General features: G+C 44.9%; 12 protein-coding genes across 16 annotated transcripts; 6 read left to right on the top strand and 6 right to left on the bottom strand.

Annotated features, from left to right (window-relative positions):
- Positions 1-9,589: 9,589 nt before the first annotated feature.
- On the top strand, positions 9,590-21,701 carry znf280d (zinc finger protein 280D). 2 transcript variants are annotated; one of them, XM_067248912.1, is made up of 18 exons: positions 9,590-9,719; positions 10,928-11,094; positions 11,984-12,198; positions 12,327-12,420; positions 12,771-12,986; positions 13,096-13,170; positions 14,597-14,697; positions 14,830-15,014; positions 16,176-16,333; positions 16,570-16,670; positions 16,774-16,920; positions 18,470-18,604; positions 18,706-18,914; positions 19,041-19,181; positions 19,286-19,354; positions 19,452-19,616; positions 20,272-20,328; positions 20,482-21,701. In XM_067248912.1, the coding sequence occupies exons 2-18, from the start codon at positions 10,935-10,937 to the stop codon at positions 20,990-20,992; spliced, it is 2,739 nt and encodes a 912-aa protein (XP_067105013.1). In that variant the 5' UTR covers positions 9,590-9,719; positions 10,928-10,934; the 3' UTR covers positions 20,993-21,701. The 2 variants fall into 2 exon arrangements, with proteins under 2 accessions (XP_067105013.1, XP_067105014.1); XM_067248913.1 differs by lacking the exon at positions 9,590-9,719 and adding an exon at positions 9,950-9,981.
- A 1,184-nt stretch (positions 21,702-22,885) lies between these two features.
- On the top strand, positions 22,886-28,618 carry ist1 (IST1 factor associated with ESCRT-III). The gene is made up of 10 exons (XM_067249232.1): positions 22,886-22,965; positions 23,683-23,783; positions 23,906-24,086; positions 24,352-24,439; positions 24,752-24,835; positions 24,923-25,033; positions 25,237-25,416; positions 25,517-25,627; positions 26,187-26,232; positions 26,429-28,618. Exons 2-10 carry the CDS (start codon positions 23,696-23,698, stop codon positions 26,602-26,604), a joined length of 1,065 nt encoding a protein of 354 aa, XP_067105333.1. The 5' UTR covers positions 22,886-22,965; positions 23,683-23,695; the 3' UTR covers positions 26,605-28,618.
- Positions 28,619-38,944: 10,326 nt separating this feature from the next.
- Positions 38,945-47,828, top strand: dhodh (dihydroorotate dehydrogenase). Its single transcript, XM_067248985.1, has 9 exons — positions 38,945-39,022; positions 39,609-39,821; positions 40,127-40,326; positions 42,585-42,667; positions 42,981-43,168; positions 43,931-44,044; positions 44,561-44,714; positions 44,888-45,047; positions 46,535-47,828. Exons 1-9 carry the CDS (start codon positions 39,005-39,007, stop codon positions 46,677-46,679), a joined length of 1,275 nt encoding a protein of 424 aa, XP_067105086.1. The 5' UTR covers positions 38,945-39,004; the 3' UTR covers positions 46,680-47,828.
- A 25,055-nt stretch (positions 47,829-72,883) lies between these two features.
- On the bottom strand, positions 72,884-74,832 carry LOC136955825 (adenosine receptor A3-like). The gene is made up of 2 exons (XM_067249568.1): positions 74,538-74,832; positions 72,884-73,779 (listed from the first exon to the last, which is right to left on the bottom strand). Exons 1-2 carry the CDS (start codon positions 74,830-74,832, stop codon positions 72,884-72,886), a joined length of 1,191 nt encoding a protein of 396 aa, XP_067105669.1.
- Positions 74,833-81,351: 6,519 nt separating this feature from the next.
- Positions 81,352-85,079, top strand: hp (haptoglobin). Its single transcript, XM_067249233.1, has 5 exons — positions 81,352-81,404; positions 82,220-82,308; positions 83,558-83,829; positions 83,997-84,322; positions 84,504-85,079. The coding sequence occupies exons 1-5, from the start codon at positions 81,367-81,369 to the stop codon at positions 84,745-84,747; spliced, it is 969 nt and encodes a 322-aa protein (XP_067105334.1). The 5' UTR covers positions 81,352-81,366; the 3' UTR covers positions 84,748-85,079.
- A 9,031-nt stretch (positions 85,080-94,110) lies between these two features.
- On the bottom strand, positions 94,111-97,593 carry sult5a1 (sulfotransferase family 5A, member 1). The gene is made up of 7 exons (XM_067249203.1): positions 97,479-97,593; positions 97,031-97,183; positions 96,692-96,900; positions 95,997-96,123; positions 95,297-95,394; positions 94,768-94,948; positions 94,111-94,576 (listed from the first exon to the last, which is right to left on the bottom strand). The coding sequence occupies exons 2-7, from the start codon at positions 97,167-97,169 to the stop codon at positions 94,425-94,427; spliced, it is 906 nt and encodes a 301-aa protein (XP_067105304.1). The 5' UTR covers positions 97,170-97,183; positions 97,479-97,593; the 3' UTR covers positions 94,111-94,424.
- An 8,080-nt stretch (positions 97,594-105,673) lies between these two features.
- dpep1 (dipeptidase 1) lies at positions 105,674-117,076 on the top strand. Its single transcript, XM_067249294.1, has 10 exons — positions 105,674-106,077; positions 106,733-106,859; positions 107,008-107,140; positions 108,539-108,689; positions 110,096-110,165; positions 111,459-111,635; positions 113,712-113,796; positions 114,592-114,667; positions 116,435-116,570; positions 116,703-117,076. Exons 1-10 carry the CDS (start codon positions 105,944-105,946, stop codon positions 116,877-116,879), a joined length of 1,266 nt encoding a protein of 421 aa, XP_067105395.1. The 5' UTR covers positions 105,674-105,943; the 3' UTR covers positions 116,880-117,076.
- A 338-nt stretch (positions 117,077-117,414) lies between these two features.
- On the bottom strand, positions 117,415-124,596 carry slc22a31 (solute carrier family 22 member 31). The gene is made up of 9 exons (XM_067249293.1): positions 124,204-124,596; positions 123,052-123,155; positions 122,764-122,918; positions 121,495-121,663; positions 121,261-121,406; positions 120,384-120,495; positions 120,033-120,247; positions 119,739-119,850; positions 117,415-119,608 (listed from the first exon to the last, which is right to left on the bottom strand). The coding sequence occupies exons 1-9, from the start codon at positions 124,594-124,596 to the stop codon at positions 119,164-119,166; spliced, it is 1,851 nt and encodes a 616-aa protein (XP_067105394.1). The 3' UTR covers positions 117,415-119,163.
- A 3,444-nt stretch (positions 124,597-128,040) lies between these two features.
- ankrd11 (ankyrin repeat domain 11) lies at positions 128,041-228,236 on the bottom strand. Of its 2 annotated transcripts, XM_067248511.1 has the most exons (15): positions 227,821-228,236; positions 200,204-200,296; positions 168,159-168,226; positions 155,407-155,552; positions 150,196-150,334; positions 145,116-145,289; positions 143,502-143,702; positions 143,243-143,385; positions 142,776-142,923; positions 138,139-142,627; positions 135,264-138,012; positions 135,032-135,130; positions 134,479-134,622; positions 134,111-134,203; positions 128,041-132,286 (listed from the first exon to the last, which is right to left on the bottom strand). In XM_067248511.1, exons 4-15 carry the CDS (start codon positions 155,491-155,493, stop codon positions 132,101-132,103), a joined length of 8,652 nt encoding a protein of 2,883 aa, XP_067104612.1. In that variant the 5' UTR covers positions 155,494-155,552; positions 168,159-168,226; positions 200,204-200,296; positions 227,821-228,236; the 3' UTR covers positions 128,041-132,100. The 2 variants fall into 2 exon arrangements, with proteins under 2 accessions (XP_067104612.1, XP_067104611.1); XM_067248510.1 differs by lacking the exon at positions 168,159-168,226.
- A 178-nt stretch (positions 228,237-228,414) lies between these two features.
- spg7 (SPG7 matrix AAA peptidase subunit, paraplegin) lies at positions 228,415-237,177 on the top strand. Of its 2 annotated transcripts, none has more exons than XM_067248670.1 (17): positions 228,415-228,510; positions 230,642-230,744; positions 230,833-230,922; positions 231,046-231,287; positions 231,451-231,590; positions 231,704-231,806; positions 231,956-232,081; positions 232,334-232,496; positions 232,657-232,830; positions 233,653-233,777; positions 233,935-234,037; positions 234,129-234,239; positions 234,348-234,463; positions 234,677-234,833; positions 234,931-235,094; positions 235,245-235,322; positions 236,096-237,177. In XM_067248670.1, exons 1-17 carry the CDS (start codon positions 228,457-228,459, stop codon positions 236,300-236,302), a joined length of 2,256 nt encoding a protein of 751 aa, XP_067104771.1. In that variant the 5' UTR covers positions 228,415-228,456; the 3' UTR covers positions 236,303-237,177. The 2 variants fall into 2 exon arrangements, with proteins under 2 accessions (XP_067104771.1, XP_067104770.1); XM_067248669.1 differs by lacking the exon at positions 228,415-228,510 and adding an exon at positions 229,899-230,283.
- Positions 237,178-237,988: 811 nt separating this feature from the next.
- Positions 237,989-248,907, bottom strand: cdh15 (cadherin 15, type 1, M-cadherin (myotubule)). Its single transcript, XM_067248671.1, has 14 exons — positions 248,762-248,907; positions 243,489-243,650; positions 242,032-242,187; positions 241,422-241,566; positions 241,123-241,304; positions 240,825-240,953; positions 240,548-240,733; positions 239,980-240,224; positions 239,727-239,869; positions 239,383-239,613; positions 238,988-239,230; positions 238,757-238,905; positions 238,389-238,577; positions 237,989-238,248 (listed from the first exon to the last, which is right to left on the bottom strand). Exons 1-14 carry the CDS (start codon positions 248,813-248,815, stop codon positions 238,048-238,050), a joined length of 2,415 nt encoding a protein of 804 aa, XP_067104772.1. The 5' UTR covers positions 248,816-248,907; the 3' UTR covers positions 237,989-238,047.
- A 14,235-nt stretch (positions 248,908-263,142) lies between these two features.
- acsf3 (acyl-CoA synthetase family member 3) lies at positions 263,143-282,119 on the bottom strand. 2 transcript variants are annotated; one of them, XM_067248998.1, is made up of 10 exons: positions 282,100-282,119; positions 280,534-281,363; positions 279,637-279,792; positions 275,871-276,025; positions 275,378-275,523; positions 273,262-273,359; positions 273,010-273,136; positions 266,038-266,172; positions 265,765-265,876; positions 263,143-264,416 (listed from the first exon to the last, which is right to left on the bottom strand). In XM_067248998.1, exons 2-10 carry the CDS (start codon positions 281,290-281,292, stop codon positions 264,299-264,301), a joined length of 1,806 nt encoding a protein of 601 aa, XP_067105099.1. In that variant the 5' UTR covers positions 281,293-281,363; positions 282,100-282,119; the 3' UTR covers positions 263,143-264,298. The 2 variants fall into 2 exon arrangements, with proteins under 2 accessions (XP_067105099.1, XP_067105100.1); XM_067248999.1 differs by lacking the exon at positions 279,637-279,792.
- Between the last annotated feature and the right edge of the window lie 6,239 nt (positions 282,120-288,358).

The raw sequence follows: 288,358 nt of genomic DNA, 5'->3' as shown, positions 1-288,358 counted from the left end.
CTTATTTCTCATGAGGAACAAAAAAGCCTCAATAACCTATAACGGCCGCCATATTGGATTTTTTTGTACAATAAAGATTTAGGAAACACGTTTTTTTGCTACTTCTCCTACAATTTTTGTCCAATCTTCCCCAGAATTGGCAGGTATCATCGTCAGAGCAACCCTCACTGAAATCTTCAACAGATTTTTGAATTTCATAACCGTTTGTCCGGTACAGCCAATCAAAATCGTCAACAAAGCAACCAAACAGGCAGTTGGATCAAATCTCAGCAAATCTTTGAAATATCACCACCAAACTTGGTGTGTCACGTGAAAGACACTACATCATGTTCCCATGTGAGAAGGCAAATTAATATCTTAAAAAATGATTGAAATAAAGGAAATCTAATTTATTTCTATCTAACGCTAAAATAATGCTTTACACTTCCGCCAGTCAAAAAACTCTAATTCAATCACAAGTTCATGAAGACTCTTGCGAATGTTTAGTACACAAATCTCAGAAAAAGTTGACTCTAAGATGAAAAGCTGATTTTTGGTGAATATTTGAAAAATGCATGCTTGGCTAATTATTAAGGAAATTTCCAACTAAATGTCTCCCCTGACCCTCAGCGCGCGCGCTCCACATTCTCACACACTCAGCCTTTCCCTTGACACACGCGCAAGCTTGGCGAGACGCATACACAACATTTCAGGCAATTGTGGGCTGACCAAGCCCCCACTCATTGCTTGGTCTTTAGCAAAGGCCCATGTGGATCTTGGTGGTATTGCATTTCCGATTTTGTATGCAATGGTAAAAAGTTCTCAAAATCCTGAAACATTGATAGTATAGGCCAAGAGTAACTACCACACCACAAATGGCCCAATATCACCCATAAGTGACGCTACAGGCCATGCCCTGATACACAAAGATACAAGGCTTTCTGGAATGGGTAGGCTCACCAAGCCCCCTCCCTTCACTCCTTGGCTTGAAATAAAAGCCCTTGTGGATCTTGATGGTATTGCATTTCAGATTTGGTATCCCATTGGTAAGTCTGCAGCATGGAATTTTACAGTGACAATTTGTAAAGAATATACATTTTTCAGTGGTTTGCAATGTTTGGAGGAATCCGCCATTGCTGCTTGCAGTTATATTTGTTATAGTTTCCGTTACTAGTTGGTGACAACGGGGGACGGGGCATTCTCACCCTTATTTATAAATATAACTTATTTTAGAGTTCTTTCCCCTGGAACAGATTTCATGTGTAACATCTGTAACCCCACTGCATATTTCTGATCACTACTTTATCCAATTCTCTATCTCTCTCCCTCCAACTCCTTCTACCTCCCCTCCCCTTGTAACTTTCCGGCGCAACCTCCGCTCCTTATCCCCCTCCCATTTCTCCTCTATTGTAACATCCTCCCTCCCCCCCATTGACAAGTTCTCGTCCCACCCCACTAACACTGCCACAGACACCTTGTTAACCACTTTAACTGCATCACTTGACTCTCTCTGTCCCCTGTCAACCAGGCCTGCACGATCTTCTCCCTCCTGCCCGTGGCTTATGGATGTTATTCGTGAAGAACGGTCCACCCTTCGGGCAGCTGAGAGGAGATGGCGCAAGTCCAAAGGCGGTCTGGACCTTGATAAATATCACTCCCTCCTCAAATCCTTCTCTTCTCAGATAACTGGTGCTAAAACCCTCTACTTTCTGAACAAAATTAACTCCGCTTCAAACCCCCGCAAACTTTTTTCTACCTTCTCCACCCTTCTTAACCCACCTCCCCCACCCCCTCCCTCCACCCTGACAGCAGACGACTTCTCCTCCTTCTTTGAGAAAAAAGTCGCCGACATTAGCAGTCGGTTCCCTAAACCCACCTTTCCTACCCTCTCACCCTCCATGACTGACCCAACTAAATGTCTAAACTCTTTTTCTCCCCTGTCTGAGGCAGAGATCTCTGACCTCATTCTCTCTCATCGCCCCACCTCCTGTCCCCTTGATCCTATCCCCTCCCCTCTCTTTCAAACCATCTCCCCCTCCATCATAACTTTTCTTCTCCATGTCCTAAACTCCTCTCTTACCTCTGGCACCTTCCCCTCTGCCTTCAAACAAGCTAGAGTTACCCCTCTACTCAAAAAACCCTCCCTTAACCCTGCCGTCCTCCAGAACTACAGACCGGTATCACTGTTACCCTTCCTTTCAAAAACAATTGAACGTGCTGTATCTAACCAACTGTCTAACTTTCTCTCTCAGAACAACCTGCTTGACCCCAACCAATCGAGCTTCAAGACTGGCCACTCCACTGCCCTCCTTTCAGTCACCACTGCCCTCCAGTCTGCCAGAGCGGCTTCCAGGTCATCCGTCATCATTCTGCTGGACCTTTCTGCAGCGTTTGATACGGTTAACCACCAGATCCTGCTCGCCAGACTTTCTGAGATGGGCATCACTGGCACTGCACTCCAGTGGATCTCATCCTACCTGTCGGGAAGATCCTACCAGGTTTCCTGGGGAGGCAAACTGTCAGGACCTCGCCAGCTCTCCACTGGTGTCCCACAGGGCTCCGTCCTTGGACCCCTCCTCTTCTCTCTGTACACCACCTCACTTGGACCAATCATCACCTCCCATGGCTTCTCCTACCACTGCTACGCTGACGACACGCAGCTGTACCTGTCGTTCCCCCCGACAGATCCGGGGATCTCAGCTAGGATTGAGGCCTGCCTCACAGACATCTCCGCCTGGATGACCGAGCACCACCTCCAGCTGAACCTCGCCAAAACAGAACTTCTCATCATACCGGCTAAACCCTCCATCTCCCACGATCTCTCAATCACCCTGGGATCTGCGACAGTGACCCCTTCATCTTCTGCCAGGAACCTTGGGGTTACCATGGACGACGAGCTCTCCCTCACGGCCCACATTGCTGCGGTCTCCCGGTCGTGTAGATTCACCCTCTACAACATCCGGAAGATCAGGAGATACTTGTCTGAGCACTCCACCCAGCTGCTAGTCCAAGCACTTGTCCTCTCCAAGTTGGACTATTGCAACTCGCTGCTCGCTGGTCTCCCAGCATGTGCAACCCGCCCTCTTCAGAGAATTCAGAACGCAGCGGCCCGCCTGGTCTACAATCTACCCAGACGCTCCCATGTTACCCCGCTCCTCATCTCTCTCCACTGGCTACCTATCATGGCCCGTATCAGATTCAAGACCCTGGTATTGACCTTCCGAGCAGTGAACGGGACTGCACCCGTCTACATCAAGTCTCTCCTGCAGCCTTACACCCCCACCCGTCACCTACGGTCTTCTTCAGACAACCGCCTGGTGGTCCCACCGCTCAAGACCGCCCGGTCCCAACACAAGCTCTTCTCCTGTCTGGCCCCCCAGTGGTGGAATCAACTCCCCACCTCCATCAGAGACACTGACTGTCTCTCCACCTTCAAGAAAAGGCTCAAGGCGCACTTGTTCCGGGAGTACAACGGTACTTAGGAACGGTTCGCTTGACCCGATGTTAGTTTCCTCAAGGATCACAATGACTCTTGCTTAGAGACTTGTTGCTCTTGTGGTTAGTGGTAACTGATTTAAATTTTTGTTCTCGCTGTGATATATTGTTTTATTACTGTTGCTTGCTTTTTTCCACAGGTACACTTGCACTTATAGCTGTTCATGTTGTTTAATTGTAACTTGTTTAACTACATGCTCTTATGGTTCTTCCCTTTGGCACTTACTTTGGTTGTTCACAATGTGTGCTTCATGTTTTGGCTACTCGCGATGTTTTTTGGCTATCTTGTTGTTATGATCAGTGACCTATGCACTTTGTAAAGCTCTCTCTTGGAAGTCGCTTTGGATAAAAGCGTCTGCTAAATGAATAAATGTAAATGTAAATTGTAACTTGTTTAACTACATGCTCTTATGGTTCTTCCCTTTGGCACTTACTTTGGTTGTTCACAATGTGTGCTTCATGTTTTGGCTACTTGCGATGTTTTTTGGCTATCTTGTTGTTATGATCAGTGACCTATGCACTTTGTAAAGCACTCTCTTGGAAGTCGCTTTGGATAAAAGCGTCTGCTAAATGAATAAATGTAAATGTTCCAACCGAGGGGGGCTGGCGCTGTCTTATTGTCTAGAGCTGCATCAAATACCCTTTTTTTGCTCTGCTAAATTGCTGCACTAGTCCACACTTGACCGGTGGGGATTTCATTCTAATATGACTGTAACTGTTAGCTGCTACTGTCATTCTCTAATCCCTGCTCTCTTTTCTCTGTCCCCCCTCCACACTTCCCCTGTGGTGTGGGGGGTTTGAGCTGTCAGCACTTGCCTGGTCGTGGGTTTGCCAACGCTGGACCTGGTCGGCAACCGGAAAACAGTCTCCATGACGGGCAACCGCGAGTTTCCCGGTCCCTTCCTACATCTACCAAGTTGAACAATGGATTTTGATGTTTCAAAACCCATTGAAACTTCCCTGCTCTATGACTATGTTAAGCCTGTGTTCTGCTCCTCTCTTTCACCAACTGTCTCATTGGAGGAGGGGATCCCTCACTGAATTGCTCCTCCCAAGGTTTCTTCAATTTTTTCTCCTGCAGTGAGTTTTTCTGGGAGTTTTTCCTTGTCTTCTTTCAAGCTTGGTTGAGGGGCAGTTCTATGGGCGTATGTGAAACCCTCTGTGACATGCTTGCGTGTAAAAAGGGCTATACAAATACTTTTGATTTGATTTTGACTTAATGCATGACTGCCATGCAACTGGCAAGCCACAGGGAAACGGGAGAGGGTCCGTGCAGATGGGGCCTATGTTAGGAAAGAAGATTATGTCACTGACGGTGGGGGAGCAAACGGTCCAGCATTTAGTGTGGGTGGCTGGTGTTCAGGATCCCTGTATATTGGGGTTAGATTTTCTTAGGGCCACCGGCTGCCATTTGGACTTAAGCACGGGCACCTTAGCTTTTAGGGGCGGGCTGGTGGTTAGGATGTCTACACCGGGTGGGCTGTTTAGCGAGGGGGGCTGTCATTCTGCACCTCCTGTGAGGGTGGGGGGAAGAGTGGGAAGTGATTTGGCCACTGCTCCTGTCCACCAGCTGTCTCCAGTGGCCCCCACCTTCATGTCGAGTGAGAACGCTGACACGCTGCCACCCACGTCACTTGCCCTGCCTTCACAGGCTACGGGGGGGTCCTGACTCCGCACTGGCAGCAGCGGAGGAGGTTGTCAGGAGAAACAGTGAGGGACTCGACGTGGAGCAACGAGAACAGCTGAGACATCTCCTGACAGAGTTTAAAGACTGTTTCGTGTGGGGGGAGCATGACGTCGGCCTAACTCACCTGGTGCAGCATGACATCGAGACGGGCAGTGCTCGACCAGTCAAGATCAGACCTCGACGCATTCCACTTGCAAGGCAAGAGGCTGCTGACAAGGCTGTGGAGGAGATGGTGACGGCAGGTTTCATTGAGCCGTCTAATAGCCCGTGGTCGGCTCCTGTAGTCATGGTTCCTATAAAGGGAGGCAAGCTGCGTTTCTGTGTGGACTATAGAGGGATGAATGCTGACACTGAGAAGGACTCTTATCCCCGTGTTGACGAGAGCCTTGACTCGGTGAGTGGATCCTTCTGGTTCTCTTCCCTGGATCTACGTAGCGGATATCGGCAGGTGCCCCTCGGCCTGGAGGCCCGGGCTAAGACAGCGTTCTCCACCCACTAGCAGTTTTGTGTTTTGGGCTGTGCAACGCTCCCGCCACGTTCGAGCGTCTGATGGACCGGGTGTTGTCGTATGTCCCCAACCAGCAGTGCCTGGTCTATTTGGACGACATCTTGGCTCACGGCACATCCTTCGCCGAGACTCTGAAGGCCTGAAGGTGCACCCTGAGAAGTGTCTCTTTATGCGACGGGAGGTGACGTTCCTCGGCCATCGTGTAGGGGGGAGGGGCATCAGCACCGATGCCGATAAGGTGGAGGCTGTAAATAGCTGGCCTACTCCAACGTCAAAACAGCAGGTAAAGAGCTTTCTGGGGCTGGCGTCCTACTACCGCAGGTTTGTGAGAGTGGTTTCCACCATTGCTGCTCCTCTCACAGGCCTGTTGGGAAAACAGGGGGCCTCATGGTACTAACGCTTTTGCGCCCACTTCAGGCGTATTTGTTTCGCAATTTGCGCGTAAAAGCATGGCGAGGTATGTACAAACATGCCGCACTGAGGTAAAAGCGCAGACTGCCTGTCGCGGGAACTGAAATTGGCAAATTGCGCTTTTCCGTGTCATGAATTTGCATTCACGGGAGGGTCAAGGGGAAAGTGGGAGTTTCCCATAAAGAGAGGGGAGGGGATGCGTAAAGTGCGCCTAATTATGTATTCCGCGGCATGTACAAAAACCGCCTGTGAAAACGCACCTCTATTTTGCGGTGAAAATTCTGCGCCTGATAAAAGCAGGCGTAAACCAGGATGCGCATATGCCTCGTGTTGAAATGGCAACCGTAACCCGAGCAAGACGAAGGAGACATAGGCCAAAGTATTAATGGATATAACGTGATCTAATAAGACTTGGAAATAATGTCATAAATAAAAGCTTGAGAAGTGTGTCTTAAATATACTTTATTTAACATTTGCCTTTGAAAGGGGCATATTAACAGAACTAGGCCTATATACAAGACGTTTCCATCAGATATAAGTGGGGGTGACTGAGGACCTTCATTGTCCCACAAAAGCAGTCTGGCTTGATGACACGATTAAAAAAAGAATAATGGGTGTGTTTAACAAAAGCTTCTGAAGGCAAGACTAATCATATTTATATCATTTCTTATTGTGGTTATCAGTTAAAGTATTAATCTTCGTCTTTGCTCCAGATAGACATGTCAACAATCTATGCTCACGCTTAACATAATATAATATTTGCCATCATGTCATGAACGTAAAAACGTTCTTGACAGAAAAATCCAATCTGTTTTAAAATAACGGGAATAAACTATATTAACAACATTTCATGTATGTGTAACAACCATTTGCTAAACTTGCTACAACAGGGCAGGCAACTCAAGCCATTTCTCCCTGTGCTCATTCAATAAGGCTCATTCAGCTCCAGGTAAATCGGCTATCGGCCAATGTGAACTTTTGTGCTCGTGCCCTGTTAGTATCCGCGAGCACATTTGCAGGCAACTTTTATTGACGTAAGCAAATAAATGGGGTGCTAGTTTACCCATTTCAGAATGGTTTCAAACTTAGCAAAAATCAGGAAAAATTATTCTATGAAAAAGCTAGTAGTATGAGCCAGGTTCGAGAATCGAACAAAAATTATTGGGGGATATAGTTTTGTCAATGTTGATTGGAGTTAATAGAATAAAAACGACCGGAAGAGCCGGAAGTCTAACAAGAAATGCAATACCACCTACACCCACCGGGGCCGTTGCTTCAAGCCGAGGGGCGAGGGCTTGAGAGAACTGCCACTCTCGGGAAACTTCCGGGTTCTGAACTGGTTTCAGTTCCACTCTAGTTCCATATGAGGGCGCTAACGGTCGAGTGCAGAATAAATGGAGGTCTGGAGCTATACCCCTCAAAATCCACTTTTCAGGATACAATTTTTTTTCTAGTAATTTGAATTTTGAATTCGAAAGTGGAGGCAAAACAAATACACACTGCTGGGTGTTCGATTTTTTAAAAGTCGCCTTTCTGTTCTAAAAAGCCTCTTAAAATGTCATTGACGTCATACACATCGTACGACCAGAGATATTGTTTTACGGCAAGCTCTGGTCACTTCCTTTTTTCTCTCGAGCTATTGACAACACAGCTGACAGGTTAGGCTCTCCTTGTCAATACACATGCTAGAAAGAGTTTTGCATTGCTAATGTTGTTGCTAATGCTCTGACATTCTGATTCTGCTTCGGATGCCATCAAGCGGGATCTCTGGTCGTAGTCAGTCCTTCACAAACCAATCAGCATTCATTAGCAGAATGCTAGCGTGTTATGAGCAACAACGACTCACCCTGTAAGAAATAGAAAGGACATAAGTGCTCGTTCATTCAATTTTCGACCTATAATCCATGTTGAACATACAAAACTACAATAAAATCAGAGATTTCTCAACGACAATCAGGTGAAAGAGACAAATTTAGCCGTTTAGCTCCATAGACTCCCATTCATTCTGCACTCTACCGCGATCACTCCCAGTGAAACTCGTGGAACTGCAACAAAATTCGGTACAATGGGGCTAAATGGGGAGTGGCCAGACTCCTTAAACAGGCTCTGTTATAAGTCTATGGTGTCTTCTTGTATATAAGGCCACGTTTACACATAGCCGGGTATTTACAGAAACTGCCCCTCCGTTTTCAAAAATAACGTCGTACACACAAGATCGTTTTCAAAAATGTTTGTTTACATTAACCCACATTAATACGCCCCGAGCGCTATCATAACTATGCCAAACCTGTAGGTGGCAGTGTAAGGAGAAGGATAAAGCCATGCAAACCAATCAGAATTCTCAAAATAAACAACAACTACGAATAACTCGATCGACTTCCTTTTCCTTTCAATAGTAATTATGGCGCGAGGTTCATTTGTTTGGATGATTCACAAATAAATGTAACGCTTTGCACAAATGTATTTCGTGATTCACAAATGTAAGGCGATTCACAAATAAATGACCCCATTACCAGAGAATGTCTGCCATTACATTACTACAAACAGGACGCTCACATGACGATGCATTTTTAGTCCCATACTATGAAGTTTGAGAACCTAAAACTCAGTTTAACCTAGTGCACACGCCAACACAAAAACATAAAATCAACAAAAACAATAATACAAGTGTTGATCTAAAACGTTTAACAAACCAAACGAGCCGCACTCTATCTGCGGTCTCTCGAATCCATGTTAGATCCGAGCTGCCACTTGCAGTTTCTAATACACAAACATGACAAGGGGGTAGACAGGACAAGTTACAGCATAACATGAGGAGAGAGGAGGAGAGAAAAAGCAAGATAGTCTCGCTTCAGCGCTCTCCAGGGGAGTTTTTTTCCAGCGACGGCATTGGCCAAGGCCTGTGCTGGTTACGGCACAACCCATCACTAGCTCCGTCAATTCAAGATGGCTGAGTCAAAAGCAAAGAGAGCAAGCCAAACTGGCAGCGTTTTTGGGCGGAAATGTCGAAAATGCTTATCCAAACAACGTCAATTGCAGCATTGCTGTCAGATGGATTATAAAAAGATTATCAAAAAGACACCTGCAAAATAAGAATTTTGCAAAGTGCCCGGTTCTCGAGATAATCGTGTGAAACTCTGCCCTAAAATCCCATTCACAGAGATTCCTATCATTATCAGAGAGATAACAAAACGAGTTCTCCAAAGATGATTAGCAGAAATCGTTTAGGTTTAGTGTTGAAAAGAAATGGTAGGTGCATGTAGCCCTACGTAGCAAGTAGGCCGATGGATTGATAATTTGGTCATGGGAAACAACATGTTCCCAAGAGCGTCTGCTGCTAAATGACTACATGTAAATGTTTGTTTCTGTAGGCTATTATTAGTTAGGGTTAAGCTCACGCACAAAACATACAAGCTAGACTCACATTAGGGCTGCAGACAGTTTACCTTGATAACTTTACAAACTTTATGATGCTGTACCCTGGCCTACACCAGCAATGCTGAGGAATATGGACATAATTTAGGGGGAGGGGTAAACCCCATTTCCCAGCAACCCTTACGATTTCAATAGATGGTCTTTCTCCGCTGTTGTGTTGTAGGCAGTAGCATGTGTTGTCGAGTAACATATATCAATTCAAAGGTAAGCTCTTTACGCAATCGCCCACATGTGTTGAGTCTACTTTCCATTGATTGGCGCCTCAGGCCAATTATGAAACCACATTAATAGAGAAAAATTAAGTAAAAACACCGGTTCTGGATGCTATGTGCCTACTAGCTTCCGACGCCATAACCAATCCAACGAGGAGAAGGGGCAGCTAGCCTAGCTTGCTAGCAACATTGTGTTAATATTGGGATGCAGCTACAGTATCTGGTTGAAACAGCATTGGTGACTGCTATTGATGGTATTATTCAGCTTTTTTTATAGTGCGTAATTGGTTGGTCATATGATAGTAGAGCTGAATATACAGTATATTGTGCCTGCATGGTCTCCCAAGTTCTCGCTTTACTAGCGTCGTTGTTGGCTATCTTATACCGCTAGGCTAGACCAGCTAGCTGGTCAGCTTTTTCACCAGTTTATGTTCGCTAGCTAGCTACCACTACAGTACTGGGTGGTGCCAGACCCAAACATCGACAACTTATATGTCATACGTTCATCGGGAAAGTATCCATATATTTGGTTGTCTTGGAATATGTTTTTGAATGTGCAGCCATGTATGTGCACATAAATGGCTAATGTAGCTTGCTAGTTAGTGAGCAGTGAGACTAGTACCTGGACTGGCCAATCAACGATGCAGGTAATGTATTGACTGCATAGCAGTGAGGCTTGTAGCCTACCCAAACAATGGTGTAACATTATCTAAATATATAATCTAGACTCATAAAACTGTAGGCATAAGTACAGAGCTAGCTGCATGCATCGGCGTTTTCATTAGCCTAGCGTAGCTAATTAAACTTTATGCCATAAAATGTATTATCCAGGTTGCAACATACTGTTATACACATTAGCATAGCCGACTCGCTGTACTGTATAGTTAGCTTGGTGTTGCTGCAGCAGTTACTGTTGCTGCTAACTGATTTAAAACGTTACATAAAAATGTACCTAGTGCTAGCTATGCTATAAAAATGTATTCATGGCCAGCGTATCAAGTTCGATTACCTAACAATTTATAGTAACATGATAGCCTATGTAGCTATAGTTCTAGTCTAGCGAGACTGCTACTATAGTAGCCTACCTCTTTAAGGAAAGCTATTGCTGAACTGCTAAAATGCAGATTGAGTGAAGCAAATATTCCGTATTGTCAAAGATTTCTTGCTTGCTTTAACATCTTTTCATTCCTGACATTTTAGATTGACAATGTCTGAACTGTTTATGGAATGTGAAGAGGAGGAGTTGGAGCCATGGCAAATACAGGTTCCAAAAATTAACTTGGTGGATGACAACAATGATGACGATGACGAACCAATTTTTATTGGGGAGTTAAGTTCATCAAAATCCACCAGCAACTTAAGACAAAGTATGTACTGAACAATTGTTTATTGTTATTTATACCATGGTCTGGGTGAATACTCGATTCTGATTGGCTGCAGGGGTGTCCATTATCGGGTGATAACGGACACCTATTACGTAATTGCAGCAAAACTGTCTTTTCACCGTTCTATATTATTCCGCTGCGGCCAACACGTACAACACTGTAGCCGCTACTGTAGGCTGCAGTACACATAATTATTAGCTACACACAAATAATATAGCTGTTTAGCTGGCTAGTCTAGGTGTTAAACATATTGTCAAATTATAATTACTGTTTGGAGAATGTCAACTTTGATGCGATCATCTCGCATCCATTTGCTATTCAACTCGCTACTGTACTGTACACAGGCTGCGGCTGTAACGAACACAGTATCGGCCATATAGCCTAGTAATATATGGCCGATAATTTGTTCGTGAAAATCTTGACATTGATTTGGGGACAATGACATAGCTGGCCAGCTAGATAATCTTCTTGTCAAACATACTGTAAATTTGTATTTACTGTTTGTTAACCGTACACAATGTTATTGCCTTTGAATCTTGCTAGCATAACTTTAGCTTTCGGGCTAATAGCTCAGCCAAAGCAAAGGAAAGCCAGTGTTGGTTCAATGAGCCGAGCAGACAAAAAATATCAGTTGGCCAATGTTGAAAAACGATTTCTATTGCAAAATGCATGAAAACATAAATTAATGTTTGTAAAAATGACCATGGTGTAAGTGGGATAATGCCCTTCGAGGTGTACATTATCACCTGATAATGGACTTCCGCAGAGTCCTAATATAATAATGTACACCTCGTCGGGCATTATCCCTTATGTACACATGCTAATTTAAGGTGTGTTAGACCCCTTGTTTATCTGTGCCTTCTTTTTAAAGCAAACCACCAAAAGAATATCAAGACAATACCAGTGCAAACTGGCACAGTTGGACGTCTTGAAGCAAATACAATAACTTTGACACAGACTTCAAATGTCCAATCTCTAACTCCTCAATACCAACTGGGGCCAGGACAGTCTACTCCACAGTCCATCATACTTCCTGGAAATGGGACTGTGTCATCAGTTGCACAGCCTATTTTCATCAACAACCAGGTCGCTATGCTCTATTGCCACTTATCTGTAGGCCTTTGTGTCTTCCGTGTCAAAATGTATGAAAGTTTATTTTATATAATGACAGTAACTTTGCGTTGTTGGATAATAAAACATAATTGTTTTTATAGGGTTACATTGTGAGCTCCCCACAGAACAACTCAACTTTTATCACGTCGCTTGGGAAACAGTATCCCCCTGGAACATCCTTCACAATAGTTTCAGGTAAAACTAAGAACCTGTATAATGTCAACACAGCCATGACAAGATTCAGACTGAAACACCAGTCACAAATGGAAGGGTGTGAATGAAGATCATTATCAGTGTTTCCCACAGACCAGAGAGCAATTTGTGTGTGGGTGGGTCTGACCGTGTGGGGGGGGGGTGGCGTGTTTTAAATAGCGTTAAAAAATTTTTTACGAAAAGCATATGTGGCGGCCAGTGTTGATTCTTTGGTACACCGCCCTGAATTAGTCTGTGTGGGAAACTCTGTCATTGATCATAAGTATGCTATTTGTCTCCTGTAGTATTCAGTGTTGAGTACAGATGTTGATTTTTGATTTTTCTGATTGCAGCAAATCAACAGCACTTTATGCATCAGCTGACTCCAAGCAATCCTACACCTGGGGTAATCCACAGGCCTCAAGTGCAGCAGATCAGCAATAATGTAGTGACCCTGTCCAATGTACAGAGTCCTGTTGCGTTCTCACAGACAGCTCAATCGTCCAGACAGCTGTCCCAACCTGTCCAGATAGTGTCGGGACTTATCAAAGCTCAAAGCAGCAACAAGGGTAAAGCCTTATATGATCTTGTGTGGTATATTGCTATGATACTGCGCTGAAAATCAGATCTTTTGCTAACTTACAGCACACTGACTTGTTTCTCCCTCTCTTTAAATAGACAATTTATTCAAAAGAATCTCAACTCCAGATCAAACTGAGAGCACAGTTAAAAGACCCAAGATTGACATCACTGGTAAGTTGCTGTTTTGATAGTCTTGTCACCAACTTCACCAAATGTATATGTTTCGACTCACTTTCCTTGGGGAGTGGATGTTTGTCCTTGCACAGGAATCTGAAGTAGGGTTGGCCCGATGGCTGACAGACATCACAATGTTGAACAGTCATCGTGATTCAACCCTCCCCCCTTCTCTCTCACACACACACAGACATCACCCTGACACACACACACACACTATACACATGTCAAAGAGGCGCAAAAATGTACTATTAGTTCCTTGCGCCTGACTTAAAGGTGTCATATTTGTGTAGTGGATAAATAACCAGGCAGGAGATGGGAACTATTTTGTGTCGTTTCGTCAAAACCTTACTGACCGCCCATGAGTCCCACTTGAGAGTTTTCTGTTAAATGTCGTAACATAACACTACCGTAATACATTACTGCTTAGCAACATCATAGTAACTGAGACAAAGAGATGTAGATCACAGATGCTACAAAAGGGAACTAGACAGGACCCTAGTACAGTGCACTGTACTAGGGTCCTGTCGTCTACCATCACTGCTTCAATTGGCGATTGACGATGTATTCAGCAGGTTGCTGGTTTTGGTATAACGGAACATAGTTGGTTGATCATTCTTAAACACTTTTTTAATCATTCTTAACGCTTTTTTAAACCAAAACAAGAACTTTAAAATTGTAAAATACCTTCAGGAAAAAATACACTGCAATGCAATCGGCCCTCCATCGATTGGCAATGTATTCATTAGGGGTGGGAATCTTTTGGTACCTCACGATTCGATTCTTGGGGTCACAATTTCGATTAAAAATCGATTCACGATTTTAGATTTTTACAAACAAACAAAATAAATTACGTAAAAAATAAAACCGATTCACATAAATTTGTGAATCAATCTGAATCGTTGACAGACTGAATCGCAATTCAAATGTGAATCGATTTTTTTCCCCCACCCCTAGTATTCATCATATTGCACGGATTACATAACAATAAGGCCTGCTTGCCACTTCAGAAGTGTGTCTTGGGTGTCCTCTTTTATTCGGCCAAACCCCAAAGTACTGCCAGATTGATTTTTTTGATAGATTGAACAATAGAACACCCAAATTTGCCAAAGCCATTTTTAGGCTACTTCACTATGATTAGTAAGCAAACTGTATGAAAGAAAAGACTGGTGAATAGGGTAGGATGGGCTGTGGATGGGCTAAAATGTGCAAAAAGAAAAAAATTGTAATTTATGAATAGTAATTTTTTTTTTTTAAGTACAAAAGATGACTGATAACCCCCTTCGCCCCAATGTCGTCATCCATTGCAATATTTCAATGTAGATATCATCACATGCAGAATTGTTAGATATCACCAAATATTAGTCTGAAGTACTGCTACCTCATACTTTGTGTTGTATTTATTGATGTTCGCATTTTGCAGGGTCTACCAATGCTGTTGAGCCAAATGTGGTCTTCAGGAAACCGTGTCCAAAATGCAGACATGTGTTCTTCAGCCAAGATATCTTGAATTCTCATATGAAGGTGATGATTCTTTTAGTTGTCATAAAACCTATATCTATCATTCTGCTCTATGTCCAGCTAAACGTTTTGGATCATGTAAGATTCAGATCATGCTTTGTATGCTTTTGAAACATTTGAAATGTCTCATTTCAGAGCTGCTGTCCTCACCTGGTGCATCTCTTTCAATTTCCATGCCAAGTTTCAAGCAAGCGCATCATGCTTGTTAAAGACTTTTACTATGGCATACATGAGGGAGACAAGAACAAACAACAGGGGATAAAGACTAACACTACCTTCAAATGCCAGAGCTGTTTAAAAGTACTTAAGAACAACGTCAGGTACAACAGATTGTTGAAAATGTCCAACTGTGTTACTGTTGATGCAAACTATTCATTTTAGTCAGTCCTGTATTGGTTTTAATATACCTTACACTTTTGTATGTGTAATATGGTTGTCATTGGTAGTAGCTGATTGTAGTTTAGACTTAACAAGGATTTGGTTCCCACTTACATATTCTCATATGTAATTGGGAACTCATGTTCACAATATTTACATTGACAGAAATTCCTATCTGTGTATTCACTGAGATTAGTAGTGATTAAATAATACAGCAAGAGAGATCTGAAGCACTTCAGGCCTCATCCAGATATTTCCCTCAGATTGATGACTGTATCAGCCCATATTCCCACTAGAGGCAGGAGATGACAAATGGTTGGTAGTTTGGACAGTGTAAGAATCACTCCTTTGATTAAATAACTTCTCTTCAGACTGTTGCAAGAAAAGCCTCTGTAAGCTCCTTTTAATGAGAGACGCGTTTGTGCTGCAACCAGAGTCTGGCAGCAGAGGTCACAGTTCGTCCGCATAACATTCCCTATTAAGGGAGCTGAGGTAGCAGAATGTGTCAGCTGAAAAATGGGCCCTGCCTTGTCAGGTCAGCAGTGGCAGGTAGAGGTAGGAAGGCTCGCAACAACCATGGAGCACTACATCATTAAGCAAAACAAAAGGCTTTGTGTAATTGCTGGTATTATAATGACCATTATGCATGCTTAGAAAGCGAGGTGTACAGAGAATGGGCTTTCATTTATCTTTTTTATAAACCTTTGGGATCCGAGGTGCCGCTTTGGTGAGAACACAGGTCATGCACAGTTAGAAAGTTATTTAAATTATGTTGGGCTGTGGTTCAACACAAAAATTTAAAATCTAGACATAATGGAGGTTACAGTTGAAGGTTTTCTGCCTATTTAATCAAGGACATATTTTAGCCATGTATTTGAGGCATTTCTAAGCTTCCCACCACCATTTAATGGTTTAATGAGTTGACCTGTTCCATTTGTGTAATTGCAAATGCAATTTTACCGTTTCCAAATTATTGCTATATTTATATATCCGTGAATTATGTTCCTTGACACCCTGACAGTGCTCCGTGTAAAAACCATCAAGCATATATGTATGTCCTAACCTTAACCTATACATCTGTTTCTGTGGCTCTCATCACACAGGTTCATGAACCACATGAAGCACCACCTGGAGCTGGAGAAGCAGAACAGCGAGAGCTGGGAAAGCCACACAACCTGCCAGCACTGCTACCGGCAGTACACTACCCCATTCCAACTGCAGTGCCACATTGAGAGCGCCCACAGCCCATTTGAATCTTCAAGTAGGACATTGGAAATATTTGATAAGGCTGTGTATCCATGGGAGTGTGTCTTTGTGGGAGTGAGCTTTCTGGGAACAACATTATAATAACACTAACTATCATAGCAACAAGGAGTTTAGCAAAGACACACAGTTTGGGGGCCATCCAAATAATAAAATGTCCCAGTGAGTACATTATGGATGTTTTGAGCAAGTTGGTCTTGAACTTTCTGTGTGTTTTTTTCCCCCCTCTTTCAGCCAATTGCAAGATATGTGAACTGGCTTTTGAGTCTGAGCAAGTTCTATTGGAGCACATGAAGGACAACCACAAGCCTGGGGAGATGCCCTATATGTGCCAGGTGAGTTCATTAACAAGGCTTGCTTGTGGTGTTTGTTCTGTGATTATGGAGAGATGTAGCACTATATTTAGCAGTCACACTTAAATGTTGTTTTTCCTCGCAGGTCTGCAACTACAGGTCCTCATTCTTCTGTGAGGTGGAGACACACTTCCGTAGTGTGCATGAAAACACTAAAGATCTCCTCTGCCCTTTCTGCCTTAAAGTTCTACGAAGTGGTCACATGTACATGCAGCATTATATGAAACATCAGGTAAGAGACCTTTAAATTTGGAAGTGTCAAATTACGTGTACACTTACAAAAGTATGTTATTGACACATCCTCGATGCCAGTCTGTTAATTGATGGTTCAACCTCCTTATACAAATGATTGCTTAAATTTCTCTCTGACGATGAGTCTTAAAACAGACTGATTTTAAGTCAGCTAAATTGGAAACCCTGTGACTTGCCCCATTGGCTTTAGACAGGCTGGATTGATCTGGTTGTGTGCTGAACACCTTGCTCTAATACATGCAGCCTGTAAACTTGTTAACAAGCTGACAGCAATGTTTGCTTCCTGTCACCTGCTTTAAAGCAGGGCTCTCCTGAATCAACTCCAGCCATAAACACAAGCCAGGGTCAAATGTGAGAGAAAATGTGTATGCTGTAGCAACCCAGGGGACTTGAAGGCCTGATTCACAATGAAATAGGACTCAGAGACATTTGGGGTTAACATAAATTGTCCTTTAATAACGGATCTCAGGGTAAGGGTAGTGGGACAAACTTTAAATCAGGATTCTTCCCGTCCGGGGTCTGTTGGCCTTCATGGGGTGTGGTCCTGTGGGGGTTAAAAGCAGAGCGAGAGGTCAGTCTTTTCCAGCCAGTCTCTGCTGAACAACGCTCAACCAGGGTTGTCTCTGGTCCTTTGTCTCCTCATGTGGCCTTGGGCTGGCTCCCTTTATGCCCTCCCCTGATCACCTAATGGGCTGCATGTGTGACCAGTGCCATGTGCCAAGTGGCAGCAGCATTTCAACAGGCAGATAGACTCCTTCATCACCTCCCCTAATTTACATTACATTTACATTTATTCATTTAGCAGACGCTTTTATCCAAAGCGACTTCCAAGAGAGAGCTTTACAAAGTGCATAGGTCACTGATCATAACAACAAGATAGCCAAAAAACATCGCGAGTAGCCAAAACATGAAGCACACATTGTGAACAACCAAAGTAAGTGCAAAAGAGAAGAACCATAAGAGCATGTAGTTAAACAAGTTACAATTAAACAACATGAACAGCTATAAGTGCAAGTGTACCTGTGGAAAAAAAAAGCAAGCAACAGTAATAAAACAATATATCACAGCGAGAACAAAAATTTAAATCAGTTACCACTAACCACAAGAGCAACAAGTCTCTAAGCAAGAGTAATTGTGATCCTTGAGGAAACTAACATCGGGTCAAGCGAACCGTTCCTAAGTACCGTTGTACTCCCGGAACAAGTGCGTCTTTAGCCTTTAATTTAAGCCTATGGACCTGCCTTCTGTGCTGGATTGGCTGGTCTGATTCCCCTGGTTTGCTACAATGCTTATACAGTTTAAGGATGGTGTGGGGTTGTTTTATATTTGTTTTTCTCCCAGTATGTTTACATGGGCCTTGGAAATCTTTGACGTTTAAGATTGAAATGAAATAAGGTCTTGGATATGCTTGAATTCACAGTTAAAGAAATCTAACTGTTATGGCATCATAGTTGTTTTTACAGTTCCAAATGAATATGACTGTTCACTCAAAATATTAAATAGTTATGTTTTTATTTTGTATTATTCAGAGAAAAGGAATCCACCGTTGTGGGAAATGCAGATTGAATTTCCTTACCTACAAGGAGAGGGTAGATCACAAGTTGCACTTTCATAAGACCTTCAAGAAACCGGCTGCCCTGGAGGGTCTTCCACCTGGAACCAAGGTTTGACCTGTTCACTACTTCAGATCGCTAGGAGTAAAAGCCCTTCCTCTATATGAAACCACATGTTCTTATTAAAGTGTTTACATTTTCCCTTTGCTCAGGTAACTGTTCGAGCCTCCCTTACTGGGCCAACTCCAACTTCGCCTGGCACTCCAAACAAGTCTATGATTAATGTAGTCCCAGACATACAAGCTACCAAACATGCCAAATCTCAGGCAACAAAGACCAAATCTGTTAAACAGAAAGAGAAGTCCACCAAAAAGCAGGAACGCCAGCCCAAGAAGCGTAACAAAGTTTTGAAGAACCTCAGGTTAGTGCAACACTGTCAGTAAAGTTGGCTGATCTTCTTTGACTCTTTTAAGCTGTGTATTCAACCACAAGCCACCTGGCAAAAACATGAAAGTCAATTGTCCCATTTATTTTCTCCAAATTTTAGAATTGGAAGCGAAAAACACACATGCATCGAATGTGAAACAGTGATCGACAACTTCTTTTCGCATTATCCTTCTATTGTAACTTGTGGTGCCTGCAAGTATCAGACAAGTTGCAAAATTTCTGTTGGAAATCATATGATACGGTAATGGTCGACGATCAAAGATTGTAACAAAAAAAATGCGATCAGATATCCTCATTCACTTATTTGGTTTTGCGTTTAATTTGTGTGTGCTCTTGTCTTTTTAGGTTTCATAGTAATGTCTCTGCTGAAAAAATTAAAAGGATGGATCGTCGGAAAATTCCGCCTGTCTTAAAGTATGTGCTTTTTTACCAGACGACTTTGTAAAACAGTCAAGATTGAAAGATTTGAAAGGATTCTGGGAACATTAACAATGCTCTTTCTGTGTTGAAGGAGTTTAACCCTCATCTGTTTGAACTGTGACCTCCTGGTGGATGCAGCTGAAAGTGACCGCATGAGTAAACATTTAGCCAACAGACCTCAGCATGTCTGCAAAGTCATTGAGGAGAAAAATGCACATGAGTCTTACTCGTTTTCTTATATAGACCACATGAAAGGGTAAGTGTCTTGACTCTTAAATTCATGTTCACAGCCATGTACGGGAATCTGAATTTGATGAAGCACCTGTGAGAATTCCAAGTCCCTGACCGATAGATTGTTTTCTGGTATGATTTATTTTGAGATGGATTTTAACATATATTTTTACACTGGGTTAATTGGGATGCATATTAAGCACATTTTAAAGACCCTTGTAAATGCAAATGTGGCCTTAATTGATACTGGGAAACATTGTTTAATTAACAAGCCAAAAGAAAGGTATTTTGAAGTCACTGAAGCTGTGAAAAAGGTTGTAGGATTACCAGAACAAGAATATTCTCATCTTGCTTAATTAAATAGACCTTCCTGCCAATACACATGAGATCATAAGTTCAGATGTAATCATCTGAACTTGATAAGTATGAAATATCAGTTTTTCTCTTTTCTGTGTTTTTAGTTTTAATCCTCCTGAGATTTTAATGAGTAATGACATAGCCATTGACATTATGCTAAAAGCTTCTTTTTTTTGGATAGTGTGTAGTTGTTTTTTTTAATGAGCTCTTTCTTGTTATGATAGTTGTAGTGGTGTTGTAATGTTTCCAAATGTTGATCCTGTCATCTTTGTCATCACCACATGTCATCTTTGACGTGATTTCATTTTTAAACTTTTGTTTAGAAAATATCCTTCACGTATTCAAAAGATGCAGCAGACCAATAGGATGGATGCCCTACGGTGAGTTCACAAAGGGAAGTTGCGGGGGTGGTAGAAGACCAGTTATCTCAATCTCACTCTGGGCACACATTTATCCTAAAATACACATTTTAACATCACATTCCCTCACTGAAAACCAGGCCTAATATTGGAGCACTTTGTTTTCACCAATAGACTTCCCCCATTGGTGGAGCCCTCGGTCCACTGTGTTCCATCTGATGCAGGGGGGGCAGTGGTGCAGGAGATGAGTCTCAGGTCTGAAGAGGACATCATTCTGATTGACGATGACACAGCAGCCCAGAACACTTCAGAGCTTGGGCTCCCGGCAGTCAGCCATACCCAGGATGTCCCAGAGGCGGCCCCTATGGAAGGTTCAGTGGGGGGAGAGCCAAGGGAGGAACCGTCATTGCAGCTTGAGCTCATATCCCCCTCTCCTCCCGTGACTTGTGAGTTGGATGAAGGTGCGGTGCCTCTGATCGAGTCGTCGGGTAATCAAAACTCGTTGAGCTTGGACGTTGATGAGCAGGTCCTATCTGAGCAGGTCCTATCCCCTCTACAGCCCGAGGGAGCCGTGCAGGCCGAGGTGAGCTCCCTGGTCACTGAAAGTCCTGCAGGAGACCTGCTTTTCATCCCTGACAGCAGAGACATTCCCTTGAGTCCACATGAACCAACTCAGCAGCTCTAATGTCAAGGACGAAGGATGGGAGGGCATCTTGATGTTCCTGTCTCTGTCATGTAAGGGCAGTGCCGCTCATGAAAAGACCTGAAAGAAAAGGAATTAAGAATGTACTGAAGTGTACCTACTTGTTTTCTTGAGGTTCCCTGGTCTTGGTCAGATGTACAAAAGTGCAGTGCTGTGTGATTCATAAAACTATGGTTTTGTCATATCTAGGCCTACCATTTTTCATCAGTGCAAGATACATTAAAGCTTCAAAGAAAAAATATATCTCACAGCTTTCAATGAAAGTGAAACTAGCACATAGTGTAAATTAAGTAATATGTCGGAATAGTGATTTGAGTTCCTATGTGTTGTACTGGATGCAGCAACAAATGTATGCTAAAGTGAAAACAATGCTTGTTTATTTTGGGGCGATTGTTATTCAAAATTAGGAAGTGTGGAAAACAGTATTGTGCTGTTAAAGAATCCAACCTTGGCGGAGTGCTTACTCTGTTCTATGTACTATGTATGAATTTGCGTGACAAACTAGACTATCCCAGTAGCTTTTATATATGTTTGAATTATTCCTATCTGATGACACCGTGTATGATTATGTACCATTCTCCCAATAAGGTGTCTTTTATAATACAGGCCATTAAACTGGTTCAACCATTGTATATCCTTACCTTCCGTAACATGTAAATAAACTTTAGTATTACTTATCTAATGTTTATAATATTTCTGATTCTTATGATTCATCCATGGTAGATATTTAGAACACATTTTCCCTTGAGTATAATGTGATCCCTTACCTAGTCGATAGTCTTGGTGGTTGATAATCATATATAATGCAAACAAATCAGTATCAAAACTATTAACATAGAAATTGTCATTGTGATATAGTTACCAAATTAACATAACTCTGTTTTCACTTTGGGCTGATTTGTTTGAATTGCAGTAGATGTCTCAGTGGGAAACACTGCTGTCAATGAATTTCTAGGCACCTTGAGGAGCACTGCCTCAGAGTAACTGTTTGGGTACTGTTCAAAATGTAAGCTAATGATGCTCAATGGGGACAAACTTCATAATACTGGCACAACAAGGCACCAAGCGTAGTGACAAGCAAACTGTCAAATGTGTTTTGTCCCATTTTATTAAAGTGGTCTCTTAAAATGAATGAAGTTGTTGGGTGTCTGATAACATGAATTGTCAGTAAATAGTTGTAAGATGGTGGTGTTTCAGTTGACATTATAGGGAATGGGTATTGGTGGTAGTAGAGCCCTTACTGCAAGTTGCTTAAGGTAAAAGTGTGCTAAATTCAAACGATCTATGGAAGGAGGACCATAAGGGAACTGTGACCTCTGCTTAATTGACCTATTGGAATGTTGCAGGGGTTGGAGAACAAATATAAGCCATGCTTGAGGAGCTAAGCTATGATGACCAGGACGAGTGTCCACTGGTCATCATGACTTACAGAACGACTCATCACGTTTTTGCAATGTCTTCTGTGCCTCTATGGACTACAAGATATCCATACACTTACCTTGCCCTGTTCCAAAGATTCCAATAGCGGAAACCATACTGCAGCCAATACTAAGAAACTGGAATGGTTATGTTAGAAGTCTTGTTTTCATGGATAACCTTGCAAATGAGTTTTAACCGTGGTGAACGCATTTTATTCGGATTGTTCTCTTTTTATTACTCTGGGTTAGGGTTAAATGGTAGATGGAAGGTGTCTGTTTAATACAGATTTCACATCAATCTTTTATTTTAGATTTTTATGCTCTGCAGAACACGTACAATACCTTAACCCAACATCGCTCCCTAGTGTTTGTTTTGAGAGTAGTGTCAAGCCCAACCTCCTTGTTCCACTCCAACCAGCCAGCTCTGAAAATTCCCTACGACGTCACACTTGGATGACAGATCGCGGAAGTGAAGCAGAGAGGAACGCACCAACCAAACAAGTTTCTTTTTTACTCGGTGAATAAGAGATTTAACAGGTAAAATGTGACTAGACAGTTGTTGAAATTTATGGAAAACATTGTCAACTACGGGTTTTGATTTGGGAATATGGTTTTGTTCCTCTTCGGGAGTATTTCATAGTTAATGCTCAATCGCTCTGATTCCAAACAGCTTTGTTTATGAGCTAACGTTAGCTTAGTTTGCTAGTAGCTACTAGCCTACGCCTAGCCTAGCCTAGATGGCTGCTTCAACTATGTAACGTTATGTCTTCATGGTTTGATACACCGATGTTTGCCTGCTCGATGTGTGGTTTTTACTGGCAAAAAAACATGCGCAGCTAGTCGCATCGATTGTAGCTTGCTACTATCTACTGACTTTCCGAGTTAGCTAGCATAGCTAGGTTGATAGTTACTGTAGTCACTGTAGCTATCTACGTACTGTAGGGCTCAATCTATCATACGATACTAACTTCTAAATTAAGATATAGCTATATATTTAGCAAAACAGTTGTCCCGGTGGTGGTTTGTTTTGATCTCGTCTCATTGACTTCTCACTGTAATTTGCTGTTATAGGGTAGTTGCATTTGGTAAATAAAATACCACACGGCTAACTGGGCATAGTTAGCCAATTGCTGTTGAGGTCATTCTCACATGATAGCGAACGCTGACTAATTGAAGTGGGGTGAGGTATATGCCTACAGCCTTCCATAGGCTGTAGGCTAAATTAGTAGATTTTTGTTGTGCCTGTCCACACAGAACGCTGTCCGTAATGTTAGGCGGAGGATTTAAAGCAGAAAGACTGCGTGTCAATCTACGGCTCGTTATCAATCGTCTTAAACTCCTGGAAAAAAAGAAAAGTAAGGCTATAACCTACACACACACAAACTGGTTCTCCGGACTATAGGCTATTTATACCCCTTTCATTACAAATATTTTATCATAACCTGTTTTGTTTCTACCTCTCCCTATCCCTCTGTAGCTGAGCTAGCTCAGAAAGCACGCAAGGAAATAGCAGACTACCTGTCATCGGGTAAGGATGAGCGGGCGAGGATCCGGGTGGAACACATTATCAGAGAAGACTACCTGGTGGAGGCCATGGAGATCCTGGAGCTCTACTGTGACCTGCTGCTAGCCCGCTTTGGCCTCATCCAGTCTATGAAGTGAGTTGGATGGCCTGTTCAGCCATAGTCAGTGACTTAGTTTGCTGGTCAGATTAGTAAGGTTTACCGTTTTGAATTCTGATTGTACAAAGTGTCAATAGTAAACGTGTCAACAGTAAACAGAACTTCTTTCTTCTGCCATCTTTTTCATCTCACCCTTCTCTCATGCTTTCTGGTTCTGTCCATGTCTTATGCACTTTCTCTCCCCTCTCTCCTATTGTGTCTTTACTCACACTCTTTCTTTGTTTATTTCTTTGATTCCCAGGGAGCTGGACCCAGGTCTACAGGAAGCGGTTTCCACCCTCATCTGGGCTGCTCCACGTCTGCAGTCTGAGGTCTCAGAGCTCAAAATAGTGAGTTGGAGTGACCACTGTCATTTTTTAACTCTATATACATCATACCGCCAACAGTTGTCCAGATGCAGGCCTAGTTTGCTGTGTAGGTAATGTGGTCGGCTGTAGGGTTATGGTACGATGCATCTGCATGTACTAATTGAGTCCATTAGTGCGTGTGCTGAAGTACTTCAGACATTAATACTTGACTCTCTGTTTAGCATTCATGAATATAGATTTTCTAGTACAGCCTTTTATTCAGGCATTGTGTAACGTTTAAAGTTACCTCCCGATGTGTCTTCAACAGATCTGTCTGTGCCTTTGCCCACACAGGTGTCTGACCAGCTGTGTGCCAAATACAGCAAGGAGTACGGCAAGCTGTGCAGGACAAACCAGATAGGAACAGTCAACGACAGGGTGGGGATTTCCCCCAGAAGTTCTCCTCAATTGGATACTTGTGGAGTTGTGGATGTCTAAAATTCGTTGCCCCTCTGTGTGTTTCAGCTGATGCACAAGCTGAGCGTGGAAGCCCCTCCTAAGATCCTGGTTGAGCGTTACCTCATAGAGATCGCCAAGAACTACAATGTGCCCTACGAGCCGGACGCCATGGTTAGAGTGAGTACCTGGGAGGGAACGCCTGATTGGTAACGATGAGAACCACCGTAGCTAATTATATAATAAACAAGGTGTATGCTGTCATCATTAGCTATGGTAAGAACAGAGATGAGGGGTGAAGAATGGATTGGAAGAGGGGCCCATGGAGGACATGAGTAGTATGTTGGGACACCCCTGAACACCATCCTCTTTCCCTCTTACAGCCAGAGGTGTGTCCAGGAGAGGAGGCAGACCTGATTGATGTGGACACGGACAACAAGAAGCCCAGGGGAGGAGGAGGAGGAGGTGGAGGAGGTGGAGGAGGATTCACCGCTGGTGCCATGCCTATGCCCATGCCCATGCCTATGCACTCCGCCTTCAACTATCCCACCCCGAAAGGAGCAGTAAGACTGATCTTACTATGAATTTCATACCTTTTGTCAACATCTTTAATTTAATTTGTTCTAGTTGAATTTATATATAAAGATAAATGTGTCTGTCCAGGAGCCCTTTAGCGGTCCTGTGGGCACCTATGAGGGATTCAACAGCTTCCAGCCCCCCATGAGAGGAGGGCCACCTCCCGAGCTGCCCAGTTGCCCCCCCACCTACGAGTCTGTAAGTGACCATGTCCACCACCCCCTCCCCACCCCCCTCGCCACCCCTGCAGGCAGATGGACAGCGGACATGTCACCCCTCAGGGAAGAGCTCTTCATACTAGTTTATGGATCTTGTGTGTTTCTCTTCTGCCGCTGGATGCTCTCCTAAAGCAACGTGCTAGCATAGATCTCAAATCAGAGAAAATAAGTTATAATTGCTCAGGCTTGGTTTCTAATGCATTTCTTTCAACTACTAACTGTCCTCATGGCTGAGCTGTACAGAACCAAAGTGTGTAGAAAGGATCTGCTTGATGCTACAGATGGATGTGCTTCTCAGTCTGTGGTAAAAGCAAGGTTTTCCTACTTTTGTAGACTGCTGACGCCTGCTTGTTCCTGCCTCAGGAATGGGTTTTCCTGACTAATTTCTCTTAACACAATCACAAGTTGTCCAACCACGCTATTCTTACTAATACCACTATCAATCATACATTTTAATGTTTAAATGTAAGCATTTTGCCGATACCAACAAGGAAAGTGATGCTAATGTGTGTTTGGGTGCGTTTGTGCGTGTGTTTCAGATCGATGACTTGTCTATCAAACCCTCTGATCCTTCCCAGGTCTTAGGTAGGTCTCCTCATGATCTCCACATCAGTTTTGTTGTAAATCCTAAATAACAGATTTTTTTAAATCAAGTATTTTATCAGTTTAACCTGTGGCAGTATAGCCTGTTGTACGTATAGTAGGTTACATCTGCTGACCTCCTTTTCTCTCCTCATTTTTCTTTTCCCAATATCCTCCTTCTGGTCCTTGTCCTCGCTAGGCCCAACCCGCCCTGGCCCTGCTCCTTATGTCTATGACAACAACGCCCTCCCTGAGCTTCCCTCTGTCCCCGACACACTCCCCACTTCGTCTTTCGGAGGGAACACCGCCACCTCGGACGACATCGACTTTGACGACCTGTCACGCCGCTTTGAGGAACTGAAGAAGAAGACCTAAGACCTAGACCAGCCTTCGCCCACTTCCCGACACCCTCTCACAATATCCTGTGATGTTACTCACCAAAAGGAAATAAGGAGGTTTAAAACAATATTGGCTTGTTCCTCAACAATGAAACTCTCCTTTTCTTTTCATTGCTAGATTTCTACAGACTTTACCTCACCTCATTCAAACACTGGTGGCATTCTCCCCCTAGTTTGATAACCCAACAGAATTCCTTGTCACTGTTGTCAGTCAATACATTTTGCAGTAAATAATAAGAACCTCAATACAACACAATCAAGATATGACTGGATAGGTGTCATTTTTTATATGCACTTGTACTTTATATGTACAGTGGCATCCTTAAGTCTAGTCAAAAATATTGAAAGATGCTATTTGGGGCACAGACCTCTGGCTTACCATGCAAATGTTATAATCTTGTCACTAACTTGTCTTTTTCTAGACTTTGGGCCAATGTCTGATTGGTACTAAAGGGCTAGCTTTCTAGACACTGATCGCACCTTTTCTAGAAAACGAAGAGGCTCTTAATTTAAACCCTCAACTGTTAATAGTTCATCTTTATAGTAGTACCTTCCTCAAGAGGGCAACTAGTAACTTTGGGTGTGACGCCATACTGTTCCGTCACTGAATAGTGTACTAGTCTAACAAGTCTGTCTGGCCCAACCAGAAATACAGAGAGCTGTTCACACACTGTCTTTGCTCTACACTCCACCACTGTGGCTGAGAAGCCGTAGGGTGTGTCTTGTGTTAGTGTGGTCACTATCACAGATAATTGTGGCATCATTTCAATTGTTCATGACCTGTCTTGAAGGTTGACCATTTCTGGTGTACCGATCTCCTAAAAGCTGATTGTACATCAACAATTTTTGAAGCTTTTAAACATTCAGTTTCTGCCTCTGACTGATTGTCCCATTGACAGAGCAGCCTCTTGTTGACAAGGTCTACTGTGACTCCTCAGACTTCATCTATCAATCTGTTACACTAGGTGGAGGGATGCTGTCACGCTCAAATAGAATGCCCACTGATAACTTGGAAAACATAAGCATGTCATATATAGTTACCTTTTTACATGAATGATTGTTTTTACATCTTGAATGATTCCACAGATTTATTTAGAGGTTGTTATACATTTTAAATGTTAAAATATAGCGAGAGAGAGCGAGAGGAGGGTTGAAGTCAGGAACCGGCAAAGAATCCTTTTGTTTGATATGTTTCTGTTAAATGTTTTGATTGTTGTAGTTTTACCCCATACATGCACTTTCTGTATTTACAGGATTTTGCCTATGCAGTGAATTGGCTACAGGAATGCATGTTCTGACTGTGTGGACTGAACTATTTCCTTCATGAAAACCACTTGATGATGAGCTTTAGATCTGATGTACAAGGTTCTGATGTACAAGGTTCTCTTTAGGCATTAGGTGTAGTCCTGGGACCTTTAGCACAGATTTAACCATTCTGCTCAGGCCAGATCAGTGATTTCCCAGATGAAAGAAGTCATTTTTATTGTGAGCCAGGAATCTGTGTTCATGTGTGTCAGATGTGCACCACACTGCGTTTGCCTTCGTTACCATAATCTCATATCAGAGGCCTTCTTAGTCTGCACCAGGAGCATACATACTGCTCATGTATCTCTCCCTTTCCACTGGGTATATAAACTAACTAATACCATTTTCACTGTAAGTCTTGTTTAATGTACACAAAACTCCATAAAATAATTTTGTTTTTTGTATTTATTGGATGATCAAATCTGGTGATGGATGTAATTGTTTTGATAGATGGAGAGTGGATAGGATAAAATAGTTTCTGTTGTATATTTTTTATTTTCACTTGATGGATGAAGGGGAGGTCAAAGAATAAGAGATGCACACTGTCACACTACTTAAGAGTGAAGAATGTTTGATACTGACTGTAAAAAGCAACTATATTGTCTCATTCAATGGCAAACTTTAACGTTTTTCTTTTGTCTGTCAACCCAAAAAAGATAGTTTAATAAACAACATTTGGAATTGAAGTTGTGTTCTGGTGTGGCTTTTTTAAAGATGCTGGAAAGCAAATTCCATGATTTGATTCTCAGTACATTATATGTGTGAAATGAGTTGCTGAAAGCATGTGCAAAGCGCGAAACCTTTATCGTACCGAAATGTGGAGTTACACGTTGAGCAGTTTTACACCTGTTTTCAGCTCAGGTTTTGTATAGGCGGGGCAAAACCCAACCTATCTACGTCACAGCCACCTATCTACGTCAGATCACAGACGGTTTATATAACCTGCATTCTGTTACTCAGCTGGTACATGCAAAGACAAAGTAATTAACACATAAAACACTCAGAGACTGCAGGTAGGTCTGTTCTGATATCTGCAATAGATTTAGCTAGTTGTTGCTGTTGTTGCTAAATTCAATAAATTCGAAGGGCGGAGATTCAGCCCTAGTATCAAGAAGAGAAGAATGCCTTTTTTTATTCTAATTTGGATGAGTAGTTAACAACACATTCTTCTGTGGTGTGATGAACTCATTTTCAGTTCTGCTTTACAGCATCCTTAACTCAGATATTGATTCATTTTTTGAGTAATCTTGTCATTAACTTACTATATATTCTTTCAAAGAAAATGGAGATTAGCATTGCATTGTTCAAGACAAGGTGTGGAACATACTCAACATACATGCAGTACAGAGTGATACCACCAGAGGGTAGCGCTGTAACATGTAACTGCCAAAGACAAAGGAGGACCCAAAGTTGATGTTCAATAAACGACACCCAGTCAGCGCTCTGGTCTCAAGGCTTCAGCTGAGGTAGGTGAAACGTTGTCACAGATTCTGACTCACCCTCCCAATTGAGATTTCTTAATAAAAGCTAACACCACCATGGAAACAAGAACCATCTCCAAGGTAACAGGCTTGTATTTAGGACCAATCAAAAGTGACAGGAAGAAAAAAAAATGAAGCCAGCTGACATGTTAAGGTTAAATGAAAGGCTTAAAGGAAATATTGATAGATCTATGTGCTTCCTAGTTATTCAGACAACACTGGCTGACAGAGGTGCAGACCAGCAACATGTGATTGGATGTCAACACTGTTGTATCACGCATCCATGCCAGTGAGTCTCTCATTTCAAAATCAATTACAGCACTCTGGTGATGTTTTAATGGAGGGACACCTGCTAACGCTGAATCTTGTCACTTGTTTTATGTCCTCTGACTCTTGTCACTGTCTTACTCAGAATGTATGCACCAAAGCATTCAACAATCTTCTAAGGATAAACAATAATTAAAAAAAAATCATTTTTAACATCCACAATGAACTGGAAAATTGAACTGGCGAAAGCATACATGTTAAAAATTTCAATAAACCCCATGACCAGATTTCCTCTCCACACATTTACAAAATGGACAAAAACAGAAAGAAACATTTTGTATTTCTATTACTGACATTACTGTTTCATCTCTGAATATCTACATATGGATACATAAAGTGCCCCTTCTTAACACCCAACATTCATGCATACCGTCAGAATCTAACTATGTCTAATAGATCATTAGCTATGTTCTGAATCAACATATTAGTAATGTGTGCAGCAGTTTGTGTATGATACGGTATCTGGAAAGTCCACCTGGATTCCTCTTCATGAGACAGTGTGTCTCCAGGCCCGACTTCAGGCTAAGTCCTACTGTAATTGTGTGCCAGAGTACTCTTGACACCTCTCCTTTTGTTCTGTAAGTTAAACGAGACATTAGACTTCAGAAGTTTTTCTGTACAGATAAAAGCATAAAGTAAGTCTTCATGAGCCTTGCTTCAAGCACTTCATTAACGGCTGGCATTCCAAGGGCTTCTTTTCAGTGTAGCAAAACAACAAATGACAGTAATTTCAAAGTGTTTTGGACACCAACCCATGGTTTTGTAGTTACACTACAGGTCTTACCAGCAAGCAGGAGCTCAACATCCTCATTCTCTTCCAACACCCGTGGCTTGAGAAGGAGGGCAAAGAAGACAGCCAAGCCAATCACCTGAGGGCACACACAAGGTTCTAACATCACTGAGCCAATCACTTCTCAACAGCATGCTGTATGGGCAATCAAGGGTATAGGGTACTGTACTCTTGATTTTCATTTCCGCTTGATGTCGAGCACTGCACTTCACTTGAAGAAATCCCATTACAAACAACATCCCTCCTGACAACAAACTTTCTTATTCTCCTTTCACCTTGAGGGGCTGCAGGATGAAGATGCTTTGGAAGAGTGACAGGCCCAGGGAGATGACCCACTGGATAGACTTGTCCTTGCCATATTCAAAGCCGTAGATAAGGGTGAAGTAGGTGGAGATACCACTGATGGACAGAAGCAGGAACCAAGCAATGAAGACGAACCACCAGGGCAGGGTGCAGCATGCAGCCTTTTTAGGCTTACAGACCGGAAGAGGACTGGAAGAGGAGAAAGTCATTTCAAAGTCAGACTCTTCATGGAAAACATTCTATACAAACCCAACCAAGGTGTTTTACCAGTAAGTCATGTGGCTGGTGCAGACCATCTCAGCCTTCTTCAGAAGCAGACTGGAAGTACTGAGGAGCTGCTGGTGCTCCTCTGGGCTGGAGAAGATTCCGGGGTTCAGTCTCTCCAGGGACATGGACAGTCGGTGCAGACAAGACAGGACAAACTGGCTACAGAACACCCAGTGGGGATGACTCTCACTCTCCCCTGAGACAAGAGAGAGAAAACCAAGTTCAGTTGATGTCAGACCTTAGGAATTAGGGGTAATACTGACAGTATTTTTCACTTCAGTTGGGAATACCGCCATAGAAGACAAGGAATTATTGTAAGTGTGATCGTTTCTTCAGAGATTGGATGGGTTATCTAGGGGGGCCTTGGTTTTGCACTGTCATTGAAGCACCTTGCATAAGATGGATCACACCATGAACACTTTCCAGGGCTGGGACAAGATCAGAGCTTGACAGTAGCCTCTCCTTTAGCTCCACAACCTGGTTTCTCTGGTTCCTACTGAGCATGTTCACCAGATCCTCTGTGTCCTGAAGAGGAAGAGGAAGGATACACAAGTCACAACCATTTAACAAGTCATTAACCTCAGAAAGTTCAAAGGGTATGCATTAGCTTAGGCCACACAGAGAAACAAATTTTCTTGGGACTGTATCTGGGGTTTCTACTTGCAGCTGTGCAAGTATCAGTTATAATAAAATGTCAATAACTAAGTCTTCAGTAAACTAACAATTCACAAACAGCATGACAACTGTGAGAAGTGGCCTTAGGACCATTTTAATGTCAGTCGCATCTCAAGAGAAGCACTGACAGCACGAGTTCTGAATGAGGCGATGGATGAAGTGTGGCCGACAAGTTTGCACTGACATCCAATGACAAAGCTTGAGAGAATGTATGGGGGGGGTTGACCTTGAGGATGGTTGGCATGGTAACGACGCGAGGTTTGAGGGTCTGCCTGCGTGTGTCCTTCCCCGAGGTCTTTGAATGACGTGGTCTGATGCTGCGGAAGATGGTGATGATGAGGATGTTGATGGGGAACATGAGAAGGCCACTCTCCACACCCACCATGATTTGTTCCCAGGTGATTTCCAGCGAACCTGTAATGACACACACACACCAATTGCATAGTGTTGTGTGTACTCTAGGGATGGATGGATATTGGATGTAGCATTATTTAGTATGCCTGTGAGAGGGCAGGCAGGGGTGAGGAAACTATACAGGGAACAGAATGGCTCTTGGTCTTGCCCAGACACACACAGCTGCATCCTCTTTTTATCCTTACTGTCTAATCATTTTGCTCTCTATCTACAATAAACAATCCCTCTCTGTTTCTAAATGATCCATTTGCGAGCATTACAAGTTAGTGAAGGACAAATCAAAACAAACTGAATTTAAGTGGGCACCTGAGCAGAAAAACAAAGGGATGTGATTTTCTTACCGATCTTGAGGATGATGGGGGAGTTTCCGTCTTTCGGAATGTTCCAGAAGGCAATGTTGATTGCCATGGTGCAGAGGAGGAGGGACATGCAGCAGGAGACTCTCTGAGCACGTGTGAAAGGGCTACGCCAGGGAGGGTCAACCACAGACACCCAGATGTGCTCGTCCCGGAACCCAAACGCTGTCCTACTCTGAAAGATGTTCCTAGGAGAGAGAGGTACAAGGAGGGCAGAAAATGGACTGTCAGGAGGAGAATGGGATACTAATTATCACTGAACTGAAGAGTTAGACGGATTTAACTATTGAATTTTCTTTTTTGTGTCTTCTCCGTGGTGTGTGTTTTCACCTAAAGCTGGTAATCTCATTACTCTTTGCTGGGGTGAATGTCTTCTTGGTCAGACCTTCTCCTTTCTCTGCACTCAACCAGGAAGAGCACAGGAAATGGCACACCTTGCGAGTCTGCAGATCTTGCACAGTCACCTTGTCCACATACCTGACAACATGACATCATCAGAAAACCTCAGATACCAGACCAGCGGTGTACGGCCACTGTCTGCCTGTGTCTGCTTTGATTGACTATTTTGATCAACTGACACATCTCCAACTCAGACCTTCCAGCTGTCAAGGGACCTGGGAATATGCTCTGCTAGTGTCGAAGCACAGCAACAAACTCTGGCTCATTTGCAGGGTGGTATTTTAAGATGGGCATTAACCAGCGGGCACCAAGTGATGGGAGGCAGGGTTGACATTTAGAGGCGTTCTCAGCTGGGAGGCAGTAGGGAGGCTGATAATGTCACCAATAAAGAGTTGGAGCACCCAGCTGCCAAATCTCTGTAATTCAAGACAGCTACAGAATATACAGATCTGATTTGAAATCGAGGGATTGACAACATTCCCAAGTCCTTCCTTACAAAGTGGTATCATTCTATCACCCGTCCAACCATTGGTGATTCTTTTCCATTGTTGGGAAACCAGGACACCACAGGATGCCTGTTCTAAGACTTGCCATCACACCCAGGAACCTTCTAGATTTATTGGTGTACAGCGTACCAGGAGGGGTTCTCGCCCTCGTTGTTGTGCCAGAGCTGGAGACTCTGTAACTCCCCCAGGGGATAGGGCGTGGCCAGGAGGAACACATCCACAGCTCCTCGCTCCAACACTGCGGGCTTGCTTGGGTCTGTCAGCTGGTGGGTGTCACTGTTCCCTTCCGCGCCAGTGAGCTTTGCTGTTACCTATTAGAATATGTTTTGTCATTCAACAATCTATCAACCAACTAACCATTCAATCATTCTGTCAAAAACAAAACAAAAGTAATGAACTGGAGCATACCATGGCAGAGGTACCCGCTCCTTTCCGATGGCCAGTCTGCACGCTCAGTAGGTAGTTATAGCAGGCACATGGGTGGCTGTCTGCCAGTAGGGTCATCTTTCTCTGGAAACAACATGGAACAACAATACAAGTCAGAGAAACAGAGTGTGTGTGTGTGTATGCTCGAGAGTGCATGAGTAAAAGAGTACGAGAGATAAGGAGGGAAAAGCTGTGCCGCAAGCCTCACCCTAGACATGGCCTTTCTGTCAGAGTAGCAGGCCCAGATCAAAGTGAGCAGATAGAGGCCAAAGAAGGCTGACAGAAGAACCAACACCACATAGTTGTCTTTAGCAGTGGAAAAGTACTCCGCAGTGCGAGTCAAGTCGATGTAGTTTGGTTTCACAAAAAAGGCGCTGCCAAAGAACGTCAGGTGGTTACACAGACAGTGGGTGTTCTCTGGACTGCTGCTTATACCCACCTAGGACAGATGCATTGGAGTTGGGAAAAGATATTAGAGTTATACAAATCAGAGCACCTTCATCAATACTTAAAGTGACATAAGATATATACGTATTCCAATTCCAGTGTCCTTACCCAGCAGCCATAGACGCTCCAGCTGTTAAGGTCTGGGTCCCAGTACACACACTTGCTGGAAAAGGTGGTGATCCGCAGCTGCAAACCTGGACTCCAGGTAGTGTTGTAAAGGCTAGTGTGGATGTACCAGATCCCAGCTCTGTCCTCCAGCATCTCAGGGGTGACTAGCCAGCGATACCCTCCTGCTCGGGGGGGAAAGCACACTGTTATCAATATGTCTCCCTCACTCTCGATGAGATAACAACATATTTGTTTACTGACACATCTCAGGATGATTACAGAAGTGCGTTTTGCAACACTGTGAATCAGTGTAATGGGATGACTTGAGTCTTGTGTGTGTGCTGCATGTGTGTGTGTATTTGTGTGTGTTTGCTATTGCACCTCTAGGCTTCAGGATGGTGCTGTGGTTGTAGCGGGTGTGGTTGGGTGGGGCGCCTGCGCCCAGTAGCAGCTGTAGTGACACGTTCCTGCTGGGCTCCATATTGATGACCACCGTCTGATTGGTGTCTGACACATTGAAGGAGGTCAGGACCGCTGTCCCATTCATGACGTCCATAGTGTTGGTGGTGACAGCAGCAGCATTTGAACGAGCAAAGTGGATCTATAGACACCGAAGAAAGACAACCCGGTTGGTTGGAGTTCCGTGCACTGCCTGGAGCTATGTAAGGTGAAATAAAACTGTTTTCCCAGGCATAGACTATGCCTAGTCCTAGATTAAAAAACATTTCAACAAAGGTTTAAAAAGTGTTAAATAATTTCATTTGCAATATATAGTGGTAGCTGTACCTCAAAAGCCTCTGATAAGTTAGTTATGTGGATCTCTGATGTGCCACTAAACAGCAAAAGATTGCAGACAGCTCCTGTGATGGTCTCATTGGATGCATGAGGGTTCTCGAAGTAGGTGGCCAGCTGGGAAATGGATATAAGCCCACAAACCAACGAACATCTGTCATTTCAGATGACAGTTACACACAAACTTGCCCACACATAACACACATGCACACACCAGTCACACATACTTGAGTTTTGACGACAGAGAGGTTTCCCACATGTGGCTTTAGTACTGAGTATGGGGGGAAGGTGATAGACACACCCGCATCATCTGACCCCAGAACCATGTTGTCCAGAGCTGCAGGGGTGGTGCTTCAGAGGCAGGAGATGAGTACAAAACATTTGAATAAGTGAACAAAACAATATAATTTGCAATAGCTATTGTATTACACACTGCAAATGTCAATGGACCACACCCAGAACAAATCTGATGGGAAGCTAACACTTGTTTGATTGCAGGTTTGTCACGTGTATGTAAGTCAAAATACACTAAACTGTGATGGCAGCACAAACCTGGTCATGTAGATAGTGCCTGTTTCATGCTGTATGACTATAGGCGTGGTGGAAGGTGTACCCATTACTGAGGCAAGGGTCAGGTAGATTTCAATGGACTGGTCATACAGTGCTTGGTCCTTGTTGACAGCAACAAAATACAACACAGCAATGTATCAGCAACTGTCAAACTGTATGCAGCCCTTTAATTGATTTAATATTTGATATCAAATTTGATATCAAATTTTGTTTGTTGTAGATTTTGAGTAGATTACTATATCACATTGTCAACTCTGCATCCAAAACTGAGTGTGTCTATCATACATGTTGTCCCCCTTGGCCACCACACTTCTTCATGGAGAGGAGCAGAATGGCTCCAGTAGAGTTGATGATGTGGCTGATAGTGCTGTTGTCAAAGATCACTCCCTGACGAGTCAGACTCTGGGCAATTTTCAGGAGAAAATTAATATATTCCATCTGTGTGTGTGTGTGTGTGAGAGAGAGAGAGAGAGAGAGAGAGAGAGAGAGAGAGAGAGAGAGAGAGAGAGAGAGAGAGAGAGAGAGAGAGAGAGAGAGAGAGAGAGAGAGAGAGAGAGAGAAAGAAATGTGGAGGATTAACAAAATAAACAATAATATTGGAAGCACAAACACTCCAAAACTCCCTGACCCTAACTGGACTAAATTAAATTTTCACAACTGATTTTCAACATCAGTGTGTGCTGAGGCTAGATGAGAGAAAGTCAGGAATCAAGAAACCATTGTAGATGAGCCTGGTCAGACAGCCTGAGTCTAAATAAGTGAACACTACCTTGGAATTGTCTGTGGGCTCTCCTACAGTCAGCTCCATCCTCTGCAGCTCATTATCAGCATCCTGACATGAGACAGGATGAATACAACCCCATTATCCACTGCAGCTAATATATTGACAAAATTGTTGCTCTATGCTGTACAAACATGTTAAAGCTGCTGGCATAAGATGCCGTAAGCATCACATTAAAATAACAATATTTGTTCAATCAGAATCAGAATCAGAAAGGGTTTTAATCGCCATGAAAGTTTGCACAAACAAGGAATTTACTTTGGCAGAAGTAATGTCACGTAAAGATATGAAACATCATAGCACATCTCTGACCTGAAGGTACTGGGAGGTGTAGTTTTGAAGAAGTGATATGACAGGCAGGGTCCTTGCAAAACCTGTTGAAATATACATGAGAGATGGAAAGACAGGAGAGAGGGTAGTAGGAGAGTGTGTGTGTGTGTGTGTGTGTGTGTGTGTGTGTGTGAGAGAGAGAGAGAGAGAGAGAGAGAGAGAGAGAGAGAGAGAGAGAGAGAGAGAGAGAGAGAGAGAGAGAGAGAGAGAGAGAGAGAGAGAGAATGGCAGAGAATGACTTGCTTGAGGGGGTCAAGCTTCTAAAACACATCTACCAACATTTTAACTTACGTTTCTTTTTCGCTTCTCCAAGGTTGTTGGTGTTTTGGCTCTACAGAAGTAAACATAACTATCTATGAAAACGCATTAAAAGATTATAGTTATGTCATTATTCACCACAGATGAGGACGGGTATGGTCACTTACATTTGATAGGTTAACAAGAAATCTAAAATCTGCAAAAAAGATTGGTTGTTACAATCAGTAAGTAAACAAAGTTGTTGTGTATTTTGTAAGAACTAAAAGAAAGAAGAAAATATGGGTTATTTCAGCACTGTACATAGGGTGCAGAGATAGCCCTGTTTGATGCTGCAGTTCCTAGTGGTGACCAGCTGTAAAGGATCCAACGTCAAGTAGGTACAGAGGAAGGGGGTGCTCCCATTATCTGTGGGGACTATACACACACTCAGACATACACACACACACATACACACACACATTGACACACATAACAAGTATTGACATACATACCAATTGAAACACGCACACATGAAGAGAATGAGAGTCTTATTAAAATGTTTCATTTAGTGCCCTTCAGAAGTAGACAATTTGTATTTTTTATCATTACTGACTTGCTTTCAATTCACGGTCCCTGTTCATTGCATGTAATTCACTAAAAAGCTAAGCTTTCCCTTTGACATCCAAAAAGACTGGAAGCAACGGATTAATTCAGATTACTCAGCTTTATCAGTTAATTGGAAAATCTATTGAATTTGCATGGCTCACTGTGAACAATCAGAGAATCTGGACAGAAGTAAGCCTTGCAGACTTACCAGTATTCACATGGGAGGACAACTCACACTACAAAGCTTATGAACAGACAACACAACTGTAGAGATGCTTGTGTTTGTAATTAGTCATATGAATCGGTTATAGTCCCTTATGGTTTACACATTCTAACTAGTCCTACCTTTTTTCTTTGTTGTACTTACCAACTAGGTTACCCTGGTATGTTCCTAGAATCCCTTCCCCCACCCACCAGTTGAGCTTGGTGGAATTCCTGTCCTGAGTAAAGTTCTGGATAAATGTCTTCACCTCACAGTCTATGACTTTCAGCAGCTGACCACCTCGCTGACTGCAAGCGAGTTCAGCCTGGCTCCAGTTCTTCGGTGTTTCAATGAATTCATAACACACATTCTGGAACACATGCTTGAACACTTTAAGAGTGTCCTGGTTTACATTCTCTTGTTTGCATTTTTCAGCCCAAGTAATTTGTCCAAACGCAATCCACAAAAACAAAGATACTCGTATAAGCAGATCCATGGATGTTCTGATATTGAGCTGAATCACAGACTGCTAGAGGTTAACAAGTGCCCAAGGGAAAGGTAAGGTGAAGAAAAGTGACGCTGTCCAACTCATGGAAAACATGGAGCTTTCTTCAGATAAAAAAACTTGAATATGCTGTAACTACATTAGGAAAATCTCTGCACACTCAAACAACATGCAAAGTGAAAAGTGCAGAGACTTCTGCCAAGGTCACAGAAATTGAGGAAGTTGAAGGTCTGACCACACGACTGTAGGCCCAACATAGAACAGGACTGTAAAGGGTTTTTGAAATTCAGGATTTAATAATTATAGCCTTATTCACAAGCTATGAAGCCCTCTACATCAGAGAACACAACACAGTGTGACTTAAAACAATGAGAAGGCTGCTTAATCACATTTTTCACATGAGCTCACACTTGCAGTCATTCTTTCAGAGACTGATCTCCAAAATATCGCGAGAATACATCCAGGAAGTAAAATCTAATGCTGTGCTCAACGTGAGTGGTTAGTGGAAAGTGCTTCCAGTGCCTGCTTGTGTTACAGTGACATAATATCAATGGCGGGACAACTGAAGGTAACAACTTAGAAAATACATTTAGTTTCACGTCAAGCGACAGGAATGTCTGACAACTAAAACAAAGAACAGAACTGGCGTGGCCACTTGGGTTTGGTTCTTTACCGAAATACGAGACAGCTAACGTTAGCCAAACAGACATACACATTGCTAGTTGTTGAATGTGGTTCATGTAACTTCACTAGTGTCTGTTTAGCTAGCTAGCAAGCTTGTTCATGTCACCTACCCTGCTTGAGCTGTTATGACAAATTTGGTTCAGCATTACTAGCTTACCACCATAAACGTGATCCATTGGTCATCCTTCTAATTTCTCATGGTCATGTCTCATCATGTGTTAAGTTGTAGCAAGTCCCCTTTCAAATCAGTCAACAGTCATGGACTTGGTCAAATGTTTCTATTGATTAAATTGCAATATCACAGTACTGATTGATATCTGCATGGAACAACTGATGACTATTTTGTCAATAATACAAAATATTTGAATTCATTGTAATGCATACTGGTAGAATAAGTAGTGCTACATAGAAAGCTTACTTGATTATCTGTATTGTTTTTCTATTCTATTTGATCCTGCCGTCTCCTGCAGAAAAGACTGAAGGATGCAGTGCAGATCATTGGTTCTGGAAGCGTGCTGTTTGTCTCCTATCTCACCGCTGTTGGAGATGAGCGTTTCTATGCCAACCAGCTCATGCCCCTGCTGCAGAGGATTGTTGGAGCAGAGACAGCCCATGTAATGGCAGTGAAAGTGATTGGTCTGGGTCTGGTTCCTCGGAATTGCTACCAAGATCCTGCTTCTCTGGTCAGTGTAGGTTGGAGTGTGGAACTCTGAGGCCTGGTGTCCTAGCCTGGTCAACCAGACTGACTGCTTTGTTTCTGAATAGTTTTCATTGGAATTAAAACAGAATGTAAGCATGCACGACCAGGTTGGTTCAAAAGGTTAGATGTCAACCAAACAAAGATAAAGACTAATCCAAGATCAAAGGTAGTTTTCACAAAGCATTGACGTCAAGTACTAATAGTGGACCATGATCTCCATTTGTACAGAGTAATAAAACATTGTGTCACTTCAAGTCATTTCTTTTATATTATTATTGTTATCTCCAGGAAGTAAACATCATGGGCTGCAAGTTCAGGAACCCCATCGGAATTGCAGCCGGCTTTGACAAACACGGGGAAGCTGTGGATGGGCTGTACCGACTGGGCTTTGGCTTTGTGGAGGTGGGAACCATCACTCCTAAACCCCAGGAGGGGAACCCCAAGCCTCGTGTCTTCAGACTCACCAAAGATGAGGCTGTAATCAACAGGTACGGGCTGATACTCATGGTCGGTCTGTTAGGGTGTCCACTGTATTACTGTTAGAGCTGTGCAAGTTTAGTGTCCTTGACTGTCTGGTCTATTTACTAAATGGGGATGTGATAGCTCAGTGGTTAGAGCATTTTACTGCAGATCAAAAGGTTCAGGTTGCAGGTTCAGCATTGGCATCTGCTGAGTTATTATATTATTATTATCATATGCACTTTTCTATTTCGATTTGAATGACGATGTCTTCTAAATAAATACACATAAATGACAGAGAATTAATTTTTTAAGTTGATCCATATTTACATGCATGAAAGTCTGACAATAGTAAATGTGAAAAGGTTCTGTCAGCATGGAAAGAAGTTGCAGATACTGGATATTGGACTCTGATATTGGCCACGCCTGATGGGTTGGTGGTTGTTATATAGTTTGGGATCTGTTATCTGTCTTCCATCAGTCATATAATCTATACTATAAAATAGATAGTTTTAGTTGTTAATGTGGGTATCAGAGACCACTTATTTCGGTTTACATTACAAACATGCTACCAACATATCCCCAGCTTTATTATGTCTACATCTATTAAGTTGCTATATTCTGTATATTAATATATTAACAATAATCTAAGCATCATGGCTGAAAATAAAGTTTCACTCAAGACAATTCCACTGTCTTTCTCAATGATTCATAGACAGGGACACTCCACCATGAAGGGATGAGTCATACATGAAAGTGGTTTCGACTTTGTTTTAAAGAAGTACAGTAGGATTGTATTAATCCGTGCGGGAAAATAGCTTCAGCCGTATCAAAAGGCAAAATACAATATAGTGTGTCTAAGGGAGAATTGTGGCAGAGAGTGGTTAAAACCCAAGTTAGGAACAAGCAGATGGATGACATGCATGCTGAAGCCAAGCTGCTGATTACAATTCACCTGGAATAGGCTACATCTAGACCTGTGTAGTCTGTATAGTAACACACATATTTAAGATGGACTTGTAAACATTTGAAAGGTAATTAAGCTTTCTCAAAAGCAGCTCTGATGCTTCTTTAAGTGCGTGACTTTTGTGCAGTTTTTTCAGATTTTCTAGTGTTTAGTTTTTGAATGGCAACTGATGTTGCACACAGGAACTTGAAGAATGGGTCTTCCAGATCGATATTTGAACTCTTTGTTCTTTTAGTCATAATGAAAGACCAGGATGGTATGTCAGTTGATTGAAATTTAATTCATGAGGCATCAAACTTTTGAATTCTTCACAGCAAATTAATTTAAGCCTTTTGTGTGTTGTTAATTAGAATGGAATTAATACAATGGGTTTAATTTAGCATCCCATACATGGGGTTCTGGGCATCCTGAGCCTCTATATGAGGAATGCTTTCCCCCTCAGCTCTGAGCAGCAAAACATGTCAGAAGTTCAAAGACACTCATGAGTAAAAGGAAATCAGCATGAAATGGAAAAAGTTCTCATGTGACGGTTATGTCCAGGGATGGGGTTGAAAATTAGCCAGGTGGCTAAAACCGGCACTTTTACTGAAACGCTGATTAATGTGCACTGTCCCTGTAAAAATAAAATAAACTCTAATGTAACATATCCCCTTTTAAAACCACCTCAGACCACTTTTCTTTCTTCATGGAATTGCTATATGATCATCAATTGCCTACGTATGGAAGCCCATTTCCACCAGTAAAAAAAATAGAAAAAAGAAAGGGTTAAGTCAAAATTATGAGATACTTAATCGAAATTATGAGATAGGCCTACAAAGTGAGCATGTGAGAGTTCAACTTTAATACAATACGGTCAAAGTAGCAACTTGTTGGCAAATTATAGAGGATAATCAATTTGAAATGGACATGGTTTGTGAGTAGCAACTCGGACATCGGTTAGGCCAGCAAGGTGATGAAGGGATCTTTCATTTTCAGCGCCATACTGGAGCACATGTGTACTTGGTATCTCATAATTTCGACTTAGTATCTCATAGTTATAACAATCTTTAATCTTTTTTAATGTTCTTTTACTGGCGGAAATGGGCTTCCATACCTACCTCTATGTATTAATGGGTGAAACTTTTAATAGCATGTGTCATAGCATGTGTGATGGACCAGTACAATTTGTTGTGTTGTGTCCTGAACTTCATAAATCGAACTGTCCAATGCTTTAGTTAGCAACATGATGTTAAGTGAGCCGTTGTTAACTGTGTCCGACCTATGTTGTTATTGTGAACCTTGTGTGACTCATTGGTGTTAAGCGTTGTTGTCTTGTTCCAGATATGGTTTTAACAGCTGTGGTCTGCTGGCTGCCCAGGAGAGGCTGAAGGCCAGATCAGGAACACAGGCAGAGCTCACTAAAGGTAAACACAACCTCGGGCTAAAATGCTACTGTCCTGTTTTAATGAGGATGACACTGACAAAGTTCAGAGTCTGTCAGAGTAACTGTGGTGTTTTTGAGCATCATTGCTGCAGTATAGTTACATTCTAATGTACAATGTTTATGCATGATCAATGTGTTTACCCAAGTCCAGTCAAATGGCATCTTCTGCTAATTTGCTTTTAGTAAAGTCCACCTACCTAAAGATAGCCTAGTAAAGTCTAACCTCACCTGCTTCCAGTCAGTGACCCATACTCCTCCCTGCTCCTGTCTCTGCTCATGCCATGTGTTTTTAGCTGGCCTGCCCCTAGGCATCAACTTGGGCAAGAACAAACTGTCCCAGAGTGCAACGGGAGACTATCTGGAGGGGGTGCGTGGGCTGGGGCCGCTGGCAGACTACCTGGTGGTCAACGTCAGCAGTCCCAACACCCCGGGCCTCCGAGACCTGCAGAGCAAGGATGAGCTCAGGCAGTTACTGCACAAGGTAGGAAAACAACCCTCAAAACAGCTCCCTCCCTCTTCACCTCTTCATCCTCCTACTCCCCTCCCTACCTCTTCCCATCTCTTCACCCCTTCACCCTCCTACTCCCCTCCTCTCAAACGGAATAACTGATAGTCAACTCACAGTACTGCCTGCAGGGTACACTATTATGGCGTTTGTTTTGAAATGGTATTGATAATCTGAGTATCCCTCTAAGCCTGAGCCTGACAGTTCAAAACACTGAGTGGAGAGTCTGTATTCCAACCACATAACCTGGACTTTGCCATGCATTATAAAAAAAAGGGATGGTTAAGGATTTGTGACTACAGGTAATTGCCTTTCCCTCTCTATGGCAGAGACGTGAATTTACACATGCAGTCGCAATGCCACTACTGCTGGGGAAACAGGTTAACCTGCTTGTAAAAGGACTAAAGGGAGTCAGATGGCTGAGCGGTGAGGGAGTCGGGCTAGTAATCTGAAGGTTGCCAGTTCGATTCCCAGCCGTGCCAAATGACGTTGTGTCCTTGGGCAAGGCAATTCACCCTACTTGCTTGGGGGGAATGTCCCTGTAGTTACTGTAAGTCGCTCTGGATAAGAGTGTCTGCTAAATGTAAATGTAATGTAAATGTAAAAGATCCCAAAACTGTCACTCAAATAATCCTGTCATCATGAATCATGTACAGCTCTCTGACTGTGAAAATGGTTTATCCATCATATCTGTCTTGTTGTTGTGCCTCCCGCCTCCTCTCCGCTGGTCTCCTGCAGGTGCTAAAGGAGCGTGATGCACTCCAGGGGGGGTCAAAGCCCCCGGTCTTGGTGAAGATCGCCCCAGACCTCACCCACCAGGACAAGCAGGACATCGCCGATGTCATCACTGAGGTCAGAGTTGAGCCTTGTGCAGTCAGGGTTGTGTTGTGTTTGAGTGTTTCAGTTTGACCACTGGCCTCTCAGCCCTGTTTATTTTCAGGGCCCTTCTTTCTACTCAGCTCACGTAACAGTGGACTGTGGGTGTAGTCCTCACCCAAGCAGGATTCTGCCCTAGGCTTTCACAGGCAGAGAAGTTTGTTAATACCTTCATTGAAATGCATTACATCTCCTCTTCCTCCCCCTCAATGGATTGCTCTTGGAAGAGAGAGGGACTTTGCTAATGTGAGGGGGAAAGAGGAAGAAAGCGTTGCGAATATTTGATCTGTATCTCATTTGGACCTCAACATCCGTGTATATACTAAGCTAGTCACTGAACACTACTCTGACAATAGCAAATGCATGTATGCAAGTTTAATGACAAAAAGCTCCTCAACGGACACTAATAATCTTCTTGACAGTGATCGACCGGGGTTTGACGTCCTTAACCATGTGTGATTTACTTGTGCCCCCCCCCCCTCTCACTTTAAGCTGGGTGTGGATGGTCTGATGATATCCAACACCACAGTGTCTAGGCCTGACAACCTCAAAGATCCCCAGAAATGTGAAGTAGGGGGGCTGAGCGGCAGACCGGTCATGGAACTGTCCACACACACGGTCAGGGAGATGTACAGCCTCACAAAAGGTACTGTACTGTTAACGGGCGGTACCTTAACCACAATGACAAAATCTTAAGAGTACGACGTGCTGGACCAAATTCATTTTTTCTTTTCAATTCAAAGTGTTTTTGTCACCCAGAAAACTGACACAACTGTAAAAAACAAATAATAACAAGGATGTTTCTCTTCTCATTTGAAGGCAAGGTGCCAATCATAGGAGTTGGGGGTGTTTCCTCTGGGCAGGATGCCATGGAAAAGATCCGTGCTGGCGCCTCATTGGTCCAGCTGTACACTGCCCTCATTTATCAAGGACCTCCAGTAGTCAACAAGATCAAACGAGAGCTTGAGCAACTTCTTACGTGAGGATGGAAAGATAGCATAAACATAGTGTTGTATCAGGAGTTTATATATTATATATAGGTGCATCTCAGTAAATTAGAATATCATGGAAAGGTTTGTTTATAAGTAAATTCAAAAGGTGAAACTCCTATATACAGAGGGATTACACACAGAGTGAAACATTTCAAGTGTTTATTTCTTTAAATTTTTATGATTATGGCTTACAGGTAATGAACCCCCCCCCCCCCCCCCCCCCCCCCAAAAAGAAAAAAAAGTATCTCAGAAAATGTGAATATTGTGAAAAAGTTCAATATTGTAGACCGATGATGTCCCACGCTAATCAGATAATTAACTCAGGGAAGGAAAAAGTGTGGTTGAAAAAGGTGCACAAGCAACAGGGATAACCGCAGCCTTGAGGGGATTGTGAAGCAACGGCCATTCAAGAATTTGGGGGAGATTCACAAGGAGTGGATTGCAGCTGGAGTCCGTGCTTCAAAAGCCACCACGCAAGATGTATCCAGGACATGGGCTACAACTGTCGCATTCCTCATGTCAAGCCACTCCTGAATCAGATACAACGTCAGAAGCGTTGAGCTATAACCCTCTTACCTGGGCCAATGAGAAAATGAACTGGACCGTTGATCAGTGGTCTAAAGTCCTCTTTTCAGATGAAAGTAAATGTTGCATTTCATTTGGAAATCATCAGAGGTCATCAAAGGTCCCAGAGTCTGGAGAAAAGGTGGAGAGGCACATAATCCAAGTTGCTTGAAGTCTAGTGTGAAGTTTCCACAGTCAGTGATGATTTGGGGAGCCATGTCGTCTGCTGGTGTAGGTCCACTGTTTTATCAAGTCCAAAGTCAATGCAGCCGTCTACCAGGACATTTTAGAGCACTTCATGCTTCCTTCCGCTGACAAGCTTTATGGAGATGCTGATTTCATTTTCCAGCAGGACTTGGCACCTGCCCACACTGCCAGACGTACCAGTACCTGGTTTAATGACCATGGTATCACTGTGCTTGATTGGCCAGCAAATTCACCTGACCTGAACCCCATAGAGAATCTATGGGTATTGTCAAGAGGAAGATGAGAGACACCAGACCCAACAATGCAGACAAGCTGAAGGCCGCTATCAAAGCATCCTGGGCTTTGTAATATTATGATTTTATGAGATACTGAATTTGGTGTTTTCATTAGATGTAAGCCATCATAAAAATGTTAAGAAATAAACACTTGAAATGTTTCACTCTGTGTGTAATGCCTCTGTATAATATATGATTTTTAACTTTTGAATTTACTTATCGAAATAAACAAACCTTTCCACAATATTCTATTTAACTTATTTTATTTTTCTCTAATCACATGCTAAATCTAGTCATTGGGTTCTCTTCTAAGGTTGTTTATCAGGCCTAGGTATGTCAGGGAAAATATTTGTGCTTACAAAGTATGTATTAACAATTAGGTAGTATGATTAAATGTGTTTTAAACCAATCACTATCATGCTTTCCAGGGAACAAGGCTTCAGCAGCGTATCAGAGGCAGTAGGAGCTGACCACAGAGACACAAACAGGACCACCCGGATACAGAGTCATCAGAGAGACAGCACTGCTACAGACTCTGAGAACTCCGCCCTGGCTAGCACTTCCACTTGCTAGTTAAATGACTAAATGTAAATGTAGTTATAGGCTGATTTCCGGATTGATCTCTGACTTAATTACTGGAGAAGGGAAAACCTGTTCCTCTGTACAGGTGTTGACCAATCCAGACATGCCGGATCAGTGATTGCTCCTTTCAAAGTCAGAAAGGAAGGTTTTATTTTGACTGAAGACAACTTCCTGCACTTACTTGAAGCCTGTATGTACAGTATGTGTACACAGTAATTAGTTTGTGCTACTGTGGTATCATACCAGTAATGCAAAGAAAATACTGTCAAATATGGGCCTCCACATGCAGCTTTAGAATCACTTTGAGCAAAATCTACACTTTTGTCATTTGTGCCATCTCCAGTGTTTGCACAGATCTCAACATACTTTGCATCTTGGTTGGTGGTCTAGTTAATGTAAGAGTAGGGAGATGTCTGTGGTGTAAAGGCAGTGTGTAATTTCCCCACAAACGGTATGGATTTTACTGGCTTGTTTGTTGCTTGTAAGTAGCCAGAATAGTTAGCATCAATATGCTTTTTACTGCAATCATGCTGATAGCGAAGATTTGAGCCAGGGAATTTTGACCTAACCTGTTAATAATAATATAATGTTCTTTATCCTGAGATACTGTACAGTGTGCGTGTTATTGGCATGTGTTGTGTATTATGACTGGTTGAGTTGTAACTCAAAATGTGATGGAAGCACATACGTATATCTTTTACTACACATATTTTTTGTTACTTTCAGGTAAGATCTCAATTAGAGGCAATTACAAGTTAAGTGACAAAACTACCAGACAAATTTCTTCCAGCGTTAACAACAAAGAAGCAGGTTATCCTGTAATTGCCTTTGCATATATAAAAGGGAAATCTAGTTCAATTACTGTGCCATTGTCAGCAGGTTTAGAACTCATGTAAGCTGATAAAAGATCTTCCACTTCTTGGCTGTCTGCAGAGGAGGTATTGTGCTGTGTATGTGAAAATTAAATAGTGGATTCTTCTGCTTAGATCTCAGAGATGTGAGGTTATAACCTAAACCAAGCTCAAAAGCTTCCTGTGCAGTGGGCCACTTCTCTGTTCTAAGTTATTCACAAAAGCTATTGTGTCAAATACATAATGTGATGTCAGTGCCTTCAGAAATGAAATAAATGATTATCATCCAGTGCTTTCAGTGGATGTGTTTACAAGTGAGTACAATCCTGAATATCACCGTTTCAGGGGCTCTATTGTGTATTTCTTCGTACTGCGTAAGAGCAGGTTATTAAGGCAAAAAATTTATGTATGCCCTTTGGGACTGCATTACCTGTACACTGCCATCATTCCTCTGTTCTAAGATGTCCTGTCTAGCCGTTGGTTTCTCCCAGTGAGTTAGACTTACAGACCCAGTGTTGGAGAGGTGGAGAGTGGGTTATTTTAAGTATTTCCTTGGGGTCATGTCAGCTCAAGCAGACACTAAGAAGAAAGAAAGCTTCAGGCACTTTGAGTAGCCATTTCTTACATGAGTTCTATATCAAATGAGCAGGAACTCAGATGAATAGAAACCAGATTACTGTGGGAAGAGGTGGGAACTATTATGGCATGTCCATGACAACTGAACATCCCAGAGTGATTCACCTAGTGTACTGATGATGACTAAGTACCATTGGCGGAAACTGCAGGGCTGGTCATCAAGTCAATAAACTTCTGATGGTCTACTAATGAGGCAGGGAAATTAATGCATATTTCTGATGCAGAGCTTCTTAGTGGAAACCTTTTAATGAAATAAAACCACAAGGGATCTTATTCCGGATTGTGGGTTTTGATAGTCTCCAAAGTAATGACTGATGACCCCTAATGACACACCCTGCATGACTTTGTCAGAGTATAGAGCTGTGTCTGAAACAACTGAATCATTCACTCAGTTCAGCACGTAGGCACAGATTAATTCAGTCCAAACAACCAAGGCTTTCCGATGTTGTCAGAAATAAACCCCAGGTCTCAGTTTTCCCTCAATCAAAATCCCTCTCATATCCTCCATTTCCGCTCATCCCATAACCCTTTACCCTTTGGCTATTGGCGTCATCACTGACAACAAGTCCTATAACTGCACACCACGCTGTGTCAACGCACACAACCCTCACTGCACTGTTTGCTTTGTTTGGTCATTGAATGTTCTTTTTGGCGTGGTCACACATTAACACATTTTCTGGAGGGCCTCCCTAACACCTGATTGGCTGAGACTGAGGGTGCTGTCTGACACATGGCTGTCACGGCTCTAAGAACAGAAGGAGATGCAGGCGATGGTGGTGGGGGAGTGGATTAGCAGGGTAGAAGGGCTCTATACCCTCCGGAGAGATCTAGTGTCCACAGATAGATAGCCCCGCCCTGCTTCACCTCCTGTTTTCCCCCGAAAGCAGGATTATTGGAGGATGTGGTGATTGATGGAAGGCCAGATACAAGCACACAGAGACACACAGATACTCTGACTCTTTACACACGCAGACATCCAGTATGTTTACTCCTACTCAGACCTGCATGCAAACCTTGTAAACAAAACATGTTGAAAACACACACACCTAACACACTTTTCCACTAGTCACTAAACTCCTACCTGCCTTGACTGAGTGTGGTGGTTGTGTGGGGAAGGAAACAAGATATACAAGGGTCCTGTTCAAATAAGCGCTAAACTGCATTTGGTCATAGCTGATGGAAAGGCTTTTAAAGGTTTATAGTCTTCCCTTCTCCCAGATGGTGTGACTCAGGCCATTGTGGGCAGCAGCTGTGGTGAGGAGTTGCTTCTTGGTGACAGGCCCCAGGCAACGGAATTGAAGCTGAACCCCCATGGCATTAAGCCCCACCCCGCCCCTCTGTCCTCACTCATACACAGAACACACAAACACTCTCACATGTGCACGCATTCACACTCTTGCTCTCTTCTACTCAGATCTGCATGCAAAGCTTGTAAACAAATCATGTTGACCATCCTCAACAGCTGCTCTCTGTTCCTAGACCATGCAAAATTATACAAGAAAAAAGGAAAACGGGCTAGTTAATATAAGCATTTGATTTTCCGCTCTCGTTCTTCAAGTTTTCGCCACAAGCCTCAAGTCCACGCCACAGTATTGACGTACGCTTTTGGCCCATATTAATTGTTAATGGGGGGGAGTCAGGTGGCTAAGCGGTTAGGGAATCGGGCTAGTAATCTGAAGGTTGCCAGTTCTATTCCCGGCCGTGCCAAAAAATGACGTTGTGTCCTTGGGCAAGGCACTTCACCCTACTTGCCTCGGGGGAATGTCCCTGTAGCCTACTTACTGTAAGTCACTCTGGATAAGAGCATCTGCTAAATGTAAATGTGATGGTACTAGGGGGCTTGTATATTCAAATAGGCTATCTAATTTGGAATGGTCTTCCCATTCTCTCCTTCTTTGATCTTCTCTTCCTCTGTCCAATCAAGCAGTGTAAGGAATGTTTATTTTGACATTTATGAGATATTCTTTAGACTCTGCTTCCCCTTTTTTACAGCATAAACTAGAATGTTATATTTGTGATCTTCTGGATGTGAACATTAACCATAGAAGATCCAAGCCAATGCAAAACAGTTTAACTTCGTAGTAACTAGTGACATAGTAACTTCCCTGAACTTTAAAAAGGGGGAGAGAGATCTTGTCAATCATTGGTCTTGTAGGCAATCATCCTTGAAGGATGAGAAGGATGATATTAGGAAGAATCAATCTCAAAGACGTGTAACATACTCATGCATGGAGGAACACACACGCCAGGGCATCCACTGGAGTAATTAGTCTCTGCACTTTGTCCCATCGTCCTTACATTTACATTACATTTAGTCATTTAGCAGACACTCTTATCCAGAGCGACTTACAGTAAATACAGGGACATTCCCCCGAGGCAAGCAGGGTGAAGTGCCTTGCCCAAGGACACAACGTAAGTTGGCATGACCGGGAATCGAACTGGCAACCTTCGGATTACTAGCCCGATTCCCTCACCGCTCAGCCACCTGACTCCTTCCTCCCAGGGCAGTCAGGAACAGTGAAAAACCACATCAACAGTGGTCAAGTCCAAGTCCTCACCCATGTCCTGGCTAGAGCAAGCTGCATGTTCTTTTTATTTTGGGGTTCTTTACTGAAGAAACTCATCTAAGCACATGCAAACTCCACACAGAAAGGCCCAGGAGTTAGCCCACCATAGCACCGAACAGTGCATTGCACCCAGGACCTTGTTGTGAAGTGGCAGTGCAAGGCACTATGCCACCGTCACACCAATACAGTCTTGCCCGAACATGGAGACGAGAACACTCTTGGGCATAAGCCTGTACAGCCATACTGGATCATTGAAGAAGAGACGGTATACACTCAGATGTTCTCTCTCCTCTTCTTTTTGTCTCTCCAAGATGCTTGTGAAGCCCTGCTCCAGCCTTTTAATACTGAGGAGGTATATTCCATTGATATGGTTATCACCATATCAATGGAAGCTTCTCACTGTTAGGTCTTTGATCTCCCGCGTGATGAAAATGCTGTTTCTTCATCTTCCTCCGTGTCATAAAGTAGGAGCCAAGAGTGCCTTTGAGAAGAGAGCTGTACAAGCCTTGTATTCTCTATCTACTGTATCTGTGTACCTGATAACTGAGTGTAGTCAGCATAGTGTTAGAGAACGAGGTGCAACTCCATCTTCTGCGATGCTTATGCGACTGCATATAGGCAAGTTACAAATTCCTATATCACATGGCAGAATTTTACATCTGGATTTGTTCTCTTTAGGAGGCGGGCACACAAAGAGAAAAAACAAGTCCCGAAATCAATGCCAATGCATAGAGAAATGTAGGCATGGATTGGCAGCATGCCTATAAGCACCTCATTCATATTCATCAGGATCAGCATTGGCATTCTTACTGCCAGACTGTTTGACAACGGTCCAGAAGTGTGTGTGTGCATGCTTTCATCAAGAGAGCATAATGGGCTTTGTCAAGGAGGTGTGTGAGGCATAGCCTCCCCCTTGTCACACCTGTGACTGCCAATAGCCAGAGGCTGGGTCTATGGTTTTATAACAGCCATCTGGGAGAAGACAAGACACTAGGATCTACAATTCCACTACACTCAAAACACACACAAACTATAAACCTCAGACATCTACTCGAGTGCATTCACCGTTTTTTTCTGAAGTAAGTGGGTGTTCGTGGTCTAATAATAGAGAGAAATTTGGGGTGCACTTGGCATTCTAGTGCATGCCCTGATTCTCATCGCTACTGCGTGATAACTGGGGACATACACTTAAGAGCACCAGGCATGAATCAACATGCTATGTCATGACTTGTTGTGGAATTAGCCCTAATACTAGGATTCCGTTTGGTCTTTATTTAGCTGTGTCCTGCAGATATTTTGGTGGTTACATAACAGCTGATAGACAAAGTCAACTTAAAACACACATAACCTCAGCACAGCGCCATACAACAAAGTCATATGGGCCATTAGCTCTGGAGAGCATGACTCATATGGAGATCAGTAGACAGGTGGAGCCCAAACAGGTTAGCTATAGTAGCAAGAAAAGAATAAGGCTACCCAAAGGTACAGGGAGTGTCCATATATTACAGGTTAAACTGTAGTAGATTGCTTTTTTCATTGAGTAGCTCCTTTGTCAATGCTGAGTGAATGGACACCATCTGAACCTTACCGTGAGAGACGCTTAGTGTGCTGCTTAGAACGAGGACATGAGGATGATGATAGGAAGGAGGGAAAAGGGTGGATAAGGAAAAACCCGGTTGTTGACGTATTTATCATATTGTCCACTTGTCCATGTGGCAGTAGGGACACGTTAGTGTATTCTTAGCTGTCAGCAGCGTGCTTACCTGGTGGGCCTGGACCACACGCGTGACGGAGTGACAGGTGTGAGGCTGGGCGTGGAGGGGGAGATGTTCCGCAGCGCTGCTCCCAGGCTAGCTGTGGTCACGGCCTGAGGGCTGGCTGAATAATCAAGTTGACGTGAATAAGGTGGAGGAGCAAGAAGGAGGTAGAGGTGGAGAGGAGTCTCGGGGGAAAGAAGTGGGTAAAGGGTGGTTGAGCCAATGACTGTGATGTATGTGACTGGGGGAGAAGGGACAGGATGGCAGGAATGGTGAGGCAAAACTCCAGGCCAAAAGGTCACTTTCTCTCAGTTTAATGTGGTCATGAGCCATAGCCTATAGATGCCCCACAGCCCAAGGTGCCCCTCTCATCCTCCCAGCCACCTGACAGCCTGGGCCTCTGCCAGAGCCAAAAACAGAGCAGAGCCACAGGTGTGCACTTTATTAGTTCTGACACACGTGTCCCCTCAAGAACATTTGCAAAACAATTACAAATTCATTAGGAGGGTCAGTAGAGAGATTAAAATAACCACAGACTCCATGTTAAAATACCAAGGCTCTCAAACTGTCCTACACTGTCTCCTTGCTGACGGCATTTTTTTCTCCAAATGCAGAACTAATTTCCATTTGGAATCCAACAGTGCATGTTTGTGTGAGTGTATGTGTGTGTATGTTTGTATTGTGTGGGTGTGTGTGTGGAGTTGTCTGAACGTGGATCTGATGACAGAGTCTGAGAAAAAGGAACAACAGTGCCATATCGTGACCTAAACAAACATCACACTAAAAATGACCCCTGCAACACACCCCAGCTTTGGGATTCCAGATCTGGGAAACATAGTGACCTGGCCAGAAACTTTGGAGTCAGGACCAAAAGAATAATAAAGAGACTGTTTGTGTGTGAGTGACAAAGAGAGAGACAGAGAGATGTTTACTTTTGCATCCATCCATCTGCCTTCACTTAGTACTGAAACCCATCTGAGTGTGTGATTATTCTGCTACTCGTTGCCGTCGTCAAATTGCTAATGCTCCGGGCATTATACATTTTTCATGCCACCTCAGATGCATTTTGTGGAGATTTTGCAAAGCGAGGACATTTGGGTGTCAAGAGGTTATATGTGTTGTGACGAGGAGTGGCAGATGAGAGCAGTGAAAGTATTCTGCGACTTTGTGCTACCTTTTCAGATTCTATCATAAACTTAACCTTGCTGTGTGCAAGGTTGCAGAGTACCTCTATTTGTCTGGACACCAAAAATGGCCTCTTACAGCAATGTATTGTAATTTAATAATTTAAATATTGAATTCCAAGCCATAATTTTAATAAAGACCATAAATCAATCAAATAAACAGATGTATTCATTGAGCACTATGCCATCTACCATATTTTCCAGATAATAAGCCGCACCCCACCAGTAAGGGAGCTTTGGTTTGTAAATCGGAGTACAAGCCGCACTACAAGCCGCACTGAGGGAACAATGATACCGTAGCGCTGACTAGCGTTGATTAGAACGAGGCTCACGACTTTCAATTATTCTCGACACTTGCCTGTCAGACAGCTTGGATAGCTATCTAACTGCACAACCTTCCCAATCAGGGTGAACACTCAAATTATCTAAACTACAGACCATAGCATTACACATATCAAAACAGAACGAATACAACAATAGAACTCCAAACAATGCCTAGCGTTAAGCTAATGCCCTTAACTTCGTAGCTTTTCAGATTGCCGCGGGGAATTCTGGGTACCAAAAGCATTGTCGCTACAATACCAAGCAGCACGAGTATAGGCGATCTTACATTAGGTGCGTTCGACATGGACTGCGGCTACATGAAACGACCGGCGAGAGTAGCCGCTTGCAGTCGGGGAGGAGTTGAAAACGGCTCTGTAAAGTCGGACATTCCAGCTTCTTGTGGTTTGCTGCGTTGACGTCAGTCATGGCCGATCAAGCACTGTTTTCTTACTTTACTTTATTTATAATTAAACTTAGTATTTCCGTTAGTGAAGAGGCGGACTAAAACCCTTTCTTCAACACATTTTTAATTCAATTAAACTCTTTGGTCCGGATTTGAGCGTTTGCAAAACTGAAGGTGTCAGAATAATTACAAAACACGCGTCAAAGTTGTTGTGTGTGAGTTTGGCCAATCATGAAATAGCTGTGTAGTCATTAGAACCCTTGCAGTTGCTCTTGAGAAAATGCGCTCGGCTACACCATAGATATATATAAAGGGTAGATGTCTTGTCCGCGTTGCCGGACAACGGAGTCGAACGTCCGCACATGGCGGCCATCTTTCTACAGTCAACCTCACCCATAACATTGTGTTGATGCTACATGTACTTTTTAAATGACCATAACTTGCTAAATTTTCAACCGATTTTGAAACGGTTTGGTTTATTATCAACGTCAGAGATGTCGGTATGCCACTGCATACTTCTATTCTATAAAATAAAATTTAGAGGTGGATAAACGCAATTTCTGCAATTTAGAGGTGGATAAACGCTATTTCCGAATTTCGAGAGGTGCGTAAACAACGTTTATGTGCGTTTAGCCCCCACTACATCCCTGGTTGCGAACCGCTCCAGTGAGAGCTGAAGGTCACGGCCCTATGAAGCCAACAGGACCACATCATCTGCAAAAAGCAGCGACCTGATCCTGAAGTCACCAAACCGGACCCCCTCAACGCCCTGGCTGCGCCTAGAAATTCTGTCCATATAAGTTATGAACAGAATCAGTGACAAAGGGCAGCCCTGACGGAGTCCAACCCTAATCGGGAACAAGTTCGACTTACTGCCGGCAATGCGGACCAAACTCTGGCACCGGTCGTACAGGGACCGAACAGCCCCGATCAGGGAATCCGGTACCCCGTACTCCCGGAGCACCCTCCACATGAGCCCCCGAGGGACATGGTCGAACGCCTTTTTCAAATCCGCAAAACATGTGTAGACTGGTTGGGCGAACTCCCATGCACCCTCCAGGACCCTGCCGAGGGTGTAGAGCTGGTCGACGAAAACCACATTTCTCCTCCTGAATCCGAGGTTCGACAATCCGAAAGACCCTCCTCTACAGAACCCCTGAATAGACTTTCCCAGGGAGGCTGAATAGTGTGATCCCCCTAAAGTTGGAGCACACCCTCCGGTCCCCCCCGGTCTGCCAGTCCAGAGGCACTGTCCCCGATGTCCACGCGATGTTGCAGAGTCATGTCAACCAAGACAGCCCTACAACATCCAGAGCCTTAAGGAACGCTTTTTAACCACCTCGGCGACCTCAGCCCCAGAGATAGAAGGGCCCCCCCTGATGTCCCCAGACTCTGCCTCCACGTCAGAAAGCGTGTTGGTGGAATTAAGGAGGTCTTAGTATTCCTTCCACCAATCAGTCATTGTGCAGTGCACAAATCCCACCATATACAGCGTTGACAGTGCACTGCTTCCCCTTCCTGAGTCGCCGGATGGTGGTCCAGAACCTTTTCCAAGCCGTTCGGAAGTCCCCCCACCCCTCCACCGTGGTAAGGTGGTGACTCAGGGAGGAGTCACCACCAAGGATTTCCATAAATGTTTCATTTTTTGGTTTGTGACGCGAGAGTCTACTCACTCATGTCTACTGTCCACTGTCTATGGTAGCTTAAAACCTACCTTTTTACCAAAGCATTTAAGTAAGCATTTAAGTAATTTTATCTCAGAAGGGTTTTACTACTTTTATTAGTTATATTATTGTTTTTATAGATTTGCTATTTTAATTATTACTTTTATCACTTGTATTATTGTTTTTATTGATTTTATGTAAAGCACCAAGCTACAATTCTTGTATGAAATGTGCTATATATATAAAGTCTTTCTTACTTACTTACTGTATGCTAATCTGACATTTTTCATATTGCAGAATTCAAAACTTTGTCTTCCAGAGTAAAGGTGTTGATGGGTGGCTGATATGAGACTTTGGCAAAGTTGGTGAAGTAAGATTGTCCTAATCTCTTTGTAATTTAAGACTTCTTTTCACACAAGTTACATCCATAGTTTAAATATTTGGACACCTGATTGGTTAAACTGACCTGTCAAATTATTCATTTGTCAAGGTGTAGAAGATCAGGTGGACCCAAATTCAGAGAAACGCAGGCAGCACGAAAGTAACAACATGTATTTCTTTAACCGAAAATATGGAAGATGAAGGACTACTCAGACTGGCCAAAGAAGCAGACACATGGTGGGCAGGGGGATCCCAATAGGCAATAGATGACTGATTGGAATGAGACACAGGTGTGTAAGGAACCAGGAAAAAGGGGAGAGAGACTAAATTACATTACATTTAGCAGACACTCTTATCCAGAGTGACTTACAGTAAGTACAGGGACATTCTCCCCAAGGCAAGTAGGGTGAAGTGCCTTGCCCAAGGACACAACGTCAATTGGCACAGCTGGGAATCGAACCAACAACCTTCTGATTAATAGCCCGACTCCCTAACCGCTCAGCCATCTGACTTTCCAAGACTAGACAAGGACTGGAATACAGGAGCCATGCCCAACACGTAGACATAGACACACCCAGGGAGACAGACAGAAAAGACTAGGGGGCAGGGTAAACAGGGATACCCTCGGGAAAAACACTACATTATTCAATTATACCACTGTGCTTGATGCCAGAGCATTCCCATTTTGTTCAAAACGTTTTTCACTTGATTGTAGTGTTTAGCGTACCCTGACTCTGTTAAGTGATAGGAGGACAATATCCTAACTATTCAATTAAATCCACTGAACAAATAGGTCAGGTCTCAAGGTCTAGAAGTGCATCAAAGCTTTGCCATCTCACAGCAGGTTTTAGAATCTACATGTCATTGCATGAATATGTTCTGATCAGCAGGTGTTTTTCTCCAACACATCAAAAAGATTTTCCTCCAACACGAGAGCTGGCTTCAGTAGGTGCGGTGAATCTGTTCTATATCTGCCACCTCTGTCTGCTTGATCCCACAAAGATGACAAATAAGACCTGGCAACTTCTCTTCTTGACAAGTGCAGTCACCATGAAAATTACATTTGTCTGCCTTCCTAGGAACGCTCCCACCTGTGAGTAATAGTTGACCTAACTCTTGTGTAAGCTCTCTTAAGAGCAGCACCACTAGAATGTCTACATGACATGAATTGCGTACCAGGGTGTGATTTTTTTTTATGAATTAAGAGGGGTGTTTAGGTGTGTATAACACAAATCTGAATGTTTTTTACAATTCTGAAAACCCTAACCTACATTTACATTTAGCAGACGCTCTTATCCAGAGCGACTTACAGTAAGTACAGGGACATTCCCCCGAGGCAAGTAGGGTGAAGTACCTTGCCCAAGGACACAACGTCAGTTTGTATGACCGGGAATCGAACTGGCAACCTTCGGATTACTAGCCCGATTCCCTCACCACTCAGCCACCTGACTCCCAACATCAATTTGCAGCGAAATATTGTATTTTTCTGCTAATATTCCAGAATGACCTATTTTTCATTTGTGTAACATTTAGCTATCAGAAATAGTACTATGGTAGTTTGAAAAGGTTTATTAAGTGAGAAATCTAATTTTATTTGATTTAGCCAGGGCCGGGGTGGGTAATCGGGAGAATCGGGAGAGTTCCCGGTGGGCCGCTTCACTTTTGGGCCGGTGGGCCGCTTCACTATTGGGCCGGTCGAGGATTTTTTTTTTTTTTTTACATTTGTCACGTTAGTCTATCTTCTCTTAAAGTAGGCTACACACGTTCCGCATTCTGACACCTCAGCCTCAGCATGGGTTGTACCATGTGAGGGAGTTCTCCCCTCCCAAATAGAGTTGGTTGGGTCCATAGCCCGTCTTTTCCAAAAAAGTGTTCCCAGATCGGCTACCGATAGCTAGGACGGGCGGCCCTACCGTAACGATACGCGTCAGGGAGAATGGATGGGAGCAGGGCCGGAGTGATGGCATCGCTAGACAAGGTTTTACCAATTGAAAAACGTCTGTTTATTTTACATAAAGCTCAAAAAACTATTTTGCGGTCAAATAATGGCCAAAAAATTTCGCACGCGCGCTTTGCGCGCTCGCATTAACTGTAGAAGTCCCTATCTTGCATCACATCAAACCCATACGTCCTAGGTTGGGGCAAAGCTCCTAATGTTTACAACGTCTGGCTCCGTGCCTGATTAACACTCGGATCGTTAAGCAGTCTCAAAAATGGTATCAATATAAAAAATAATACGATCCCTTTCTGTAATCATGATACCCCCCAGAAAAGTTCACTGCACCCCCAGTCAAAGCAGGCTGCATCCGACCCTGTTTGGTATACAAAAAAAAGGGCCGGTCTTGGGCCTGAAACTCCTGGGCTGAAAAGTGGCCCCACTCCGGCCCTGTCAGTCACACACACATTGTTGGTCAATTTGTCCAGACACAACAAGTGATCATCTTCAAAGAAATCTAAAGTTAAAACCCAATTCAGTCACAAAATAGCAACAGCAATAGCATCTTTTGTGGTGGAGATTTCAGTCTGTCGTTTTGTTCTGTTAGGGAAGGGAATGAGAATGTCATTGATCAAGACTACAGTGTTGAGTTAAAAACTAGTGGAAGAAATGGCTAAAGTCAGAACAAGGAAGACATCAAGTTCTCATTTGAGTACTCTTGTTGGCAAAGGATGGGAGCTGTTGGTGTCTGAACTGCCAACTGTAAGGGATATCCTAAAGCAGTGGTTCTCAAACTATGGTACTGGTGGTACGCGTGCCCCCTTCTAGTGGTACGCGGAGGAATGTCAGAAATATTTAAATACCTTAACCATGATATCATTGAAATGTGATTTTAAAAAGTTTTGCTTTCCCTATAATACTATGTTGCCTCTTCCGTTACTCTTTACAACGTTAGCAGGGCTGGCGTTGCCTTTTCAGCGTGAGAAAAGGCAACGCCAAGTGCAAGCATTGTTTACAAGCACTCACGCATGTGCGACCTACAAATTTGCAATGTATTGTGCACAACATCAGCACACGTTAGCAACGACGAGCCCCCAACCTTTGTAAGATCTCAAGTAACGGGACTCTTTTAGCCCCCACCTTTCCCCATCTCTCCTCTGGATTTCTGTAACTTCTTGGTCAAAGAAAAAAACCACACCACACTCCTCTCTATTTTTATTCAACTCAATCTGACTCCACACAAATATTACTTGTTTAGGGACTCTAACCCTTTTATACCGGAGAGGACAAAGAAAAAAACACAATTAAAATAAACTTTATAGAATTTTTAACCTTTTTTTTTTTTGTCTTTACTTTAGAGGACTCTAACCTCAGGGACTCTAACCCTATATTTTTTTTGAGGACTCGAACCTCAAGGACTTTAACCTTTTTTTTTGGTCTTTACTTTAGAGGACTCTAACCTCAGGGACTCTAACCCTACTTTTTTTTTAGAGGACTCGAACCTCAAGGACTTTAACCCTTTTTTTGTCTTTACTTTAGAGGACTCTAACCTCAGGGACTCCAACCCTATTTTTTTTTTAGAGGACTCGAACCTCAGGGACTCTACCCCTTTTTAGGACATTAGAGGACACTTAACCTCAGGGACTCTAACCCTTTCGGAGGGGACTCGAACCCCTCCTTGACAGGACTCAAACCTGTCACACACGGTTGATTTCCCACCACTGTTTCCACCACCTCGGTTTGACTAGGTACGATGAAACATAGTAATCGTCTAAATTTGGTTCTCAAATGTATAGCAGTACTTTGTATTAACAGGTGTCTGCTTACCTGTTCTTATGTTGGCGCCTGACGATTACATCTGCCTCCTCGTACCGGTGTATGGGTCTCTTTCCCGATCCGTCGGTCGGGCCGGAACCCTCTGGACTCCCTCTTTTCAGCGTCGGGGTCACCATTTGAAGGACTGAAATTCTTTGTGTCTATTCAAATATGTAATTATGGTATTCAATGACACAAGTCTGTGTTCTAGAAAGAGTGGTCTGGAGTCGCAGAGGTCCGATAATATCAGCTTTAATGCAGCAGTTGGAAATCAACACGTCCAGAGCTCTGGGGTTGTCTACGTTTCCCTACCCGCAACAGAGTTTGGGTTGGTTCACGAAGTCCAACTCGCTATCTGTCCCTCCCCAGCATATATTTATACAGTGCAATTAAAACAGAAAGATGAAAAGAGGGTTGAGCTTGTTCTCTCGTGCATCAGGGAGTTGTTCTTGCCTACGCGTCCCACCTGCCCGGGTGCCATCTCCATCCGGTTTCAAGGTTGTTTTCTGAAAATGAACAGATAGACACAAAGAACAGCCTGCTTCCCACACCCAGTGTGAGACCCAATGTTTAAGCCTGAGCACACTTCTAAGTTCATAAGACAGCACTTTAATAAGCACAATGCATAACTTTACTAAGCACAATATATTCTTTAATAGATAATCCTAGGACAGCGATATCAGCAAGCCCTCAGCATTAGTACCCTAGCTTAAAGTCTTGGAAAGTTTAGGCTATTTTTCGCTAATATAACATAGTGAGAACCGTGAAACTCGCTCCTCAGGTATGTAACAGGCCACCCGGGTCATAGAAGAGCTAGATTTTCTTTGGCGTAGTTGGTAGTGGTCGCGCTTGGCAAGTCGGAGGCTGAGTGTTCGAATCCCGTGAATGGCGAACTACCTTGTCAGACGGAGCGTGGCTACGGCTTTTACAGACCCATCACACTAGGTACCTATAAACCTAGTTAAAAGTCTATGAAAGTTTAGGCTGTTTTTTCACTGTTTTGTTGTCTTAATCTGCCAAACCAGTGGGTTTCTCTTCGTTCTGGTGAGCAGTTTCATGAGCCCTTCTCATGGAGCCAAACAGCTAGATACTTATTTAGCATAGCGTTGTTAGCTACTGTAGTGATGGGTCGTTCGTGAACGATCCGGCTCTAAGAGCCGGCTCTTGTAGGTGAACTTTGGGAGCTGGCTAGCATATCTGAGGAGCCGACTCTTCAAAAAAAAATATATAGCCTATAGATAGCAATTAAATGCTTATGTAATAATTAATTATTTTAATTGCATTTAAAATAATTGACTAATTCAAAGAACAAAAAAATAACTAGAGAGGATACAATTTCTGGGGAAATTGTAAGGTGTGCTTGCTTGCGTCGGTTGCACAGGGGTCTGTATATTTTATATAAAAATGCATCGGGCCTACTTATTATTTATAAAGATTACATAGATTTAAAAGCATCTTTTTTTTGCTGCTCATTTACAACTCAAAATACGAGTGAAGTGTAGAATGAAATATGATGTATTCTCATTTCCCCTGCAAGAGGCAGCTGACAGGCTGAATCAAAACGAATACATTTGGCAGACCGGTGTAAAAATGGACCTAATCTCTATGACTTAAACGTCCTTTTAAGTTGTCCCTTCTCGTGATATTTTCAGGCATTTAGCCTACTCATATTGCATTCATTCATTAATAAAGAACCCCCTTTGAAGATTATTCTACGACTTTACCGGCAGAAGATAGAATCGCGATTCAAACAGTTACATCTGCTAACTGAAAATATGCCCCCAAAAACGTAAATTTACATTTACATTTAGTCATTTAGCAGACGCTCTTATCCAGAGCGACTTACAGTAAGTACAGGGACATTCCCCCCGAGGCAGGTAGGGTGAAGTGCCTTGCCCAAGGACACAACGTCATTTGGTTGGAATAGCCGGGAATCGAACTAGCAACCTTCTGATTACTAGCCCGATTCCCTCACCACTCAGCCATCTGACTCCCAAATAAATAAATAAATAAGTAAGTATTTATTTAATAAGTAAATAAGTAAATAAGCTTGACATTTATTTAGTGGAAAATCGCTCATTCATAAAAAGCTCACTGGTAGCGATCATTGTCAGTAACAACGCAAAATGCGATATAGCCCTGTGTGGAGAAGCTGCCCCGGTAAATTCTACTACTACGGTACAGTACTAGACTACTGCTGTGTTCGTCTTGGTAGCGATTGCGTTGTTTGAATTCGATTTAATGTTCCGTTGTACGGTTTAGGTTGAAATTAATTATTTTCATGAACAGATTGACAAAGTTTAGGCTGTGGCAATGAAGTTCAGGTTAGTAGTCAGATTGTTTCAACTATTAAAAGACTTTTGAGTAAGGGGAGTGCCGAACATGTTCTGTCGCCGTTTGACTTGAACAGCTGAGGAGTTTTTGTTAGCTACTCACACTAGTGTCTCGGGTAGGCTACAGCGTTGCAGTGAGCTACACTGGTTTGAAACCACAGGTAATGGTAATTTCACCAACAAATCGTTTACTAATGTCAGAATAAATCCTACAACGAAAATGTATATGTGAGGAATGTTTATTTTAACGATTGAAAACAGATACATCATAGACCACTGTAGTATGTCTTGCCCGGGCAACACAGGCTAATGTCATGATGCTAATACTTCAGTGAAATAGTAGACTACTGTTTCCGAAAGTAGATGTACTTCCTTAATAATATCAGCTTATATTGTACATTACACATCACAATTGTGTGTCATATCACAAAGTAAAATGAGTAAATAGTTATCACCCTGGCCTCTTTGCTTGTGGCGTTTCTGCAGCTGCCTTGCAGTAAAGCTATAGTTAGCCTAGCTATCCCCAAAGTTAACAGATGCGAAACGAATGTTCTGCCAAAGGTAGTCACGCGTGTTTTCGTGACGTTAGTGACGCAGTGACGTTAGTAACGTCAGTCACTGTGGCTAGCAAATTAGCCACCGTTAGCTTCACTCTTCGCCACAAAAACTTAACTTAAGCCATGCAACGGAACGTAAATTCCAATAGAAGCAACTCAATCGCTACCAAGACGAAACTTTTGACACCTACGTCGTCTATGTAGGCCAAATATTGACTGAGTTTTAGGGGGGCAAAAAGAATAATAACTAGAGAGGGTACAATTTCTGGGGAAATTGTAGGGTGTGCTTGCTTGCGTCGGTTGCACATGGGTCCGTTTTTGAATGACATTTTTACAACTGATATTTCTGTATATGTCATATAAAAATGCATACTTATTATTTATAAAGATTACATAGATTTAAAAGCATATTTTTTTTGCTGCTCATTTACAACTGAAAATACGAGTGAAGTGTAGAATGAAATAGATGTCTTCTCATTTCCCCTGCAAGAGGCAGCCTCATCGTTGAATCAAAACGAATAAATTTGGCAGACCGGTGTAAAAATTGACCTAATCTCTATGACTTAAACGTCCTTTTAAGTTTTTCCCTTCTCGTGATATTTTCAGGCATTTAGCCTACTCATTGCATTCATTCATTAATAAAGAACCCCCTTTGAAGATTATTCTACGACGTTACCGGCAGTAGAAGATTGAATCGCGATTCAAACAGTACCATCTGCTAACTGAAAATATGCCCCCCAAAACGTAAATAAGCTTGACATTTATTTAGTGGAAAATCGCTCATTCATAAAAAGCTCACTGGTAGCGACCATTGTCTGTAACAACGCAAAATGCGATATAGCCCTGTGTGGAGAAGCTGCCCCGGTAAATTCTACCAGTACAGTACTAGACTACTGCTGTGTTCGTCTTGATAGCGATTGCGTTGGTTGAATTGGATTTAACGTTCCGTTGTACGGTTTAGGCTGAAATTAATTATTTTCATGAACAGATTGACAATGTTTAGGCTGTGGCAATGAAGTTCAGGTTAGTAGTTAGATAGACTTTTGATTTAAGTAAGGAGAGTGCCGAACATGTTCTGTCGCTGTTTGACTTCCTAAACAGCTGTGTAGTGTAGATGTTTTTGTAGTGTGTCTCACGTAAGCTACAGCGTTGCAGTGAGCTACACTGGTTTGAAACCACAGGTAATGGTAATTTCACCAACAAATCGTTTACTAATGTCAGAATAAACCCTACAACGAAAATGTATATGTGAGGAATGTTTATTTTAACGATTGAAAACAGATAACGCTACATCATAGACCACTGTAGTATGTGTTGCCCGGGCAACACAGGCTAATGTCATGATGCTAATACTTCAGTGAAATAGTAGACTACTGTTTCCGAAAGTAGATGTACTTCTTTAATAATATCAGCTTATACTGTACATTACACATCACAATTGTGTGTCATATCACAAAGTAAAATGAGTAAATAGTTATCACCCTGGCCTCTTTGCTTGTGGCATTCCTGCAGCTGCCTTGCAGTAAAGCTATAGTTAGCCTAGCTATCCCCCAAGTTAACAGATGCGAAACGAATGTTCTGCTACAGGTAGTCACGTGTGTTTTCGTGACGTTAGTGACGTAGTGACGTTAGTAGTTAGTAACGTCAGTGACTGTGGCTAGCAAATTAGCCACCGTTAGCTTCACTTTTCACCACAAAAACACAATTTCTACTTAAACCATGCAACCGAACGTAAATAAAAATACAACCAACGCAATCGCTACCAAGACGAACCTTTTGACACCGCCGTTGTGTATGTAGTCCAAATATTGACTGATCCTTAGGGGGGCGAAAATAAATAATAATAATAAATATATATGTGAGAGAACAAAGGTTGTGCTCTCGCTGAAGGCTTGAGCACACCCAATAATAATAATATATATGTGAGAGAACAAAGGTTGTGCCCTTGCCGAAGGCAAACCACACCCAATTAGGCCTAAAGGCGCACGCTTATTCGACTGTCTGATCAGCCTCACATTCGGTTCCTGTCAATCTACACGCAATTTCAACCAATTAAACATGAGGGAGAGCCGAGCCAAGTCAGCCAACTCACGTGTTGTCAAAATTTGGATTAGAGGAAAAACATCTCTGAAAACAAACGCAGAAAATGAGTCGGAAGCACAGCAGCATTTGGAATAATTTTAATGATTTAAACAATGTTAAAGCACAGTGTAGAATTTGCCAAACCAAAATATCATATAAAGCCAGTTCTACGAACAACCTACACCGGCATATGCGAATAGTGCACCCAACTGTGAAACTATCGGAGCTTCGAGAAACTAGTGGTCCCGCTAGTGATAGTGGTGGAGCGACTGGAGCTAGCACCTACACAAGTGGAGATGTATCCACTGATTCCACTTAGTCAAGGCCTACTCCGCGACCCACAGCAAGCAGACTTCTATAAGAGACCAGTTTTTGCAAAAGTCAATGTCTGTAGCAAAACAAGGCCACATTGATATTGCATTGGCTAAAATGTTTGCCACCGACTTCCAGCCATTTTCGATGGTGGAGGACAGAGGTTTTAGAAATTATAGCCATAGTCTCAATCCAATGTACGCAATTCCAAGCAGGAAGGTAATTTCAAATTCACTTATTCCAGAACTGTATGAGAGCACAAGGGCTTCAGTGCAGGAAAGAGTCAAAAAAGCTACTGCAGTTTGCCTTACCACTGACTGCTGGACATCTAGGATAACAACTAATTATATGGCGGTTACATGTCACTTCATTGAAGATTTTTCAATGTCTAGCTGTCTTCTAGACTGCTTTGAGTTCAGCGACAGACACACCTCAGAGAACTTGGCAGAGGAACTGTTGCGAGTGGCAAAATTATGGCAAGTAGATGGAAAAGTGGTCTGTTGTGTTAGTGACAATGCAGCTAACATAACCAAAGCCATGACAATTTTAAAGTGGACCCATCATCCATGTCTTGCCCACACAATCAACCTGATTGTAAGAGATGCTCTGAAGGTGCTGAAGCCAACTGTGGACAAGGTGAAAGCAGCTGTGGAATACTTCCACAGGAGCACAGTAGGTGCTGAAAAACTAAAGTCTACACAACGCCAGATGGGAATGCCTGAGCTAAGGCCTAAACAAGACTGTACAACAAGGTGGAATTCAACATTTCATATGTTGAAACGGTTTCTTGAATCGAAGAATGCCATCATCTCTACCCTGGCCATTGTCAATGCACCTGTTGACCCTCTGACCCAAGAGGAATGGGAGGTGGTGGAGGATGTGACCAGAGTCTTGGAGCCCTTTGAGCAGGTTACTGTGGAGATCAGTGGAGAGAGGTACAGTAAGCAGTTATTTCAACATTTTATCCTGTATTTTATATTATATTATATATATATAATCTGTTCTCTATTTTTAGCTATGTGACAGCCTCAGAAATTATACTCCTATGTAAGGGTCTGCAGCGAATCACAGCCAACCGCCAGAGAGAAGCAAATGTAACCACAAGACAAGTGACAGAGTTGATGGACACCCTATGTTCATCAATGGACAGAAGGTTCCATAGAATGGAATATAATCACATGCTATCAGAAACCGCTGCACTTGACCCCAGGTTTAAGAAGTTAGCCTTCAGTGATGCCAGAGCGATTGATGAGGCCCTTCAAAGAATCACCTCAGCAGCAGGGAGGAACAGCCCCAGCAGTCAGCTGGCTCAGACACCAGAGCAACAGGAAGCGGAGCGATCAGAAGGAGCAGAAGCACCACCAGTAGTGCCACAAACGTCTGCTGTTTGGATGCTGTTTGATGAGAGAGCAACTGGGGATGTAGCACGAAGGAATCCCTCAGCAGATGCCATAATGGAGGTCCGATCCTACTTGGAGGAGCCCCTCCTCCAAAGATCTGCAGATCCCCTGAGCTGGTGGAAGAACAAGGCCTCTATCTACCCACGGCTTACTGAAGTCATGACAGGGAGACTCTGCATAGTGGCCACATCCGTTCCCTCTGAGAGGATCTTCTCAAAAACAGGACAAATAATTACTGAGAGAAGAAACCGCATCAGCCCCTCGAAAGTGAGGCAGCTTGCATTTCTGAATGCAAATCTCTCCTAAAATAAAAAATATGGTCATCATTGTGTGTGTGCTGGTTATAACATGGCAATAAAGAAGAGAAAAAAATAGGGACCAGTTTAATGCTTTCAGTTATTTATAATATGGGTTCTATTATGTTGTTCAGTTTCAGATTGTATTTGTTTTGAATGTTGTTTCTATACATTAAAAAGTTATACTTTAAATGTTTAATAGTATTCTTTTTCATAACAAATCAATGCATTTTGAAAGACATTGTGGTTAAGGTAGAGTATGATTTCATTTAATAATTTAATTCAAATTGTTTTCACACCTATCATAATAAAATTCATAGTTAAAACATGTATTTTTTAAAGAGCCGTTAGGGAGCCAAAAGAGCCGGCTCTTTTTGGTGAGCTGAGCCATAAGAGCCGGCTCACGAAAAAGAGCCGAAATGCCCATCACTATACTGTATCCCTGCCTGTGTTTGCTGTGTTGCGCTGTTATACTCAGCAAGGATCGTGTCGTGGTGTAGGAGGACTGTTCGAAAAGCGCCGCATCATACATTTAAGTCATTTAGCTGAGACTTGCATGTATAGTACGTCATGTCACATTAAATTATGTATTTAAACTTAAGTTTGTGTGGTGCGTCGCTGTATATCAGTTGTAAAAATGTCAGTAAAAAATTGCCCCATCTGCAACCGATGCAAGCACACCCCACAATTTCCCAAGAAATTGTACCCTCTGTACATCAATAATTGCATTGCAGGTCGATATAAGATTTCCTGTTTGCGCTCCAAAAAAATTCAGTCAGGGGCTACTGTGCTCTTAGTAAAATAAGTTAGTCTGGAGCCCTGCAATAAGGTAGGCCACGCTACTGTATATTAACGTTGGTCATAATGGTGGTACTTGGAGAGTCAAATATTTTCTGAGGTGGTACGGGGTGTAAAAAGTTTGAGAACCACTGTCCTAAAGTATGGCATCTACTTGAGGGAGCAAAGTGAAGATGACAGGAGGAACTACCCAGTAGACCAGCTGGTGGCGGACATCTACCCTGGTCTGATTTTGCAGCGGAGCAAAGCTAATGCTCTTTTCAAACCACCTGTTATTAATGAAAAGGTGACCATCATGTCCAAGCTGAAGGAGCTCTGGAATCAGGCAGTGAAGTTCTCTCTTGGGAAGGGGAAACTTGATGCCAAAGAGAGGTTTGTGGTCAAGTTAGATAAATTATTTGATATTTTGACATGCAAGTGTCCGATTACCAGTTGTGAAGGGGGAGGCTGTGAATGCTGTAGAATCCAAGCCCACATTAACTGTGTCTGCAGCAGAGAAAAAAAGATTCCTGTGAAAGATCTTGCATACATAAAGGGACAGAAATAGAAGGTTGGAAGTAAAGGACCCCACCAAATAGGGGGCCCTGATCTTTCAGAGCATAAGAGACAGGTGAGGACATTGGAAAGGCAGCAGATGGAAAAAAGGCAGAGAAAAGGAGATGGAGCAAGGAGGAAATTGCTGCAGCAGCAGAGAAGGCAGCCAGGGAAGATGTTGAGAGATATGTGGCAAATGGTGATCACAATATGGGATTGAAGATGACTAATGCTGAAGATGAGTTTTTCCCTGACATTGAGCTCTTCCCTGAAACTGAATCTGAGCCTGTAGCAAAGGTACAAAAAACTATGATGAGATTCCAAACACTGCCCTTGCTAGTGTAAGGTATGGCATAGGGCTGAGGCCAACTGCAGCTACAGCAACCGCAGCCCTGATTGATGCGGGAATCATCACAGAAGACAACACAAGTAAAGTGATTGATAAGAACAAGGTCAAAAGAGCACAGGAGAAGTTGATGTGAGAGCTGGGTGAAGAGTTGAGGAGAAATGCAGGGAGGAGGGAGTGATCTCCTGCCTCCTCTTTGATGGGAGGATTGACCTAACTAATGTAATGATGGAAGCTGAGGGTTTTTTTTTAAACCCTCCTGAACAGAAACGGTATAAAGCTGAAAAAATGCATTAGTATTTTTTTTATAAAGTCGTCTTATATTGTCATTTGTCACTTACGCTACAAGCCCCATATTCGCAACATGTTGGGCCACGCCCCCATCAACAGCGCAAGACGCAAACCAACGTACCTGCATTCTGACAGCGCTTCAATGGAGACTAGCAGCTAACCAGCTGCTCTGAGTGATGCAGTGTGTGAGTTTTAAAGTAGTAGTTTTTGACAATCAAGTGCCACCCCAAATAAAAGACTGGCCAGAGCTGGCCCCCCCAGAAATAGTGTCCTGGATACGCCCCTGGGGTTTGACAAGACCTTGTTGGTCATTGGAGGAGACTCAACAAATGACAACACTGGTGTACATGCTGAAGTTATGAGGAAGCTGGAGCTGCACCTTGGAAGAAAACTGGTCTGGTTACTGTGCACTAGTGAACTACTCTTGCGCCACTTCATTATTGACCTTGAAGGCCCTACTATGTCAGACAACACTTTTTTTCAAGGAAAAAACATTTTCCTTGAAAAAAGCTCCTTGATTCTGCTACAGACTTGGAAATTAATCCAAACTTCAACCAGATCTCTGTTGGCCCTCCACTGATCAAGTTGCCAGACAAGGTCATTCAAGATCTCTCAACTGATCAACACTATGGCTATAAGATTGTCTGTGCAGTCAGGGATGGAAAGCTACCTGCCAAGTTGGCTCTGTTGGAGATTGGACCAGTGAACCACAGCCGCTGGCTCACCACAGCAAACAGACTTCTTAGGCTCTGGGTGTCAAAGCACAGACTGAAAGGAAATAACTTAAAGAATCTGCAATTAATTGTTGAATTCATCATTGGAGTGTACTATCCATGTTGGTTCAATGTAAAGGTAAAGAACTCCTCGGATTGTTCCTTGTAATGATATCCAGCAATATTCATGAAGTTCACTAGATATGTAATGTAATTTGATTTGGCTCTGTAAATCTGAATGATTTCCCTTATATCTTTCAATATCTTATAAAAGTGATTCAGAATGGTGATATTGGCAAAAAATAAAATAAAAAAATGATGTAGCTTAGACTCATCCTATCAAAAAAATAAGCTCATATTTGAATTCCCCATAGAAAGATACATCATTAAGACACCCCTCATATTAGAATTTCCTTAAGATTCATGTTAGCACCTGAGTATGGCCCGGTAGTTTATCACAAACTGTCTCCAACTCTCAGGAAATTAATGAATACGTCATTCTCATAGCTTACACTCAGTGGAGAGAAAGAGCAGAGAACCAGTTTACCCACCACAGTATGAGCAGGAGTAACACAGAGTAGCACTCTGTTATTGATGAAATGTGCCCTGCAGATCAACTCAACTCATACTGACAGAAGTCCTTCTGGTTACACAGTAAATCAATTTGTGAACCACCTAATTGTTTTCAGAGTGAGTCAGAGGAAGCAAGTTTGTAATGAAAATTTCAGATCAGAGTATGCCTCTGAGGCCATCACTCTGTACAAGTATATGAGCCTCTCTCTTTTACTATCTGCCATTACATGTCTTTCCTTTGTCATTCTACCTCTCCCATCACCAATCTCTGTCTTTCGCTTATTATATCGCTTCCTGTGTGTCTCTTTTCACTCTCTCTCTCTTTCTCTCTTTCAATTTTGCAGTTATCAGATGACACTGCAACAGAGCTTTGTGCTCTTGTTAATTATAATACAAGCTTTTAGTGTTGCTTTTGCAGTAAGTTTTGTCACTGCCTGTGCTCCCAGATCATCTTGTTTCTTCAGTTTCCAGGCAAGCTGACAAGACAATGCTCTCTCCAACCTCTTATTATAACATGCTGTGCCAAACTGATCACAGAAAACATTGTGTTCCCTCAGACTTTGAAATGGAAAAGTTTGATCCTGGTAGGGTCAAAAGTCAAACCTTTTGGAGGATGAAGAGATGAAAAACGGACAGGAAAAGAGGAGAAGGAACAGAGTAGTGCTGTAGCTTGTATAACTGCTGTTGAGGCCGTACATATTAGAGCAGACTTGTCTACACACATTACCCTCAGTGGCTAAACAGCATTAAACCCACAAATGAAGTGCTTCCAAATGCATTTAATACCAAATCATTCATTTTCATATAAATAATGCAGTACTGATCAAGACTCTGTACAGTGTTTCAATATCAAAGCAATAATGTGCACTTGGTACAATAATCCCTCCAAGTCGATGGAAGTCGTAAATTATATATTTTTATATTGTAAAACAAATGACAATACATCCTTTAAAATTATTGTCATGTAATTGCATCAATCATTAAATTATTCATAACAAGGATAGTTTCAATAATAAATACCAAACGGATAGATATATTCAAATTTGACTGCCACTTTTCATATTCAGTCATTTGTATTAGTTTGTGTTTCTAGAAATATTCTGAATAAGTGATCAATGTGTCATGTGTTCTTCCCTGATACTGTAGATAGTGGCAGTTTATAAACTCACATAGTAAAACAACAGTAGAACCTGGAATGTATTACTCTTTGTATCTACAAAGTGATTAAGTGTGCAAATCACTCACTGCACTGTAAAATTAACTGTAGTAACGGTTATTCTTTTATAAGAAGGTGATTTTAATGTAGCCCCTTTTTGACACAATATGAATATAACAGTAACTGAGATTGACTGGTATTAGATACAGATAGGTTTTGTCTTACTTAGTAACTGTCAGTCAGAACAAAACACATGGCTTCTACAATTTGGTGATTTCCTCTCTCTTTGTGTCTTTCTGTTTTTCCTTAATTTAGCATAAATGTCTGAATATATACACAATTTCTCCTCTAATTAAAGGTTGATTCAATAAAAATAGATTGAGATGCAAAAATAAAAAGCAGTCAATCCAAAAAGTGTGCAAAATTAAATTAATTAATTAATTAAAGGGAAAAAAATGCTTTTACATATAACTCACCCACCATGATAAAGTGCATGTTCTCACAAACACACCGGTCTCCAGTCAGTTGAGTTAGAGAATGAAGTACGATTTGTTCTCTAAACAACTAAATTACCCGAGCTACTGAATATAAAATGGAAGTCCATGCAAACTGCAATATTTGTTATGTGACAATTGAATGGTCTGCACACCACTGCATGTAGCATGTTTGCCTTACTCAAACAAGATTGCCATTTTGCACAGTTGTGTACATAAGACTTTTAATGGCTTCTAACCATCATGTCAAACACCCTTTGTGTCACAGACATCTATTTCTCCAAATATGAATGAGTCAGACACAATGTAAAGACTGAGTCTGAGTGTTCGGTTGTTGGTCCCTGAAGTGAAATGCCTGAAGAAGCCCTCTTCAAAGTAAAGCCCAAGAGCAGGGTCTAGTACCTTGCTCAGAATACACAGTCACTGGCTGTAAGATAATTACAGTATGCAATTTGCCTCACAGTTCAATGACTAGATTTTAAATGACTTGGAAGGGGCAAAGAGGATGGAGGGACATGGAAGGGGGGATGGGCAAATGGGTCAGGTCTGAGTCAAGGGAGTGAAGGAAGGGCTTGGCTGGTGTTACAGCAGCAGTGGCAGTAATGCTGGCTGGGGTGGAGGTGTGCGGATGCTAACTGTAGCTTGGTCCCTGATCATTCTCCCTCTCCGAAGAGGGAGGTGTGGGGATAGTCTCGCCATCTCACTCATCTCTAGGGAGCATAAGAGGTGCAAGGGTGGAGGGGTGTGATGGAGAAGTGTGGGAAAAGGCTGTGTAAATGCCCTGTTCTCCCCTCAGTTCTTCTCACCGTGCGGAGGCGAGTGGTCTCTCTGGAAGAGCAGTGTGACGCCCTTCCTAAAACGCTGGTCCCTGACGCTGTAGATGATGACATTGCAGCAGCTGTTCCCGGTCAGAATCCAGAAGGCAAAGAAAGAGAAGTTACACCAGATGTAGCCCACCACATTCCCCAGCACAAACACAGCGATTGGAGAAAACGACGCTGTGAAGGCAAAGGTCAGGATGCCGATGGTCTTGGCCGCCTTGATGTCCGAGAAAGAGGGTCTGTGGGGGCACCCTCCCCCGCTTCCTGCTCCCCCATCTCCCCCTAGACTTCCCTCTGACAGGAGTTTGCGTTTGCGGGTATACCGGCGAATGCTGGTGAAGGAGAGGATGTTGACGGCCAGTGTTACCCCCAGCAAGATGAAATCAAAGGCTGGAAACAGTAATAAGATGTTGGCATCCGGCGGTAGTTCCCCTCCCAACAACAGGGGGGCATAGTTACACATGCGGCTGCATTCGTTGTACTCCAGGGTGAAGTTGTTGCTGAGAATGAGGGGGGCCATGGCCAGCATGAAGGAGCCGGCCCAGGAGAGGAGGATGAGGAGCAGGGTGCGACGCCTGGTCACCAGGGCGTCCTTGTGGAGGGGGCGGAGGATTGCAATGCAGCGTTCTACTGTCATCAGGAAGATGGTGCTGATGGAGACAAACGTACAGCCAGCAAACACTGGGCCAATAAGCATACAGGGCTGCCAGGGTGCAGTCAGTCCACCCAGAGACAAGGGCGAGGAAGGGGTGGACCCCCCCTGGTACCAGATTGGTGGGCTGCTGGTCACCATCAGGGAGATCTCTGTGTAGACAGAGAAAGGAACCACCAGGACTCCCACCATCATGTCGGCTATGGCCAGAGATACTGTGGGAAGGACAAGGGTGACAAGAGAGTCACACACAGATAAACACACACAAACGCTGCCCTGGAATCCTTTCAGGGCTCTCATAAGAAATGTCATATACATTGAGACACACATACATTGAGGCACCATTTTTCAGATGCAACTGATCTAGGGTATACAGTGCAAACACAGTTTGGTTGTGAGTTTAGTGTTTTCTATGTAAATATTATGAACAAGAGAAGCTGGGGGTTTTGCAGGGTTATCTGTGTTTATGGAATGTGGACAAATGAGTCTTTGATTGAGCCAGAACACCATTTGTGACTCATTAACAGCCTATTGATTTAGCTATGCTTTTAACAACAAATACTCCTGCATATTATACTCAAAACATTTAATTAATTCAGTGAATGAAGAGTTTGCAAAATGTATTTCCCCTCCAGTTGTTCATCGTGGAGGAATGTTGCCAAACAAGGATTTAGATTGTGAAAGATCAAAGAAAACATCTGTATGTGCAAACATTGCAAAATAACGTGACTACAATGTTCCAAAGTTAAAAACAAATCCCAGTTCTATGATGGCCTGAAACCACCATGATGGAGAACATTTGATGCTGATCTACAAGCTAGACAAAGACACAAAAGAAGTAACACAATTTTTCATGAACAAAAGGAACCTTGAAGAACTGAGTCAGGTAAACTCTACAGATTGTCCCCTAACTTCTAATAACTGAGTTATGAGTGGGAATGAGTGCATCACCAAGTTTCACTACCAACTGTACCTTTTAGGTATCCTTGTGGTGTCCGGGACTGTCTTGTTTGCATGAAGACCGTGAGTGTGACCACATTCCCCACCACTATGGCAAAGGCCAGACTGACCATGAAGACAACTGCTAGGGTGCGATTCAGGAGACCACAGCAGCAGAAGGTACAGAGAGGGGCTAGTGAGCCCCCTAGCTCACCTCTCCCCACTGTTTGTGGTAACTCTACAGGCCCTGTTAGGTTGGGGGTGCTATCGGTCTCTGTCAGGCCCAACAGAGTCCCGGGGAGACTGAGGTTAGCCACCAGGGCGGTCATGGAGACAGGCCCCAGGACACAGCTCTCGACCTGGGAGAAGGTGGGTGGCAGAGCCACCTAAGACAGTCCTCTCTTGGGTTCCCTGGCCTGGGCTTGGAGATCCTTCTGCATGGGTAGAAAGAGAGGGAGATGGAGAATAACTACAAGGCAGTCCAACATGACTAAGTAAACATCTGTAATGATAATGATGATAAACAGCTCAGCTCAAACATGAATAGACTTTGAATAAGGGCAATCAGGTGTATTCAACAGAAGATACATCCATGCTTCTTACACCACAGTGCATCAAACCAGTTGTTGTGGACCAAAAGTCCACACTTTTTTTTGGTTTACATATCCTACTGTCTAATTCAAAACCAAATTTCTCTAATTAGGCATGGTGTATTCATTATTCTGTCAACCGCCTGTAATGTAAACAAATGGTCCACAATATCTTACCCAATCCATTTTTCTGTAAAGACTGAGAACCTAATGTAAAAAAATACAGTGAACAATACTCTGAATCCAGTTTTTGTGTGTGTTTTTGTGTGTGCCATGCTTGTGTTCTAAACCTGTCAGCAGTTAAAGTGATGTTGGTAGACAGCTCAAACAGTCTCTAGACTCAGAGCTCAGTTCCAAATATTTCTTTTATCTGACAATTAAACAAACCCAGGTTACTCAGACTCCCACCCTACTCACTCCACCAGACAACATGAAAAGATCTGGAGAGACAGAGCTTCAGAAAACAAAAGGCAATGGGACAGGACAGGCAGGCTGAGCTGATAGGGTTACCATGGTTTCTGACCACCACTATCACCACAGGGAGGCATGTGAAAGAAGGAACGTTTATAACATCACAAAGACAGAGGTAAGCTTCATCGTTTTTGGAGAAGAGACATTATTACTTTCACGAACTGACAATCACCCCATTAACACAAAGGTAAATTCAGGGAGGATTGAACACCTGTTGAGTTTCCCTAATGACAGGAATGGATTTATGGATGAATTATTTCAATGGTCAAAACAGTCAAAGTATATGTCTGTATTGGTGCATGTGTGTGTTTGTGTGTATAGCATCCTCCATGTCTTAACGTTTGGAAATGAACAACTATCCAGAATAATATATATATCACTTATGGGAGACATCACAGACTGTACAGTACATGGCTCTCTCCTTCACATGCTCTGGGTCTGAGACCAGAGGAGAGAAGACAGGAGCAAGTCTCCCCTGTAGGCCTCTGCCTCACCTCAGGCACAAAGCTTGGCTCTGACAGGAATAAACACATAGACATGCAGGCAAGCACACACACGGAGGCGAGCACACACACAACTAGATGAGCTCAAAACATAAATCTTTTTTCCAAGCATTATAATTGTTATGCAGCGCAAACACGAGGCTAATTGACATGTAGAATGGTCAGAATTTGTTAAGTTAATTAATTCCTCCCAATCCAGCTTCAGTGGTCTTACAGTAAGACGCAACAGCCTTTGTGTTTTGGGGATGGCTCAGTGGTAGAGCATTTGACTGCAGATCAAGAAGTTGCAAATGAATGTTGCTTTCGATAGAAGGGTTTGCTAAATGAATATTTTTTTTTAATTTTTTTTTTTAAATGCCAACATTTACAAACTCCTCTATTTCCCTCTTCTCCTTACACAGCAACACATCTCTAACCATCGCTCATCTTTTCACACTTCATTCTCTCACCTCTGTCTGTCCTTTCTTTTTACATTTTACATAATACTGTGAACCCAAATGTGAAGCCTGATGTGAACCCTTAAACCAAATTTAAATGTATTATCTTTATTTATATATGAATCCATTTTGCTGTCGGCTGCCTGTGTTTAACCATATGTGTGTATGTTTGTCTGTGTTTTAGTTAGAGTGGTGTGTGTGTAGTCCATCATTTACTCACAAAAGATAACCCTTTAATAAATCTGCAATCTAATTGCAGCTCAATAGTCAAGAGGAACAGAAACGCTGGAATCAACCTATCCTGTGTGCGTATGTGTGTGTGTGTGTGTGTGTGTGTGCACGCTCATGTGCTGTGTGTGTTTGTGTATGTTTTGAAAATCTGTTAAATATCCCAAAGCAAAAGTAAGCAGTAAGCTTCTTTGGGTCCATACTAATTATGCTCTTTGGTGATACCTGAAGTTGTCCTCTGATGCTGTAGACAGCAATACTTTATGATTCATTATTTTCAATTAAAACTATTTGATTAAAATCTCACCCATAATTTTTTGGGTCAAGGAAAAAAGCACACAATAGAAATAAACTGGAGTTTATATATTTTTTGTGCAAGACCATTTTTTACAAATATGTATTTCAAGAGAACCAGAACCAGTAGGTAAAACAAGTATTTACCATAAACACAAAGCTTTCTCACCTGCATATTTGCAACTCTGCTTAGTAAAATTCCTCTTCTGCCTCCAATAGAGACAAGTATACAGTCCAGTATTGGTCAATAAAGGCCATCCCAGTCAGTCTACAGTAGAATCCAATAGCCTGGAGATGAGATGGTTGGACAGCAGAAGATTCTTGTATTCCCAGATCTCCTGAGGATCAGCAGCAATACAGGGACATCGCACAGAAACAGCCTTGCTCTGACTCTACGCTTCAAATCTCCCCCCCCCCCTCTTACTCTCTCTCTTTCTCTCTCTCTATCTCTCTCTTTCTCCTTGTGGATCTCTCAGCAGCACTCAACACCCTCTCTCTTCATCAAACACTCCCCCTTCTTTTTCTATTTCTCATTTTTTCTTATACTCTCACTCTTGCTGTGTGTCTCTCACTGTACATATGCACTGCACTCTCTCTCTCTCTAGCTCTCTTTCATGCGCTCCACAGCTGCAAGCTCAAGTCTAACTCACCCAACCTTTTTCTCCTCTCCACTCAACCCTCCATCCTCACATATATCCACCTCTCTCTCAGACACACAAACAAACACTCCCCTTCTCAACGTTCCATTTTTGTTGCCACCCAGTCTCTCTCCCTGCTCCTCTCTCATTTGTACTGTTCCCCTCTCTCTCCTACCCCTGACAAGGCAATTTGACTTCCTTATGAGGGCATACAGAAAGATAGAAATATAGAGAAAGAAACAGAGAAGAGAGATGGAGTTGACTGTATTTTTTCGCCACCTCCAGCCCCGCTCTGCCGGGATTCTGCTGTCTGAGAGGAGGCCTCCTGACATGGATCACTTCGTCCTGCCTCCTGGACCCAGTTCAGCCTCACCCCTCTATATGCTCCCCTCTTCTTCAGCGATAGCCTCCACCCCTGCTTCACCATTTCCATAACATGTCTAACATCTCTATTGATTTCAGGAATCTGTGTGTGTGTGTGTGTGTGTGTGTACAAATTAGAATGGGTTTAGTTTCCCATGCTCAACTGAAGAAGTGGACACTATGCAAAGTTCAAATTCTGCAAACGTCTTCTTTATAACCCAACGGGGTGCAGTGCCGGGATTGACGTTGATTGGATAAGCATTTCGACGTCAGATAATGAAAAATAATGAAGAATTTGCGGCAGCTTGGCTTGCTCTCTTCGCGTCACAGCCCCTTCACTCTGATTGGCCCTCTGGTCTACAGCGAGATTCCTAGGAAAATGTTGAATCACTTGTGTGATTTCGTTTGAATCCACCTGCGTTGTCATGGTTGTTTGGCCCCACCAAATCACACTCCAAGGTTTTTGGAAAAGTTGGCAGCCTAAATGTTAATAACAGAATAGTTCAGAACCAATATAGTAAATTTTTATCAACATAACAGCAATTTATAACGTAGGAAACAGAAGACAAATGAAGGCTACATAATCATTTGCATTAATGTAGGCTACCACAGCATTGGCAATTTGACTAAAATAGATGTGGAGGTTGAAGTAGTTCAGAGATTACAGATAATTTCTATTGTGATTTGAGAAATATAGCTACCAAAACCACTGAGAATTTTTTTTTATCACCAGCTGCATCACGGGCACTGCAATCTATAATTCCAGAAATCTGTGTGTGTCACCGACATCATCGCGGGCACTGTGCCCTATCTATAATTCCAGGAATCTGTGTGCCACCAATTTTATCACAGGCACTATAAAATTGGCACTTATAAAATGTTTATAAGATGTTATTTCAACAGTTGCCTACTGTGAATCCACTGAGCCCTAAAACATTCTCTTAGAGTCTCTAAGAAGACATTTGACAGGTGTAAGTTCACCCTTACAGTAATGTTTCATGAATGGAAACCTCACAAAGACAGCCAATGCTTTGTTGCAAATCCCGTATTGTGAAGGGATGTTTTCTCAGTGCCGTCATGGATAACCTTGATTCTGGTGGGTTGCATCAGACATGGTTGCGAATAAATCCACACAGTGTGTGTTCATTTCAGAGAAGTAAAGCTTCTCAACCTGTAGCTTAACTTTTTGCCTCTGGCTTCCTTCTCAGGTCTGGGGGAAATGTGAGGACACAGCAACCAGAATTTCAGTTTCTGGCAAGTGCATAAACATCATAAATAATGTCTTCTGATCAATAAATTAGATCCTTGACAAGCTTTGGTCCCAATGGGACTATGTTGCTTTTAGATTAAGTACTCTAACACTTGCAATCAAGCTACAACTGATTTTAAACATATCTAAAAACAACAAAAATTAAGCAAAACAACTCTGGAGGCATGGGTTATGAAGAGCAATAATCGACAGGTGGAGATAACCCTGTCGTTACCCCTGTCTAACCCTAACCCTAACAGTCTCCCTTGCTTTCTCTTTCTACTTTGTTCAGAGTGAAGACATGGACTTGGCTGGTATGTTTGTAGGAATTGTGAGGGTTCTAAATTTCCGTAAGCACCCATGTACTTCCGTTTACCACTCCACTAATAATCTGCTTCAACATGGTCACTGTGATGTGTATAGTAAGGACGTGTGTAGTTTGTGTTCATGTATGTACACACGTCTGCACCCATGCGTGTGACACAGAATCTTAGTGACGTTGTCATCTCTTACATAACACTGGAACAGAAAGTACACACCTATCAGCTTTGAGACACCAGGACCACAAGATTTCCCTGCAGCCATAGCCCCTTGATCCAGACATCATTATCCCCACTCCACCCTGAGTGAGCGTGTGACTCACAGACATGAATGAGTCCATTTGACACAAAAACACACAGAGCAGTCAGAATAACAAAAAAGAACAGTTTATATAAAGCCCTTTTCCAGGTGAATGAAACAACTTAGCCATGTAGATGGCCCAGTTCTCCCTCACATCATCTCATTCTGTGGTGATGACTGCGGACTACAGCCAGAAGGGATAACTAACCTAACCTGGGCTTATTTTATTCCACCTACTGCTACAACTGATTCAGTCTGTGAGCTTCAGTTCAGCAAGCTAATTCATTAATAAAACAAAAAGGAATTCTGGGTCACAGTCAAAACCGACAGATTTCTGTATCAAACTGATTAGTTAATATAATTTTAAACGATACATAACTGATAAAATAAAAAGTTGAATACTGTGTACTCCAAATTAAAAGGTAATTAAAATAAAACCTTATTGGGGCAGATTTGATTTATACACATGTTAGCAAGGTGTTCATAGCAGAGAGTCATCATAAACACATCCTTGCATGGTACACAGCACCAATAGAACCACCTACAACAGAAAGTAGCAAGATAATCTATCTGCAGACTGGACAGGCCTGATTTCACAGTTCTATCCAACACTACAGGGGCTGTAAAACTGGACTTTCCCTGCTTTGTTGTTTTTTACAGAAATTCACAGGATAGCACTGCTGTTGACCTGACCTAGCGTTGCAGCCAACAGACCTTAGTTAAACATTACTGCATCATGGGAAATCAGTTGAAAGGTAAAAATGTACAAATTCTGGGTGAACCTCACCAGTTGAATACAAATATTGTGAATAACAGGACAGATGACAAATAGACCAAATAAAGATAATTCTGCTTTTGTACAAGAACACCGACTCATGGAGGTGTATCACATGGATTTCCACGTGAAATTCACAACATTGCACAAAGTAAAAAATGTATTTGTGAAATGTTGTGGCACAAACTATGTAGCACAACCTTGAATGTGGTTGCCTACATGTGTCCCTGTGTCATTGTTATGCTCCTTACTCTCAAGTGCCTTACCATTACAAAACATTTAATTAAAAGGAACATTTCCTGTCACATGAACATAAACTCCTACTCCTTGGTAAAACAATACGTCAAGACTGTAGAAGACTGCTGCACATCCCTGGAAAAAAGCCTGACCAGGCTGAAACACAAATTTTAGATATGTTCTGCGTCGCTCCAAATCCATAATTCAAATGATTCATGTTCATCTGTGACGACAACATGGTCTTGGTGTAGCTATGGACCTGTTGACAGGGCAAGGTGAATGGACAAAATGTTTAAAGAGCTTTCACAACAAGAGGGGATTGGGCAACAGACGCTTACTTTCCAGCAAAAACTCCCAGGACGTCAAGGTAGTGGGGGTTGGAGGCAGATTTCACCAGATATAAAGCCAAGATCTCAGGACTTCAACCTGCAAACATCATCAGAATACACCGTCTCAGATGACCACACTGACAAAAATGGATTCTATAAACATCTGGTATGTTATTTTACAATTCAAAAGCATAATTTAAGTAAATTTTCTTGTAACATCGAGTGGGGAGTCAGGTGGCTGAGCGGTTAGGGAATTGGGTTAGTAATATGAAGGTTGCTGGTTCGATTCTGTCTGGGACAAATGACGTTGTGTCCTTGGGCAAGGCACTTCACCCTACTTGCCTCGGGGAGAATGTCCCTGTACTTACTGTAAGTCGCTCTGGATAAGAGCGTCTGCTAAATGACTAAATGTAAACATCGACTCCCATTGAGGATGGTTCACTCTCCTGAGAGTGAACCATCCTCAATGGGAGTCGATGTTTACATTTAGTCATTTAGCAGACGCTCTTATCCAGATATATATAGATATATATATATATATACAGATATATATATCTATATCTCTATCTCTATCTCTATCTCTATCTCTATCTCTATCTCTATCTCTATCTCTATCTCTATCTCTATCTCTATCTCTATCTCTATCTCTATCTATATATATATATATATATATATATATATATATATATATATATATATATATATATATTCATGATACATTAACAGCATATCAAAATGTACATGAACAGTATATCTGTCTAGATAAGGAAGACAGAGAGAAACCTTGGTCATGTTGGCTATAATACCGTGATGTTAAATAATGTAGAGTGGATGAATATTGTACATGCATCAGGACACTTCTCTCTATATAAAGGAACAGCCTTGGTAGTGCAAGGGCTGGCCGTCTGTCAGTGTGTGTTGAGGTTGGGGGGTGTTGGTGAGGGTCTGTTAGATGTGTGTGTGTACGTGTGCTGTCCCTAGGTTGTCGTTGGCCGTGCTTCTGCTGGCGTCCTGTGTCTGTCTAGCAGATGAGGCTCTGGCTGAGAACAGGATCAAACATCACGCTTCAGGTAACAATCTAACACACACACACACACGCACACTACGCAGCCAACTCCAGAGCTCACTTTTTGCATTCAAGCTTTTGGTATCTAACACACAACTAAATCATGTTTCGACATGCTTCTCCCTGTGATGAATAGAGGTATGAAATGTTGGCAAAGAGAGATGCAAACCTGTAAATTACCATTTCTCTGAATTTGTATCTGAATACTAAAAGTAAAAGTCCTTATTTAATGATTGTAACTAGCTATTTATTTGCAATCAAGACTATCACAGCTGGGATTGGAGGCTGTTCTGTCTCCATCAGAGAGCTAGCAGGGTGTGGTACAGGAGCATAAACCATGCAAGGAGGAAGCATCCTGCTCCAAGCCCACAGTTGTTAAAAGATTAATAACAATATACAATTTATTATCCTGAATGGAGTGCAACTCCATCTGACCTTCACTTAAGTCAGAGAGCAAATTAAATTGTAGTTCTAGTCAAAACGTATCTTTCAGAAGATTGGCCTTTGGAGAAATCAGCATAAAAGTCACCTCATTGTTGATCTACAAAAACCAATGTGGTCCATACACATTTGTCAAAATATGTATATTATAGACTTTGAGAAGCATTATTGTCTAGCTGCCATCCAGCACCATGGCAACCACTCAACATTTCATTGAACCAGAGGAATGCTGCAATTTACCAAAATGATCATTTCAACACTGAAATTATAGCTGTACAACATCATGGAGCACACTGTCTTGGGAATTTCAAAAAGTCACACCAAACTTCAAGATATAAATGTAGTATGACGAAACAAGTCCAAAGCCCTGTCATCTGGAGATAAATATCAAGTGTCAAACAGTCAACATGAAACCTTTCTTGAATCAAAACAATATGCTGAGATCCAGTCATTAGTTGGTTGATTATCAAGTATAAAGTTAGCTCTACAACAATTGTCTTAATATTGTTATCACAGCAATTTTTATAGCCAATGACTAAAGGTAATCGGTAAGCCAAAAACAGCAATGGTTAAATAAGAGTATGGGATTACATTTAGCAGACGCTATTATCCAGAGCGACTTACAGTAAAGTACAGGGACATTCCCCCAAGGCAAGTAGGGTGAAGTGTCTTGCCCAAGGGCACAACGTCATTTGGCACAGCTGGCCCGGCAGTCGAACCGGCAACATTCTGATTAATAGCCCGGTTCCCTAACCACTCAGCCATCTGAGCCATCTGAAATTACATTTTAATAGTTGTCTTTTATTACTTAGGGTTGACATCCTTACGTTCCAGGCGCATGGTTGGGGGAACAATGGCTCCTCTGGTGCCCTGGCAAGCCATGGTGTCCCTGGAGGAGCTGAATGGAAGCTATGCAGGTGGAGCTCTCATTGCCCCAAATTGGGTTCTGACAGCAGGCAGGAACCTGTTTGTTAAGAAGAATCGCATGGACACGCAGGGCACAGAGGCAGCAATCCCTAAGGTGTACCTGGGGATCACAGGGCGGCCCCAGGCTGACACCTCGAAAGAGGTTGCTGTGGAGAAGGTGAGTAGTATCCTATCATGAGACCTAAAAAAATACATGTTTCTCCAGAGAATTACAATATCTAGTTATATGATACAAGAATGACGTATGAATGCAAGAATAAGCCGATAATACAAGTTGCCTTCAAAAATGAAACCCTGGAGACAAAATCAGTATACCCCTCCTAGGTGTTCCTACACCCAGGCTTCCAGAACCAGTCTGACTGGGACAACAACCTGGCTCTGATCCAACTGAAGACACCTGTGGTACTGGGGCCAAATGTGTACCCCATTCCCCTGCCAGAGTTGGGTCAGCACTTGGCAGACAGCCAGGGAGAAGTCGGGGTCATTGCTGGCTGGGGGTGGGGGGCTCTCTTCAGCCCCGCTCAGTCACTGAAACATCTAGTACTACCATTAGCCGATGACCTCTCCTGTAAAACAAATGAGAACAGTGGGAGGTTGCTGCACAGCAGGCCGACTGTGGATGAAACAATGTTCTGCACAGGGCCAAGCAGGTACATCAAAGTTACATTTTCAATGTATCCGTATATCCCAATGTATCTGTATATTGTGACTGGGCCGGATTCAAACCTGTGCTTCTGCAGTGAGACCTCAGCCCATGGGGTATGCATACTTAACCGGTGAGCTACCAGTGCACCCATAAAGTACACTGTTCTCGGTTTGCATTCTGCACAGATACCAGGAGAATTTGTGTTACGGAGATGCAGGGGGAGCACTGGTGGTCAGGGACCACAGAGACGTGTATGCAGCTGGGATACTGTCCTTTGACAAGGCCTGCTCCACTGAGAAGTATGCCATCTACATGAAACTGTCCGAATACCTTCCATGGATCCACAGCGTTCTGAGGGGAGACACCGAGGAGTCCGCCACTCGCCGCGCTGCAGTCGTATCCGAGATGCACTCCTGGCAACGGTCCTGATTCTCACGAGACAGAGCAGTGGATGGTTAAACTGATAGCTGAACACTCGCAACACACTTTGCTGGGTTATTCCAGCACTTAATTTGAATAATTTAGAGTGGTTTAGTGTCTGATTGTTGCCATTCACAGTTTTGTAAACAAATCTGTTTATAGAAACTCTATAAAAACGCTTTTTGGGATAGTGTCAAACATTATCCTTGAAACTATTGGTGTACCAAATAAGCTATAACTAATATAACATCATGCCAGTAAACATTTTGATATTCAAAAGTATAAAAATACCTCTTTGAAAAACTGTTGCTTCTTCCTGGATTAAAGCTCAAGTCAACATAAAAGTGTCAGTCGGCTGAAAGTGTTTCTCTCTTGAAGAGCAGGGTTCATTCATGCGTAATCTGAGTATGTATAACTATGCAATATAATGTATCCATCTCAGTGCACAAACTGCCAGCAACAATCCCTTCAGTTCCTTATCTTCATTGACAAATTGTTAAGTGTATGCAGGTGTGTAGGCCACACCCATTACTTGCCAAAACCTGTTTGTTGTTGATAATGAGTGGTTAATTACTGGGAGAAATAAGGACATGCAGAATGTTTTGTATAGACATCAGCTATTTTAGGCATGGTTGATCCTAAAAACATTGCTATTCCATCCAATTTGAAATGTAAACATGAACCGACAGTAGCTGTTTTTTTTTTTTTTTGCCTCTTAGATTGCATGAAGTGGTGACCAACTTTGTCACACCTGCCATGATAGCATTGGCGTAACATATCACCACAGCAAGTGGAACAGCACACACGGAGGAAGGGTTTCTAAGTTGGTCTGAATATTGAATGAGAGAAAGATAGAGAGAGTGCTACTGGAAAGAGGGAGGCATAAACATAAATGTTGTGAAGTAGAAACGGGTAAATAAAAGAGGAAAACCAAAAAAGGAATTGAAAAGCTTTGGAATCCATTTCAGCAGAAGCAGCTGTTTCTCCTGCTTGTGAGAGTTCTGAAGGTCAGTATCCAGGGGGGTGTTCCATCAACGTCGCTAACGCAAGTCGCGCTAACACGAATAAGTCTCACTTGGGTAAACGTCAACTTAGACTTAAGCCTCAAGCCGTTCCACTAACGTCCCGTTCCACTAACAGGCAACGCTAATTCAAGCTAGACCTCAATAAGCTTAGACTGTGCAGCCCAGATCAGGCGATCGTCGAAAAGAGGAGTTATGTCGCAAAAAGTATAGCGTAAAGCAGCAGAGGTGTGTTGTTTCAGCAGCTTAAATTTATTTTTTGAGTTTTTTGGTTCCCTAAAAGGGCAATGTTGCCGCAATTAACATGGCAAGGGAGACAACTTGTCAAACCATTACGACCGTTTAAATGCGTAAATTGTAGACCTACCAAATCTACATATATATATATATATATATTTGAGAATATCGACCATAGGCTAGCATGCCAGAACGGTTTCAGACAGCTCATCAAATTACGCTAATTATCAGTAGGCCTAAATGCATATATGGAAAAAGGTGCTGTTATGACGTGCTCTTTATGCTGCCCCTACATGACAGTGTCCCAAATGTTGCCCTTTCCAAAGAAGACAATTAGATTCTGTGCCCAACAGTCTCCCCTAATGTTCCCAGTAGGGCATGCTTTCCCAAAGTGAGGCTGTGACAACACTTGGCACAACCACAGTCTGTCACTGTCCAAGCCCCCTCTGGATCTGTGGAGGCAGACTATGTTAATTGGAAATACTCGTAATATAATAATGATAGTCATGCTGAGCAATTTTAAATGACTGTTCTGCCAAACAAAGTGTGCAGTTTGGGTCACCTTCTGATCTAAAAAGTCAGTGCTGGATCTGTGCAATACTAGTCATTTCAGTGAATCCCCATTTAAGTCATGGTTATCTTTCCCTTTTATCTTAAAGCTCACACAAAAAGTCTGAATTTACGTTTCCGAACACGGACTAAAGTGGTTTGCGCGCAGGAATTTACTCGACGGAACTGTCTTTTGAGATTCTGTTTCCGCCTGTTTGAAATTATTTGCAACACATTTTAGTTTAGCTTGACTTTTAGCCTGATACGGATCAGGCTAGTTCCGAAGTATAAGTTACCTTGGTTACGTCGCTAGAACTAAAATAAGCCACCTTAATGGAACGGAACTCTCGCTAAAGTAAGTGAGACTTGGCGAGATAAGTCTAGCTTTTCCTTAATCGACGTTGATGGAACACCCCCCTGGTCAGTTGAGACCCCTTCAACAAGGGAACCCAAGCTCCTGGTCAGATTTAGTTAAAATCTTTACAGGCTTGTCTCTCTAGTCTCCACACACACATGTTCACATACTCTACATACATGTCAGCATATCACATGGGTGAGAGAGGGTGTATTGTATAGCAGCAAAAGAGGTGTGGTAAGGAAGCGGGCGATTAGCCAGAGGAGTAATATCAGGTAATGAAGTTCCAGGAAGTAGAAGCTCTCAGCTGTCTTCTGTGGCCACATGTTCTTGTTTCAAAGCACAACATCCTGCTTTTGTTTATTGATGGGTGGTGCTTGTCTGTGTGTGTGTGTGTGTGTTTTTGTGTGTGTGTGTGCGTGCATGTGGGTGTTTGTTCGTGTGTATGTGCAGTCTGACAACGTTTACTTGCTGATGTAACAATGTAGGCCACTAACACTCATAAATCATTGTTGACTTATACCATGGCTAAATGGCCATAAACATTTTTTTTATCATGCTTGATATCCTGTGTGGTATCTGGTCCTGGGATTTGTGCTTGAAAGAAATGTACTTCTTATGACATGTACATTCAGACAACCGTATTCCTGCAACAGACGTTCCTATTACACCATTACAGTGACTCAACACTATTCTTAGTAGTTTCCAACTGAAACACGAATATCGTGTTGGATGGAAATGTCTTTTTTTAGTGGCTGATGGCAGGGGGGGTCTGGTGCACCTCTGGTGTGTCTGAAATATTAATACCCCTGTCAGGGGTGGTTACTCACTGGAAGCCTCTCTCAGAGAGCAGCACCCAGGCCAGTCCAATCCCCCGCCCCTCCCCCCACCCCCGTCCTGCAGCACTGGGGCAGTTATGTAAGGAGGCGGGGGCGGTAGGGGGCTGCAGCACCAGGCTTTTTTAATCCCGTCCGTCATTTAGACACTGAATTCGCTTTTGTTTTAAGTTCAGCAAAACATAATGCCTGATAAACACACAACATGTCACATGTCTCAGTGGTTTATTGCCGCTAGAGTTCAGAGTTAAACAGAGGTCTAACCCTGAGACCGGCTCTATCCCTGGCATAGCCCCTGATTCTCATGTGTCATTAAACGTGAGGTTGAGTTGATGTTGTGGTTGGCTGTATGTGATGTGGACTGATGCAAGAGGCCTGATTGAAAACCTTGCTTCATTTCCTGTCCAGTTTCTCTCATCATGATCCTCGTGTTTTCTTATGGTCGGATCTTTGACTCTTTCTCTCTCTCTCGTGCTTGCTTGTGCATGTATGTGTGTGTATTTGTGTGTTTTCTCCAAGGCTCTAATCTCTGGGAAACGAACTGCTTCTCTCTGTCGCTCTGTCGCTCTCTCTCTCTTCCCTTTCAAACAGCAACAATAGATAGAGCCACCACCACCTGTGTCACCGACCATGATAACCCACACAGCACACGTATAATGCAATTTCTTTTTTGTGACTCATTTCACTCATGACATACATGGACACAGGTGCGTGATGTCAGTCCTGTACGTTTTCCTGTAAGTAATGTTGTGAAGGCAATTTGGCTTTACTTTGCTCTGTTCCCAATATGATGTGAAATGGCAGAAAATTATTTTGAAAACAACTCCTTCTAATATAAAATCCTTGTTAACCCTTGTGTTATCTTCGGGTCATTCTGACCCATCAGTCATTGTGACCCACCGTCGTATTGCGACAGATTTACCGCATACAAAGACAAAGTGAAGCATTTTCTTTTAACAGCTAGGCTGTCTCAGACCCCCCACATTGCAAAGGTTAAAAGAAAATTATTTAAATTTGTTTTTGTATTGGGTAAAATTGGGTAAACACAACGATGGTTCGTTATGAACCTTTGGGTCATGTGACCCGAAGGCAGCACGAGGGTTAAGATGAGACACCCTGCTCCTCAGGCTGTTCCAGAGGAGATACCAGAGCAGAAGTGGCAGCAGGGTTGGGAGAGATCCTGGGAGAGCTGTTGGGTCTGTCAGTGGGCAGCAGTCTGCATGCATGGGATGGACTGAAGCACGTTTCTGAGTGATGTTTCAGATGGTGTGCATCATCATAGCTCCCTCATACTTTTAGCAGGTAGACCCAGGAAAAATCATCACAAAATCTGTGCATCGACTGTTTGAATTTCTAATCGAACCGTCCACATATATAGAAATGGGGCAGATTTTTTATTCACTTAAATAATGTTAACCCTTGTGTTATCTTCGGGTCATTCTGACCCATCAGTCATTGTGACCCACCGTCGTATTGCGGCAACTTTACCACGTACAAAAACAAAGTGAAGCATTTTCTTTTAACCGTTGGGCTGTCTCAGACCCCCCACATTGCAAAGGTTAAAAGAAAATTATTTGTATTTGTTTTTGTATTGGGTAAAATTGGGTAAACACAACGATGGTTCGTTATGAACCTTTTGGTCATGTGACCCGAAGGCAGCACAAGGGTTAAATAATGAAGTTTGTTCTTTGACATGATGTAACAGACAGTAAAGCAAAATGAAACAAAATAGTGGACAGACTTAACTTTCATTACTACTCCTAAAGGAATCCTATGTGGTTCTGGCCCTGTCCTTGCTGCAGCAGTTCTAAAAGGTTCCATTCCGATCAGAAATATCCTTTCCTACTGCCTGGATGTGGTCAACTTGCCTCAAATTCCAATACTTTCGACAGTGTTTGGCTTCAGTGTAGACACAAGGAAGTGCTGGAAAACTGACTGTCTGTTTCTTCAGGGAATCTTTGTCACTTTGCTGATAACTACAGCTGAGAAAGTGATTACAGTTCCACAATGATACTAATAGTTTCACATTTCAGAAATATTACATTTAGTCATTTAGCAGACGCACTTATCCAGAGCGACTTACAGTAAGTACAGGGACATTCCCCCGAGGCAAGTAGGGTGAAGTGCCTTGCCCAAGGACACAACGTCAGTTTGCATGACCGGGAATCGAACTGGCAACCTTCGGATTACTAGCCCGATTCCCTCACCGCTCAGCCACCTGACTCCCATATTGATCATTCAATGAAAACAATGACTTACTATGGAGATATTGGTTATCACCAATAATGCAGGAAGATGAAATATTATTATTCTCTTCCCATCTCTTACTTTACAAAGCTCTCCATACTTTTTTCTGACTCTCAACCTTTTGCACTGTCAATCATGCCCTGAGAACCACTGAACCCATCCCTTTTAGGAGGTAAGTAAAGTAGAGGCCTTGTCAAAGTGCTCCAAAATTATAGGCATACACAATGATTTGCTTTGCATGTTATCATGCCAGCAAAAATATCTTCATGTCATATGGAGCAAGATATAAATTGATTTTCCAGTTAAATTCAGCCTTGCAGGAGTGGGGGACGTGATGCAACCGTAGGATGAGTAGAACAGCTTTACAGTAAAGTATGGAATACTAAAGTGTGTACAATGGAGGCCTATGTGGTATGTCTCTCAGCACCAGTGAACATGATCTACCTGATAACACAGGAACTTTGTTCTCATTGGTAAATAATGCAAATGAGCCTAAAATAATCAGGCTATTAGCCTTTGTGCTGTTTCTTATCTCAGTGTAGAATTTCCAGTTCAGACTGGCCTACTGTTGTGTATTTCTTTTCATCATCCACCATATCTGTCTCTAATATTTACAGGTACCTTATCAAATCCCTGTGGGCTTAACAAACACCATTACCTTCAGTGGTACAGTCAGTATACAGACATTGACTGTGAATGAAAAGCTCTTTGCTCTGACGTAGTCTCTCACTCTGTACACCTGCAACCACATCCTTGATGCTTGATACTTTAGAGTAGACCATCCATTTTAATCCCAGTCAGACAAACACTATTCAATATTAACTCTAGTTTGTACTGCCTAGACTGTAACGTGAAACATTTTAGATGCTTTCTCTTCGAAGGTTTGAAAGAGAGAATGGATGGATGTATAAAATATATCTGGCATGTCTGGGGTAAAAAAAAACATAATGGACACACACACAACTAAAAAAAGAAGGAAAGTCATTTCCAGCAGATATCTCAGCTTTCACACCAACTATGCATGACCAAAATTCAGTGATTTTCAGGCAAATAAGATCAGAGTACCTTCAGAAATCTGTGGTTGAATTTCAAGTGACTGCTTCAACACATGAGCAGGAGCCCAAGTCTGCCAGTCTAAACATTCATCAGGGCTGTAAAGTGCCAAGGCCTCTGGCTTTGAAGTCACAGCATAATAACTAGCAGTTTAGCAGACAAGGTAGACTCTAACTACCTAGGCTACGCTGTACTGACTGACAGCTCTCTCTTGCTCTCTCTCTCCCCCCTCTCTCTGTCCATTTATCTCTCTGTCTCCCTGTGTCTCTCACACACACACACTCTGTCTATCTCTCTCTGTGCCCACACTGCTCCATCAGAACCTTAAAGCTGAACGATCCCCTAAATCAAACTCACACAGCTGTCTTCTAGCACCCAGAATCTGTGTGTGTGTGTGTGCAGGTGTGTGTATGTGTGAGTGTGTGTGTGTATTTATCTGTCACTGAAATATATATTTACTGATGTGTTGGGAAATAGACCTGTGAAATGGATTTCACTGCCACACAAACACACACACCCTTGTGACCTGCCATCCATCTCAGTTACTGAATGCCGAAGACCTGCACCTAATGAGAATAGTATGTACAGTATATAACAGTATATCTGTTAAATGATGCACACTTTCTGTGTGTGAATGTTTATGTGTGTGCCAGTGGGTAGTGATGCAGTCTATTCTCCAGGCATCTTCTTGAAGTGCTTTAACAGGCCCTGATACCACCAGGGATGGTCATTGTATAAAAGGAGTGGACAGGGATTAAATGCCATGCAAATGCCATGGCTGTCACACCTACCGGTTAAGGCCACCTGACCAATAGACCCTCATCTCCTTCTATCTTTCCCAGTCTCCTTCCCTTCTCTTATCCTCTCTTCTACTTTCTCCTCCTCTGTTCTCCTTTCAAGTCCTTGAAAGGAACTGTGTCTGGTTCATTTGGGCTCAGATGACTTTATAGATCAGTGTCAGCCTCTCTCTCGCTGACTAAACATATACTTCTTGATCCCTCCCTCCATCCCACCTTCTCAGATTCGGCTCTCCTCCTTTCCACACACTGCTTCTCCACTTATTCAGTGTCTTCCATGTTTCCTCATGGTCCCTCTCTTCTTCTCCATGTCTCCCTCTCTCTGCATCTACCCCCTTCCTCCCCCAAGAGCTTTTACATCACACTACTTTGACAATGACCCTTCAGTCTTTAAGTCAGGGCCATTGGACATCTCTTTCTCTCTCGCTTCAGTAACACAGCTCCATTTTCTTACTAGCTCTAGTAACATCTATCTGGCTTCTTCCTTTCTCTTACTTCCTCTTCCACTTAGTCTCTCACTCCATATCTATCGCCCCCTGATCTTAAACACTGTGTGCTGAAGCATGGAAATACACCCTGGGTCATTACCCATGATACAGTGAGGGCAGGGTGGATGAAAGAGTGATGTGTTGGCTAAACAACCCTAAGCCCCATGTCACTCAGTTTCCCTGACCCTTACACACACACACACACACACAGTTATCTGTGGGAGCAGCAGCCCTGTCCCCATGTCTCTGTGAGTTCATAGTTGTCTTTTTGCTGATGTGCACGTGAGACTAAACAAAAGGAAATACAAGTACATTTTATGAGAAAGGCTACCTAAGATACCTTCAAGCAACTCAAACAAAAAGCTTACAAACTGTGGAGTCTCCGGACTCTTCAAAATCACAGCAGATTGAAGAAGTGATGAGCAGAAATCTTCACTGTCTGTCTCTGTCATTAGGCTCTGTCTGCTATGGACATCCCAAATAATGTTGTCCTCTATGAGAGAGGTAGCACCTTTAACCAGAGTTGCAGGCTTCAGCTGTTCAATTCATGAAACAAGCTCTTGAAAGAGGGTGCAGAACAGTCTGATCATAAAGGTTGCCTAAGCTGAACTGAATTGATTCACTCTCTAAATGAATGGAGCTGTATCATAACACAAACACAAATCTTTTCACTAGATTCTTCTCGTTCTACTCCTGTCAGCCTGCATGCCTGCCTTCCTATTTGCCTGTTACCTGTGAACAGATCCCCTGTGGCTTCGCCCCTGGAAGCACAGGTGCTGCATGCAAGCCTTTACAATGGTAAACAGGAACTACTTGTTATCAGAGAAAGATTTCTTCCCTGCTACCTTTTTGTTGAAGCACCATTTTCTTTGTAACTGCTGCTGAAATAAACATGTGCAGAAACACAGACACACAGCAATATGTATTATAGGTGTATGTCAGGAGGTGGTCTTTAGAGTCTGTCTGGGGTTCACCTGACATGAGTACCCTGACCTTTAAGATGAGTTATTCATGGGGAAATGACAGGAGAGAAAGGTTAAAGCATTTTCGCATAACTTTGACAAACCATTGCCTTTTTATCACTTCAAATGGAGATGAAAGTGGTACACTTGCATGATAATTGTGCTTAAGAAGTGGAGGCTAGCTCGAGTTTGTTTCTCATGCACTTAATTATGTCCTCAAAAAGATAATCTAAAAACTGGAGTTGTCTCATTAAATAAAATAAGTAGGTAAATTGATTTGTAATTTAAAACACACCGCAAAACCATATTAGTAAATGGTTAACTAACATTATCCTTAGGTTCACTTTTCCCCTCATTAGTATTAGTTTCCACATGCCCCTTGGAGAAAATAGATGGGTTCATTAGGAGTGAGATGACCATGCCATCTCGGGTGACATAACATGGGGCTGTTTTAATGGATATGCTTTCCTTTTAAAAAACTCATTTATCAGCGCGCTGGGCTCTATGCTCACAGGAAGATCTGTGCGTCAGCAAGCTGATAATGTGGTGCTGGTGCTTAATTCATGTATACATTAGCATAGTTAAGGGTTACTGAAGGTGTGTTGTTATGGGGAGTGGGGTGTTGAATGAAAAGAGTGATCTACCATGATTTATTCATGACTGAAGGTACATTCTGGAAGAAAGATGGAGGAGAGGGAAAACTAAATTCATCCCACATATTTGGATGTAGGAATACAGACATGAAATAGATCTGCCACGAGAGAGACATACACAGCAAGTCATATGAGGAGTGTGCAAATATACTTTCAAGACACTCATTATGTTTACATTAATAAAAAAGTTTCTTTAATGGTTTGAAAGGTTGTGATTTTCAGAAATAAGAAAGTAGTTGCTTTGGGTCTGGGTATTACAAATAACAAATCATCCTTTTTAAAAACATATTAATTTGAAAAAACTAAGGGAAACTAAGGGAATCAGTGAAAGTTTCTCTGAGAAATGCAGCAGCTGTAGTAAAGAAGAGATGAAGGGCAGTAACCCCTCAGCTGTTTTACATCAGGCTCCCCTCGTAATGTCCATGAGACCAGGTAGTAGGCTGAGTGGAGGACAGCTGGCATTGCTGTCTCCAGGGGGTTTTCATCCTCAGAACATCTCCTCTCGTAAGGAAACACCTTCTTTCACAGGCCCCTCCCACACAAAGTTCAGATGACTGTCCTTCATCTTGGTGCTGAAAACCGCGTCAAAGTGACAGTTCTGTTCCTCTGAGAAGGTGTTTCTCCAGTCTCCAATTTGACCTGTTCACAAAATCACATGGCATACACAGCAGAATGAAGTAGGGTAGAGAAAAGAAGGGTAGGATATGGTAGTCTAGGGTTAGGGGAGGGAAGTGTAGAGTAGGGTAGGGTATGGTAGAGTTGGGGGTAGGGGAGGGGAGGGACAAAAACCAAATATTCAGGTAATGGGACCTTTTACAAGACAACTTTACCTTTCCTCATGAAGGTTCCCTTGCTGTGGTCCATGATGTCCTGAGGGATCAGGGTATAGTTCACCATACGGTTCTCCTTCATGCTGCTGAAGCTGCAGTGACAGAGGCAGCGTTTCAGCTCCTCGTCCTCTAGGGGCCGCTGCAGGAAAGTGCTCACCTTCTCTATGGACCCTCGCAGGTCCTAAGGGAATAAATAAAGGTGCAGTTTCTTTAAATTCACAAAAATATTACTTGAAAATTGTGTTATGGTATAAATAGTGACAACAAGAGACACTAGGGGCCCTATATGCTATGCTATGATATAATGAACACAGTGCACGTCAGAGATGTCTGATCAATGTAGTATCAATGTATAGGATGTCAACATATCTCTACTGTATTTTGCATTGTGTTCCATTGATACTCTATGGAAATTTAACACAATACAATACTACTTTATGCATTTTGTAAATTGGTGTCATGCTGTCTATTGCTATTGTGTGGTTAATGGCAACAGTAGAAGCAGTTTGATCTGGATGAGTCGTCCTACCAGCCACATCTCTTCATAGGAGATAAAAAGGAAATTGTCCACAAGGTCGACTTGACTGGTCCAGCCTTTCACATGATCAAACCAAGATCCGTAGTGAACTGTAAAAACATTTTGCGTGAGATAAGTCATTGTTGGGCATTGTTTACATGACATTTGATCTACTAGATCTGTATGTAATTTGTGATCGAAATCGTTACATTAATAAGACTGTCTAATTAGTTCATGAGAAAGCTGTAACCTTGTGTTCTGATAATATGAACAAGAGCCTGTTGTGTGCAGGTGGCTGCATGCTTTCTCCATGTATAACAGGAGCATTTGTGAGGAGCACTATCTAAAAACTAAACAAAAATTATCTAGCACCTTGAATGCGGAGCTTCTCCCTGTGCTTGCGTAGGCTATGTTGATTGTTACCCACCTGACGTTTTTAGTGAGAGTAAAAAAAAACATATTGTGATACTATTTAACTGCCCTTCATTCCTGTCTTCTTTGTCCAGTCCTCTGAGAGGCTCAGCTTGAGTGTATCAGACACCTGCATCTTATATAGATGTAATAAATACTTTGTATTTTGTCTTGAACTTGTATTTGGAAACTGACTTCATTGACTTGGTACTTTCACAGCATTAGGGTGCAGTAAGAGACTTCTTCAGTTTCTTGATTCTCAGATTTCCATCACAAATTGCAGACAGTCATTTCATCTTACCTGTGCCTTCCAGAAACCTGTCCAGGAAGTCTTTAAAGGAACCAGGCTGAGGGAGGAAGTTAGCCATCTTGTGGAAGTGGTAGAAAGAGACTGCTACATCTTTGGGGTTCCTGCTCACATAGATCACCTGAAAGAGGAATGAAGAAATGACAGCGACAATTTGCACAGTTACTCATTGCTGTCATGAGATACTAACTGACAGACTACCAATGGGTTCCGTCTCTTTTGTTTCTCAAAAACTCCCTTTCGCATAGTTTCATCCTAATTCTTCACATCAGTCATGTAGTGAACTGAAATATCATCATTTGAAAGAAACTCTAAGCGATAAACTTGATTGAAAAACGGTTCTGTAGGTCAGTAATTACCCAAGCCATCTGCATATTGTATTTCAGTTCCAGTACAACTGACAGCTAACGTTACAAATGCACTTTTGGTCTCCATAGCATCACCAGAGCAGAAACTGAAATGGGAGTCAGGTGGCTGAGTGGTGAGGGAATCGGGCTAGTAATCCGAAGGTTGCAAGTTCGATTCCCGGTCATGCCAACTGACGTTGTGTCCTTGGGCAAGGCACTTCACCCTACTTGCCTCGGGGGAATGTCCCTGTACTTACTGTAAGTCGCTCTGGATAAGAGCGTCTGCTAAATGACTAAATGTAAATGTGAAACATAAAGATGCATAGCTCACAGGAGACTGACCTTGGCTTTGGAGCCCTGCAACGCGTTTCCCAGAAAGCTGTATGGCAGGTGTGTGGTGAGAAGACGTGGGCCCTGGGAGGCCCCCAGCACCTGGCTGCTGTAGTACTGCTCCAGCCAGGGCGCCCGCTCCCAGTTAGGCACAGTCTGGGACATCTGGGGATCTCCTCGCCTACTTACTAGGGTAACCACTTCCTGCATCCACGTGGTGCCTGTCATAGATTCTCAGTGAGACAGATACACAGACACACACACACACACACACAGACCGACTAACCTAGCAGCACCACTGTGTTGTGGGTTGTTTTGTTTTGAAAGAGTGGTGAGCTTTACTCTTCTTACCTGACTTTGGGTAAGTGACGATGAGTGTGTCCGAATCCTGGAAGTGAAAGCTCCGGGCCTGCTGCAGGGAGTCCTGGGTGTGCAGGTGTCCAGGGAAGAAGACACCCTGGACAGTCTCAGTCACATCCAGACGGGCCATGTCTAGTAGGCTTCCTGTCAGAAAGAAGAGAGTTTGTACCACAGCAGCCTTAAATAAGCGAGGGGAAGTCTCTGAAAAGGAAGTGGTGGGCTGTGTGGAGGTCATGGAACAAATGAAGTCACAACGGTGATGTTCATGTGTGGTTGTAAGGATAATACAGAGGATGCAGTAGTGCGGGGGAACTCAATAGGCGGACTCCGGTGCGGATCCGGACCCGGACACAATACAATTTGGACCGAAGCCAAAATCAACATTCTTATTTAGTCATTGGTTGGTGATTTCGCTTTATAGCCTATATTTTGTTCCTACTAGATGTGGTTTCTATCTTCCGTGTCCAATCTAAAGGTCCAATGAGGAGCTGTAATAACTGTAATCACCATGACAACTCACTCAACGTTGGCCACAACTAGGGTTGCCAACTTCCTCAATCCCAAATGAGGAACATTTTCTATGCGCCTGCGCCAACAGCTGCCCAACAATAAAGGAAATTGCAAGGTTTCATTAGCCATACCATAAACCTACTCATTTCAGTGTAATTTTGGCAAACCACTACTTTACTTGGATGTATTGTTCATAGTAATAGTCAAGACAATTATTACAAGTTTCTCTAAAATGTCATGTTGTTTTCTTGAAATAGCATTAGACTCTAACCATATGCCACAGACACTGAAAAGCTTTAGGCCTAAACCAACCATTGTCACCAACAAGCAACAACCGTGTCCCATAGCAACGTTTTCGTGAGTTTTGGCATAGACATGTATATATGTCTATGAGTTTTGGCACATTAACAGTAGCCTATTATTGGCCGGCGAGGCTGTGATTGGAATACGGTACTGGAGCTGTCCCGACGGGACAAATCAAAATCACCCATAATTCGGGATGTCCCGGACAATTTGGGACGGTTGGCAACCCTAGCCACAACCTCTGTGGGTGTGTGTCATTCGCAACAACGCAGGCTAATCGATTTGCTAACGGTACCTGTTTTTTCCTTAGCGAAAATCATGGCGTGCTCTGGCCGACATGTGCAAACGCGCTGCAAATTAAGAAGACACATGCAAATAGACTAAACACAAGCAAATTAAGAAAACATCTTAATGAATTTGACAATACATGCGCAGCATTCAGCAAACAGGCTGCAAATACACACAACACCAACAACCAAATACATAAACGTGCTGCAAATACATAAATGCGTTGCAAAAACGAAAGCACGCAAACCAAAAACGCTGCAGTTGGCCTACATAATTGTGATGTGTCGTTCGTGAACGATTCGTTCATTTTGAACGAATCCTTACAAGGACTCTGGAGTAACGAGTCCTCTCAAACAGTGATTCGTTCATTTTCCCGTGGCCGCGCATCGGGACTGTTGCATAGGCTCGTCCAAGGAAACATAAATGATTTGTTCATTTCCCGACTCGGTCTTCGGGTACAAGTCTTTGGATCATTTTTCACGTGACCTGCATAGGCTCTGTACTGGTAGCTAGAGGAAACAAACGATTCGTTCATTTCCCGACTCGGTCTTTCTACGAGTCTTTGGATCATTTTTCACGTGACCTGCATAGACTCTGTACTGGTAGCTAGAGGAAACAAACGATTCGTTCATTTCCCGACTCGGTCTTTCTACGAGTCTTTGGATCATTTTTCACGTGACCTGCATAGACTCTGTACTGGTAGCTAGAGGAAACAAACGATTCGTTCATTTCCCGACTCGGTCTTTCTACGAGTCTTTGGATCATTTTTCACGTGACCTGCATAGACTCTGTACTGGTAGCTAGAGGAAACAAACGATTCGTTCATTTCCCGACTCGGTCTTTCTACGAGTCTTTGGATCATTTTTCACGTGACCTGCATAGACTCTGTACTGGTAGCTAGAGGAAACAAACGATTCGTTCATTTCCCGACTCGGTCTTTCTACGAGTCTTTGGATCATTTTTCACGTGACCTGCATAGACTCTGTACTGGTAGCTAGAGGAAACAAACGATTCGTTCATTTCCCGACTCGGTCTTTCTACGAGTCTTTGGATAATTTTTCATGTGACCTGCATAGGCTCTGTACTGGTAGCTAGAGGAAAACAAACGATTCGTTCATTTCCCGACTCGGTCTTTCTACGAGTCTTTGGATCCTTTTTTCACGTGACCCGCATTGTATTTTTTAGGAGAGGAAACAGTTTCCTCATTCCCTTTCGCCTGGCCGCTGTTTTAGAAAGACGTGAATGATATTTGCTCAAGTCATCATACTGACTGGTTTTGTTATTTTCACTTTATTTACACTTACAGTTTAGTGCAGTGTAATTGTTTGCTGTGATAATTAAATGCTTGTGTGATAATAAATGACCAAATCATACAAACTGTCATGATACATTATTTTAATGCAGGAATTTCTCTTAAAATAGTATCTGCTGGTGCACATGTCATGCACTAACCTACATGAGAATATGATACGTGTTTGCAGTGGACGGATAGCCGCCCCCCCCCCCCGCCCCCCCCCCCCCTTGAAATGAACGAATGACTCGAAAAAAGATTAGTTCATTTTACTGAACGAGATTCAAAGAACCGAATCAGTAAAATTATCCGAACTTCCCATCACTACTACGTAAACGCATTGCAAAAACGAAAGCATGCAAACCAAAAACTCTGCATCCAGTTTTCACAACGGAAGTTCTCCAGGCCTCTAGGGGGAGCGCTAAATGGAACCGCTTGATTTTTGGCCCCACGGAGCGAGAGAGAGAGAACATATGAGAAGTTTGTTTTGAAAATGGGACAAAAATCGAAGTTGCTCTTTTGAAAAACTGTAAAAGAGGAGGGCCACATGTAAAAATGAATACTAACCTTTTGTATGTCGCCTCTTTACTTCGATGTTGGTCCAAACTTCTCATATGCTCTCTCTTTCGCTCCGTGGGGCCGAAAATTAAGCTGTTCCACTGAAAACTCTATTTGTAGCACGTTGATGTGTTTGGTTGTGTTGTGTGTAGCAGCGCATTTGCTGAATGCTGCGCATGTGTTGTCAAATTAATGAAGATGTTTTCTTAATTTGCTCGTGTTTTGTCTATTTGCATGTGTGTTTTTAATTTGCAGCACGTTTGCACATGTCGGCCACCGTATAAACCCCACAAAAAGCGAAAAGTTGATTCCGAAAATCGCAAATTTCAGACAGAGTGGACTGGCAAGTATGCATTTGTAGCCTACTGAGGGTAATATAATAATAACTAGAGAGGGTACAATTTCTGGGGAAATTGTAGGGTGTGCTTGCTTGCGTCGGTTGCACAGGGGTCTGTATATTTTATATAAAAATGCATCGGGCCTACTTATTATTTATAAAGATTACATAGATTTAAAAGCATCTTTTTTTTGCTGCTCATTTACAACTCAAAATATGAGTGAAGTGTAGAATGAAATATGATGTCTTCTCATTTCCCCTGCAAGAGGCAGCTGACAGGCTGAATCAAAACGAATACATTTGGCAGACCGGTGTACAAATGGACCTAATCTCTATGACTTAAACGTCCTTTTAAGTTGTCCCTTCTCGTGATATTTTCAGGCATTTAGACTACTCATATTGCATTCATTCATTAATAAAGAACCCCCTTTTAAGATTATTCTACGACTTTACCGGCAGAAGATAGAATCGCGATTCAAACAGTACCATCTGCTAACTGAAAATATGCCCCCAAAAACGTAAATAAGCTTGACATTTATTTAGTGGAAAATAGCTCATTCATAAAAAGCTCACTGGTAGCGATCATTGTCAGTAACAACTCAAAATGCGATATAGCCCTGTGTGGAGAAGCTGCCCCGGTAAATTCTACTACTACAGTACAGTACTAGACTACTGCTGTGTTCGTCTTGATAGCGATTGCGTTGGTTGAATTCGATTAAACGTTCCGTTGTACGGTTTAGGCTGAAATTAATTATTTTCATGAACAGATTGACAAAGTTTAGGCTGTGGCAATGAAGTTCAGGTTAGTAGTCAGATAGTTTCCCTACTGAAAGACTTTTGAGTAAGGGGAGTGCCGAACATGTTCTGTTGCCGTTTGACTTAAACAGCTGAGGAGTTGTTGTTAGCTACTCACACTAGTGTCTCGGGTACAGTAGGCTACAGCGTTGCAGTGAGCTACACTGGTTTGAAACCACAGGTAATGGTAATTTCACCAACAAATCGTTTACTAATGTCAGAATAAATCCTACAACGAAAATGTATATGTGAGGAATGTTTATTTTAAGGATTGAAAACAGATACATCATAGACCACTGTAGTATGTGTTGCCCGGGCAACACAGGCTAATGTCATGATGCTAATATGTCAGTGAAATAGTAGACTACTGTTTCCGAAAGTAGATGTACTTCCTTAATAATATCAGCTTATATTGTACATTACACATCACAATTGTGTGTCATATCACAAAGTAAAATGAGTAAATATTTATCACCCTGGCCTCTTTGCTTGTGGCGTTTCTGCAGCTGCCTTGCAGTAAAGCTATAGTTAGCCTAGCTATCCCCCAAGTTAACAGATGCGAAACGAATGTTCTGCCAAAGGTAGTCACGCGTGTTTTCGTGACATTATTGCAGACCGGTGTAAAAATTGACCTAATCTCTATGATTTAAACGTCATTTTAAGTTTTTCTCTTCTCATGATATTTTCAGGCATTTAGCCTACTCATATTGCATTCATTCATGAATAAACAACCCCTTTGAAGATTATTCTACGACGTTACCCAGCAGTAGAAGATGGAATCGCAATTCAAACGGTACCATCTGCTAACTGAAAATATGCCCCCCAAAACGTAAATAAGCTTGACATTTATTTAGTGGAAAATTGCTCATTCATAAAAAGCTCACTGGTAGCGATCATTGTCAGTAACAACGCAAAATGCGATATAGCCCTGTGTTGAGAAGCTGCCCCGGTAAATTGTACTACTACGGTACAGTACTAGACTACTGCTGTGTTCGTCTTGGTAGCGATTGCGTTGGTTGAATTGGATTTAACGTTCCGTTGTACGGTTTAGGCTGAAATTAATTATTTTCATGAACAGATTGACAACGTTTAGGCTGTGGCAATGAAGTTCAGGTTAGTAGTTAGATAGACTTTTGATTTAAGTAAGGGGAGTGCCGAACATTTTCTGTCTCCGTTTGACTTCCTAAACAGCTGTGTACTGTAGCTAGATGTTTTTGTAGTGTGTCTCCCGTAAGCTACAGCGTTGCAGTGAGCTACACTGGTTTGAAACCACAGGTAATGGTAATTTCACCAACAAATCGTTTTCTAATGTCAGAATAAATCCTACAACGAAAATGTATATGTGAGGAATGTTTATTTTAACGATTGAAAACAGATAACGCTACATCATAGACCACTGTAGTATGTGTTGCCCGGGAAACACAGGCTAATGTCATGATGCTAATACTTCAGTGAAATAGTAGACTACTGTTTCCGAAAGTAGATGTACTTCCTTAATAATATCAGCTTATATTGTACATTACACATCACAATTGTGTGTCATATCACAAAGTAAAATGAGTAAATAGTTATCACCCTGGCCTCTTTTCTTGTGGCGTTTCTGCAGCTGCCTTGAAGTAAAGCTATAGTTAGCCTAGCTATCCCCCAAGTTAACAGATGTGAAATGAATGTTCTGGCAAAGGTAGTCACGCGTGTTTTCGTGACGTTAGTGACGCAGTGACGTTAGTAACGTCAGTGACTGTGGCTAGCAAATTAGCCACCGTTAGCTTCACTTTTCCGTAAATTTCACGTAAATTCCAATAGAAGCAACTCAATCGCTACCAAGACGAAACTTTTGACACCTACGTTGTCTATGTAGGCCAAGTATTTACTGAGTTTTAGGGGGGCAAAAAGAAAAAAAAAGAAAAAAAATAATATATATGTGAGAGAACAAAGGTTGTGCTCTCGCCGAAGGCTTGAGCACACCCAATAATATAACGTCCACAACTGGGGGGTATTCGTCGTAGCTCGCTAAGCGGTTTAGCGAGCTAATTTTCAGGCTAAGATAAAAAACGCCCCTCTTTTTGGTTCGTGGAAGCAACTTTCGATAAATCACCATAGTAACATATCAATTAGCACTAACCTGCTCCAGAGCAGGCTAACGTAAGTGTAGCTGGATAAGCTTGACACACCCCCGGAAAATAACATGGCAGCTCCCTTTTTGAGAGACCCAGTTGACCAAGGAGCTATAATTTAGTTCGATTAGCTTTCCATACCAATAGAGTTCTTCGCGATTGCCAAGATCCTTTATTTCACACGGATGAGTTCTTGTTTGAGCGATATCGATTCAGCGGACAAGGACTCATTTATTTGCAAGACCTTCTCGGGCCGTACATTGCAAATATCATACGCCGCAGCAAGCGTTATTATGAGCTTATGCTGCTGTATGTGAATATGTAACGCTATGTTTTAGGAAATGTCTTGTCTTATCTGTTGTGCCTGTGCTTTTTATGTTTCACTGTGGTAGAGTGGGAAACGTCATATCGATTCCTTTTTATGTCTTGGCATGTGAAGAAATTGACAATAAACTTTAACTTTGCTTCAGACTCTGCATAGCCTTGAGGTTTTTTGCGTCAGGTATAGGCTAAATTTGTATACAGTATAGGCGATGCAGAAAACATTGGCAAAGCCGCAGCATGCGTTGCTGTAAGAAAAGTGTACTTGGCGCTTAACCAGCTGATGAATCAACTCATCATATTCCCTGGCCATGTCCCAGTCAATGAAATCAAAGAGGGATTTACACATAGGCCTACATGCATATACACATATATAGTACATGATATAAGCTCAGTAGCCTACATATATCCTCATAAGTGTCTATGAATTCGTATCAATTAGATACTCTTTGGCCTTGTTTTTATCTAGCCTACTTATTCTGAAAATTTCCATTAAGCCTACTGCCGCAGTAGGCACATTTAAAGAAATGTGATCTGATTGGGGTAATGAGGCACTTAAGATGAGCCTATACATTTCCCCAAAACTTTCGCATTTATAGCTTATTGGAAAATTTTTGCCAAGCTGCTTGTCTTGCTCTGGCAGCGGTGGCGGTGTTTGACTTAGCCATGATAATATACGCTTATTGTCTTATAGAGACTCATTATAATAGTTTGCTCGGATGGCGAGAATAGCCTATCACCGCTCTCTCTTTCGTATTTTCCGCCATCATACAGTTAGAAAATCACGGTTTTGGTGATCGACCTTTCCTGCCTTTTGAAGTAGGACGTGCACGTGCAATTTCCCTGATAAGTTTAGCCTGATTGAAATTAACCACATGATTTGGATGCGGATCAGCCGTTGACGAACCGATATTTGCTATTCTCACTCATCTCGCTAATGTTAACGGGCTAAAGGGACAATTGATTAACTTAGCTTCAACCCTTACGACGAACGGGGCTCTGGACCGTGTCACATATGGTCCTTATCACTGATGGCCTGATGACACTTCTAAGACACACTTAGAAAATGCAACTTTTCTGTGAACACATGCTGGGTGAAACTGAACCATATGTGTTGCAGCTAATTATGACCTATGGTTCTATGGCCTGGAGAGGGAGAGGAACATAAAACCTGTTGACCTATAATTATCACTCCTACTCAATGTGTTAGCTGAAGCTTGGTGAACAGTGTGAAAACAGTGGCCTGAGAATGGATTGCCACAAAAGCAGCTGTTTTTATGGTTCCAGTTCAGAAAGTTGTTACCACTCAATGTTTTTTTGCCAGCCATGTATTTAGCTAGTTGATGACACCAATATCCTCTAAGACCTGTGCTTATCAGTAGATCTAGGTGATTAGAATCATATTGTTCAGTGGTTTGGAGAAAGACATAGTGGTACTTAAACCTTCTGAACTTGAACTTTGACAGCACTGCTCATAAAAGATCTTAAGAAGATAATATCTTCTTGTCAAACAAATAAAAATAAATGCATTTTCTTATGTTTGATAAGATTTTTCATCTTTATCATGACGGATGTCTATAGCGGCGGATGATAATGACTGGCCTGAGACCATGTCTTGCCAGATATCTGACTTCATAGAACTACACCCAAAGTCATAATTTCTCATGTATTTTATGACAGAGCTCACGCCCTCCCTATTTTGGAGCGATGCTAAAATATTAACACATATGGTACTCTGTCAGTACACTGGACAGTCACTTAGTGTAGAACATACAGTACCAGTCAAAAGTTTGGACACATTTTCCGATTGTTCATCTTGTTTAAGTAATGATCAGTTTGAATTCCTATAACTAGGCACTGTGCATGCGTATAGTCAGAAGGAATATGAATGACGAGCATGCCCCACGTTGCCTGTAATGTCTTCACAAGTTCCAGAGTAAAGAAAGTAAATATCCTGAATTGTGTCACTCATCTTTCAACATTACACATTAACTATACTCGGTCATGGGTTTATGACAAGACATGACGAGAAGTGACTTTGTAGGACAAGCACTTCTGTATTTGTTGGCTGAAACTAGGTAGAGATAGAGAGAGACAGATTGAGGGAGAGAGAGAGATAGAGAGAAAGAATAAAGATTTGGTGCGTATAAGGTTCAAGGACTTTAAGGAACACTGAGATCCTTGAGGAAGACCTAGCCAGGATAAAGGGATGTGCTTGGAGCCAGCTGCAGACATAAGATCTGGCAGAGCCTCCTAAGGCTGAGTGCAGGATCTCTTGGCCTGGCAAGCTCTGCTGTGTTTCAACACACAAGAGAAAACAAAGAGGGATCCAGAACAACATAAAGGAGGTGGACAGAGACTGAGGGGATAAAAGCAGAGAGATAGTCATGTTGCTGGGGGACAGCGCTGGTTGGAGGGTCGTTTTGTGTTTGATGTCCTATGTTCTTTCCGTGGCAGGGGATCAGGACACACACATGACCCATGCTCTGAGACTGATGTCAGAAACACCACTCATCGATGGGTAAGTTAGTGTCCGACCTGCAGCTTCAAAAGCCCAAACATTACCCTCAGACCACATTCAGTGGTCCGAGCAGTACTGTAGATGTTTTGTTACAGATAGTCTGTTGCTGTTTGTATCCTCTATGTTCTCTGATATTTTCTTGTCGCTTTGGCACAAAATGTAGATAGATAACTTTTAACTACCGTTTCTGTGGCATGTGTATCTGTGTGTGTGTGTTTGGCCTTGTTTAACTATCCTTGTGGGGCACAGTTCCTGCTCCAATAGTAAAACTGAGAACTAGTGGGGACATTTTATCGGTCCTCACAAGTTGAAGTGCTACTTTTAGTGGATTAATTTTTTTACAATTACATTGAGGGTTGGGGATAGTTTTAGGGTTGTCGTTAGGAGCTATGGTTAGGTTTAGAATTTGATTTAAGGTCCGGTTTTTGAGTTGAGGTTAGAATAGGGTTACCGTCAGGGATAAGGTTAGGGCTAGGGTTAAGTTAGGGAGTTAAGAAAACAGATTTAGAATGGAAACACATTTTAGTTCCCACAAGATTAGCCATGCAACTGTGTGTGTGTATTTGTGTGTGTGTTGGGGGAGGATATGTTTTTATTTGTTGGATTAGGGTAGGGAGAGGACAATACAGTCAGTAACCAGTTGTATGTACCACAGACACAATGACCTGCCTTGGCAGCTCAGGATGAAGTTCAATAATCAGCTCAGCAATGTGGACTTGTATACACTCAACAACACACACACCAACATCCCCAAGATCAGGGAAGGAAGACTGGGAGCACAGGTACAGACACACACACATACACACACTCAACAAGGATCATGTGAAAAGGGTCATGTGATTGTAACACGTGATGTATAATGTGATTGTAACACTGAATAAACAGCATTTTCCCACATTTTCCCACAAACTGCATGTTGTCCTGCTGTAGTTTTGGTCAGCATATGTTCCATGTGAGAGCCAGTACAAGGATGCTGTCAGGCAGACTCTGGAACAGATTGACGTGGTCCACAGGATGTGTCAGAAATATCCAGAGGTCTTCATGTTTGCTGCCAGCAGTCAAGGTAATACTGACAACCCCACAGCAGGATGGTTAACTAAACATTCCGTTACTGAATACATTGTCCTGTGACAGTATCTGTCTTAAAGGTGACATGACATGCTGTTTTTGGATGCTTTTATATAGGCCTTAGTGGTCCCCTAATACTGTATCAGAAGTCTCTTTCCCGAAATTCAGCCTTGGTGCAGAGTTACAGCCACAACTAGCAGTCCCACAAGGAGCTTTCCTCAGAACGCGCTGTTTTGGTGTCTGTAGCTTTAAATGCTAATGAGGAGCGGAGGGGCGGCACCATGCGCTAATGTTTACAATGGATGTATCGCAATGGCTGTAGCCCCATTGCTGTAAGATGCCTCGAATTTGGCCATTCTCATCTGATAACCCTGGTTTGCAGAGGTACACATTCAGTCATTTCAATGAGGGGAAAGGCGGATATCGCGCGCGCCATAACACCAACAGCAGAACGGTTATCCAAATAACAAAGAAGTGTACAACACTCACGTTACAGCATGTGTATTCACACACATACTTGATGCTATCTACCTTTCCATTAGCGACAGTAACTCAGCTGTTAGCTGCAGAGCTAATGTTACAGCCACATTCTAAGGGTAGCAAGCTAGGTAACCATATACAGTAAAGCTACAAAATTATATAGCGTTAGTTAACTTGTCCGAGGTTAGTAGATGGACGAAGGAGAGTTAGTACTGATCCAGAATTTAATTTCAGCAAGGCCAGTTTTGAATTAGCTCAAATTGAAGAAACAGTCGTGGCTGAAGTGTTTGGCGCAGACATACAAAACAAATGCGACTACAACAGAAGTTGTGTAGGCGCATTTCCAGAGAAAATAAAATTAAGACACTGGGTCTTCAGAGGCTCGGATGAAGGAGCTGTTAAAAGATTTTGGTTTTCCTTTGTACATCCAAACTGAGCAAATGTAATGCTTCGTTAGTTTGCAAGCCATGATGTCTCTCAAGGATAAAAACACTTGCACGGTTGTAGCTCAGTTTCTTATGGGCGGGCCAGATTCTCTGGGCGGGCAAAGCAGAGAGAGGGGAGGTAACCTTCCTCCTTGTGACGTCACAAAGAGGAGATTTTCAAACAGAGCAATTGAGCCTTCATTTTCTCAAAGGCGGAGAAGAACACCCAGGGCTTGGTTTACACCTATCGAAAATTCTAGCCACTGGGGGACCAAAGGCAGGCTAGAGGAACTCATATTAACGTTAAATAACCTCCTAAAGTGAAGTTTTCATGTCATGTCACCTTTAAATGGCATCCGAGACTTCTGACAGAAACTTGCTTCACAGTCTGACCCCTTAGTTTTAGTTCTACAGTGACTTCAATGCCTCTTTTTAAAACAACACAGATAATTAAATGAATGTCCATGATTCTCTTAAACGTCTTCCAGATATCGTGGAGGCGTTTGCTCAGAACAAAACGGCCAGTCTGATTGGGGTTGAGGGAGGGCACTCACTGGACAGCAGCCTGGGCACCCTGAGGACCATGTACCAGCTAGGGGCGCGCTACCTCACCCTAACACACAGCTGCAACACACCCTGGTGAGACAACTCCTGGCAGCACCCAGACTCTACAGCAGAGAAGTTCACATAATCATAAAGTCTTAAATCAGCCGTGGCTGATTCAGCAGGGGCCGTGTAGGCCATAATTCAAACTCGCCTCTCATACACACCATTGAAGACCTTTTGCCTTTCACACACACTACTGAAATACACACACATACAATTGAAAGTAACCTCTCACATTCTTTACTGAAAGTAACCTCTCACACGCACAACTGAAAATGTAACCTCTCACACACACAACTGAAAATGTAACTTCTCACACATACAACTGAAAGTGTAACCTCTCACACACACAACTGAAAATTTAACCTCTCACACGCACAACTGAAAATGTAACCTCTCACACACACAACTGAAAATGTAACCTCTCACACACACAACTGAAAATGTAACCTCTCACACACAACTAATTATGGGACAATTTACTAAGCAAGATAAGACAATTTTATGGATATGTTTCATACTTTGTGTGCACATAAGTTTACTGTACTGTTTACATTACAGTAGATGCGAACAACTGATCATTTTGTGATATAATCCCTTAAATTAAGTTATCAGTAATCTTGATGTGCATTTGAATGAAATATCAATGATTTTGTGTGGATACATAGCTATATATTAAAAATGTAATGTATTTCAAATATATTAGGCAATCAACTGTTATTATATAACTGAAATTATATTATAATATATATATATGTATACATATAATAGGCCTACATATATTATAATAAATTATTTTACAATATAATATAAAACACATTATACTATATAAAAACTTCTGTTAAGTTTGAAACAAAATACTGCACTCTCTACAATTCTGTACATATTTCATTTTCACTGGTCTGCGTGAGAGGTTTCACTCTCAGTGGGGTGTGTAAGAGGTAAGGTCTATTTTCACTAGTATACGTGAGAGGTGTTCAGTAGTGAATGTGAGTTTATTTCAGTAGTGTTTGTGAAAGGCAAAAGGTCTTCCATGGTGTGTATGAGAGGCGAGTTTGAATTATGGCCTTCATGCCCCTCATAAACACCCATATATACCCATAAACCAAACTGGTAACTGGACAAGTCATCACCAGGAGATTGTTCTGCTTTTGGAAATCTGGGGGATTCCAGCATCTCTGCAAGGTAATCTCCACCTGGTCCTGTCCGAGTATCACTTACTGTCAAGTATCGGGTATCAGGTGGAGCCTTGTGTATTCCCCTCAGTCCTTAAGCACACACTCCTGGAGAGGTACTGCACCAGCTATGGAGTAATAGTAAATGTCTTTTAACTGTCAAACTCTCTAGTCTGACAGGGCCCCAATCCTATCCTTCCCTCTCCTCTTGTCTCGTCTCTTCTCCCTCTCCCCTCTACTCTCTTGTGCTTTCCTAATCACCAGGGCAGATAACTGGCTGGTGGATACAGGATTCGAGCCATCACAACACAATGGTCTGTCTGAGTTTGGCAAGGTAGGCCTATGTTGTGTATGCAGCTGGCTGTTTACACACACCCACACACAGTGCAAATACAACTTCTGCTTTTAAGGAATTTTAACAGGAACTCAAATACGTGGGAAATCTTCACCACTAGCACCACTGCTGAAGTCTGATACCTATGGATGATATAGATAGAAGAATATAATATAATGTGCTATTCAGCTGTAGACAGGGCTACTCATCAAACGTGTTGTTCCAAAGAACCCATGCTCAAAGTAGCTACTAGTGCTGTAGGCTGGGAGACGCTCTGCCCCCACATCTAATGTGCGAAAGACTTGAGTTTCAACCTCCTGTTGCATTGACAGCCATGTATGCTGATGGGTTTTCACAACTGCTAAGACACATTTCATGAAATGTGCCTTAGCCCATTTTCTCACCCATTTTCTCAGAACTTTAAAAATAAAACCAAATCATCAAACTACATTCACAAAAGCCCTAACTCTTCTGGCAAAATCTAACAATTGCCTCGAAATGATTAAACCTGTGCTCTAAATAAAAAGCTAACAAAAAAATGTTGTGCAACTGCAAAATCTGTAAATTAGATTCTGCCTCAGCATCACCGCCTTTCCTGAAGTAGAGTGCCTGGATAGAGACGATGGAGGATCTTCATGAACTTTCTAGGGAGTTGGTGAGAGAAGTTTTAGACTTAGCTGAGGATGTGGAGGACCTGCTGACCCAGAGCATGTAGCGAGTAAAGCAGAGGAACTTATTGAAGTTCTTGGAGTTATTTCCGCACTTTCCAACCAAGATAGTGATCACAGAGTGACTGCTAATTTAGACTCTGGTACCAGGGTGCATCAGCATCTTCCTCAATCAAATTCGCTGCTTCTCTCAGCAACTCCGGGCAAGTTTTAAACATTTGGTTCTGCACCTCGCACGCTGTCTCAACATGGGGGCTAGCAGGACCGAGTCTTCCCCTTGATTATTAGCCGTAGCATTGCAGAAAGTGCCGAAATAACTCCAAGAACTCCTGCTTGGCCACCCCATTGCTGTATGCAGCTATATTTCATTTATGGTGTTATTAAATATAGTACTAATACTAGTGCATAGTTTGGGTTGTTTGGCCCATATGAAACCCCTACCCTTTTAATACTACAAAACTGGAACTTCAAAAGAAAAATACTGGTCACTTTCAGAATGTGGTTTGTCGTTTCTCTGTACACAAGGGGGCTCTCTTCTAAAGTTAATCTCATCCACAATATTTCTTTAATATAAACTATGAGTGGTGACCATGATGATAACCATAGAGATCTTTGACCCTGGCAGCAACTGATCGTGGAGATGAACCGTCTAGGGATGCTGATTGACCTGGCCCATGTGACAGAGAAGGTGATGGACCAGGTGCTGGACATGTCCCTGGCTCCTGTCATCTTCAGCCATTCGTCCGCCTACACTATCTGTCCACACAAGAGAAACGTTCCAGACCGCATCCTCAAAAGGGTGGTGAGTGGGACAAGTGTGGGCCAGAGTGTTTGTGCGTGTGTTTGGGGGGACAGGGATGTTTGTAGAGGTCAGTATATCCACAGTATATCCAATATATATACAGTTAGGTACATAAGTATTTGGACATTGACACAATCTTCATCATTTTGGCTCTGTATACCACCACAATGGATTTGAAATGAAACAATCAAGATGTGCTTAAGTGCAGACTTTCAGCTTTAATTTCAGGGTATTTACATCCAAATCAGGTGAACGGTGTAGGAATTACAACACATTTTATATGTGCCCCCACCTTTTTAAAGGGACCAAAAATAATTGGAAAAACTAACATAATCATAAATCTAATTATCACTTTTAATACTTGGTTGCAAATCCTTTGCAGTCAATGACAGCCTGAAGTCTGGAACCCATAGACATCACCAGACGCTGGGTTTCGTCCCTGGTGATGCTCTGCCAGGTCTCTACTGCAACTGTCTTCAGTTCCTGCTTGTTCTTGGGGCATTTTCCCTTCAGTTTTATCTTTAGCAAGTGAAATGCATGCTCAATTGGATTAAGGTCAGGTGATTGACTTGGCCATTGCAGAACATTCCACTTCTTTGCCTTAAAAAACTCTTTGGTTGCTTTCGCAGTATGCTTCGGGTCATTGTCCATCTGCACTGTGAAGCGCCGTCCTATGAGTTCTGAAGCATTTGGCTGAATCTGAGCAGATAATATTGCCCGAAACACTTCAGAATTCATCCTACTGCTTTTGTCAGCAGTCACATCATCGATAAATACAAGGGAACCAGTTCCATTGGCAGCCATACATGCCCACGCCATAACACTACCTCCACCATGCTTCACTGATGAGGTGGTATGCTTTGGATCATGAGCAGTTCCTTCCCTTCTCCATACTCTTCTCTTCCCATCATTCTGGTACAAGTTGATCTTGGTCTCATCTGTCCATAGGATGTTGTTCCAGAACTGTACAGGCTCTTTTAGATGTTTTTTGGCAAACTCTAATCTGGTCTTCCTGTTTTTGAGACTCACCAATGGTTTACATCTTGTGGTGAACCCTCTGTATTTACTCTGGTGAAGTCTTCTCTTAATTGTTGACTTTGACACAGATATGCCTACCTCCTGGAGAGTGTTCTTGATCTGGCCAACTGTTGTGAAGGGGTTTTTCTTCACCAGGGAAAGAATTCTTCTGTCATCCACCACAGTTGTTTTCCGTGGTCTTCCGGGTCTTTTGGTGTTGCTGAGCTCACCAGTGCGTTCTTTCTTTTTGAGAATGTACCAAACAGTTGATTTGGCCACACCTGTTTTTGCTATCTCTCTGATAGGTTTGTTTTCATTTTTCAGCCTAACGATGGCTTGCTTCACTGATGGTGACAGCTCATTGGACTTCATATTGAGAGTTGACAGCAACAGATTCCAAACACAAATATCATACTTGAAATTAACTCTAGACCTTTTATCTGCTCCTTGTCAATGAAATAACGAACTCCCTTTATGAGGGAATAACATACACCTGGCCATGGAACAGCTGAGCAGTCAATTGTCCAATTACTTTTGGTCCCTTAAAAAGGGGGGGGTCACATATAAAATGTATTGTAATTCCTACACCGTTCACCTGATTTGGATGTAAATACCCTGAAATTAAAGCTGAAAGTCTGCACTTAAAGCACATCTTGATTGTTTCATTTCAAATCCATTGTGGTGGTATACAGAGCCAAAATGATGAAAATAGTGTCAATGTCCAAATACTTATGGACCTAACTGTATATATATATATATATATATATATATACATACATATGTAGAAGTCAGTGAAACCAGTCCATGTTTGCAAATCAAATATAATTTTAACCCCAGAATGCTGAGGGATTCTTCTTATACACAAGGCTGGAAAAGACAAAGGAACAATGCATTTATTACCCTTTTGGGCCATCATGTAACAACCAGAAAACAATTGAACATAACATTTACAACTGACACACCCAAGTCTGTTCAAAGAATCCTTTCATCTTGGCAGATAGAGACTTTAATTTCTACTGGTTTAATGTTATGTATTTCTATTGTTCGTCACTCTGCCAGAGAGATAAACAGGGCATTGTGATGATTAACTTCTACAACGACTATGTGACCTGCAGCAAAACTGCTTATCTGTCCAACGTATCAGGTAGGTGAAGAAGGTGCTTTGCATGCACATGTACACACACATTTACTACCAATTGCCCACACCCCTCAAAGTCACTCATTACCGTACAAGATGTTACAAAATACTTCATGAAATAAAACCATGTTAGGCCTAAATTAAGTGTGTCTCATTTTGATCAGTCTTCAGTCTGCACACACATTCCACTTCAGGTTCTGCTCTTCCTCTCAGTTACCTGCAGCCAGGGACTGGGAACAGTTACAGAAAGCTCTTCAATCGTTCCCTTTTTCACATGACAGGATTGCCATAATCTCCATGATGTTGTCGTTGCTGACATCTTGTGTCATTGCCATGTTGTCCAGATGCCATGTTATATTGCTAGGGTTTGAATTTGTGTTCTTTCATGTTGTGATGTGTTGGTTCCACAGTTTGTTGGTTTGTGTTGTATCTTGACCCACACATGGTTAATAATAATTCACTGTACCACATACCAAGTATGTGTATGAGCTAACAGTACAAATACAGGATGAGCAACACAGCCAACAGCACATATAGTAGACACCTTGAACCTAGCCAATGCTGGGTGCTGACATCAACAGATCACTAAGAAAAGCTGTGGCCAATGCCAATATAAACAGCACACTCGAACAGTACAATACATATTTAATGATGGGCATCTATACAGTGTCCGCAGTACAACAGTATTGTATCTGTCTGCTGATGAAGTATAATTGCTTATTTGCGTGTTTGTTGTCTTAAGACAATCTTGTGTTGTATTGTTGAAAATATCCAATGAATGTCTCATCATTCTGTCCATAGATCATTTTGACCATATAAGGAGTGTGGCTGGAGCTGGCATCATTGGCTTTGGGGGGGACTATGATGGAGTAGGCAGGTGAGTTAAAAGGAGCCATCCAAAATACTCATACCACAACAACACATCCTGCTGGTTGTTAACATGGTCTTAAAGTAGAAAACCGCACTCTCAAGCTTGTCTCATTGCTTATTTTGACCAGTTTATTCACAGACGGGTTTTGGCCTAAGCCATCGTCAGTGTGTAGCGTGAACACCAGAATGGATGCTTTTTATCATAAGGGTCAAGGGTTACAAGTGAGTCACATGACATCAACAGGTGCACAGATTCACAACATGTTCGCACACAAGGCACAGTACTTCAGACTGTACTAAATAAGTTGACAAATCAAGTAGGCTAAACAAAAATTCAAAAATGTAAACAGAATGATTGTGGCGGTAATGCAACGACCACTTCAGCCACCTCTCCTATAGTATCCTAATACGTCAATAAGCAATATGCTCCACATTACTCATGTGCACAACCCAAATGTCTTGCTACAGATAATTTAATGTCGTGATTACGTATATTACTTTAGTGTTCATTTATTCTTACTCTCAATTCTCTTTTTGTTTTCCCAACATAACAAAATCCGCATGGGCATTTCAAGGAGAAAATCGAGGTACCGGCTCGATTTGCTCTGACTACAAAAGTCGTGCTGCAAGTTTGATTCTCCCCCTCACGTAGAATGACTTGCCGCGGGTGTAGGAAGGAATTACCCTTGATCATTGCATTACAATTAACGCAACCCCTGCAGGGGAAATTGCCAGGTTCAAGATTTGTAAGGCAATTGGTTGGCGGAGTATGCGAGTCTGCTCTCGCCAGCGTATCTCTCAAGTTTGGGAACCTTTTATAGGCAAAAAATTGAGTATTTTTGAACGATTGGCCGATCTTTGAGTCGCTAGATAGAATATGCCAATGTTTTTCACTATAGACTTGACCTCGGACGACAGGGGTGAAAAAGTCGTAGACAAGACAATACGGTTTTCTGAAGTGGTTTCTTTCTTTTCGAAAATCATACAAAATGTTGGCCTGACCTTCGAATTCTACTTCAATGCTACAAATTCAACTCATACGTAAAAATTGACTATATGGTGGTAGCTTTTTGAGTGTAAAAAGTTATTTCTGTCTGTGGGTTTCCGAAATACTGACGTCTGTAAAACCTGCCCCGTACATCTAGAGACCTGAACATCGAGAAATGATATAAAGGACATGTTATATTCCAATGTAAATCGTATGGAGTCAAGTCTAGAGTTCAGGAATTCATGAAGTTGTTCCACTGTACCACTAAAGATAAAGAAGACATCATCAATATATCGGAACCAACATTTCAGACAGTGGTTAAAGACATTTTCAGGTGGAATAAACAAAGTCCATCTCAAACTTGCCCATCAACAGGTTTGCATAGTTTGGGCCAAATGGAGAACCCATTGCTATGCCCAAGAGAGTAAACACAGATAGTGACAGATAGGCAGTAATTGTGTTACAACAGACACAAATAAAGAGACTCACAGCTCCCAGCCCATGACCACTCTGAGGGGCAGAAAGAGATCATAGGTGAAGCTCTCTCCAGTCATCACAAGGGACGTTTACCCAGTACTTTCTCCGCAAAGGGCATCTCTCTGAAAGTTACTTATTGTAATATACTGAGGTAATTTTAGAGTAGTGTCTCTAAACGCAAGAAACTCTTTCTGAGCGAAGGTCATTTACAAATATTGAACAGAAAAGGGCTCCTCGGAAATATTGAGTACAATTAGACTTTTACTTGTAAGAATTTAGACAAACACACAAACACACACTGTTTTCCAGAGTCCCAGTGGGTCTTGAGGATGTGTCAAAGGTGCCTGGGCTGGTAGCAGAACTGCTAAGGAGAGGTTGGAACGACACCGAGATCAAAGGTGCTCTTGGAGACAACCTCCTCAGGGTCTTCAGAGAGGTGGAGAAGGTGAGCACAAACATACACATACTTACACACACCCCATACCTTAAATATAACATTCTCTGATAGTCAAATGTCAGTTGCATCAAATACATATACTGATTTGGGTTTGTCTATGGTTCTCCTTCCGGGTTTCAGGTGCGAAATAATCTGAGAGATTCTCATCCAGATGACCTACCTATCCCCTACTCTGAGGTGAAGAACACCTGCAGAACCAGCTACGGCTACCCAGACCCAGACAGTGGTGGTCATGTCCTAACCCTCAGTCCCCTGGCCCTGCTACTGGCCCTGGTCCTGGGGGGACTGGCTGCTTGAGGAGGAAGGGCTGTGGGGAGTGGGCTGGAGGAGGGAAGGCTGTAGGAAAGGACGGGGGCATAGAGTGCTCAGATACAGGAAGGATGAGGGAGGGTCAAGTCTCGAAAGTCAGTCTAATGGTTAATGACATGTAATGTTAATGTGTAAGACATGGAACGCATTGATTAAAATTGAATAAAATGAATCAGGAAAACATATCCACTGTACTGTCTCTTGATGGAGAATCTCCACTGACATGGAAATGATTTGAGGAGCATGATTAATCTGGGACAGTGAACAGGGTCTAAGTTGGTTACACTCACTACTTTGCTAGGATGAAATACATCTGCTAACTGGTAACTGCTAACTCCACTCCTCTTCGTGTCAAAAGGGGTGGCTGTGTGTGATTCGTAGCCCGTGTTGGAGGGAAAACACACACTGTCTGAAGAGAAATGTCCTCTATGAATCCTACAATAACAGAAACACGTAAATGCAGTAACACAAGTGGAAACTGTTTGTTTAGTTTATCACAGTTCCCATGATACAGCTGGTCAAATCAGTTTGTTTCAGCCTTGGAGGGAATGTAACTAACAGAAATATTAAACACACCCACACTAAGAGAGGGAGAACCTGGAACAGAAACAATGAGGTGCAACGTTTGACAAACATTAGCGTGATGAACATGCCACAGGCTATTGAACTAAATCCGGACAGCTGGTCATCTTATCTGCACTCACACAACGTCTCCTCTCATTCTTCTATGAAATACAAAAGAGGTCTTCGTTTAGGCCCACATAACATGAAAAGGTTTAATCAGGCAGCATTATGGCAAGTATTTTGTTATGCCTGTGTGTACATCTATTATGTTCATCACCTAGTAGTAGGACAGGGTTGACAGTCAGCCATGAAAAGGTCCATGGCATATTCTATTTTTGTGGTGTTTCAAGAAATTTATTTTAAAAACAATAGCACCACCTATAGGCCACAACATATAGTGGTACAAAACAACAAATGAGCATAACTGTGAACAGAAGCATACCAAAGACACAATGGAATTAAACATGTTCACCTGAGGCCTGTTCCATAAAGTGAGTTTACCAAATAAAACAGGCTTATATCGGCCAGACTCAATTTCGGTGGATTTGGTTCTCTAAAGCAAGTTCAACATAGTTCAAACTTGTTTCGTATGGCAACTTATTCTGCTAAACTAACCTGGTCCGGAGCAGGCTAACTGTCAGGCTTAGCCTGTGTTGTTGTAATCAGATTTTCCTTTAACACTGGTGAGACATTGAACCTATCCAAAATATGTCAAATACTTAGAAACACTTCTTGGTTTCAGCAGGGGCATAACACAGTGATAGATGACACTTTCTGCATTGTGTCTTAGATTTTGGACAAGGAGTTATGTTTAAGTTAACAAATTATTGTTTTAATCATCATCTTCATCTCTCATAACATTAAGTCTGCCCATATCTCCTTCCTTGTTTCACCTTTCCAGACTAAATGTGAAGCACAGTGGTCCAGATCACCATCGGATTGTAGGTCTGCTCAGATAGTATTCCTGACAGTGCTAAGTGACTGATGAGTTTCATTTTAGGTTCTGATAGCATTTACAACATTTGTTGCAGATATTTAAGTACAGAATCATTCTTTCTCATTTCAACAGAACAGCAGCAACAATATAACCCCAAATAGCTTGTTTTTAACCCACACTACACCACAGTCTCCTCCTCCTTAGGAAGTTACTGATGAATACACCAGGTATGAGACTGCCAGTTAAGCAGGTAGCCAACCAGCCAGCCAGCATGTTCAAGCCACAGGTTTAATGAAAGGCAGCTGAGTGGCTGTCAGTCAGTGACTAAGTGAACAGACATGGCTACTCATCTGACCCAACTACATTCCACAGCTCTAACCTCTATCTTCACTCTCTCTGGTGTTACACAGCTTCACCACAGATTTATTGATCTGAACATTAAGATGTCTACATTATTATGTAGTTTATTATGTGACTTCTATGGGGTTCTTAACCACTCTGTCAGACTTGCACAGCCATGTACTATCCATGTCATGACGGTACCAAGACTCATTTCTTTATTAAAGTTTATGGGAACATAAATTACTCAGAAGAAAAAAAAGTAGCTCACAGTAACGGATATCTCCAGCAACTGAACAGTTTGAGCGCCGGTCAGCCTAGGATTGTAGTGAGGAAAGAGGTGTGTGTGTGTGTGTGTCTGTGTGTGTGCATGTGTGTGTATTTGGCAGAGAAAGGGTTTTTGTGATGCAGGATGACAGCTCAGATGTTGGGTTACCGCTCGGACAGCTCCTCTCTCAGAAGCCCGTTCTCCCCCCCCCCCTGGCCTGTCCCATGAGCCATCAGCAGAGGTGGGTGGGCCACCATGTTAAAGGGCACTGTGTCTTTGGTCAGCATCGTCCTGGTGGCTGACACCAGGCAGGAGTAGTTCTCAGAGTGGTACTCCGAAGGCCGCGTATACAACAGAGGCAGGCTGTCTCGCTCGCCGGGGGTCAGGAAGAGAGCGGGGCGCCGCTGGCTTTCCCCGTCCTTTAGGGAGTCTGGCAGCGGCTTGCGTTTGCTCTCGGGGAGAAGCATGATGCAGAGGACGGAGAGGACGGCGAAGGAGGCGAAGATCACGTGGTGCAGGAAATAACCACTGTTGTTCTGCAGCTCCATCAGAGAGGAGGCAGCCATGCCCATGCAGCCCGCAGCCAGGACAAGCCCCAGACAGCCTCCTCTGGACAGAGACGGGGAGGAGAACGATTACATCTGTATTTACATGTTCACGTTACCATCGCCGCGGGCCTCAGAGCAGGTACACACACGCACATCTCAGGGTGTCTGGGACAAGTGCAGGCCGTACTTACCGTACGACAGTAGGCATGACCTCGCTGGCGAAGAATGCACTGAGCATGGCAAGGGCCTGGGAGGAGAGGAGGCCTGTCACAGACAGCACCATCACCAGCCCCCCTTGCAGGTCTGCAACATCACACATGAGGGTTACCCACCTCACCCAACAACATTCAATTCTGTATTCACATCCTCGCTACAACAGGACAGACAGGCTGATAGAGTAGTGTGACCAGCAGGAGAAAGAGGAGAGGGGGACAGGAGAGGGTGGAGGAGAGTAGAGGAGGACCAGGAAGAGGGCTGTAACCTACACTGTGTGAGGGCCAGCAGCAGGAGGGATGACAGGCCTGTAACAATGGCAGAGAGTAGCAGGATGCCGCGGCGACCAAAGTGATTGACAGACATGCAGAGAAAGAGGCAGGCCAACGCTCCGGTCAGAACACGCAGGAAGTAGCTGAAGTAGAAGTTGGAGGAATAGCTGTGCAGGTTCCTGGTGAAGCAGTATTGGATCCCTGTGCCTATAAAACTGAAAAGAAGATAGCAGTACAGTTTATTTTACTTAACCAAGACTTAACCCCTCCATCCATAAGGCTAAACCAAACACACCAGTCATCTCAATCCTACACCACATCCAGTCATATAGTAAGAGATCCTAGTCTTACAGAGTGAAGCTGAGGATCAGACAGTTCCTCCAGATGATCCGGGTGTGTCTCAGCACTAAGACTGAGTGATACTCTTCATGGGTGTCCTCCTCCGGCCAGGCAGCATCAATCTCTAGAGAATACACGTCCAAGTCCTTTATTGACTGCAGAGGGGAGTTGTAGTTTCGCCAAATTCAATCGTTTTTGTTTTGTGTGTTCATGTGCTGTTCATTCCTGTTCCTGTCGTCTTTACAATTAGATGGAATTCCCTCATCTACTAAAAACAGAGTATCCATTTGATATTGTCTTGTTGCTAGTTAGCCAACCTAACCAAGCAACCTAACCAAGCAACCCAAATAACGTAAACATTTAGTCATTTAGCAGACGCTAAATGAGTGACTTACAGTAAGTACAGGGACATTCCCCCGAGGCAAGTAGGGAAGTGCCTTGACCCAAGGACACAACGTCATTTTGCACGGCCGGGAATCGAACCAGCAACATTCTGATTACTAATTAAACAAGCTAGAACTGTATGTTTGGAAAACTGGATAGAAGGTTTTTCACCACTGCCAGACCCTTTGTCAAGGGTGGTATCCACTAGCAAAATTTCCTATTCAGTTTCAGTGGGAATCCTGTAACTTCCTCCTCGTCGCAGTATGGAATACCTGGCAATGCGAAGCCGCCTAGAAATAGAAGCTAATAATTTTCGATGCAGTCTTCTTGATAGATTTTAGTCCCTCTCTCCCTAATCAGAACCAGAGCCAGCTACAACCATCTAGAGAACAAAACCTTTCAAAAGGCCTAATGCAGCCTAATTAGAACTAATGTAGTTTCACTACCAGGACGATAGTTGCTTTAGCGCTCACAAATGCACGCATGTGTGTAAATGTTGAGTTACCTGACAGCAGTGTCTCAGCAGGGTAAAGCTCTTCTCTCACACATGCTCCGTTCCTGGTGGAGAAGAGCTGCAGGCTCTGTTTGGCCTGGGGGATCTGGGAGGTGGCCAGCAGCCAGCGGGGAGACTCAGGGAACACCCACACAGAACTAGGGAACACACACGGGTAGATAGATCTGATGCACATGTACACATGAATGGTCTCTACAAGTTCCTGATGCAGACATACTGACTCACCACCAATAGGAAAGCAGCAGGAGCAGGGGTAAGGTGGCCACAGCTTGGAGCACTGGCCAATCATGGCACAGGACAGCCAGCCCAGGCAAAAGCAGCTCGGCACATACAGCAAAAAAACCACTGACCATGGAAACCATGAGGCGATGGGGTGGATCACACAACTCTAACCCTGAGAGAGACAGAGAGAGAGACAGAGAGAGACAGAGACAGAGAGAGAGAGAGAGAGAGAGAGAGAGACGAAAGGGAAAAGGAGTAGAAAACTTCAAGCAGTAGTCTTTTACATTCATTTGACAGTGTTAAGTGAGAGTCCTCCTGCCTCTTTTCCTCGCCTGACAGAGAGGGAAAAATAGAGTTTAGTGTCCTTCACTGCGTCCTGTTGTATTGTATCCCTCTTCCTCCTCATGGTTCTGGAAGGAGATCAAGTGGAAATATTCCTTATTCCTCCCTCCACGTCAGTCTGACTGACCTCAAACCCAGATCTGGATTACATTTCTCCTGGACCTCACAGGAATGCACGGGCGTGTGTCAGCCCCAGCGTGTGTGTTTAGATGGGGCCGACCTGGTGGTAAACTGAGCCTGGCACCACTTACTCCCATATACTTTGAGATCTCTCCTGTTACACAAACTGCAATTATCTCCCACAATCACACAAAGTCTTTGCAAGCAAGCATGCACAAACACACGCACAAAGACAATTACAGAAAGGAATTAAAACGTTCATAGCAGAGGGGAAACGGTCTAAGAATTGCCAGGATGGTAGGCACATCCCACTACTTTGAGGGGAACAGGTAGGGAACAAGTCACAGTTACATATTGGTTTCATGGAGGATAGGGGGGTTTCCAACTCATGTTACCCTGAAGACAGTACAGAACAAGTGCTGGGATTACCTCCAGCTGCCTCCTCTCACTCCCACTTGCCATTTATTTCCGAAAAGACTGGGGGGTACTAATTCATGTGTTCTCCATATTGTATTGTTAGGAAAAAGGAACTTTCAGGAGGAAGACATGTAAGATATTTTGGAGCTGATGTGTTACATTGGCTGGCTGCTTCTTCTCAGCTAAGGCTGAAGTAGTAGAGAGAACAATCAAATGGGAGTGTCTTTAATCGACTGGGCTGGGTGCTATGCAGCAATTCACATGACCTCTTGGAAATGAAATTACTTTTTATACAGGAAATGTGATTACACAGAAATAGAAAGGATTTCTGTCACTGTTGGATGAAAATACTTGACATACTTGAGCCAAGGGGGTTTGCTCAAGCGTACTTACTGGAGATGTATGATGAGAGGAAGACCCCAGCCAGCATGGAGCCCTGACAGAAGCGCAGCAGGAGGAAGACCACAGGGCTGTTGGAAAGACAAACGGACACACCCAACAGGCCGGAGAGAGACACGGACAGGAGGAAGGCTCGCCGCCGACCCAAGCTGGATACACACAACCCACGTGCACACACACACAAAAAAAGGTTGAGAAGTATGTGGTGATTTTTAATAATCAAAAAGGGCTCCACAATCGCAATCAAGTACTATACAGGTGCACACCCACGCACACACTTACCAGTCACACAGCGTTCCCATGAAGACATACCCCAGGATCCACCCACTCATGAAGCAGATGTGCTGCACTGGGATCTTCCAATAGTTTCCACACACCAAGTCCCACTAAAGAAGTAAAGGGTAGGGGTGGGGAGTATGGTTCCACATGCCAATTTCTCAGTACTTTGAGAATGCTAACAGCACACCAAAAAGCTATTCTTCCTTGACCATCATCTTACATAACATTCAGGAAATAGTAGGGAAATCAACAACGCACACATACACAAATGCACACACAGGCATGCACACACAAACACTAGGAGAGCGGGCCATGAATAGTCTGTGTGTGAGGGAGCATCTCCTTGCTAATTGAATTAGAGTGGAGGTTGATCACATTAAACCCAAAAGCACTGAACCTTCAGTATGTGAGTTCCCATCTCCCTCCTCCACGCTCTACATTCTTCCTGTCTTTATCCCACCATCAGCCCTGCCAGCAACAGCTACAAACCACTAACTTCAGTAGCACCCTTAGTGAACTTTATCTTAGTAGAACAAGGTACCATGATTGTTATTTGCTAGATAAGCTAAATTTGCCAAATAGACATTCTATTTAGTGACTTATACTCCCGTATGTAGCTGTTTGTCAGGATTGATAAGCACCTTCTGTTACCACACCAGGGAGACTAAATACTTGTCTATGATCCTTTTACAATATTTACAAAACGGGATAGGCTTCTCTGTGAGTTCAGTCTACTGGAAAGCTCCAGCTCAACATGAACAAGTAGGTATAAGACTTGTTAAGTAAACACACACGCTTTTCTGAGACTTTAAGGATGACCTGGGGACACATGATGATGACTGAGCTGATTGGAACAGTGGCTCTAAGTAGAACAGGCTGTCTCAGGAAGTCACTCCCTGTCCCTGTTGATGTGTTTCCTGTTTTGTTACCAACAACACAAAATAACTTCTATAACTGCCATGAAACAGTAAGAGTTGTGAGGGGGGGGGGGGGGGGGTACACTAGTATTTGACTGATATGCTCCATCTTGGCTGAAGTTAGTACTCAGAAGTATGATATACCAAAACACATATCAACATATGACATGACTGATCACCCGCCAAACCACAAACAAACCCAAACACACGAATACCTGTAAGTTTTGGAATAGTTTACCTCCGTCACGAAGTTGGTTTGTAGTCCAGCAGCTTGGGAAAACTCCCAACCTTTTGTGCATGGAACTGTGTCTTTGGGGACATTCACTGATACATTAGAAGAATAGTTTAATGGGTACTTAAAAAGTTCGCAGTGGCTCAGCCCAGAGCCGTTAACCCAAGGAATTGTGAAATTCAGATATCCCTGTCGGGAATAGTTGCTGAGTAAGAATGCCGAGGGTAAGAGAGTCGGGTCGGGCTTGCAGTGGTAGCTGTCTGGAGTCAGCGTGTAAAAAGCATCTGTAAAAAGATTAAGCATAACAGCAAAGTTCGGAAACCAACTGAACACCGCCACAATTCGATTGTATTGTCCATATCCACCTATTTTGGGATAAATCTTTGTATCATATTCCATTTTACAAGGGACTGTGCAGCCGGGACAACTGTAGGCTAGTCTCGGGCACTGAAGTCGGCGCAGCTATAGTCTACATATTACTCATGCAATTTAGGGACAGCTGGAGACTGAAGTAGGCGGAGTGTAGTCTGCTGAAAAAGCAGTTCAATTATGAGACCAATGAGGTTTAGGCCTATTATAATGCGTAAGACAGCTCCACCTGTTTGTTCATTTACTGCTTGTCGGGCGGCGGGCCACCACATTTTTAATGGGTGAACTTACATTTGTGCAGTTAGCAGACGCTTTTATCCTAAGCAACTTCCAAGAGAGAGCTTTACAAAAGAACAAAGGTCACTGATCATAACAACGAGATAGCCCAAAACATTGCGAGCAGCCAAAACATGAAGCATACATTGTGGAAAACCAAATAAGTGCCAAAGGGAAGAACCATAAGAGCATGCAGTTAAACAAGTTACAATTGAACAACATGAAACTCCCCACAAGAGTGCAAGAGTGTACCTGTAGAAAAAACAATCAACAGTAAAATATTTCACAGCGAGTACAAGAATTTGAAACCGTTACAACTAACCAACAAGAGCAACAGGTCTCTCAATACGAGTCATTGTGATCCTGGAGGGAACATCAGGTCCAGCCAAGCCAAGCATTCCTAAGTGCTGTTGTACTCCCGGAACAAGTGAGTCTTGAGCCTTTTCTTGAAGGTGGAGATACAGTCAGTGTCCCTGATGGAGGTGGGGAGTTGATTCCACCATTGGGGGCCCAGACAGGAGAAGAGCTTGTGTTGGGACCGGGCGCTCTTGAGCGGTGGGACCACCAGACGGTTGTCAGAAGAAGACCGTAGGTGGCGAGGGGGGTGTAAGGCTGGAGGAGAGACTTGATGTAGTCGGGTGCAGTCCCGTTCACCGCTCGGAAGGTCAGTACCAGAGTCTTGAATCTGATACGGGCCGTGATGGGAAGCCAGTGGAGGGAGATGAGGAGCGGGGTAACATGGGAGCGTCTGGGTAGATTGAAGACCAGACGGGCCACCGCGTTCTGAATCCTCTGGAGAGGGCGGGTTGCGCATGCTGGGGGACAAGTGCTTGGACTAGCAGCTGGGTGGAATGCTCAGATAGGTATGTCCTAATCTTCCGGATGTAGAGGGTGAATCTACACGACCGGGAGACCGCAGCAATGTGGGCTGTGAGGGAGAGCTTGTCATCCATGGTCACCCCGAGGTTCCTGGCAGAGGATGGAGAGGTCACCGTCGCCGATCCCAGGGTGACTGAGAGATCGTGGGAGATGGAGGGTTTGGCCGGGATGATGAGGAGTTCTGTTTTGGCGAGGTTCAGCTGGAGGTGGTGCTCGGTCATCCAGGCGGAGATGTCTGTGAGGCAGGCCTCGATCCTAGCTGAGATCCCCGGATCAGTCGGGGGGAACGACAGGTACAGCTGCGTGTCGTCAGCATGGCAGTGGTAAGAGAAGCCATGGGAGGTGATGATTGGTCCAAGCGAGGTGGTGTAGAGGGAGAAGAGGAGGGGTCCAAGGAAGGAACCCTGTGGGACACCAGTGGAGAGCTGGTGGGGGCCTGACACTTTGCCTCCCCAGGAGACCTGGTAGGATCTTCCCGACAGGTAGGATGACATCAACTGAAGTGCAGTGCCAGTGATGCCCATCTCAGAAAGTCTGGCCAGCAGGATTTGATGGTTAACCGTATCAAACGCTGCAGAAAGGTCCAGCAGAACGATGACGGATGACCTCGAAGCCGCTCTGGCAGACTGGAGGGCAGTGGTGACTGACAGGAGGGCAGTTTCTGTGGAGTGGCCAGTCTTGAAGCCCGATTGGTTGGGGTCAAGCAGGTTGTTCTGAGAGAGGAAGTTTGACAGTTGGTTAGATACAGCGCGTTCAATTGTTTTAGAAAAGAAGGGTAGTAGTTATATTTACATTTATTCATTTAGCAGACGCTTTTATCCAAAGCGACTTCCAAGAGAGAGCTTTACAAAGTGCATAGGTCACTGATCAACAAGACAACAACAAGATAGCCAAAAAACATCGCGAGTAGCCAAAACATGAAGCACACATTGTGAACAACCAAAGTAAGTGCCAAAGGGAAGAACCATAAGAGCATGTAGTTAAACAAGTTACAATTAAACAACATGAACCGCTATAAGTGCAAGTGTACCTGTGGAAAAAAGCAAGCAACAGTAATAAAAACAATATATCACAGCGAGAACAAAAATTTAAAACAGTTACCACTAACCACAAGAGCAACAAGTCTCTAAGCAAGAGTCATTGTGATCCTTGAGGAAACTGACATCGGGTCAAGCGAACCATTCCTAAGTACCGTTGTACTCCTGGAAAAAGTGCGTCTTGAGCCTTTTCTTGAAGGTGGAGAGACAGTCAGTGTCTCTGATGGAGGTGGGGAGTTGATTCCACCACTGGGGGGCCAGACAGGATATATAGTTATACCGGTCTGTAGTTCTGGAGGACAGCTGGGTTAAGGGAGGGTTTTTTGAGTAGAGGGCTAACTCTGGCCTGTTTGAAGGCAGAGGGGAAAGTGCCGGAAGTAAGAGAAGAGTTAAGGACATGGAGAAGAAAAGTTATGATGGAGGGAGAGATGGTTTGAAAGAGAGGGGAGGGGACTGGATCAAGGGGACAGGAGGTGGGGTGATGAGAGAGAATGAGGTCAGAGATCTCTGCCTCGGACAGGGGAGAGAAAGTGTTGCCTTGTGGGTCGCCGGTGTGTTCAGCAGCTTCAGGTCAAAGGAAGTCAGAAGAGACTTGAACTTAGGGGATAGTCTATATACCCTATCATCATACTAATATTTTTCAACCAACTATAGTGTCAAGTAAACGGTGACTACGGCTTTAGGTAGACCTCTAACTGTAAAATATTTTGGGGAGTAGACACGCGGTGGGCCCATTATTCCAAAACAAATTGGCTTGCGCAGTCGCACTCAAGCATTAACAAATTATGTCCCTGACAAGGCCAATATCAAACTTACTGTACGTATAATGGGTTAAGCAAGGGGTGTTTGTATAGTGCTTTGTGTTGCACACTTCTTTGTGTTGCAAGCTTGGTAGAAAAATAAAAGGGATATGAGTAGGGGCCTGTGCCCCAGTAGAGCTTTATGTCTAACAACGCCCCCCTGATCTTGTGGTGTGTGTGCCTGAGTATGTGAATGTGTCCAAGGAAACAGAATAGAAAGTGACCAGATAGAATTAATATTTCAAAATTTTATTAACGAACATAATCTCTGAGGAACAACAGCAGTTCTCGCGCTCTCTGTACATGCAACTGTAGAAAATAACAATTTTGAATTTTTATTCATAAGTTTAGTCTTTTATTTTCAGTTTCTCGCTTTTTGATTTTGCAGGAAATCAACACAGCTAAAGGTGTAAGTACTGGATCCCTTACAGCACTGACGATAGCATCATCAACCCCCCCCCCCCCCCCACCCCCAAGCCCCCTGATAGCTGCTCCAACAATATGTACACAATTCAACTACATTGTACAAATAAAAAAAGTTACATTGTTACATCACCAGCAGCGAGCGCACAGGCTCGTAGCCGTTGGAACCCCACATTCTACGCAAGTATAGACTAGTACAAAGAGGAGGGTGCAAAACGTCCTGGGACTATATACAGCTATGTACAATGTCTCTTTAAACGCTTTACAGGAGGAACATTTACACAGCGGAGACCCACCTCAACTCAAACATACCACAGGTGTCAGAAAGATAATAAATAGTTTTTTTTTCTCACCAGTTTAAAGAGTAGTTCTCCATGCTTCTTATTAGTCATTTGCCATTCTAAATAAACAGCTACTGTCTGGTTCAATAAAACAAGAAATAAACACAAAAAAAGGCTTGAAATCGTGATTCTAGGAGTTGTGTATGTGTACGAGGATGTCCAGTAAGAATGAGCTTGTCGGGTGAGCAGACTAAGGGCTGAAGAGGTAACGTGTTGCAGAATGACAAGAGGTTACAGAGGTTGCACGGTCATCTGGCCAAGTGCTTGACTGCTGGACTGGGATTAAGGAGGAGGATGGAGACAAAGTTCAACCAACATGTTCACATGTAGGAGAGTAACTGGACGTATATGAGAGGAACAGAGTGTGTGTCAGTTAGTCACAACCCTTATGTCAAACGTATGTTAAATACCAATATTGATGCTTGTAACTATTGCTTTGAGTGGTGTGCAGCAGGCTGGTATGCCTACGTTTCTGTTTACTGTTCAAACTAACCATCACCATTTCAAGCCTTTATGGTTCAAATAAATGATCAAATAAAGAAATCAAACAGTAAAGGCAGGGCTCCGACCACTGAAGGTGAGAGGTGCACATGAAACCCAAACAAACTTGATGCGTTATTGTAAACAATAAACCAAGAACTTGAGGCTGTGGCCAAAGTAACGGTTTACATTCTGTTCCTAAGCAACGTGATTGACATGCCACTGGTGCTTAGCCTCAAACAAGAAATAAACATAACAGACAAAAGAGAAACACTACATACACTGATCTTAACACACACAAGGATTCTTTTGACAAAATCGCCCACTTCCAAACTAATTGAAAAATCATTAATAAAAAAACGAACAAAAAAGACATTGAACTTGAATCTAAACCTCTGGTGTATACCTAACCATGACTGTGTGCTATAAATATTTGGTGTGTATCTTTTCATGATTTGTAGGAGTAAATGTAGAACTATTTATCTAGCCAATTATCTTGTGTAGTGGAACAGACACCTGTTAAACTGGACTAGTAATGCCATCCACAGCTATGTTCTCATTGAGTAAATAACCTTTGTGACTAAATTGTTTAACTGAATATTCCTATTAGGAGAAAACAACTCTATCACACACAGGCAGATGTGGGGGCCAGCTATGGTAGCTAGGTCAGAGAAGGTTCAAAATTAGGACCCACTGGGCCAAAGAAAATAAATCTATTAATCACAAATCAATCTACCAACAGGATAAAAAGACAACAAACACGTCTTCACCGTCACACTAAGATTTTAACTTCCTTTTTTGTGTGTGTGAGTTCAGCTAAATCAATTCTGTCTATGCTTTTTGGCGTGGAAAACAATATAGTTGAACTGCTGCCAGTCACTGCAATTGGTAAACACCATCACACTGCACAACATGGGACAAGTAGGTAAAACTGAGGAACAGAATTAAACCAGCCGGGAAGTCCTGACAAACCACTTGACTAACACCATTTGAATGAAGATGTGGAACACTGCCTTTGCCCTGTGTCATTACTGTAGTTAATAGGGATGGATCAATCATGATCGGTCGGGGGATACTTGAATACTACCAACTTGAAGAAAAAGAAATAAGAGAATTAAAATGCAAATTAAAACATTGTTTGTTGGAAGAGATTACTTTACTTCAGGACTTTAAAATGAGCCGCAACTGCCAAGTCCAATAATTGTTTTTTAAAAGGAGACCAGGTTGGTTATATGTCAAAATACTTGAATCAAATCAACACAGGAGGTTTTTAAACGTGGAATGCAGCCTGTGGCTGGAATAATGTATAAACATCACCTGGAAATTGAGGCTTTATGAATGTTTCTTTTCTAAGTGTCTGAGTGGATGTTTACACATTTCACATCAGATAAAGAACCTGCATATGCTAAGACACAAGTGACTTCGGCTTGCCTGTCAGGGGAAAAGACAAACTCTTTTGGAAGATGAGGAGACAAGGATCTGGCGTCATGGGCTTCAGATAGTGAGTACTACACATAACTGTACAGCTCATGTAGACGAAAAGAAACACGGACAGAGAAATAATAGCATCTGAAAATTGAGTTATATATATATATGTGATTGATTTGCTTGTTTGTGACATCTCTCTCTCTCCCTCTAATCATAGTTTGACTTGCCAAACATTGCGTAAACTAAAATATTTCCTGTGAAAAGGCATTTCTTGGTTTCGATTTTCAGATATAATTGTGTAGTAAAGCAATGATTAGTATACCTGTTTCTTCTCTTTAAATAAATCCATAACCTTTCTGCTACATGTGAGGACTGGCTGATGAGTCTAGGTTGGGTTCTGTTCAGTTAGAAGGGGTGATCTACCAGCTAGTTGTGTGTGTTGTGGTGATAGTAACCCAAACAAGGAGCCTACACTGACCCATCCCGGGACATTGTCTGCAGGTGGGAACATGAGGACTGTGCACTGGCATCTAAATACTGACAGCATACACATTTTGGCCCATGGGTATATGAGGGGGAAAGTGCTGCCTGAAAGTGAACTGTACATACAAAGATAATTTTTATTCATTTAATCTTTTTTTACACTTAACTGAGTGATGTTACAGTACATAAGTTATTTACAACTGTGCAGTAATGTGTGGCAAAATAAATTATCTAGAAGGCAGCGAGAATACATTGGTTAACGAATATAAAAACTGTACATAATTTACGGAATACAATTTTTTTAATGTGTTTTTTTCAGATTTTTTCCATTAAACTAATATTGGCTCTGTAGTGTTTCAAGTCACTTCCTCAGAAACAATGAAATGCCCAAGTAAAGAAAAAGACAGAAGAATATTTACTCCTCTAAACCACCATTTCTAACGTCTTGAAACGTTTGATTCGCAACATTCATGTTATTCTGTTTTGTCCTGTCCTGTGTTTGTGTTTCCTGTTGCAGTCGCTTCCTGGTCAGAGTGTGCATTGGAGCATCGGAGGGTGAAGTCAGTTGACATCAAGGACCCTCCAGTCTCTCCTCGGAGCTCAGTACCCTCCCCCCACCAGGGCAGAGAGGCTTAAAGTCCAGTCTCTTCCCCTCCGACAGAGAGCTGACACACACACACACACACACACACACACACTACTGACCCCCCTTGATACACTGCTGCATGTGTGCAGCGCCACCATGTGATGTGGAGTGGCACTGGAGGCGTAGACAGAAGGGGGACTGCTCTCTGGCTCTCAGTGTGGCCTTATCGTCCTGAGCAGAAAGACTGCGTTTATCCACGGACTCTTTCCAGCCCCCGTCAGGACACAGGTGGGAGATCCCACAATGCATCTCTAACGCAGACACACTCTCCAGACCACGCCTTTGTTTTGGTCACTGGGAGGCTCCTCCTCTGGGAAGTGATCCAAGTAAGTGGGAGGTCTCGGCTCAGTGGAGGATCATCAACTAACAGAAAATAGATCTCTATTCTCCACTGCTCCGCCAAGGACCAGAGACTGGGCGAAGGCAGAGGCCTGTCGACCAAGCCTCGAAGCAAAGATGTTTTTGCTTTTCATACGATCAAACAAAAGCATAGAAACTCGAAGGATGAAAGTGCAAGTTGTGTTTTTTTTTCTTTTTCTCCTCTTTCTCCGGTAAAAAGACTCCTCTCACGGAAGGGAATCATCAGCAAGTTTTTTTGTCTTTTACAGTTTTTTTCTATATAATATATAGGTTTTATAGTCCTTTTCAAACTGGCTAGCCCTTTCCGTTCGATCTGTAAAATGTCTCTTTGAGAAGAAGTGGTGGAGGATGACAAGCCGTGACTCGGCGTACGTGTGCGTGTCACGCGGGAAGCAGGACAAAGTCGTCGTTGACATCCACCATGGGGACGTAGAAGGAGGGCACCTCGTTGACACAGAGGGACTTGTGACCTGCAGGGTCCAGCTCCTGCACCTTCAACTGCCACTCCATCCTCTGGACTGCGTTGAGGGCGGCTGCCTCATGCTGCTGTCGCATCAACAGACATGTCTGGGGGAGAACAGGCGAGAGATCATTAGTACCCCAAAACAATCATAACTAGAGAGGATACAATTTCTGGGGAAATTGTAAGGTGTGCTTGCTTGCGTCGGTTGCACAGGGGTCTGTATATTTTATATAAAAATGCATCGGGCCTACTTATTATTTATAAAGATTACATAGATTTAAAAGCATCTTTTTTTTGCTGCTCATTTACAACTCAAAATACGAGTGAAGTGTAGAATGAAATATGATGTCTTCTCATTTCCCCTGCAAGAGGCAGCTGACAGGCTGAATCAAAACGAATACATTTGGCAGACCGGTGTAAAAATGGACCTAATCTCTATGACTTAAACGTCCTTTTAAGTTGTCCCTTTTCGTGATATTTTCAGGCATTTAGCCTACTCATATTGCATTCATTCATTAATAAAGAACCCCCTTTGAAGATTATTCTAAGACTTTACCGGCAAAAGATAGAATCGCGATTCAAACAGTACCATCTGCTAACTGAAAATATGCCCCCAAAAACGTAAATAAGCTTGACATTTATTTAGTGGAAAATCGCTCATTCATAAAAAGCTCACTGGTAGCGATCATTGTCAGTAACAACGCAAAATGCGATATAGCCCTGTGTGGAGAAGCTGCCCCGGTAAATTGTACTACTACGGTACAGTACTAGACTACTGCTGTGTTCGTCTTGGTAGCGATTGCGTTGGTTGAATTGGATTTAACGTTCCGTTGTACGGTTTGAGCTGAAATTAATTATTTTCATGAACAGATTGACAACGTTTAGGCTGTGGCAATGAAGTTCAGGTTAGTAGTTAGATAGACTTTTGATTTAAGTAAGGGGAGTGCCGAACATGTTCTGTCGCCGTTTGACTTCCTAAACAGCTGTGTAGTTTAGATGTTTTTGTAGTGTCTCGCGTAAGCTACAGCGTTGCAGTGAGCTACACTGGTTTGAAACCACAGGTAATGGTAATTTCACCAACAAATCGTTTTCTAATGTCAGAATAAATCCTACAACGAAAATGTATATGTGAGGAATGTTTATTTTAACGATTGAAAACAGATAACGCTACATCATAGACCACTGTAGTATGTGTTGCCAGGGCAACACAGGCTAATGTCATGATGCTAATACTTCAGTGAAATAGTAGACTACTGTTTCCGAAAGTAGATGTACTTCCTTAATAATATCAGCTTATACTGTACATTACACATGACAATTGTGTGTCATATCACAAAGTAAAATGAGTAAATAGTTATCTACCTTGACTCTTTGCTTGTGGTGTTTCTGCAGCTGCCTTGCAGTAAAGCTATAGTTAGCCTAGCTATCCCCCAGGTTAACAGATGCGAAACGAATGTTCTGCCAAAGGTAGTCACGCGTGTTTTCGTGACGTTAGTGACGTAGTGACGTTAGTAACGTCAGTGACTGTGGCTAGCAAATTAGCCACCGTTAGCTTCACTTTTCGCCACAAAAACTTAACTTAAGCCCAAACCATGCAACGGAACGTAAATTCCAATAGAAGCAACTCAATCGCTACCAAGACGAAACGTTTGACACCTACGTTGTCTATGTAGGCCAAATATTTACTGAGTTTTAGGGGGGCAAAAAGAATAAAAATAATAATAATAAAAATAATAATATATATGTGAGAGAACAAAGGTTGTGCCCTTGCCGAAGGCAAAGCACACCCAATTATCATACCAGCACAATTCGTTGGAATCTCTTTGTAATGTACTCGGATGTGATCCCTAAGGACAACCCTTCCTAATGGCGTCCAGTCTAACATAACCAGGGGTGCAGCGAGTGGAGGAGTGTGATAGTAGGCTTACCTTCATGCGGTCATACTTGTCATCTACATCCTGGATCCAAGAAATGAACTGGCGAGCGTTGAAGCGATCTCTCACAGACTTGTTCTCGTCCCCCTAACGTGGCATAGAAGAAGAAGACACAGGTCTTAAAACATGTAGGATAGAATTGTTGTAAGCCTCAAGAAGTTCACAGGAAGGTTATCACAACTATGTAATACAATGTAGGACAAACACTATCTCATAAAATGGTGATAGATAAATACATCAAGATGATTCTCAAATGGAGAGAGCAGAAGATGGCAGCCATGCCAACTACACTGATAGCTGATTGTTGCACAGTGTTTCTACAGCCTAGGTGATGTCACAGGGACGTTGCCGTAGTTACCCACCTGGCTCTCGGAGGGCATGTTGTACACCTCAGAGTCCAGCAGCATGGTGCAGGCGCTGAATGGCACGGCCTGATTGGCTATCGTCCTGGCTGCTCGACAGTGAACCCGAAGCACTTCCTGCTCACATGACACAATCAGCTTCTCCTGCAGACAGAGGGAATAGGTGGGACAACGAGAGCATAAATATAAAGATAACATTCTAAGAGGGAAGATTCAAGAAATGAGAGGGGTCAGGGAGACTTTGAAAATGAACGTTGTCCTCCAAGTTTCTCTGGTGGCAGGATAATAAGGTGGAGTTATGATCTCATTCCAGTTCCCAGGGTTAATCATACCCCAGTAATCATTGAGACAGAGCCGGCAGTACTGCGGTGGTGACCACTCCACAGCTATAAGAACGCTCACTGGCTCTCATGCTTTAATCTCACATCAAAGAAAGAAACTCCTCACACTCAACGTTACATCAGACATTAGACAATAAAGAAACACAAATGGTTGCCAATGATAGGTGGGAGCAAAGATCAGAGACAGGGGAGACAGATGAGGACAGTCTTACCCTTTCAATGCTGTGCTGCAGTCTCAGCTTGCCTCTCACAGCCTCCTGCTGTCTGAAGAGCTCCTTCAAGGGCTCCGTGAGGGATGGAGGAGGAGCGATCTGACAAACATGATACCAGAACACGTTAGCGATCGTCATCCCAACATCACGGCACAGATAAATACAATATGTCGGATAGGACAGTGGCATCGGTTTCAAGATGGAGCTAGCTGGCGTATATGTTTGCACTCACCACAGGGATGTGCAGCTTGCTGAGGGGCTTGCCATCCAGCAGGTAGGACCCTGTGTAGGTGACATACTCTGCGTAGCACTGGGGGGCCTGGGGCGTGATGTAGCACAGGATCTTCCTCTTCTCCTCGATCTTCTTGCGGATCTGCAGGTACTCGAAGTATGGGTTGGAGCGGTCGCTGTGGTAGGGCTCGATGTCGTCCAGCTTGATGGCGTTGACAATGACAGCCAGCGTCTGCTGGATCATCTCCCGGGTCTGCTGCATGGCGGTGTTGACCAGCTGCACCTGGACCTGCTGCTGGCCAGACCGGGGGAACTTCCTCTTGCGTGGGTGCTGCGTCTGCGACTCCTCCTCCTCCAGGACGCGACCTTTCACCTTGCTGAGCACAGCTGGGGCAGCGGGAGCGGAGACAGGGACGCTTACGCCGACCACCTCCTTCTTCTCCTCCTTCTCCAGAGGCACAACCACAGCAGAGACCAGGGTGGGGGTGGTGGTGGGGGTGTTGTTGGGGGTGGAGGCTGTAGTGCTAGGGGTGGTAACAGAGGTCACAGTTGCAGGGTTCGGCACCGTACTGACTGGAGTAGAGGCCGAAGATGTCATCACGCAAGCGAGGGTGGTGGTGGCGGCGGCAGTGGTGGTGGGCACGTTCTTGTTCTGATTGGCCAGCATCTGGGCACGGTTGCGGGTCATCCTCTGAGGCACCTCCTCCACCTTCTTGGGCGCTACGTCCGTTTGTAGCGTGGTCAAAGTAACAGTCAACTTGGAACAGGTCTCCAAAGCCTCCGACACCTGAACCGTGCTGGAAATCGTCACCGCGACTGGGACAGAGGGCAGCGGGCTGGAAGAGGACCCGAGAGAAGGCTCGGCTATCTGCCCACCCTGATCTGGCTTGTCGGTGAACAGGGGCTCCATCCCAGGGACCATGGGCAGTGACAGGGAGTCGGTCAGGTTCAGGTGACTGTGGGGCTGACAGCTGTCTGGCTCCACAGCAGGGAACATCAGGGTTCCATCAGTCTGAGAAGGTCCCTCGTGCTGCCCTCTGGCCTCCAGGACTCCCTGCTGCTTCAGGGAGGAGCTGACCGCCACGCTCTGAGGCTCTGCGTCCAGCTCTGCCTGGTAGGGAGGCTGAGGCGAGGGCATCACCAGGTCCTGCCCAGCCTCGCTGAGGGTTAGACCCACAGCAGGGCAGGGGGCCTTGGCCAAGCTGGGAAGGTCTACATCCATGAGCTCCGGTTCCTCTTGCCTCTCAGTCAGGCAGGGTCGGAGGTGGCCAGACAGGGCCTTGAGGTCGGCAGACTCTGGGTTTCGGGCGTCGGGCTCCTGCATTTCCTTGTCGGGCAAGGGCAGGTCTGGGAGGGAGAAGGGTCCCAGATCGTCCAACTCGTCCACGGTGGCGGCAAATGGATCAGCCCAGGGCACCACTGGCTCGTGGCCCCCTGTTGGGACCAGATGGCTCTCTGTGGTGAAGCCATGGGCACTCTGTCTGCTGTCTGGACTGATCTCTCTTATACAGGGAGCTTCTGGCGCTATCTGGTGGCTGTCCTCTAAAGGCTTACAGTCTGTGAAGAAGGCTTCTAACCTGGTAGAGGAGGAGGAGGTGTTCATGTAGTTAACCTGTGCATCCAGGGAAGCGGTCTCAGGTCTCTCTGGGGAAGGAATGTCTTCCACTGCATCTTTCTGCTCTTCAAAGTCAGACTCTGGGACATAGGTCCTTGAGTAGGAGGCGTAGGGAGGGGTGACGGAAGTGTGGCTTGGGATGTGGTGTATCTCACTGTCTGAGTTGGAAAAGGGGCTGGTGATTTTGGAGACGGCCACCTCGATTTCACCATAGTTCCTCTGGGGAGACTTGGGGAGCATGTCGGAGTTCCAGGCCAGGTTGTGGTCGCAGGAGTTTTCCCCAATGGTGGCTGGGTGCGGGTGCGAGGGGCTAAGTTGGTGCGCCTCTGTGGCCCGTCTATCTGGAGATTCGGCCCAGCTCTTCTGCAGAGGCTCCTCAGCCCTCGGAGAGAAGGAGGAGCACTCCTCCTCATGCCTCCGCTGCTCCGCCTCTTCCGCTGCACGCTCCGCTCTCTCCTCCACGTCAACCTCTTCCTCCTCCCCTTCCTCCTCTGACATCATGTCTTCCTCCTCATCCTCCTCTTCCTCCTCGTCTTCTTCCTCATCTTCCTCATCTCGCTCCTCAGTGACAGGAGGAAGGTAGTCAGAACCACTGACTGGGTCTGAGGGCACTAAGCTGGGTTCACTGTGGTGAGGCTCTGGGAGGTCATCTATGTCCAGAGGGGGCAGCGCTGCCGGGGCTGGGGTGGGTGGAGCTGCGATGTCCAGGCATGGCTCCTGGGGGTCAGGTCTGTGGGCAGGAGTGGAGGGATTGAGGAGGAAGTTGGTGTAGACATTCTCTGGATCGTTGCCCTCTGGGCACACCAAGCTGGAGCTGGTGCCGTCTGGTGCTGGTTGAGCAGGTTCCACCCGAGGGGACAGCATCCTCATGGGAGAGAAGTACGGAGAAGACAGGCAGTCCAGTCTCTCAATGGACACCGGCTTGTCCTCTGCAGGGTGGGAGACTGACAGGTCGAAGTCGGAGTTTGCTGGCATGCTCTGTTGTCGGAGGAACTTGTCAGCTTCAGCCTTAAACTCGTCCTCCAGGGGCCTGCGGACCTCAGAGGAGCCAGAGCGGCTCACCAGAGGAAGCTGGAGGTTCTTAGCGGGGGTCAGACACGTGCCCTCTTGAAAGCTGTGAGAGGAGTTGGAGTACCTGAAACAGGTAGAGGCAGGCAACATGAGAAATGCTTTATCATGCACAACTTAAACACTCAAACAATATAAATATTACAGCACTAAATGAAACATGAAAAAGATCTGAGAAAGAATCAATGCATACCGGTCAAAAAAGGATGGGGAGCAGGCATTCATCGACATGGTCATGGCAGAGGAGTTTTGACAGTCCAGGCCATCAAACATGATGTCAGGGTAGTCCTCCGCACTGCAGGAAGGGGTCCTTGGGGTCTGCATCACCTCCTCATAGCTGGGACAAGATATGACAGATGTGGGGGTGGGAACACCAGTGGGTCTGTTTTGGTCCGGTCTGGGAGAGGCAGGCAAGTTCTCTTTCATCTGATGGCCAGCTAGCCAGTCCTTGGAGTTGTGACCATCCAAGGCCTGGGACTTCCTCTCAGGGGACATTATCTGGGCTGGGAGACCCACGTCTTTTAGCTTCTTCTCCTTCAAGGCGGACTCTAAACTGTTTGATTTCTTAGTTGACAGCTCACTGCGGCTTTTCCTCAGCTCCTCTGTGGACTTGGTTTTGTCCTTGAGTTTGGGATCTCCTGATCGATGTCTCAGTTTCTCCATCTGCTTCATCCTCTCTTTATGTCTCTTATGGCGCTCCTCGATCTCCTGGTCTTTCAAACTCAACATCTGCCCAAAGCTTGTAAGTCTGAGGTCACCGTCAACCAGCAATTTCTCACGAGGACGGTTGTCTTTCCGAGTGGTGTCTTTGGACAGACCGAGTTTCTCGTTCTCCTCTTTAACCTTCGACTTGATGTGATCTGTCCTGCCGTCTTTGTCGAGGGTCTCTCTATTCCTTTCCTTCTTTGCTTCAAATTTAGGACTGTCTTCTTTGGACCTCTCTTTAAGATTGGTGATTTGAGGGCTCTCTTTCAGTCCAGACTTAATGTCCTCCTTGGAGTGCTTGAAGGACCCACAATTGTCTACGTACTTATGTTTGTCCTCCTTGATCTTCTCCTTGTGTTTTTCCTTCTTCTTTTTGTCCTTGATTTTGTCACTGATGACACTGCTAGCTTTGTCCTTGTCAGCCTTTTTAGACATCTCCTTTTCAAACTCCAACGTCTTGTCAAAATCGTCCTCTCCATCCCCCTTAGACCCGTAAGGAAACGTGTATGGGTCAGCCTCGAGAGGCATCGTTTCCTTTTCAAAGGGAAGACTCTCTCTACGGCCGTAGGACTCTCGGATCTCTTCCGTCTTGTCTCTCTTGTCGCCTTTCTTGACCTTTTCCTTCTCGTGGCTCTTTTTGGATGATGAGGAAGAGGAGTGCCGGTGTCTCTCCTTCTCCCTGAACTTGTCCTGGGGGGTTGATATGGACAGAGAGTCCCTCCTCTCCTCTGTGATGTCTGGCAAGCTGATGTTGGAGGAGTCATAGTAGCTGCTGAGGACCGGCTCGTGGCCCCGATCCGTGAAGCTGTCTGAGGACAGCTCGCTGTTCTTGTCGTTGGAGTCGTCTTTGTAGTCATTCATGGCCTCCTCTTCCAGTTTCTCCAGCAGGGACTTCTCGTTCTCCCCACTACCCTTGGAGGGCTTCCTGTCCTTGAGGTGGTCTTGCTTGTCTTTATATTTGCTCTTGATCTTCTCCTCGACGGCTTCCCTCTTGTCCAGAAGTTTCTGCTTGTTTTTCTTCTCCTGGTTTGAATCTACTGACATCCTGTCTTTACGTTCCTTGTGTTTTATGTCAACATCCTTTTCTTTCTTGTCTTTGTTGTGTTTCTCCAGGGAGCCCTTTCGATCTTTCCCCGAGTCGAATCCGGCCTTTTCTTTCTTTTTCTCTTTGTGGTCTTTTTCTTTCTGCTTCTCTGCCGTGTGTTTGACCTCCACTGAGTATTTTCTTGGTTTTTCTGTTGCAAAGTGATCCAAGTCATCTCTGTCAGGTGTGGAGTCTTTCCTGTGAGAGTCAGAGAGCCCTAGCGAGTCACTTAGCTTGGCTACACCCCCGTTGTAGTTATCTTCCTCATCCTCACTCTCGTCCGTAAAGATGTCAGCGATCTTATACCAAGTTTTTTCGCGAACCTTCTCTGGCTTTCTCTCCTCCTTTTTTACCTCAAAGAAGTCCTTCTCCCTTTCTGTGTGTTTATCTTGGGAGGGTTTCTCTTTCTTGTCCTTTGTCTGCTCTGAAGCCATCTTCCTGTCTTTCTCTTTGCTGTGAGAGTCTTTATGTTTGTCTTTAGCCCCGTCCTTCTTCTCCTTAGAGCCTCGGTCTGGGTCCTTCTCCTTCACAGCTTTGTCTGTCAAGCTCTTCTCCAGCTTCTTCTCCTCTTGGTCTACTCCTCTGTCTTTTGGCTTCTCCTTATGTTTTTCAGCTTTTGACTTCTCCCTTTTTTCCACGCCGTCTCCTTTCCTCTCCTTTTCTTTTCCAGAGTGGTTCCTTTCTCGGATTTCAGATGGTTTGCCAACAGCTTCACTGTCCTTGAAGAACGCATCATTCCCATACTCGTCTCGTATTGACTCCTGTTTGATTTTTGAGTCTTTTCGGTCTTTAGTGAACTCATAGGAGTCTTTGCGGTCTCTACAGCTGTCCATCGGGTCTTTCTCTTTTTTTTCTTTGACACTATCTGCAGACTCCTTCCGCTTTTTCTCTTTCTCCAAAGAGTGGCTGGAGTTAAGTTTTTGCTTTTCCGCCCAGTCCTTTTTCTTTTCACTAATCTTTTCTAATGAGTCTTTCTTCTTGGAGATTACCTCTTTCTCTGCCCGTTTGTCATTGTGTTCTGACTTCTTGTCTTTGACTTTGTTCTCCTTCCTCTTTTCCCTGCTTTCTTCTCTAACAGTCTCCACTATCAGCTTGACGGCGTTGTTTGCTTTATACTCCTTGTACTCCTTCACTGGAGCGTCCCAACTGTCATCTTCGTAGAGGGAGGAGTCAGAGGAGAGGTCTGAAGCCCATCGGTCGTGGTGGTCGTCGGAGGCACTTTGCTTGGTGTCTTCAAGGTTGAGGAAACGATTGTTGACATCATAGCCTTGGTAGTCAGGCTCCTCTTTTGGCGCTTTCTCCTTCTTGGATTTCTCCTTTTCTTCCCGGGTGGTGTTTTTCTCTTTATCCACTTTCAGGTGTTTTTCTTCTTTTTGCTCCCCCTTTCTGTCCACCTTTGAGGACTTCTCCTTGGATTTCTTCTTCTTCTCCTCTTTGTGGGCTTTCTGTTTCTCCTCTTTGGGTTTCTCCTTCTCCTTAAGACTCCGCTCTTTGTCAACTTTTATTGGCTTCTCCCTCTCTTCCTTGCTGGGCTTATCCTTGGTGGAATCCTTTGTTTTCTTTGCTTTCTCCTCCTTAGTAGGTCTTTGTGTCTCTTTTCCAGTTGACCAGTCCTTGTCTTCTGATTTGACTTTTGAAGGTCTGTCCTCCTTTTTCGAGTGATCTTTGTCATGTTTGGATAACTTGACCTTGCTCTCTGCAGGGGACTCGGTTTCCACAAGGAGGGACTTTTGTCTTGAATCGTCAAAGTCAAAAGAAAAGCTTTTAACAAACTTCTCATTCATGTCTTGATTGAGCACAAGACTAGGAGCCTTTTCCTTTTCCTTCTCTTTACTTTTGTGCTTGTGCTTCACTTTATGTTTCTTCAACACCTTGCCATCTTTATCTGTTTTGGAGACTGCGCCATCTGTGTTGGAGTTCTTGTACAAGTCAGAGTTCTTTTTGTCCAGTGCATTCGCATGCACATTGTTATTCTTCTTCCTGTTCTCCTGGGCTTTCTTCTTCACCTGTTTTACTGACTCTACACTCGAGTCAGCTGAAGAGTAGTCCGACTCACTGGACAGCCTGGTTCTGACCGAGTCCGAGAGGGAACTGACGTCTGACCACACAGGAGACGACACGGTCTTCCAGCCATCAGTCCTCCACTGCTTTGGGTGCTGCTCTGCCAGTGACGGTGCCTGTTTCTGAGAGTTCAAGCCCCCATGAGAAGAGGAGGAGGCATTGAAGACGGAGGATTCTTTAACGCTCCCAGAGGAGTCCTTTACACAGTTCAAGCTCTGCATCGAGCCCTTCTCATCCTCACTCTCCAGGTCCTCACACTCAGAGTCCGAGGTACAGAACTTGTCGTTGACTTTGTTAAAGCGCACCTCCTTACTGACGCTGTTTTTTGTCTCCTTCTTCCTTTTCTTTTTGACTTTATTCTTTTCTTTTTGCTGCTTGGAGCTCAGGGTGGCAGAGTCCCGAGCTTTGGAGTTAGTTGCCGATGGCGGTTGCCGAGGAGTCGGTGTAGTATAACTCAACGTCCTATCATCCTCATCTGAGCTGTTGCTGTCCGAGATAATACGCCGGACAGCCTTCTTTGGTGTGAGCGAGTTGCTTTTGGAATAGGTTTTAACCTCCATCTTGGGTATTGAGATGAAGCTGTTGGCCTTGCTAACGGGGTCCTTGCGGAATTCCTTTTTCAGGAGGTGTTTGTCATCCACCGGAGGGACACGCTCTTCCTCATCATCCTCGTCAAATTCGTACTCGTCCTTGACAGGGGTGACAGCACACTTGGGCGGGTCCAAGTTCTTCCCTTTTAACTTGAGGCCCTTCTCAAATTCAGAGTCTGTGTTGTTGCCATCAACTGAGCTGGAAGGAGCAAACGAAGGAGCATCTTCTTCCTCTGAGGATTCTGGGTAGAAAAGCAGAGGAAAAACAAAAAATGATTTAAACACGTTCACTGCCTAAACTGATATAGCTATTCCGTTCTGGGCATTAAACTAGACGAGCGAGCAGGTAAGAATGTCTGAAGTGTAAAAATGGGTTAACAATTCACATACCTGATGAACTCTCCTCACTCGAGGTGTAAGTTCCTTTTCCAAGCAGCAGATTCAGCATGGTCGGGGAGTTGGCAACCTTTAATGGAGTCTCGCCTCTCCGGTTACTCTGACGAGGGTCCCCTCCATACCTTAGAAGCAACTTTACCACCTGAGGGGAATGCACACATCAATGTTTAGCAATTCTTAAGGTGCTTGCTTGGGGTTTTATAGTGTTGGTAAGCGTTGAGTGTACAAGGGAAGTTAGGTGGCTGAGCGGATAGGGAATTGGACTAGTAATCAGAAGGTTTCTGGTTCAATTCCCGGCTCTGCCAAATGACGTTGTGTCCTTGGGCAAAGCACTTCACCCTACTTGCCTCGGGGGGAATGTCCCTGTACGTACTGTACGTCGCTCTGGATAAGAGCGTCTGCTAAATGACTAAATGTAATGTAAATGTACAAGGCCAGAACAAGGCGGCCAGTATATAGACCTTGAAGTGTCCGTTGTTGGATGCATCGTGTAGAGGGGTGTCGTCATCCAGACCCTTGGTGTTGACCTCCGCCCCGGCTGCCAGCAGCTGCTTGGCCACATCGTAGTAGCCCCTGTTGCACGCCTCATGCAATGCAGTCCAGCCTACAGGTAGCAAGAAAGGGAGTTTGTCATGATCATACGACCGCAGAAAAGAGGGATGGAGAGGTGGACGGATAGAGCAGAAGATAGGACCCATTGCGAATGACAGCTCCTCTCACCTGCAAAGTCTTTTACATTCACATCGGCTCCCTCGCTGATGAGCTCCTTGATGCGGCGTGCCTCCCCGCGGATGGCTGCCCGGTGCAGTCGCGTTTCGCCCCTCTCGTTGCGCTTGTTCACTTTGTCTTTGGTTTTAGATGCAGAGTTTGGCGTTCCCTTCTGACCCAGACTCGACTGTGACTGATGCTTTGGTGTTGTGTCTGAAAGGACAAGGAATGTCTTTATATTCAACAAATAGAAACCCAATAGTCATTCTGATCAATAAACATGGCACAAGCGGAACAAAAAGAACACTAATACATGACAGGTCTGCACCCACAAAATTGGTTGATGCTGCATTTTAAATTTGTTGATTTTGCTGCACTGTAGTATGCGCTATTGTAGTTGAGATGTTATTGTGGCACTGTAGTTGTGATAGTATTACTGTTCACCATGCCTAGTAGTTGAGATATGGTTACTGTGTGCTGTACCTAAATAAAAAATACAGACTAAATAAAGACTGATCCTTGAATATGACTGTTATACTGTTAAAATATGCACATCTGATCCTTCATCATCAGCTGTATTTTCTACATGCACTTTTTGCCTGACACTTGGATAGAAAATATATTTGAATATAAAATGTAAAGTAAGTGTTGTTTGATTCAAAATAACTTTGTTCAAGACTTGGCCTCTGGATGGCAGTCTTGCTATTAAGGTTGTCAGCAGAGCTGTGGATCCATTTAGTGTGAGCTCTCTTCATTGCAGTTAGTGGATTAAAGAAAAACCTTAATCATATTTACATTATTGAGTTTGTAGCACATTGTCCCAAATTCTATTGGAAACTCACTTAATTTATGTTCTGTCCTGTAGCCATAGGCTAAAGGGAGAATGGTGGGTGACTGGAAGCACAGGATCTCACTCTAACAAAAACTTGGATCCAAATGAAACCAAATGGATTACCCAAAACTGAGACTTGATGCAATGATCTACGTATTTATCAACTAAGGGGATTACCAGAGGTGAGACATGGCATTATACAACACTGGCATCAAGTGTTTTAAATCACCAGACATCCAAAATGCAGCACTCGGGAGGCAATGCTTGGTCAGTCTAATCTAATAGCAGAAAGCAGATGAGATATAAAATAAACAAGAGCCCTGTCTGCCTGGTCTCCGGATGCTCTGTGGTTTTGGCAGAGGGCTGAGATTGCTCTATTAGTCCTTCTCAGACTAGCTCAACCCCCCAGAGGGAAACCACTTTCATTTCCATAATGGCCCCATGCTACATTCCACAACCAAACCCCACAGCAGCTTCAGTACAGGAATGTTTCGTTTTTATCTCTGGGGCATTCAAAACATGGACCAACTCATTCAGCAGTGAGCTGACAACAATAATAGGAACTGTTGAGGGTTATTTTGGTTAATTGAATTCAAATTAAAAGAGTGCTCTTTGCTCTTTAATGAAACATGGGAACATTGTGTAGCTGGGACAGCTAACTAGCTTGCTAACGGCAACAAGGAGGAGAGGAACAGGGTATCAGCACAGATCCACTCGCCTGCCCCCCTCCATCCCCTTCCCCAGACCCCCTCTGTCACGCTCCCAGAGACGTGGTCTACATAACAAACACGCACCTGGACTGTTGACGGACTCCTCAGCCGTCATTTGCATGAGCAGAGCCACCTGCTGCCGCTCGGAGAGGGGGTACCCAGCCCGGATCCCTGGCATGCCCATCCCAAACGGCAGGCTGGCCTTCCTGGAGTTGGTGGGCTCCTTTTTAATGCGCTTCCTCTCCGGACCTTGCTTCTCTGTACGGAGAGAAAAGAGAAGAGATGAGAGAGAGGTGAGGGAATGGGACATGGGTGGAGAGCGACAGAGTAGCACACCGTGATGCTCATTGGGAAACAATAGTTTTGCCTTTGTTTTTACACAAAAACACCAGTTCGACCTACTACGCAAACACAAAAAAGGGCAAATCCACTTGAACTTGCTTCAATCAACTGGACTCATCTCTGACCACTACGACAGATAGGTTACTAGGCCAAGACAACATTCATCTACTCCTTGACAACAATTCCCATCCCAAAGCCATTCCATCTTCTGTTCCTCAGCTAGTCCCCCTCCTCTGTCCCAGCTGGGCCTATCTACCTTCTGGGGGGTGCTACGGCTGGCAGGGCTGGTGAATGTAATGAGAGATTACGGAGCTGCCCAAGAGGCAGGGAGGAGTCAGCTGTCTCTGGTCTGTTTATGTCTTTGGGAGGGCGTGACTTGGCAGACTGACATGGATAACAAAATGGCCACTGGTGTACATTTCAATCCAGCCTGGCCAAGGTCAATGGGCCGACTGGTTAACGGGCTGGTTAGTGGGATCACCACACAATGGCCAATGGCAGCTGCCGTTGAAAGACACACCTATAAATTATTTCCGCTAGTGTATGGAAGGGGACGCAATGTTTTCTCCACACAACACCAGCACATGCAAACACCCAATCAATCATTGGCAATCCAATAGCATAAATAAAAGAGACACAGCTGTCGCTCCTGTTGGCATGACTGGCTTACGTCTCCACATCTCCAGCAGCCTAGATTAGTGGGCTAACGTAACCAGAGGGGTACGCTAGGCGTGACCACCACAACAATACTGGCTGACCCCTGTCGTTCAGTAGCCATCAGAGATCAAGCGTAAGGCCCCTGCCGCAGCTCAGCTCAAGGCCACCAAACATCATCAGCGGAGGCAGGAAAGATGGCTTCCGGTGGCTCTGGGCCTTCTCTTTCCAGGCTTCGTTTTTCCATAGCGGGGAGAGAGAGAGAGCTGATGAACTTTCCCTACCATCTGCGAACACTTAGAGCAAATGTGCCCCCCACCCCTGATGCACTCTCCCCGTTCTCTCAGGCATTTGCCATTTAGACACATTCCTTCAGCTCAGACCTAAACAGCGTGAACCACAGAAACAGTCCAAACATGTTGTTTTTGAAGGGCTGTGGAGAAATGAAAGGGCCTGAAAACACTTTTCTGGCCTGTTCTGGGTTGCACGGAGCCCCAGTGCTATAATGAGCTCGGTTTACCATTAGGAGAGACACAGACGGAATGATGTGAGGATTTAATAGTCTTCAGTTCAGAAGAGAACGATGCCAGTCCCTGATTACATGTTGCGATCTTTGCTTCTAATAAGAACCAGGGAAGAATATTAAATATAGTAAAGACTACATCAACACCAGTGCATGGTAACCTTTCACCACACAAAAAATTATCTGAAAGGAGTTGGGAATGCGTAATAATGATTAATACATCAACACACACACACGCACACCACTTTATCTTAAAGGTAGAATAGGAGTTGGGCCTACAGTTGTTCAGACCTATCTAGTTAACTGTTAGCTTGTGGACCAGACTATGCTTGCTTCCCTCCTGGACCTTTTCCAAGCCATAACTAATCTAGAGAGAACAGACAACAACATTTAAGACCAAGCTGGCAGCCTCAGAACATTAGGCAAAGTCCCCTAAACCAAGGAACAGGACAAGACGGTAGCGATTTTATAATATGAGCCCATGACTTAACAGAGTCATTAGCCAGAAGATTGTGACCGAGCTGAACCTTTGAGCTAGCAAGACCAGACTAGCCAGGTGTTCTCATTCCAACAAATTCTAGAAGGCAGATACAAAGTTTATTACATTCTCTTCTTCTGGACCAATCAGATTCAGGGAATGCTTGACAGCCAATGAGGATGCAACCAGAGGTGGAGCGTCGTGTCTGAGCAGGCCATACCAGTCTGTTGAGATCTGACTGTTGTAACAGCTTCCTCTGCTAGACATAAATACACACACCCACACAAGAGAGAGAGAGATAGAGAACTAACAGGACGTGAATGCAGGGGAAGCAGGAAATGGCCGCAGGACATACTTTGGGCTTTACGAAAGTAATGACGGCAGGTGAGTGAGAGAGCAAAAAGAGAGACAGAGATAGAAGAGAGAGAGAGATGAATAGGGAGTGCAGTAATAGAGAGTGAAGGCGCAGGTAAGAATGTCCTGGTCTACTGCCAGGTACAGCAGTCTCACACAAAACCTGTCACTCCAAACATTTACATTTAGCAGAAGCTCTTATCCAGAGCGACTTACAGTAAGTACAGGGACATTCCCCCCCCCCGAGGCAAGTAGGGTGAAGTGCCTTGCCCAAGGACACAACGTCATTTGGCAGAGCCGGGGATCGAACCAGCAACCTTCTGATTACTAGCCCAATTCCTTAACCGCTCAGCCACCTGACTCCCTGACTCCCACCTGACTCCCAAACACTGTGGATCTTCAACACAGACGGCGTACAGAGCATGTGTAGACCTATGTGAATCCGTATACGTGCATACTACAGAGCAAGTTAGGAAGAGACCGAGTGTGTGTATGTGTGTGAGCCTGCCAGTGCAAGTGAAGCGTGGGCAGCAGCAGATCTGAGCAACACACTGTCTCTCCCTCCCACTCGCCCCAGCTCTACACACAGCTCTACACACAGCTCTTCACACAGCTCTACACACAGCTCTACACACAGCTCTACACACAGCTCTACACACAGCTCTACACACAGTTCTACACACAGCTAACCCAGAGCTCTCCAAAACAGGCCCCACTGCTGCAGCACCAAACAAGCCAGCCAGATCACACAGGAGCAGCCATCGGTCCGGGGCTAATGCTTATGCTAACGCAAGACTAAAACGATCCCTCCGCTGTAGATGTTGTGAGAGGCAGGGGAGGGATGAGCTGAGGGCCAGAGGGAGGGCCAGAGAGTGAAGGCTAGCCCACTGCAGGAGTCACTGAATAGACAACCACAGAGATTACAGAACAGGCCCAACCTGATAGGCTTTACAATTCATCATTTTTATAATTACTGTTACGGTGCCGTCTCTGGAAGCATTGACATCTGTGGTAAAGAATGTCCCATCTATCAGCAGACCTGAAGCACCGGAACTCTCACACACAAGCGCACAGGCACGCACAATTGCACAGACACACACACACAAATGGATTATAGACACACACACAATCGCACAGATACACACACGCAGACACACACACATTAGGGCTGGGTGGTATATCAAATATTACCGATGATATCGCAATTATTTTGACGACAATGTAAAATTTGAAAATATCGTGAATATCGAATATTTAAAAAAAAACACTGAGGTCCATTTGTCAAGTTGCAAGTACCATGTTATGGCAACTGCTTGAATTTGTTTTGGTTGTTTTCTAATGGAGGCAAAAGAAAATCATGTTTTTTTTATTATTTAAATGCAAACATATTGAGATATATCGAATATCGTACATTTTTGGACAACATCGAGATATTTTTTTTTTTTTTATATCGCCCAGCCATAACACACGCATGCACAGACACACAGGTGTGGGGAGATAGACATCAGACAGACAAGCAGGGCACGTTTGAGTGGGCAGGTGTGAAGTAGCCTGCTGGTTAGTGTATGGGAGAGACAATGACACAGCAGGAGGGGAACCAGCCAGGTAACAACAGACCTGGGAGTGCTGAGCCACAAACATCCAGGCAACTCCTAAAACCCAAAGACAGTGTTCAGTCTAAAACCCAAATTGGTCGTACATTGTGCTACGGCTCACAGAGAACAGAGATGATTCTACAAATAACCAACACAGTGAAAGCTGAGAGGATATTATTCTCAAAGATCGAGTAGAAGGAAGACAGAAAGATGACAAAAGGAGAGCTGAAAGAGGAAGACAGATAAATTACTGAGTCTGTTATGGAGGGGGAAAACAGCCTACTCACTGGCAGGGAACGAGAGGCGGTGATCACATTACCATGACAATAGGCCCTCAGACCATTGTTGGAGAGTAGCGAGGGGTCACGCCTCTTCACAGGGCTAGCTCACACACACACATGCTCATCCTTGATCACACACACCTTCAGGCTAGTTCACAGACACACATCCCACCAGGTCTCAAACATGAAAAGTGCGCTCCAAAATGACACAAAATATCCCACTAGAAACCGACAGAGGAAGTACTGTTTCAATGACGTAAACGCTATGCTAACTTGTAGTGACTATCATAATATTAAAGCAAATGTACTCAGCCAGCTGTTAACCCTTCCTTATGTTAGCTGCTTGGCCAGTCCTCTAGGAGTAGCAGCCAATGTCAACAACACAAACAACAGCTCTGAAGCCACACAGACCAGTCCTGACTTGGCCAAAAGCACCACCAACTCAGCTAGTGCAGCTAACCTGGCCTCTATCTCAGCCTCAACTGGCAAAACTGGTTGACAAAGCCAATCCAGGTCATGATACAGCTGAGAAGATGGGGCTGGATCTTGCGCAGATTTCTAGTATTAAAGCCCACGTTGATCCTGACCATCATCAACAAACGTTCTCCTGAGCCACGGTCAAATAAGCAGCAGGCTGCTCCCACTCCCCCATATTAAAGAAAACACATTGGTGTCCTGCCTCACCCTGGGCTTCTGTTCACCCTTGTGTTGGACAAATCCTGCAGTAATTGGTTCCTAATACGTGTGGTCTTCTCCTGTTCCATCCACCACTCCAGCAGTGGAGCCTGGATTAGGTACCCACACACACACACATACTCTGCCAACCCTGCAGTCAGCTGTGTGTGTACCCCTCCCCGACCCTTCCAACCCCTTCTCTCCCACCGCAAATGGCTACTTCCTGACTGGCGAGAGAGAAAGTGGTGTCTTCGCGTCTCACCTGAATCAGAGTCTTTCTGGTCTCCATTGGCTCCTACTGTGAAGGGCAGCTTCCTCTTGGGAGCCTTCTCCTTCATCTCCTTGACGCCATCGCTGCGGTCGGGTTTAGGAGTCTTGTTTGACAGTACTTTATCTTTATCCTGCGGGATAAACGACAGAACAGAAACAACTGTCACGCGACCAGCATAGATGTAGGTGAATGAGAGACAAAAACATGTGTCGAGGACCTTTGGTGACACCGAGACCTAAATCACTATACATAATGCAGTAGCAGTTTTTCAGGCCTAACTGAAGATAGAAGTGTAGGCACATAGAGATACAGAGAGAGAGAGACAACGAGTGGACAGGCAGCAGCTGTGTCCCCTCCCAAAGCAGTCTGTCTGCTCCAGCCTCCAGCCTCCAGCCTCCTCCAGCCTGGGGCTGTGCAGAACATGATTCTTCTATGGAACTGTGCTGCAGCCGGCCCGACGACAGGGCCTACTGGGTCCAAAGGGACAGCAGCTCTGAGGAGCACAGCAAGTGGAACTAATCCGAGGCCTGAGTGGGTGGGAGAGAAAGGACGCTCTGGAAGTGGTGGTCCAGTCAGCCGCCCAGCCTGGGTCGCTCCAGAAGACTGAAGTACAGCCATGAGGGCTGGCCAGCTATGACTGGGGCCCTTACAGCTGACAGGTCCACTCCACTACATGAGCGTGCTGATGATCTGTCTGTGATGTGGAACACAGCCTTTGCGGCCCTACAGCTGGTGCAAGAATGTGGAGCACCTAACCCCTGACTTAGCGCCACGGCGGACAAGGTCTGGTTAGGCAGCTACAAGGAACTGAACTGGTCCATCTGTAAAAGCTGAACCACACACTGATTTCAAACAACAAGCTGGCAGGAAGTGGTGTGTGAGTGAGAGATTAGTCTAAAGCTGAGTGTGGAACCGGGTGTGTGTCTTTAAGACCACGTGGAGACCACAGGGAGAGAGAAAGAGAGAGCTAGCTGCAGAACACACTATCCCTCCTCCTCTTCTCCTTACTCTAGCTCTGCCCTCTCTCAAGCTCTCCTTCTCTGTGAGTCTGTCTAGTCTCCGCTCTATTCTTCTTTCGGTCTCTTTCTCTCTGTGTTTGCAGCTCTAGCTAGGCCCCTCCCTTCCCTCCCTCAGCCCATGCTCTGCCACGCCTCCTGCCTGGCCCCAGTCATGAGACTATGATGTCATGTTACAGTAGAGACAAACAGCCTCTGCTAGCTCCTAGCTCCACAAAAACACACCCTGCCGCCACCCCCCCACACTCACAGCATTCAGAAACACACAAAAAGTAACACACGTTACTTTAGCAGGTGGTTATAACATGCGCACACACACACACACACACACACACAACAGAAACAAAGAATCTGTTCTCGATGGTGCTTTGTGGCACATGGAGGATAGGAGAGAGAGCTGAATTAGAAGACAGCTGTGAGAGCCAGGGCTTCAAAGCTGCCATCACAACACCCTGGTTATAGGTCTCCTAGCAATAGTCCTCGCTCTCTTTCTCCTGCTCCTTTTCTCCTCCCTTGCACGCACGCACGCACACTCTCTCCCCCACCCTCCCGCTCTCTTTGCTCTTCCTCCCTCGTTCTCTATGCCACCCCTTTTCTGTCCCGCCCCCTGCCTCGTTTCCTCCACCCTCCCCAACAGTCTGATGCAATCCAGTGCAGAGTGGTGTACATCCATGCCTGCCTGCCTGCCTGCCTGCACACCAGCAACACCTTAACACTGCTGACCCAGCCGTTAGCATGACCTCATCAGTCTGCGCCTAGGTCCTACTGACAGCTTTAACACACAAACAAACCACAATAACACAATGAATCAGATACAAACAGATATTAAGACAGGTGAAACACAAGACTACGCACACAAACCTCTATCTCTTAGATTAGGCTAACCCAATTAATTCTAAAATCCAAAATCCAATCACCAAAATGCATGGACCATAAGACAGCCTATTACAATTGAATACACCAACCCTCTATCAAATAGTCTTGTCTCTATGCCGGTCCAGTTTTTGGTCTGTAGGTAAGTACAGCCTATGTTTGACTGTATGTTTGACTGCCTGGAATCCTGCTATGTTTGATGTCTATATGTGTGTACAGGATCTAAATAAACCCCAGAGCGTTAATCTAGCCAGCTAGCTCTCCTCCACAAGCCCCAAATACATCCCATTAGATCACACGTCAGACAGCAGCTTAGATCTGTAGCATACAGGCCAGGCTAGCTGCCCAGAGCTCTGAGCCTCTCTATGGCTGGCCAAACACATAACCTGGCCTGTCCATCGGATGAGCCGCTGACATGAGGACGGAACAGCTCAGCTACGTAGCATGGCTTTGCTAACACAAACACAGTATGCAAACACACCTAGGCTAAGGAGTTAAACCATAGACAGTATGAATAGCTGTGTCTCTAGTACCAGACCCAGATGTCTAGGGAGGATTATTGCTCTGGTGTGTGTTCCCCCAGGGGCCCCGGTATATCCAGCCGATAAACAGCTCACCTGTGGACTTGCTGTGGTCTGAACCCAGGCACCAGACACACACACATACATGAAGAACTGTGACAGCAGCTCCAACTGTTGCTCCACGATTGTCCGTGAAGCTAGCTTAGAGAGGATGGGCAGGGGTATGACTCTAGAGCCAGGGACATATGCTAGCCGAGAACAACAAGCTCCCTCTCATCCTAACTACTCTTCCATGTAGAGCCGTGGGCCAGTCACACTGGGGCCCAGGGAAGCCATTACACTGGCTGGTCTGGCGACTGGGCTGAAGAGCATGTATACAGCCTGGAGTTGACCTCTGTCAGCAACTGGGGTAGCTCAGTGTATTTGTTTGTGGGTCAGGTTTAGCTGGGCCACTCATGAATCATAAGACGACAGGTAACTGTGTTCTATCAAGGGTTTCCCATTTGACACATCGTGCTGTGTAGCCATGAGACACCTCCAGAACTGGATGGTCCATACTAGACCAGACCTGCAGCAGCCATCATGACAATTGTCACAGGATTGTGGACAGTGGGACCATGATGAGCTGAGCCATGGTCACAGCAAACATGGCTTTGCATCCTGAGCTACCAGCACTGGGTAACAGAACAGCCAGAGTTTTCTCAAAAACAAGTCCTATCAAGCATGGGCAGAAGACAATCAAGTCGTCAATGTAGCTTTAAAACAAGTGTCCTTGGCATAAAGAAAATCTGACAAGGAGTCAGGTGGCTGAGCGGTTAAGCCCAATTTATACTTATGTCGCCGACACTTTTGAAATGGTCGCCGACGAAAAAAAAAAAGTGTCGCTCAGGCTGCTGCATTTATACTTCGGCAAACAATCGCCTGTGCTCAAGGTTCGCGTGACGTAAACAGAATCATTTTACCGTTACATTCATAGCTATGGTTACATTGTTTACGCTTTGTAGCCTAGGTGATCGATCGAGAAAATGGCTGTAGCTAATTTTGAGAGGCATTATAAAGGTGTGGATATGTTCTAACTTGCTCCGCCAATCTCTCCTTTATTCCTTCCATCTTAACCCTCGTGCTGCCTTCGGGTCACATGACCCAAAGGTTCATAACGAACCATCGATGTGTTTACCCAATTTTACCCAATACAAAAACAAATAAAAATAATTGTATTTTAACCATTCCAATGTGGGGGGTCAGAGACAGCCCGACAGTTAAAAGAAAATGCTTCACTTTGTTTTTGTAGGAGGTAAATTTGTCGCAATACGACGGTGGGTCACAATGACTGATGGGTCAGAATGACCCGAAGATAACACAAGGGTTAAACAGCTGTTGAGCGTTCACTGAAAATTCAAAACAATGAAATCAACGACGCGTGCCGTCTATCTAGCCAATCATACTTGCGCGACACTATGTGACGACATCAGCACCAGTAGAAACTTCTCCTGGTAGGCGACACTTCTAAGCGACGGTTAAAAGTGTCGACCGAGACGTCATTTCTGTCGGCGACCTTTTCAAAAGTGTCTGCGACCTAAGTAGAAATTGGGCTTTAGGAAATCAGGCTAGTAATCAGAAGGTTGCCGGTTCAATTCTCGGCCGTGGCAAATGATGTTGTGTCCTTGGGCAAGGCACTTCACCCTACTTGCCTCGGGGGAATGTCCCTGTACTTACTGTAAGTCGCTCTGGATAAGAGCGTCTGCTAAATGACTAAACGTAAAAACGTACTGTATTTTAGGGCTGGGCGATATGGGTAAAAAATGATCACGATAGATATTTATATTTCCATTCGATAACGATAATAAGACGATAAACCACAGATCCGTAGTGGTAGGCTAGCAAAATAAGTCTGTTCCTCTACTTTTTCCCTACACTCGGCATAAAGTTTAGGCAGCACGGTGTGAGAGAAATGTTTGCGACCAGGGAGCACGTACCTGAGGTCAAGTAACTTAAGCTTTTTAAAACCTTGGTTTTTATCAATACCTTCTGCATGTTCCAACAAGTGATTTTGCTTCAGGTGGTAAAAAAGGTTTGTCGTTACCAGACTTGGTAGCCACCTGTTTACGACACAATTTGCACCGAACATTATTTTGCTCTTTGTCGGATTTCAAAAAGCCAAACTACTTCCGAATAACTGAAGATGAACCCTTTTTGTAAATAATTTCTTGATTGGAAGTTGCTCCCTCGCCATGGCTATCGCTGCCACTGTTTCGGCAACAAGACTCATTTTCCGCGGTTAATATTAGCTACTCCACTCGAGGTGCTCAGTGTATTTGAGTGGGTGTATACCATTTCTACGCAACTTCCTGCTGCACCACAGAAATTAAGTGGACTGCTGTTCCTAATTATTCTCTATCGACATTATTGAAAATTAATTTGTGTTACGATATCTTTACTGGGTGAAGTCATTACTTCGATAATATTTTCTTATCGATTCATCACCCAGCCCTACTGTATTTTGTAACAATGCAAAATTATATCTTACACTATTAAAACTGGCATACAAAACTGCAAATGAGAAACGGCCACAAAGTCTACCCAACATAGGCCTAACATAGCAGGCATGAATATTTTGAATCTGCAAACTGGGTGAAACTGTGTGGGCGTGTGTTGCTTCATGTGTTTCAGGGTGTGTGTGTGCATGTGTGTGCATGTGTGTGCATGTGTGTGCATGTGTGTGCATGTGTGTGCATGTGTGTGCATGTGTGTGCATGTGTGTGCATGTGTGTATGTCCAGACGAGCTTCGTACCTTCTTCCCACCCTGCTTCTCCACCATGTCGGTGCTGAGGGGGAAGTCTTCCAGCTGGGGGAGTTTGGAACCCCCACCCTTGGGCATCGTTCAGCTCTCGCCACGCCAAACCTCATTCACGCTGCCATTGCATCGTCATCGAGCGTCTGCCACAGGAGAGAAGGGGGAGAGGGGGGAGGGAAGGTGAGAGAGAAAGACCACGTTAGCACCTGTTCATTCACAGACCCTCTTCTAACACATTTCCGCTCGGTCACTCCAAGTTAGCCGGTCCATCGGGCTTCATCCACACAATACCTCTTCCTGGCTGGCAGGAGGGCAGGGAGGACAGGAGCAGGGGAGCAGGGAAAGGAGAGCAGGGGAGGAAGCTGGAAAAGAAGCAGTTTGTCTAATTCAGGCTAGTTGGTGTGTGGCTTGTGGTGGTGAATTAGCTAAATGCACTCTAGGAATGAGGAACGGAGGGATTCAGAAAGAGTCATTTGCACTCCCTCTTGGCACACAGAACTAGCACTGTCAAAAGGGAGTGGACCAGTTGAAGGGTCAGCTTAAATAACATGTGGAGCGTGACAGGTATGGTGCAATAGCAGCAGCAGCTCCGAGCCTCTCAGTAACAGCTGAGGAATGTCTTCATGGCTCTGGCATGTTTGGACAACAGCTCCCACAGCCCTGGTACCCTGCCCTGTCTCCTACCCTGTGCTGTGTCCTCCCCTGTCTCCTCCCCTGTCTCCTCCCCTGTCTCCTGCCCTGTCTCCTGCCCTGTCTCCTGCCCTGTCTCCTGCCCTGTCTCCTGCTCTGTCTCCTGCTCTGTCTGCTGCCCTGTCTCCTGCCCTGTCTCCTGCCCTGTCTCCTGCTCTGTCTGCTGCCCTGTCTCCTGCCCTGTCTCCTGCTCTGTCTGCTGCCCTGTCTCCTGCGATGTCTCCTACCCTGCTCTGACTCTTACCCTGTTACTCTACCCTGGGTAGAGTAACTCTACCCTGTTACTCTACCCTTCTACTCTACCCTTCTACTCTACCCTTCTACTCTACCCTTCTACTCTACCCTTCTACTCTACCCTTCTACTCTACCCTTCTACTCTACCCTGTTACCCTACCATTTTACCCAGGTCTGAGTAGTTAAATATCCACACTCTGCTCCGGGATTCTCTTTAGGTTCCCCTTTTCTCATGGAGAGGATGCTACCATAAATAAATGATCCATAGAGTTTCACAATATTTTCCCTTTTCCCCTCGTAATGCATTTTATCTTGCCTGTGTGTGTGTGTGTGATAATGTGTGTGCAGCGATGGTTGGGCCGAACCTTCCCCTATTCCACACAGGGACGCTGGGCATTCTGCTCTGCCCTGGCGCCAAAGTCCTCCCCCACCGCCCCACATCTCTCTTTATCCCTCGGCAGCCTTCTATTCAAAGCCGGCTATTTATATCCCCCAGCCAGCCAGGCAAACAGCCAGTCAGGCAAACAGCCAGCCAGTCAGTCAGCCAGCCAGCCAGCCAGGAGCTACAGAGGCCTCCTGCTCTCTTCTCTTCCCGGCATAAGGTAAGTGAGACGGAGCAAACCACAGGCCTTGCGTGCTCTCTCTTTCCACCTCCCATCATCCCTTCATCGCTCCATCTCTCCCTCCCCCTTCTAGCCTTTAGTGCCTCCCACACACCCACTTTACCCCACACCATGCACACAGTGGCGTTGAGGTCACCTACTCTTGGAGATAAACAAACCACGCAGCATGACACACACACACACACACAGCTCAAATTAGGTCAACATGATCTTGGGAACAATAAGCACCCTCCTATTTAAGGATCTATATACTATAACAGAATGAGATGGAAAAACAACAAGCACGCGCGGCCATGGCTGCTTACATCACTATATATCTCATTTTCTCCAAATAATAAAGGTACAAATCTCCTCCTTGTCCGCTGTAACCAGATCAGACTGTGGATCAGAATGTGGTGTTTTGGCAGTATGGCCGGGGCTGAGCTGTGGGGTGTCTGCATATGTGTGCTCTCATCTGTTAACAGGAAGTGGAACACACACACACACACCACCAGGAACATGACACACAGGAAAGACAATAACATCCATTCCAAAACACAAGCCAAATTTCCTGTCGCCTGACTTTTCCATCCTAATTAAAGGCTACACGGCATCTGCTATCTATATGTGTGTGTGCGTGTTAGACTGAGCCTGCCAGCTGTAATTCATCCCATATGAGCTCAGGGCCTGCTTACTGGTAGGTACAGTAAAAGCCCTAATCCAACACTCGATCCTGCTGCTTCCACTTTCAACATGAGTACACCATCAGTCTATCTCCTCACTTCTGTTCAGCATCTCTTTTCTCTGTCTCTATCCATCTCCAGAAGATTTAAAAGTTTGTGAACATCTCAGATAGTTTGCTTGTGGACCAGAATGGCGCCTTGGCCTATGATTGGTGGAAAGACGGGGGAGGGTTCAAGCACAGGTGAGCTCTGACGGCCTTCTCCCTCCAGGGCGCCGTGCCATTGGCTGATTCAGGATGAGGAGGGCTGAATGAGCTCTTTGATAAGATGCCATTGGAGGTGTGTTTACTAAGACTGACCCCTGGTCAGTCCCTCCCCGCCCCCTGGCCTCCACTACTGTGATACCTGCTGTAATACAACCCATTAGGCAGGCTGCCTACCTCACTGCTCACTGCTTGTGTGGTTTGCATTCAAATCCAGGACAGAACTGCTCATAATCAACAGTTAATCATTTTAATAGTATACATTAAAAAACCTCCAATAAAATCTGCCTCTTACACATCACTTCCTTAGCCATGGCTCTGAGATCCAGAAAGAGATCCCAACTCCACTGTGACAAAACGCCAGACAAACAAACAAGGTTCTAAAGCAGCAGCTAGACTTAAAAGATGTTCATGGTCCTTTCGTCCAGAACTTTCCACAAACGTAAGTACTAATATAGTATTTACTAATATAGTAAGTACTCGAGTACAACACACTCAACGAACAAACAAAAAGAGAGAGCGACAAACAGCAACTCCAGCTTTATTGCTGATGTCAACCCCCCCCCCCCGAATCCCTCGCTTCCCCCCCTCCCAGGAGCCACTCCCACTGCGGTCAGACGGAGGCCAGCTCTTCAGCTCACTGCAGGACGCCGCTCTCTCCTCCTGCTCCCTTTCTCCGTCTCTAACTGACACACACAGAGGAATATCCACACAAAGGCGTGAGCGCACGTGCATGGGCACACACAAACACACCCATTGCTGATGAGGGGTGTTCTGAAGGCCCCTGCTGCTATGGCAGAGATAAAAGCCCCCCCCCCCCCCCCACCACCACCACGCCTACCCAACACACAGCACTCACATTCTCCTCTCCAGACAGCTGCTCCCATTCTAATAACCTACAGAAGACCACATAGCAGCTGCACTGCGGGGTGTGTGAGAGAGAAGGGTGGGGGTCATTTCATTCAAAGTGACTCCATAACCACAGGCCTGTCCCTATCGTTCAAACAGCAACTAACGTTGTGTTTTGGCCTGACCTCATCCCCAGCCTCATCCCCCATGAAGCTGTATTTACATTTCATAAGACAGTCAGTGAGGGAGTAGATGTGTGTGTGTGTAGAATGGTGAGGTGCTGAGTGTTAGATGTGCGGTCCTGTTTAGTGTGTAAATAGAGCCAGGCGGAGCCACTCTCCTGTATCCTGGCAACCAGCGCCCAGGGTGGGTCCTTGCAGCCCCTGACCTGCACAACACACACACATAGGTACAGGAGCTCCAGTGGAGGGTAGCTGAACAAAGATGTCCATCCCCAGCCTTGACTGCCAGCAGCAGTCCTGGTCTCTCCAGATTGTTCTGTCAGGAGGGGCTGGGAGGCTTGCAGCCACCTTAGTTCCTCTTGGAACATGACAGGAGCAGGGTGGAGGGAGTGGGCTGTGAGGGTACGAATCCAATTACTCCCATCTAATATTCAATTCTGAGCATGGCAAATCCCAGCTCGCTCTCTCCCCCCCCTCCCCCGGATACTCTCTCTTTCTGACCACTATCGGCCCAGAACGCCCGTCTCTCTCAACAGGGTCATCGGGCCCTTTTTTCTTCATTTTTGCTCCTCGCCTCGCTCCCCTGTACTCCCTCTGACCTGCATCCCTCTCATCATCATCCTCCTCCTCAGAATTCTTACATGGGATAGTCATCCTTTTATCTATACTACCCTACTGCTTCAGATCTGTATCCTGGACTAACAGAAATGATAGACGTTCTTTTGAGAGCGCCTGACTTTACCACAACAACACACACACACACACATCCTGTTGCTTAGCAACACAGGGACCAGGCCAACTTACTCGGAGCAGGCAATGAGACAGAGAAAGTCAGAGAAGGAAATCATATGAAAGCAAAATAACTATTGAAAAGAGATGAGGACAGGAGTGAAGGGAAGAGGGAGGGAAAGAGAGCAGGAGAAAAACTGAGATGGGAGCGAGAGAGAGATGGGGGAGAGAGAGACACAACTGAGGTAGTAATGACCAGGCTGTCTCTGTGTCTTGGAATAGTTGCCTTAGCTCTTTTCTTATCTTCTATGAAAGATGGGTCTATTTTACCATTTACACAGGAAACAGCATCCCCACATCCCCAGTCCCACCACACAGCCTCCACTAGACCCAGTCTCCACTAAACCCACCACACAGCCTCCACTAGACCCACCACACAGCCTCCACTAGACCCACCAGACAGCCTCCACTAGACCCACCAGACAGCCTCCACTAGACCCACCACACAGCCTCCACTAGACCCACCAGACAGCCTCCACTAGACCCACCACAGAGCCAGGGCTCACAACTAACTTTTTTCCACACTGTCCCATCCGTCCCGAAGTGCAAAATGAACAGTCCCAAACTGAACTTGACCTGTCCCAAAATGTAGATTCTTGTGTTTTTGCATTTTGACATTCTGACATGGGTCTAGGTTAGCCTGGCTCTGCCCTCCTACGTACTTCCACTCAATTTTAACTTTTTGCTTCGGTACTAAGTCTGGGCTTGAGGTACGTGAGTCAGATGTCTCCGGCTAATTTTCTACCTGTCCAATCAGCGAACAGAGGGAGTGGCTGAGAACGATGACATTGATGCTGTGCGCTAGTTTGTGTTGTAGTTCCGTAATGGCATCGGAGAAAGATGCGAGCGAAGCCATTCGGTCCGTTGTGGCAACGCTGCCGAATATCCAGAAGTTAAAGCCGTCGTTTGATTTTCCAGCGAGCTCCGTTAGTCGTGAAGGAGTTGGCTAAGGCGAACGCTAGTGACTGGTTATGACAGATCCAGAGTGGCTCTGGGCAGATCCAATAGTTTTAAACTTCAACAGAGTACCCGCCTTCAAGGAATTTAACGCTTGTCAATGGAGTGAGCCAAGACTCTCAGTACAAATAAAATGTACAAGTCTGGTTAGGACCAGGCTAGGTCTAGGTTATTTGCAACACTATTTAAGTAATCCATACAGTCGTGGAGCTCAAATCAATGTCAAATTTCATGGTGGGGCTAACACAATTCTTGATGTGGCTGTAGCCCAACCAGGCCATACCCTGCCACCGCCCATGTGTGTCGTAGCTCTATGTCTTGCGCATCGTCAAACTTAACATTACCGGTACTCTTTTTAAAGTGGTTGAACGGCCGATAAAGGGAGCTATTAATGCTGGTAGCTAGCTAGTTTACTCATGATGGACGGCCACTGTTAGACGAAGTACGAGCGCACACTGGACACACAACACATAGCTGCGCTTGTAATGTGAATAATTGTTCATAGTTTATGGAATTTTAAGATCTATCTAGCTCTATAGAGCTAAATGTGATGATTTATTTCACCCGCCTTGTGTTTAAACGTGATGAACCACTGGTGTATGCATTTTATATTGTTATGGTCTATCGTCCCGCAGTCTTTGCAAAGTCTGTGTTGAACTGTCCCAAACATAATTTTCATCATCCCCGGGATGACGGGATGACGTTCATTTCGAGCCCTTCACACAGCCTCTACTAGACGCACCACACAGCCTCTAGTAGACCCACCACACAGCCTCCACTAGACCCACCACAAAGCCTCCACACTGCCTCACTAGACCCATCCCCATCACCACTCAGTGCCAGCCCCAAGTTAGGTTCTCCAGTTACATCATAGGCAGACCAGAGCAGTACTGTCCTGCATCACACTACCCCCTCCTCATAACCAGATACGGGTTAGCGAAAGAGGGGAGAGACAGAGACTCAGTTATATATTCTTAGCAGGCCCTACTAGTATTCAAAAAAGTCCAAACAAACAAACACACACACACTCAGGGCCTGAGAGAGCCAGCAGTGAGCCTATGAGCAGTAGTGTGTGAGAGCTGATCTGCCACACAAGCTCACACAACACACTGACATGGAAATGGCCTGTTTTCCTGCCTGCTTTGCTGTCTGTCTAACAGCCTGTGTTACTGTCTCTGATGAACTGCTTGTTTTGCTAGCTGGCTGGCTGGTTCACTGGCTTGACAGGAGGAGCGCTCAAGGATTATCCCTCTGAGCAGCTTCTCACAAGCTCTCACGCACGCACACACACACAAACTATCCACACACAGATCCACAAACACACACTAAGATACCACTACAGCATTCAGCCCCCACAATACCAAACTAATGAGCCTCACAGCTCACAGAGGGGGATGGACAGATGACCCTGCTGTACCTCGAGGGGGAGATCACACACACACAGTATGTGACGCAGCTTTCCATAGAGACTGTCATGTTAGTACATAAGGCAGAAAAGCAGTATATAAATGCAGACCTGGATTATAGAGCACTAGGACAACAGGCAGATTATAATTCCATTCATCCCGACCTCTAAGGCTGACTGGCCTTCTCCACAAGCTCTCAACCACCACCTTGACCTATCTAAACCCAGTCAAGCCAACACACAGCGCTGTGTGTATGTCCTTTAAAACAACTGGTATAAAGAAGTATGTTTGTTTTCCAGTTTCCCTTCTGTTTTCAGAAGACTGTTCCTGTCAGAACGGATCAGTAGTACTGTGTGTGATGAGGAAGTAGGTAACACAGGGGGATGAGATGGGTTTTCATTTATGCGCACGCGTGTGCAAAGACGACCTGTATTTATGAGTGTACACGTACACGAGATAGAGAAACAGACAGAGAGATAGAGAGAGAGAGAGTGAGAGATGTGTGAAAGAGGCTGCATTAATTAAGGATTATGTGAGGAGGTAAAAATAAACGCGGTGCGGAGAGGAGCTGGGTAATGAACACAGCGTAGGGGAGGAGATGAGGGGATGTGACCTTTACAGAGAAGAGGAGGAAAAACAACATCCAATGACTACGCCATTGCGCTTGTATCTAGAAGCTCATGGCTTGCCGTGAATGGCTGATGGAAGATAAAGCATTCTCCTGAATCCCAGAATCAAAGTTGGATATGAGAGAGACACAGCCAGTGTAGGGGAGGTAGACTACCACTAGGGTTGGGTATCGTTTGGATTTATACGAATTCCGATGCTGAACCGGTACTTTTAAAACAATTCCGATTCCTGAACGATTCCTAAACCGATTCTTGAAAAAATGAAAAATGAAAGTAATCAAAGAAATGCTCTTTTATAGATTTTTTTTTAATTGAAAATTATTTCAATGCAACAATATATTAATGTTTTAAAATAGCCTACTTAAATATATAATAAGTAAACCTAAGTCACCTAACACAGAACTACAATAATTTAACAATAAATAACAGTTACACTATCAAGTAACAACAAAATAAATGTTGAGTTGGTATGCTAACTAAACCAACTTCAAACTTCAGCAGTTCTTTAGCAGAAAAATGACCATATTTGCCATCTCTGGCAAGATACGACACCTCTCCTGACTTATGGCATGTCCTCCACAGGAGAAAACTCTCAGATAGTGTTAAAGAGGCCTGTACACACAGGTATGAGTTTGAAAGGGCAGACAAATTGGGGAGGCTGTCCCGGGACCAGGGACTGATGTCCGCAAGCTGTCGAACACAGTGCATCCCTGTGCTTTAAGAAATATTCTGTGTGTCACCGCACGTTTAAAAAAAAAAATATTGACATGCTTCCCCCTTTCATTTAACGCTAATCGTTTTGAAACATTTGTTGCATTTTGCGATGTCGGAATCCTTGGCTGTGAAATACAGCAACACTTTCGACCACTTCGCTTTAGGCATTTTAAATGCACTAAAAGCTAGCTAGCTAACGATAGACTAGCAGAGCAAGTGTAATGTTTACTAGCGATCACGTGCAGTGAATGGTTAATATGCTTTTACGTCCGTTTTGGTGAGCCTAGAGGGAAAATATGACATTTTGATTTTTGAAAGTACCCTACATTTACGGTAGACTACAGAGAAAGTGTGATAGTTTACTTCCGTTTCGGAGCGACTGAGGGAAAATATTTCAGTCGAAACATTAAGTGGAACCGAAATGAGGAACCGAAATGTGCATTCTAATCCGGTCCGATTACTACCGGATGCGTAGGAAACCCGGTTCCATAGTGGAACCGGGTTTCGGTAACCAACACTAACTACCACTCAGACTAGATGGGTGGAGAGCATTTTCAGTCAAGTCTGTGTGTGCGCGCCCGTGTGTGTTGGGGAGGGAGGGCGGGATGGTCTGAGAAACCACAGGGGCCATTTGGCTAGACTGAGGCTGCTAGAGAAACAAGCAACCAGCCAATCAGGTGTGGAAGCCTAATCTTCGAGTCCAATGCTTGGTACGGCACAACTACAGCACTGGACAGCAGCCATTCTGGAAACCATTCCACACAGAGCCAAACTGGATATACACTTGAGTTCTGACTCTCTCTCTCACACACACACGGTACAGACAGAGGCTGGCAACAATGTTCCCCATCCCTACATGCTTGGTGCACACGCAAAACACACACAGAACCCACAGTGCTTTTTCACACACAGACTTGGCTACTAAAGGAGGTTGAGTGGGAGCGTTGCGGGGTACCAAACTGAATGTTAATTTGGTCTGGTGCAGCACGGAGTGTGTCTGTGTGTGTGTGTAGGCGCTCCCTCTGTCAGATCCCCGATGAATTATATATCAGTGGGCAGGATGAAAGGCTGCTACTGCAGAGCACAGCAAAGCAGGCCGAGACCTGGGGCTTGGGCTACCAGCTACAATCCAGAGTATATGTGCTTGTCTGTGAACTCTCACATCAGGTCTTTTTTACAGTGGAGGTTCTCTCTTGACATATATTCAAAATGTGTGTGTGTACATGTATAGTGTATTGAAGCCAGAATCGAGGGAGTATAAAGCTCTTTCAGCCTGGCTAAGGTGAACTTCACACTGACAAGCTCTCAGGTTCTTTCCTACAGACTACAACTCCCCCCCGAGGATGAGCAATTCTTCTTCACATTCTGTGCCACCTCACAGACACACGACTAAATATAGGCTATATTACAGCTGTAATATCTGACAGCCTCTTGTTATCTAAAGCCACGTACATCCATTTTAAACATAGACATTGCAGACAAAGAGAGATGGAAGGAGCAGTGAGTTAAAGAGAGAGCAAGAGAGAACAGTCAGAGAGGTACAGCATGTCCATGGATAGCCACACAAACAATGGAACAATCAATAAGCTGCTCCTCTCATCAGGCAGAGTGGACCAGCACCAATGAGTGGTTGGGCCGAGAGAAGCCCAAGAACTCCTTTAATAGCATCAGAACTGATGATTTATCCTCCTATGACCAGTGGGTGGGTGGATGGATCAATGTCTGTGCAACTAAGACTGGCAAAACAGTACAGACAATACGTCTTCAAAAGCAGGGCTGTATTACAAAGAAATTGCAGTTTGACAAGCCAGAATCAAATGAACTGACACTGTGTGTGTGTGTGTGCTGCCTGTGCGTTGCCCATGTTGGAGAGAGGGAGAGAGAGGGAAAGAGAGAGTAGGGACACACTCAAGAACCCTTGTAGTTTGATGAACACTAATGCATAGAAAAAAGTCTGAATAAAAGAGAGTCACACACACACGTGAGACATACACAGAGAGAGAGAGACATACAGAGAGAGACACAGAGACAAAGACACACGCACACACATAAACACGAACACAAAAACGCTAGCTAGATAAATTCCCATAGCCTTCCTATTACTTCTGGGGGAGAGGAAAGCTTGATGTAGAGAGAAACAGAAAGCAAGAGAGACAGTGGAACTTTGGTATTTCCCTCACATAACATTACACTCACGTTATATTTAGTAGTTGAAACCTCATAATAATGTCTTTGATATTGTATATTGATTTGTTTTGATACATGTTCACCTACTTCACTTTGTGTAGTATCGTAATCTTTGTTTTCTTCCTTGATTAATTATTTTATTTTACAAATATAAGTGTATTACATTTCATAGGCTATATTTTATTCACTCTTTATGGCTTTAGTAACAATGCTCCCTCATTCATGCCAATAAAGCATTATTGAATTGAATTGGAAAAAAAATTGAAATTGAGAGAATGCTAGCTAGATGAAATCCCCTGCCCTCCCCTTTTGCTCTTCGTGGAGAAGATGGTAAACATCTCTCTTCCTTTTCCTCCTCCCCCACCTCCCCTGACACCACAGCAGCGTAGCCAATAAGCATTCAGCCTCCTGCTGCACAGAATTCTGGGATGCCATTTCCATTAACGGCATAGAGCGGGGATACACAGACATCCACACGCACCCACACACACACACATTGTGTATCAGCAGATGGACAAGGGCTGGGTGGGGAGGGGGGTGCTGTCTCCTGCTTTTCCAGACAGTTGAGATAACCTCCGAACAGGATGGAGCAGAGCTACAGCTAGGCTTCCACTGACTACTGTACCTCTGCTAGGGAAACTAAACACACACGGCATTCACCCAGCTAGCTAAAGAACAGCAATGACAAACAGAGGAAGAGAAAGTGAGAAAGAGAGAGAAGGGAGGGAGTCAAAGCTCCATTACTGGAGAGGGTTGGTAAAAGTGTGAGAAAGAGTGGGTGAGTGATAAAGGAGGAAGAGCAGGAGAATATATGGAAAAGCGAGTGCAGAACAGCGTTCGGTCCTTCCCCTATTCGTCAACAACCTCTCCAGCCCTGCTCTGGCTGTCTGCACCACTACACATTAAAGTACGGCCAGCACACTGAGAACACCACCACAGTCATTCAGACACACATTATTGAACACTATCTGAACACTGGGCAGAGCAGTTAAGTACGTATGATGTAGCCATGCTTTTAACCCCTGACCCCCACACTGAAGCCAATCCTGCCCAGAATCTGTTCTTATCACACAGGCCATCAAGAGGAAAGAAACAGCCATTAAGACCAGAAACAGCCAGCCACAACACATCATTACCTAGCACGACTGCTTGTGTGAGTGCTTTAGTGAAAGTTTGTTTACCTTGGTGTGAGAGAGTGTGTGTATGTGAGTATGCTTTTACGTGTGTGTTTTCCGGTAAATGTTTGTGTGTGTACGCGCAAAACGTTTCCACCTCTGTTCTGAATGGAAACTCCAGTAATTGACAGAAGCTCTGGCCTGGGGGGGCTGTTCTGCTCTTCCGTTATTCACAAGGTATCACCACTCTGCATCAAAGTTACCACACACACACACCTCCAGACAAAAGCTACCACCAGATGTATGCAATTTAATCAATTAAGCTTTACCCATAGCCCTCTGCAGCTCTACCGCAGTGCAAGCAGGCGCCTCTCTGAGGCAGGGGGGAGAGAGAGATGCAGGGCAATCCAGAAAGGAGAGAAACACACGGAGAGCGAGGACTGCCACTGGCGTTTCTGCTGTGTAAGGCTTTCTGCCTTATAACCGTGGCACGAAGTAGAGAAAAGTTAGGAGAGAGAGAGAAAAGGGGAGAAGGAGAGGGAAAGAACGTGAGAGATGGAAATAGTCAGAAAGGGGAAAAGGGAGGGAGAGAGCAGGAGAGTCAGGGGTGCTGAGGCTCTCGTTCTCTCCCCCAACCCTACCACTCATCCCCCCTCTTGGTTTGGAATTTCCTGTTGATGGCCTACTGCTAACGCCCCACTCTCATGGAAAAACTGTGGGAAGGGGGGGAGGAAAGGGAGACAGAGAGAAAGTTGAGAGAGATTGCTGAGACATTAAACAGAGAGATGTTAGAGACATCATGTTGGAGTTCTCTGGTGTACCACGAGGTAACCATGCCGACCCATGGCCCTAATTACGACACAACCCGTTGCTGTAATTACACTCTCTTCCATGAAATATACACTACACACACACACAAACACCTCCCTGACATATACACACCTCCCACAAAAACACACAAGACACATAGCAACCTGAAACACACACTTTGCAACCTGCAGCATGTGACACATAGCAGCAGACATGTGGAGGATAGGGGAGATGGGCAGATAGGACAGGATAATGTCTATAACGAGGTAGACAGATCAGGTAGACTGGGGCTTGGCTGGGTGAGACCAGATCTGGGCAATGACTGGAGTGGATGGAAGAATGCAAGCCTGGATGTGGGGATCTTGCTGGGGGTCGGGGGTTCATAGTAGCCCGGTCCTAGAGGCCCTGTCTAAACCTGTCTAACCCTGGCTTTTCCTGTCTAACCCTGGCCTCTCCTGTCTAACCCTGGCCTCTCCTGTCTAACCCTGGTCTCTCCTGTCTAACCCTGGCCTCTCCTGTCTAACCCTGGCCTCTCCTGTCTAACCCTGGCCTCTCCTGTCTAACCCTGGCTTCTCCTGTCTAACCCTGGCCTCTCCTGTCTAACCCTGGCCTCTCTTGTCTCCTGTCTGGGGGTCTTACCAGTGAAGGAGCGGGGACAGCAGGTCCAGCTCAGCCGGGGCTCTCAGAGGACAAGGGGGGCATTGAGACTGGGGAGAAGGGAAAGACGATACAGGGATGAGAACCAGCATGCAGCCTGCTCTACCACACACTCTCAGCTTACCTACACAAAGACATTTAACCCTTCCCTCTCTACTATCCAGCCCCAGCGCCCCTTAACCTCCCCAGACCCCTGCCCTTCACAGGCTCCTGATGGTGTTCTGTAGCCCTCTGCATGTTCCCACTCTTACTGTTCTACTGTGTGACAGTAAACAGCACCGTAGGACAACCCAATTCCCAGACACCTTGAGGGTCAAATCTTAACTTTACCTGATGACTAAAATTTCAGCCCGCAACAGGACAGTCACGGATCCTAAAGATCTTGATTCATGGGAGCAAGGAGTAAAGATGCACCGGTACTGTTAGTTTCGATTGGGCTGATAGCGTACCGTATTGTAAAGCCTTGTACTTTGTATCGGCATCACAACTGAATGCTTATAATTACGAGTACGATAAGATAAACTTGCTGGGAAACTAACAGCGAGCTATTTATAGCAGACATTATGCCCGTGAGTACTGGAGAAGCAAAGCAGTCCGATTCCCTCCAATGGCCTCCACAATCTCTCAGCACCATGCACTGGTGTGGAGAAAGTACGACTATTTAGCACAGCTTCTCAAGTTCTTCATGAGAGAAGAAGCCAACTTACATGCGAGAGAGCGGAAATGCTTCTCTTTATTAAGAAAAACCTTCCCTTCGGTTTACCGAGCCAAGCCAGATAAGCTATGTTTGTTGTCAGTTAGCTAGATTGTGTGTGTGTGTGCGTGTGTAGCTGGCTACTGGCCTTCTGGAGGAGGCACTTTGAACATTTCTACATTTTGAATAATAAACATTTTCTGTGTGTAACTATATTGCCCCCTCCCCAAAAATAAGTACTTGTATCTGTACTCAGTATCGATATGATGCTCTAAAACGAAATACTTGGTACTCATATCTTAAAAGTTTTTTTTTTATTGGTGCACCTATAACTCAGGATAACACCAGATGACCAACTGTGGATCAATGATTCATTCATAAAACAATCACAAAAATATAAAGGGGTTTACCATGGTTCATTCAAGCACATTGGTAAGTCTCCATTCATATCCAGCAAACAAGATAAGCTAAAAGGATTATCGCTCTGGCCTATCCTAGCTGATGAAATGGCAGGCTAACAGGTTTTGAATAAACAAAGTCAAATTGAGCTAAACAAAAGATCACAGCTAATTTAAAGTGATTAGTTAGCTAGTGGGACACTACCAGACTAGTCCAGTACCGTCTCACTGGAAGGAGAGGTCTTTAGTCCCAGTAAGTAGGCGAATGGCAGGATGAATTCAGGTAGGAGGGGCTTGTGGGTATTATATATTTGCTCCACCCCCCACCCTGTCTTGTGCGGTTGAGTGACTCATCAAAACCGCCTGTATGCCCTTTACATCAAGAGAAGCACTCCTCCTCTCCCTCGTTCTCATAAAAGGGGCCTAAAACAGGACAGACAAAGGGACACATGTGGCACGCCAAGCAGGGTTGAAACTAGGTCAGAGCAGCTAGCCGTTCTTCAAACCCTCAGCCTCGTTCCTAAACGCCCGGAATCGGCCTTATAGCCCCTGGCCTCGGCCACCCTGCCTCCACCAAGACGCACGCACGCATGCACACACACACACACACAAACAAATAGGAGAATGATTGCATAAGAGCATGTGTGCAGCATGAGGCCCCAGTATTGAGCAGGGGGCTCCTCAGAGTCTGGAGCAGAAGGCTGCATTCATATGCAGATCCTGGCCTATGGAGGCAGGAATGGAGGGAGGGGGCTAGGGTGGGATGGAGGGAAGAAGAGGGCTGGGAGTGGAGGGAAAAAAGAATGGCCTTCCCACACTGGAACCAAACACTCCTTCACATGAACAACCACCAGACAATGAAAGGAGAAGGAGAGGTAGGGGATTACCTCGGTGGCCCCCATGTCGAGCCAAGAAGATGACAACTCCACAAACAACTCCATTTAAAGAGTCTACCGACAGACCGGCAGGACTGGAATACACCTCAAACCAAACCATGTGATGATTCTCCACCACAGACTGAGCAGTGAAACACCAGCATCCACAGTGTGTAAGAAGACTGCCATTACTGCCAATACTGTGTTTAGCTACGCTAACCATCTGACCCCAGCCCTCTGCTGTAATGGAACACAAACCAAACCACCTCTGCCATAAACCTTGTGGCCTTGAACTACTGGCTCTACCCAGGACTGGGTCTGCGCACACAGGTACTAGTAAACAACATAAACAGAAGACAGGGAATTGGGTACGAGCATTAAAACAGGGCAATGTGCACTCACTAGATCGCACTCCCTCTCTCTATCGAGCCCATCCCCCTCTCTCTCCAGCTCCCTGGCTCTGCACCCAAAAGAGCAGAGGAGTGGAGAGATGAGAGAAGCACAGTGGAGAGAGGGATGAGAGCAAAGAGCAGAGGAGCAGAGCCCTCTAAAGCAGTGAGTCATGGTGACCTACATAAGTAGCGAGTGGAAGAGAAAGAGAGGGGGGCAGAGAGGGATGGGAAAAGAGAAAAGGAGAGGGAGTGAGTGAGATGGGAAGAAAGAGTGAGACGGAGTGAGAGTCTTGTGCTACTGCTTTTCAGTGTTCACTCGACTCCAACCGCCATTCACCTACTCCCAGGGAGACTGGGTAAGAGAGAGAGGAGGGGGAGGGGCTAGATGACAAGAGAGCGGAGGGCAGTGCTACATGAGATGAGTGTGTTGTTTACGGCCTGCTCCTAGCCTTGTCCTCCTACCTCTCTCCAGAAAGCTATGTATTCTTCATGCTGCACTGTACACCACACACAAAGGCGGAGGGTGTTCCCCATTTAAGTATGAACAGTGAAGCAGACACTATTGTGCCACAGAGAAACGGACCCTTTAGCTAGGACCAGGCTCTTCTGCTGCCTGCCCCCCACCTGGGACCCTATAGAGTTGCCTCTAATTCACAGGACGGCCAAGCATTCCAGCTCCAATCAATAGGCTCTGCAGAGGGATCCAGTTCCTTGTGAAGCCCTGGATCTGGTTTCCTCATTACTCCCCCTGCTCCCAGCCTAGCCCCCCCCCCCACACATACACACACACTCCCCCAAGTCTTACCAATACAATAGAGCTGTTTTCACACACACACTGACACATATAACCACACAAAACAAGTCTAACCAAGTGCACTGGGTGGGTCTATTAAGAGTTGAAAGAGAAAGAGAGAGAGAGGGCGAGCGAGAGAGATGTGACACGTTAGCCAAACCAAGGATCACTTAAATTTCAGTCCATCCAATCGTGGGTAGCTTCATGGATCCAGTCACACAGTCATCCAATGACAACTGCTGGAGAACTGTAGCTGGCTGGCGTACCATTGGAGAAGGAGTGGCACATTCATACAACGGTAGTCACCAGGTCTGGTTGGTCAGTTTCCACACTCCTTCCTAGATTTTAGGCTGCATCAGTCTGTATCTCATAATGTGACGCAACCATAGGATTAGGTTATGGGTTCACAGTTAGAGGACATTGTCAAGGTATCGGATATTTCTGGCGAAGGTAGCTACAGTTAGCAGCGTAGCTACAGAGGGAGGTATGTGTGGAGATGGAGGATAACAGGCTTAAGGCCCCAGAATACTCCAAAACAGAAACCTCAGACTATACTGCTTTCTGGAGTCTGTGTCTCTACTTGAAATCCACTTCTAGCTAAATTACCTAGCCAAAAACAAACGTGTCTTCCTTACTTTCTGGACAACATTTCAAGAAATTTCCAAAAACTAGTTATGCTATGTTTTCTAAAAATACCTTTTGAGCTCATTTATGATATGTGAGCTATGCCTGACCCTTAGCAGATGTAAATGTTTGTATTGCTATTCCAGCGCAGATACTGCTAGATGAGCAGGATTGAGTGACAAGTTGGCACAGTAGTTTGAATCAGCCCTGGCTTTGAAACAGGCTTTCTTTATGGATGAAATGCTGGCAAGCTAAACTAACAAGCAGCAAGACAACATGAAGAGGATACTTTATTTCCAGTAGAGATCATGTTTACAAATGAACATAACCCATAACGTGTGGATGCCCAGTAATCTCTCTAACTGAAAAGGTTTTACCTTTGATATCTTGGTTGTCAACTAATCAAATTTCCAGCACATGCTAAGTTGGTTCCCTGGCCAGCAAGTACTCTACACAAACCCTACATGTCCAGACCCCCGATGATGAAATTGATGTCAGGCGGACTGTAGCTTACTGGCGGACGTGGAAAGTTTAACACTGGCCTCTCTCTCCAGCAGTCTTGCCGAGGGCCTTCATCTCTCACTGATATCTCTCCTTCCACTGATTGCTTTCATCTGGGAGTCTGTGGCTGTGTGTTTGTGTGTGTTGTGCTGAGTCATGACCATCACTAGTTGCTGGTCTGTCAGAGCGCTAGCTGCCAGAGACCTGGGGGGTCACAGCTTCAGACACCAGTATGGGTTGGAGCTGGATCAGGCAGTTTGTCTGTTCTAAGATATTAACATACACTGCAGACCAGACGTGTAAACACAATAACATACGACCAACCGCTAAGATGACCGCTGCAAAGGGAAGACGAGAAAAGGGAGGGGAAAAGGAAGAAGGGAGGAGAGAGGAGGTTGGGAAGAGCAGGGGGTGGGGCGAAAAGAGAGAGGAGGTGTGGAGACAGTAGGAAGGAGGGAAGAAAGGATAGACTGAGCAGGGAGGGGGGAGGGGAGACACACTAAAAGGAGTGGGTGAATTATTGATGAGAGAGCCAGGAGGCTGCAGAGTGCTAATGCACAGGGTCCTCTTCATGAAGCAGCCAGATAGAGTTTCACATTACATCACCACCCCCCCACCCCTCCCCCCATCACTTCACGACTCCCGACCCTCCCATCAACCCCCCCTGCTCGTACCCTTGCCCCCCCCCAAACAGAACACCTTCTCTGAGATCCATTATTAATCAAGCATGGAAACTGCTCAGGCTGGCCGCTGGACCAGCTGCACTGTACACATCTTTGGCTGTCGGTCTCAAACACACTCCGAGATCAAACAGACGCTTGTCCTGACCAACATGTGAGAAGAACAGAGATGGAAGATGGTGCCAGGGCCACAGTCACCTGTGTCATGGAGCAGGAGGTACAATTCCCAGGACCATGGCTTTGGCCTAAATCCATATACTGACCAAGTCTTACAAAGGCACAAAGGCAGGAATAAACCATAACCCTTGCCCTCCTTTAATTGGTGTGTGTGTGTATGTTGCCATCTGTGTGGAGTCTACAGGAAGTAGAAGGTGTGAGAGAGCAGGAGAGGAAATAAAATGGAGGGCTTTACGAGGAGGACAGCAGCAGGAATGGAAGTAGAGCAGGGAAAGAGGGTGGAGAGAATGGCTGATGACAGACGCACCACCGACACTGGATGCAGAAAGCAGCTCCGCAACCAAACAATCATTATCATGGTCATCACAAACAACAACAACGACAAAAAACAGACTAAGTTCTCACAAGTCTGCTGAAAAGATCTCAAAGAATAGCCCCAGCATGTAATCAAATCCCACAACACCCCCTCTCATGAATTTGTCTGTGTGAATGCATTTCCCGAGGAATAAAAAGTAACCGACAACAGTAAAAACGAGAAAGTGTGCATGCATTAGTGTAACTAAGCATGGCTGCTTTCCAATAGTGTAGCTAAAGTGGACAGAGAAGCAGAGACAAAGAGTCCATGAGAGAGAGAGAATGCCAAGCTTTGGAGATAATGAAGCTTGTTGCATACTCGGGGAAAGGGGCTGTTCAGTGTGCTTATATACTCAAGGCCATTCATTCAATTCCTTGTCCAAGTACAGCAAAGCAAGGTGTACTTCTGTGTGAGTGTACCTTTGTGCAGTCGTCAGTATACTGGTTTTGACTCCTTGGTAAGACTACTTTCTGTTTTGTACAAACCTTTCTGCTGGCATACTCCCTAAACAGACTTAAGAATGCAAAAATTAAAGGATAAGAGACAGTAAACAGTGAGAGCAAGCAGAGCAGAGCAGAAAAAGTAGCTGCGTAGTTACTGAGGTCAGGGCAGTATGAGCTAGCTAGCTGCGTAGCATAACAGTATAAGATAGCTAGGGTGCTAGCTACAGAGAGCTTAACAGAATAAGCTAGCTAGAGAGAGCACAACAGTATGAGCTAGCTAGAGAGAGCATATCAGTATGAGCTAGCTTGGTAGCTAGCTACGGAGAGAGTAAGAGCTAGCTAGGTATCTAACTAGAGAAAAAGAACATGAGTTATCTTGCTGCGTAGCTCCAGAGAGCAGAGCAGTGAGAGCTATCTAGCTCTAGAGCTAGCAAGACGAGCAGCTCCTGCCTCCACACTCAAATTGTTGCCTGTGGAGCCTGCACCGCCCAACCTAGACCTGCCCCTCCCCCACCATATTTTCCACCGTCCCCTGTCTTGCCTGCCGGCTCCCCCCTTACTGCGGCAGGCGGGCAGGGCAGATGGTAGTGGTGTGACCTCGGCGTTTCTGCCTCCTTGTTTTGATCCTGCAGTCCTGATTGTTCAGCCTAATCCCACACTACCCAGAGTCCTTGGCTCGCAGCCAGCACTCTTATTAAGCACACAAAGCCTTTTCATTCCAGCTACCATCGTCATCGCTCTCTTTCTCTTTCTCTCTTACCGTCTCTCTCATCTTTCTACCTGCAGCTCTCTCACTCTCTCTCTCACTGCTTCTCTCCCTTTCCCACTCTAGCCAGCTGAGCCAAGCTTGGCTGTCTCTCCTTTTACATTGCTCTCCCTCTCTTCTACTTCTCTCCCCCAGGCCAGTCTTATCAGACAGCTAGAAAACTCCCTCCCCTGCTCCCCCTCATTGTCCCTTTCCTCCAGTTCACTGCTGCTCTCAGCACAACAACACTAGCCACCACCTCTTCTAGATTCACATCCCTGACTCCTCATCCCCTCCCTCTTCATGTTGTTCTCTTCCTCTTTCTAATTACTCCAGGCTTGGTAAGAGGTCGTTTCTCTTGTGCCTACATGACAGAGGGAAATTAATTATGCCAAGTCAAAGGGCTCGAGCCTGCACTGAGACTCACTGCTCGCTCTCTCGCTCCCTCTCTCTCTCTCAAATGAAAGATCATGGCCCAGCCTAAGAATACTAGAGCATGTTGCCTAGCAACCTACTCAAGCAAGCCACACTGCAGGTCTATGGGATGCAGCGACACACACAGTTAAAAATAAATAAAAACATGACAAAAAATAAGCTTGATACAGCGTGTACTGCGGAAGCAACTATTAGAGCACAGAAGCAAGAATAGCTGAGAATAATTTATATACTCTTAGGAGATTCTTTGGTCATTTAGTAGTTATACAGTAGTCTAAGTGGATAGTAGACCATGTTCGTAAACAGTGTGTGTGTGTGTTTTATGTTCTATAAATGGCAAATGTGGTGGGCCACATTGCAAGAAAACATGATAAACATAACATTTATATATACAATAGTCTTGTCTTTGATGGTCCAGATTAAAAAATAATATATACTGTAGTCTTCCATAATTAACTAAATAAAAAACTGTTCTATGCATTAAATTATGCTTAAAAGAAATTCAAATGACCACCACAGCCCTAACTCTGCCGATGCACAAACAAAGTAATTTGTGATGCATCATGCCGTACAGTAGATCAACATCATTCCGGGAGTACAACGGTACTTAGGAATGGTTCGCTTGACCCGATGTTAGTTTCCTCAAGGATCACAATGACTCTTGCTTAGAGACTTGTTGCTCTTGTGGTTAGTGGTAACTGTTTTAAATTTTTGTTCTCGCTGTGATATATTGTTTTTATTACTGTTGCTTGCTTTTTATTACTGTTGCTTGCTTGTTTTATTTATTTTTTTATTTTTTCTTCACAGGTACACTTGCACTTATAGCGGTTCATGTTGTTTAATTGTAACTTGTTTAACTACATGCTCTTATGGTTCTTCCCTTTGGCACTTACTTTGGTTGTTCACAATGTGTGCTTCATGTTTTGGCTACTCGCGATGTTTTTTGGCTATCTTGTTGTTATGATCAGTGACCTATGCACTTTGTAAAGCTCTCTCTTGGAAGTCGCTTTGGATAAAAGCGTCTGCTAAATGAATAAATGTAAATGTAAACATATTAGCTACAGAGATGATAATAATTTGCACATCTGTGCTGTAGAGTTAGAGGTGTGGTGGATTTGAATTCCCTTTCTTTCAAGGCTTCTAACAAACCATAACAAACCCACATAAAAAAAATATGCTTTGTTCAAAAACAGAAAATCATGGTAGGCTTGTTATATAATTATTGCTAAAATATTACTAAAAACAATAGGCTAGAATCAGGACCTCCCTTCTTTGGGGAGGTCCTGATTCTGATTCCTGATTCTCCCATTGACATGTTTCATCAAACATGTCAATGGGAGAGGCAAGAAGTGTCAAATCAATTAATAGCATTAATGTGCATAAACAATGAAGCAAACTACTAGTTAATATAGCTAACTTAACTAGGCTAGCTCGATGAGCGGTAAACGCTATAGTAGCCGGCATGCTGCTGCCCTAGCTTCACTCTATTTCATCAATGGACTAACCAAAATAATGTTTTTCAGGAAAAAAAGGGTAACTTAGGTAAAGATAAATGAGACAACAGGCAGCAAATGTAATTCTTTAGTAGCCGTCTATGGTCGCATCTTAGTGAGTTGGTGAGGTATTGACAAATAGCACTGAGCCAAAAGTTGGCTTATCTTTAAAGCTAACATCTAGTTAGTGCGCCTGCTGCGGACGCAGCTTAGTTCACATTAAAACAGTCGTAGAATCCCAATAATCAAGATTCTCCTAGCACGGTTAACAAACGACTTACGGTTAACAAACTACCCAACAGTGGTGGGGTATTTACATTATAAATTGTGTGCCAAAGAGCTATGCGATCAGTTTTCAAACGGAACTATTAGCAATCGTTTTTGGGGATTTCAGAATCAGAATCCGGTTTATTCGCCATGTGTACAAACACGGAATTTACTGTGGCAGGGAGGTGCAAAACACTAAACATTAGAGATGCTCCGATCAGGTTTTTTGGTGCCGATCACCGATCACTGAAATCAGTATCTGCCGATCTGATAATACCGATCACCGATCACGGTGTCGATTTGAAGCATTCTATTTATTGTGTAGCATTATTTATGAAATTAATTATTCTTAACAACATTGGTATTGTATTTTAAGTATTTAAATTACGAGACAAGAGAGTATCATGAATTGACAACCATCTAATCTATTGCAGGGAACGTGCAACATTCCAGTGTAGAAGCTCTCTCGCTTACTATAAAATGTGTAAATAATAATAAATATTAAAATAATAATAAAAATATAAATCTTTAAATAAAAATGACAACAATAGAATCACATGTGCAACATTCCACTCTCTAGAGGCTCTCAAGAGAACTTGGAGCTTATACAGTAGCTTTCCTGTGGAAGAATAATACAAACTTAACTGCAACATAAACAGGCTATAGCCAAATATCCAATATGTTTCAAATCAGTCAGTTTCAAGTCAATTTGTCTGCATTTAGGAGGAGATAAGACAGAATAAAGATAAAAGGTGCACAGGAAGTCAGCAATTAAACAAAAAAACAAAACATGTATATATCTGTATAGTGTCTCACTCACTCACTCTCACATCCTTTACTCACTCTCTCACTTCACGCACGCACTCACTCACTCGGAGAGGGGGCATACTAGAGTATTCAAACCTTACTTCTGATTAAGCAGCATCACTGGAAGATTTGCCTTGATAAATATAAGCATATCAGCATTTTTAGGAGTCAACCTGTTCCTCTTCTCATCTAAAATATGTCCTGCTGTGCTGAAAAGTCGCTCGCTATCTACACTTGTACAAGGTGCGGAGAGGAAGACTCGTGCTGCTTGAGCAGGAAAGAGGTCTTTATTGGCCTTTGTGAAGCACGGAGACAGACTCCCAGAGAGAAGGTACGCCAAAGGGTTTTAATAGCACCTTTTGGTACAAAACAAAAAAACATTAACAAAACTGAGTTACGTCGGCGTGTTTCTTGTTCTTCCAGGGTCTCTTCCTTTAGCCCTCCTGGCTCATGTGGTTGGTGTTGTTTCTCTCCTACGGCGAGTCTGCGTAGCACAAAAACCATGTCAAGCAACATATTGCCCGTGTTTGTCCCCTTTTGTACTCACCAGGCATGAGGTAGATGAGGAACAGGTGTGCCTCGTTGAGGCTTTGCTCCTGTAACGAGGCCAACGGGCTGCCAGGCCCATGGCTGACAAGGCCCCCTTGTCACATACCCCCCCCCTAGGAGCAAAGCCGGGCCCAGCAGGAGAGAGGAACGAGGCCCAGAGAGAGTGGAGGCGGGAGACGCCATCGGCATTGCCGTGTTCGGCCCCGGACATCGTACGAGAAGTCCTGGAGGGAGAGAAACCACCTGGTGATGCGAGCGTTGGTGTCTTTGGCCCTTGCCATCCACTGCAATGGGGCATGATCCGTGATCAAAGTGAAGTGGCGACCCAGTAGATAGTAACGGAGTTCCTGGACCGCCCACTTGATGGCAAGGGCCTCTTGTTCTACCACTGCGTACTTCCTCTCTGCAGGAGTCAGCTTTTTACTGATGAACAGAACAGGGTGTTCCTCTCCCTCAAACTCCTGTGACAATACCGCACCAAGGCCAGTATCCGATGCGTCGGTCTGGACAACGAAAGGCTTTGAGAAGTCCGGGTTACGCAGTACTGGTTCAGTCGTCAAGGCCCTCTTTAACCTTTGGAACGCTTGCTCTGTGTCCGTCGTCCACTCGACCTGCTCTGGCATGGTCTTCTTGGTAAGGTCAGAGAGAGGGGCGGCTTCTGCGGAGAACCCGGGTACGAATCGACGATAGTACCCGGCTAAGCCCAGGAATGCTCGCAGCTGGGTCTTGGTTTTGGGCCTCGGCCACTCTGGGATGGCCTGTACCTTCTTCGTCTGGGGCTTAAGAAGACCCCGTCCAATGGTGAAGCCCAGGTAGCACCCCTCAGTCAGGCCCAAGCAGCACTTCTTAGGGTTGGCTGTCAGCTCCGCCTGTTGTAGGGCCCCTAAGACCTTCCGGAGGTGGACCAGGTGATCCTCCCATGATACGGAGTAGACAACGACATCATCCAGATAGGCTGCAGCATAGCCCCCATGGGGTCGCAGGACTTCATCCATGAGTCGTTGGAACGTGGCTGGTGCCCCATGGAGGCCGAAAGGCAGGACCCTGTACTGCCAGTGGCCGCTTTGGGTACTGAATGCCGTCTTCTCTCTGGCCTCCGCGGCCAGGGGAACCTGCCAGTAGCCCTTTGTCAGATCCAGGGTACTGAGGAAACGGGCTGAGCCCAGCTTGTCTATCAGTTCATTCCAACCGACTATTTTCCGATAGGCAAAAACTATGACAAACGCTATAGTATGGCTTCAACATGTACAATTAGAGGCTAAGTAACACTAGCAGGTAGTAGCATTGCTACGAGTATTATGCTAGGTTGCTAGGTAACGGAAGCTAACTAAAGCTAGCTAGCTTCCGTTTTGGAAAACAAACTCTGGTGGAAGCGTCGGAAATATTTAGAACTCACGCATCTAAAGGTTAAAGAATCATTTCTTACCATTGGCGGCCTGAAATGCCTATCTAACGTTTTATTGAAACGTCTCTGAGTAGTTCTCCAGATGTTATGTCATCGGATCGGCCATGTTTGATCGGCCGTTTTGAGAACGCAGATCAAAACCGATAATGGGAATATTGGCCGATATGGATCGGCGCCGATCAGATCGGAGCATCCCTACTAAACATATACGAATCTTAAATTGAGTAAAAGTACAAAAGTTTAACTATTTCTAAGAACTAAACAATCTAAGAATACAACAATTTAAATATAAAATATATATAAAAATAAGAATAAGAATGAGCAGCGTGAGTGGTCAATGTGCAATCGGATACTGAGGTAAGGTGGCTTGTGCATACTGTAATTGCCATTAGATGGACTTATAATAGTTAAATAAGAGAATGAATGTCAATGGGAGTCCTTGGCCTTGTTGAAGAGGCCAGTAGCAGATGGAAAGAAACTGTTCTTATGGTGTGAGGTTTTGTTCCTGATGGACCGCATCCTTCTGCCAGAGGGGAGTAGCTGGAACAGGGAGTGACCAGGGTGGGAGGGGTCGGCCACAATCGTCCTCGCACGCCTCAGGCCCAATGAGGGTGGTGTCGTCCGCAAACTTCAGAAGTTTAACAGACGGATGACTGGAGGTGCAGCTGTTGGTGTACAGGGAGAAGAGCAGAGGGGAAAGGACGCAGCCCTGAGGAAATCCGGTGCTGATGGACCAGGAGTCAGAGACTTATGTTCCCAGCTTAATGCACTGCTTCCTGTCAGACAGGAAGTCTGTGATCCACCTGCAGGTGGAGTCGGGCACGTTCAGCTGAGAGAGCTTGTCCTGAAGCAGGGTGGGGATGATGGTTTTGAAGGCAGAGCTGAAGTCCACAAACAGGATCCTGGCATAGGATGCTGGGGAATCCAGGTGCTGTAGGGTGAAGTGGAGGGCCAAGTTAACGGCATCATCCACAGATCTGTTGGCTCTGTAGGCAAACTGCAGTGGGTCCAGGAAAGGGTCTGTGATGGATTTGAGGTGTGCCAGCAAAAGGCGCTCAAAAAACTTAATTACCACAGAGGTCAGGGCGACGGGTCTGTAGTCCTCGAGTCCTGTTGGCCTTGTCTTTTTGGGCACAGGGATGATGGTGGAGGACTTGAGACAGGCTGGCACATAGCATGTCTCCAGGGAGGTGTTAAAGATGTAGGTGAACACCGGAGACAGCTGGTCAGCGCAGTGCTTGAGGGTGGCAGGAGAGACAGAGTCCGGCCCAGCTGCTTTGAGGGGGTTCTGCCTCTTGAAAAGTCTGTTAACTTCACCCTCCTGAATGGAGAGAGTCGTCACTGTAGAGGGGGTGAGGGAGGAGGCCTCATGGGTGGGAAGGGGTAGTTCAGGACTGTCCAATTGTCTTTCAAATCTACAGTAGAACTCATTCAGGTCGTTGGCCAGGCGGGAGTCGTTAGTGGAGTGGGGGGCTCTGGGCTTGTAGTTGGTAATCTGCCCCTCTCCAGACAGAAGTAGAGTCGTTAGCAGAGAACTGACGCTTCAGTCTCTGAGTACAGTCGTTTAGCCTCTCTCACCGCCTTGCTAAACCTGTTCTTCGACTCCTTGAATCTGTCTCTATCCCCACTCCTAAATGCTTCCTCCTTCTCTGACCTCAACCTTCTGTGCTCTGCTGAGAACCAGGGCTTGTCGTTGTTGAAGTTCACCCTGGTGCGTGTTGGAATACAGCAGTCCTCACAGAAGCTGATGTATGATGTCACAGCATCTGTGAGTTCATCCAGACTATTGGTAGCAGTCGTGAACATATACCTGTCAGTACAGTCCAAGCATGCCCACAGATCCTCCATAGCCTCACTGGTCCACTGTTTTGATGTCCTCACAACAGGTTTACAGAGCTTTAATTTCTGCCTGTATGCAGGAATCAGATGGACAATGGTATGGTCAGAGTGACCCAGTGCTGCACGAGGGACGGCGTGGTAGGCTCTACTGACTGTAGTGTAGCAGTGATCCAGTGTTCTGTTCTGTTGGGCATTTGATGAATTGTCTGTATTTAGGGAGTTCGTGGCTGAGATTACCTTTGTTAAAGTCGCAGAGTACAATAACAAGGGAATCCGAGTTTGCTCGCTCCACACTCAGAATCTGGTCGGCGAGCATGCGTTGGGCCTCTTTAACCTGTGGACCCGGTGCCATGTAAACTCCGACCAAAATGAGTGACGCAAATTCGTGGCGAGTAAAAAGGTTTACAGTTTATAAAAAATGATTCCAGATCCGGAGAACAATGTTGCAGAATCACTGTCACATCTACACACCAGCCACTGTTGATGTAGAAACAAATACCACCGCCTTTGGTTTTGCCGGAGAGTGCAGTGTCAGCTCTCACGAGTTGTAGCCTGCCAGATGTAATGCAGTGTCCGGGATCAAATCTCACAGCCATGTCTCCGTGAAGCACAAAACCGAAAATGAAAGAAAGTCTATGTTTTTCACCATCATTAGCTGAAGTTTGTCCATTATATTGCACAGTGCGTTGGAGAGGAAAAAACTTGGAAGCACTGTTCGGATTCCACGTCTGCGTAGCCGAACTAGCGCTCCCGCTCGCTTTTCCCTTCTTCGGCGTTTCACTGTATGGGCAAAGCCTAGCGCGGCACTGGCTAGAATTCCCACTAAATCTGCCGCTGGAAGCAGAAAAGTGGGAAATAAATCCACAGGAGATGTAGTCCTGATGTTCAGAAGTACTTCTCTTGTTAGAGAACCCCGGAAATCTTGGCAGAACACTGAATTAACAGACAAAACAAGACAAAACAGAGAGCACCTCGCAACCAAGGCAGCCATCATCGGCGCCATTTTTTGCCAAACTTTTTGACTGGAAGTCCCAACCAAACAAAACTACATGTTGATGCATGAGTCATGTCCATGAGATTGCATTATAATAAGGCCTCAAATAAGATTTAAAGAATAAATAAAAAGAAAGTGTTGATAACGGTCCATTTTTATCTCTCATACTGCACTCAGGCCAAGATGTTGGACTGGTTGCTAGGTGAGAGGGGAGGGAAAGAGGGAGTAAAAATAATTAAGTGCTGTGAACCAGAAACAGAGAGAGACAGAGACGACAGAGACAAAGACTGGTCATAAAGGACAGCTTTATACTTTTATAGACGCTATATTTACCAACACAACAGGAGTGGTTAAGAGTATCTTCTCCTTCATTTCCATTTGGCTCTCACTTGTGTAAACATCTAGCCATCTAAAACATCCAATCTGGATCTAAAATCCAGATTGGATTCTTCTACAAAAATAATCTAACAAGAGCTCCTTATTAAATTCATACTCTATCCTTGTAACATGACATGCACAAACAAACACAGTCTAGCCTACACCCTCTCTATTGGGAGAAGCAAGATTTGACATGGTATATGTTTACCACACATCAGACCCCTTTATACAGCACGAGATCCAGTACCTTCTGTACGTAAGACTCCATCCCCCCCAAAGTCCAATATGAAGAACTGGTCTCTAATGTGGCAACCGCATCCCTGTTAAAGGCTGGCCTCAAAGCAACCGGTCCTGACGGAAGCTTTGGTTGGAAACACATGAGCCTTTACTGAGAGGGATGCTTGCATAAAATATTCCCTGTCTTCATTGGGCTGTGTGTTCCAACAGGCCTGTGAGTGCAAAACTAGGGCAAGGCGTCAGGCTACAGCCCACTCTCCTATCACATGACTGTAATGCCGGGTTTTGTTTTGTTTCTTCCCCCCCCTCTCACTCTCTGCCACACAGCACTCTCTCCATAACACAGACACACACTCAAACACATGGCAATCAGTTACGCTGTGACTATGCACACGTGATCCCAGATCCCCAGGAGGGAAAGATGGGACTTTTGGCCGACAGGTGCCGGAGCTCTGGTAACTTTCTCCTCCTCCTCTACCATGTTTGCCCTTGAACAGGGAACAGCACCATGTCTGGTTTTGCATCACTCCAAAGTCAAGTCCCTGTACGCAAGCACAACATGACCGGGCCACAAAACTCACACATATGCGGACATACTTACTGACATAGACAAGCATACAAGGTCCAGGAAGGCACGCTCAGCTAGTAGTCAGAGCTGCGATGCTCAGAGAAGAAAGGGGTGTGCTAAGTTATTATGGGATGACTGAGGGGGTGTTGGTGAGGTACCGTTTCATTAGCAGTTCGACTGGAAGAATCCACAAAAACAAAATGCTTCTAAAAACCGTATCTTTCAATACAAGCTGTACGAGCTGACGACCAATAAACACCTTCAACGCGTCTTATGGCGTATCTGTCTCAGAGTAGCAGGCCAAGGCTTACTTCTTAATTGCCTGGCTGGCCAGGCTTCACAGCTCTGCAGTCCTCCTCTTTTATTCTCTTCTTGGACCTGTGACATCATCACTGCTCCAAAGCAGCTCTATATTTAAGCTCCCCCCCCCCCCCCCCCCCCCCGCTGAGTCTCACTACTCTGTCAATGCCCAGGCCTGGCTCCACCCCCCCTCCCCTTCAGATGGCTCATCTCTCATGGCTTGCCAGGGGGAGGTGGGTGCTGCTCGCAAGAAAGAAGGAGGGGAGAGAAATAGGGGCAGGCAGGGCTGAAAGGAGAGATAAGGAGGGGGGGGGGGTCATTGAGAAAGCAAGTGAAGAGGAGGATGGGGACTGCTGGGGATGGTGTGAATAGCCGAGCTGTAAATCAGACCTCTCCATAAACTCACACCTCTCTTTCTCTCCCCTCTGTTTATCCACCCCTCTCTTCCTCCCTTTCCCGTTCTCTCTCTCTCTCTCCCTCTCTTCCCCTTTGTGGAAGTAGCTCTCACGTGCTGGGTCATACGCCACGCCATCTCACAGACACGAAGAGACCAGGCTCAGTTAAGCCTAGCACGGCTTGGGCATAGCAACAACACATTACTCTGCGATGCCTGCTCAAGGAGAACAGAGGAGCAAAGCAAGGGAGACAAACACAGAAGAGAAAGTAGGAAGAAAGAGAGGGAAGGAGAGCACATACATTAGAAAAGATGATAGAGAGAAAGAGCGCATGTGCCTATGACTGGCATTTGAAACATTCTCCCTGTGCAGAATAACACCATGAGGCGAATGCGTGTGGTGCACCAATGTACCCGTAAGCCAGAGCAGGAAGTGGGAGATTCTGCATAACATCACTAGGCTCATAATCACACCAAACACTGTTAAATCACTCATTTTCTCCCTTTTCCTTTCTCTATGTCTGAGTCTTACGTGTTAGGTCTGTGCTGTGAGGAGGTAAACAGGCCAATGAGCAGACGCTACTTGTGTGGAAGGACCTGAGGTCAGGTTTTACCCCGCCCCTGTCCCGTCTCCCCCCGTCCCCGTCACCAGCCAGTCCAAAACACATAGAAACCCCCACCACTTGCCGACCCGACCTCATATCCCTATCCTCTAGTCCACATCCTGCCTGATCACCAGTACCAGTACCACCCTGGGCCTGAACATGTCACACATCCACCACACACCCTCAATCCAATGAGACAGGACCCACACATACCATATCCTGTCTCTGTAATACATTAGTAGTGATTGGGAGGGGGACTAGAATGCTGTAACAGGTGGGCCTGCATACTACTGGGAAGCTTTACTAGATTAAGGGAGTCAGTTGGCTGAGCGGTGAGGGAATCGGGCTAGTAATCCGAAGGTTGCCAGTTCGATTCCCGGTCATGCAAACTGACGTTGTGTCCTTGGGCAAGGCACTTCACCCTACTTGCCTCGGGGGAATGTCCCCGTACTTACTGTAAGTCGCTCTGGATAAGAGCGTCTGCTAAATGACTAAATGTAAATTATCTTGCCAAGGCTCAGGAGAGGCCTGTTCTGCCGCTGTGTGTGTGTGTGTCACTGCGGGTCAGGTGAACAGCAGATCCGCCGCATCTCATTCCTTGTCACGTACCACACCGAGCAGCGCAAGCTCTATTACTGGGGCCGGCCACCAGGCAGTTGCTATGGTAACGCCTACCGGGTTAACCCATTGGGGGAGCTTGAAGCGGGGGAGGAGCGAGAGAGAGAGCGAGCGAGCGGAAATAGGAGCATGGAAGATCTATCTTGAACCTGTTACTAAAGAGATGAAAACACAGTAGCACATGCAAACGACTGAACACACAAACTCCACGCATCTCCAAAGAGCCAGGGCGGGGGATATAAATACATGCTACACCAGAGCTTCAGTAAATAGGTTAGAGCCATATAGAAATACACAGGGAAACAGAGAGAAAGAAGGAGATAAGTGAACTGTATTAAGCTCTATAATAGCATCTCTCTCCTCCATTCTAAGGGGCGGGGCTTGGCAAGTGAGGCCACGGTGGCAGGTCAAACACCTCTGGAGGAGCCAACGCTGCACCAGTTTACAGCAGGACACAGTGCTGGAAACACCCAGAGAGACATGTGTTTTCTGGCCACAAGGACAACATGGATCAACACTCATGATTTGTGTTGTCACAAGAAATGGTACTCTGGTACCAAGTTGGTACTCAAACAAAAAAGACATTCTTTCTGAAGCCACGGTAGTACCAAGTACCAGTACCCATGCAGTCGGACGCTGACAAGCATAGTTGGCAAAAATAATCTCTCCAGAAGTAGCCAGGGCTCTCTGAAAAGTCGCTGGATTTTGTCACTAGGGAAAGTGGAAAAAGTTGCTAAATCTAAATAGTTAAATTGGCAACACTGGACATGCAGCTAATGCTGTAGGGTCTCCACTAAAAGTTGTCGACAAGATAAGCGGAAAACCCACGTATGGAAATACTTGGGTGTGAGGCAGATGACAATGAGAACATCGTCGATCATTAGAAACCAATTTGCAAACATCACCGTTCATGTCCTTTATGATTTGCAGCATACTGCAAATGCAATACCTAAACTGGGGCATACGAAAGGAGAGTGCACAACAGGGTTAACACATTTATGAAATGTGAAATTTGTGTTTTGAAGTTTGGGATGTATATTTACCATTGTTTCCCCTACCATTGTTTTGGAGGGGCGGCCCGCGACCTCCCGCCCCCCTAAAAGAATTACAAAATATATATAATTAGCCTATATCTAAAAATGTTTAAATAAAACGGACGTGCGATATAAAGCTGTTTTCACACAGGCAATTCGCTTCTTGCTTGTCGCCTCAAAACTGTTCAATTCATTTACGAACATTTGCACAACATTGCCCTTGTTATTTACAACTGATTGCCTGTTGATGAGTAGACGAAATCCACTGGCAGCGAGTACATTTGCGTGAATTCGCCTATTCGTCATCGCGAGTGGTGTGGTTCTGGGAATAGCATTTACCTCTGTGCATATACTGTGCTAGCCGTGTTATGCTAGCTACCGTATTTTACGGAAAATAAGCCGCGGCTTGTACTACGATTTTACAGTTTTCTTGTGCTTTGTGCGGCTTATATTTAGAAGCGGCTTATAGTCCGGTTTTAGAACAAAAAAGTGGCTTCTCTCAAGATCTCTATTGACCGTGCAGCTAATTTTATGCTCAACACTTGAACGCGGGCTTATTACTTGAAAGAGGAATTATTTACTGTTTTCCCAGTTACACTATCAGGGCTTGGAAATACAGTGACTTGCTAAAATAGGCAAATGGCTAGTAGAACATAACATTTCATAATAATTTCAGTTAAACAAACAGCTGCAAACCGAGTGAAATGTTATAGGCTAGCTAGCAAAATAACGCTAGCATCGCTAACAACATTACTAATTCAACTTTGGTAGTCTAACCGAGCTCTTTGTAAGTTCGTTTTAGATATAATTGTATATGATCGTATGGACAATAAGACACGGACGCGGTCTCTTTTCATAACTTGTATTTTACCACTGCTCTTCTTGACATTGCCATTCGAACAGCCCTCACTGATTTCACGTAATGTTTTTAGCATCAAGCCTACGGCAACTCGCGAGGGACAAAACACCCTTGTCCGTTGTCATATAGAAAGGTCTGCTACAGTAGGCTATCCTCAGGATTTGCAAGCTAGCTAACCTTATAATATATCTAAATAATTTTGTAGACATAACAATGGATTCTGCCACTAAATGAGTGACTTGGATTTATTTCTGGACATACTATCCACAACCGAAGTGTGTTACACAATGCTGTAAGATCGCCTATACTCGTGCATTGCTCTTGGTACCAAGAATGCCCTGCGGCAAGCTGAAAAGCTATTAAGTTAAGGGCATTAGCTTAGTTAAATAAGCATTGTTTGGAGTTCTATTGCTGTTTTCGTTCTGTTTTGATATGTGTAATGCCTATGGCATATGGTCTATAGTTTAAATAATTTGAGTGTTCACCCTGATTGGGAATGTTGTCTAGTTAGATCGCTATCCAAGCTGTCCGCAGCCATAGCATGAATGTGCAAGTGATCATTTGTCAGCATTGGGCCACGCAACAGTAACATTGTTTGCTTAAAAAGTGCGGCTTGTACTCCAGTGCGGCTTATACTCTGATTTACAAACACAAAGTGCTCATTCTGGGGGGGGTGCGGCTTATACACGATGCAGCTTATTTTCCGTAAAATACGGTAGTTTAGTTTTCACTGGCAACATACTGACGTTGCTCGTCCATAAGTGCCCTGATAAACACATATAATAGGGTTTGCTTCTCTTGCTAGGCTACCTGTTCGCGTTGATAGGTATCTCACACTGCTTTGCGAGGCCTTCCATTGAAAATGAATGGGAGGCAAAATTTAGGTCTACCACACCCCCCTGAGAAACTCCTGGGGGAAACAAGTGTAAGTTTTGTGCTTGTAGTGTGACCACAATGTAAAGACAGGCATGCAAACAAGTCAGGGGTGAAAAAGGTGAGAAGGATACGGCGAACCCCCGACCCTCTAGGGGCATGCTCCCCCGGAACAAAATGTATTACATTAACATTAGTTAAACGCATGAATCTGGTGCACTTTCAGAGCAAAATTAAGAGGCTAGATCTATGTAGAATCAGTGCTCTTGTAAACAATGTCATGTTCTTTTAACCATAAAGAAAAATTTTATATAGCATACATCATAAAAAACAATTAAACAAACGGGATTACCTGTGTTGAACTACTTTCAAAAACAAGTCAAAAGCATCACTTACAACAAGCTAACACACACATGCAATAAACATCATTTTTTATATTGTATTAAAATTGTTTCTACTAGATGATCCAAGATGGGTCTGTAAACCCTGTAGGTTACCCATTTTGGTTTCAAAAAGGTGAGTCTCACTTAAAAATGAGGAGTTTGCATGCCTGTAAAGGGCCCTATGAAGCGTGTTGAATCAACTCTTTCTATTTCTTATAAATTAAGTCAAGATTTATATTTTTTAGCTGTACAAATGATCTGTAAGTCATCTGCTGAGTTCGCTTAATGTCTACACTCCACAGTCTTCCCAAAAATTTTTTTAATGATCTGATGTTATAATAATGCTACAATCTTAGATATTGTAGGTGACTGTTACAAGAGTTATGACAGTTGTTCAGTAACCTATTTTTGTTTTTTGCTTTGGTATCGAAAATGGTATTGAGTACCGTGAAATTTCACTGCTATTGGTACTGACTACTGACATTTTGGTACCGTGACAAAACTATTCTTAATACACAAAACCATGGAGGAACTCAACAACCGGATGTAGATCAAGTAAACATATCCTGTACAACACCTCTGCTATGAACTTTGCTGCGAAGCTATACATGTGCAATGAACTCCATGGGGACATGCATCTTCAACATTCAGTCGAGTCCTATCCAGTCATACTAAGTCTTAATGTACTGGAGGGTCGACTACTTTCTCTGAATGCTGCAGTTTGGCGTAACAGTGTTATTTATGCATGCACAACCCTCTGGTGGAGCCCACAGGGGATAGAGAACCACAGCAGTGTTAGTGGATCTGTGTGTGTGTGTGCGTTTGTGCAAGCGCTCTGACTGGCCTCAGTCTGAACTCCCCTGAGCCTGTCTCCAGTCCCCTGAGAACAGAGCTGCAGATACTGGCCCTCAGACAGCTTTCTACTAGGGCCGAGAGAGAGGAGGAGGAAGGAGGGACACTGACGTCAACAAGCAACGCCAGGCCCAGTCACCTGATTTAAGCCGGAGCCGTGTAGGACAGTGAACTACAGTCCTTCTTATAATGCTCGCCACATATCACAATACGGGAGAGAGATGGGGGGAGAGAGAGATGGGGGTGGGGGAGGGTCTTGCTATAAATCTAGCTGATGCAATCTAATGGAACATTGTATTAGCTGGGGCTGAGACTAAAGGCTGAGGGCTGCTGGGTAGGTAATGGAGTTCTAGCAGTCAGAGATAATACCACAACCCAGGGGAGAGGGGGAGAAGGAGATGGGGGGAGGGAGGGACGAAGAGAGAGAGAGAAAGAAAGAACTGTAGGAATATGAACAACTTCAGAAGTCTTGAATGGAACTTTAAAACAGAGGATCGAGCAGGGTAGCAAAACTGGAGGTTGGCTTCAGAGGTTAGCTCGTCCACGGCACCTTCGCCACACACACACACCTTTAAATACAGAGCATCACAAGAAAGAGGAAAAGAGAGAGGGAGAGAGAAAGATAGAAATTGACAGAGAAGGGGGGGAGCAACACAAATGTGAAATGAAATATATGATAATTAGTGTGTTCTATTTTGGTCTTGAATCTATCCAGAGTGAGCCAGAGAGAGGGTGGTGAGTCACTCCTGAGTGGCTAGTGTTTTCCTGATAAACAGCAGAGGAGAGGAGGAGCTGGGTAAACTCTGCGCTCTGGGAGGTAACAGACATTTCAGAAGAAATAACACCAGCTGAGAGAGAAGTTGGGGACCAAATAGAGCCACAGATACGGAGCACTGCTGACGTGAGCCTCTAGTACTTCCAAGTTGGCCAGAATCACGAACATTTTGAGTTGTTAGACTCCATCATCATCATCATCATCATCATCATCATCATCATCATCATCATCATCATCCTTCCAACAAAACTGTATCTACATCTCAGACACACAACCACAAACATACAACCACACACAAATGCTATGCTATTCCGGCTGTTTGTAGTTCAAGAGATTGCTGTGAGGCCCAGTGGAGCAGGTCCAGCCCAGCAAACACACCCCTAGCCCTGGTCCTGTTCCTGGCATGCAGCCCTCAGAGACAGCCTTCTGGTGGGGGCTACCATCAACAAAGCCCCCTAACCAGGGATGGAAATTACATTTTTTGGCCGGTGGATTTCAAAATCTACCAGCCACTCAATGTTTTTACCAGCCACTTTCTTGTTTTTAACCGACAATGTGTAACTGCATGTGAAAATTAATACTACAACATCTACAATACTTAAGCAGTTTATTTAATCTCAGTCTCAATGAAACACTGACACTTTCTCTTTTATACATACACAAACCACGAACTGATATACATTTCATTAAATGAGTAGGGCAGATTAAACAACAAACTAACATTCCTCCACCCATCCTCCCCAATCCCAGTACAGTTTACTCCTGCTCATCAGAATCAGATTCTGAAGTTTCAGAGGTGCTTTCCTGAGCTTTCTTCTTCCACGACAGGGAGAACAGCACCCCAACGCGAAGCGGAGGGGTGTAGCTTCGCTCTGAAGGGGCTTATTTTCCCGATAATGACAACGGCGTTCTATACATTATCCCGCTTATTACACGGCTACTTGCCAAAAAAAAAAAAATTAACACAGTGTGTCTTATTACAATTTATATGTTACCATTCGTAGTGTTGATCAGCAGAGACATAGTTCGCCAAAGACGTTGAACTTCATAGACGTTAGCTGACGTCGCTAAGCTACGGAGTACGCTGGAGTTGAAAAGTTACCGGACTACTTGCGGAGTGCTACGAAAGACGTGAATCCGAGGCAAAAAGGCCACTTCTCTTGACAGCGGTCAGTTATACATAGCAACGGTCTGTTATCGAATAATAATTGACTGCAGAACGTTGGGAGGCCACATTCAAGTGAATGGGGCATTCTACAGCATTAAGAACAGCCGTGTAATAATTGTATTTACCCGCCACGGTGGCCGGTAGGTGAAACGAGTTTACCCGCCACAACACAAAATCACCCGCATTTGGCTGGTGGTGGGTGCTAATTTCCATCCCTGCCCCTAACCCACAGATAGTGGACTGGATAAAATGTTTATCATGGTATAATTCGTAAGCACTGACGGTAACGGTATATATCACGATATTTTAGTTATTCTTAAAATGTCAGGACAATGCAATCCGCACCGCAGCGGCTAATCTACCACACTCGGACGGATTTGGATTGGGTAACTAATTATCGTAACGCATGACGGAAGAGCGACTTTAGCGTTCAACAGTAGCCTACATTTATGGGATCGCAAGAAAACTCTTAAATATTTGTAGTGAGTTAGCTATAAACAATTATTACATGGCTGAATACTAGATTCTGTTGGCCTACAATAAACATTTCACAATTCTAACCAACCTGGCATTTGATTTTGCGTTCTGGTAGATTGTTCCTATTCGCACACATGCATGGCTTTCAGGTGGTGAAAAAGATTACTAGTGTTTCCATATTTGGCTAGCACAATTCAACGACACAACTTACAGAGTAGGCTACTGTTTGTTGGTTGATGTCGGATAACTTGAAACCAAACCATTTCCAAACAACAGAAAAGGCCCCCTTTTTTATATCAATTCATCTTCGTCCGGCAAATCAACCCCACTGGCGTTATTTTCAGACATCATTAACGGTAGCTTACACTTGCCAGCAAAAGCAGTTTACTCCAATGAATGTTTGCTTCCTCTGGAGTTGCACTAGCTTGTTTGTTGACTTTCATTGGCTGGCACAATGCGTGCAGCATCCATGCTTAAATGTTTTTTTAGTAAAAGACACAAATTTGAACTAGCCCACTAGGCTGTATCACTTGACTTATATTTTATACCAAACAGAAACACTTTACTTAATACATTTATTAATATATCGTGATATCCATGATATGGCAAAATCCATATCATGGCACCAAGCCATACCGGTATTCGCGTTCATACTGGTATACCGCCCACCCCTAACCCCCAGTCATTCCTCTCACTCATGCATTTGCTCATCTAAACGTCCTTGGTCAGAGAACTCTGGCTCACAGAAAGTGAGTTGAGGCCCGGCCTCTCAGGCAGGCAGAGCCGGAGGACGAGGAGAGGCTGGAGTGCGTACGGCTGTCACTGAAAGCTCCACCACAGGTCAGCAGAGCTGACCATAAGGGCATTGGGGAGAGCGGGAGAAGGAAAGTCATTTACCCAGCGAGTGACCAAAACAGAGTAGGGAAGAGTTGAGTGCAGCCTGACCCTGGCCTAACTGGCCTGGATCTCTTTTCAGATAAGCCAGGGGGTCAGGCCAGGGAATGCCTGGCGAACCCCACCCCCCGGACTATAGACCCCCAGCTTTGTGTCTGTCCCTGCTAACAATGAGGCCTGGCCCTGATGAACCACTCCCCTGACCATTCAGCCACCTCATAGGCCAGGGAGGGGGCAGGGCCACAGCAACCGTTTTTGTTACAAAGTCGGGACAGATGACATTATAGACTGTGGCTAACATTTCAAAAGGAGGGGAAGGGGGGAGGGAGCGAGAGGATAAGAAAGAGGAAGGGGATGAGATCATATCTGAATTAGCCAGCCTCAGAACCTGAATGAGGCAGGAGTGTTAAACCTGAAACCTTCCTAATGGAGAAATGTTTTTCTGCTTGTCTCAAGGTAGTAAATCAAGCTTGGTCATCAAGAGCTAAGATATGTATTCATCCCTAGCTGCTACTTACTGCATGAACGCGGTCACTAAAACAGTTAAATATAAACCCGGCTTCTTACACACACACAGGTCACTAGCAAGCCTGCTTCCTCATCAATTAGCCTTCCACAGAGTTACTATTGACTACAGAGAGACACACCCCCTCCTCTACTATACAACGCTGGGCTCGGAAGGGAACGTTTCAGAAAGTTTACTCAGCAGCCATTGATTAGCTATTAACATTGGAGCTGCACCCCGGGGGCCAGATCTGCATGAGGAGCTAAATATGCTGGTTACACTGGCCTGAACACCCTCCATGCTGACCTGGCCTGAACACAGTACACACTAGTGTTGTCACAAAACCCTGTACTCCGGTACCAAGTCGGTACTCAAACAAACAAAACTGTAGGATATCAGAATTTCGTAAATAACGCATAGTGTAAAATACATTTCACCAGAAGTCGCTAGTGGCTAATAGTCGCTAGATTTGTCATAAAATGGCAACACTGGACAAGTAGTTAATGCTGTAGGGTCTCCACAGGTCGAAGTCGTCAACAAGAAAAGTGGAAGAGCCACGTATGGAAATACTTTGGGTGTGAGGCAGATGACAATGAGAACATCTATCATTATAAAACAATTTGCAAACATTAACTTTCATGTCTTTTATGGTCTGCAGCATACTGCAAATGCAATACTGGGGCAAACGAAAGGCTTTTTATTTTTTTATAGCGATATCCGCCATTGTCCTCTCTTTTCTCCCTTCCATTCCAAACCGTGACCAATGCCAGTCACCCTTCTCTGCTGAACGCATTAGTCTATCGCACAAACTACTACCCCCCCACCCCCCACCCGGTGTGTCGGCACACCCTACCACCTTAACACATTTTCTACGGGAAACCCTGACTGGTATTGGTACAGACAACCGAAATGTTTGTACTGTAACAACACTACTCTTGATATACAAAACCATGAAGGAACTCAACAACCGGATTTAGTTTAGGTAAACATGTCCTGTGCAACACCTGTACTGAACTATATGCTATGAACTTTGCTGCAAAGCTATACATGTGCAATGAAGTCCTCGGCATCTTCAACATTCAGTCGAGTCCTATCCAGTCATACTGAGTCTTAATGTACTGGAGGGTCAACTACTTTCTCTAAATTCTTCTCTACTTTCTCTTCTCAACAAATCAGAGTTGTTCAGTAACCTATTTTAGCTTAGCTTTGGTATCGAAAATGGTATAGAGTGCCGTGAAATTTCAAAGGTATTGGTAACGACAACTGAAATGTTGGTACCGTGACAACACTAGTACACACTGACCTGAACATGGTCCAGTTCAACAACACTTCTCCTCCATACAATCCCTTTCACCTAGAATGATTTTGAGAGGCAGGCTGACTGTCAGGGCTTGGCCTAGAGTAGTCGCAAAGACAATGGCCTTCCTGTGTCTGGCCCCAGACAAACTGGGCAGGAGGGTTAAGTCCAGGCAGACCCATCTGCTACCTCGTCTGTTCTCCTGGTTGGATTCTGGCTCGGGCCTCGCTCTGTCAGAGAGCACAGGCGAACACACTCACCGTGGCGTCACAATTTGCACACTAAGGGTTCAACAATAAGGGTGACCCAATAAACAAGGGCAGGTTCAAACGTGGGCCAGAAAACAAAGGCGGCCAGGTTCACAGCACAATTGGCAGTGAATTTAATTTCATGAAAAATGCATGACAACCATATTTCTTTCTGACTTCTAAAGGTCGTTGATACAAGTCAACCTAGCCGCAGCAGGCTAACAACTATGGAGCTGTCTGCCTTGACGATCAGCTGTTCTAGCAGGCCGAGAATGGGATGAGAGGGAAAGGAGAGGAGAAAGAAATGGCAAGAAAGAGAGGAGAGAGAGAGATCGGAGACAACGTGAGGATACAGCGGCTATTTCAAAACCAAGTTGTGCTCGTTATACAAGCCTGGGCCTAGCCTCGGTTCCAGCCAGTTGGACAGCTGAAAGGAATCAGGCTGAAACAGAGGGGGCACACACACCCATACGTTAAGAGGCAGAGCAATCTGCCTTTTACATGAATACATGTGCACACACAGACACACAAACGCTCCGCTGTCTCTGTGTGCCCACTTATTGAGGAACACCTGGATGTGGAGAAGTCCAGACCTGCCAATCCCTGCCTGTGTGTGTGTGTGTGTGTGTGTGTTCGTGCCCACTCCGCCTCAAGCCATAAATACCATACGCTTTTCACCCAAGCAAATACAGGGAAAGGTGCACACACACAGGCACACACAGAAAAAGAAACAAACAGCAAGCTACCAATTAATTAATTATGCAAACATTGATGTCTGTCAATCTCAATATAGATCAGAGGCACTCCAAATCTGAGGGATTCCATGAGAGCTTTTGCTGGGCTGAGCTAACAAGTTGCTGGGTGGACCTGCAAGGCTGGACAGTGACAAGTCATTACCCTGTGTTCGAGCAGAGAGCTTGGGGAAGGATATTGCTACATTTGCACCTCCAGCAGAAGACCAGGCCCTATTGCCACTCACAGTAACAACAAACTGGTTAGCCTAACAGTGTGTGTGTGTTTCAGAGAGAAAGACAGTGGGGGTAGAGTGGCATGCAGACATACCAAGTGGTGAAGAACAAGGTCACACCATCCCAGGAGTGGTGTAGGCTTACTAGCAGAGAGGGCAGAGAGCAGAGCACAGAGACAGGAGGGAGAGAGAAGAGTGTGATCAGGGCTACTTAAAACCAAGGTCACATCTCTGTGGCTGGCTGGGGCTAGGAAAGGGGACAGCCAGAGGCGAGGCAGGGGAAAGATAGGGAATCATGGATAGCTACTACAAGACTGCAAAAAAGTGTATGTGTGTGTTTGCAGGGGGGGGGGGGGGGGGGGGGGGGGGGGGCATTAATCCATGTACGTGCACAAAGCCAGGCAGAATCGAGATTACGGTGAGGATGGAAGGAGAGAAATCAGAAAGACGGTCATTACTGCAGCCGTTGATTCCAGAATAGCCTAGCGGGGCATAAAAGCTGCTCTCAAGTCACTTTGAAGAACACCCCAGCTGTCTAGAACAGGCCCGTCTACAGATAACCACCCTGGGCATGATAACCCAGAAGCTCTTCTGACTGGCAGGGCAAAGGTTAGCCCTATCTGGGTCTCCCATAAAGCCAGTCTAGCAGCGAGCACCAGTCCATGTCCAACAGAGGGAGAGAGACTGAAGCTCTGCCCAAACATGGACCGAATGAGGCCTGCCGAGGTGTTCTATTGTGTGTGAGTTCAACCTAGTTTGTGGGTGAAAGAGTAACTGTCTGTCTTTCTGTCTTTGTGAGCAAGTGTGTGTCTACACACAACATTAGCCCTCTAATCTCCAGCGTCACACAAACAGCCCAGTCATCATGATCCTGAGAGACTAGCAGAGAGAGAGAGGGAAAGTGAGAGGGTGAAAAAGAGAAAGAAAGAGATCTGGCAGCAGCCAGGGGAAAACCACAGTGTCATCGAGGGAAGGAGGAAGGGGACAGCAAGGAGAATAGCTGTTGTTTTTCGAAGGCCTCTTCTCTCTTTCTACTCTACATATACACATCTTCTTTTGCTAGATGGTTCTCTCACTCTCGTTCAGCCTCTGGTGTTGTTCTGTGTGTTCCTCTGCTGCAGCTATAATGTTGGCCTCCACATCTGATCAGATGTGGAGGCCAGAGGGCTGGGAACCCGGCCCTTGGGTGGGAACTTGGCTTAGAAAATGGGACAGCTAAAACAAGTTTACAGCACACCCTATTCTAAAAGACATAAGCAAATATTACCACAGACACACAAACACACCCACCTGCCACCTTTTAAAGACTGTCTGTCCACTAGAACTGGGCTCTCTGATAAATTAATTTGAATATACCTTTTAGGACAATGTTTAAAAATGAAAATGTATTTTCACCTCAACTTGGGTGGAACCTCCACTGCTTCCCTGAGCTCCTGTAGTTCATGGGAAGCACGGACATTCACATATGCAGCGGGGCATGGATTCTATGCTCTACAACTCTGTACTGGTATCAGTTCAACACTCTAAATGGGTGTTGACAAAGTTGGAAGCTACGTGCAGCTAGCTTTTTTGTTCTTTAGCTTAGCATCCTTGTTTGCATTGTTTGTCTTACAATAAATGGACGAAGGCATGGTGATGGCTCTGATGGATCTAGCTGGCTACAGCATTTTAGTTCAAATCTCTTCATACAAAAGGCTTCAATCATACAGAGGCAGCAGTAGACTGACTAGTGTTCCTTGCAAAAAAATATAATAATTACAAGGACCTTATTTCTGATTTAGTTATTTAGCATTACAAAACCTTTTTTTCTTCAGAGGTCCAATCATTCTTTGCACAAGGCATCTTTTATCTGTATATACAAAATGTTAGGTGTAGTTAGGTTGCCACTTTATTAATCCACACAGGGAAATTCATCTGTAAATTGATATTGCTCGGGAAAAATCAGAGGTTTTATTTTTAGGCCGTTTCAGCCATCCCCACTGTCCACCATCATGGCCCAATCCACTCAGATGGCTGAGCGGTTAGGGAGTCGGGCTATTAATCAGAAGGTTGCCGGCTCGATTCCCGGCCGTGCAAAATGACGTTGTGTCCTTGGGCAAGGCACTTTACCCTACTTGCCTCGGGGAGAATGTCCCTGTACTTACTGTAAGTCGCTCTGGATAAGAGCGTCTGCTAAATGTAAATGTAGCGTGTGTGTGTGTGAGAGGGAGTAGACCCTGACCACCTCATCTTCCTCTGGTAGACAGCAGCAGCTTATTCTTCAGCAGGCAGCAGAGCATCGCTTCATTAAAAACCAGACACTTCTGTCCTCCACTCCAGCTCTCACTGTATTCAATGATCTCCCCCGTTTTTCCATTCTCTCTCTCCCTCCATCTCTTTCCTAGCAGTAAGCAGAGAGCCTTGGAGCCAGGCCTGGTTGTCTCTGCTCTTCAGAGTAGCAGCAGGGCTGCTCCTCCTGCCTGCTCTCACACCTACCTGCCAGTCTCCTAAGCCACAGGCACTGGCAGGATCCAGCACATTTCCGAACACTGCTTCAATGGCACAACAGGCCCACATACAACCTTGGCTCTCCCTGCTGCAATGGTCTGTGTGTGTGTGTGTTTATTCTGGGACGTCACTTCAAAATATCAAACCATCAAGTGAAACATGTCATTACATGAGTCGTGCAGTCTACCCAGTGTCTATCCATATAGTAACTAGATGGCACAATAACAGCTCTGCTCCCTAACTCTCTCTCTCTCTCCTCCTCCTTCCTTCCCATACTGCAGAGTTCACATTCCACAGCTGCTGTTAGACAGGACGGGAGTGCCCTGCCATTTTGCAGGGTAATGGTGGATTTTCTCTGCTCCCCTGTCCCACCACAGAGCCATGCCTGTTCACAGCACACAGAGTCTTTCAACCGAGCGTTAGCATGTGGCTTGCCAGAGGGGGGAGGGACAGGGAGGGGGGCGGGGGGGTTCAGGGGAACAAAGCTCCTATAGTTGTCTCCGGCTAGGCTAACTAGCATGGGGGAGTTATGTAACATGACTGGCAGGACCCACTTGCCTGTTCGGAGCACTGTAGACTAATACCACAGAGGAATACCCGGCTTCCAAAAGGGGGAGAGGAAAAGACAGGGGGAAGAGAGAAAGGGGGGGGGGGGGGAGAGAGAGAGAGAGAGAGAGAACCATGCTGGTAATGAGCAGAGAGAAGCAGGTCAGAGAGAGTCTTTCATCTGTGGCTCCGTCCAACACAACATCTCTGCCGGACACAGCCCCAGCCCTCGACAGCCAGCCAGCACAACAATACTGCATAAACCCAAGAAGATAAAGAACAAGGCTGGTAGGGAGAAATAGCTGGGAGAGAGAGGGAGAAAGAAAGAATGAAAGCAAAAAAGAGAAAAGTAAACCAGGCATATAGAAGATTTTCTGCTAACTCTGGATGAAATGGAGGATTTAGACGAGCGGTTAAAAATAAAATCTGATTCTGATTAGCTGAGCTTGGTGCCTGGAAACCATGTGACTGGCATCACGAGGGGGGAAAACACATATACACACACACGAAATACAGTCTTGTGAAAAGTTTCCTCGCTCTCCAAAATAAGCAGATATGGTTGGAATGCACAGGTGTACATCAGCAACTCCTGTTGCTAAGGAGAGGTGAGGAGGAGGAGGGGAGACAGAATGGGAAAAGAAGAGGGCTACACACTGTGACCCACTTTTCCATCCCAGGGACACATTCTCACCAAACATGCAAGTTTGACACTCTTTACACACACAGAAAGACCCATACCATGCAACAAACTACAGACACTACATAGCCTACCTATATCTACAAAAGGCCTCCATAGCCGAAACACAGAAAGCCTTAAACAAAGGCCGAGCCTGGGCATGCTTTAAGCCCTGCTCTGCACGCATTCCAGCCTTGCAAACAGGGCTTTACAGCTGCCTGTTGGTACTAGCTTAGCTCATGTCACCGTTTGCTCTGCTCTGCTCTGCCCTACCCTACCATGACACACACACACAGCCAACAATGCACAGATCCACTCGTTCTCTATGAGGTTGTTAACAGTAGGGGCTGAGTCTCTGTTCGGCTCAGCAGTATTGGCTCGCTCAAGAAAGGGGGCAGGGGTGCTGAGAGGAGAACCTACCGATTCCATGGCTGTGTAAGGAGGGACGGACAGGTTAGGTTAAAATCCAGCTGGAGAAGCAACCAGGGCTGCTGCAGCACTGTCCACCAGGTCCTGCAAAAACAAAAGAGACATGCAGGGGTTAGCGAACTTTACACTGGTGTTTCACACGACTGAAGCCTGGCTTAAAGGAGGGAGGCGGAGAGGGATGGGGGGGAGGATGGAATGGAGAGTGGAGGAAAGGAAGAATGTGTTCCTGTTTGAGGTTGTGTTTCTGTTTGAGGTTGTGTTTCTGTTTGAGGTTGTGTTTCTACTTCAGGTTCTGTTTCTGTTCTAGGCCAGGTCCATACAGAGAGCATGCAGCCATGTTCTCTCTGCTAGCAGGATGGCAGCCAGGGCTCCTCCCCTCCCTCACCCCCCACCACACAAACCCCGGCCCCTCCTCCATATACGTCCCCTTTTGCAGGCCTCCCTGTCCCTACCCCGTCCCCGAGTCTAAGGGGAAGGGCTTATCAGGATTTGTGGGGTAGTCAGAGGGGCTTTCCACTGGCCTATAGCTGTCCAACCCACGGTCACATTCCTGCATGTCTGTCATTTGTTCCATAACACTGGATCCCTAACACATGCACACACAAACTGACCACTGTGGCTATTGTGACACACACTGACCACTATGTTACAGACAGGGGCACTGGTGGCCTTCCCATCCAGCCTGCTGGGTGTCAGGACATGGGTACAAAAGAATGACAGGTAGGCAGGCAGAAGTCATGGGCCTGCACAAAACCACTGGTGTATTTCTACTGGAATCCAGGCTGGTGGGCAGACGCGGGGACTGCGTTGATGTTGTGGTGTGTGTGTGAGTGAGTGGGAGGGGGGGGGGTTTACAGGTTTAGGAGGCACAGGACAGAGTCCATGGACTGATCTTTAGAAGAAACAGTGTGGGACAGAGAGAGGGTGGGACGGAGACACAGACAAAATCCCCCAACCACACATTAAACTGTCCGTACACTAAGCAAGGATGGACCCTCGAAAACACGCACAGGGTCAGCTTCTGGTTGGTCAGAAGACCATGTACACCAGAACAGATCACTGTAGGGCTTCGTTCAAATAAGCTATGCACAGGAATTGCCTTCCACCTTTATATCCCACAGATAAGGCAGCACAAGGGTTAAAGGTTTTGTTGCGACAGGGTTAAACATTGTGTTGCGACAACTTTACCCAACACAAAAACAAATAAAAAGCATTTTCTTTTAACCTTCGCGATGTGAGGGGTCTGAGACAGCCCGACGGTTAAAAGAAAATGCTTCGCTTTGTTTTTGTATGCGGTAAAGTTGTCGCAATCCAACGGTAGGTCACAATGACTTATGGGTCAGAATGACCCGAAGATAACACAAGGGTTAAACTGTTCAAAATGATTCAACAACCTTAACAAGCTGACCAATGGAAGTTCACCATTCGCCTTCATTAATGAGTGGAGCTGAGTGTTGTGGGCTTCCTCCCTCCTGGGGTAAACATCCCACTGCTACACTGCTGACCTTAAAAGGACAACTGAGAACCAGAGAAGGCCAACTCAGGCTTCGTTCGCTCTCTCCACTCAAGCCCTCCTCTGGTGTCTGTGCCTGAAGGATGTATACTAGGGGTGTAACGATACACTCAGCTCACGATACGATACGTATCACAATACTGGGTGCACGATACAATATGCATCACGATATTTTGAACAACATTTTTTATGTAAAGTTCAATTAACAGATTTTTTCCAAAACATTAAACATTTGCAATAATTTTCTTTGTTGTACATACAATTTAGTTCACTCAGTTCAAGCGATTTCTGTGAATGCACGCATGACGCAGGTGCAGACAGAGTAGGTTGCGTGCTGGTAGCTCAACCAATAGGATCAAACGGATGTCATATTGTAAAAATATTGCCATAACTCTACGATACATATTGTAAAAAAATTGTATTGCAATATATTGTTCGAAGATTTATTGTTACACCCCTAATGTATACAGTTCTTCATAGAGGGGTCTACCAAAGCTAATTCCCGTTAGACCTCAGTAAATGAGCCAGGATAATTCGGAGGTATGCTAACAGCTGCTAGGCAGCTTTAGCTAAAAGGCACACTGGAGGACAATGATTGAGTACATCATCAAAACACAACACACCCTGGATGACCAGCACAGTCAACCAGACAGCCCTTTTCAACTGTCTGTTTGCAAACATTAGGACAGACCAACCAGGAAGTCTGATTCCCAGCCATGCCAAATGATGTTGTGTCCTTGGGCAAGGCACTTCACCCTACTTGCCTCGGGGGGAATGTCCCTGTACTTACTGTAAGTCGCTCTGGATAAGAGCGTCTGCTAAATGTAAATGGTCTCAGCAGAGCAGGATCAACACTACACAACACACAGAGTTTTGGCAGAGACTGCAGGGCAGGATGTGACATGACTAGCCCCTTCATCTACTGAGGAGCGCCCACAGGCCTGGTGGACCGAACATACCGGAGAGGAAGACTCCCAGCACACTGACACAGTGCTGGCTGGAGAGAGGACCACACAGCCAGCCCTGCCGGACAGGGCTCCCCCCGGCCCTGGAAACAGCCTCTAGCCTGGGGGAGAGGTCTCTGGGGGCAGCGGAGGGAGAGGCTGTAAACTTTGTTCTTTTAGTAGGTCAGATATCAGGGTGTCGTGCTGAGACAGCTCTGGATCCGGCCCACAGCGGCCCTGGAGGCTAGGTCCTTCAGTTCCTCCAAATATCCATTATCTCTTTCATACACACTCACTTTCACATGCCCTCCCTCCAGCACAAAGCACTAAATGTAAACAAATATACCCATTCATACTCTTTTAGCTGTGTCCATCATTGTTCTATGGGACAGGTTGGACAAGATTCATTGTCAGACAAACATAACAAAAGAATGATGCGAAGCAACACTAGTGTGTTTGTGTGTCTGCGTGTGTGTGTTTGGGTTGCATAAACCGACTTGTAACGGCAGCATTGTGGCTAATTAGGTTTTGACTCAGCATCACCAGAGATTGGGAAGGCAACACACTAGTACTGATGAATGCAACTAGGATCCAAAGCAGTCTGACTCTCAGGTGAGACAGAGAGGCTGGGCTTAGGGGGGCACACACACACAAACACGCACACACACAGAGCCATGTCATTTGAGTGACTGGTGTTACACATAACCCTGCAGAGTTCAGACAAGACAGAGTCGGCTATATGATCCGACCATGTTGATAAAGGGGCAGAAATTTGAGTCAGACCCGACACAAAGGAGCTTAGAGCAAACATGAAGAGGTCAGAGGGGAGAGGTCAACCCCTGCCCTGGCCTGTTCCTCCCCTCCCCCCCTGCTTGACAGGAACCAGATCCAGTCAGCCAGGACAGGACAAAGGAGCAGCATTGACTCGCTGGCCCAGAGCTGCAACATTCAAGCTTCGCCGCATCTTCATGAGTTGGAGCAGGCCTTTGTTCCAATGGAGAGGACTTCAACATCAACAGGCCTTGGGAAATAAGAGGAGAGAACACAACAAGCCTCCAAAGCCCTGCTAGAGCCTCAGTAGAGCCCACCAGCCCCCTCTCTGAGCAGCTGTGGAGCTAAGAGGCCAGCAAGGCAGCCAGAGAGCCAGGCTGGGGAGGTTCAGGCCAGGGAGAGCCAGGGCTTCTGAGTGGGAGCTGGGCTGCAGGTTTAGGATGTGTGCTTGTGTTGTTTCAGGCCAGCCTGGCCCATGGCTTAGTGTGAGCGGGCTGCCTTATGTGGGCCACCGGGTATGCAGGGATTAAGGGAGAGACGGGGGACTCTAATGCTGCCCTCAGGGCACATCCAGCTTTTCTTTCCCCCCCTTTACATTCTGCCCTCTTCTCTTTCCAACCCCTCCACCCCCTTCCTCTTTATCTATTTCATTTGATATTTCCCTCTCTTTCTCTAGATCTGTATCTCCGCACCATTTATGTTTGTTTTCTCCCCACACTCTCCCCATACTGGGTTCCAGCTTGTGCCCCTGCAGCCACCCCCTTCCCGCTCCCCAGGGGATCAGCTTACACCAACAACCTCCACGTTCCCAACTAGGCCTCTCTGCTTCTCAGAATGAAGGGGCAGAGATCCCATATACCCTGCACGGGTCAGCCTATCACAGGACAGATCAGAGCCGGCGGGCGGGACACGGGCAGCGACCTTTCTGTGTGAATGCTGGCCATGCAGACCACAGAGGAGAACAGGGACCAGGGCCAAGCAGATAGGCAGGGCAGGCTTGAACACACAGGACAGGCATTAGGTAACAACACCACTCGCCGACTGCAGCTAAGACAGACCGACCGGCCCAGTCCTGAAAGAACAAGTAAACAACGCTGACCTACTCTAGCCCACAGCAGAGCAGAGCAGAAGGACAGGACAGACAGACGGCTGTAGCGCGGTCTCCCTCTCCAGCAGCATCATTAAGCCCACCACAGGAGCGCCTGGTTGTCATATCCGACTGGGCCTAACGACAAGATGCAGCCATCCTGTGCTGTCTCTGAGCTGCCCCCCTCCAACCTACTCTTGGCTGGCTCTCTGGAGAGGAACTTGACACTGGCTTCTCTAAGGAGGGAGGGGGATGGCAGGGGGGGAGGGCATGTGTACGCGAGAGACACAGAGGGAGGATGGTGTATGTGAGCACACACAGACTCAACAACATCTACATTATTGATCTAGCTGCTGCCAACCTTCTGCAGGGTGGGACCACAGCAAGCCTCTACACCTGCACCACAAGCAACGGAGGACAGGTCACACACACATGGCAGTGTTTCCCCTAGGTTTACAGCTTTGTTTAATAAAAGAGCAAGCTATGGACCTGTTTTATAGGAATGGTAAACTTAAATTACTTATTTTGTGATCTGGCGCAATATAAAAAAATGCCCTCCTAACATAATGGTAGGGGAAACACTGCATGGGTGAGTGGATTATCGGTCCAACGGAACATGCGAGGACAGGCATTAAAAAAACATTGATAAAGGGAGAGGAGGGGTGGAATGGACAGCGGAGGACAGGGTGAAAGAGGGGAGGGGGAGGAGAGAGAGAGGGGGGGGGGGGGGACCCCTGTGAAAGTAAGCCGAGAGGCTGAGGCCGCCAGATGGTGAGGAGGGGAGGGTGCTGGTGGAAGGACAAACGTGTGAAATAAAAGGGGTGGCATTAAATGCGAGAGAAAGAGAGAGAGGGGACAGAGAACGAGAGTGAGAAGAGGGGAAAGATGGTGGAGAGAGGAGGCAGGCAGCAGTCGTGACACAGTTAGCAGCAGCTCTTGTTTGTACAGCTCAGCTCTCACACTCTCCAAACAGCCAGCCTTCTGCTGTTGTCAAGGAAACGGCTCTGCGGACTGCGAAAACCAAGACATTCAAACGCTGCTGCTGCAGCCGGGCCTAATCTAAATCGTGTGCTTCAGATGGGCGAGTGCGTGTGTGCTCCCTCCTGGACACACTGCATAATAACTGGCTACGGAGCAGGATACAAGGAGATATAGAGGCTTTGGGGACATATAGAGGCTACATGGACATATAGAGGCTTCATGTGATGAGTATGCTGTGAAGGAGCATGTCAGTGTTTCCTGCATGATGCTGCTCATCAAGATGCTACGAGGTGTCCTGAAACAGGTGGACATAGGACCATAGCAGGAGGAATTGCTCTCCTCACACACACAGTCTCTGCCTGCTGATACTGTTATTATGGGCTGGAAATAACAGTGAAAATGAGATTCCCATTTAATAATGGCTCCATTTAAACATTAAAGACCGTCTAAATGTCACGCTGGCTGCAGACATGCGTAAGGACTACACCAGCGCTCAGTGTGTGTGTGTGTGTGTCAGCCTTGTTTATGGCTGTTTATCAATACACATTTTTTTCCGTTCTTGCGAACTCGTTTGACGTCATCTTACATTGCCCAAGTACGGTTCCAATCCAAAGAACACAAGTCACCAAGAACACCAAAAATACCCGGAAATGTTCTTGGTCCGCCCCTTTTTTCGAGGAACGCATCTGATTTCCCAGAAGGCATTGCAAAAACACACGCATCTCAAATCGTTCTCTGTCCTCGCGGTCTTGCAAGACCGTTTCTTGCAAGACGCTTGGGCAAGAACATTCTTCTCAAGTAAGCAAGTATGTTCTTAGCGTTCTTCAGTTTGATAAAACAGCCTACGATTGACCGACTGACACACACATTTAGGTGGCTCCACCCCTAATGCTGTCTACCACACACACACGCTGGGAAAGCAGATAGTGGGTAGGGCTGTCACGATAAGTAATTTTTGTTGTGTGATATATCGCAGCAAAATGTATTGCGATAAACGATATTATTGTAATTTTCAGACCATTTTATGCCACTGATTACATAATGACAGGGCTGGGGTATGTATCTGGTCTCTAAACACTTTGACTGCAGAGTCCAGTCAGCAGTTATGAAGTGTATGGCCAAGCTCATATAAGGCGTCATATTTGTGCTTGACCACATATCTGTAGATGGCAGGAGATGTATTTTATCTCCTTCAGAATGTCGTCTTTTACTTTATTGTACAAGGATGGAATGGCAGTTTGGGAGATGTACGTTTTCTTTGGCAATTCGTACTGTTTGCCAAAAGTTTGCAGCATATTTTTAAATGCTGGTTTTTCGACACTCCACTACACTATATAGCGAGTTACGCTATCTGTGAGTGTGCGCCATTTCGCGCTATCACGTTTATATTTGCACTGTTGAGAAAAGGCATCTGAAACAGATAACTGTGTGGAAGACCCCATTTCCAGCTCCAGCTGCAGTTCTTGTTCTCAGGTTAAAAAACTGGATGGGATGGTTGAGTTTTAGTTGAGATTGAAGGTTAGTTGTGTTGCCTCTTTTCGTTGCCACTGTTTTTAAACAAAGTTGACATACCGACTCGTTCAAGTTAATTGGCTCTCCTCTCTCATTCGGCTTAAAGCCAAAATGTTCCCAGACCGGAGCTGAAGATTGCGGCTTTGAAACCAAGTCCATTTGGACTTATTCTTCCTAACTGGCTGTAGATGTCACGAAACAGTACACTTCATAACACAGTGGGTTCACGCCTTCTCTTCACCTGTCGGTTTCCACTCTGTGTGTGCGGAGACGCTGCCTGAGTCCCGCCTCCTCTTTCGACAAAGAAGGAGACAAGATGATAGAGGCAGCGCCATCGACTAAAATGTGGGTAACATTCATTGGGTGTGCTCAAGCCTTCGGCGAGAGCACAACCTTTGTTCTCTCACATATATATTATTATTATTTCTTTTTGCCCCCCTAAAACTCAGTCAATATTTGGCCTACATAGACAACGTAGGTGTCAAAAGTTTCGTCTTGGTAGCGATTGAGTTGCTTCTATTGGAATTTACATTCTGTTGCATGGTTTAGGCTTAAGTTAAGTTTTTGTGGCGAAAAGTGAAGCTAACGGTGGCTAATTTGCTAGCCACAGTCACTGACGTTACTAACGTCACTGCGTCACTAACGTCACGAAAACACGCGTGACTACCTTTGCCAGAACATTCGTTTCGCATCTGTTAACTTGGGGGATAGCTAGGCTAACTATAGCTTTACTGCAAGGCAGCTGAAGGAACGCCACAAGAAAAGAGGCCAGGGTGATAACTATTTACTCATTTTACTTTGTGATGTGTAATGTACAATATAAGCTGATATTATTAAGGAAGTACATCTACTTTCGGAGACAGTAGTCTACTATTTCACTGAAGTATTAGCATCATGACATTAGCCTGTGTTGCCCGGGCAACACATACTACAGTGGTCTATAATGTAGCGTTATCTGTTTTCAATCGTTAAAATAAACATTCCTCACATATACATTTTCATTGTAGGATTTATTCTGACATTAGTAAACGATTTGTTGGTGAAATTACCATTACCTGTGGTTTCAAACCAGTGTAGCTCACTGCAACGCTGTAGCTTACGCGAGACACACTACAAAAACATCTACACTACACAGCTGTTTAGGAAGTCAAACGGCGACAGAACATGTTCGGCACTTACTATCTACTAACCTGAACTTCATTGCCACAGCCTAAACGTTGTCAATCTGTTCATGAAAATAATTAATTTCAGCTTAAACCGTACAACGGAACGTTAAATCCAATTCAACCAACGCAATCGCTACCAAGACGAACACAGCAGTAGTCTAGTACTGTACCGTAGTAGTACAATTTACCGGGGCAACTTCTCCACACAGGGCTATATCGCATTTTGCGTTGTTACTGACAATGATCGCTACCAGTGAGCTTTTTATGAATGAACGATTTTCCACTAAATAAATGTCAAGCTTATTTACGTTTTTGGGGGCATATTTTCAGTTAGCAGATGGTACTGTTTGAATCGCGATTCCATCTTCTACTGCCGGGTAACGTCGTAGAATAATCTTCAAAGGGGGTTCTTTATTATGAATGAATGCAATGAGTAGGCTAAATGCCTGAAAATATCACGAGAATGGAAAATTTAAAAGGACGTTTAAATCATAGAGATTAGGTCAATTTTTACACCGGTCTGCCAAATGTATTTGTTTTGATTCAGCTATGAGGCTGCCTCTTGCAGGGGAAATGAGAAGACATCTATTTCATTCTACACTTCACTCGTATTTTGAGTTGTAAATGAGCAGCAAAAAAATATGCTTTTAAATCTATGTAATGTTTATAAATAATAAGTATGCATTTTTATATAAAATATACAGAAATATCAGTTGTAAACATTTCATAAAAAACGGACCCCCCCTGTGCAACCGACGCAAGCAAGCACACCCTACAATTTCCCCAGAAATTGTACCCTCTCTAGTTTTTATGTAAAATGAATGTCATATATTGCAGCACCAGATACACAGATAACCACTTCTAACAGAGTCTACTCTTACTCAATCGGCCAGCTATCCCACACAATGGCCAATTATCTATAGTATGAAGGTCGAACCTGCCTTTCTCCAGTGCAGCAGCTCTATCACCATGGAGATGTCAGTCTAGCTCTTCTCACCTATTCCTCCTGTGCAGATAGAATAGTGAATGACAGGCCGTTAGAATGCCATGATACCGACCTACACCCCTACCTCCCTGTCCACCTCCCAGCCTGCCTCTGTCTGTCTGTCTACCTACCTACCCTGCCTGTCTGTCTACTTATCTATAAACCTGCCTGTCTGTCTACCTCCACACAGCCGTGTCTGTGTATCTTCAGACCTGCCTGTCTGTCTACCTACAGAACTGCTTGTCTGTCTACCTAAATCCTTGCCTATTGGTCTACTTAAAAAAGACAAACGTAAACTGTGTGTTGCCACTCTTCAGGTTAGTAGCAGTACTAGCACTGTGCTGTAACACGTTAAGAACAAGCCCCCCAGCTACCCCCAGCTAAACGTTTTTTACACATGTCAACGTTAATGTGTATTAAACAGTTTTGTATTTTGTATACAAGTTGTATTTTGATCGAGTACGTAAACCCAAGTCTGCACACTTGGCCATGACAACTACAACAGTGACTTTAGAGAACTACATTCTACAATAATCTGTTTGAAACGCCCCCGAGCGTGGTGAACTGTGGGAAGGCGAGCGATGGCAAGCGATTCGCGTCGCTGCAGTGGACACGCACTGTAACCGAGGAGAGAAAGTGTTATTTGTGCCAGTCTGAGACCATCGCCCAGTTGGTGTGCAGAATGATTGAAAGAGCTAGTTTGGTATCTCTCTAGGACAAAGAGTTGACTAAAGGCATTGGAAAACACTTTGAGGATAAGGACGATGACCTCGTGGTCAATCTAGCCAGGGCAGCCAAGCCAGCAAGAAAAGTGTGGCAATAAACTTCAGCAAAGGCAACAGACAATAGAAAAAGGCATGTACAAAACATTACTATTTCACCAAGTCTAAAGACAGCCCTTAATAAAAAGCATTTTATTTTATTTACCATTATCTAGTTAACGGTTAATGGGTGTCAGCATATCAAAAGCAAAATGTACCAACACTGACATCCCTCCATCGCTGCTGGTCTGTCTATCTCTCTGCCTGTCTGTCTACCTCTTTGCCTGGCTTAATAACAGCCCCCCCATCAGCAGTCCTCTCTCATGTTCACATCTCTCTGTATCCACCTCTCTGTTCCTGTCCTTCGGTCCAAACATCTCTCTAAGTCAGCAAAGGTTTAGCCATGATATTCTAATCACTGTGCAGGCAGAAGTAAAACGGACCAGCACACAGAGCACTGATTTAAGGGACACCCTAAAGATGTTCTGACACACAGTAGCAGACAGATAGTCCACTTCTCCATAGCTCTAGCTGGGGCACGGCATCACTACGCAGTTAAGTATCAGTGTTTCACTCGGCACTTCTGAGCAGGAACACAACACACTATGGGTGGAACGGTACATGTATTCGTACCGAACCGTACGGTATGGGCGTCACGGTTTGGTGCATGAAATTAAACGGAGAATACACGGTATAAAAATAAATAAAACTTAATTCATGTAATGCGGAACTACTGTTAGATACTCGTGTTCTTTCGGGACATGTAATCTGTAGCTCTGATTGGCGCCGCCGTGAGTCAGAGATAGCTAGCTAGCAGCACTAAGGACCAGTATGGCGAGTGGTGGCAACCCACGAGAGATAGAGGACCCGCCGGCCTTTTTAAGATTGCAAGTTTGGGGAAACTTCGGTTTCCCATACAGTTACAGTAGTACAGGCGAGAGAGTGGTGGATAAGACGAGCACTGTGTGTCTGCGTTTTTCAGCAGTTCAGGGCAGTGACGTGGTCTGGGTGGGCAAGGTATAGGCACTGCCTACCCTGCCAAAATTCAAACGTAAACATTTTTATTAATCATTTTATTTTATAAAATTGTATTTGTATTTTTACTGTTTATTCTTGTAATTTATATATGCAATATGTGTGTTATTGCAATTGTTTAGACGTTACGATGACTAATGTAGCAGTTACGCATAATCAAATACAATTTTTTTTTTTTGAATAAGCAGTGCTTTTACTGTCCGTTCACTGCGGACGACAGGCGAAAAACTCACTTGCGCACTTCGATCCTGTATTCTTCAACATGTAGGCTACAGTACCAGTAAAAAGTTTGGACACATTTTCCCATTTAAGTGCCTAGCCTCTTACTGACATCACTGCACGTCACTGGTTGTGGGGTATGTGACTGGAAATACATCTAACATGCTAACGCATATAACGCATATGGCGTGTGCTAAATTACTAAAAATATCCCACGCCATCACCCAGGTGTGCCAATCACTGGAACGAGACAAACAGTTCTTCTCCCTACAGTGCTTAACCAGCCATTAGATACACATACAAATAGGGCCAAATAAATTACTGACGCAATCGGAATTTACATGTCATCTTCAATGCGCCGTATTCACTCGTAGAGGAACCTGGTTTGTTTTGCTTTTCCCTCCGTTGTACCAAACTCGTACCGAACCGTGATGTCTGAAATGCGGTATGAACCGAACCGTGACTTGAGTGTACCGTTTCACCCCTACAACACACACACAGCTTCACACACACAGCTCCATGCACACTTAAGATTCACACACCAGCAGGGCTGCAGGATTCTTCACTGGTGCATCGACACGGTCTGAGAATGCAGAGAGGAGAGAGGGAGGGGGGAAGAAAGAAGGGGGACTAGAGAGAGAGTGGGCGGTGGGGCAGTGGCAGAGAGACGATTGGGGAAGTAAGGGTAAAAGAGAGCAGAGGACTGAGAAAAAACCATGGAGAAAATAGGATAATAAGATAGATGCAAAGGCAGGAGGAGGAGAAGACGGAATATTTGGATAAAGGCTGCCACGCACGCACACACCTGGCGTTTTCTACAGCCATCTTGTTTGTCATTCGCCGTTTCCATGGCAGCAGAGGCTTTCAAAAATATAAGATTGAGCAGAAGGAAAGACACACACACACCAAATCAGAGCAAAATTTGCATTCCTAGTGCCTACAGAAAGCTAAAACAGGCAACAGAATCACATACACAAATACAATGACATGACAGAAATATTTATTCCTGCCCATATTTTAGATGTGCTTCATTCTGGTTCACCCAGGATAATGCTAGCACCTGGGTAAGCCTGTGTTTGGAGCAGAGGTGTGTTAGCTGTGTTAATGTGCTTGGACTGGGTTTCCATTTCCATCACACTGAGGGGCATGAGCTCCCTAGCCAGCCTCTCACAGAAACAGGAGCTGACCACCACAGATAACTGTCGCGTCTGTGTGTGTGTTGCAGTCCAAAAAGCCATTCCAGACCCTCTAGTCTTCTGCTGGGTCTGTATGTCACATTCTATTCACCCCCATCACGACAGAGGCTCATCCCCCCACCCCCTCCCGACCACCTCCTCCTCTTCCTGACCGTAAACGCCTCAGATTAGGCCATAAGCCTTTTTCAAACTGGCACTTGCTTTGTCAGGTAGTGAAATACACAACATAGAATCTGGATTTCATTATCATTTTCTGGACTAGATGTGTCGGCCTTGCAGCATGCAGATTGCTGCCCACAGAGATCACACAAGCTTGCAGGCCTGGCTCTGCCCTCCTACGTACTTCCGCTCAATTTTCATTTTGCTTCTGTACTGCGTCTGGGCTTGAGGTATATTGGTCAGACGTCTCTGGTAAACTTTTTACCGGTCCAATCAGCGAACAGAGGGAGTGGCTGAGAACGATGATGTTGATGTTGTGCACTAGTTTGAGTTGTAGTTCCGTAATGGCGGCAGAAAAAGATGCGAGCGTAGCCATTTCGTCCGTTGTGGCAACGCTGCCGAATATCCAGAAGTTAAAGCCGGAGCAAGAACAATCTTTGATCCACACAGGGTTCGTTTGATTTTCCAGCTAGCTCCGTTAGTTGTGAAGGAGTTGGCTAAGGCGAACGCTAGCGATTTGTTATGGCAGATCCAGAGTGGCTCTGGGCAGACCAAATAGTTTGAAACTTCAACAGAGTACCCGCAAGTTAACGCTCGTCAATGGAGCGAGCCCAGACTCTCTTTACAAATGAAATGTACAACAGTCCGGTTAGGACCAGGCTAGCAGGGTACTACACTGTGACCGAAATGGCTGCATTTGCAACCTTTTAAAATGCCATTGTGTACATTGCCAGATGTATCACTGATTATTTTTGTGCTTACCTTAGGTTTTAGGCAATATGCTATGATTTGTTATGAGCATTTATTAAAACAGTGTCGTTTATTTTAAGAATACGTTTTATAACGCGCTTTGAGCATTCAACACATCAAGTTGGCTTTAGCCGGTGTCCCAACCGCCCCCTACCGGAATGGTGTAGCCTAACGTTGATAATAATAAAACAATTATACTCTTGTCAAGACGCACAAAGCAATCGCATATATACTCAAATCTGTGAAACGTGTTAAAATGAAGCGGAAAATTGACTCCTTTTTTAAGAAGGGACGTTCAAGTGTAACCGAACCATCACTTGATGTCGATTCGCCATGTCAAACGGAGCCTGTGAGTGAGAATGACGAGCCTGAGACGGATTCGTCAGGGAAAACATGCAGAAAAAACGATACGGACATATGAATTTTGACCAGTGTCTCGAAGAATACCAGTGTAATAATTTAAAAGAAAAGGTGTTACTGTTTTCCCTTTCGTTAATCTGCGCTTTGTTTTGGTTTGGTATTTTGCACACAGCACGAGCACAATTGCCTGCCGAACTACAAACTCTGCCATAGCCTACTTTGTTGGTGTTATTAGTCAAAATGGCAAAGAAATATGTGGTATGGCAGCATTTCATTAAAGTACATTTACATTTACAAAGTACCGGGTGACTTGAAAAACGTTGAATGCAAACTGTACCAACAACGGTTTATTTTTCATAGTTCGACGTTGAATGATGTAGCCTACCACCTGAAAAACGTAAGTTGGCCTAGCCCTACTTCGCTCATGCTAACGCGCTCGGTTGAAAAATGAATATGCCTATTATAAGAATCACATCCAAATCGAATGACATTATCTTCTCCGGCCAAGACAACAAAATATTTCTCTGTTGCACCGTTCCCCACTCAGCTTCTACGTAAGTTCGCATGCTGCAAGTTTTCAGGCAGTGATAAGCGCGCTATGATGATTTGCATGTTAAACAAACAATATTTGTAATTTGTAGTACATTGAAAGAGATACTAAATACCATTGGCATTCGGTTACAACAGGACTGGTGATAGGAGTCTTATTAGTAAGTTTGCTATTAGCGGCTGAATCTGCAATTTCCAGCAGCCATTGAGTCAGATCGGGAAAATGTTTGTACGTTTTATTTGTGTGAAAAAAAGGATTAAGGATTAGTCGATTCAGACGTTTTAGTCGAGTCTTGGTCGACCAAAGAAAATCTTTGTCAGGGACAGCCCTACTAAAAATATCTATATATGTTTGTTATTTTTTTTGAATTATTATCAATTATTATCTTAAATACGTTTTTGTGCTCTAACGTGTTAAAACAATGTTTATTTATTGTTGACACATCATTATCGTTTCAGTTGATGCTGGAAGTTGAAGAGGTCTGTACTTAAACCATTGATCAGTTTACAACAATTAAAGATAGTGATCTACACTGTTTGAAATGTTTTGAATATAATAAACAATGTTTGATCTATAGCTCATGAGCACTTAACCCTTGGTTATGACCAAAAGAGAAAATGCCTATGTATTACTTATGTTTCTTGTATCATTGATAAACTGTCATTATACTGTTTTATTATGCCTGTATAGCCATAACTTGGGTCTTTGTAAGGTGTGACTAGGAAAGGCCTGTGTCACACAATATTGCCAAAGTGTATAATGCCATGCAACTTTGAATGAGGAAAATAGAAGGAGTGACAAGGCCATTTCTAGGAGCCCTATCTAAAGACCTAAACAAAAGCGATCTGGCATTCTGTGTCCTTTTTCAGTGCCTGCGAAGGCAATGTTAATCATAGTGTATCCTCCCATATTGTGTTATTTATTACACCTGCACCACAGTTTGTGTAATAAATACATTGATTTTGTCTTTAACTCTTAATTCCTTTCATTGACTTGGCACTTTCATAGCAATTGGGTATTATCTAATACGTCTTCATAGTTCATGAAAAAAGGGACTTTTAGTTTTTTCATTCATTCAATATTTTGCATAGTAATAAATGTATTAATTGTTATCCAGTGAAATTAGTGATTTATTAGCAAGGGGATTTAACACTTTTGCAAGGCACTGTATCCATGTCACATTCTCTCATTGGGGGCTGAGCCCCCCTAAAGGTCTGATCCTAGAATCGCCCCTGGTATTGCCAAACTTTTTCGCCAGCGCAAGGCGCAACGTTAGCAGCCTATTGAAAAGTCTAAAGTTTTCGTATCGCTTCAGATTCCTCACTACATAAAATGTGGTTGTCATTTAAGTAAACTGTAGTCTTCTAAATTAAATAAACCTCATAAGGTCTGCGAAAAAGTAGTATTGCCAGGCAATACTTGTTTCAAAAGTAGGCCTAGTATTGCCATGGCAATGCTGACGGCGGCGGCAATGCCAGTGGTTAAGGTACCAAGACGGAGCAATGCACTATACACTATACACTAGCAATGTGTACTGTAAATTATGTGGGCCTTCAATTGCAGGACTGTCTAAATTTGTAACTGCGTCAAAATAATTCGAACACGAAACATTGAAGCTTCACAATGACAGTATGAAGCATGCGAACTGTTGAGACAGGTAGGGCCTACATATCCCGTAACGCAGCAGCACTCCCAACTGCATTTTGGCGTTATTATTCCTTAAAGATGCTGTAAAGCAAATTCCATGATTTGCTTCTCAGTACATTATATACGTGTGAAATGAGTTCCTAAAAGCATGTGCAAAGCGCAAAAATTTTGTCGCACTGAAATGTGGAGTTAGACCGTTGAACAGTTTCTCTCCCATTTCCAGCTCAGGTTTTGTATAGGCGGGGCAAAAACCCAACCTATCTACGTCATAGCGACCTATCTACGTCAGATCACAGACGGTTGCATTCTGTTACTCAGCTGGTACAATACCAAGACAAAGTACAAACACATAAAACACTCAGAGACTGCAGGTAGGTCTGTTCTGATATCTGCAATTGATTTAGCTAGTGATGCTGTTGTTGTTAAATTCAATAAATTTGAGGGGGCGGAGCTTAAGCTCCTTCAGGCGACACATGCCCCCCCCAGTCTCAAGTAGAGAAGACTGCTGATTTTCTCACGATTTCAAAGCCTAATTCAACATACTTGTCATTGTTTTTTTTTCATTCGAATTTGGATGGGTAGTTAACAACACATTTTTCTGTGGTGTGATGAACTTAAAACTCATTTTATATTCCACTTTACAGCATCTTTAACAGTTCAGGAGTCTGCCCATCTGTGCCAACCATAGCATGTTGAAATCTAAAAAGAAATCATTTTGCACTTCATAAAGTAACTAGAGAGGGTACAATTTCTGGGGAATTTGTAGAGTGTGCTTGCTTGCGTCGGTTGCAGGTGGGTCCGTCCCCTTAAGTTTTTCCCTTCTAGTTACATTTTTCAAGCATTTCTACTCATATTGCATAATTCATTAAGAACCCCCTTTGAAACAAGCTACTGTAACAACGTTGTCACCAGCAGTATTTCAGATGGAATCGCGATTCAAACAGTACCATCTGCTATCTGAAAATATGCCCCCCAAAACGTAAATAAGCTTGACATTTATTTAGGGGGAAATGGCTAAAGCGCCGGAAATGAGAATGTTTCTTTTGACAAAGTTTAGGCTGTGGCATTGAAGACAGCGAAGCACCACACAAGCTTGAGTTTAAATACATTATTTAATGTGACATTACTTACTGTACATGCAAGTCTTGATTTGCTTAAATGTAACCTACATATGCTGCTAGTACACCACGGCATAATACGATACTCGCTGGGCAACAGCACATCTATGCATGTTGTATCCATGCGTCGTTGCTAACGTGTGCTGACGTTGTGACGTAGGCTAGCACTGAGTTCCCTTTGTTGACACAAGGCACCTTTTGCCACAAAAAAGTTGTAACCTAAACCGTGCAACGGAACGTTAATTAAAATACAAGCAACTCAATCGCTACCAAGACGAAACTTTTGACACCGACGTTGTCTATGTAGTACAAATATTGACAGATCCTTAGGGGTGGGAAAATAAATAAAAATAAGAAAAAGATATATGTGAGAGAACAAAGGTTGTGCTCTCGCCGAAGGCTTGAGCACACCCAATTATAATGCCCACTGTATTTTCTATTGCAGTAAATCTATCCCACGTTAAAGAAAACAAGAAGGCATGTGGTTTAAAAGATGGCAAGTAATGAATGTGCACATCTGTATGCAATACAGGTTCATTATTCTTCGTTATTATCCAGAGCAGCAAACAAATCATGTTTTGCACCAGTAACTGAAAAAGTTAGGAGCGCAAGTGCCACCAGTGGAAAAGGTTAGTGTAGAGCCCTGGCTTGGCTGGTGTCAGTGATTTTTGAGACGGTTACTTCATGAACAGGGAGTCAATGGGTTTAACGACAACAGAACAATAGTAGGTTATCCACAATGACATTGTGGAAAGCAGATATCTTGCAGATAGGCCTATAGCAAGAATGACCAACCCTGTTCTTGGAAAATCATCATTCAATCGGTGTTATCTCTCCGGAGACAAGGCTGGTGTTAGGATATGTTGTGCGAGAGTTTGCAAATATCCCTAGGCCATGCCCTTGTGGTTTCTAGAAGGACCTGAATACTACCGAAATTCACTTCCTGTTTGCAGTCACAAGTGTTATTAGACCCGCCTGCTGGCACATACATCACTTCCTGTTGTCGAAGGAAGCCGTGCCAGTTATGCAGCGAGGCTGCAGTGGAGCTTGACAGCATGTTATTATGGCCCCTAGCAAAACTCTCATTATCATTCCCTCCGAGTGCTCCACAGAACTTTCACTCCAAATCCACCCAGAATAATCTCCCTTGCAGTAGACATACACATACATACTTCCAAGAATCCATAAGCATGGTGGAAATGTGAAGGGATGCATGTTTGCTGCTGATGTGCATGTGCACCCCCTCCCTGGAGGTTTTGCTGAGAGAGATGGGGAGAGTGGCGTCTTTCTCCTTCTGGGAAGCTGTTCATGCATAGCTGGCCTCCTTCCATTGAAGGACAGGCTACACACAGTCTGAAAACACTTATCCAAGACATGGCCTGCAACACACTGGCTTTGCAGGTCTAGTGTGTATGTGTGTGTTTGAGTCAGTGATTTAGTGCAGGAAACCAAGCTAACAGTTAGCCTCACCGCCTTACACTTCCTGAGGAACCGTGGTTGAGCAAAGATGGAGAAAGCGTCAGAACATGTTGTGTGTGTCAACTGCGCTGCAGTGTCACTGTGCTTGGCCCAACTCAGGCCTCCCTCTTCATCTCTCACTGTGTGCTATTCACTACTCCAAAAATAACGTCCTTACGCACAATTAAATAATTTAGAAACTAAAACATTCATAATAGAACAGTAATAGCCTGAAATACATCTCCATATTGCCCAAGTGCCTGGCAGGTTAGAGAGACCACAGCACAGCCACACAGAGAGACCAGTTAGAAGAGACCTCATCTGCAGTACAGCCACACACACAGAGATACCAGCAAGGAGACCTCAGCCACATTATAGCCACACAGAGAGACCGGGTATGGAGAGACAGCACCAGGCTGAACAGGATTACGCAACACGATCTTAAAAATCTCATGAGGAATCTTGAGAGGTACTTTAACACACACTGATAATCATGAGATTAAAACACAATCATGGTGAGTTACTGCTACTGGTAGCGGCTGTTAGCCCTTTCTCCGCATGCTAAGACGCGGCACACAAACACACCGTGATGAACTGCAGGAGAAAACTGCTGTTGCGTGTGATTTGCAGTATCTGACATCCACTACCAACATAAAGCTTATGTTTCTGAGTGAGTGTGTGTGTGTTGCTCTAAAACCCTGGAAGGAGCTTCAGAAGAGTTTGACACTCGTAGGGGGAATAGCTGGAGTATATTTAGCCATGCTTAGGCTTAGAGTCAACAACATGCATGATCAACACCTGGCTCTCCTTCGCAGGTATGCAACACATAGCTGGGTCACAGCACACACTGGGACTGGTATTAGGCCTGGGTTAAGCACTGCTTGCTAGGGTTGGGTATCGAGAACCGGTTCCATTTTATAACCAGTTCAAAATGTACAAGAACAGTGGATTCGATAAGGCATTCGCATTTCGATTTCTCACTTCGGTTTCTAACTTTATGAATATTACGATCCCTTGGTGGTATTTTTCCGTAGAGAAAATAGCTAATTTGCAAGAGGTTTCTTCCGCACTGTCGCTTGTACTCACCTTCATCAGCCTTTCACATGGCTAAAGGCTGATTGGTTGACTTTACAGCTGACATATAAAGCCAAAGAATTTCTAGCCTAGGCTACTACCTCTACATTAAATGATCGCCCGACAAAATGAAACGAAAATGGCAGTGGCCACAAAAAAAGGCTAAATTGCTCAAACTAATTAGTTGGAGAGCTCCGAGATATTTTCTGGCGAAATATATCCAATGAAAATAAATGGATGGATGTTGAGGATAAGAGCGTAGCTGTCGTCACATATAGTGTTCTGGCAACTCTAGCTTTAATGTTAAGATTACATTTACATTTAGTCATTTAGCAGACGCTCTTATCCAGAGCGACTTACAGTAAGTACAGGGACATTCCCCCTGAGGCAAGTAGGGTGAAGTGCCTTGACACAACGTCATTTTGGCACAGCCAGGAATCGAACAGGCAACCTTCTGATTACTGGCCCGATTCCCTCACCGCTCAGCCAACTGACTCCTTAGATGTCAGAAAACAATTTAGTCTTGATGAACGTAGGAATTAGCTAGCTGTGTGTTCCGATAGTAGGTTAGCTTGCTAGTTACAGAGCTGTATCAGCAGTTTTCACGTCAATTTGCTAGTTGATAGCAGCACGGTCGGACATTATGCACAAAAGTGACGGCTCGCAAGTAAACAATTTTCCCAGAAATAGAAATGACAGGTTAAGCTCGTATTTATTTCCATCTCATAATTTGACATCAACTTTGGATGCTTTTTGTAGTTATATAGTGTAGGCTATAGGACTAGTACAGGATTCAGGGCTCCAGACTAACTTTTTTTTACTAGGAGCACCATAGCCCTGACTGAACATTTTAGGAGCGCAGGCAGAAAATTTAACTAGAGAGGGTACAATTTATGGGGAAATTGTGGGGTGTGCTTACGTCGGTTGCAGATGGGTCATTTTTACAACTGATATACAGCGACGCACCACACAAGCTTGAGTTTAAATACATTATCTAATGTGACATTACGTACTGTATGCAAGTCTTAGCTATGCCTTAAATGTATGATGCACTTATCAATCAGTCCTCCTAGAAGGGGCGATTTTAGACCCTTTTTAGGGGTGCTCAAGCACACAAATTTCATCTCAGCACCCCTAAAAATAAAACAAAAAATAAAAAAATAACAATTATTATTGTTTAATATCATTTGATACTGGTAGTCCTTAGTTTTTTCATTCATTCAATATTTTGCATAATAATACATTAATTAATTATTATCCAGTGAAATTAGGGATTTATTAGCAAGGGGGTTTAGCACTTTTGCAAGGCACTGTATTCATGTCATATTCTCATTGGGGGCTGAACACCCCTGAGGGTCTGATCCTAGAATCGCCCCTGTCCAACACCACACTTGCTGAGCAACAGCGCGAACACATGCAGAGATACAGTAGCTAACAACGCTAGTGCTAAATAAGCATTTAGCTGCTCGGCTCCATGATGCCGGGTAAGAAGAGCTCGTGAGACAGCTCACCAAAAGAACGAAGGGGAACCCACTTGTCTGGCAGATAAAGACATGTTCGTAGGAACCTAGCGAAAAATAGCCTAAACATTCCCAGACTTTTAGCTACGGTACTAATGCTGAGGGCTCGCTGATACTTACTAGAACGTGGTATCTATGCGTCGTTGCTAACGTTGTGCAAACCCAATAAATTCAAAATTTGTTGGTCGCACGTGTGCGAGAACTTGTAAAAAATGCTTGCACTGTCTCAAAAACTGGTCGCAAAATACGACCATTTGGGCGCAGTCTGGAGCCCTGGGATTGGATAATAAGCCTAGAAATGTTGTTGAATAAATACAGAAAGCGCGACATGTTTCGTTTTTCACAGAAATATCAATTATATTCTCCTGTGTCTATTTGCACATCTGAATCAGAGCTAGCCAACAGAACATTATATTATTATATTTTTTCTCTCCAGACAAACTTTTGGAATCGGAACCAAGATTCGATAAGGACCGGATTCAAAAACCAGAATCAGAACCGGAATCGATAAAATTGAAACAATACCCAACCATACTGCTTGCTGGCTAGAAACATACCGAGGCTGACATATCTCCACCCCGCCCCACTCCCTGTTCACTCTCTTTCTCTGCTCCTCCATTTTGAAAAAGCATGGTTTCCCCTCCAGCAGTATACAAATAAAGAGTGGGTTGCAGTTTGTCATGATGTTACGATACTATGCCATGGAGACAGTGACCTTGATAAGCGTGCTATCTATTCCAAAGTTTAGCTACGGAGAAAATAACCTATATAGCCGTTGCTAGTGTTGCTAAATCAACCAGGCATGTCACTTTAAGAGGCAGAGCCAGTCCTTCCACATATACATAAGGGAAAGTCCCGTGGCCTACTGAAGGTGTGTTTCTTCTCTCTCTCCCTCCCTCAGCAGCAGTCAGACTGCCCCAGTTACAGACATACCAGGCTAGAGCTCGGAGACACTGGAAAACAAACAGACAGTAGTCAGACCTGCAGGGCAGCCAGCTGCTGTTAGCCCATCTCTCAGCCTGTGAAACCAGATCTCATGGCAGTTAGAGCAGTACAGGTTAGAGCACATAGAACTAAACCACCAGGGCTGGGCTGGTGTGTAAGCCCTTGGGTTCTGAAATCCGTCACTGGAAACAGCAGGGAAGAAACCGGGTGCCGAGTCGTCAAGGTAACGAGCTGCAACAAACCCGCACTTTTCACGACCAGCCAACAGCATAACACTGCTTGGATGTGGCCTGGTCTAACAAAGACTACCTCAGCCGGCCACTAGCTTCTTTTAAGGCTACCACAACCACCTGGTCTGGTCTGGTCTGACCCAGGCTACCACAACCACCTGGTCCAGGCTGGTCTTTCCCATGCTACCACAACCACGTGGTCTGGTCCCAACCAAACACAGCCCGGGCGATAAAACAATAGGGATATGCACCGCCATAGACAGCAATAAGTAAAATGCTTTATAGTTTCACTTAAAAGCATTACATTCAAACCGCCAGGAAAACACATAACCCTCCAAACAAACCGTAAGCGTGCCTTTTTTTCTCTCTTAATAAACAGCCCACAATGTCCCTTGATAATAGAGCGCGATAAGAATGACATGCAAAAAAGCAAATCATTGTATCGTTTGGTTGCACCATCAACATGTGACACAGAAACAGCGTGGAGAAAATATGTGCTGACGGTTAGCAAGAAGTTATTCACAAAAAAAGGCCAGGTCAGCTCATCAGTATGGCAGTTTTTATCCATTTCATGCCTGACCTATAACAGAACACTGGTGTGTAAACTGAGCAGGAAAACCGTTAAAAAAGGGAATACAACACATAAACGTATTATATCACCGTAGCCGCTTCCACACTTTGGAGTGCAACCAGTGTTTTTAGCTGACTAGCAGCTATATAGCTAGCTCGGTCAGTCCGTTCACAAAGATTGCATGGTTGTGTCGTTAGAAGGGTAAATCGCCATTACGTGGTCATAGCTATTGTTAATTTTCTGTTGTTGTGCAAACATTCAAATGATTACCTGTGTGCCTTGATGAATATAGTAGTTACATAAGTACGGTGGTTACATAAAAAATAAAGTGGTTAAATTCAAAATGATTTCTTCTGGTCTTTATTAACATCCTAAAGGTAATTAAAAATTATCATTAATTATCAATAAATAAATAAAATCTATATTCGGCTATATTACCCAGCCTTGTCCCCTGGCCTGCACAGGTAATGAAGCCTTCTCATCACACTGTCTCAGTCCCAGCCTGGAGAAACACCTTGATGGTGCTACTGGAGAGACAGAGGAACCAAATAAATGACACACTGGCCTCGATACAAACTCTGGAGCAAACTCTGTCTCAGTGTCTGACCGGGCACAGAGCATACTAGGAAGACATTTCAAAATACAAAGCCTTAAAAATGCCATAACAATATAATTTCCTCAACGGTACATTTCATACAAGCAAGGAGCAAAAGGCATCGGCAAAAAAAGAGTCAAAGTTGTTGTAAAGATGACCAACCAGACCCAGCCTCACCGACCCCTGGCGGGTTATAAAGGGAGAAAAACAGCTGAGTGGTGTGATTGTGTGCTCGTCAAAGGAGGGTGCTTAGAGGCATTGTGCGATGTATATGGCACCCAGGCCGCCTGCTAAAAACAAAGTGTGGCTCCGCTTGGCCCCAGCATAGGCGTCCTCTCTATAGCTTTTGGTTAGGTATGCTTTTCAGTCACGCACATCCCCCACCCCCTCCCCCACCTCCTAAACCCCTCCCCCCTTCCTGTGGCTGCATTTCTATGTAAATGGCCAGCAGGGTGAATGGCTGCAGCTGGCCCATCAAAAGGCCAGCAGTGCTGAAGGCCCCGTTGATTGAGATTCAGCCAGGCCAATCATACCCTACGCAACCGCACCTAACACACTGCCAGGACACACTAAAACACACACAGCCCCCCCAGTACTAGGTCACCTCCCCCCACGGCCTGATAGCTGCGGTCTCACACAACACACTCCGCAGCACTATTCCAGGCCCCCCACCTTTCATCTCTCAATTGATCTTTATAAAGGTTTTTGTTGAGGAAATAGAGGATACTTGGCGATCTGCAGGTTCATTTAGTCTGCTCTGCTCAGTAAAGCCAATCCTAAAATGGCAGTCCTTTTCTGGAGCATGTTCTACCCATCAGTGATAGAAGCATTTAAAAAAGGCTGGATGAAACCCAGCTCAATGCTCTCTCTGATAGGCAGCAACTGAGATGAGAGAAAAGGAGAGAACCGGTGCAAATTCGCAATAGCTGTGACCGTGTACGTGCATGGGCCAAAGGGTGGGGACACTTTTGTGGACCGAGCGGAGCGAGCTATAGAGTTGCTGGTGGCAGTTAAACAGGCATAGTATGAAACATTTAGGAATGGGGAGAAGAGACCAGCGGTTCCATGAGAGATGGCTCTCTCCAGGGTCAGACAGACCGAGCAGGCAGGCCAGAGCAGCCAAAACCAGAGAGACACGTCAAGAGGAGTTCCAGCCAGTTTTACCAGAGCCTCTCTCGACTGGCTAGCTAGCTTATGACTTTACGTTACAGCAAACCTAACATCCTAAAGCATGTGAGATGTGAGATCTCACTTAGAATTTTACCTTCCGGCAACCAGAGTCCATTCTCTGTGCCACGTATGGGTAAAACATCAGCCCGTTAGCTCAGCTCTCAGCAGATCAAAACACCAACTGTTGTCTCCGGCTTTACTCCCCTCCCTCCACTGCTAGTCCCACACCCCACCCCCTCCCCGTGCTCTTTCTCCACTCACATCTGCCCACACTAACAGAGCTGCCACCTCCCCCACGCTTAACATCCACATACACACTCCCCTCCGCTCCCTCTGTTTCCCTCTAAAACACTTAAAAACAACACATACTAACATCTGATTAAGATAGATACTTGACTCAAAACATCAAGGATTTGAAGAAAAAATTCACAAAAGAATGACCACAACAACCATTGTTCACAGTAGCAAAGAACAGGCTAAATAATGACCTGGGTTTTTAAAATGTCTCCCACCTCTGAACGAAAGTGACTGACATGCTAACTCTGACTAAGAAGCTACCAGATAAAATGTTCAATCTTCAAACATGCCTCTAAAAAGATCAAAAGCGATGCTGTTAAAAGTACGGTTTTGAAAATGCAGCAGCGCAGAGATGGGGAGAAAACCTTTGCCTTTGATGTGTAAGAGTCAGGAGAAGAAGCAGAGGAGGAGGAAGAGGAGTGAGAGAAAAACATGATCAAAAGTGGTGCAGAGGAGCGGCAGGGACAGGCAGAGCATAGGAAAGGAGCAGGCATCCGACAACAGGACCCTCTACTGTTCCAAATGAGGCTCCACTGATCCCTGGGGGAGAAGGGGCGGCCACTGCCATTTTGTGTCTGCGTGTGGGAAGAGAGGGGCTGCAATGGATTTCAAAGAGCTCCGAATGGCATTTGATGACGCCGGCAGGTTGTGATATGAGGAGAAAGCTATCCAAAATGTACTCTGCTAGAGAAGGGAGGACAAATTGTAGTAGCCATGCTTGTTTACCAACAGGCCGAGCACACACTCAGCCCACTCACAGGGTGGGGGAGGGGAGAAAGGAGACAGAACGCGAGGGCAGGAATTCAAGCCACCAAAACAGGATGATCAGAAGAAGTAGGTTACCCCAACGACCAACACACACACTGTACCCTAGCTTATGTCAGGCACAAGCTCAGCCTGCTGAGCCCAGATAACATTGCATCAACAGAATGTAGCCAGGCAGCCTACGCTGGCCAATGTTCCCTCTTACCACTGACACAACACTGACCGCTGAGGATTCCAATCAACAGGCCTAGAGATGAACAGTAGAGAAAAGAAGCACTCAGTCGTTTACTCATTCTCATAGCTAAGCATTGAATAATTACCATGATAAAGACATCTATCCTATCTGTGTCTCATGCATGAATCTTGCATATCAGCAGGAAGGCATGCACATTCACTAGAGAAGGCAGCTCTGGTAAACAGGCGATAGTTCAAACCCGTTGAGAGGGGATGTGGTGGGATCTGAACCACAACCTCGCAGTGACAGTAGCCACGCTGCCAGCTAGCTCACGGCATGATAACACTGCTAAACAGCAATGTGCGTAGCTGTTCTTACACACCCTGCACTGCAGAATCTGCTGAAAGCATCCCCAAGACCAGAGCATCAAGAGCTGGGCGAGTGACGGTGGTGCAGGACCTGGTAACTGCAGCAGACACGGTCTGACAAGAGGGAGAAGCAGCTCAAGACAGGCTAGACACAAAGTGGCCTCCTGTCCTGAAACACAGGAAATGGCTGAGAGAAAGCACCGCTCCCAACACAGGACCCCACTGACTCATTTAGAACTCTACTTCCTGTCTCATATGCACACTCTCTGCAGCTCAAAGTGGACAAGCCTCTAACCTACTGTGGATGCTGGTTCAACATGCCTGAATCAGTTGCATGAGGTTCTATCAGTTGATGCAGGACCAAAACCAAAACACAGCAAACTATCAACACCCTACTACATTTGTCAGCCACAGTAAGAGTAGATTAAATCTGTCTGGGTCAGACATTTGGAACAAAATACCAGATCCAAGAAATGGCCAAACTAAATATTTATCATAGGCTACTGCGCTTGAAAAAGTTGAATTGGGCAACATCTCGGAAACTACGTCACAAAATATCCTCCTGCCATAGATAACCATGATGAATGCTGCCCCTGCTTACCCAAATACCTGACCAGAAACAAAAAATAACACAACCTAACCTTTGAGAAGATTCATACTAGTGAACACTAGGATACTAACAGATTGTGTATTCACAATTAGTCATATCTACAAGCTTGTCTGAATCACAAAGAAAATAAGAAGCTAACAAGCAAAAGTGAGCTTGAAGGGTTTGTCTCTGTGGACTTCCATAGATCACCTTAATAGTAAGCATAGGGGCTCCCGACAGGAGTTGAGGACGAAAACACCAGGGGCAGAAGCAGCCCCACTGCAGTGTTTCCCCCAGCACTGATACTGCACCAACCCACTGCTCATCAACCACATTTTTCGTTCTAGTCAAGCAAAAGAGTTCCACGGAGTGTCCTGTCAGGATACTGGTGAATACAATGATCTTCAGCACAGACACTGCTGATGACACTAATATCCTCAGTGCCATCCTGCTGGCGTGTCCTTGTTTAAGACATTTATCTTTCCTCTAAAGGAGTGCAATCATGCACCAATGAAGAATCTACATTAACTTCAGAATAAATGTTATCAACAATTAGCTATGTGACAAGAAAAACATTCGAACAACACCATTACTTCTACAACGGAAAAGGTGTTTCACACACACCAAGGATATTTTAGTACAGAATTGTCTTAGGACGTTTAATCACTGGGCAAAACAACACAACCATTTTGACGAACCTACTTTAAATGTTTTAATACAATTGCCTACCTACCATGTTTACAAATATAGCAATATACTATGAAATGTCACAGGGTTAAGTAACTGGATCAGTCTGGGGTGGATACCTACAGTAGCTACCTAGGTTTGGTTGTCAGCTACTAGTAGCTCTAGCAAGCTTGTTACATAAACGGTCATGACAAAATGTGAAAATACTAGCTAGCTACACTACTGAGGCCTACTACTACTACTGGGCTAAAAGCAAGCGGACGTTGAACAACACTTAAAGGGTAGCTAACGCTACAGAGCTACAGTAGCTAGCTAAAGTAGGTTAGTTTAGCTGGCTTTGCCAAGTGGCTATCTTGCTTGCTAGCTGAATGTTATTATCGACGACAATGTGTTACTACTAGTGTACTTACCTTCGATAGAATTTCAGCTAACGTCGGCTACTTCTTAAAAGTCTATAAGCTTATCCCCGATATTCCCACCCGATGCTTGATTTTCCCATTGGATACTCTCCAGTTGATCAAACTGCCGATTGGAGACATCCAACGAAACTTGCTGAAAACATCTTGGATCAAAATCAGTTCACTGGAGGCTTGCTAGCTAGCTAGCTTGCAAAGCTAGCGCTAGCACTAACGTTATCGAATTCTCAGACCAACAAGCGGATGAAAAAGCTTCTCAAAACGCGCGTGCAGAATTATTACGTGGTCTTCATAGCTAGAAATTACGATTAAATTGTCTATTAATCAAAACTGAAATCTTGATTGGTGAATTCAAAGTAGAGAAATGTGTATTTTTCCGTCAAATGTCTCTGCTGCAACCACTTCCAAACCGTTATCAGGCGGCCTTCTCAAGTCCAGACTTCGACGCGGAGAGCAGGAGACCGAAGCGGAATGAAACAAGGAATCTGATTGGGTGTTGTTTGTGGGCGGTCACAATTTTTGTGCCTGTGCAACTGACGCCATTAGGAGTCGAGTCAGGGATGTGGCCTGAATTGATAAGACTGTCAAGAGTGGCCAACATGGTTTGCAAAGAACTCCAGTTTCTATAAAATGAACCTATCTCCATTATACAGTAGGGAAACCAAGCAAAGGAAATGGAGTACGGTAAGTGGGACAACTTGATTTACGTTACTGTAGTCTTTGAGACATATCTATCTTACTTTTAAGCGAATACAGCACACAGCCAAATTCACAGTAAAATATTTGATAAAACTGTATTTATTTACGGTTTAGTGAGCCAGAAGAAAATGTTGTCATGCAAAGTGGGAAACTAGTCAAAACATAAAAACATAAAATGGAGACACTAGTTGGCTAAATCGACAGTTATTACAGTTAACACTTTTCTATTGTGTTTAAAAAGCTACACAAGTCAACCCATATTTAGTGAGCCGTCGGTATGCACTATCATCCATAACAAATGTACAGACAATTGAGTGAGTTTCGTCGAGCAATAAACATGGCGTGAATGTCAATGAAACAAATGATACTATTGGTTAAGAAATAAAAAAAATCTTGAACGTGTTTCTGATTGGGTTGTTGAAATGTTTGTCATGGTCAGAGTGCTTGCCTTATTTTTCCTGACAGAATATATCAGAGCACCATATTTGAATAAATAATTAAATAAGAACAATTCATGTATTTGTCAATTACATTCGGAAAAGGATATACATAGACAGTGCATGTTTTAGATTTATGAAATAAAATAAAAACAACAAAGTATAATTATATGAACAAATGTATAAATATTGCATAAGAGGGGTAGAGTATGTTTTCTATTTTAGTACTCAGCTGTGCCCTTGATGTTCTTTCCTCCTAATCATCAATCAGGACAATAGCGCTCTCTACCGCTACACAATTGAATTGCCTCATCGAGGTATCCGGTAGTTGGCGGCGGGGATATTTTACCATATGGTTTAAACCATTAAAAAAAGAATCGAAGTATTTTTTCTGTTATTATAAATAAGCTTATAGTATATGTTTTATATATATATATATATATATAAAACATATAGCTCTGAAAACAGGAATGTGTAGGTCATTTCAACATCTTGCATAAATAATGCGCAACTTGATAGTTGCAAGACGTAAACTCAACATAAGAATGGGCATTTGCTGTTTTATTTTTAAGTGAATGGTAACCTAAATAAAATGTTATTGTATTCTTAACTGTGAGCTGTGAATACTTGTATTTATATAAGATGGATGAAATAAATAATAATGTAAATATTGAAGGGTCAAAGTTTAAAGTTCGTTAAGTCCAAGATTTTGTCAGAACAGAACATTTGCTACCCTATTTCTTCGTAGGCTTACTCTTTAAAATTATATTTCAAGTAAGTCAGTATATCTATGTCTAACCGTTAAATTATTTTGTAAAAGGGAATGAAATACACACGTATTTACCCCGCAAAGAAGGTGGCGAGTGAGGTATCTTGTATTTCTCATCTTTGCCGAGCACGTTGAATAATACACGTATGCGCACACTGACGCAGACATTGGAGCCAAACGGATAGCTAGGAAGCTAGCTTTAGAGTTTCGTCCGACAAACGTCAACAACCAAAATGACATTTTTAAAAGATACGTTAATTTGCCTGTCTTCGTATATATTCTAAATAGTTTAGGCATCGTAGCTTGCCTAATATGGCAGCATTGCTTTTGCATCGTCGTGCTGGTTTTTGTCGGAATTACAAGACCGCAATTTTGACATTACCAGGACGATTTAACAGTCTATCGACAATATCTGTTAATAGCCTTGCAAATCGGAACGGTGCAAAGTTATTGGAGTCCGCATGTCTCAACTGTAAACAGTTATTACGTGACGGCCCATTGCGATCATTTGGAAGTCATTCACACAATGGTCTTAACTCTAAGCTCATTCTGGTAAGTCAACGACGTTTGCTAGCTACTAGCAACCTAACTTCATTTCTGATTTGGAGATGTTATTATCTTGACATCTATTTTTAATCCACGTCACTGATCCAACAGTAATGCCCTGGATCTGGCTTCGAGACTTTCAGGACTATTTCCATTAGCAACAGTGTGATAACTAAAGTATCAGTTTAGTTATTCATGGCACCTTCCTGGTGGAGGCTTAGAATTCTTGAAAAGACCTAGACCACAAGTGCCTATCTATATAATCATAAAATATGATTTATACGTTTGTCCTATATAATACACATAGCAAGAGGGATCCTGCCGCAAAGAACTGTTCCATCTGATTCATGCCCTCTCTTCACAGCCATTTATGCACAAACCCTTAAATCCCAGACTGGTTGGACTAAGTCAAGTGCTGATCAAGAATAACTTGATTAAAAATCATTTTGGACTGTGGAATCTGTTTGGTAAGCCAACACCAAGCCTAACGTTCTAAGCTCTGAGGCTCACCTGACTCACTGTGATTTACACTAATTTCTGAACTTATCATCGCAGGAGCCACACATTACTTTAGTACATCTCAGTCCAAACAGGAGAAAAAAAAGCCAGATGGATCAAAGGGAAAAACACCAGAAGAAGATGAAGGTAAAGGAGGACATCCTTGCGTTCAGCCAGTGTATTGCTGAATATGAGACTAATACATTTTCTGATTGTAATTGGTCTTTATGGTTGTCTTACTTGGTTGTCTTTCACATCATTTTGCTCCAGAGGAGAAGAAGCGTCGAGAGCAGGAGGACCAGATGTACCGGGAGCGCCTGCGTACCCTCTTTATCATCGCCCTCATCATGAGCCTGCTCAACTCCATCAACACCAGTGGCGGCAACATCTCCTGGAATGACTTTGTCAACGAGATGCTGGCCAAGGGAGAAGTGTCGCGCGTGCAGGTGGTCCCAGAGAGTGACATTGTGGAGATCTACCTTCACCCGGGGGCGGTCATCTTTGGACGGCCGGTAGGTTGAAATAAGATTCAGACTAGAGTTAGATGGGCTGGTGTTAATGCATTTTATTTTTATTTATTAATTTTATTGTCATATTGTGGCAAATTCAGTTGGAAATGTATCCTTTGAAAGGTGAACCAGAGTTTGTGCTCCCCCACCCCTTGTTCATGTGCAGAGGCTGGCTCTGATGTATCGCATGCAAGTGGCGAACATCGACAAGTTTGAGGAGAAGCTGAGAGCCGCAGAGGAAGAGCTTAACATCAACAGCAAAGATAGAATACCCGTCTCCTACAAACGCACCGGTTTCTTTGGAAAGTGAGTAGCTTGTTGTTTTGGCCCATACAAGGTTCCACTGGTATAATTGGTATAATGCTTCAAGAGTTGGTACTGTATCTGTATTCACCGTAGCGTGTGTTTCTGCATCCCAGCGCTCTCTATGCCCTAGGGATGGCTGCCATCGGAGTGGCAATCCTCTGGTACATCTTTCGTCTGGCTGGCATGGGGGGCAGAGAAGGGGGCTTCAGTGCTTTTGTGAGCCAATACATTTTACTGACCCTTTTTAATCTATTCAGCACTTCTTTCCTAAACTTTGAGTCTACTATTGTGCTCAATGTTATTCTCTGTATTGGATGTGGTGTTGGTTGATATGAATTGTATTGATGTCTTTTTCTGCACTACAGAACCAACTGAAGATGGCTAAGTTCACCATAGTGGACAGTAAGTCAGGGAAGGGTGTGAGCTTCAAAGATGTGGCAGGTATGCATGAAGCTAAAATGGAGGTCAAGGAGTTTGTGGACTACCTCAAGGTAAAATGGCTAAAAACCCTGTGTTTCTTCTGTGGTCCCCCTCCATCTACTTTATGATTGTCATTTGTTAGAATTTCGTAGATTCATTTTAATATATATGTGTTAAATTGAGTATACCAAATACAATTTATAGATAAATTAAGTAACTGCCAAAAAACTAGATGCATCCAATTCTAGCCATGTTTTCCCAGCCCAGTATTTCAAGCCCTCGGGACCCTCTTCAACTCTCTTATCCTGTGTCTGTGTTGGTAGAACCCAGACCGCTACCTCCTTTTGGGGGCCAAGGTTCCTAAAGGTTCCCTGCTGCTTGGGCCCCCCGGCTGTGGAAAGACCCTGCTGGCCAAGGCTGTGGCCACTGAGGCTCAGGTCCCCTTCCTGGCCATGGCTGGCTCTGAGTTTGTGGAGGTCATCGGAGGTAAGACATCTGACAAATGGGTAGCATTCCTGTGTTCAGATTTGTAGATACTGTGATACTCCCATCATACTACGTTTCTGTTTCAATAGAAACCATTTTAATTGCCTGCTGCTGTAGAACCCTTATTAGACCAATGTCTGTGTGTGTGCTGCATATGCAGGGCTAGGGGCTGCCAGGGTGAGGAGTCTGTTCAAGGAGGCACGTGCCAGGGCTCCCTGCATCGTCTACATAGACGAGATTGATGCCGTGGGGAAGAAACGCTCCAGTAACATGTCTGGTTTCTCCAACACTGAGGAGGAGCAGACCCTCAACCAGCTCCTGGTGGAGATGGACGGTGAGGAGGAGGAGATTACAGATTGATCGCCTGGACACAGATTACATTAAATGTAGCTACTAAGAGGACCTTTCCGTGGAGAGTCTCAAACCAAATGTATTTCATCTATAAATCTGGCTTTATAAACATGGATGGTGTTTATCCGTTAACTAAGAACACTGGGAAATCTTTTGGATTATACTCTTTAGCAGTGTTGCCACAGTTACTTGAAAGTTAAGTTAGATTACAAGTTACTTTATTAGTTACATTCAGCAGCTGCCGACAACACCCCCGCCGCCTCAACATAAAATGACAACCGGTTTTGCCAACACTAACTTTATTCATGTTTTCTTCAAATTTGACGTCGTATTTTTGTAGCTTGATAGCACTTTGTCGCCACCAGCACAGTGTACAACGAACTTTGATATTTCCATCTTTAGCTGACAAATACTCAATATGGTGATTGTATTTCCAACTCAAAAATGCGCATCTCTCTCCTCCTCCATTGGTGTTTGTGTCGCTGCGTGGTAGGTCTATGTATATACATGTGACGTGACCCTCATGCTGAAAACCAAACTTGATTGTCGCATAGGCTACATGACTACTCCCAGAGACGCAAGAAGAAATCAAATATATATTTTGCCATTAATGACAAAATAGTAACGCACAGTGACTTGGAAAAGTAACTTTAATCTGATTACTGGTTTGGAAATAGTAACGCGTTAGATTACTCGTTACTGAAAAAAGTGGTCAGATTACCGGCATCACTGCTCTTTACTGTATTAGGTGAAACGATCCAAGACAGGGAAAGTATGCTCAGCTATTCTTTCTTCCTGTCCCCAGGCATGGGCACCACTGACCATGTGATCGTACTGGCCTCCACCAACCGGGCGGACATCTTGGATAATGCCCTGATGAGGCCTGGCAGGCTGGATAGACACATCTTTATAGACCTTCCAACGCTGCAGGTACCCACACACCTTCAGGGTTGCACTAAGCTATCAATAGTTACACTTCTGGTTTGAATCGAATAAACCTTAAAGACTTTGCCCTTAGGGAGATGTTTAATAACAGTGTGATGGTTCTTTGGTGGTTTGGTAATGGTTCTTTTCATCTGTGTTCCAGGAGAGGAAGGAGATATATGAGCAGCACCTGAAGATCCTGAAGCTGACACAGCCTGCTAACTTCTACTCTCTACGCCTGGCCGAGCTCACACCAGGCTTCAGTGGTATGAGAGCACACACTGGCTCTTGCTGCACATTCTCTCTCCATTGAAAAAGGATTTAATCCTCTTCACTCACCCTCTAAACCCCTTCTAGGGGCGGACATAGCCAACATCTGTAATGAGGCTGCGCTACATGCAGCCAGGGAGGGCTACAAGTCTATTGACACCTTCAACTTTGAGTATGCTGTGGAGAGGGTCATAGCAGGTACAGCACCAAGACTGGCCTAATACAGATTCATACATGAATGAATCTGTTTTTTTAAATAATTTATAATGGATGCTGTTGATGCCCTAACTGTCTAACTGAAAACAGGGAGTGTGAAGAAGAGTAAGATCTTGTCCAAAGAGGAGCAGAGGGTGGTAGCGTTTCATGAGTCTGGCCACGCCCTGGTAGGATGGCTGTTGGAACACACAGAGGCCGTCTTGAAGGTAACACACACACACACTTTATCACCTGGCCACAACTCGCTTGTCTGTCCCATTATGTCCCCACTCAGTGCTCTATGTTCCATGATTACATATTTATTATATTCATTATGTATTTAAATAATATATACATATTTATTCACTGTTTACAACTGGACTGATGAGTTTTCTTGATGCAGTCATGTTCTGTTTTGACCTGGTTTGTCCATGGTCTAGGTGTCTATTGCCCCCCGCACCAACGCCGCACTCGGCTTTGCCCAGATCCTGCCCAGGGACCAGTACCTGTTCACCAAGGAACAGCTGTTTGAGAGGATGTGTATGGCTCTAGGAGGCAGGGTCTCCGAGGCCATCACCTTCAACAAGGTGACCACAGGTACTGCTGTCCGGGCTGGTGAACACACACACGCTAATCTACACATGAATTGGCTCAGAGAGGTTCTAAGTGGCGTCTGCTCCTGTGTGTGTCCCAGGGGCCCAGGATGACCTGCGTAAGGTGACCCGTGTGGCCTACTCGATGGTGAAGCAGTATGGCATGTCTCCTAATGTGGGCCAGGTGTCCTTCCCTGAAACGGAGGAACAAGGAGCCATCGGGCGAAGACCCTTCAGCCAGGGACTTCAGCAACAAATGGACCACGTCAGTCTCCATCCATCGGTCTATCATAAATATGTCAAACTGTAAATCTAATATTCATAGTGTATTAACATTGATTTAGAATTTGCATGGCCCTTTGACATGTACTGATAATAATCCAGGATAATCAAAGTGGCTGTGTGTTCTTTCCAGGAAGCCAAGATCCTGATTGCTCGGGCGTACAGAACCACAGAGAAGCTACTTATAGACAACAGAGACAAGCTGATCATGGTTAGACCTTCTTTACCCCTCACTTGGACACATCAGTGTTTCCCATACATGTAAAAAAAAAATATATATTTAAATTTATATTTAAATATTTATCAATTCGTTAAAACTTTCAAATAAAAGACAATCCAACAAGACGGTCACACATACAGGATCCCCACAAGGGGGTACAGGACAAAACTCCCCACAAGGGGGCGCACATTTCAATTGCCCCCTAGGGGGTTTACAAGCGGGAGTCCAAGTTTGGCGGGGGTTTGAGGCTTTTGCCCCGAAGTCCCCGTCGCGCTCTCCTCCCAGTCGTCCTCGCCAGTGGAGTTGAGCGACTGGCCCTCTGCCCTCAATCGCGACGGCCCCTGGGAAGGCACCATCCCTTCGCCACTTCTCCCAGGCTGCCCTTCGGCGAGGATTTCCTATCCTCTTGCGAGGATTCCAAATCCTGGTTGTCCGGCCCTCTGTCCGACCAACCGTCCAATCCCTCCGGCGGCCTGGCCCGCCTCTGGGTTACCAGCAAAGCCGAAGCGCCCAACGCTCTGAAAAGGGGACAAGTCCCCGTCTGGCATCGGGGCCGAAACCCCCAGGCAGATGACCGCTTCGACCCACACCCGTCACCGGATCCCTATCAGGCGATCCAGTATCGACGGGGGCGGGCCAATATCTGCTCGATGTGAACAGATACTCACTTGATCTTAGCCGATCAAGACTAAGGCTTGATCTAAAACCCTGCATCTCTCTTGCTGTCCTTTCCCCTAAACATTGTTTTCCTTGTGTGTTTCTAGTTGGCTAACGCACTACTGGAGCGAGAGGTGGTGAACTATGAGGACATTGAGGCCCTGTTGGGCCCGCCCCCACACGGGCCTAAGAAGATGATTCTACCTCAGAGCTGGTTGGAGGCGGAGCGGGACAAACAGGACACTGGAGAAGATGAACCACGCCCTCCTTCTCGGAAGGAACAGGATGAGGATATCAACATGCAGCCTGTGTGAAACAACTATGCCATGCAGCACTTTAGAGTACTGAACAATACTCTAGATTACAACTGTGACACATATATTTCCTATCCCTATCATATTGATGAGAAGGCATTTCAATAAAGGGTTGTCTAGGACCTGTTGGATAGCTTCTTATCTACTGCCTTAGACAGAATAGCATGTCTGGATAGTGTCTTACTCGCTTCATTAGAGCTTGGAAAAGACACTTCTATGAATGCATATGAGTGGTGTGGATCTTGGTATGGTCTGCTATGCCTAGTTTCTTTTCAAGTGTGTATTTGCTGTAGAATATTGCCTGTACAACGGGTAGTTCCGACCTTGAATTCTGATCGGTTGACAGCCGTGGTATGTTGACAATCATGGGCTGAACCATCAATGTAAAGTAAAAAGTATTTGTAATGTTAAGATCAGCAAAATTTGATGTAAGTTTTAGACTTCCATGTTATTGAGATCCATACAGAACAACAAAGTCAAAACAGTTGTAAAAGTTTATTTAATAGGTGAACATTGAATTTGACCTTTAATACTAAATAACTTATTAAATGCATCAAAACTATTTGAGCAGAGTTTTGTGCCTTTGATTGTCTTCATTAAATGTTTTGAGAACACACCAGGTCATTTATACACATGGAAAATGGTTTCAATATGACTAAGTTTCAAAAAGCAGACTGAATGTTTTGTTGGGTTTGCTGAAGTGAACAAAAAAATTGGTTAACATGTTTAAAAACAAAACCAATAATAGCAAAAGTATTTACAAAAACATTTTATAAAAAAGATAATCAAAATCTTAAAATATGTCTGGTCAGATCCAGTATGTGTTTAAAGCTGCACTAGGTAATCTTGTAAAATAAATCAAATATGAGAAATGACCCCAATTCTTGTATGAACTTGCATGCTTTCTTTCAGCTTAAATTTGATTTACAGCGGTTTCACAAAAAATGCCAAGGACGAAAGCCCACCTTGCCGAAGGCATTTGGCTAGAACTGGATTTCTGGAACGTGAATGGGTGGAAAGTAGTGGGGTGCAAATAAAAATTGAAGTGTATATTCCCCTGGCACTGAGCTGTCTGTGTTGCTGAACAACTCAGAGGGCCTCATTAGCTTACACATGTTTATTGGGGACAAAACATTAAATTTTTACTGAAACCTTTTTACCTACTGTACCTTTAAAATGCCTTAGAATGACACAACCTGGGCAAAGGCCTGTTGGCCAGCACATCCTGTAACAAGCACATCCTTTCTTTCCATCAATCCTTATGTACATATCTCCTTCCTCTATTCTCTTTACTCATAACTTCTTATAAACAAACCAATAGCAATTGATAACTGCAGACAAACTATCTGTCTCAGCTATGGCCACCACCAATATCAAAGACAAATAATACCAAACAACAGATCCAGAAAAAAAACAATTCTGTAAACTCATGACACAGCAGTGTTAGTAAACTACTGTGAACAACCACCCAAGCACTGTCCCAAGCTAGGCTGGTGGAGAAGAAAGAATACACGTGGATCTCTATTATTGATACAAAGCAGTGGTGACCGCCCCTTTCCTTTAAATCTGCATCTAGGGCCATTCACTGGGACACAGATGAAGCCTAATTTAGAAACATAAAGACCCCTTCCAACAGAGAATCTCCCCGGACGTATTTATTTGTCCTTAAACAAGCTTGTATCTGTGTCTGGGAATCCTGACGCCTGGCTCTGGCCCTGGGCTGCAAGCCTGGCCTGGCTCCCTCCCTAGCGCGGCTCGTACATGTTGGCCAGCTTCTTGAAGCGCGGGCCCCAGTCGTTGAGGTAGTCGTAGTCCTGGTCTCCGTCTGAGCTGGCTGAAGCGATGGAGCTGAGACTGCCCGCCACAGAGCCCTCGCCTTCGTAGTCGTAGATCAGAGCCGTATCATAGGGGGGGACGTTGGGGTCTTGGTCTGCTGCCTCCAGGCCCTGAAAAGAAACCCGAGCACAGTGGTCACAAACCCATGTTTCTATAACTACCGTACCTAGAATTGGACCAAATCTGCAGCATGGAATTGAATTTAAGGTGTTTTCTAGCTGTGTGTCTGAGAAGAGACAGCCTTCCTCACATTGTTGATGTAGTCCTCGATGTCGCCTGGGTCTGCAGGGGGTTTCCGTGGATACAGTGGGGAGGGCAGGTTGTGGGGGGCGTCTTTCCTGAGTGGCTGCTTCCCTCGAGACAGACCAGGGGGGCAGAAGGACCCTGGGGTTGAGGGCGTGTCGGTCGGGTTACGCAAGAGGTCAATGTTGAAAGCATTCTAAAGGGAAGAATACATTCCATTATTCTCAGTTGTGTGTATGCAGGCTTTTAGTTAGTTGAGGGTTTTTTTTGGTTGTCTGTCATGTTTTTCTATTTAAAATGTTCCTGTATTCTTTATTTGTAGTGTTATATTACATTTTGTTGTGAAGCACTTTGTGATTTTTATCTGCGACTGACCTCGTCCTCCTCTCCTCCTCCCTGCTCATCGTAATTCAGGACGTTGTCACGTATGTCATCTTCTGACTCCCCCACCAGCAGACCCCCACCTTGCTTCATGTGATGGTGCCTTCTACAGTTACCCACGGCAACCGCTAGGAGCAGCAGCACTGCACACAGACACACACCATGTCACTGCACTGCCACACCTGGGAGACAATGTATTTATGTGTGTGTATGTGTGTCACTCACAAAGCAAAAGAGCAATGCTAGCCATGATGACCACCAGGGCAATGAAGCTGATTCCCACTCGCGTTCCAAAGATGGCGGCTGACTCGGACCTGCAGTCATGGTTGTTGTCGCAGGGACAGACAGTGATGTTGACCTGGGCAAAGGAACTGAGCCTGGGATTACCAGAGTCAAAGACCTGCACTGTCACAGCATACTCTCCCTTCTCTAGCCTCTCTATCAGAGGCTGCAGGTATCCATGGCTATCTGTGGAAGGGTGAAGGGAGAGGAGAAGGTAGAAGAGAGGATGGTGAAGTGATATAAAGGTAGTTGAGGGGAGGGGCAACAGAGGGTTGAAGGATAGAGAAAAACACTTCACAATGTCACAAACACAATCCCTGCTATCCACTCATCCTAACCGTTGAACGTGACGATGGTCCAGTTGTTTGACATGTCGGAGGGCAAATCAAAGGTGTAGGGTTCTGCATGAGGGGGCAGGTCCTCATCCACAGCAGTCAAAAGCAGCCCCGTCCTGTAAATGTCCCTGTTGTTACAGACCACCCCACTGAGAGGGGTCAGCTGTGGGGGGAAGTCATTGGTTTCCTTCAAGATGATGGATAGAGTGGCTGTGGTGGAAATACCTCCAGCGTCTGGAGGAAAAACATCACCATGTTAATCATCATGTTCTGTACTTCAATCACGCTTCCAACATTTTCCTCATGGGGGGGGATCTCGATCAGGAGATGGCGGCTGTGCCTCAAACCTGTGTCGGTGACCTTGACGATGACATTGTAGACGTTGTTCTTGACGTGTGGTGAGCGCACATTGAAGCTCTTCCTAGATGTGATCTCTCCAGTCTCTGGGTTGATTAATAGCCATCTTTCTGGATCCCTGGTGATCTCGTATCTGCAGAGTAGAGGGTAGTCAGCCATTCTTTTTTCGTAGGTTCAACATGTTGTACATGTGCTAGACCAGAGCTTATCAATGACAGTCTGGCAGCTTTCCAAATGTCTGACCTGAGTTTGGCGTTGTCAGGGTCATAGGCAATATTCTTGATCAGGACAGACCCAGGTGGCACTGACTCAGGCACCATCAGCTCCATGGGGTCACTGACGAATTGCGGTGCCTCATTCTCGTTCACCACGGTAACCAGTACTGTTGCACTGCTGATCGGGTCGTTGGGGGCTTTAATATTCAGTGGGTTGACATTCTCCACAGTTAGGATGAGAGTGTACTCTGACCGGCCTTCAAAGTCCAGAGGCTGGATGGGGTGGTGGTGGTTGTGAGTGGGGGAGAGGGAGGGGTGGGCAGGGTAAAGGGAATAGAGAAGACATGATTATTGGAGTGGTCTGGTAGGATGCAGCTCACCTATTCACCAATAGATAGAGCTAGAATTACATGTGGGATCAAATGTTCAACCCAAAGTGGTGACCACATACTCAAACTAAAGTTAATTTACTGAAGTAAATGCTGTAAAATTGCATGGCAGCAGTATGTGTCACGCATTTACTCTGCATTCTCTTTTTCTTCCCTCCCACTATACATCCCAACCCTTAACCCCCTCCATGGTTTAGAGGTGCCTACTTTCACCACTGTCAGAATGCCCTCATTGGTCAGTGGATCCGTCTCAATGGCAAAGTTGCTGAAGCGGTCACTTTCTGCGATGGTGTACTTAGCTTCCCAGTTTCCTGTCCCGGGGTCGTCATTGTCAACAACGTTGACCCTGCCGATTTCATGGTCAATCCTGTTCTCCACGGCTGACAGGTTGTACTGCAGTCACAAACACATTGTACGATGAAGCACATTTTTCTGTGTGTGTAGGTGTGTGTGTGTGTATGTGTATGTGCGTGTGTGTGCTCACCAGATCGGGGGAAAAGCGTGGGCCGTGGTTGTTGATATCAGACACGTGGATAATGGCAATACCCTCATTGGTCAGTCCCATACCTGACATGTCTGCAACTTGCAGCTTCAACCTGAAACTCTTCACTACCTGGACACACACACACATACGTTCAGCTACACACACTTACACAGATGATTATTCTCTGCCGTAATAACAGGAGATAAGTAAATGTTTTATATGTTGACATTGGACTGTAGTCCCCTACATATCTCATGGAGCAGGAAATGTGTGAGTGGAAATAAGTAGGGCCTCCTACCACTCGGTCCAGGCCCACGTCCCGTGTGTAGATCGCTCCTGTCTCGTTGTTGATGCCAAACATGGTCTTGGTGATTACATTTGCTGGGATGCTCTCCTGGCCAATGATGGAGTACCTCAGAACAGCGTTGTCTGTGTCTGGGTCATCAGCATCGGTAGCTGACACAGACATCACTGACGTACCTGTCAGGCACAAGACCTGTCACTCATAATGCTTGCTAAAGCATTAACTTATCTGTCAGATGTTAATATTGATCTGTGATGTCGAACATTCTTGTATTTCTGTGTGTGTGTGTGTACCTGGTATGGAGAACTCAGCTATAGACCCCTCAAAGTCTTTCTGTGTGAAGATTGGCCGGTTGTCATTCTGATCCAGAACCACTATCTCAATGGTGGAGGGGTTTTCTAGTCTCTCTCCACTGGGAGACAAGGCAAAAGCTTTCAGCTGTGAAACACACACAAACTAACATTACTTTCAGACAAATATTGGCTCTATTATTACATTTTGACACCAGAAATATTCTCCCTATGTGCAGTAAAGAGAGGTTTCTGATGGAACAGCATGTGTATTTTGTCCAACAACATTCCCTAAATCCCCAGCGGTTGTGGATGTTTGGTGGTTACATCATTACCAGCCTGGAGCTTCCTAAATACCCTTAAACCTCTGAGGGAGGCTGACCTGTGACCTTGTGTGACCACTGTGTCAGAGACAACACCTCAGATCTCAGACAAGCTGTGAGTTGGCTCTGTTCTTTGCACTTGGCTTTAATTGTAAGCAGTATAATGAAACAACTTAAAGTCTGTGGGAAAATAAACATGTTCAGTGAGCTAAATGAAAACAAGAATTCCTTCACACATGATCTCATTTCAGACACAGGTGTTACTGCAAAGTAGCATCTCTTCTGTTTACCGTGAAGCGGCTGTATTTCTCCCGGTCCAGAGGCTGCTTGCTGCGGATCTCTCCCGTCTTGTCATCAATCTCAAACAAGTCCTTGGGGTCCTGATCCACCCCTTGTCCCTCCAGCTTGTAGATCACCTCCCCGGTGAACACCTTGTCTGATTTGATCTGGAGGGGCAGGAGGTGAGGACAACAGGGAAACAACTGAGGTCAGTCCATGGCCAGGGTATAGCTGGAAGGCTGAGAAGGTTAGGGGAGAGTACGACATTGAGCCAGATGTGAAAGTGGTCTTTAAGGACCATGGGGGAACAGAAAGGGGGCTTAGAATTTCCTCAAGCTGGGACACATGTGGTTGGTCCTGGAGAGGAGTGTATGTTGTTGATGTTAGTCTTCTTTATTGCTGTTTTTTACACAGCAGCATCTGGATCGCTGTATCATGTGTGAGCATAGGGGGCCTGAATGCACATGAATGGCCTTCCTGCTTTACAAGCACATCTCCTGCTGTGGTCAGGATATATCACACACACACGTGGAACATAAACTAGTCTCTAGATGTTTGAATCAGACATCCATATTCACTGGTTTCATGTCACAGATCATTTATCTCCATATGACAACACATGTTATCGGACCTGTATAACAAAAGGTTGAAGTCATCTCCTCAGACTAAAAGCGATGATGTTAACCAAACATTTCCTTTAATGGATTATCTGTAAACAGTTATCAGCACTCAAGAAAGTAGGACCCACTTTTTATTTTCCAACCTGTGGTTGGTAGAGAGGGGTTCAGTCCCATAAACAACCTGTCAGGTAAAGGGGAACGTAAGAACTTAGTTGCTATTGTGGACTTATATGGTTTATTAGAGCCACAACAGTAGAAAGTGACATTGGCTCTTGAAAGATCCTGGCACCTGGAAAATGTAAATTGCCGAAGAAGATTGATATAAAGGCATTGATTCTGACTAGACCCCAAGTTTGAAACCAAACTGTTTTTTCAAAGACATGAGCGAAGCAAGTTCAGGCATGACACTCGGGCAGCGCGCGTCATATCACCCATTGCCATGTTCTTAGCCCATAGGCTTAGCTCGATAAGCAACGTTATAAAGTTGCACACATGCACGCACACGCATCCTCGATTACCTTGTGTTCTGCCCTGCTGCCACCCACCACTATCCCCTTCTCCCCCATGTTGTCTGTCTGTACTCCGCGTGGGGGATTTAACTCGTTGCTCCCTGCCTCATGTCATGCATGCTGCAGTGAAGGCAGGGAGTGCTTCCCCATGTACATCCATTCCGCCAATGTTAAACCTATTTTTCATGTATATGAATAAATGGTGAAATCAATCACTTGAGTGTCTTGACTGAACTGAAAGCTAGTTATGGTTCTAGGTGGGAACACATCCCAGTGTAGGGCTGTGCCTGGTCTGGAGGGAACCAGCCTATGGTATAGGTTCTGGAGAATGTTTTTTACCTGGACCAGGTTCTCTGGGACCTGCTTGCTGTTTTCCGACACTCTGATTGGTGGAATTATCCAGTCCCTCTTCACCCTGCCCAGACCACTGTTTTGGTGTTGCCATGGATACAGGACCACCAGGCCTGCCTCCTCTGGGTGGGTCTCGGAAGAGCTCCAGACCTGAGGACAGAACATCAGCAGGAACATCAGGAAAAACCTTGCGGTCATGGAACTTCTGTGTTCAGCAAGGTGTTATTATTTGTCTCCTCCCAATAAATACCAAGCAACAGCTAAATGGGAAACAACATGTTTCAAGATACATTTGTATTAATCAGAATCAGAATCAGAAATAGCTTTATTCGCCAAATAAGTTTGCACAAACAAGGAATTTTCAATGGAAGGAAGGTTCAGACGGTAAACATGTAGTTTTAAGATGTAGAAAATGTAAAAAGTTGAAAATGAACGACAGTATCTAAATAATTCAAGCCAATACTATACAATGTAAAAAATGAAATATAAAAATATAAAATAAGATATAATATATTTAGTGACTGGTCCTATGGCTACTCAAAACGTGAAATACCGTAGATTGGCTTTCTGTGTGAAGAAGACTTATGTGTGAAAGTTTGTCATTTGACATTGTGTTCGACATTGTTTTGCTTGTTGTTTTCAAGTCTGTGTCTGTGCCAGGCAGCAGAAACCCTTCTCTGTTGTCTTGCCTCTGCCGCCCCTAATGAGGAATCCACAGTGGAGTCACAGGGGTGGCTCACGTTACACACTAACACTCACGTCTTTATTCTTTCCTTTGATCTCCACACACACTCATTTGAATCAGGAAATAGTAACACAAATGCTCATACTCACATGCCCAGTTCGTAGTTCAGTTCACACAGTGACACACAGCAGACACACACACACAGCCACACCTTCACCCACACACACACCAGCTGTCGACTATGGATTTAGATTCTCAGCTTTCCCACCCTCCTGACCACTAACACATACACACTCCCCTTTATTCCCAACCCTGCACCTGACAAATGGTTGGGGATCACCTCATGAATATTATCTGGAAACAGAATTCCTCGCAAACATACATTCCTCTAAACCTTGCAACACCAAACCACAGGCAAGGAGGAAGTGTTGGTTGGACCTAAGGAGTACACCAAATGGTAAACATACACATGAATAGAAACAAATGTATTTCATGAATCGGATGGTTGTATCTCTATTGCTAGATGGCCCTGCCCTGTCCCCTGGGTCTGCAGAAAGGGCACTCAAGGGTTCAGGCATGCTGCTGGACAGACAGGAGGGGAATGCCAGCCATGACTGGCATGTGTAGGCTGAGTTAGGGGCAGACTAATCTTAGAGCATTCTATAGAGTCCACCCCTCAACCCCTCTCTGTTGTAGCTGTAGCAATCCTACCTACTTAAAGAGATGTTTACACTTGCATGTCAGGCCTGACTGCCTAGCTCCTCCCCCGTCACACTTCTGATCCAATTATATGTCCGCTATGCCCTGTCACTCATTAGATGTGACCAATCACTTATAAAAATGACTCCATCCAAGTACAACTACCATTTCAGTCTTTTTCAAATGCATTGAATTTAGAAACCTCAGTAAAACAAATTATACTAAATATGAAACACGTTGGCCTCTGAATCCCCATTCAAAATAATTTCAGAACAATTAAGCAAATTGTTCTGAAGATGTGGGAGTTCAAATGACAGGGTGCTAAAGCTGGCTACTAAACTTCAGTCCAGAGTTTCTTTATTGGATAGTTTGCTTGACCTCACCAAACTCTGGGTGGCAAAACCAAGAAGACTACTTCTCTGCATTCCTAATGTATTTACCAGCCAGCATTGGAGCTATACCTGGGTGTCCTCTTACCAATTAGGGTGGAGATTTCTGACAAACAGGGTGAGGGCCAGTTCACAGACTGACTGTTTTAGGGCTTTTTACCAGATACTCTTTCGCCCTGACCTTTCACCTCTGGAAACTGGGTGGGGGGTGAGGGAGGACAAGGGCCCTGCTTGAACCTCATGAGGGGGCAGGAAGACACAGAGAGGGGTGATTTAATACAGAGAAAAACTATTTGTGGAAAAACAACATTTAAATCTGTTCTATTTCTCAATTCAAACCTATGGACAGTGGCCAAGGCACAGCTTTCCACTCAGGGGATTGGGGACCCCTACATTTAGAGGTGGTAATGTGTCGCTTATGAACAAACTGCCCAGTGTGACCCCATGCTAGTTGGATTTAATTGGAGTTGACACTGCCACACTGTCAAAGCGGCAAGGACATCTGAAAACATAAAGATGAGGATTCCCAGAGTGGACACATAATAGCCACTGAAATACATTTTTAACCTAATACTCAACAAACAAGAGACAACAAAATGTCACATAGTTTACCTCTTGTGAAGTATATCATATCATTTAGCATAGCACTGTGAGAGAATTACACACAGACATACATTTGTACCTCAACATGGAAATTGTAATCCTTGAGTCAGTGTCATGTTAGGAAGGCAAGGCTGGCTATCGATTCAGCCATGTGCTAGATGGCTGGGGGTATGCTATGCTATGTTCTCCTGTGGTGTGTCTGTTCATTTATGCGGGACAATCCTAGAGTACTCAAGTGGGCTTGGCAGCAGGGGAGGGGATGCCTGCAGCATGCCGGACAAACCCTCTGGTCAGGTGGGGTGGAGGTCGGACAGGTGTCCTTCTCCCCCTCCACACGACCAGCCAGCCTCTGCTGTCACCCGGCTAATGGCTAACTGCTAGACCTTCCGTCCTGGGCACCTATTCCTAGGCCCTCCTATTTTGGGGGGGCCAGTGTTTCCTCATGTCCAGGCTTTCAGGACTGCTGAGCAAATGGGGATGATGTGTGGTGGGATTCTTGGGATAGAAGAGAAAATAGCGCTTGTTTTAACTTAATGGTCTTGTTTTAACTTAGTGGGGAATAGTAGTCGGTGGGAGGTTGTATCAGGATCCAAGGCTGGATTTGTTGGTCAGTCTATGGAAGAAGTGCTCTGTTAAAGCCTAGTCACATGAAACAGAAAAAACTGCAATACAGTAAAGCAGTCTTGCCTGTCAGGCCCACGATTCATACAATGTCCGGTCAGCTGGGCAGCCCGAAACAAGCGAGCCATTCAGCCACACATACGATTCAGACACTGTCCATTTGAACTGACTGATTGTTTCCATCAAGCATTAACTCAGCACCAGCCATCCGGTCAGTTGGCAGGCTGTTTCAAGGTGCTTAATTTGTCCCTGATTTCATGGTCAGGGAGTGGTTTACTCCTCTTTCCGTTGGGGGATTACCAAGCGGGACAAATGGCATCAAGTACGCATCTGGGAACAGCTGCTCTTCTCTCTGCTCGACGGCCTGGACCAGGCACCCACGCTTCTCAGGCAGACAGACAGACAGGCAGACAGGCAGGTGTGCAGGCAGGCAGGTTGGCAAGCAGACAGGCAGACAGGCAGGCAGGCAGGCAGGCAGGCAGGCAGGCAGGCAGGCAGGCAGGCAGGCTATATACAACCTTCCTTCCCAGGAACAACTCCCTAAAGTGCTCAGATTAATTTATTGACACAGACATGTCGCTATCTTTCTGGATTTGGGTATAAAAACAGTCCCTGATCTCTACCGCCATGTCCATGCAACAGGCTGATATGGAGAAATGTTGACAGAAACATCAGCCTCACATGTGTTATGTGTAGCTGGATGGGATTTGTGAGATCGTGTCTCCTATCCACCCTGCACCATGAGTAACATCTCTGGTATTTGAACATGGAATCCAACCTCACAGACGTTCAACCACATGCAGCTAAATTAGGACCAAGGCCCAACGTATGCTTACTGTAAATATCTTGTTCCTTCTCACATCAGCCCCATTCATAAAACAAGTCAACCCTTGATACTTGAATCCATTTTGAATGGTGTTCATTGAACAGACCATTAAATGCAGTCATGATGGTAAAAAATAATGGACATGAAAACAGAGTTTCCCAATGGGCGTATACAAAAAGGCCATACTTTTGTCCTTCCTTTGCATGTTTTTATGTATCAATTAATATGTTCAAATGTGAATTTCCATTAAATGTCACATTTTGTAAACTGCCTGTTGCGTCACCAAATACCTGTCTATTTGCTTGTCTGTCAGACACATGGTCGGCTATCTGTGACTAACTGGTTTTCCCCAGGCCTCTGTAGATGATCTATTGCTCACTTCAAAAGCTGGTGTCAGGGACCAAAGTGATTCTCATCCCAATGGATTTGCCATGGAAAATTAACACCTACTGTTGATAAAAAAACCCATTGAAGACTCTTGTCTGCTTGAAAACATTTGAACCATGCATAAAGCATTCCATAACCAATATGTGTGAGGTCATTGTATCCAAAATGATTTGAACTTCGATACATCAGAGACAATAGAAATTAAAGACGCACACACATCTGAATATGATTTAGGACCATCAACAAAACAGGACCTCACTCTCTCAGATTTTTAAGAGGTCAGATCTGGCTTCCATTACTGCAGTAAACAGAGGGGTGACTGATGGAGGTTGAAGGTAGTGTTGGTAATATGTCTGTTTACGTTGTCATCCATTACAGGCCTGATAATGGTGCTGATGACAAGGCTGCCACATCTATCGAGTGCTGGGCGGTTCCAAATACTAAGTAACTGAGTTAGCCTTCTAACTTTGACAGTCATACAGATCATTCAGACATTCAGGTAATACGAAAGCTGGATTTCAATAGGTTGTGTTGTAGAAGTTACTTGAGCAAAATCTTTCCATTAACCTATAAAGTATCAAGGAACTTTTTAACCGTGTAATTGATTATGCTTTGTACAAAAGCCCACCCCCCCACCATGATAAAGAGCTTGAACCCAGAAAGCACATGTGCAGTCTGGGCCATTCAAAAGAACATCTATTATGTTCTATAAGACTGCTGAAATGTTTAGTTCCCCCTTATCCTCTTGTTCAGACTCAACATGACTGATGAAAATCAATTCACATTTGGTTGAACGTATCAATCCAACACAAATGTAAACCAATGGTTTGCCAAGAGAGCAACTCATAGTCATGTACCAAACAACCACACACTCTGAGGAAATGAAAACATTCTACAGAAATCACACCACTTATTACACACCCAAACACAGATATAAGGCTGAAGTAGACTTTTGTCATTTTGTCTATTATTTAAAATCTGCCAGATCTCAGAGGTTATATTTATGGTGTTTAAAGTGAGACAGATCTAATAGAGATACATGTTATTTTACCTGACAGAGGCCGATGCCCAGCATACACAGCAGTGCCAACACCCTCGCCGCCATCTCTGATGCCCGCCTCTGGCCCCAAACTCAGACCCGTCTCTGACTAATGTAATGGCACTGGAGGCTCCAGACTAGTCCTTCCAGGAGCTCTGTTGTGGCAGTACTGGGCAATGGAACCAACTGTTACAAACCTGAAAGACTTCTGCCTCCTCGTTGCCTTCTCTCTCTCTCTCTCTCTCTCTCTCTCTCTCTCTCTCTCTCTCTCTCTCTCTCTCTCTCTCTCTCTCTCTCTCTCTCTCTCTCTCTCTCTCTCTCTCTGTGCACTGAGTGCAGGGTAGAATGAGTGACAGCACATGTGTTGGGGTGCATGGGAGGGCTGAGAGCTGAAATTCTACCCCTGCCCCTAACTCTCTGAGACATACCCCAGCTATGGACAGGGAGGAGCAGAAAGAGAAAGAGAGAGAAGGAGAGAGAGGGAGAGAGAGAGAGAAGGGAGAGAAAGGAGGGTAGTCAGGAAAGAAAGAGTGAAGAAAGAAACAATGAAGGAGCAGAGCAGAGCAGGTGGGTCAGTACTGCCACATTACTGTTGAGTGTTGAGTCTGGCCCTGCTGTAGCCCACTAATCTGTTGGCTATGCACTTAGTTAGTCCCTACGGCCTACATACACGCACCCTGACCAGCCGTAGACTGCAGTGACCAATGGGTGAATAATGCTGAAGGTTGGTTCACAACCACAACATACCTCACAACACTACCTGTACGGTTCTGATCGCTGGTTGTGTGCTTCCTGCCAACTAACTGGACCCAATGGGACCAGACTGGAGCCCAGATGGACCAGCATCTCCTTAGCCTGCACATGGAACCTGCCAGCATGTGCAGCTTCGTGTTGTGCCCTCAGAACATTCTGAACATCTAGAACATTTTCCCAGCGGCTCTTTGATCTCTAGCTATTCTATGGCTCTCCAAGGTATGCACACCATGTAGTGGAGATTGTGAGTGGAAGTGATGCGTTCAATGTGCTGAAAATTCAACGTGTCAGGGGCTCCCTTGCGGTCAGGTTCTGAAGAGGAAGAAGAAGTTTGAAAGAGGAAGAAGAGGAAGGAGGGGAGCAGAAATGAGCAGGCGGAGGAGGTCAACCAGGGAAGAGATGTGTGTTTGGTGTGGAATCAAAAACAACACAGCAAAGTAGGGATATGTAAATAACGCTGTGTGTTGGCACAGTGAACAGTGGCGCTCCCAGACATTTGAGGGCAGAATACTGTTTTCTGAGAGTTATGTCGTTGTTATCATGACTGTAGGAGCAAAATCTGATTATATCATAAATCTTGCCAGATTTATGGCCCATCCATATTTATGCCAATCTCATCACAGTGGCCGTGCCCCCCCCCCCCCCCCCTGGACCCCTCCTGACGGCGCCACTGACAGTGAAGCTGTAGCTTCCTAGAAGCTGGTCAAGGCTAGGAGGCCTCTGCCCCAGTCTGCTGCTACTCTCCTCACAGACACCAGGCTGACTGTCCCTTTCTGTCATGACAAAGAGGACACAGTGGACGGACCATGGGGAAAGGAAACTGAGGAATGGTAAGGGTCAGAGGTTGAAGGGTATTGAAAGGGATGGAAGCAAAGAGAGGCAAGGTAGGAGTAGCTGAGAGCAAGAAAAGGACAGATGAGCAGAGAGAGAGAAGAGTCCAGACTCCAGACTTTTCTCCATACCCGGACCCATCTGCACTCTCTCTGTGAATCCCTCTGTGGGTGAAAGGTCAACTGGGGCACACAACACCAGTCCATTATGGTAACATGTTGGGGAGAAATACATCAGGAATAATCTAAAACACCCTATTTGTGTTTTTTTGTGGAAATATAGAATGGCAAAATGCTGTAAATGGGCATGAGCCAGAGGGGAAGATGATAAAGAACTGGTTTGATGCTAAAGTAAAAATATGTGTGGGTGTGTTGACTGCCTAACTTGTATGCCTTTCTGTGTGAATGTGTTTGCGTGTATGTTAGTGTGTGTAAGTGTGCATTCTCGGACTGATGGATGACTGTGTACCACCTGTCTCTGTCACGTTAGGCAGCAACAGCTGGCAGGAGCTGTTCAAGTCTCCACTGCTGTCTGCCCTTCACCCTCCCCACACACACATCTCTCTCTCCCTCACACACACATCTCTCTCTCCCTCACACACACATCTCTCTCTCTCCCTCACACACACATCTCTCACCCTCCCTCACACACACATCTCTCCCTCACACACACATCTCTCTCTCTCCCTCACACACACATCTCTCACCCTCCCTCACACACACATCTCTCCCTTACACACACACATCTCTCTCTCCCTCAAACACACACATCTCTCTCTCTCCCTCACACACACACATCTCTCTTTCTCCCTCACACACACACACACACATCTATCTCTCTCCCTCACACACACATCTCTCTCTCACACACACATCTCTCTCTCCCTCAAACACACACATCTCTCTCTCCCTCACACACACATCTCTCTCTCCCTCAAACACACACATCTCTCTCTCCCTCACACACACACACATCTCTCTCCCTCACACACACATCTCTCTCTCTCCCTCCCTTGCTCCTTCTGTATCTTGCTCTCTTTCACTCCCTTTCTACCTCTTTGTGTGTCTGCACACCCCAACCATCGTACCAGACAACTCAGACTTGAATCCTCCCTTATCTCCTTGTCTCTGCCATGTAGAAATGTAACTATTCTCTACTGCCCCCTTCTGGCCATGATCCACACCTTTACACATGTTTACATCTAATCTGTCTGTGTGTCTGTCTGTGTGTTTGTATGTGTGTTTGTATGTGTGCATCTCGATCATCTTGAGAACTGGGCACTGTATGAAGTTGCAAGTTGGCAGGTGTCTTGCTCTGGGCCTGTGGATGTGTAGTGGCCATGTGACGTTATTGTATTAGTGGTTACAGTTTTTCTCGATTGGTTACACACATTTTCTGAATGCATACCTCATACTCTCAGAACTCTACACACAAATCAAAAAAACACACACACAATGGGCAAAACCCCTCACTTCTCCTGCAAAATTAAACTTTACATTCAAAACAATGTTATTTAATCTCAAAATGGTATTTTGTTTTCAAATGACAAACACAAACCATCATATGAATAGACATTTATAAGAACCATTTGAACACTGATGTGCTCAATGTAAAACACTATGATGAATGGAAAACACTTCTTCTTCATTCATCATAGTGAGTTAGGCCTTTTTTTTTGTTCAGTGTTACACTTACTACAGATAGTACATACATAAGTGTGTTGTAAAATATTTGAGAATATTGTTTTTATACTCAGAACACAGAAATACACGGTAACAAATATATTTTACGTATTTTTCCCAGAAAAACAATGTACACAGTGTACATCCCAACCAACACAAAGTTGCACATACAGTGCTCTACATACAAAACAACAGAATCATTTACTGTATAGTGTACACAGTTACATTATTATTATTTTTCTTTGTATTTGCCGTAATGTTATGGCGTTATTTTCTAGGACCATGTTCATGATTTCAGTTTCCCGTTCAGGAGACAGAAGATGTTCCTGACCACCTTGTGTTGGTAATCTTTCAGTTCTGCCAAACAAATAGTAAAATACTGTAAATACTGTGTAGGAATACAAAGTAGGAATACATTTCCCAAATACTTGAAACATACTTTATTTTTACAGTCCTACAGAACAGTCCACAGGCAATACTGTACTACTGTACTCATTGAGTACTGTATTGATATGCAGTAGGCCTACTGCAATTTTGTAGTGAGAGTAGATTTCTTACCTATTCTCATTTCGGAAAGTCCGGATGATGGATGCTACAGTGTACCTGCTCAAATTTGGCTGTACTCTTTGCCCAGCCTCCTTCATTGTTAGACCATGGTTGACTACATGGTCAACCAAAGCGGCTCGGATCTCATCAGAGATTATGGTCCTTGGCCTTCCTCATCCTTGTCCTCCCTGTCCTCTTACTCTCACTCCTCTGCCTCTGTTTCCAATGTTGGCATCCATTGCTCAAAAACAGAAGATGTCACTTGTTGCCCTTTTATGCTAAAGCTCTGATTGCTAATTGTAAAACTGTGTGACAGGTGTTTGTCCATGCGATGAGTCAGAGTGCGTATTTGAATGGCAGTGTGTTCCTTGTGAAAACAAAAGATTTTCTTCATGAGAATTGTGCAAAATGCAGAGAATTGTGTGTAGTGTTTTGAAAAAAGTGTGTTTTAGAACTGCAATTTGAGTGTAAAGCAGGAATTGTGCTTGTAGTTTAGCACAATTGGTTCATGGGGTTGGTGCATGAGTTACATGTTGTGGTCATTGTGTCTCAAGTACCAGTATTTGTGTGTAAACAATTGAGAAAAACTGTAAGATGCAAAATGTAAACGTGTTCTCGCCATCTTGAATGTTGTTTTTCGTCTCAGCTGATATTCTTTGACCAGTAGGTGGTGCTCTTTGTCAACAAAGAACTTTTACTTTAGTAACCCCTACATCCCTAGCCTGGCTCTGCCCTCCTACGTACTTCCGCTCAATTTGGATTTTGCTTCTGTACTAGGTCTGCAATTTCAGTGCATCAGTCGGTTTTCAGAAACACATTTTTTGTAGATCCAATCAGCGAACAGAGGGAGTGGCTGAGAACGATGACGTTGATGTTGTGCGCTAGTTTGAGTTGTAGTTCAATCATGGCGGCGGAGAAAGATGCGACCGAAGCTATTCGGTCTGTTGTGGCAACGCTGCCGAATATCCATAAATTAAAGCCGGAGCAAGAACAATCCTTGCTGAATTTTGTTGGTGGCCATGATGTTGTTGCCTTCCTCCCAAAGTTTGATTTTGCAGCTATGGCAGCTAGCTCCGTTACAGTAGTGGTGAAGGAGTTGGCTAGGTGAACGCTAGCGATTGGTTATGGCAGATAAGAGTGGCTCTGGGCAGATCCAATACTTTTAAACTAGACCCTCTGTACAAATGAAATGTATGAGGGTCTGGTTAGGACCAGGCTACTACATCCCCACCCTGTCATTTTGTATTGTTGTCCTACTAGAATGGCAGGAATCTCTGTATTTGAGCAATATTATGAAATTATACAGCATATATAAAGACATTTATAAATGGGTTATATTTGTCTAGGGACAACCTAGCATTTGGTGACGTTGAAAACACAACAAGACTCAGAAACTAGATACTCCATACAGAATGGACTTGACAAGAAACAACCTAGCACAGACACTCCTCACATGATAATGACATGAAGACGGTTTGGGTCAAAGAGTCAAAGATATGTTTCTTGTCTTTATATCCACATAGCGTTAGCCACCTTGCTACAAAGTATGCCTTTCAGAAGCCATCGTTAACTAGCTACCCATATGACTATGGGTTGTATAGCCAGCAAACTGAAGGTGTAATTAAGCAATCTGCTATTTGATTATAAATAAGGGAAATGTAAAAGAGAAAGCACATTCTGTCTAACTAGAACAACTAACAACCAGTCATGGTATATAGACCACGTGCAAAGCACTACCAGTGATGAACGTGCATCTTTTGTGTGAATGCGCACAAACTCCAATTACTGAAATTCTGATCACCAGCTGTATCACGGGCACTGTATTGTACAGTAAAATAGAGACAATGACAGCTCACTAATGGTCTTGGTGGCTATTGATCCTCATTACAGTTTTTCTCAATTGTTTACACACAAATACTGGTACTTGAGACACAATGACCACAACATGTAACTCATGCACCAACCCCATGAACCAATTGTGCTAAACTACAAGCACAATTCCTGCTTTACACTCAAATTGCAGTTCTAACACACACTTTTTTCAAAACACTACACACAATTCTCTGCATTTGGCACAATTTTCATGAAGAAAATCTTTTGTTTTCACAAAGAACACACTGCCATTCAAATACGCACACTGACTCATCGCATGGACAAACACCTGTCACACAGTTTTACAATTAGCAATCAGAGCTTTAGAATAAAAGGGCAACAGGTGACCTTTTCTGTTTTTGAGCAATGGATGCCAACATTGGAAACAGAGGCAGAGGAGTGAGAGTAAGAGGAGGAGGACAGGGAGGACGAGGATGAGGAAGGCCAAGGACCATAATCTCTGATGAGATCCGAGCCGCTTTGGTTGACCATGTAGTCAACCATGGTCTAACAATGAGGGAGGCTGGGCAAAGAGTACAGCCAAATTTGAGCAGGTACACTGTAGCATCCATCATCGGGACTTTCCGAAATGAGAATAGGTAAGAAATCTACTCTCACTACAAAATTGCAGTAGGCCTACTGCATATCAATACAGTACTCAATGAGTACAGTAGTAAAGTATTGCCTGTGGACTGTTCTGTAGGACTGTAAAAATAAAGTATGTTTCAAGTATTTGGAAAATGTATTCCTACTTTGTATTCCTACACAGTATTTACAGTATTTTACTATGTTTGGCAGAACTGAAAGATTACCAACACATGGTGGTCGGGAACGTCTTCTGTCTCCTGAACAGGAAACTGAAATCATGAACATGGTCCTAGAAAATAACGCCATAACATTACGGCAAATACAAAGAAAAATAATAATAATGTAACTGTATACACTATACAGTAAATTATTCTGTTGTTTTGTATGTAAACCGCTGTATGTGCAACTTTGTGTTGGTTGGGATGTACACTGTGTACATATATGTAAAATATATTTGTTATCGTGTATTTCTGTGTTCTGAGTATAAAAACAATATTCTCAAATATTTTACAACACACTTATGTATGTACTGTCTGTAGTAAATCTAACACTGAACAAAAAAAGGCCTAACTCACTATGATGAATGAAGAAGTGTTTTCCATTCATCATAGTGTTTTACATTGAGCACATCAGTGTTAAAATGGTTCTTATAAATGTTTATTCATATGATGGTTTGTGCTTGTCATTTGAAAACAAAATACCATTTTGAGATTAAATAACATTGTTTTGAATGTTAAGTTTAATTTTGCAGGAGAAGTGAGGGGTTTTGCCCATTGTGTGTGTGTTTTTTTGATTTGTGTGTAGAGTTCTGAGAGTATGAGGTATGCATTCAGAAAATGTGTGTAACCAATTGAGAAAAACTGTAATATGAAGAGCGTAATAAAAAGTCCACTGTCTCTGCCTCTCTCCAACAGAGCAAGATAAGGCCAGCCCGGTCCTGCTGAGGTGATAATAGACAGACAAGGTTACAGTGGGCTCATTCTCCCAGTCATTAGAGAGACCACAGTGGAGCCAGGTGGCCCCAGGGACCTGCTGGGAAAGGAAATAAGGACTGGCAGAGGAAGAGACACCAGCAGGGTAGATCCAGCACCTCACACTGACACAGAGCAGCCCCCAGCCCCAGCACACACCTCCTGTGGCAGCCATGTTGGCTAACGAGACAATGCAGGTTAATACTCTCAGAGGTTCAGGCCAGTAATGAGACAGAGCAGGATGGAGCTATCAGGAACACCACAGGTGGTCTGATTAAAACACCCATGCGACTGGTCAGTCTGTGGGAGTTCACTGTGGGGGCAGGAGAGAAGCTGATTAATTGTGTGTGTGTGTGTGTCTGTCTGTCTATCTGTCTAGTACACCGCCTCCACCTGCCCTTATCAGTTGAGCAGGACTATGGGTGTGTTTTCATAGTACTTAACCAGCAGAGGGCAGTATAACACCATAAAATAAAGTCAAAACACTACAACCATAGATCATCTACCCTGCTCCTGGTTACTGTATTTGTGGCCTCTTTTGCAATACAAAAATGGTCATTACTTTAAACTGTCTATCATCCTCCTCATTTCTTTATCTCTCTGTCTCTCTCTCTCTCCCTCCGTTCCTCCCTCCTCCCTGCGTCCAAGATCCGTCTGACTGCAGCAGATCACAGACACCAGACGAGCGAGGAGGGATGGAGTCCTAGGTTGTCTTCCTCCAGGCACCCATCCAACCAGAACAGTCCTTCTGTCCATTGGGGACTTTTGTCCAGTTGTCTGTCCATGCCTCTAATGACCTGCCTTAACACAGGAGCAGACAGGGGGGAATCAGGCAGAGACAGACAGACAGGCTTGAGACAGGGTGTCTCCTGAGGGTTCAGAGAGGAGTAGTGGACTGTAAAGGATCCCCCCCCCCCACCCCCCCAACCATCCCTCTCTTCCTCTTCCTCCTCCTTCTCTTTCTCCTTCACTGCTGGTGTGGCTGGCCAATTAGAGCTAACACGTATGACACACTTGACTCCACGTTTGAACCATGGGCAGAGATAATAGGTCTCTTCCTGCTGCTCAATCGATGACACACAGTCCCTGGGCGGACTGCTTTCACACACACACATACACACACCCACACACATGCTCTCTGTCTTACACACACATATATGCATGCACATGTCGACCGCCTGTCAGCGAGGGAAATGTCAACTTTCTTCTTTCACAATGTACATACAATGTCACACAAGCAGGAACAATGAATGACTGTGAGACAGTAACAGATACTGAGTCAACACGGACTTACTAAATGCTAACATTAGATCTTATTCCAAAACTAATCGACTGTATCCTTCAAAAGTGATGCATTTAATGAGTCCTAAGTTTTTTGATGAATAATGTGATTTAATTTAAGAATGTGTGTGTGTGAGAGTGTGTGTTGAAATGAAGAGACAGAGGACAGTTTGAGGGTCAGTGCACACCCTCTCTCGTGTCTGTGCGGCTGTGGGGTGCGGGGGGTTCAGCCAAGGCTTTTTTGGGGCTGACAGTTGGCAGCGAGTGTGAGCCTAATCTCCCTCCATCAGCTGTCAGAACCAGGGACATCAGGGCCAGAGAGGCGCTCGCTCTGGTTCTCCCTGCCCCGCCCCTCCCCTCCCACTTCCCCCATCTCCTTTACTTCAATTCCCTCATCCCCTATCCCCCCAGTCTCTTACTCCACTGGCAATGTCATGTTGTCAGTCCACATATGCTAGGCTGCGGTGGGGGGAGGTGAGGGGTGTGACGGAGGAGGAGAGGGGTGGGGATGGGAGGGAGGGTCACAGGCAGCCTCCGTCTTTTTCCTGTTGCTCCTGCCACTTGTCTCTCCTCCTCTCCCCGGCTGTTGCTCTCTCTTTCTCTCCCTCCCTCTTTCTCCTACTCTCCTCTCCTCCTTCTTCCACTATCGTGTCTTGTCTTCCAGACATTACAAGCTCACAATGTCACCCAGTCTTCACCCCACGCACCCCGTGCATCTCTCCCGTGCCTATCAATGTATGTGAGCCTCTTCATGTGTCTTCACACCAGATGAACAAACAGTAGGTTTACGTGTCCTAGATAGCAGGGGGGCCATATGCCAATGACAGCAGAAGGGCATGTGTGTGAGATGGACCCACTCTGCCCCTCTCGTCTGTCCCTAGCTCTGCTCCTGACCCCCCTGACCCGCCTCCAGAACCTGCCACGGGGGCTACGACATAGCCTGTCAATCACAGAAAGAACACATGCAGAGCTTTTCTCTGAGCATGACTGACTCACTGAATATGAGTATTCAGATACAGCCACACACACACACACTCACACTTAGATAACGTGTGTGTACAAATATAAGCCTAGTGGAGCGGACAGTATCCTCGTCTTAGTCTCCACATGTTGGAGTGGGATCCCATTGTGCTTGGCATGTAGTTGCTCTCTAGCGTGACACAGTACATGCTGTTATCTGCACTTCTGCATGGGTCATAGCCCTGTCTGAGGCGTCATGCAGTGGTGTGTACTGTGTGTGTTTTCAGACAGATCCGTGGCCTTAGTATGCGTCAGACTCAAATAACTGACTTACACACTGACAAAGAAATAATCTATTATCTATGCTGGCCTCCCAACACACACACACACACTCACTCACACACTCCTCCAGGCTATGAGTGCCCTAGCCCCAGGCTCCAAACTACTGGCTGCTCTGCTGTAAGTCCTCTGACTCTGAGAGATAGAGGAGGAAGACTGAGTGAGAGAAGACTGCAGTTAGAACACAGCCATCGTGGTCATGGAGCTGGTGATTTGTATACATGGGTGAGACAGGACTCACAGACGCAGTGCTGCTCTCTCACTCAGTTTCCTCCTGTCCTAGCCACCCTGCTGGTTTGAAACAATCAAAGCAAAGCAATGTGTCCTCTGTCTTGTTCAGACTCTAAATAGCTGTCTCGTTTCCCCCCCTCCTCCCCCCCCTCCCCCCCCGGGGGGTTGCTGCACAGTGGCTGGTCCATCTATCACACACACACACACGCACACACACATTTGTCAAACCTCTAGGAGTAAAGATGATGAATCACCGCTGAAGTGAGAGAAGAGGAGAGAGAGAGACAGAGAGAGGAAAACAGATAGATATCTGATAAACAGTGTTCCCCCTCTTCTTCTTATCTCTCCTGCATGAACGACCTGCAGCCTTGACACACCACTGCCTGCTAGCTCTGATACAATTCCACTTTGCCTAGGTAAATAGAAACTTAACTGAACTGAAACAATTTAAACAGTCTAAATGCGTGGAGATTAAAACTGGCCAAACAGAGGCTGAGCATACGGACTCATCATTTGAAGAGAGCCGGGTGTGAAATATGTGCATGTACACACCATCGCACACACGCACGCTCGCGAACACACGCACCAACTCTTGAGGAGACTAGATGCCCCCTAGCTATTTTTTGAAATCCACGTGCCCTATGATCCACATTTCCACGGTCACCCCTGACACACACACACACACAACGTGCATACATTCGAACATGCACACACACATACAAAAATACACGTGAACATGCACTCACACAGAAAAAGAAACACACACAAAGGGTGAGACAGGGCAGAATGGACCTCCAGTCAGGTTTCCGCTAGACTGCCCATCTCCAGCCAGCTCTGCCCAGAGGCCTTCCCAGACTGGCCACTCGAGTCAGCGAGCCACCCTGACTCTAACGCTCTGTGGCAGGGGGACACACTGACAGATGTTCCCTGCCACTGGCATGGCGCTGGAGAGGAGATATCGCAGCATGTGTGGGAAAGAGCGTGTGTGTGCGCGTGTGTGCGTGACTTTGTGCTTGAATGGCCTGGTGGAGGGAGGGAGGATGGGAGGAAAGAGGGGATGGTGCTGGTGGTAAAAGAAGGATAAATAAATCAAGTCAAAGCAATTTGTAGCGGCTGCTGCAGTGTCATTAGGAGTCCTGTCACGCAGGCCAGCCTGTCAGCAGGCTGCTTACGCAGGTTGACAGTGGGCCAAAGAGGAATTTAAATATTCCTCCTTCCTCCTCCTCCTCCAACTCTCCTGCTCCTCCTCCTGCTTCCCTGTAAAGAGCTGCTAGGTTTGATGGATGGGGCTGGAAAGACAGGAGGGAGGTGCAGATACATATCCGTATACACAGCACTGAGTTATGGCTGTGTTTAAGACTATACAGTCAACCTGAATCAGAGCTATACAAACACTTCTAACTACACCCACACACACACGAACAGATCCAGAAGAAACCAGAGGATGATTGACTGAGAACAACTCTGGACTAGTGTGTGTCTGTCCAGCGTTGGTGGGAGAGGAGAGACTGGTAATGACCCTGGTGGAGCAGGCAGAACACTGCTGCATATTTCTCCTCCCAGCTGCCACTTTAACGAGCAGATAAAATGGCCGTCTTTGAATAATTAATACTGCAGCCCATTAACAAGGCATTAGAATGCATTTTACCTACTATCGATTTTCTCCTGCCCTTCTTTTAGGGAAAATAACTTTTACTCTGTCCACAGCGCACTCAGTGTCTGCTGATGCTGGCCAGAGTGAAATATGGCTGCTGCTGTTTAAATGTCAGCTTTGTAATTACATGTGGAGAGCAGTGTGGTGATCCGTTGGCCCTCACACACTGATTTATGATCACGCCCTGATGACGACACACACACACAAGACACACATGTACACACCAGACACATACGTATACACAACACACACACATACACACACATAATCCAACACGCACGCATGTAACCATCGACACACACAGGTATCTCCCCATGAAACTGTCCAGGCTTTAGCTCAGGGGTTAGAACAGTCTGAGTGTGTTCAATACTGACAGGCCGCACTGGGCCTATCAGTCAGCCTGCACAGAGCTGCAGAGAAAATCAATCCATAACTGGATGGATGGGGGATGAGGGGCAAGGCCAGATCAATGTACAGATCTTGATACAGGCAGCCGAAAGCAAGGAAACGACTCAAAGCTACTGCCCCTCAACTCGTTCTCCCTCACAGAATTGATAGACTCTCAATGAACTGCTGAGTACAGTGAATAGGTAGTGGGGAGTGTGTGTGTTTGTGTTTGAGAGTGTGTTTGAGTGAAAGTAGATGAGTAGATGAGATAAACATTACCAACACAGAGTGGAATATCAGGGGAGCATGTCAATAATGAATTGGTGACCTCCCATCTCTCTGCTGTTTGTGTGTGAGACAGCAAGAGAGATTCAGCAGAGCTGCTGTTGACTCCTTTGTCTTGTAGTCGACAGTTACTGGCTCTGGTCATCAGACTACAATGAAGGTGTCATAGTGGACCTCAGCTCAGGTAACAATCTCACCCAACACTTGGACACTTTAATAAGGGACTCTGCATTTTAGCCAGGCAGCTCCAGGCTGTCCATAATTTGTGTGTCCGCCCTCGTAGGGAGGGAGGGCCCCAGCCCAGTCCGTTCTGGTCAGGGTGTTTCATAGTGGGATCATTCGTCAGAACGATCGATCGCTCTTCCACAAGTTTTATTAATGATTCTGTCAGCCAGCGTCTTCCAGGTCCGGCCATGTTTCCAGGGTGATAGATCATTAGCAACTCGGCCGGCTATTTATTCCACCGTGACCTTGTCTCTCACCATTGTGGAAGGGGACGAGTTATGACTGTTGGAACGCAATCATTCAATATGGATGATTTTTTTTTCTTCTCATTTGCTAAAAAACAAATTCTGTTGCAGTAGGTTGAGTGGACAGTCATAGATCAAAATTGCTAAAGAGGTAAGAGAATGTAGTGTAGAACACATACGTGTGAGTGCAGACACACACACACACACAGACGTAAAGAGAGTAGATGAGCGTGGTCCAGAGTCAGCAGTAGTTTAATGAAAACCAAGCCTTGGGCTCACCCAGAGGTAGACAGTCTCAGAATAAACATGTGCATCATGTCAACAGCAATAACACACACACACATGCACACACCACACTCCAATATAAACACAAACCACTGAGGCCAGAATGATGTACCCTGTGTGGTGTGTGTGTCCATCGTACCTCTGGGCTGGAGAGCCGGCCTTTCAAACTCCCTTCATGCTTCACTGTGGCATGTCCCTTAACCATGTCACGCTAATCAGCCACCATGCAGCCTGCAGCTCTGGCACTAAACATGTTCTTTTTAACACCACTTTTTGGGATGGTCAAAAGTGTGTACGTGTGAACGCTCGACTGTATGTGTTTGCAGGCTGCCTTCATGTAGCCCCAACCCCTCCTCCAGCACTCTGCTGGCTCTCTGTACCATACATACGGTTTATAAGCCTTTAATAAATTCCATTTCCTGACTTTCAGTCTTTGTAGTTTTTCCTGTATCGCACAATTACTTCAAACACTGGAAACCTGTTTGGTGTTCAGCGTAGCGTTCAAAGACGATCCAGAGTGAACTTCTCTGCCTGAATCATTTATAATGGACGCCTTTCATGTGCTGACGGACTGACCGACGGACTGAGAATCGACTCAATGAAAGAGAGGAGTTTAAAAGAGAAACACCTTGAGCTCAACTATGCATGGTGGAAATACAAAACCTCAGACACTTCATTTATGGACTTATCAATAGAAAGCAGAAGTCCCTCTTTGAAAATTAATTCTGTTTCAAATATATCAAAGACACCTCGCCCTCCACCCATGCATACCTTTCTCCCCCATTTCATTTGGATATACTGATAGATTGCAAAGGAATTTGGCTCTCTTTCCCTCTGTTCTCCTTCTATCTTCTCTCTGCTAAGTGTCTGTGACCCTCGCTCCCCTCTCCCTCCCTACTCCCTGCAGGTGAGAGACTGCTATCAGTCGTTCCACCAGTCTGAGGGGACGAGGCCAGTCAAACAAGGCGGGTGGTGCTCGCCCTTCTCTCTGCCTGACCGCTCCCCCCCCCCCCCCCCCCCCCCCCCCGCCCAGGACCCAGGGGGCCAATAAGCAGCCATCTGCAGACAACCTCTTCCACCATGCTTCGACAAACACACAGCCAGGCAGGGTGGGAGGACAGTCAGTGGTGTGTGTGTGTGCTTGCACAGGAGTGTAGAAAGTGGTTCAAGGGCACCGGCACTCCATCATAACACTCCTGGGACTTGACCCCCCCCCCCGCGCCCCTCTCCCTCTTTCCTCACCTGAGTGGAGCCCACCCTGACCGCCTACCTAACCGAGCCCCAGCCCTGCTGCCCTCCACCCACATCTCCTGCCCTTGTCCCCAACCCCCAGACCGGGTGAGGTGTGTGGAGGGAGGGAGCCGAGCCTGTCCTCTGGTGCTTCTCTCCAGCCCTGCCTGCTCATCCATCCTGACCTGCCAGGCTGCAGATCGATAGGCCTACTCTCTTAATCAGGTCTCCAGTGGCTGAGAGTGGAGGGAGGAGGGGAAAGAGCGCTCACTCGTACCTACCTCCTTTTTCTTTACCTCTCTTTTTCCTTTCTCTCGCCCCGCTTCATTCCATCTTGTCCCTTGTGTGTCTCTCTCTCTCTCTCTCTGGTGTTGTCAGTTTACTCCTTCCTCGTTTTACTTGTCTCTCTCAGTGCCATCCCTTCCTTATCTTTGCCCTCCCTTTGCCTTTCCACGCCTGCTCTCCTTCATTAGTTCGGAGGGAGAGAGAAAGAGAGAGAGAGAGACAGAGAGAAGAAAGGATGCCGATGATGGCACATCCAGCTGTTGTAGAGAGTATCTGGAGAGACTCTCTACCTTCAGGCTCTCATCACACCTGTGTAACCACAGCTGCTTGTGCACGCAAGCTACCTCTGTCCCTCACACATGTACATTCACACTAAGGCACACACAGTACGGGCTGTTAAATCAGACAACAGCAATTCAACTCAAGAATACTTCATCTATATATTACAAGTTAAAATAAATGTAAAGTAGTTGACACTCCGAGGGCATCTATCTGAAAGCAGACTATTACAGCCTTCTACATCGTCTTCCAGTGTACAAAAACTCAATGTGTGTTTTACAGCTTTGATCACACTGTTTCTTAATGTCTATTTGTGTCAGTATTATCATTCATCTCCCGGTGTGCCTACAGCATGTTGATGATTGGCGCAGTCAGTTTATACACAGCAGTGTTGTGAAAATCATCATCATCTTATCACAACAGCACCACTCATCATTCATTTAATCATCCTGTTCTGGGTCACTCTTAGGAGCATACATGAGTGTATGTTTCTCCGCAGGAAAGTTAGAGAGGATGGGCATTGGAAAAAGACAGCTAAAATTACTGGGGTCTGTCTTGTTTAGAGGGGACGGGGATGGAAAAAGTAAGTGCTGTTCTCCACAGGAAGTGATGTCATCCTCCTAGCTGGGAGAGACGGTCCGGAGCAGGTCCTTCTTGTTGACTTTGCCCATCTGGTTCCTTGGCATCTCCTCCACCACGATGAGCCCTGTCGGGATGGTGTAGGGGGCCATGTGCTCCCTGACACACACACACACGCACGCATGCACACACACACACACACACACACAGACTTGTAGCGCATGTAGAGAAAAACAAATGTGCTGCAACAAAACAAAAAGCGAGCCCTTAGGCCAGGAGATAAGGAGACACATCCTTCATCCCTGGTGAAGGGAGAGTCTCCCGGCCCAGACACAGCACACGTCACTCTCTCTACAACCAGCAGGAAATACAAAAGGAATAAAACATAGAGCAACAGAAGGTTGAGGTAATTAAATGTTTTCCATTTGAGTCCTGGAGCATGAAGGCATTTCCTGGTATCTTATGGTATATGTTTTATAGTGGAGAGATGGTTTTCTGGTTTGTGTGTGTGTGTCTGCCTGAATAATACATATGCTTTGTTTCTTTCTGTGCCTTGTAGCTTATGTGTTCAAAAGCCCCTCTCTTTCGTTCTACCCCTATACACATGACATATTAGTGTATTTGTGTCTGTGTGTGTCTATGTCAGTGTGTACGTGGGTGTGTGCGTTTGTCTTTTCGCCCCCGTTTTCTCTCTCTAATGGGTCTTGTACATGTCCTTACACACCCATTTCTCCAAGGCTTTGTGTGTGTGCGTGCTGAGGAGCTAGTGACACAGATACAGGCTGACAGTTGAAGTCAGGGTACTGAGGAGTGAGCATCCATGCACTTGTTTGTGTCTCCCTCCATTTCTCCATCTCTCTCTCAGTCACACCCTCTATCCCTCGGCCCTCTGTCTCTCTGCTTCCAACCCTCAGCTCCCCTCCGTTATCCGCCTCCCCTCCCCCCCAGCCCCAGTAGGGTGCTGTACGCTAGCACTGCCCATCCTCAGGCCTTACCCCAGTGGTGCTCGCCCACCACCCACAGATAGATAAACAGAGAGAGAGAGATGGAGAGACAGGCACAGAGAGTGGAGACAGACAGACAGAGGCAGAAAGAGATACAGACGAAGAGACAGACAGACAGTGACATTTAGAGAAGGGGCAGGAGAGCAAACAGAGACCACCGCAGCCCCCCTCAGCCCCCCTCTCATCTGTCCACCTCATTAGTCAACATCTGCCCTTGGTAGCTGGAGTGAAACAAATGGACTCCTTCTCTCTCTCTCTAGTCCAGCAGTTAGGTAGCTATTGATTGTGGTCTTAATGAGCAGTTCCTATTAATAGCAGAGTCCTGGGGGGAGGGGGTAGAGTCAGGGTGTCCTCTGTCTTACAGCAGACACTGGCAATTATACTGTACTGTATCAATACTGTTTGTCTAATACAAAGCCACATCATGTAAATGAATGATTCTACTATGTACTGTGTAACGTGTCTGTAGTTGCTGGGTATGGTGTTTGTACGTGTGTGGCTACCTGGCCCAGGCCTTCAGTTCTGCCAAGGTAAGGCTCCGCCCCCTCCTCAGCTGCACCACGGCGGTGACCTTCTGACCCCAGGTGGGATCCCGAACACCAATAACAGCCACGTCTGCAAGGGTTAAAGGTTGTCGCTCAAACCAGGGGTACGCAGTGACTCATGGCAGTTCACCTAGTTTTCCTGAGACTAACCACACCACAAACTGTCCATCTGAAGAGTGTGTGAGTTGTGCACTAGTCCTCTGGTGACAGACTGGAGTGGTGGCCGGCTACCTAGGATGTCCGGATGAGCCAGTAGGTGGCGCTCCACATCCAGAGCGCTGATCTTGTAGCCTCCACTCTTGATGATGTCGACAGAGGTGCGGCCCATGATCCAGTAGACCCCGTCCTTGAACACTGCGGTGTCCCCTGCAGGAGGAAGGAGGGAGAGCGGGTGGGAGAGAGGGAGGGGAGGGTGGGGTGGGGGAGAGAGAGGGGAGAGTGGGGGAGAGAGATGGGTGGGTGGCAGAGATGGAAGGGTGGGAGGCAGAGATGGAAGGGTGGGAGAGAGAGAGGAGAAAGGTGGGGGAGAGAGAGGGGAGGGTGGGGGATAGAGAGGGTGGGTGGGAGGCAGAGATGGAAGGGTGGGTGAGAGAGAGGAGAGTTGTCATGGGGAGTTGTCGTACAGCTCAGGTGACTGGCTGTGGAACCCAGGACTCATGTCTGGTCTACTGGCTAGCTGTCTGGGCCCCCTCCCACTCTCCACTCTAATACAGCCTGCACGCACTGGAGGGCTTCCTTACTCCCCTCTCATTCCCCTGCACACACAGGCATGTATTTGTCTCCCTCATACACATACTGCACAGGTGTGCCTCTGTAATGCCACACAAGCAGAAGCATATACACTGCCCACACACACACACCAAATGCGCACACACACACCTCACATGTACACACACATATACGCAGATACACACACTTGACTAGTGCCCCTCGTCTTTCTGCCATGTAAGCCAGCTGACACCCCATCATAAAGTAACAACATGCCACCTATCAGGCACATTCCATTAGTGGCCACACACACACACACACACACACAAAGAGGGGCTGTCATCTCACTGCCATACTGGACTCGACTGAGACTACAGGAAGTGTGATTGTATGTGTGCGGTTGTGGTAATTCACATTCGGAAAGATATGTTAGGGGATGTCAGGAAGGCAGGCTAGGTGAGGGGCTGGGGGGCTGGGTGGGGGGGCTGAGGCAGGAGACAGCCAGGTGTGAGGACTGGGGCTGGGGGTGTGAGGGGCTCAGCTGGGGCGCGATGACGACGAGAAGTGGGTCACTCCAGATGAGTGTAGAGAGAAGGAGAGAGAGGGGCAAGAGAGATCTCATCGATCATTACAAAGTGTGCATCCCCAGCTGATGTTCAAGGTGTGTGTGGTGTGTGTGTGAGTAAGAGAGAGAGGGGTTAAGCTGGTGCTGGGGAGTGTATTGGCCTGAGGGTGAAGGGTGGTGACAGGCAGAGGATCTGCAAGGTCACTGTCTCTCTCGCATCAGAATGTGCACATTAAAGAACTCTAATCATTTTTGTTAATTGTGCCTTTTTGTGTTGTTACACTAGTGAGTATGTGGTATTGACGGTGCCATGCAAAATACAATTTAAAAAAATTATCTCCTGAATTCCACCATCATTTCTTTTTTTGACACCATTCTTTTCTCTGACCTGCATCCCCTCCCCTCATCTCTCAGTCTTTCCTCTCACTTCTTGAGAACTCTCAACATATTTTCCCTTTTTCTTCCCATCCTCTCCCTCTGGTTCCTCTTTCTGTGACCAGGGCTGCCTCTCTATCCAGCACCTCTCTCCACCTCTCTCTCTCTCCACCTCTCACTCCCTCTCTATCTCTCTCTCCACCTCTCCCTCTCTCCACATCTCCACTCTCTCTCTCCCCACCTCTCTCTCTCTCTCTCTCTCTCTGAGCCTCCAGAGCATCAATAGTGGGCCCATCTGTTCCCATACATCACGCACTTCATTTCAGTTTATTAGCCGGGATAAATCATAAATATTTCATTATACATCACGCCGGCTGTCGGGCCCACCACACCATCTATCACAGCCATCCCCCCTTTCCTGCCTGCACGCTGCTCGCCGACTCTAAGCTTTCCAGTCTATTAAACAAGATTGATACAGTGTGTAAATTTAGATATTGGGAATTTCTTCACAGACCACTGCTCAGCCCTGATAGGCCTGGGCGACGAGGGAGAAGGAATGGTGGGGGGGAAGGAAGAGGGGAGAAGGGGGAGAAGAGGGAGGAGGAAGGTGGGAGAGTGGAGGGGGTGGTCAAACTGGCAGGGTGTTAACATCAGTAATGGTGTATTTACAGTTGCCTTCCTCAACCCCTTCTATCCTTTTTGTCGGGGGGGGGGGGGGGGGGGGTTCAAGAAAAGGGCAGGGTTCTTGGGGGACGACTGGGTAGGCCTGTTCTCCATGTAAATAGAGAGTAGAATGAGAGCATGCGTTGACTCCTAATAATAAGACTCTTTTGTGCATGTGTGTTTGTGCCATACCTGAGCAGGGGTCGAGGTAGACCCAGCACTTCTACGCACTTTAAAGCCTAATGACAGCTGAGGGTTTGCGAGGTTTGACGATGTTTCACTATCGTTCAAATGAAACATCCGCACAACAAAGCCAGTTCAGATGACTTTGAGTGCTGCTGCTGTGACCTTGTGTCTGTAAGGCAGAAGAAAATAAAAGAGGGAGGGAGCATGTTTGGAGCGAGGGAACAGAGGGAATTAGGCTCGTGATTGGAGAACGGACTGATAAAGGAAGAGAGGAAGAGACGAGGGAGGGGTTGTTGGGAAGTGTGTTACTAGTGTTACACACACACAGACACACACTCTTTAGGCATCAGTCTTGGCACTGCTATGGCATTGAAGGCAGATATGGACGAGTGGCTTTCTTAATTAAAACGATAAGAGGCCTAATTGCGCTGGGCTTTCATCTCGTTCTGAGGCATTAAAGAAGTGAAGGCACCGACGAAATATGAAAAGACGAGTGGCGAACAGAGACGACGGAAGGCAGACAAAGTTACAGATTATTTTTCCATAGACAGACAAGACTAATATCTGAGCTTAATTCATGTTTAATAGCTATACGATCGCTAAACTTCATAGACTTACAATATAGGAGGCAACTGTTTATGGTGGCTTTTTGCCCGGCACAGCTACCACTTCCCACAGCCTGACTAATCTCAGTCTTCATAAACACACACATAGACACACAGCATAAGACACCCCACAGGTACAGACAGGCTGGAGTGCGCGCACACACACAAGGGCAGCTCAGGGCTCACACAGTGAGAGGTGTTGGAGGAGGACTGTGGCTCTGGAAAGGGCAGTGTGACAGATGACAAAGGCCAAGCTCACATCAAGCACACTCCAGACAGCTAGCACCACAGCCACCCACACAGTCACCTAGTACTACACATATAACCCCCTCCCCCACCCTGGTCAACCACACAGGCCAACCCTGTCTACAAACAAGGACAGCACGTCCTCTTTCAGCAATTTACTTCACAGTGGAAGCTAAGCTGTCATTACCAAGACAGACAATACAGTATCCTCTATCATACGCAAAATATACACTCGAACACAAAACATTTTACATCCCTGATCACACACACAACACCCACCTATCACACACACACACACAACATCCCTATCACCCATGTAAACATGCGGTACCCGGTGAGAGGTTATCTGTGGCAGGGTGAAACAGAGCCCACAGTAAACAGCGTTTGCTGGCCTACATGAATATTAATGACAACATTAAAGCCAGGCTGCCTAGATGGAGTAGCTAATGAGGATGAATTCCAGACAGGCTTTGACGACAATCTCAGCTCACACACTCTTTATCATCCTTAACTTTTGTCATTGCTCCTTTTTTAGTAATTAATATCCAACCAGAAAGACGTTCCACACTCGGATGAGTGATCTAATTTGTTTAATACAATGCAATTAAAGGGGGTAGAATAGCTTTATGGTAATGTTACTGATGGTGCTGCCTGTAGATGCTTCTCCTCGCCAGATAACGAGCAAGCTTCACGATTGATAACCTCTCCCTGATCTGGCATGCTGAAACACAAGCTACTTGACTACAGTTTGCATGCTGCTGTTCTCCTCATGGTCCCCACCAACCTTACACACACGCACGCACGCACACACACAGAATTTCACTGTCACAACTGGTGTACACAGCCCACCATCTAGATGGCTCAATAGCCCTCGGAAGATGTGTGGCTGGATGAGCTACTGTAACTATGACAACTGTAACTATGACCTATTGTAACTATGACCACTGTAACTATGACCCCTTTGACTATGTCCTTTTGTAACTATGACCACAGTAACTATGCGCTGAGCTGGAGGCTTGAGGAGTGGATGAGAGAAGGGAAGACAGAACAGTGGGGGTGTCACAGACACACACACAATCACACACACAATTGAAGACACAAAGATCAGGCAGATCAATACGAGTAAAGGTGCGTGGAGATGGGTGGAGGGTGAGCTCATCCAGGCAGAGGATAGAAGCACTGCACAGCCTCTCTGTCACTGTTTAAACCAGCAGCAGGCTAGCTGGAGACGTACACACCCAAACACTCACTCACTTGTTGTCTGACCCCTTAACCCTTGTGCTGCCTTCGGATCACATGACCCAAAGGTTCATAACGACCATCGTTGTGTTTACCCAATTTTACCCAATACAAAAACAAATAAAAATAATTTTCTTTTAACCTTTGCAATGTGGGGGGTCTGAGACAGCCCAACGGTTAAAAGAAAATGCTTCACTTTGTTTTTGTATGCGGTAAAGTTGTCGCAATACGACGGTGGGTCACAATGACTGATGGGTCAGAATTACCCGAAGATAACACAAGGGTTAAGTACCTTATGTTTCTCTTTCTTTCCTTCTGTCTTTCTTTCTTTCTTTCTTTCATTCAGGGTTATATCAAAGAGTAGGAAAGGGGGGGCCGGGACTTGACATGGTGAGAGACAGGAACTCAGGTGATGGTGAAGAAAGAGGTGGAAAGGTGTTAGAACCAGAGACTACAGAGAGAGAAAGAGAGAGAGGGGGGGTTAGAACCAGAGAATACAGAGAGAGAGAGAGAGAGAGAGAGAGGGGGGGGGGTGTTAGAAAGAGAGGAGGGCCAGAGAGGAGTGCGGGAGAGGGAAGGAGGAGAGGAGCTGTGTGGAGGGGAGCAGGTGCTAGGGTGTGAGGGGGGGAACTCAGAAGTGACAGGGAGGGTAAAGTCGGAGTGGTAGTCTCACTGACTCCAACACCTTGCAGCAGCACACCTGTAGGCACACACGCACCACCCACACCTATATTCACACCTACAGGGCACTGCTTCACACGCACAACCACAAAGAGCTGTGCTGGACTGGGAACAGTTGTTATGTGTGTGTGTGTGGGGGGAGGCGAGAGTGTGTGTGTGTGTGCGTGTTTGTCAAGAAAGGTGCCCGGCTGTAGCTGGGGGACTGGTCTGTAGGGAGCTGATTCCACTGCCTCTCATTATGTGGCCGCTGGCAGTAATGGAGTGTGACAGCGGCGTGGCTCTCTCTGGAACTCTGTCCTGCCAGCCCTTAAAGCCAATTAAACCCCTCTCCACCCTGCTGGGCTTCCACTGCCTCTCCCTGCTTCTCCCCGTCCCTCCGTCTCCCTCTCCCCCAACTCTCCCAGATCCCCCACAAGCTCACCCTGCCCGTGCTGTTCATAACTCCCTCTGTCCCCATCTCTACCTCCAAGCTTCCATCGTTCTTCTCCCCTACTGGTTCCCTCGCTCTCTCCCTCTCCGGGCCTCTCTTGACCTAGGAGCATCCAACCCGCTCTCCCTTCGAGCCTTGTCTTCCCTCGACTCCACCCACCCACCCTCCCCCTCTCCCTGTGGTATCATGAGGCTCCTTGGGGGGGCTACACACATGGCCCTGGAGAGATCCTCTCTCCTTATGACAGCTCCTCTCTTCTCCCTTCTCTCCATTTCCTCTCCCTGCTCTTCCCCCCCCCCTCCTGTCCCTCTCTTCTCCCAGCTCCTCTTCTCCCTCCCTGCTCTTCTACTCTCCCTCTCTTCTCCAACCACAGGAGTCACAACCACTTAGAAAGGAAAAATGCCTTGCAGCACCGAAAACACACACAGAACATTTATCAAAACCTCTCTCTCTCACACACACACACACACACACACACACACACACACACACACACACACACACACACACACACACACACACACACACACACACACACACACACACACACACACACACACACACACACACACACACACACACACACACACACACACACACACACACACACACACACACCATTTATCCTATCCCAAGACTGCAGGGAGACTTGTTTCTTAAATGTTTAAACAGCACAGGGCCTTTCTTAAGACTCCAAATATACAACAGAGAACATGACAAAATCATTTGTGACATTATATTTAATGTGTGCCCTTTTATGACACCATTCTGTATCTACATTTAGACTAGGAGAACTTGGGTATGTAAGAGCACCCCTAGTAAGCAGCCTTTGAGGAGAGGATATGTTAGTGTTTCCAAGGTAAGCAGCCTATGAGGAGAGGGTATGTTAGTGTTCCCTAGGTAAACAGCTTATGGGGAGAGGGTATGTTAGTGGGCCCTAGGTAAGCAGCCTATGAGGAGAGGGTATGTTAGTTGGCCCTAGGTAAGCAGCCTATGAGGAGAGGGTATGTTAGTGTTCCCTAGGTAAACAGCTTATGGGGAGAGGGTATGTTAGTGGGCCCTAGGTAAGCAGCCTATGAGGAGAGGGTATGTTAGTTGGCCCTAGGTAAGCAGCCTATGAGGAGAGGGTATGTTAGTTGGCCCTAGTTAAGCAGCCTATGGGGAGAGGGTATGTTAGTTGGCCCTAGGTAAGCAGCCTATGAGGAGAGGGTATGTTAGTGGGCCCTAGGTAAGCAGCCTATGTGGAGAGGGTATGTTAGTTGGCCCTAGGTAAGCAGCCTATGAGGAGAGGGTATGTTAGTTGGCCCTAGGTAAGTAGCCTATGAGGAGAGGGTATGTTAGTTGGCCCTAGATAAGCAGCCTATGTGGAGAGGGTATGTTAGTTGGCCCTAGGTAAGCAGCCTATGAGGAGAGGGTATGTTAGTTGGCCCTAGGTAAGTAGCCTATGAGGAGAGGGTATGTTAGTTGGCCCTAGATAAGCAGCCTATGAGGAGAGGTTATGCTACCTGTCTTGAACCAGCCGTCAGTAGTGAAGCTTTCCTTGGTCTCCTGGGGTTTGTTCCAGTACTTCTGAAAGACACACGCTCCCCTCACCCTCAACTCCCCCTCCTTCCCCTCCAGACCAGGCCGTACCTGCGCTCACACACACACACACCCACACACAACATTAGCAAACCGTCAGTGAAATGGACACAATGACAGCATTCACAATCACTTGCCAGTGTATTGATCTATCAGCTGGGGCTTGCCCTGATTACCCTGGTTTCTGCGCTGTTGCCCTCAGCGATGGTGGTGCTGGTAGCGTTCGTCATGACAATGCACACCTCCACTCCTGGAAGAGGGACACCGACTGCACCTGTACATGCAAGCACACACACATACATATATAGTATCCCATTCTGTAACAATGCACTGTCTCTTACAATGTCCTGAGGAAGTTTTCTTGGTTTTGTGTGTGCATCATGAGTGTTTACTGTGTGTGTCTGTTTTGTGTGAGGGTTGCTAGTGTTTTCCCTCTGAGAGGGTGACGCAGAGATGGCAGGGTAATCGTCTCTCTGCCCCCTCACAACCAACAAGCTGCCAACCAAGGGAAGATAAAAACACTCTCCTCTCCATCACACACTCATCCAAATCCATTTAGACTCAAGCACAGGCAATCTCTCTTTCGCCCTCGCTGTCTCCCTCTCCCCTCACCCTATCAAGGGCTTCACAGATTTTGGAGGCACATAACATTCCAGTCACTGTACCTGACAGAGGACTGGGATGGAGAGCTGCTTCACAGAGGACAGACAGCATGGAGACTGGAGATGAATTCTAAAGAGGAGTTGAGTGGGTGTTTGGAATACAGTGGGTTGTGATGGCACTACCTTTATTCGACAAGGCTGGAGCTTCTACAGTAGGAGGACTATGAGGTCCACGAGACAGAGATCCTGTCCTGCTAGGATATGACAGCTTGTGTTTGTACTACGGGACAGTGTGAGGTGTGAGTTGAGAGTGCCTGTGTGTGTGCGCAAATGCATAGCCTCCTGTTTCTGTGTGTGTGTTGTGTGTGTAGGGGAATGCCAGCGGCCCTGTGGCGACAACCCCGTCAGAAACACAATGGCTCCCCTGACTGCACAGAAGCCCATTAACATGGCTCCATCAGCATGCCCATCTGAACCCCTCATTATAGCCTGCTGCAGTAACCACACTGGAGGAAGGGGGGTTCGGGGGCGTGTGTGTGAGGGGAGGGGGGGGGGGGGGGTGCTCTACTGTTCCATGCAGCTCCAGGCCTCCACTCCTTATGCATAATTCATCAGGCATCACGCTGTGCTTTCCACCGATTGGCCCTGGGGAGCTGACACCGCCCCCTGGAGCCAGACGGACGCTTTGACATAGGCTGAGGGGAGGGGGGGGGTGAGTGGCAGAGGGAGTGACAGAGAAAAGGAAGGGATGAAGGGTTATAGCCTGAAAGGGTTACAGGAGAAAGAGTGAGTGAGTGAAACAGATAGTGAGAGTGAATGAGAGAGTGAGTGAGAGAGTAAATGAGACAGAGAGAGAGACACACAGTGAGAGAGAGACAGAGAGATCGGGGGGACATGCGTCTCCTGATTGAAGATTGAAGTCAGACTGGAAAACCAATGCGGGAATAAGGATGAAAGGAAAAACAAAACAATGAGATGGAGAATAAAAGATGTATGGGAAAGAAAATAAGATATATATAATGAGAGGAAGACGAGAGACAGATAAAGAGAGAGGAAAAGCCGTGAGGAGCAGAGAGATGGGAAGGAGGGAAAGGAGGAGAGAGATGAGAAGGAGGAACAGTATAGTACTTAGAGCTGTTTGTGTCTGTTGTATTGATTGGTTTTAACCTACTTTCGACGAGACAGCCTCGATCTCACAGCACTGCTGCAGTAATATCAATATCTCCTCAACCACTGTGAGCTGCTCCACATAATCACCTCCAAGGGTTCCCCCCCCCCCCCCCCCCCAACTCTCTCCTGGCTCTATTTCAAACCCATGCTCTATTTCAGACTCTCCCTGTCTAATATGGAGAGTGGGTTACCACCAGCCAGGCACTTTTGACAGGTGAATTAGCCTCACAGGCTTGTCATGACACTGGTTTGAAGACCCAGGTCTCTAACGACACAGATGACAAGAAAAGCAAAGAGAGAAGAACAGAGTTACATGGCAGCACCTTGGCTAAACCCCCACGTCACCTATACATCCTAAAATAACAACAACAACCAACAACACTGACAAGCTTGTACGACTTTGATATCAAAGCAGGCCCCAGGCAGGCAGGGAGGTAACAAACCAAGGTTGTTGGATCAGTGTGACAGTACTGAAGCCACACAATCTTGCGTGTGTGTGTTTGTTGGTGTGCGTGCGTACCTGGGATGCGGGGTCCGTTGAGGGGGTTGGAGAGAGCCATGCCCACCTCGGTCATACCGTAGCGCTCCAGGAGTGTGTGTCCGGTGATCTGCTCCCAGTGCTGGAGGGTGGGCTGGGGGAGGGCGGCCGAGCCCGATACCATCAACCTGGGAACGGGCCAGAGGAGCTGGTGTTACACTCAGGAGAGGATGAGGCCTCGTCTGGGGCATTGTCTCTGAGCATGAGAAGACAATAAGGCAGCAGTAACAGGGTCTCCTTAAGGGGTTAATCAGCCCTGCCCTCAACAGTCTGGGCCTTGTTTCTCCTCCTCCGTGTTGTTAAATTTGCTCTCCGTTCCTGCTCTCGCTCACTTGCAATTCTAAACACAAACACTGGCCTATCAGTCTGTCTCCCTCTAATCCACATCTCTCTGATGGGTGACAACTGAGGGGGGACCGAACACGTAAGGAACGCTCGTTCCCCCGTCACTGAAATAAGGAACAGCAGAGAGAACCTGATCCTCTCTTTGCAGACCGCCCTGATGAAGTCCTGGACGTGGGGCCTGGTGAAGTTCTCCTCGTAGTGTTGGATGAGCTTGGAGTAGATGGTGGGCACGGCCATGAAGACGTTGACCACGGGAGGCCTACTACTGAGGAGAAGGTCCCATACCTGGTCAGGGGGAGGCGAGGGGAAACGGAGGGGAAATGTAGAGGTGGTGAGGTGAGACAGCCTTGAATACTAGATACTGTACATTTATACTACCAAGTTCATATATAACACCCATAATACTACCAAACAACATAATACCACCTCATTATTCGACGAAACAACATAATACCGCCTCATTATACTACAAAACAACATAATACCACCCCGTTATATTACAAAACAACCTAATACCACCCCATATTACCACAGCTGTATGCTAACAAGATGGATGACTCCATCAGGTCCAGAGAGCTGTTGTACTATGAAGGGTGTGTGCGCATGTGTGTAAATGTCAGACTGTTGCCCACAAAGCCCGGTACTGGACCGTCAGAAGGAGGAATTACAGAAAGATGATGATGTTGAGGTCAGTCAAAACTGAGCTGTCCTGGCCCCATTTGACTGAGTTACTGACTGGACCCCTGCTCCTGTCTGTCACTCTATTTCTTTCTTTCTTTCTTTTTTTCTCTGTCTCACACGCATACACACAAACCCATAAAGACTTAACACATAGAGACAAAAACAAATATACATAAACACAAAAGTCTGAGACATGGTGTATATTCACTCAAGGACAAAGCTACTATAATACAAACAAACCCACGCATACATAAACAGAGAAAACGAAGGTGTCCCCTGTGTACCTATACGCAGTCAGACACACACACACACAGACACATACTGACAAACACACACACTGACAGACACACACGCAGACACACAAGTAGCTGCATGCCTGGTTGCATCCGTGCACACAGCGGGAGAACAGCGTGAATTAATTGAAGGTGAACGGCAGATTCTCCTTGGCTACCTCCCTCCTCCTCCTCCCCTCTCTCCCTCCTTCTCCCGGGAGGCAAATACCTCCCCTCCCTCCTCTCTCATTCTTTCTTTCTGTCTCTCCCTGCCTCCCTCACTCTCTCCATTTCATAATTTCCTGCTTGACTGGGTCTGCTCTTATCAGTCTCCCTCTGTCTCTCTCTTGCTCTCTTTACCTATTTCTCTCCCTTTCCCTTCCCTCTCCCTCCATCCATCACCCCTACGCAGTCTCTGTCCTCATCTACCGCCAATTCTTCAACTTCACCTTCTCTCTGTCTCCCCTTTAATCATCCTCCTCTTGGTTTCTTCCTCCTCCACTTCTGCTGTTTCACTCTGTCACTGCTGCCTCTTTTCTCCTCTCCTCTTCTTTCTATTCTCCCCTCCCCTCCCCTCCTCTCTACTCCCCTCCTTTCTCCCATCCTCTCCTTTCTACCCTCCCATCCCTCTTCAACCTCTTCTCCTCTCATCTTTCCCCTCGCCTTTCCTATTCTGTCCCCACTCCCCTCCCCTCTTTTCTCCCCTTTCTTCCCCTGCCCATATCTTCATCAGGCTTCAAACATGGGCGTATCTGGAAGGCCTGTATAGATAGGGGGAAACCGATTAGAATACTTTAATTAACTTCAAGGGCTGCGCATACAAATTCACACTTTCTAGAATAAACAAACTTATGGAACAGCCACACACGCAAACACACAAACACACACACACAATGTAGGGGGTTGAGAGGAGAATATTATTTAGTGTGTCTCTTTAGACCTCTCAGTGCCGGGGTTGTCTGTCAAAACTCAGTAGAGCGGATCCACACAGCTTTCACTGGAGAGGGGTCAAGAGGGAGGGGCAGGCGGCCAGGGGGGGGAGGAATGCAATCTATGTCCGTCAAAGAGCCGCCCTTCACCTGGGGAGCATAGGTGGACACAGGGCCCGCATCCAAAACAGCCACACACACCATACACTGTCTCCCCACACCTATATACACACACACATCATTTGCATTCATGCTAACAGAAATCCTTAGTAACGATCTCCTAGTGGAATTTTCCATTCACTATGACTCTGTCCTCACTCTCCCAGTCCACCCTCCCTGGAGCGATGGGAGAAGATGAGTGTTATTGATTTGGTTCTTACTTGACTACTAAAGAATGAGATGAAGAGAGCCTCATCCTCGCAGTTGGATGAGAGCAGGTGTGGAGGTCAGCTCTGAAGCCAGTCAGAGAGATAGTGTTTACAGCTCCCCCATTCCTGTCCTCTCCAGCCCCCCAGCTGTCAATCAACACTATGGCTCCCATTAGGATCTCCTAGACCTTAAAACACCCCTGACATCACCCTCCGTATACACACACACACACACACACACACACAAACACACTCATGCACACATACATGCACACTGCCCATAACCCCTGCTGTACAAGCAGTATCATTCTTCAATGTCAGCTCATCGATTGATCTGGTCCTTAAGCCCTTGCCGTGAGTTGGCATTGGTCAGATACAAAGCCACACAGGGCAATCCATCACCCAGCCCCAAACACTTAGGCTGACAGTCTGGGGGTTGGAGGGGTACGGAGAGAGAGAGAGGGGGGGGGCAACAGTGTGAAAGAGAGGGGAAGGGAGGTGAGAGATGGAACGAGGGAGAGGGATACAGAGACAAAGAAAGAGACAGAAAAGGAGGGAGATGGAGATAAAGAGGGAGGGAGGGAGAAATAAGTGACACGGACATGGAGAGAGAGTTCTAGAAAGCGAGGAGGAGAGGGCACGGGGGTGAAGCAAGAGGTGTCAAAGTCAAATTGTCTCTTATAAACCCCCCCCACCCACTCACCCTCTCCCTCTCATACCTCACTCCCTCAGCCTTCCTTCAGACTAACGCTGAGTGTGTGTGTGTGTGTGGGAGGGTTCAAAACGTGATCAGCCCCCCCCACCCCACCCCAACACCTCCACACTGACACAATTAGCACTGACAGCTGACAACTAACCGATAAAGGTTGAACTGAGGGAGGTGCGTGCACATATACACACACAAAAAAACATCCTCTTTTCTTTGCCAGTCAATTTCCAGAGAGAACTGGGCAAGCAGACAGGCTGACACACACACACACACACACACACACACACAGACTGTCAAACAAGCAGACAGACAGACCAGTTAGACAGGCAGGCTGACCACACACAGACTGTCAAACAAACAGACAGACAGACCAGTTAGACAGGCAGGCTGACCACACACAGACTGTCAAACAAACAGACAGACAGACCAGTTAGACAGGCAGGCTGACCACACACAGACTGTCAAACAAGCAGACAGACAGACCAGTTAGACAGGCAGGCTGCCCACACACAGACTGTCAAACAAGCAGACAGACAGACCAGTTAGACAGGCAGGCTGCCCACACACAGACTGTCAAACAAGCAGACAGACAGACCAGTTAGACAGGCAGGCTGCCCACACACAGACTGTCAAACAAGCAGACAGACAGACCAGTTAGACAGGCAGGCTGCCCACACACAGACTGTCAAACAAGCAGACAGACAGACCAGTTAGACAGGCAGGCTGCCCACACACAGACTGTCAAACAAGCAGACAGACAGACCAGTTAGACAGGCAGGCTGCCCACACACAGACTGTCAAACAAGCAGACAGACTAGTTACACAGGCAGACAGAGTGACAAACAGACCAACAGAGGCTGTAGAGGCTGCAAAGCTTTCAGAGACACCAAGCATGCAAAGCCCTACAGTCAGCAGAGCTGGAACCCCTGCACCCCACCTTCTGGGGATGGAAGTCAGGCAGCATGACACAGGTGGCGCCCACCCAGAGAGGACACAGCAGCTTGTTGACGATCCCGTGCACGTGGTGCAGGGGCAGGGTGTGCAGGATGACATCATCCCTGGACCATGCCCACTCTGACACAAGACCCCTTACCTAGGGGGACGAGAGGGGGAAGATGGAGAGAGAGAGGGAGAGAGAGTGATGATATGAAGATCGTTTCTGAATCCAGGTCAACGTGGTACAGAAAAGGCCTACATGACTGGGGTCAAACCGAGAACACAAATGGACAGTACAGCACCATACAGGAGTGAATTCTCTCTTCTTTCTTTCCCATCTCCCTGCTTCTCGCCCCCCCCCCTCCCTCTCTCCTTAGGCTTGTTACAGACAAATGAAGCTCCTGTTTGATTGAGGGAGCTCTAATTTTCCACTCTACTGGACATGCAGGTCAGTCTGAGTGGAGCTTCACTGAGACTGTCCTGAAGAAAAGGTGGCCTTGGTGAATCATTTGGCTGATTACTCAGACAACTCGAGTGGAACAAAAACAGAGTGACAAGGCAATGTCTATGGCAGGAATGATACAGACCCCCCACTCTAAATAACAACATACGCACATACTAATGTCAACAGAGAGAGAGAGAGACAGAGAGAGAGAGTGTAAGAGAAAGAGAGAGCTACAGGGCAGGGGTCAAGCACACTAGGCTCAGTGTCTAGACTAAATTTCCTGGGATATCAAATTCATCATGCGACTTTCAATACAACTGTTTCCCTACAGGAAGCTTGGTAGAAAACAGTTCCCAAATACAGTGAGCAACATGTAGAGTGCACATCCAGTAGGTGTGTGCTTATTAGAAAATCATACTAATCCATCAACAAACTCATAGACTCCATATTTACCATGGCCAAGATGCTGTTGTGTGTGTGAAGAACTCCCTTAGGCCTTCCGGTGGTCCCACTGGTGTAGATAATCATGGCAGGCCGCTGTGCCCAGTCCCTGATGCCCGCGCCAGCCTCAACCAGATCAGCTTCTTCCAGGGTGTCCACGTTGGAGGAGGGGGGCAACAGCAGACATGGCAGACCCATCCCCTGTGCCAGCAGCATCAGGGTATCCCCATATGGGTCCCCCGCCACCAGCAGGGACGTCTGGGAATCCGAAACAATGTACTCCAGCTCTGACGGCGGATGCTTCCGGTAGAGTGGCACGGCTGTCCCGCCACACATCCATACGGCCCACTGGGCGACTGTGTAGGAGGCATCGTTGGCACACAGGAAGGACACCCGTTTCCCTTCCAGGTCACCTGAAGGGCAGCCCAGGGCAGAGGTGATCTTCCTGGCCAGGCTGGTACTGCTGTCGTACAGCTGTTTGTAGCTGTGACTACCGCTGCTGTCCACTATGGCTAGTTTATCTCCATAGGCAGGGGCACGGGTGAATACTGGCCTACTGCTCCATCCTGTAGCTACAGCTGTCCTGTAGACACCAGAGGAGCTGTAGGCTCTCTTCTGAGGTAGAACTACATTTCCCAAAATCCACCTGGTCACCACACAGTGTGAGCATCCAACTACAGCAGAGAACCAGAGGGGGCCAGTCAGGACTTGAGTGGAGCAAGATAGGTGAGCTGCTGTTGCTACTGAGGCTGCTCGTCCTGACAGAATCATGGTAGCAGACAGGCTCTCTAGTCTGCTCTCCCAATACACACTCCGCCCTGGGTCAGATCAGCTGTGGCAACCTATTCATTTTGAATATGAATCAATAATGATTGATTATTTTAAGCTCACAAAACAAAATATCAATTATTGCATGTTAAAAACAGCTAATTACACAGTCGCCTTAAGTGTGACATCACGTGGAACCATTTGGTACTCGAATGCAGTGCTCAGAGGCAGTTGAAATACTATTTATACTATTTTAGTTCTGCCAGTTGTATACTAACTCCAGCACCTTTAAACCAACTCCCTTACTCATTACAATTTCTATCCCTGGTCCAGTTAGTCTTCTGGTAAGCCATTTCATGTATTTTCATTACATAACGATAACATCAACTTGAATGGAAAACCACTGTTGTTGGCAATGAGATTCTTTGACTTTGGGACTAAGGGCAAAGATCATTTTACTTCTCAGACAATGTGGACAAGCCATGCAGTCACAATGAGTACTGTAAGCATGGATATGATCAGTGATAGAGCATTTAAATTGTATTCAATATTGTACTGTTAAGCTTAAAATAAAATAAACAAAAACAGTACAAGCTGGATCTGTAAATAGCCAGCGAATAATTAGTTGGTAGCTAGTAGCAAGCTAGCTGACATAGCTAAGGAAAGAGGGGAGGGAGGATGACAGAGCTTGCAAATAATCCCGCAAATGTATCGTTTTTTTTTTGTTTTTTTTTACTGTTCTAATGAGTAGTATTTTGTTTTAAAAAACTCAACTAAAGCTACACGTCCTGTTGCAAAAATGAATCTTACCCAAACACCGGTCATTTGACTCGACGCACGGCGTGTCGATAGTTTCCTTCCGGGGGGAAACAATCTGTTAATGTATCGTTCCACACTATTGAGACAGATAACAAAGCACCACAAAATTGCAACCATTTTGGTTAGAAGTTTGGGCGAAAAAACTGATGTATTTTCACTAACTTACTCTTACATTACCACAGACTTTAACATAGCTTAAATGCAAAGTATGTTTCTTATAGTTGAACTCAGAACGAAGACAGAATACATTATCAAGCATAGTAAATATTTTCTAAAGGGTCCAACTTCACTTCACTAAAAGGTGAACTGTTATGGTAAGGTTCAATATCAGTATGTCCATACAAGGCTATGGGCATGCTCATCTCCTTCCCGCTCAACCAGGTGGCATCTGTTGTTGGGAGTCACACAAGACCCTTTGTGTAAATGTGTCAGTTAAAGCTGAGATTTCACCCACAAGGCACAGAAGGGAAGACAGTAGACTGTGCGGGGTATGCACCCACCCCAGAGTTGTTTTGGCATCAGATCCCTCTTGCCAGATCTCCAGCAAGACCGTGCCAACTAACGCTTGGCATCGTCTCACAGAATAAGCAGGCACATTCAGCCAGCAGCTGGCAGTCGCGGGCCTCAGATAAGAACGGTTCAGACGTGGCACTTATTCAAAAAGTTTTCTCTTCCCCAAACCCCTCCATTTCAAACAAGGATGGCATGTTCCTAACGAACTAGAGGCTTTGTCTCAGAAACTCCCCTCCTTTTGCAGGAGTAGTATCGTCAGAGAGAGAGCGTTCCATTCGCAGGGAGTACACCAGTGGAGAAGATGCTACGAGAGCTAGCAGTTACTGCATAGAATCTCCACAGAGGATGCTCCTAACCAGGATACTGGCTCAGAAATCAACAATACAGATGGCTTTGGTGCACTGTGACTTAAATCACTCAATGTGGATACAAATTGTGCCTGGAATGTCTGGATTTTACTCTCAAATGTCCCGTTTTAATTGGATTAAGAGGTTTATTTTTGGGTCAACCATGGTGTGGATGCGCATATGGCAGCTGTGCGGTTTCAGTGGTACGGAACTGGGCTGGAGACTGACACATGCAGGGGTGGACAGTAAAGAGTTGAGGACGGCAGGTGGGCATGGCGACCTAGCGGGCACAAGCTTGGCATTCAACTCCATGTCTCCATGCCAGTAAAACAGTCTGCCTGCCCGCCTTCCAGCCAAACAGACTTATTCAAACTCCTCAGCGGAACTATCAGGAATGAACTGGGCAGACAGGCAAGATGGCCGCCAGCGGGCGCCAACACCTATCTTGGCTGGCACAGGATCACTACACAAGACAACGGATGTAAGGAGGGAGGGAAAGAGGGAACGAGAGAGATTGAGAGAAAGGGGTGGGAGAGTAACATTGACGGGGTACAAGGAAGGGAGAGAGAGAAAGAAAGAAAGAGAGAGAGAGAGAGAGAGAGGGAAAGAGAGAGAGAGAGAGAAAGAGAGAAGCAAAGCTTCCCATCATATCTGAGAGGAGTGTAGAGGGCGAGCTGGGAGATGGGAGCTGAAACCACGGGGAGTGCCAGAACATGTGTCAAGTTGGCACCAATGTGAGAATGTCTTGGCAAGCTCTTCTCTCACCCCCTCCTCCTCCCCCATTCCTCCCCCCTTTCCTCACTCTTGCCCTGCTTGGAACACATGGTACGTCAGCAGCGGCATCTGGCCGCGCTGACTCTCAGCAGCTGCGTTTCATCTTCACCAGTTGGGATGCTTGGCACTGCCACTTCATCAACTACCTGTGGCTCCTTGTGGGCACGAAGAAGGCTATGAATAATTTCAGAGCTGCAGCTGCAAACTTGACTCCTGTCCAAGAGATGCGGCAGCACTGTAAACATGCGACCGCCTCACTACACGATCTCGCCACCCGTATACTAACTAACACGGCTGGCGGGCCTGCACACAGATGCACGGCGACTGGAAAGACTGCCTGTGGAGATAGTTTATCCACGGAATAAATGGTTTATCTAGGTGAGAGACTGGACTGGTGAGAGGACTTTCTAACTGGAATAAAATAGTGGATAAACCGATGGATGGACTCATGGATGGATGGATGGATGGATGGATGGATAGATGGATGGATGCATGGACGGATGGATGGATGGATCGATTCTGAAATGTCTGGAATCCTGAATGAAGATGGAATACAATAAACCAATAAACCAAAGCACATGTAATGGGGGTAATGTTGAACTCCTGTCATGCCCAATACAAAAACTCATCTCATCCGGAAATCTCCCTTTTTATGAAGATAAACCTGATGAAATGTTGGTGTGCCCAGCTCAAATCTGAGTGCACTGATTCACTCTGTGGCTTGACACGTCTGCTCTGTTCACTTTCATGGACCTGCCCTGAACCCTGATGATGCATAATGCTCCCCATCTGTCCAAAAACATGTTTGGTTTATGCTGCTCCGTTAATTAAAATGTCTTCTATGAAAGCCCCCACATGGCACCTTTCTGGGCCAATTTCCCAAGCTGAGACACCATGGATCTCCTTCTCGTCAGCACTTCTCCTGAAGTGATTAAAAATAGTTTCCAGTTGTAAAGTATATACAGCCCCATTTCTGACAAAGACTGTCATATTACAACAGAACCATGAAAGCAGACCTCTAGTGTCTCTCATATTGAACAAAACTACTCAGGTTTAAGCACCAGTAGAAGCCTTGTATCAGGGGGCAGACTGACAGAAACCCATCACTTTTTTCATCACCACCGCTTTTCTATGTAAATGAAGCAGACATCCACTTTTGGAGCCTGGGGTTTGCCACTAGCAAGCTACGCTACGTGACCTAATTTGACATTCCAACCTTTTGTTTTGTTTTATTTATTTGGTGTGTGTCTCAGTGTGTGTAGCAGCCTGTACAACAGTACCGGCAATGGTGCAACAAGACTTTGAAGGCAAAACAGATCATTTCTGTCAAGACTGAGCGGCGTGTACACATGTGACAGTGTTGACCCAGTGGGAGTTTGGCTCCATCTGTGTGGGTCTGATCCAGTTTAGCCCTCAGCCATGTCCAACTGTTCCGCCTCCCAAACATATGTGCTGTGTTGGGGGATAAGCGATCATGGCCACGCGGGACGAAGGAAACACACACACCAGATATGAGACTGTGACACTGGACCCTGCTTCCTGTCTAAGCCTGCCTCACACAGCATATGTCATCATCAAAGCCCACCCATTCTGTTTCACTATCACACTCGAAGGAAATCCTTCTTCTCACCCCCTCCTCCATTTTTCCCCATTCCCCCCTGCTCCTTCACCTCCTTCTCCTGTACCTTCTACTCCAATCCCTTCTGCTCCTTTCTCATCCACTTCCTTCTACATCCCCCTCCTCCAACTCCTCTCCTCTCCTCTCCTCTCCTCTCCTCTCCTCTCCTCTCCTCTCCTCTCCTCTCCTCTCCTCTCCTCTCCTCTCCTCTCCCTCCCTCCCTCCCTCCCTCCCTCCCTCCCTCCCTCCCTCCCTCCCTCCCTCCCTCCCTCCCTCCCTCCCTCCCTCCCTTAGTCCTAAAATTAGGTTATCACATGGTGTGAATGCATTTGTGTGTGTGCTGGGGTGGTTCATAAGCACCTATGTGTCTTTGTTTGTATGTATTTATCTTGTAATATGTGTCAATTTATGTGTGTGCGTATGTATTTGAAATCTATTGCACTCCTATTATATCACTGCCATCATGCCAGTATGACCTGTGACTCATTAATATCCCCTCAGCATTGCGTTGGCCAATCAACTACCAACCCTGAGAGTTGGCAGGACTGTCGGTGCCACACAGCTGAGCAAAGCACCAGCCTGGGCAGCAGTAGAAGCGGCACTGGGGGCTGTCCGGGTGCCCCATGTTGGCAGACAAGCATGCAGACGAGGCAGTATCGCTGCACAGAGCAAGGTCCCACAGGGGAGAGTGGTGTGTGAGGACATATGGGCCACCAGGCGGGTGATGAGCTGCTTCTGTGAGCCTCTCATGGCCTGGGAGGGAGGGCTGCTTCTGGGGGATTTAGGGGCTCCATGCCCCTGTTTGGGTTGGCACTCAAGCTGCCTAACCATTATAGGGTAGTCGCACCACATATGGTATGTCTGGGAACTTGTAGTGAATTTCAGGGACAGAAGACAAAATTATACTGCATTTATAGGCCATCTGGAATGTTATCTATTTATATTTTCTATCTTATATCTATATCTATATATCTTTGACCTTTTTTTTTAATACAGTACATAGTAATGTAAAATGTAACATAATGGTAACTCCTCCCATTTATTCCACACTACAATACCTCACAACATCCAAAGATCCATTGACTTGCCATTTCTGGTTGATGCACCGCTATAGCTGCCTTGTGATCAAGCTAGAGGCGTTGATTGGCTTCTTCCACTCATTATAACATACCTAATTCCTATAATGACTTATTGATATCCCATAGATTCCCTCCCAACTCACCTTCAAAGAGATAGACGTTGAGACTATTGTGCCAGACAGGCACAAGGTTCTTCAGTTGAACCTCAGAAGACAAGCTACAGAGAACAAAAGGCAGAGTCCTTTCTGTACTACTCAACTCTGAGTGACTCTTAGAGCAGACAAGGATTAGCCTAACCGTCACTCAAGATATATGCTTTTGTTCTGTATGGGTTTGGAATTGTTGTGGTCTTCAATTTCTTAAAGCATGTTGCTGATATAACAACCAGATGTCAGCTGGGATTCTTTAATCTAAGCCTTACTTCCGCTTACATGACATGTTTCTGATTTAATTTGGATGAAACGTCCAAATTCCTTCCCCTTCAGTTCCAGTGAAGTGATCATGTTTGTTATGTCTGCTAACGCATAGCATGTGTTTGTAATATACCATGCCTTGGTGGTTAGCGTGGAAAGGCAGAGCATCCTGACTCTACATTTGGTATTGTTTTGATCAAAACCCCCCCTCCATCCCCTTTCTCCCCCCCCCCCCCGTTCATGGCATCAGTATTTTAGTCTCTTCACCCTCCTCCCCCCACACAAGCTCCCCTGTGTGAGGCTGTCATGCAGCCTAGGTGGTGTGTGTGTGTGTTGTTCACGGGGAGACAGAACCATATGCTGTCTAGTCTCCCAGGGACCAGAGAATGGAGTCTTTACCAGCACCACTGCAGCTCTGGGCTGCAGGGCAGAAGAAGGTGGAGGGTGGTGGGGGGAGGGGCACTTCCTGTACAAGAGAGGGCACTGCCTGTACAAGAGAGGGCACTGCCTGCCTGGGCTTAAAGATGTTCACTCTCTGTTTATGGTCTTCCTATTACATATCGGAAGTGTTGTGTCTCAACTGGAATCTGTTTTAGGTCAATAAAATTGTGATTTGGGAGATAATAAAGCCAAACGTATTATGTCTGACAAATATTTCTTCTCAAGCCTAAGCTTAAATATATATGGTGTGGTGTGCATGGGTGTACTTAAAAAAAAAATCTTCAAACACAGACAAATACACACATACAAGCATGTATCATTGTGAGTTCTCTAAGCTAGGACATCCTCCAACACTCTTTCGGGGGGGGGGGGGTCATATAACCCCCTTTTTCCTCCTGTTGTTGATAAACCCACAACTGACTGGATTGATTCTGGAAGTGGTCGACCTTGGGGCAAGTGCACCAGTCAATGCTCTGCTACACATTTTTGCAGATTAGACTTCTCCAAAAATGTAATACAGACAAGCTTTTGTTCAGAGGGATGACTTCTCAAGCACTAAAGAGTCTCTACTATTTTGTTTTTCTCCTTGTGTTCTTGGAGTAAAGTGATGGGGAGACCTTTGAGTGGATACTTGGAGTACTCGGTGTGTGTGTGTGGAAGGCAAGAGAGCGAGGACTTGGAGTGGTGGGTTGGTGAGGTGAGCAAGTGTGTATTTCGAGGTTTATGGGTGAGCTCGTGCGTTGAGGCATGAGTGTGTGTGTGTTGTGGCGGCGAACGCGTGTGCAGAATTCATCTTGTCTGTATAGTCATTAGTTATATGCATTTCAAGCAGAGGGCTCCAGCCCTTCACTAAATCGCAGGAAGGATTGTTAGGCACGCGTGTTATTAATTTTTTCAGAGTCCCCCTGGCGTCTGTATGAATCTTAATGCTGCTGACTGGGCGGCTGTGCTATCGACTTTCTTTAAAATATGAAGAAGCTTTGCTGGAAGCGCCCAGGGTCATTAGCTGAAGAGTGGGCGCAAATCCCTTCCCGAGTCTGCCTGGCCCTACCGTGTTAAATGTGC

The sequence above is a fragment of the Osmerus mordax genome, chromosome 13 (assembly GCF_038355195.1).
Source record: "Osmerus mordax isolate fOsmMor3 chromosome 13, fOsmMor3.pri, whole genome shotgun sequence".
NCBI classification, from domain to species: domain Eukaryota; kingdom Metazoa; phylum Chordata; class Actinopteri; order Osmeriformes; family Osmeridae; genus Osmerus; species Osmerus mordax.
Note: the sequence above shows the minus strand (reverse complement) of the source record. Positions and strands in the feature narration are given on the sequence as shown.

Coding starts and splice junctions, on each gene's coding strand:
- znf280d (XM_067248912.1), top strand. CDS start 10,935: ATGTCTGAACTGTTTATGGAATGTGAAGAGGAGGAGTTGGAGCCATGG. Junction 12,987..13,095: donor AGCTCAAAGCAGCAACAAGG/GTAAAGCCTTAT, acceptor CTCTTTAAATAG/ACAATTTATTCAAAAGAATC. Junction 13,171..14,596: donor ACCCAAGATTGACATCACTG/GTAAGTTGCTGT, acceptor CGCATTTTGCAG/GGTCTACCAATGCTGTTGAG.
- ist1 (XM_067249232.1), top strand. CDS start 23,696: ATGTTAGGCGGAGGATTTAAAGCAGAAAGACTGCGTGTCAATCTACGG. Junction 25,034..25,236: donor AGCCGGACGCCATGGTTAGA/GTGAGTACCTGG, acceptor TCCCTCTTACAG/CCAGAGGTGTGTCCAGGAGA. Junction 25,417..25,516: donor ATCCCACCCCGAAAGGAGCA/GTAAGACTGATC, acceptor GTGTCTGTCCAG/GAGCCCTTTAGCGGTCCTGT.
- dhodh (XM_067248985.1), top strand. Junction 39,822..40,126: donor ACCAAGATCCTGCTTCTCTG/GTCAGTGTAGGT, acceptor TGTTATCTCCAG/GAAGTAAACATCATGGGCTG. Junction 42,668..42,980: donor ACAGGCAGAGCTCACTAAAG/GTAAACACAACC, acceptor ATGTGTTTTTAG/CTGGCCTGCCCCTAGGCATC.
- LOC136955825 (XM_067249568.1), bottom strand. CDS start 74,832: ATGACCGCCCTGGTGGCTAACCTCAGTCTCCCCGGGACTCTGTTGGGC. Junction 73,780..74,537: donor ACCACAAGGATACCTAAAAG/GTACAGTTGGTA, acceptor TCCTTCCCACAG/TATCTCTGGCCATAGCCGAC.
- hp (XM_067249233.1), top strand. CDS start 81,367: ATGACCACACTGACAAAAATGGATTCTATAAACATCTG. Junction 81,405..82,219: donor ATGGATTCTATAAACATCTG/GTATGTTATTTT, acceptor TGCTGTCCCTAG/GTTGTCGTTGGCCGTGCTTC. Junction 83,830..83,996: donor AAGAGGTTGCTGTGGAGAAG/GTGAGTAGTATC, acceptor TACCCCTCCTAG/GTGTTCCTACACCCAGGCTT.
- sult5a1 (XM_067249203.1), bottom strand. CDS start 97,169: ATGGCCCGTCTGGATGTGACTGAGACTGTCCAGGGTGTCTTCTTCCCT. Junction 96,124..96,691: donor TGCAGGGCTCCAAAGCCAAG/GTCAGTCTCCTG, acceptor TTCCTCTTTCAG/GTGATCTATGTGAGCAGGAA. Junction 94,949..95,296: donor CCTATGAAGAGATGTGGCTG/GTAGGACGACTC, acceptor TTATTCCCTTAG/GACCTGCGAGGGTCCATAGA.
- dpep1 (XM_067249294.1), top strand. CDS start 105,944: ATGTTGCTGGGGGACAGCGCTGGTTGGAGGGTCGTTTTGTGTTTGATG. Junction 107,141..108,538: donor GTTTGCTGCCAGCAGTCAAG/GTAATACTGACA, acceptor AACGTCTTCCAG/ATATCGTGGAGGCGTTTGCT. Junction 116,571..116,702: donor TCTTCAGAGAGGTGGAGAAG/GTGAGCACAAAC, acceptor TCCGGGTTTCAG/GTGCGAAATAATCTGAGAGA.
- slc22a31 (XM_067249293.1), bottom strand. CDS start 124,596: ATGGAATATGATACAAAGATTTATCCCAAAATAGGTGGATATGGACAA. Junction 121,664..122,763: donor CCTCTCATCATACATCTCCA/GTAAGTACGCTT, acceptor TGTCTCTCTCAG/GGTTAGAGTTGTGTGATCCA. Junction 121,407..121,494: donor CTGCTGCTTTCCTATTGGTG/GTGAGTCAGTAT, acceptor TGTGTTCCCTAG/TTCTGTGTGGGTGTTCCCTG.
- ankrd11 (XM_067248511.1), bottom strand. CDS start 155,493: ATGCCCAAGGGTGGGGGTTCCAAACTCCCCCAGCTGGAAGACTTCCCC. Junction 143,386..143,501: donor GAATGTAAAAGACTTTGCAG/GTGAGAGGAGCT, acceptor TGCTACCTGTAG/GCTGGACTGCATTGCATGAG. Junction 142,924..143,242: donor CCAACAACGGACACTTCAAG/GTCTATATACTG, acceptor CATTCCCCTCAG/GTGGTAAAGTTGCTTCTAAG.
- spg7 (XM_067248669.1), top strand. CDS start 230,044: ATGGCAGCATTGCTTTTGCATCGTCGTGCTGGTTTTTGTCGGAATTAC. Junction 232,082..232,333: donor AGTTTGTGGACTACCTCAAG/GTAAAATGGCTA, acceptor CTGTGTTGGTAG/AACCCAGACCGCTACCTCCT. Junction 234,464..234,676: donor ACACAGAGGCCGTCTTGAAG/GTAACACACACA, acceptor TCCATGGTCTAG/GTGTCTATTGCCCCCCGCAC.
- cdh15 (XM_067248671.1), bottom strand. CDS start 248,815: ATGGCGGCGAGGGTGTTGGCACTGCTGTGTATGCTGGGCATCGGCCTC. Junction 243,651..248,761: donor TGGGCATCGGCCTCTGTCAG/GTAAAATAACAT, acceptor TTCTGTCCTCAG/GTCTGGAGCTCTTCCGAGAC. Junction 242,188..243,488: donor TCCCAGAGAACCTGGTCCAG/GTAAAAAACATT, acceptor CTGCCCCTCCAG/ATCAAATCAGACAAGGTGTT.
- acsf3 (XM_067248998.1), bottom strand. CDS start 281,292: ATGATTCTGTCAGGACGAGCAGCCTCAGTAGCAACAGCAGCTCACCTA. Junction 273,137..273,261: donor GCAACAGCGCAGAAACCAGG/GTAATCAGGGCA, acceptor GTGTGAGCGCAG/GTACGGCCTGGTCTGGAGGG. Junction 265,877..266,037: donor GGCTCATCCGGACATCCTAG/GTAGCCGGCCAC, acceptor TAACCCTTGCAG/ACGTGGCTGTTATTGGTGTT.